The sequence below is a fragment of the Taudactylus pleione genome, unplaced genomic scaffold (assembly GCF_031769625.1).
Source record: "Taudactylus pleione unplaced genomic scaffold, aTauple2 ptg000290l, whole genome shotgun sequence".
Lineage (NCBI taxonomy): Eukaryota > Metazoa > Chordata > Amphibia > Anura > Myobatrachidae > Taudactylus > Taudactylus pleione.
The window spans coordinates 2,205,838-2,449,630 of NW_028284692.1; the positions used below are offsets into that span (position 1 = coordinate 2,205,838).

The 243,793-nt window shown below is 43.7% G+C and overlaps 4 protein-coding genes across 9 annotated transcripts; 2 read left to right on the plus strand and 2 right to left on the minus strand.

The window, feature by feature from the left end:
- The first annotated feature begins 25,764 nt into the window (after positions 1-25,764).
- Positions 25,765-29,134, plus strand: H3-3B (H3.3 histone B). The gene is made up of 4 exons (XM_088482547.1): positions 25,765-25,871; positions 26,586-26,721; positions 27,387-27,540; positions 28,413-29,134. The coding sequence occupies exons 2-4, from the start codon at positions 26,594-26,596 to the stop codon at positions 28,539-28,541; spliced, it is 411 nt and encodes a 136-aa protein (XP_088338673.1). The 5' UTR covers positions 25,765-25,871; positions 26,586-26,593; the 3' UTR covers positions 28,542-29,134.
- Positions 29,135-29,147: 13 nt separating this feature from the next.
- LOC148511802 (uncharacterized) lies at positions 29,148-92,274 on the minus strand. Of its 3 annotated transcripts, XM_088482543.1 has the most exons (16): positions 92,037-92,274; positions 82,531-82,641; positions 80,396-80,471; positions 79,591-79,747; positions 74,310-74,355; positions 74,075-74,133; positions 73,814-73,849; positions 66,095-66,147; positions 59,960-60,092; positions 58,275-58,471; positions 58,156-58,201; positions 51,138-51,203; positions 34,038-34,097; positions 33,590-33,672; positions 31,700-31,794; positions 29,148-29,331 (listed from the first exon to the last, which is right to left on the minus strand). In XM_088482543.1, the coding sequence occupies exons 1-16, from the start codon at positions 92,071-92,073 to the stop codon at positions 29,297-29,299; spliced, it is 1,290 nt and encodes a 429-aa protein (XP_088338669.1). In that variant the 5' UTR covers positions 92,074-92,274; the 3' UTR covers positions 29,148-29,296. The 3 variants fall into 3 exon arrangements, with proteins under 3 accessions (XP_088338669.1, XP_088338670.1, XP_088338671.1); XM_088482544.1 differs by lacking the exon at positions 51,138-51,203; XM_088482545.1 differs by lacking the exons at positions 73,814-73,849; positions 74,075-74,133; positions 74,310-74,355.
- Positions 92,275-105,621: 13,347 nt separating this feature from the next.
- GALK1 (galactokinase 1) lies at positions 105,622-125,522 on the plus strand. The gene is made up of 8 exons (XM_088482546.1): positions 105,622-105,876; positions 108,553-108,742; positions 108,945-109,064; positions 112,003-112,138; positions 123,923-124,104; positions 124,221-124,371; positions 124,526-124,688; positions 125,388-125,522. The coding sequence occupies exons 1-8, from the start codon at positions 105,733-105,735 to the stop codon at positions 125,457-125,459; spliced, it is 1,158 nt and encodes a 385-aa protein (XP_088338672.1). The 5' UTR covers positions 105,622-105,732; the 3' UTR covers positions 125,460-125,522.
- Positions 124,847-238,939, minus strand: ITGB4 (integrin subunit beta 4). Of its 4 annotated transcripts, XM_088482542.1 has the most exons (42): positions 238,707-238,789; positions 196,666-196,743; positions 188,954-189,036; positions 183,360-183,461; positions 182,856-183,060; positions 182,219-182,315; positions 180,944-181,115; positions 177,709-177,972; positions 176,212-176,301; positions 174,126-174,248; positions 173,786-173,953; positions 173,008-173,084; positions 172,377-172,588; positions 171,325-171,428; positions 170,888-170,986; positions 170,369-170,498; positions 170,085-170,207; positions 169,878-169,984; positions 169,506-169,539; positions 168,452-168,637; positions 168,245-168,348; positions 167,655-167,713; positions 167,544-167,567; positions 166,682-166,830; positions 165,817-165,996; positions 165,507-165,655; positions 162,691-162,898; positions 162,266-162,417; positions 160,038-160,218; positions 159,673-159,810; positions 158,813-158,995; positions 158,395-158,526; positions 157,913-158,107; positions 146,850-147,014; positions 145,853-146,002; positions 144,836-144,952; positions 144,605-144,751; positions 144,097-144,285; positions 138,960-139,115; positions 138,252-138,416; positions 135,330-135,446; positions 124,847-127,718 (listed from the first exon to the last, which is right to left on the minus strand). In XM_088482542.1, exons 2-42 carry the CDS (start codon positions 196,733-196,735, stop codon positions 127,579-127,581), a joined length of 5,646 nt encoding a protein of 1,881 aa, XP_088338668.1. In that variant the 5' UTR covers positions 196,736-196,743; positions 238,707-238,789; the 3' UTR covers positions 124,847-127,578. The 4 variants fall into 4 exon arrangements, with proteins under 4 accessions (XP_088338668.1, XP_088338666.1, XP_088338665.1 ...); XM_088482540.1 differs by lacking the exons at positions 145,853-146,002; positions 157,913-158,107 and adding an exon at positions 211,595-211,702; XM_088482539.1 differs by lacking the exons at positions 145,853-146,002; positions 157,913-158,107 and adding an exon at positions 211,561-211,702.
- Between the last annotated feature and the right edge of the window lie 4,854 nt (positions 238,940-243,793).

Consider the following 243,793-nt stretch of genomic DNA (forward strand, 5'->3'; position numbering starts at 1 on the left):
GGGCTGATTCAGACCCGCTCTCATGCGCTCGCAAGCAGGTCATTGTTTTCCCCCTGCGCATGCGCGAGACCCGGCCAGCGACGGGCTCGATTGTGATTGCCAGCTTGCCCCATTTTGGAGGCGGGCAGGGGGGGTGGCTGCACAAACGGAGGCGTTCCCGAAGGAACGCCTGCCGTTTGTTGGAGGAACCACTGACATCACCAGTGATGTCAGTGGTGAGCTTCCGGCTCTATTTAGAGCTGGAAGCTCACTGGGGCTTGCGGGAACGAGACCCTACGACAAAGGGTCTCGATGCAAGCCGCTATGGTCTAGATGATCGCGACCATCACCTGGCCGCTTGCAAAAGCTGTGGGTTGTCACCCACAGCTATGCGAGCGGCCAGGAGGCTGAAACAAAAAAATAAAATAAAACGCCCTGGTTCAGAGCGAGCGAGTCTCAAAAAAACAGCACAAGAAGGACAAAGAAGTCACAACTTTCTGAATGCAGGGGTAAATGAAGTCAAAAAGTCCTCCAATGACATTATGACCCCACTGAAGTTCATTCTGGTGAAGGAAACCAAAGTAAAAGGAATGAACTAATTTTTGCAACAATGTAAAAAAATTTAAAAAAAAATCACAAATTCTAAAAATTAACAATGCCCTGAGAGTGGTCTGTGCACTCTGCCAAACAGAATCCATACCACTCGTGGAGGTACTGGGATAGGGATGTGTTGGCGCTGAGCTACACAACGCTTCATAAGTGTGGGGGACTGACGGAGGAGGAATTTGCATATGGGGATACGACTGTCTGTGTCCAGGATCTGGGAAAGTGGCTGAGGGCGTGGGCTGAGGCCTAGGGCATAATCCTATGTTAGTGACTTTTTCCAAATCACCCCTCAAGACCACTAACCATAGCATTATACACTATCCTCTTGAAATGAAGTTTCTGGCCAGGGGCCATGGCCTTCATTTCATGAGCAATGTTAATGCCAAAAGCCATATCTGCGTCCGGGGGCTTCTGAAGAACCTCCTCCGCCTGTTGCAAAAATTGCTTACTCCTCGACGGTCCAGAGGCAGGAGTCCTGGATGCCCTCTTCCTCTTTGTGGCGGAAACATGGGAAGACGGTGGCTCAATCGGGGACTCTGAAACCTCTGTGGGCTCGCTGGAGGCAGGGTCAGGATCAATGTCCAGCACCATGGACTAAAATTTAAAAAAAAAAACAATTTTAAGGAAAGAAATTTTACACATACTTACCATTAATTAACAATAACACAAAGATAACATTTGATTTAAAAAAATAGGGAAAACTGATTTGCTTTTTTAAAAACAAAATACATTACCGGATCCTGACTCAAAAAGTCTTCAGTGAGGTCCTCAGCCGCCTCTGGCTCCAGCGAGCACCGTGACCGTCTCTTCGGCTCCTTCTCCAGCACAAACTTCAGTAGGTCATAGTACCAAAATTTGGGTTCCGGATCTCGTCCACCCCTGCTCCAGAACGTTGCAACTCCAGATACTTATTGTGCTGTTTGAGGAACACTGTTCGGAGATTCTGGATCCTTTGCTTGACGCAGGTGATGTGGGCATCACTTTCACTCTTCGTTGAATGCCTGATTATTTTTATCACGATTCGAATAGTCCTTGGTACCGACTTTCACAGGCATTCATTGGCCTGGTAAATTTCAATGAATCGTGTCCAGAATGCACGATTAAGTCCAGCCATTTCTGGGGAAGAAAAGAAAATAGAACAAAAATAATGTAAAATAATATACGATAGATTGATTTAATACATATAAGTAACAATGGGTGGAATTCAATTCAGTGCGATGTAGAATGGCCACAGGAGGGAGCTCCTGCAGCTATTCAATACACCGCGCTGTGAGGCCGGCCTAAGGATTTCTTCTCGCACCCCCCTGGGGATGCGAGGAGAAATCCGACCAAAGTGGCAGGCACGCAGCTGATTTACTGCTTAGCGCGGTATTAACAGCCGTGCGCCCGCCACTTTAGTCAGAGAATGATGGTTAACGCGCCTGACACCCTTGTTAAATAGCAAGAAACAACATTCTCCGGCATAACAGCGCACTGAATTGAATAGCTCCGGGAGCTCCCTCCCGGCGCTATTTAATTTGCGTTGAATTGAATTCCTACCAATGTATATGTATATATACATATATAGTATGGTATACACAGGCGCCCCTAACATACACAAAACAGTAAGCCACTGTTTTTTTTTTTTAAGTGCCGCCTATCTACACTATAAAGTTATGACTTTAATCTCCCATATGGAGGTCACCTGGTGACCCTGTATATTTAGAAATAAGAGAGAAAGAGAGAGCAAGCGAGAGAATACATACACAAAAATACTGTATATTTATACACACACACACATGTGTATATATATATATATATATATATACACGTGTATATAGATATATATATTTATATTTATTATTTGATTTCAATAAGGGGGGCAGTTGCAGGCACCTATCAATCATTGGTGGACAGTGTGGGACGTTGGTGTACAGTGGAGGTCATTGGTGGACAGTGGGGCCCTTTTTTTTTTTACTATACTTACCTTTAATTGAAGTTTTCCTGCTCTGTCCCCGCTTCTGCATCTGTACTACTCTGCACCACGCTGAGGAATGATCTAAAATGGAGAACAGGGAGTGGCTATGGCGCATCCGGTCGTTGGTTGTTCCGGCTTTGAAAACGTGGACCTATGCATGAACGATTGCATGATAACGATGTCCAATAACGACTAATTGACGGGCAAAACAGGACAATGCAAACTATCAGCGTGATCGCGCATCGCTGGTCGTTTACATTTTACTGCCCGATTTGTGGGCGATTTCCAAGCGATTGAGCAATAATGACGGTCGTTATCACTCAATCGCTAGGTTTAATCGCCTAGTGGATGGGCAGCATTGGAATAATATGTCTCTGGTAATTGTCGGCATGTATGTGTGCTGATGGTCGTGGTTTATATTGTCACTATGGTTACCCGTTTGATCTCCCCCGCTTTCCGTGTGACGTTATGACGCGCATGTGACTTCCGGTAGCAGGGTTAGGACAGACCGGACCTTAAGTGTGCACTGGGTGATATAAAGAAGGTAAGTTGTATTGTGATTTATATCCTGATGAAAGATGTATTAAAAAGGCATCTAAAATGCTGACTATACACTAGGTGTTTTAGTGAATTTATATTGAGTGCCGCCAACGTTTGGTGGATATTGTATGGATCCGACAGGTTCCCAGGAGGGCACTACTGTAATATATTGTTTTCATTGAGTGGAGTGCTGGTCGTTTTATATATATATATATATATATATATATATATAATATATATATATATATATATGTAGTATAAAAAAGTGTAAAAATTGGATCTGTTTAAAAGCGCCTATGTGCTAAACAAAGTGCTGTGCATAAATAAACCTTGAAGAAGTCTGATTGGCAGATGAAACGCGTTGGATGCTCCTCTTACCTTTCATGAACTTACTACCATTATATCAGATAAGCCGCAGAAGCCTTTTTTAATATACTAATTGTGATGTATTTTATTATAGTGCTTATTTATTTATTTGAAAAGCTCTAATATATGGGTCTGTACAAGACATGAAATTATTGTACCCGTTTAATCTCCCCCGCTTTCCGTGTGACGTTATGATGCGCATGTGACTTCCAGTAGCAAGGTTAGGACAGACTGGACCTTAAGTGTGCACTGGGTGATATAAAGAAGGTAAGTTGTATTGTGATTTATATCCTGACGAAAGATGTATTAAAAAGGCATCTAAAACGCTGACTATACACTCGATGTTTTAGTTGAGTGCCGCCGACGTTTGGTGGATATTGTATGGATCCGACAGGTTCCCAGGAGGGCACTAATGTAATATATTGTTTTCATTGAGTGGATATATATATATATATATACTAGGGGTGAGCGGGTTCGGATTTCTGAAATCCGAGCCCCCCCGATCCGAGGCCGATCTGAGTCAGGCTCGACTTTTCCCGCCTGACTCGCATATGAAATTGAGGCAAAACATCATCATCCGCGGGTCTCGCGGGTTTTGGATTCTATATAAGGTACCTGCATTGGCGCCATTTTCTCACTCGGCTGTGGACAGTGAAGAGGGAGGGTGGGAGTTAGGGCTGGCTGGGCTGTGTAGTGTTGTGCTGTGCTGCACGGTGCTGCTGTTGTCCATAGGGGCTGTGTCCACTCCTCCAAAGTCCATAGGGGCTGGCTGTGTTGTGCTGTGCTGTGCTGCTGTTGTCCATAGGGGCTGTGTCCACTCCTCCAAAGTCCATAGGGGCTGGCTGTGTTGTGCTGTGCTGCTGTTGTCCATAGGGGCTGTGTCCACTCCTCCAAAGTCCATAGGGGCTGGCTGTGTTGTGCTGTGCTGCTGTTGTCCATAGGGGCTGTGTCCACTCCTCCAAAGTCCATAGGGGCTGGCTGTGTTGTGCTGTGCTGCTGTGGTCCATATGGGCTGTGTCCACTCCTCCAAAGTCCATAGGGGCTGGCTGGACTGTGTTGTGTAGTCAGTTGTCCATAGGGGCTGTGTCCACTCCAAAGTCCTGTGCAGTGTCCAAGTCCTAAAGGGGTGCTGTAGTGTTGTCCAGGGGGTGCTCTGTCCATCAGGGGTGCTCCCCCCAAGTGCAAAAAAAATAAATATTTTTTCTGTGTTTGTGAATTGTGTGCGCAGTAGCCACATGTGCATCAACAAAGTAGTGCCAAGCGTGCGCCTGTGTCATAAGTAAAGGGCCGGCTGGCTTGACCGTTAAAGGGTGCTGTAACCCCCAAAGTGCACTCCAAACAAAATAAAAAAATATTTTCTGTGTTTGTGAATTGTGTGCACTGTGGCTGCACGTGCATCAACAAAGGAGCAGCGCCAAGCGTGCGCCTGTGTACCATAAGTAAAGGGCCGGCTGGCTTGTCCATTAAAGGGTGCTGTAACCCCCAAAGGGCACTCCAAACAAAATAAAAAAATATATTTTTTTGTGTTTGTGAATTGTGTGCGCAGTAGCCGCACGTGCATCAACAAAGTAGCGCCAAGCGTGCGCCTGTGTCATAGGTAAAGGGCCAGCTGGCTTGACCGTTAAAGGGTGCTGTAACCCCCAAGTGCACTCCAAAAAAAATAAAAAAATATATTTTTTTGTGTTTGTGAATTGTGTGCGCAGTAGCCGCACGTGCATCAACAAAGTAGTGCCAAGCGTGCGCCTGTGTCATAAGTAAAGGGCCGGCTGGCTTGACCATTAAAGGGTGCTGTAACCCCCAAAGTGCACTCCAAACAAAATAAAAAAATATTTTCTGTGTTTGTGAATTGTGTGCACTGTGGCTGCACGTGCATCAACAAAAGAGCAGCGCCAAGCGTGTGTCTGTCTGTTAAAGGGTGGTGTAACCCCCAAAGTGCACTCCAACAAAAATAAAACATTTTCTTCTGTGTTTGTGAATTGTCTGCACTGTACGTGCATCCTCAAAGCAGCAGCGCCAAGCGTGCGTCTGTCTGTTAAAAGGTGGTGTAACCCCAAAAGTGCGCTCCACAAAGAATAAAAAAATCTTTTTTTTGTGAATTGTGTGGGCTGTAGCTGCACGTGCATCAACAAAGGAGCAGCACCAAGCGTGCGCCTGTGTCCCATAACTAAAGAGCCGGCTGGCTCATTTCTTAAAGGGTGGTGTAACCCACAAAGTGCACTAGTCTCTAAGAAAAATAAAAAATTATTTTGTGTGCGCCTTAGCCGCACGTATATATCAATATAACATAAATGGAGGACCAACCTTTCTCCAATAAAAATAAAATAGGGAAAGATCAAGAACCACTTCCTCCTAGTGCTGAAGCTGCTGCCACTAGTCATGACATAGACGATGCCATCAACGTCGTCTGCCAAGGCCGATGCCCAATGTCATAATAGAGGGCACATACAATCCCAAATGACAAAGTTTAGGAAATTGACCTTGAAAAAAACATTTAAATCATCTGAAGAGAAACGTAAACTTGCCAATATGCCATTTACGACACGGAGTGGCAAGGAACGGCTAAGGTCGATCCCTAGTATGTTCATTACTAGTGGTTCAGCTTCACATGACGATGGAAGCCCTCCTCCCACTAAAAAAATCTAAAGATTTAAGCTGGCAAAAGCACAGCGAAGAACTGTGCTTTCTAAGAAGATATCACAAATCCCCAAGGAGAGTCCAAGTGTGGTGGCGGTTCCGATGCCTGACCTTCCCAGCACTGGACGGGAAGAGGTGGCTCTTTCCACCATTTGCACGCCCCCTGCAAGTGCTGAAAGGAGCACCCACAGTCCACTTGCTGATATGCCAATTGAAGATGTCACTGTTGAAATACAACAGGATGAGGATACTGGTGTAGCTGGCGCTGAGGAGGAAGTTGGCGAGGAGGATTCTGATGATGATGTGGTTTGTTTAAATCAGGCTCCGGGGGAGACAGTTGTTGTCCGTAGGATGAAAAAGCCCATCACGGTCATGCCTGGGCAGAAGACCAAACATTCCACCTCTTTGGTCTGGCAATATTTCTATCCAAATCCGGACAACAACTGTCTTGCCATATGTACCATATGTAAAGGTGAAATAAGTAGGGGTAGGGACGTTAACCACCTAGAAACATCCTCCCTTATACGGCACCTGCAGCGCGTTCATAAAAAGTTACTGTCAAGTTCAGAAACTTTGGCTAAGACCGTAAGCTGTCCAGGGACACCTAAATCCCGTTGTCCTGTTGTATCCAAGCGCCTGCAAACCACACCGTCAACTCCCTCCTCGTCAATTTCTTCCTTAGTCAGGATCGGAAGTAGTCCTGCAGGCCATGTCACTGGCATGACTGACTCTCCTATCCGGGATTCCTCCGGAGGATCCTGCATTGCTACGCCTACTGCTGCCGCTGCTGCTGTTGCTGCTGCTGGGAGTCGTTCATCATCCCAGAGAGGAAGTAGGAACACCACTACTTTTACTAAACAATTGACCCTCCAACAGTCCTTAGCGAGGAGGATGAAGCACGACAGCAGTCATCCTGAAGCAAAACGTATAACTGAGGCCTTGACTGCTATGTTGGTGTTAGATGTGCGTCCGGTATCCGCCATTAGTGCAGTGGGATTTAGACAATTGATGGAGGTAGTGTGTCCCCGGTTCCAAATCCCGTCTAGATTCCACTTCACTAGGCAGACGATACCGAGACTGTACAGAAACGTCAGAAAAAGTGTCCTCAGTGTCCTGAAAAATGCCGTTGTACACAATGTCCACTTAACCACGGACATGTGGACAAGTGGAACAGGGCAGACTAAGGACTATATGACTGTGACAGCCCACTGGGTAGATGTATCACCTTATGCAGCAACAGCAGCAGCGTCACCAGTAGCAGCATCTCAGAAACGCCAGCTCGTTCCAAGGCAGGCTACGCTGTGTATCACCGGTTTCAGTAAGAGGCACACCGCCGACAACCTCTTAGAGAAACTGAGGGAAATCATCGCCCAGTGGCTAACACCACTTAGACTCTCCTGGGGATTTGTGATATCTGACAATGCCACCAATATTGTGCGGGCATTACATCTGGGCAAATTCCAGCACGTCCCATGTTTTGCTCACACAATAAACTTGGTGGTGCAGAATTTTCTGAAAAGCGACAGGGGCGTGCAGGAGACGCTTTGGGTGGCCCGAAAAATTTCTGGCCACTTTCACCATTCAGCGACTGCGTGCCGAAGACTGGAGCGCCAGCAAACACTCTTGAACCTGCCCCGCCATCACCTGAAGCAAGAGGTTGTGACGCGGTGGAACTCAACCCTCTATATGCTTCAGAGGATGGAGGAGCAGCAAAAGGCCATACAAGCCTATACATCCACCTATGACATAGGCAAAGGAGGGGGTATGCACCTGACTCAAGCGCAGTGGAGAATGATTTCCGTGTTGTGCAAGGTTCTCCAGCCCTTCGAACTTGCCACATGTGAAGTCAGTTCAGACACTGCCAGCTTGAGTCAGGTCATTCCCCTCATCAGGCTTTTGCAGAAGCAGCTGGAGAAAGTGAAGGAGGAGCTAAGACGGAGCGATTCCGCTCGGCATGTGGGACTTGTGGATGAAGCCCTTCATTCGCTTTGCCAGGATTCCAGGGTAGTCAATCTGTTGAAATCAGACCACTACATTTTGGCCACCGTGCTCGATCCTAGGTTTAAAGCCTATGTGGTGTCTCTCTTTCCGGCCGACACAAGCCTGCAGAGGTGCAAAGACCTGCTGGTGAACACACTGTCAGCTGAAGTGGAACGTGACACATCAACAGCTCCTTCTTCATTTTCTCCCGCAACTGGGGCTGCCAGGAAAAAACTTAGGTATCCTAAGCAACCCGCTGGCAGTGATGCAGGGCAGGCAGGACCAAGTTTGGACATCTGGTCCGGACTGAAGGACCTGGCAACAATTTCTGACATGTCTACTGTCACTGCATATGATACTGTCACCATTGACAGAATGGTGGAGGATTACATCGGTGACAGCATCCAAGTAGGCATGTCAGACAGTCCGTACCTGTACTAGCAGGAAAAAGAGGCAATTTGGAGGCCCCTGTACAAACTGGCTCTATTTTACCTGAGTTGCCCCCCTCCAGTGTGTACTCCGAAAGAGTGTTTAGTGCAGCCGGGAACCTTGTCAGCGAAAGGCGTAGGAGGTTGCTTCCACAAAATGTGGAGAAGATGATGTTCATAAAAATGAATTATCAACTCTTCCAGGGAAACCAGCGTCCAGAACGTACAGAGGGACCTGTAGTGGTGGATTCCAGCGGGGACGAGTTAATAGTCTGTAAGGATTAGGATGTACACAACACTGAAGAGGGTGAGGAATCGGTGGATGAGGAGGATGAGGACGACATCTTGCCTCTGTAGAGCCAGTTTGTGCAGGGACAGATTAATTGCCAGCTTGTTTTGTGGGGGCCCAAACGAATCAATCATTTCAGCCACAGTCGTGTGGGAGACCCTGGCGCTGAAATGATTGGTTTGTTAAAGTGTACATGTCCTGTTTATACAACATAAGGGTGAGTGGGAGGGCTCAAGGACAATTCCATCTTGCACCTTTTTTTTTCTTTGCATTATGTACTGTTTGGGGCCTAGTTTTTCAAACTGCCATCCTGTCTGCCACTGCAGTGCCACTCCTAGATGGGCCACGTGTTTGTGCCGCCCACTCGTGTCGCTTAGCATAGCTTTTTGGACATAAAAACACTATTGTGAGGTGTGAGGTGTTCAGAATAGACTGGAAATTAGTGGAAATTAAGGTTATTGAGGTTAATAATAGCATAGGAGCAGATAAACCAACACATTCTGTGTTTTTAGCTGATATTAATCTTTTTCTTTTTTTTTTTAAATACAGATCCAAAACACGGAAGGGTGGTTTTGGCAAAACCAATCCAGATCCAAAACACGAAGAAAGATCCAGATCCAAAACCAAAACACAAAACACGAAAAGTGGCCGGTGCACACTCCTAATATATACATATATATATATATATATTAGGGGTGAGCGGGTTCGGATTTCTGAAATCCGAGCCCCCCCGATCCGAGTCCGATCCGAGTCAGGCTCGACTTTTCCCGCCTGACTCGGATTCTGAAATCGAGGCAAAACGTCATCTTCCCGCCTTCCGAGTCTCGCGGGTTTTGGATCCTATATAAGGTACCCGCGTCGGCGCCATTTTCTCACTCGGTTGTGTTGTGCTGTGCTGTGCTGCGCTGTGCTGCTGTTGTCCACTACTTCAAAGTCCATAGGGGCTGGCTGTGTTGTGCTGTGCTGCTGTTGTTAATAGGGGCTGTGTCCACTACTTCAAAGTCCATAGGGGCTGGCTGGACTGTGTTGTGCAGTCAGTTGTCCATAGGGGCTGTGTCCACTCCAAAGTCCTGTGCAGTGTCCCAGTCCTAAAGGTGCTGTAGTGTTGTCCAGGGGGTGCTCTGTCCATCAGGGGTGCTCCCCCCAAGTGCTAAAAAAATAATATTTTTTTTGTGTTTGTGAATTGTGTGCGCAGTAGCGCACGTGCATCAACAAAGTAGTGCCAAGCGTGCGCCTGTGTCATAAGTAAAGGGCCGGCTGGCTTGACCGTTAAAGGGTGCTGTAACCCCCAAAGTACACTCCAGTCCAAACCAAAAAAAAATTATTTTCTGTGTTTGTGAATTGTGTGCGCAGTAGCCGCACGTGCATCAACAAAGTAGTGCCAAGCGTGCGCCTGTGTCATAAGTAAAGGGCCGGCTGGCTTGACCGTTAAAGGGTGCTGTAACCCCCAAAGTACACTCCAGTCCAAACCAAAACACATCCACGTAGGCATGTCAGACAGTCCATACCTGTACTGGCAGGAAAAAGAGGCAATTTGGAGGCCGCTGTACAAACTGGCTCTATTTTACCTGAGTTGCCCCCCCTCCAGTGTGTACTCCGAAAGAGTGTTTAGTGCAGCCGGGAACCTTGTCAGCGAAAGGCGTAGGAGGTTGCTTCCACAGAATGTGGAGAAGATGATGTTCATCAAAATGAATTATCAGCTCTTCCAGGGAGACCAGCCTCCAGAACGTACAGAGGGACCTGTGGTGGTGGATTCAAGTGGGGATGAGTTAATACTTTGTGAGGATGAGGATGTACACACTGAAGAGGGTGAGGAATCGGTGGATGAGGAGGATGAGGATGACATCTTGCCTCTGTAGAGCCAGTTTGTGCAGGGACAGATTAATTGCCAGCTTGTTTTGTGGGGGCCCAAACGAACCAATCATTTCAGCCACAGTTGTGTGGCAGACCCTGGGGCTGAAATGATTGGTTTGTTAAAGTGTGCATGTCCTGTTTATACAATATAAGGGTGGGTGGGAGGGCCCAAGGACAATTCCATCTTGCACCTCTTTTTTTCTTTGCATTATGTACAGTTTGGGGCCTAGTTTTTCAAACTGCCATCCTGTCTGCCACTGCAGTATCATGCCTAGATGGGTCACGTGTTTGTGCCGCCCACTCGTGTCGCTTAGCATAGTCATCCAGCTAACTCGGTGCAACCTTTTGGACATAAAAACACTATTGTGAGGTGTGAGGTGTTCAGAATAGACTGGAAATGAGTGGAAATTAAGGTTATTGAAGTTAATAATAGCATAGGAGCAGAAAAACCTACAAATTCTGTGATTTTAGCTGTTTTTATGCTTTTTTTCAAAAAAATGCAGATCCAAAACACAAAACCCAGAACCCAAAACACGGAAGGGTGGTTTTGGCAAAACCAATCCAGATCCAAAACACGAAGAAAGATCCAGATCCAAAACCAAAACACAAAACACGAAAAGTGGCCGGTGCACACCCCTTATTATATATATATATATATATATATATATATATATATATATATGTGTGTGTGTATGTGTACAAGTCAAGTCTCCCATATCCAAAATGCTCAGGACCAGGAGCATATTGGTCATAAGATTTTATCAGTATTTAGAATACCTGGGGGTCTGGCAGGGGTGTGTGGGGGCCTGACTTGCATTGTGGGGGTCCAGGTGCATCAGCAGTGGGGTGCGAAGGGGTACGGCTGGGGTGTGGGAGGGTCCAATGGCATCCGCAGGGGGCTCCGGCGCTGTGGAAGAGAAATAGCTGGTGAGAGAATGGCTGCAAAGCCATTCCCACTCTGGCAGTCATTGGACAGTGAGGTCATGACAACATTCAAAATATTCTGGTTTAATTAACATTGATGTTATAGGTCATTTTATTTTTATTATGGCGATCCTGTACGATCAAGACTCGATACGTGGCCTGTGATTAGGGATGGTATACTATATAATATACTAGGGATGGGCGCCGAACATCAATGGTTTGCAAACCGATGTTAAGGAAACATTGGTGGCTGTGGCCTCAAACAGTCGATGGTTTCTATTGATGGTTGAATCCATCGCCCATCGATGGCACAGCTGTCAATGGCCATCATTACCGTATACCATAACAATTGCTATTTTTATGGTATGCGGTGTTTAAAAAATATTTTATTTATAAAAGCGAGTTGGGTACGTTTTAAAAATCACTTACATTGAAATGTAAATGAGCCCCAAAGCAGTTAGTAATAGTAGTCAATGTTTACTGTTTGAATAAATGTGTTCAGAGGGGGCAGCTGTATTTTTAGAGCTCCCTTATTTTGATATATTGATATATCCTGTCAGTCACAGGCAGGGCCGGTTCTATGGTTACTCATGGTACGCGGCCGCGTAAGGCGCCACATAGTGAAGGGCGCGGTGCAGATTTCAGTGGCTTACCGCGGTGCAGACTGTGTCTCTGTGACACAGCTGCACCGCGCGTGTAGCGCTGACCGGACAGAGTTCGGTCAGCGCTACACAGTGCCAAACACACAGCCGCCGGTGCCGGCAGCTGTGTGTTTGTTTCAGCAGCTGATGAGAGTCTGTCAGACTCTCATCGGCTGCTGCAGCTCCCACTGCGGGAGCCGCCATCTTCCGGCTCCCGCAGTGGGTAATGGGAGAGACGTCGTCATGACGACGTCTCTCCCATAATGCAAAGCGGCCCTGGAGAATGGTCGGGAGTAGCTGATATCGGCGGCGGGAGCAGGAGCGGGGGGTTCAGGTAAGTGGTTTTTTTTTTTATTACGTATGTCTCTACTGGGGGGGCTACAAGGGGGGATTACTACTGGGGGCACTTGAAGGGGGGATTACTACTGGGGGCACTAGAAGGGGGGATTACTATTGGGGGCACTTGAAGGAGGGCTAATACTGGGGGCACTAGAATTGGGGCTACTACTGGGGGCACTTGAAGGAAGGATTACTACTGGGGAGGACTACTACTGGGGGCACAACAATGGGGGGACTACTACAAGGGGGGACTACTAGGGGCACTACAAGAGGGGGGATTACTACTAGGGGCACTACAAGGGGGGACCACTACTGGGGGCACTGCATGGGGGGAGGACTACTACTGGGGGCACTGCATAGGGGGACTACAACTGGGGGCACTATATAAGCTTACTAATGGGGGCACAAGGGGCACTGCACAGGGGGACCACTACCGCGGGCATTGCATAGGGGGGGCGCCAAAAAACCTACTCGCTTACCAAAAAATTTGGGCTAAGGCCGGCCCTGGTCACAGGCATTAACTGCACTCTGAAAGGGCACTCACTGACAGCCATCCATTTATTGGCTGTCAGTGAGTGCTCTTTCAAAGTGCAGTTAATAATGCCTGTGACACTCATCACCCAGCCACCATCATTTACTGTATATATATGACGCAGTTCTGTTTTCGCGCATGCGCAGTCCCATTGCTTCTAAAAAACGGGCGTTGCGGAGGAGCGGGAGGTATCATTAAAAACCGTGAGCTTCCCGCTAAAATCGGGAGGGTAGGCAACTCCACATTAGTGTCTTTTGCTGTAGTCGCGTCTGTGACTTTATGCTAATACTAGTATCAGCCCTCCCTCTGGTGTACAGCTGTGCCTCTGAATGCACAAGGGCTGGGTCTGCTTCCATTCTGACTCTGCAATATCCATTATTACAAATGTTAAGAGATATGGGGCCTGATTCAGACCCACTCGCGAGCGGCTGTCCGCTCGCAAGTGGGTCGATGTTATGGACTGAGCATGCGCACGACGGAGGGAGCTCCGTCGTGCGCATGCGCCAGACGCGACGAGCGAAGGAAAGTCCTTCGCTCGTTGTGTCCGATCAAAGGGGGCGTGCTGTCAATGTTGATTGACAGCACGCCCCTTTGGTGGGCGTGCCAGGGGCGTGCCTCCCTGACGGGGGCGTTCCCACGGGAACGCCTCCCGTCAAAAGCCGGCCCACTGACATCACTAGTGATGTCAGTGGGAGTGATTTTGGCTCTGATAGAGCCAAAATCACTCCGGAGCTTGCGGTTGAAAACCTCAACCGCAGGCTCCGGCTCGCAAATTCGATGGTCGCGATGGTCTCGACCATCGCGACCATCACAATGCACGCTCGTATAGCCTGTGGGTGGTGACCCACAGCTATACGAGCGTCCAGGAGGACGCTCCATGAAAATGGAGCCCGGCCCTCATTCAGAGCGTGCGCTCTGCTCAGAGCGTACGGCTCTGAATGAGGGCCATGGTTCCTAGCATACACTACCAATAGAAATGCTATGGCTGTTGTGTTTAGCATTGTTTGCAGTATATGTATTTCACACCATGGGGTACATTTACTAAGATGGGAGTTCTATTTAAGAAGTGATGTTGCCCATAGCAACCAATCAGATTCCAGGTATAATCTTCTAGAAGGTGCTAGATAAATGAGAAGTAGAATCTGATTGATTGCTATGGGCAACATCACTTCTTTAAACAGAACTCCCATCTCAGTAAATTTACCCCATGCATAATTTCCAATGGACACAAAGTGACATGTATTAGTGTAAACAGACTCACTTTTGTTTGCATCTATAGATGTGTGGACACACCTTGGCAGACTACACATACAAATTACAGAAAAAAAAACAAAAGATGGGTTGTGATATTCTACAAAACAGTGAAACAATAACACATTTACCTGTATTTCTAAGAGCAATTTAAATAAAAATGAATTGCTTAAAACAGTACACATTGATATAGATTTAAAATGCTATTGCCTGTATGTACAAACAAAAGTGGTTTTATTTTAACAAACAACTCCTTTTGTTTAAACAGTTTCTGGAAATGTGCTAATTTGTATATAGATACTGTGTATTTGTTTGTGCAATAGAGCAAGAGCAGATAGTACAACTTTTCAACTGCTGTGCCATGGCACACATATAGAGGGTGTAGTCGATACAGTGGCTCAATAGTAAAGAGGAAGAATGGGGTGGCACAGCACATATAGGCCCGTATTCAATTAGGGAGCAAAAAGTCCATGCTGGACTTTTCGCTCCACATCGGAGGTTTTCAGGGGATAAAGTATTGGGCCCGCGCCCGCTTTATCCCCGTATTCAATTTGAAAGCTGCGAAAACGGGACCCGGCGGAAAGGTGAGTATTGGCAAAAATTCGGGAATTTTCGGGAAAGCATCGAGGGACCCCCTAATGATGTCCTGACATGGGGGATCATTATGGGTACCCCTATTTTGGCCTGCAGAAGGTAAATATGTTTTTTAAATAGCCGCGGCAGGTGTTTTTTACTGACAGGGAAGAAGGGGTGAAGAAGAGCACTTAGGGTTTTTTTTTTACAATTTTGGGGTACATGAATATGGGTGCAAGCCTATTTTTAAGTACCTAAGGTGCATTTTGAAAATTCTTCTTGTTTTTTAAAGCCTGCACCCCTAAACGACAATTCTGCACATTTTTTTGCCATGTAAACGACAATTCTGCACTTTTTTTCGCCATGTAAAACATGTTGTAAAACATGTTGAAAACTTATCCCCGTTTTTTTTTCAAAGACTTTTTGCACTGACGAAAAGCCTTTGAAATTGAATACGGGGATAATTGAAACATGCAAAAATGACATCATCGGTGAAAATCTACTGCCGATTCCGACTTTTCGCAGCCTAATTTAATACGGCCCATAGGGAGGGGGAGGTGGCACTATAATATATACAAAGATGTGAAATCACCAGAGAAAAATTCATAGAATATTTCACCTTATTTTTTTAACCACTTAACTGGCTAATAATGTCCCAAAAACTGCTCAGAAATAGTTATTGTTTTTTATCACCGAATTAGGGCCCTCATTCAGACCCACTCGCGAGCGGCTGTCCGCTCGCAAGTGGGTCGATGGTCTGCACTGCGCATGCGCACGACAGAGGGAGCTCCGTCGTGCGCATGCGCGAGACGCGACGAGCGAAGGACTTTCCTTCGCTCGTAGTGTCTCATCAAAGGGGGCGTGCTGTCGATGTTGACGGGGGCGTGCCTGCCAGACGGAGGCGTTCCCAAGGGAACGTCTACCGTCAGAAGCCGGCCCCACTGACATCACTAGTGATGTCAGTGGGAGTGATTTTGGCTCTGATAGAGCCAAATCACTCCTGGCCTTGCGGTTGAAAAACTCAACCGCAGACTTCTGCTCGCAGTATCGATGGTCGTGATGGTCAAGACCATCGCGACCATCATCCTGCACGCTCGTATATGCTGTGGGTGGTGACCCACAGCTATACGAGCGTCCAGGAGGACGCTCCATATTAATGGAGGTGGGCCCTGATTCAGAGCGAGCGCTCTGGTCAGAGCGTCCGGCTCTGAATCAGGGCCTAGGTCAAGGACATCTATTTATAACTTATAGAACACATTTATTTAAGCAAAAAAAAAAATATATATATATATACTAGATATAATTTTTTAAGCACAGTATACCATAAAAATAGCATGTTTAATGGGGGATGTAGTTATGAGACCGCCGGTCTCAATACCGACATCTGAATCCCGACAAGGGACTTAAGATAGGCGAGGTAAGTCTGGGGCCCCTTTAGCATTAGCCGCACGGGGTGGAGGAGGGTTAGGTTTAGAGAGCGTAGCGGGGTTAGGTTTTTAGGGGGGGAAGGTTAGGGTCAAGCACCCTTAAGGGGGAGGGTTAGGGCCAAGCACCCCCCCAGGGAGTGTTAGGGTCCACTAAGGGGGGGGGGTTAGGATTAGGCACTGGGGGGGGAGGTTAGGGTACTAAGGGATGGATAGGGGGGGGAGAGGGGTAGGGATATGGTACTTACCTGCCCTGTTGGGATCTTCTCCCTTCAGGCTGCCGGCGTCGGGCTTCATACCCATTCCGTTTTATGGTATACTGTTGTGTACTTGCCCATTGATGGTACAGAAATCGATGGCCAATGGTTTAAACCCATCAATGGTTGCAATCGATAGTAATATCACAGTGGTGTAAGGGCAGCGATGGATGTCCTCAGCAGCTGCTCCTCTTTGCAGTGTAGTGTACAGTGAAGAAGGCAGCACTATATCTCCCGGCAGCTGCTCCTCTCTGCAGCCGCCAAAATAGTGCACAGTGAGGCAAGGCAGAGTTGTATCTCCTGGTGGCTGCTCATCTCTGCAGCCACCGGGTTTAGTGTCAGGTGGGGCAGACCGCTCTGGATCTCCCAGCGACCTTCTCTCTGCAGCCGCCGGGAGTAGTACATAGTGGGGCAGACAGTGCTGGATCTCCCGGTGGCTGCTCCTCTCTGCAGCCACTGGGAGTATTGCATAGTGGGGTCAGGCAATGCAGGAATACCCCACCACCAGGCGGCTGCAGAGGCGCCAGGTGGTGGGTGCTGATCGGCGCACAATAACAGGATGCGGGGTTTGCTATGAGATGGGCGGCTACTGTAAGATAATCTTCTAGGAGCCGTCCAGAGGGTGTTTCTGACTGGTTGCATCAGATGAGACCAAGTCAGGGAAAGCCCAGCCTTGCATGGACGCATCTGATGTGACCACGCCAGGCAAGTGGTTAAATATTTTGAAATCTATGATCAATATTGTTTTGAAAAAACACAAATACTAAAATTGTATCTATTGCACTTTTAAACACGATTATAAAATCTGATACTGTGCCTTGACAATTTAGCATTTTGTTCATTCTACAGTGAGTAAGAAAATGTTGAAAATCTATGTACTAAGGTATATTTCTAAGCTTTTCTGTCCTCTGGATTTAAAATGGCAATAATATTAAATGCAAAACGCATATGCTTAGTACAGAGTTTCCCAAACTCTGCCTTTACAGTACAGGTTTTAAGGATATCCATGCTTCAGTCCAGATGGCTAAATCACATTGATAGAGGTACTAATTAAGTCACCTGTGCTCAAGCATGAATATCCTTAAAACCTGGACAGTAATGGTGGCGTTTAAGAACCTCTGGCTTAGTACATATGCAGGTGAGGCTGGGTACACACTGTGCGATATGTTGTTCAATCAGCAGACAAATTACATGCCAGAGCCTTTGCTCTCTGGTGCGGATGCGCCACCTTCCCTAATATCAATGGGAAGATGGCATAGCAGAGGAGGAGGGAACCACTTCACTTGCTGGAACAAGGTAAAATGTGGGGATGGGGGCTCTGCTGCTCAGAGGAGGGGGCATGCTGAATATAGGCCCCCTTGGGTGTTAATATGCCCCTGTTTTTTGTCACTATTAAAATATGTCCCTTAACATACCTATTGCGAGGGGTGATAGTCCAATGGTATACATGAAACAGTGCCAGAAGAGGATCCAGGGCTACTTTGATCCGAGTAACTCTAGGGATCAATGCAAACACATTGCTCCACAATGGGACTAGAATTGGACAAGCGTGTCCTCAGGGCCTGATTCTGCATGGATCATAATTGCAAAGCTGCACGCAGGCAGCTTTGCAATTGCGATCCTTGCAGATATGGTAATGCAGCAGGAAGCATCACGACTCATGTGCATTACTTATCCGAGCTGCGTTGTCCAACGCAGCATCAGGTAAACTGCATACCATCGGCCGGCTAAGGTGACCCATGGGGTCACGTAGTTGGCCGCAGCAGTTTAGAGGAAGAGGCCAGGAAATCTCCGTCAGCCAACGGAGATCCTGGCCTCTTCCCTTCCCCCAACGGCGGTGACACGGTGACTATAGACAGTAATTAGTTAGACAATGTCTAGATAGGTACCAGATGTTAGACAGTTAATAGTTAGACAAGGATAAAAGTTCGACACAGACAAAAGTCAGACATACTAAAGTTAGACATGTAAAACGTTCGACATGTACAAAAGGTCAACAGGGTCAACAGTTCGACATGAAAATGATCGACACATTTTTTTTTTTTTTTATAGGGTTAGGTTTAGTGTTAGGCACTTACTGGAGAGTTAGGCACTTAACCCACGGTTAGGGTTAGGCACTTACCCAGACGGTTAGGGTTAGGCACCAGGAGGGAGGGTTAGGCACCATGGGGAGGGTTAGGGTAAAGATTAGGGCTAAAAAACAAAAATTGTCGACATTTTTTTCCTTTTTTTTTTAAGATTAGGGTTAGGTTTAGGGTTAGGCACTTACTGGACGGTTAGGGTTAGGCACTTACCCAGATGGTTAGGATTAGGCACCAAGGGGAGGGTTAGGGTGAAGATTAGGGCTAAAATAAAACTTAAAAAATTGTCGACCATTTTTGTGTCGACCATTTTCATGTCAAACTATTGACCCTGTTGACCTTTTGTACCTGTCAAACTTTTTACATGTCTAACTTTAGTGTGTCTGAGTCTAACTTTTATCCTTGTCTAACTATTAACTAACATCTGGTGTCTATCTAGACATTGTCTAACTAATTACTGTCTATCTCTTATATCACATCCGTCGATGCCCCCTCCCTGTCCACAGACGGCAGCAGACTGTCAATCACTGACAGTCTGCTGCCAGTTTATGTGTGGCCTCGCAGACACGTTCTGCACATGTGCAAAATGGGTCATGCGCCTGCGCAGATTGCCGAACATCGGGAATCTGCGTTCAGTAGTGCACTGGTGAATCAGGCCGTCAGTCTGGCCGGCAGTGATTAGAAAGGTGGCCAAATTTTATGGAGCTTAAAAGGGTCAAATACAGTCTATGTAAAAGTTTTAAGAACATTTCAGCATGAAAGATACACCTAGATAAATGAAAGCAGGTTTCAAAAATAACACCATTCAGGGGTCAACTTCCCATTTCAATTGGGCGGAATATTCTGAAGGTTTATTGGCCTCTACCTTTAAACGCAGTCGGCAGTTCAAATCCCGGCAACGTCAGCCCAACAGAGGAGGAAATCCAGATCGTCCTAAAGGTAAGTATAAACTAATCTAATTCTACCCCCTAACCCTCTTTTAGGGTGCCTAACCCTAATCCCCCCTCTAAGTGCCTAAACCTAAGCCCCCCTTCCCCGCCGCCTAAACCCAAGTCACCCGGGGGGGGGGCCTATTCCTAACCTCCCCACAAGTGTGCCTAACCCTCCCTCCCCCTAGCCTAACTCTAAGTCCCCCCGGGAGCCCCTAACCTAAACCCCCCCCGCGTCTATCCGCGTCCGGCATCACTTCGATTGGGGAGGCCGGGCGCCGGTCTCCCGGCGTCGGTAAAATGACAGGCGTCTAGATTTAGATGCCTGTCATTTAACCCTCGCCGGGATTAAGTAGTTGGGAAGCCGGCTATCGGCATTGCGACGGCCGCCTTTCTAAACGTATACCCTTTAAACTATATCGCCAGGATAATACCCCCCTATACCCAAACTAGGTAAATCTCATAAGAATATATTTTGGAGTGACTATTAGCGATTGTGAGCATTAACCAATTACATAATTGGAGATATTTATAAAAATCTGAGGAGGAATAACAGTTATTTTTGTGTGGAATCTAGTAATTATAACCTGTTGACCCAGTGGTTCTCCCAACATCATTTATGCCCGCTATGCTCCTCAGGGCACTGTGTTGCCAAAGGCCAAGGAGCTACCTGCCTGGGTTTTAATGAGGCAGAGCATCTCTAGAGCATTGCAGAGCAAGAATAGCAGTGGCTGATACATGAGAGACATTTATAAGCTTCTCAGACATGCTGAATAGCATGCCACAAGTAAGTTCCCTTCTGTAACAAGGCTATATTTAGGATAGTCCACCGAAACCAGACTATGCAGTTTGGGTGGAATTATCCTTTTAAAAAGAAAAACACGTTAGCTCGTTCGCTGATCATTTGCTAATTATAGATTGCTATAATTGTTCTTGTTCTTGCCTAACAGTTTATTGCTGTATATCTGTCATTTACACAAAAGGAAAAAATGTACTTATGTTTTTTTTTGTCCTATACACACAGCAGATTTTGTAAGGTTGTGTAAGTTTTTAACAAAATTTTTCTAAAATTGTTTTATAGATATGCCTCTTACATTTATGATGACGATGTAAATGGAATTATTATTCTTATTATCTAGACGATTTTTTGATATTGACGTTTGCTGGATATACGTTATTTCTTTAATCCCGGGGGGTGGTTATAGCTGCCTTACCCCAATTGGGTCGTTACGCATTTCGACCTTGGAGCATGGGTCGACTGTTGTCTTCTGCCTGCTCCAACAGCGGTAATCTTTTCTCATGGATATATTTTTCTGTTTATTCTAACAAGATTATTTGTTTGTCTTTGTTTTACTATTTTTTTTTTTTTTCCCTTTCTAGTCGCTATGTCCCTACTGCCCTTGTACATCCTCATAAGAGTCATATAATGCTTTCCTCTCTATATATGATTAACCTTTCACATAGCCACTCCCGTGGCCCCCCTTAAACCAGAAAATATAAAATGATGCTCCTTTAATGTTAAGGGTCTTAATATTCCTGAGAAACGTTCCACCTTACTAAGAGAACTTCATTTAGAGAAGGTAGATGTGGCTTTTGTGCAAGAAACACATTTTAAACAATTAGTTGCCCCTTAGCTTGGGAATTATTATTATCCTCATGTGTTTTGCAGTAATAACTCTCAGAGTAAGTCCCTGGGAGTGGCTATACTCCTTTCTCGTCGGCTTGCCGTCTCAGACATATCTCATCATATTCTAGTGGAGGGCAGATGTCAGATATTGAAATGCAAGATATATAGTCAAACTTATACTATTGTGAACGTCTATTCCCCTAATCAAAAACAGAGGCAATTTTTTAATAAGGTCTTAAAACTTTTGGAGCCATTGAAGGAGGGGTGTGTAATACTAGGTGGGGATTTCAATTGGTCTTTAGACCCTGTGTTAGATTGTTCTTTGGGATCACCCCGAGTCTCATTACGAGACCACCGTAGAGTACGCCAACTTTTTTCTGAATATCAATTGATAGACTTATGGAGGACTCAACACCCAACGGTTAAAGATTATACGTTTTATTCTAACCCACATTCTGTATACTCACGTATTGACTACTTTCTTGTAGATCATAGAAACCTTCAATATTTTCCTCATAGTCAAATAGGTCATATCACATGGTCTGACCATGCCCCAATTTTTGCAAATATATGTTTTCCTAACTTGACTCCTAGACCATGGACATGGCGCTTTAATGAGCTTTTAATTAGTGATCCTCGTACTAAAAATTATCTTTTTAAAGCCATTACTGAATATGTCGACATTAATGACGCTCCAGATGTATCTAAAATAATGGTGTGGGAGGCACATAAATGCGTGATTAGAGGACATGGTATTCAGTTAGGTTCCAGACTAAAAAAGGAAAAGATGGCTCAACGGCAACAACTCTTGGCCCGTATTAAGTCCCTGGAAACATCCCATAAATCTTCTTTAGATGAATCTACATTGCGAGAACTTACTGAAGCGAGACAGGCTCTTAATATGCTTCTCCAAGACAAAATTAAATTAGATTTACAGAAATGCAGACATAAATTTTATCAATGGGGAAACAAGCCTGGCAAAATGCTTGCCAGAGCCCTAAAAACTCAGAGGCTACAATCTCCCCCCGGGACTCTGGGGGGAACACTGTCCATACCTTTCCCCAAATTGCAGCTGCCTTTCAAAATTATTACATGAAACTTTATAATTTACGAAAGGAACAATCACCTACTCATCCCTTAACACATCAGGAGGCGATCAGAAATTATCTTTCCTCGGTCGACTTTCCACAAATTGAGGAGAGTAATCTGACTTCTCTTGATCACCCCTTTACCTATGAGGAACTAGATGTAGCTCTGTCAAATACCCCACTTGGAAAAAGCACTGGCCCAGATGGTTTTCCTGTGAGCTATTATAAGACGTTTCGATCTATACTTTTTCCACTTTTTTGAAAGCTTGTAACGAAGTGTCCAATAGGGTAGGTTTTTTCCCTCAGACACTTGAAGCCCATATTTCAATAATCCCCAAAGAGGGGATGGACCCTGCCCAATGTGCAAGCTATAGGCCTATCTCTTTATTAAATAATGACTTAAAATTATATGCTAAAATTCTGGCAAATAGGTTGAGTCTTCTTCTCCCTGGCTTGATACACGAAGACCAAGTGGGATTTGTTCGAGGTAGGGAGGCTAAAGACAATACCTCTAAGATCATTGATATAATCCATTATGTTAAAGGTACTGGGTCCCCTGTTATCCTTCTCTCAACAGATGCAGAGAAGGCTTTTGACAGGATTGATTGACAGTTCATGGAGGGTCTACTTCGATATATGGGGTTAGGCTCTCACTGTCTTCATCGTATTTTGGCCCTTTATAATTTTCCCATGGCCAGAGTGCGGATCAATGGGGCCCTCTCAGATCCTTTCCCGATCAACGACGGCACACGTCAAGGATGCCCACTGTCTCCCCTTATATTCGTGCTTTGCATGGAGGCGTTGGCGAGGGCTATCCGGTGTAACAAGGATATTAAGGGTGTGCAGATTGGAGACCATGAATACAAATTGGCATTATTTGCCGACCATCTCCTTGCTACCATCTCTTCACCGGTGACCTCTCTCCCTGCCCTCATGCATGAGTTTGATAGATTCAGTGGGATCTCTCATTTTAAAATCAATTATTCCAAATCTGTTGCCATGAATATATCATCCCCTGACAATACTGTGACAGGTCTTAGTAGCGCATTTCCCTTTATTTGGACTTCTTCTAGTCTTAAATATTTGGGTGTTCTTCTATTCCTTTCAAATAGTAATTTGTACCAACTAAATTTTCCCCCTCTTATTAAACAATTTAAGACAGATTTTCAAAGATGGTCTCTATTGAAGCTATCCTGGTTGGGTAAAATTAATACGGTTAAGATGTCTATTTTACCTAAGGTCTTATATTTGATGCAAGTGTTGCCTATTACAATACCAGTCTCTTTTTTTAAGGAATTACAAAGTCTGGTGGGTCATTTTGTTTGGGGTTCAGGTAGACCCAGACTGTCACAAGTTGTATTAACCCAAAGTCGCTCAAAAGGTGGTCTTCAGCTACCTCACTTCCTTACTTATTACTATGCAGTCCACCTGTCTAGGATTGTTGAAATGTCTAGATAAACTGAAATTAAACAATGGACGCTTGTAGTGTGTCACACAGTCGGTAAGCCATCCCATGTACTCCCTTGGATTGTCAAATGTCCGTCTTTATCTCACCAGACACAAGGTCCCACTCTCCGTTGTTGGAACAAATTTAGGAACTCCCCTTTGTTTAGCCCATGCGCCTCATTACCTACTCCGCTGGTAGGCAACCTGGATTTTCCCCCAGGTCTCATGGCGTCTAATTTATCTGGTTGGTCCACAAAGGGTATTACACGTATATCCCACCTAGTTACGCCTAGTGGAATGCGATCCTTTACAGATCTCCAGCAATTGTATAAACTCCCAACCCGTTCCTTTTGGGTGTATCTCCAATTAAGACACTATATTAATTCTCATAATGCTGGTGGTCCTCGCTGGACCCCGACTAAGTTTGAAGTTTTATGTATGACAGAAGATCCACCAAGGCACCTTATTTCTTCAATATATCAATTATGTCTTGAGTGCTCTAATCCATCTATACCCTCTTATGTTTCTGCTTGGCATGATGAACTGGGAAGGGAACTAACAGAGGATCAGTGGTCACAAATATTTGATTTTACCTTTGCTAGTTCCTCTTCACTCCAAGTTTTGGAAACCCAATACAAGATCTTGGCTAGGTGGTACAGGTGCCCTGTTCACATTCACCGGATGTTCCCAAATTTATCTAATCTATGCTGGCGTTGTAATCAAGCAGTGGGCACTCCTCTCCATATTTGGTGGCAATGCCTAATAATAGCTGACTTTTGGGGGAAGGTTCGACAATTATCGGAATTGATCACTGGTCTTCCTTTATCTGATAAACCTGAGTTTTGGTTACTAAATCTATCAGACCTTCCTATATCCATATATAAAAAATCCTTGTTGCGTCATCTGGTGAATGCTGCGAAAGCTACTGTACCATGTTATTGGAGATATTCGATTTGTCCTCCTATCTCACGATGGTTTCAGAGAATAGATCAGTATATGTGTATGGAAGATCTCTCCTCATCGAAATCATCTTCCTCAGATTTTACAAGCACTTGGCATTGCTGGCTGAATTTTAAAGAGTCTGCTAAGTACAAAATAAATACTCTAATGCCTCTTAGGATATAGCGACATTCTTCCTTTCCCCTTTATTTTTCTTTCTTTATATATACTTTTCTTTTTTAATTTTTGTATATCTTATTTTATTAGTTATGTTTGTTTTTGCTCTTTTATTTTATTTTAATTAGCAATGTTCGAAAGCACGATTAAATACTAGGCGACCTGGGACTTTTTCTTTTTCGCTTTTTTACTCCATGTTTTGTGACTATATTTGTCCATTGAATTTGTATTGTTATTTGTACTTATTTGGTGTTTATGTAAGCCGCTGTAGGCCATATATGTACTGTGCTATTTTCGATTTCAATAAAAACAGATTACATTTAAAAAAAAAAAAGAAAAACACAATCCTTGCAGTTTACATTATTAAGACATTTAAAAGACAACACCTAAATTATTGTGGTAATTCAATCTATTGTGGTCATACACCACTGTTTCCCTATACACTGTGATATATATGAATTATCTAATATGTGTCTGTTTAAATGAAGTGCATACATTATCCTGCCAGTCTGATCCTGCAATAGTGGCTGTGCTTGTGCGTCCCCTCCTCACTACCCCCACCAGCTGCTGTTGTAGAGTACTGCTTGCTTCCTAACCCACACAGTCCCCAGTGCTGCTAGCAATAGCACTATGTCGAGCTTTGAAACAAAAACAGGATAGAATTGTGCTCGAATTCGTCCAATCAGGGTATAAGAAAATTTCCTGTTTTGATTGGTCCATTCCTGTTTCCAGGGGACCAATTATAATGTAACGTTTAGAACCAATCACAAGCAGTAAATCCCACCAATCAGCGTACAAGAGTTTTAGGGCGGAGCTGGCGCCAGTGACTCAGTATTACGCCTGGTACTCCAGCCAATCAGAAAGCGCTCACACGTATTAATGGTTGTGACGCAACGAATAGGACCTCTGACGTTGGACGTTGCCTGGCTATATAAGCGCGTACACGGCTGCTTTACATATAGACGAACTTCGGTGACGGAAGCGTGAGCACTATCTAGACAACGCTTGAGGTAAGTGTTTCAGGCCAGCCGCCGGTGCTGAGTGACGGTGTGCCATGCTCTTCGACGGCGGCTAGGGCTATGCACGGACAGAGGAGAGCGCTCGGTAGGTTTATTTGTGTGTTCCTCGGAGCGGCGCTATAGGCCATGTGAATGCTGACTGATCACGCTGTTTCACCGGGATAGCTATGTAGCTGATTGGGCTCTGTGCTGTGACGTGGCTGCGATACCGGCGCTCGGTGAGGGAGGCTGCACCCGGGGAAGGGGCATTCAACGGTTTGTTGGGAGCTGAGGACTCTGCGCCGTGGTTGGTTGCCTGTACCCACGTGACTACAACTGAACGCGCTGGCCGTTGCTGGCTATTGTGACGTAACTCTGCATCGGCGGGGGGAGACTCCTTGTGTAACGGCTGAGCCACCCCCACAGACGACGGCCAATAGGAAGGCTGTTGTGCATCACGTGTTCGTCTTCACTGTTAACTATAATAATAATCTGGCTGCTGCTCTCTCGTATAGCTAGGCGGTGGCCGATCGGACAGTGCAGCCCGCCGCCGGGTTCATGGTGCATAGCCGGACACGACGAGCTCTGGGCACAGGCCATATCGCTCATCACTTTGTGTACTGTTAACCGAGCCTCAGTAGAACCGACCGTTTGCAAGGTCTCCGCCCTTTTGGGTTGTGTGAGGCGGAGTGAGTACTGTTAACTGCAACTCGTTTCTCTGTGTAGGATAAAACATGGCCCGTACAAAGCAGACCGCTCGTAAATCAACTGGAGGGAAGGCCCCCCGTAAGCAGCTGGCAACAAAGGCAGCCCGGAAAAGTGCGCCATCTACTGGCGGTGTTAAGAAGCCCCATCGGTACAGGTGTGTATCTGGCTGCAGTGCTCCCGTGTAATGCTGTGTGCCGTTAACTGATTAAGGGCCGACTCAATTAGAGGTAAAAAGCCGCGATCAGCAGTCTTTGCCGATTTGCACACTTTGCCTGTTTTTTTAAAGTATCTCCATACTCCATTCCCCAGTGTTTGTCTAGGCGAGAACTGCATGGGCAAAAACAGGTTTTTCTCCAGCAAAACCCAGGAGGAAAGTGCAAAATCCATAGTTTGGGGTACAAATGTGGGGGCTTGGTTCAGAACCCTTTGGTCACCCCTTCATTACGATTTAGTCTAAAACAATTATTTAATTCACCCCAAATGTCATGTTTGTGTTGAAAAATGTAGGGGCCAGGCATTTTGGGGGGTTATAAGGGTGAGACAGGTGGTGTTTAGATTGCAGGAATCTGGTGTATTTTATTTAATTTTTTTTTTTCTTAAACCATTTTAGTGACACCAAAATAAATATACTAGTACCCATTTTCAGGTACCCCAAACTATATCTCCATATACAAGCTATTTGGTTTCATATGGTAACTTCTCTACTCTTTAAGAGGTTTAAAACCTTTTCCATTGTTCACCATGAGAATCTGTAGTGGCACTACTTTCTCAAGGTTTTGGTACAAAACGCTATCTGATATACAATTTATTTAATTCTAGGCCTGGAACTGTTGCTCTCCGTGAGATCCGTCGTTACCAGAAATCAACAGAGCTGCTGATCCGTAAGCTCCCTTTTCAGCGCCTGGTGAGAGAAATTGCGCAGGACTTCAAGACTGATCTGCGATTCCAGAGTGCTGCTATTGGAGCACTGCAGGTACATACAGCAAACACTTGTGTGATGTTATACCCATGAATGTTAAGCTTATTCTAGATTGATTGTATACTTTGTATATATTGTGTAGTTCTGTACAAATCTTTTACTTCAGTCACTTTAAAGCTTAGGCTACATTAGTTTCTCAAAATAGGCACTCTGGACAGGCCATGATCTGTCCATAATGTGCTCTGGAAAACATGCAGTGTTAGGTGTTCTGAACTAGAGTAACCCTGCTGTATCCGCTACTACAAATTCTAGGGTCTGTTTTTACCCAGCAGTCAATTAACTTGTTGGTGGGCTGAGCCACTAAAGGGGGTAAACAATTGTTTGTAGTCTTGGTGTGTTAGTGAGCAAGATGGTATTACAATGAAGTGTGGAAAAGAGAAGCAGTACATTTCTAATGCTGGATACACTAGATGATGCAGTGGCCCAATATATTGGGCGGTCTGTTTACACTATCTGGTGCATGATTGCCAGATGTCTCCCCGGCCACATGGAGTTGTTCATCTGCACAGGAGCATGCAGTAGTGCGTAGACACATGACTACTTCTCATTTCACCCCAAAACAAATCGTCCAATATATTGTGTAGTGTGTACCCAGCTTCACACTTGTCGTGGCCCCCCCCCCCCCCATAAAAAAATAGACCTGCTTTTCTACCAGCTAGAACAGGAGGTGTTCCTGTGTAGCCGGTGGCTTCTCAGATACTTGTTACACTGAAGTGGCTAGCTTTCTATTAATATCTGTGCTCAGACAGTTCAATGCTTCTCTAGTACTGTCCAGGGATGGCATAATATGATACAGCAGTGCTATCTGTTTGAAAATCACCTTTGTATGTATTGGTTATAGTGCTAATGCTATGTTTTTCCTGCAGGAGGCCAGTGAAGCATATCTTGTTGGTCTGTTTGAAGACACCAATCTCTGTGCCATCCATGCCAAAAGGGTTACTATTATGCCCAAGGACATCCAACTTGCTCGCAGGATACGAGGAGAACGTGCATAGTCACTTGTGACTAATTTTTATAGTAAATCCTGTAAAATACTTTGTTTTTCATTTGTTTATATTCTGTCTCCTTTTGTACCTTTGCAATCCATTCCATCTGCCACTCAGGGTGACTGCTTATCATGGCTGCCCTCTTGCCATTGGCTCCAATTGGAGACTGACATTGGGCAGTAGGTGCTTTTACTGCTTTTGCATGACTCTGACCCTGTTCTGTGTTGCAACCAATGCAATAACTTGTCAGTTATAATTCCTCCAGCGTTACAACCATGCTATAACTGCATATACCTGACATTCACCTTGTATTCAAGTTATGTGCAAGACTAACAGGGTTATTCTGTTGTGAGTATCCTGCCTAGAATTTGACCATGCTAAAATGTTGGGACTGTTAGTTTGGTATTGCTGAAGTTTTGTTCCATTGTTTCATGTAACTCAGAGCTGGCAAGCTTATTGCTGCTGGCTCATCGTGAGGATTTCTTGGTGCTTCTGAAGTGCAGATTGATGTGTTAAGGCAGCTACAGAACACAATGTGCATTTATGAGAGCTATTTTATATATTGTAGTGTCCATATTTTAAATTAAATGTTTTACATTCAATGTTGTCCTTATGGTGTGTTGAGTAAAAGCACATTATCTATAAAAGTTCTTTATTTACACAAACATTTTAGTAAAGTACTTTGTAGAAGAAGGGTTCTCTGGATATAGCTGGTTCAGTAACTTTCAGTGAGACTATTTTGCAAGTGTAACATGACTTCAGCCTCAAACAAACCATTCTGTATGCTTGAAACCTGTAGCTGAAAAGAGTTACATGATATGAGCTTAATGACAGTTGTAATACTTTCTCATACTGTTTTATGCAAGGCTGAGTTTGACTAGAGCTGGACTTAAAGATGTGTAGTGCTTTAGCTTTGTGCTGGGGCAAGGTGGCTATACATGTAGGGTGCTCCTGTGCATGCCAGAAAAGGGGCATGTCTCAACATGCCCAATCCATCACTGTAGGGGGTGTGCCCTCAGATGCTGGGCTGCACCAAGCTCTCCGTATGGGAAGCCGACTGCCTATATACCGGCTTCCTGACTGTCTTATTCCGGCAAGGGTGAAATGCCAGGCATCTAGATGTAGACGCCCGGCATCACTATCGTAGTGATGCTGCGAGCGGACAGCTGCGGGTGGGAGGTTTAGGGCTCCTGGGGGGGGGGGTCTTAGGGTTAGGCACCCCTAAGGAGGGTTAGGTTAGTGAATACTTACCTATCCATGATCGGGATTTCCAGCACTGTCGGGCTTCTGCTGCGTCACGCTCTGCTCCTGTCGGGCATCGAACTGCTGGCCATGCGGCATATCATACCCATTCCCTCCCTGCAATGTGAATAGAGGCTGTGCAGAATCTATTCACCCCACTGTACAATGCAGGCTGCAAATGGGGATGGCTGTTTCAGTAGGGTGGTGCCATAAGGGCAGGGGGCATTTTGCAACTGCAAGTTGGGCAGGGTGTAATGTGCCACTTAAACAGCTTAGCAGCAATACTATATAATATAGGAGTGGTGGTCAGTGCAAAAGACCTAGGGACCTGTGCTGTGATCAGGCCACAGTTCAACTCTTTTCTTTATTAGTACATACCTGAGCATTTTTTTTTTTCTCTTAAGTAACTCGCAAGGACATGAGTAGGGCTAGCCACAGTCCCTGCAAGTTGCATTCCTGGCATATTAAAGGAGTCTTTCACACTTGCGAGACTCCATTGTAGGTTGTGGGAGAGGGATAATTCCCCCCCCCCCCCTCTCTCCTGTGAGTGCCTACTACTTTCAGGATTAAATTTACCTTCATATACTGGGGTAAACCTAGTGTTGAACGCCTTTGTACATAATGGTCAGACTGTATTAATTGGAATCAAGTTTGTAGTGCCAATTTACCTTCTGCAGTCTTCATTGGAGTCTCACACATTAGACTATTGGCACATGGCACCAATTCCTAAAACTATGTAGCAACTACTGATTAAGGGCCCTATATTTTTATTTAAAAAAAGCTTGTACATTTTAGTATCACAAATTTATTAAAGAGTAATGAAATACTTTTTAATTTGCATATTTTTAATATGAAGACTACATGTCCTGTGACAAGTATGTGACCTGCCTGAGATTTAATAAAAATATATTAAAATATCAGGGAAGCCCTGTGGCAATGACATTATCCAGGGTCTCCCCTGGCGTGTGCTCTGACAGGTGGAGCTGGCCCCCTGTGATCAGCTGTGTGGTCTGAATAGACCACAAGCTGATTACTGTAAACAAAAAACTGATCTGGGGATGCACTCTAGGCCTCCAATCATCTGGATCTCCTGCATGGTGATGCTGGTCAGCTGCTGCATAGAGTAGCTGACCAGGGTACTGGTCAGTTGATGGGAGACCTGCTGACCAGAGCACTGAGGTAAATGTAATGCTAGGTACACAATCTCTAATGACTGGATCTGGCAGGGGTCCAGGCATCAGCAAGTGCATACACCCTTGCCAATGCTGGGAGTGAATGTGGGGGTCATGCTGACTTTTGCCCATCGGACCTGGATGCCGCTAACAATGCATGGGAGTGTGCATCCTTGGCAACATAGCTGGTACACACCGGCTGATGTGGACGATATGTCGTCCGATCTGGTGGGTCAGATGATATATAGTCTAGTGCAATGGTTCTCAAACTGCCCTAACTGACCCCACACAGTTCATGTTTTGCAGGTGTAATCATTACTCACTGACACCTTTTTAAAAGGTCCACAGGTGGAGCTAATTCACTTGATTCAGTGTGGAGACATGGAAAACATGCACTGTTTGGGGTCCTGAGGAACGAGTTTGAGAACCTGTGGTCTAGTGTGTACCTGGCCTAGGTGGGGTGGAGGCACATGAGGATACCTGACTCGGACAGTACTTTATCGCAAGTTCTGTCCCTGTAGGATTTTTGATAAATCCCTGTGATATTTCCAATGGAAATTTAGGTGACAATTACACTACTGCTTTTAAATCTGGAATTTAGTAAATGGGGCCTACCCATAAAATATATTGGGTAGCAGTTTAGGTATGTGGCACTTCACCACTGTAGTGTGGCTCTGATACATAAATGGGATATCATAATTTGGAAGTGTGGTTTGAGTGTAGTATGGGCATCTACAAATCAGGGCTACTCACCAATACGCTTTATAATCTCCTCACACTCTTTGTGGTTAAGGGCCTCAAACACTACACAGTTGAAAGAGGTCATATCAAGGCCTTCTTCTCTCTCACTGCAACATGGAAGAAAGTCATTTTAAACTCGAGTTTCACTTTTGAACCCCACAGTAATTGTGGGTTTTTCCACTAGCCACAAACTTTTATGATATGGTGAACAATTAGTAAGCAATGTACTAAATACTAAGAGGGCTGTGTACACTATCTTCTATTTATAATACCACTCAATAAAAGAGCACTGGTATGTATATTAAGAGCTCTAAGCTAGCAGTACAATATATTCTACATATGTCTTAAAGTGGCAAATGTACAGAGTTTGTTCTTGCAGCTCCCAATGGCCTCCTACTAATCTGGTCTGTTACTATTGTGGGTGAGTTACAGCTCACTCACAGCCAGAGGTTAACCATGGGATGAACCTTTTTTTTTATGTTTAAATATACAACTACTTGGAGACTCTAACACCATTTTGTCTATTGATGGTTGAGTATTGTGTCATCACCCTGATGCTTTTTGAAGATCTACAGTCACCATTGATGATAAAACCACTTGCCACTGGTCATAGACTATCGAAGGTTGCAAACTGTCAATGGCCATCCCAAATGTTATCCTCTGGATATGATGATCTAAATAATTGAGATGAAATTCCTGGCACCACACAGTATGTTTGTCCACAATAAGAGTAATTGTCAGCCCTCTCCAAAAAGACAATAGTATACAAATTAAGGTGGCACTTTCAGAAAATAATAAACGTGTATTAGAATTACTTCTATTTCATCAATATAGACAACTGAATCATAACATATCTTAAATATAAAATCTATAAATTTAAAAAAATAAACATTTTGGAGGGAGACTGTTGTACATGTTGCTGTATACTTGATGATCTAGTAACTGCAGTCAGACTTTTTGTACTCCTCAAAATGCCACCTTAATTTGTATATTATAATTAAATATATTTTTTTATATGGCAAAACCAAGTGGCTGCTAAATGGTTAGATTGAAAATGCAACAACTTAAAAAAAAAAAAATACATCATGCACAAAGGAATGAACTTGTACAAGACAACTACCTAAATGATAATAAAACCATTTCATTTAATACCCTGGAATGAGCAGACCGAAAGGCACCTTGCCCTTGATTGGGGGCATGGATTGTGCAAGGAGAGAAATTTGAAGAGGACCCTACTTGTGAGCTTAGATGTTTGGGAGTAGGGGTATAGTGGGAAGAATGGTTAAGACAAAGATGGGTGAGCAGATAGGCTTAGAGGAACAGGTTTTTGAAGCAATGCAGGCTGAATGACAAGTTCTAGAGGAGAGGAGGTAATCAACGCAGTGGCAAAGGCTCAAGATCCCGACCGGAGGTGGTAAGTAGGGTAACCCTCCCTTTTGTAGTGCCTAACCCTGACACAACCCTCCCTCGTAGCTAACACTACCTATTCCCCAATTACCTTCGTGCAGGCTGTCGGGACTTCGACGTGGGGTTAAAGATAGGTGTTGGGATTTCGACGCCTATCTTTAGTCCCGGGTCGGGATTGCGATGGCCGGCATACCAGCCTCTGGTAATGTCACCACATCCCGCATTTTAACAGTGTCTGCATTACAGCTTCAAAAATGATCGTAAAGCATCATGTTTGAAGTTGTATAGCCAGCACTGTTAAAATTCTTTAAACTGCACCAAGCACAGCTACTGGAAATTCTTGAAGAAATATTGTCCAACGAAGGAAAACTTGGCCTAAACTGTAAGAAATCACATTTTATAATGTATTAGGCCATTCTCTGGTAAATATTGTACATTCCACCTTTACTACTACATATAGTGTCTGTATTGAGACTTCAGACCTGTCATACTCACGCTACACATAACGCAAACACTCTTCTATTATCCACCCTTCGCCCCACACTGGAAATCTCTGGGTACGAATAGTGAAATAGGACCTGTGGGAGCAAAACTGATTTATTAGAATTGGTTAGGAGCTGTTGCTGAACTACATCTTTAGTAACACTTAGCTAAAGTAAGGATGGCCATTGGTAAGTAAACCATTGATGGTACCATGGTTTTACCCATTGTTGGTCATACCTGCTCTCTTACTCAAGGGGCAGCGGACCAATCACATATGGGGGCACGGCTGTGCTCCTTGTCCTGGCGCCAGAGAGGCAAAAAAAAAAAAAAACATCGCTGAGCTCTATCCCATTGATGGCAAGACCATTGGCTATCTGTCCCTAGCCTAAAGTTAAAAGCTCGCCACCTTTGATATGAAAGTTATAAATAACAATCTACCCAGTTATTAATCTTTGTTTACCTCTTGTAACTCCTTGTCCTTCACAGCTACTTCTGTTTCTCTGATGTCAAGCAACACATTCTGCAGATGAAGGATTGAAAGGAAAGCGCTCATTAAGTCTTTGCAGATTAAAGGAGCCCATTAATTTATTACACAAGACACAATTTTCATTTTGGCACCCCTAAATTGCTGAATGTCACCCCCTTAGGGGCAGATGGAGTAACCCGCCACACCACTTACCTGATGATAGAGATCCGTAAACATGAGTCTTTGCTTTTGCTGATTTGGCCTATCTGCTCTTTCCCAGCTCTGGGAACGCATGTAGCCAATAGCACAAGTTATCCAACTAGCGCCATGAGAGGATGAGAATGGTTACCAGTGTGCTTCCGGGAATTGTAGTTTGGCGTAGGCGCTTATCGCTTTGGTGTACTGACCAACACTCTAGGACTACAGAAACCATCATGCAGTGCAAAGCCAGCTGCTTTCCTAACTTTATCAAACCGGACAAATCAATGAAAAGCAGCCCCAAATATACAACTTGTGTGTTCATTTCAGCATTCTGAGTTTGAGACCTCATGGGGCCCTAGGCAAGTTACTGGTTTGGGACCCCCTTCCCTCCAATTTGTCACTGCAAATATAATTTTTCCAGACAAATTAAATAACCACACCCCTAATTTAAACCCCTGCAAAGTGCAGACGTGCTGGGTCATGTTGCAACATTGGCAGGCCTTATTATAGTACAAGTTGCAGTCCATGACCTTCCACCTATATACCCTCCACACTCCCCTCTCTGCAGCAATCGGCGTCACACAATCAGCCATAGACCAAACTGGTTCAATCCTATCAGGTGAGAGTATGAAACTCGCAGACACTGCATGAATGCGCACAGGGCCAGATTAACAATGGGGCGGATGGAGCTACAGCTCCAGGCCTCCACATAAAAATAGGCCCATTGTCATGACATGATTTTGACTGGCCATCTGCTCTCCACACGGTCAGCCATAAATCATAAGTAGTAAAATTGTATTTCTATTTACCTCACAAAATCAAAGCATTTTTTTCTTTTACATATTTAGGGAAACATTGGGCCTGATTCAGAGCCGAACGCTCTGATCAGAGAGTTCGCTCTAAATCAGGGCCCTCCTCCCTCAACTTGGAGCGCCCTCATGGATGCTCGCATAGCTGCTATAGCGAGCGTCCATGATGATGGTCACGATGGTCAAGACCATCGCGACCATCGGGCTTGCAACGGAGACCCTGCGATAGGGTCTCGCTGCCGCAAGCCCTGGAGTGATTTTGGCTCTATCAGAGCCAAAATCACTCCCACTGACATCACTAGTGATGTCAGTGGGCCCGGCTTCAGACGGTAGGCGTTCCCATGGGAACGCCTCCGTCTGGCAGCCACGCCCACCAAAGGGGGCGTGCTGTCAATCAACATCGACAGCACGCCCCCTTTGGTGCGAGACCCGGAGCGACGGAGAGCCCGTCGCTATCCGGGTCTCGCGCATGCGCATGACGGAGCTCCCGCCGTCGTGCGCATGCGCAGTGGGGCAACATTGACCCGCTTGCGAGCGTCCTACGCGGGCAGGTCAGAATGACCCCCATTGGGTATAGAGGTGTGCACGCCCACATGGCACTGGCCACACCTATACAGCACTGGTCACACCTCTGCTTCTCATAATAGGCCCTTGGTCATTTTCAGCTCCAGGCCCATGTGGCCCTCAATCCGGCCCTGAATGCGCACACTCGAGAAATGTGATATTACAAGTACCAAAATGTGGTACTAACGGCGAAGGTGTGCGACTTTTCTACAAAATGCGACCTGGGAGAAGTGCATGAATAAGTGGGGAAACCATCCTGGACCCAAAAAAGTGACAACTGAGATAACAGGACCAAATAGGTGGCTGATAGTGGACATATGTGAAGTACTGGAGGTTTTTAACCACAACTGCTAAAAATTTTTTCTAAAAACCGCTCCAAAATTGTTGATTTTTTTTTATGAGTGAATTAGGTGAGGAACATCCATTTTATCTTATCCAAATTGATATATAAAAAAAATATATATTTTTTTTATATAAGGTTTGTAAATAAAAATTATTATTTTTAAACATCGCGATGTTCAATTTCAGGCACACTAGGGAGGTGAGGGGGGAGGTTAATTTCCTTTTTCCTAGCAGCTGCTAATCTTTCCAGCCGCTGGGTGGGGGTCCCCTGCTTTGCTGACCGATCAGCAGTGATCGGCAGCACAGCAGACACAGGGAGAAGGTGCAGGCAAGCAGAGGGACCGGAAGGTCCCTCTGAGAGCAGCAGCTGCGGGAAGATTCTCTTCCTGCAGCCGCCCCCATGTTTATCTGACTGGTTGAAATTCTGTGACCAGAACAGATAGAGAACTGCCTGGTGTCAGAAAATTACGACCATGCCAGGCAAGTGGTTAAAAGGTGTCATATGGCTGGTTTTTGTACTTTTTAATAGTTGAAAAATTATAGCAAGCAATCGTTTTTCAGCAAATTGAAGTCTTTCCAGCATTTTGGGGTACAGAAAAATGTTGGTATAGTAATTTTATACCAGTTTGTAGAAAGTTGGAATAAACACCTCTCATCTGCAAATTCAAAAACCTCATTCCCATCAATACACCTCCATATACCTGTCCCACATCATTTACACCTGCACACACTTTGCATCATTAAAACACCTTCACATATCTGTCCCACATCATTTTACCCATTATTAAGCTTTTTGACCCTCAAAACCCAACATCAGAGCAAGGATACTTGTGAGGGAAGCCACAGAGAGGCCAACTATCACTTTGAGCTCAAGTGGCTGAGACTGGAGTGAAGGTGCCATATTAAAATCTCTGCATACAACAGGCCTGTATGAGAGGGTGACTAGAAAATAGGATTTTCGTTTGCACCGTTAAATCATAAATCAATTTCTATTACACATCCAAAATTCTTGGGACCAGAAGTATTTTTGATATCAGATTTTTTCGTATTGTGGAATATTTGCATACCATAATGAGGTATCTTGGGGATGGGACCCAAGTCTAAACACAGAATGCATTTATGTTTCATATACACCTTGTATACACAGCCTGAAGATGATGTTATACTATAATTTTAATAATTTTGTAAATTAAACGTTTGTTTACATTGAACCACCAAAAAGCCAAGGTTTCACTATCTCAGTCACGCTCAAAAAATTCTGTATTTTGGAATATTTGGATATGGGAAACTGGGACAATGGGTGTAGAGGGCACTGTTCCAGGACCAGGCACAAGTGAAAACGTAACTTATTTGTGGGCTGTCTACCACCCACCCCTCCCCCCGCTGTGCATCCCATAATGGTAAAAACCTCATTTTGTACTTTAATAAGCTCATAGGAGACAGAAATATCACATCGAACAAGAACAGCACTCAAACAAGAGAGAACAGGATAAGGGCTATTTCACACACTGTTTTCTCCGGGTGGAAAAAAAACCCAGTGACCCTGCTGTGTTCGTGCTGTTTCGTGTAGTGTGGAAGCCCTTATCTATTTTTATCTTCCACTAAAGTTCCACTAAACGGTAAAAAAACATTGAATAGCCCTAACACAGAAAGGGAGGAAATGCAGTGTCTCCCAGATGTATTAATAGAAATACTTTTAATGGTAAGTACCAAACATCCTATTTTCTTCAGGGTCCAAAGGGGCTCCACAGCAGGGGTGTATCTAGGGGTCCGAGCGCCCCTGGCAAGTAAGGGACTGGTCCCCCCCCCTTGTCAGTTAGTAAACAGATATACTGTACCTAGCACTGCACATACATAGCACACATACTGTACATAGCACACCACACACATATAGTGTACACACATACCTGGCACTGCACATACATAGCACACACACACATTGTACACACATACCTGGCACTGCACATACATAGCACACATACTGTACATGGCACACCACACACATATAGTGTACACACATACCTAGCAGTGCGCATATATATACATATAGCACACACAAACACATTGTACACACATACCTAGCACTGCACCTACATGTACATAGCACACTTAAAGTACATGGCACACCACACACACACACACACACACACAATCACATACCTGGGGCTGAGAGGAGGAAATCGGCAGCCGCACTACATACTGTGAGGAGGGAGAGGGAGCAGCTGTGGCTGAGCATGTGCAGCAGCTCCCCAACTCCCCTCTGATATTCTGAGCTCTCCGTAGCTGTGATTGCGGCAGTGTTTGGCGCTTGTATTGAGATGGAGACACAGCTGTCTCCATCTAAAAAAAAAAATAATTGGACTCATCAGGGGGAAGTTTTAGCTGCGAATGGCATTTGCCAGGGGCATTGGCCGGTGGGGGGGCCTCCACCGGCGCCCCCCACCGGCCGGCGCCCCTGGCAAGTGCCATCCTTGCCAATAGGAAGATACGCCCCTGCTCCACAGGGAGACATTGGGGTGTGGGTGGAACCTAGAGGACCGGACACCAACAGCAAAGCTTTTCAATCCCAGAATGCTCCAGTCCTTCCCCCTATACCCCGCCCACAGCCTGAGGGCACTTCAGTTTCGTTGGTGTCCAGCAGGAGCTGGACCACCATTGTAACAGAGGGCTGCATTAAGCAGCCCAAGCTTTCATTTTATGATTTAATTTACTTAATTTTTTTTACCAAACGGACGAGCAGTACCAGACTGTCCTCCGGATGTCTGTGTTGCCGCTCCATCTACACTAGACCACCGGGGCATAACAAAACTAGCGCAGAGACATATTATAAAGGCCTGAGGACCTGGTGGTTAACGTTCTATTATCCTACCTATGGCGCCTGTAGATTTTATGGTATTCCTAGACATTCAGGATGCTTACCTACATGTACCTATAGCACCTTCTCATCAACAATATCTCCGGTTTGCTACACTGCAGCAACATTATCAATTCCAGTCTCTGCCGTTTGGCCTCTCAACGGCCCCTCGGGTGTTTACCAAGATCATTGCAGTTGTGGTGGCCTCTCTTTGTCGTCAAGGGATCAGATTGCTCCCGTACTTAAACTACCTCATGCTGTTGGCAAGCTCCCTAGAGACTGTTCACAGCAATCTGCAGGTAACCATTGCCTTTCTACAAATGTATGCATGATGATCTACTGGAAAAAACTTTCCGTGACACCCTCTCAAAGGATAGTACATTTGGGAGCCCTCTTGGACTCTCGAGTTCAGAGAATCTTGCTAACAGCGGACAAGATGTCAGCACTACAGCACAGACTACGCAGACTGATTCACAATCGCAGAGTATCGATTCACTCTGCAGTGCAGGCCTTGGGATCAATTGTGTCCACCTTCGACATGGTGGAGTTTGCCCAGTTTCACTCCAGGCCCCTCCAACACCTGATCATCTCCAGGTGGAATGGGCTACCATATCTGCTCAAATCCCAGACGATGAGCCTCCCCCCAGATGTTTGCCTGTCCCTAGCCTGGTGGTTACAGACTTTCCAATTGAACTAGAGTCGTCCCTTTCAGATCCCGGACTGGGTTCTCCTCACCATGGATGCAAGCCTCCGAGGGTGGGGCGCAGTAACTGTCCAGTACTCCTTCCAGGGCCGATGATCCCCAGTCGATGCAGTGTTGCCAAACAACATCCTGGAACTTCGAGCCATCTACAGAGCTCTCACTCTGGCTCAGAATATTCTAAAAAACAGGCCAGTATAAGTACAGTCCGACAACGCCACGGCTGTGGCTTACCACAATCACCAAAGGCGCACTCGAAGTCAGTCAGCAATGATGGTAGTATCCCGCATTCTAACCTGGGCTGAACGCAATCTCCCAGCCATCTCCGCAGTGTTCATTGTGGGGATTCTCAATTGGGAGGCGGATTTCCATCACGTTGTGCATGCAGGAGAACGGTCTCTACATCCAGAAGTCTTTCAGCTTCTAGTGGATAAATGGAGTCTTCCAGAGGTGGATCTCATGGCCTCAAGACACAACAACAAACTTCCAATTTATGGAGCCAGAACAAAGGACCCTGATGCGGCCTTCATAGACGCATTGTCGGTGAAATGGAACTTCCATTTAGCATATATCTTCCCTCCAATATCCCTGCTTCCTCGAGTGTTTTGAAAGTTCAGACAGGAGGGAGGCACAGTCATGTTAATAGCTCCGTCCTGGCCCAGACGTCACTGGTACTCGGATCTTCACAGGCTCTCCATAGACGTTTCTCTTCAACTTCTTCTACGAGTAGACCTGTTGTTTCTGAGTCCATGTCTACATCCGGACCTAGCCCGTCTGTCTTTAACGGCTTGGCTCTTGAGACATCCCTCCTAACGGCTAAGGGTTTTTCCAGCTCTGTGGTCCAGACGATGCTAAAAGCACGTAAACCGGCCTCAACCAGGATTTACCACAGAATATGGCATACATATTTCCAATGGTGTGCTCCAAGAAACTATGGCCCTAATTCAGAGCCGGACGCTCTTGACAGAGCGCTCGCTCTGAATCAGGGCGTCTTTTTTTTTTTTTTATGGAGCGGCCTCCTGGCCGCTCCCATTGCTGTGGGTTGCCACACACGCAGCTAATGCAAGCTGCCAGGATATGATGGTCGCGATGGTCAAGACCATAGCGACCATCCGACTTACGACGAGACCCTTGTGGTAGGGTCTCGTGGCCGCAAGCCCCAGAGAGCTTTCGGCTCAAAGAGAGCCGAATGCTCTCCCACTGACATCACTTGTGATGTCAGTGGGGCAGCCCCCAAATGGTAGGCATTCCCATGGGAACGCCTCCGTCTGGGCAGCCACCCCTCCCGACCCGGCCACCAAAGGGGGCGTGCTGTCACTCAACATCGATAGCACGCCCCCTTTGGTGCGAGACCTGGAGTGATGGATTGCCCGTCGCTATCCGGGTCTCGCGCATGCGCACGACGGAGCCGGCTCCGTCGTGCGCATGCGCTCTGGGCCACCATCGACCCGGTTGCAAGCGCTAAGCGCTTGCGACCGGGTCTGAGTCAGGCCCTATGACCCTCTAGAATGCTGCCTTTCTATAAGCTAGATTGGATCTAGGCCTCCGCCTAGCATCTCTGAAAGTGCAGGTCTCTGCTTTGTCTATCTGGTTTCAGCGCAGAATTGCTCCTATACCGGATGTTCACACCTTCATGCAGGGTGAAGGAAACAGTGGATGTCAAATGGCTCACTGCAAAGTCTCTGTTTCTTCTGGCTATAGCATCTGCCTGTAGGGTATAGGATTTAGGGGCGCTTTCATGTCGCTTCCCCTTTTTAATATTTTATCAGGACGGGGCTGTTCTTCGAACATGCCCAGGCTTCCTTCCCAAGGTGATTTCTCGCTTCCACCTGAATGAGGAAATTGTGGTTCCGGCCTTTAATTCACCAGACCTCTCGGCAGGTGAGGCCTCTTTGGATGAGGTTCGTGCTCTAAAGATCTACAAGGACCGTACTGATTCCATCCGGAAATCGGACTCCCTCTTTGTCTTCTATGGATTCCACAAGAAGGGATGTCCAGCTAACAAATAGATTCTGGCCAGATGGATTCGCATGACTATCTCACAGGCTTACATGCAGACGGGCCTTCCTGTGCCAGCTGCAGTCTCTGCTCATTCTATTCGCTCTGTGGGTCCCTCGTGGGCAGCTCAGCGTGGCGCCGCAGCTGAACAGCTATGCAAAGAGGTCACCTGGTCTTCTGTCCACACCTTTCTTAGGTCTCTAGCCTTTGATACATTTGCCTCTCAGGATGCTTCCTTCGGGCGTAGAGTTCTCCTATCAGCTCAGGAGCATTCCTACCCTTGAACAACTGCTTTGGGACATCCCCAATGTCTCCCTGTTGAGCCCTATGGACCCTGAAGAAAAGGAGAGTTATGGTAAAACTTACTTTGGTTAACTCTCTTTAGGGTCCACAGGGCACCCGCCCTGATGCTCCTAGCTGCTATGTATTTTCTTCTCCTGGTTTCCTTCTCTGTGTGAGAGTGTGATTCCTCAGTGTACCAGTCTTCCTTCTCTCCTATCCTGCTCCTGCCTTGGGCTTGTTAACAAAACTGAAGGCTGTGGGCAGGGTATAGGGAAAAGGACCAGAGCATCCTGGGATTGAAAAGCTTTGCTGTTGGTGTCCTGTCCTCCAGGTCCCATCTACACCCCAATGTCTCCCTGTGGACCCTTTGGACTTCGAAGAAAGAGTTAACCAAGGTAAGTTTTACCATAACCTCTTTTCTCTGACATTTAATCTGGGTTACACAGATTAACAATGGGGACATTCCAAAGATGCCCCCTACGGGATGGTACACTAAGCTATGGTTGCACACAAAACTTATGCCCAAAACTGGCATGTCTGGCTGCAAAAAAAATAAAATGTACAATTTAGTGAAAGTATGGATTGAAAACAAGATGGCCGCTTTGTATAACTGCTCCAAGAGCATGGCGCACAAGAGATGCTCACCAATCCGGTAGAATGGGCCACCAAGCAATCTAGAATTGGGGCTTCTTTCAAAATGTATGCTTCTCTGATGGTTGCCATGATCAACCGAGACCCGTCAAAATGGCCATTAAGACGAAAACCTTCCAGGTTAAAAAAATTCAGTTCCGCCAAATCCCAAAAGATGGCTTCTGAAGCACTGAAAAGACCAAATGGAGATCCCAGGGTACAAAGGGTGGTTGGACATGAAGCACAGCCTGAACAAAAGGTATAAACTTCAGGTGTGGTGACTAATTTGTATTGGAAAATATGGAAAGGGATAAAACTTGTACCTTCAAAGAGGAGAGTTTCAATCCACTATCAAAGCCATACTGCAAGGTCAGCAGACAAACCAAGTTGAACAAATTCATATGGACCTCTTCCTTTTATTCCAGAGGATGAAAGTCTTCCAAAGGTGATGGTAATTTGAGGCAAAGAAGGTTTCCTGCCCTATCATGGTCTGAATTACCTGATTAGAGAAGACCTTGGCTCAAAGGATTACGGCTTCAACAGTCATGCCGTCAAAGCCAATCCTGTCCCGGTCCTTGACCTAGCAGATCTGGTTAGATGGGCAGTTACAAAGGATATCTACCGCCATGCTAAGGATATTGGTGTACCTTGATCGCTTTGGTCAGTTCAGGGCCACTAAAATGACTTAATCTCCCTCGGCTTTTGCCTTTTTTAGCTCTAGAGGCAGTAGTATAAACAGTGGGATCAGATATATCAAGTGGAGTGCAGAACCATCATTGCATCCACTAGGCCTGCTTACAGGCCCCTCTGCGTATTCCTTAGAGTAGTACTTTGTGGTTTCATCAAGAGACCCCATCATTCTACGAGTTGGACATAGAACCTCCTGATACAGGGATCATTCTCTGGGATAAATTTTATCAACACTGCGGATATCACCAGGGCATTCCTTTCCACACAGCAAAATATCTTTACTGTTTACACTATTGCCACGGAGCTGCATGTTCCTCCTTGGTGGTTGATGTATGCCAAAGCCGTGACATTATCCAATTTGATTCTGTGTGGTCTTCCATTGAGGTAAGACTGTGCTTGAATGGAAATCAAAAGAACATCCCTTAGCTCTAGTAAGTTTATGGGAAATCTTGCTAATGCCAGAGACCAAACTTTTTTGGACATGAAGGACCAGTGTCATCCCGCCTCAACCCTGCAGACTAACGAGGAAGCACATGAATGGAATTGCTATGAAGTAAGATACCATATTGCTCAGCAAGTTCATACAGAGTAGAATTAACAGCCACTTGACTGAAATCAGGTAAAAAACCTGCTTCTGGATGGCCCAGATATTTTCCTTCAGCAGGAACACCTTGTCATACCTGCTGTCAATGAGGAGACCTAGGAAGATCATGCGGTGGGACGAGGTTGGACTTCTGGAAGTTGATCAACTAATCATGCTGTACCATTGTGTCCACTGCCATCTGCAGATGAAACCGGATCAGAGTTTCTGAGCTCACCTTGCTGAAATCGTCCAGATATGGGATGATCATCACTTTCATAGACTTCAAATGCACTGCCATGATCTTGGTGAAGACTTGTGGGGTTCTGGCCAGAAAAAAATGGGAGAGCCCTGAACTGGTCATGGACAGTGCCCACAGCAATTCTGAGGAAGCAATTTTGTCCCTCCCAGATTGGGATAAGCAAGTACGTGTGTTTTATATCCATGGAAGCAACGAACTCGTTCCACTCCATGGAAATGATGACCATATGGAATGACTCCAACAGATGTATGTTGAGAGTCTTAAGGCCCAAGAAGAGTTGAAATGAGAAGTCTGGTTTTGGAACTAAGAATTACTTGTGAAGTAACCTTTTGGTGTAGATCTCCACATTCTTCCATAGAAACAACAGGACCAAAACTGCTGCCTGTATTTTGTGGGCTTCATTGCTATGCAAAAAAAGATGCGCCGCATGGTGTATTAAGGATTAATGTATGAGGAAATATTTGTATGACAGAAAAACTATCTAATGAAACCAACCAAATTTAAAGAATGAGAGACAACAGACACATGACCTATACAGAGGTCCAAAACAGACATATGGTACAACAATAAAAAAACATGAATTATTCAAAATGGAGAGAAATAAAGCAGGTCTGTCTAGAATTTGTGTGTACACAACAAGATAGTCTCATTCAATTTTATAATATATGGCAGAATATAAGAAAGAAAAAAAGAGTATATGAAATTGTAAAAAAGAAAAAAAGTAGAAGTTAAGAGGTGGCTACCCACAAAAGAGATGGGGTTGGGGAGTGGACTGGACATTTCTGGGTATCTGCTAGCCTGCTAAGAGATTGTAGAACAGCATAACCGGGCAGAAATAAGGAGAGTTATGTTCTTACCTGTTAAATCCTTTTCTTCGACTCCATAGGGGACACAGGGATGACAATGGGTATAGCCTGGGGAGAGGAAAGTCTGGGCACCAAATAGTTAAATTTATTTCCCAGCCACCAGCATCCTGGGCTGTGTTATCTAGTCCCTCATTTCTTTTTTCAGACTGAGTGGGCAGTGAAAGGCATCCTATACTGCCACTCCACCAACCCCATTGCCGATGGCCGCAGCACTGGCAACTGGGGTCAGTGACAATACCACAGTGGATAGGAGCCACAGCTGCAGCCAACTTTAGACGGGGACAGGTAAGCGCGGGAGACCACCTGTGGTGCTGTTAGTGAGAGCTCCGGTCGTCTCCGCTCCACTTTCTAGATCACCAGCACACTTCTGGAATAGGACACTGCTTACATTGGTGATGGCCATTGCCCTGGGGTACACCAGACGGGAGAGACAGGCTTCTCCTGTTAGTCCATCACCCACTCCTGAGCGTGCTTCCTCCCTGCAGACAGCCCTCCTCGGGTATTCTCTCCACCTCCTCAAATGCTGGACAGCCATTTGCAGCATTGCCTGCCTCAGCAAACCACCAGGAGAGATGTTGGGCTCCTGTCTCCCCATATACCTTGCACCTAGCAGCCATGTTATATTAAAAGCTCCTTCCTGTTACTAAGGCTGGATTGTTGAGCAGTACTTGCCCACTATTTCTGTGCATTGAGTGGTACTGTGTGCATGTGAATGAATATAGTACTTTCTAGTTGACAGACATTTCAGGATCTATGGACGTCTCAGGAGGGTCGATTATCAACGTTCTGGAGCTCTGAGCAGTGTTCAGAGCGTTTTGCCAGATGCAGTCTCTCCTCCAAGGTTGTCCAGTCAAGGTACAGTCTGACAAGGTGACCGCCGTCGTCTACATAAATCACCAGGGAGTTGGAGTCTCAATTTTTTTCCAAGACGCTGCTAGTTGACAACTGGCTGCTAGAACCAAATGCCTAAACAGTTTATATTGATGAGTGGCATCAGGGACACACAATGGCAAAATTAAATGTTTAGGTTTAATAGGTATAGAAAAGCTTATGATGGAGCTAGCAAGAGCTCTCATCTCATTCCAAAAGGAAACAAGTTTTGGACAGCTCCACCATGTATACATAAAAGTTCCAACGTCCAATCCGCATCTCCAGCACAAGTTTGAGATTTCTGGGTGCATTTTATTTAACCTGGAGGGAACATAGTACCATCTATTAAAATGTTTATAAGCGTTCTCTTTTATGCATACACAAATAGAACTAGACACCATGTTGGCATATATATTTAAGGGTTCCCCCTGGTCGGTCTCCCATGCCATTTCATGTTGATCCCATGCTTCGAAATGTGTATGTATGAGTTCTGCATACAGTGCAGAGACATATCCCCTAGTGCCCGTGCCCCTTAAAACGAATGACTAGCTGGAAGTGTTGTCGATTAGCGAAATCCCATATATCTAAGGTGTATGATGTAACGCAAATCTGTTTTACTATTAGAATCACTATAGCACTCACAAATTTAAAAAAGCATATAAAATAAATACAAATCTTTCCTCGTTATATTAGGATTGCCTACCAGATATAAAAATAAAGCAGGCATATCAGACAAAGGATTGGAGTTCCGGGTACTCGTTTTCCCCTTTCATAGCAACTCCTTCCTGGCAGATAGAAAGAAAAGATCCGAAAGCAGAAGTAGATGAGACAGGTACTGCTTGCGTTTTAAACTGCATCTTTTTTTGAAAAGCGGATGGCATACTGTATTCATATGGAGTCCTTACATACCCGTCATACTGCTAAAAAGCACGCCCCTTTAGAGACGCACTACGTCATTCACCTCCTTATGTACATTCCAATTGAAATGGCACCTTTTCATTTTCTAGGTTCTGTAACCGAATGTGATGGCAAACTGGGTATAAAACAAATGTGTGTTTGTTTAATATGCCTTATGGAATTTGTTTACATGTGAGTGCTTTGTGATTGTAATATTAAAAAAACGGTGTTGAGTTTTACAATGTTTCATTAAATTGTGTGGAGGAAAATTAAGTAAGGCAATCCAGTGCCTGTATTACCACCTATGACTGCTTATGTGTATTATCAGTAAGAATCTCACCCAGTGTTGGTGGTCTGGTCTGATACCTGGAAGTAATGGGATCCACACACTCACTTTTATTCTTGTGTGGTATGTTTACATATATACAGACTATGTTATATTTGGTTTCATGTAAGTACACATGCAACCTGACAGAGTGCCTAGGGCAGTGGCGTAAGTTCATCCCAGGTGCCGGGAGGCAAGATAAATGTTGGTGCCCCCCCCCCCCAAAAAATATTAAAATTAACCATCCCCCCCAGCACCTATGCCAGCCCCAGCTGCCGTCACCCACCTATGCAGTCCCCTCTGTAGAGGTCCCCCTATGTAGTGACCGCCTATGTAGTGCCCCCAGTAATGGTCCACCTATGCAGTACCTCCAGTAGTTGTGCCCCCATGCAGTGCCCCTGGTAGTAAGGGCCCCTGTAGTGCCCCAGTTGTAATGCCCTTGTAGTGCCCCCAGTAGTAATGCTCCCTGCAGTGCCCCAGTAGCAATGCCCCTTGAAGTGCCCCCAGTTGTAGTGCTCCCAATAGTGCCCCCAGTAGTAAGGCCCCTGTAATGCCCCCAGTAGTAAGCCCCCTGTAGTGCCCCAAGTAGTAAGCCCCTGTAGTGACCCCAGTAGTAAGCCCCTGTAGTGCCCCCAGTAATGCCCCCTGTAGTAAGCCCCAGTAGTGCCCCCCCATAGTAATGCCCCAGTAATACCAGTAATGCCCTCTGTAGTGCCAGTAATGCCCCCCAGTAGTGCCACTTGTAGTAATGCCTCCCTGTAGTAAGCCCCAGTAGTGCCCCCTGTAGTAAGCCCCAGTAGTGCTCCCTGTAGTAAGCCCCAGTAGTGCTCCCTGTAGTAAGCCCCAGTAGTGCCCCCTGTAGTAAGCCCCAGTAGTGCCCCCCTGTAGTGAGCACCCCCCGCGCGTGCACACACATACACAAAAAAAAAAACAATACTTACCTTGAACCCCGCTCCAGTGCCGCTACAGTCTGTCCCCGGCGCCCGCTCCTCGGAACTATAGGAGTGACATCATGACGTCACTCCCATAGTGCATTGCGGGACCCGGCAGCCAGAGCTCAGGAGTGAGCTCCAGCTGGCGCTGGGGGGGGGAGAGAAGGAGCCGGGCGCCCGCTGGTAACACACTCAGCGGGCGCCCGGCATATGGAGGGTGCAGGGGGTGCAACTGCTCCCCCTGCACCGCCCATAGTTACGCCAATGGAGGTGGAGCACCGATCAGCGGCGCTCCTTTTCCATGCAGTGCCCGGAACGGCCGGGGGACAATGGAGCCAGGTGCCCCCTTCAGGGCTGGCGCCCGGCGGCAAAATGACTCCATTGTCTCCGGGAGTTCCGCCACTGGCCTAGGGAGATATAGATATCCCATCGATCTAATGCAGAGTCTTCAAAATTAACGAGACCTGCACTAGTACCAGGACTCACAATAAAGAGCATCCAGGAAATGATGTGCAACAGGGAACTGTCTCCCCTGATTCCCGCTGAGCGCCGGCTGTGACTTGCGTCTACAGGTGGTCTGGGGTCCGCATCCAAAGTCTCTGATCCAGTCGCTAGTGCTGCGGTCACCGGCGCAGAGCTGGTGGAGCGGCAGTGGGGGCATCCTATAGGACGCCTTACACTGCCCACTTAAATTAAAAAAATAAGTAAAATGCGGAGGCCCACCTAAAGCAGCCCCCTAAAATGGTGCCCAGTTCCTGCCGGAGTGCCGGCACCAAACTCAACATGAGGTCCAGTGGCTACGGGCGGGTATACAGGAGAGGAGCCTAGGCTTGTGGGTAATTTTAATTAACTATTTGGTGCCCAGACTCTCCTCTCAAGGCTATACCCCCAGTGTCATCCCTGTGCCTCCTATTGGTGGAAGAAGAAAAAAAGCCAGCCCTCCAGTGAGAAAGACTTCTTCTGTACTGACGGGGTGGGACTAGATATGGCATGCTTAGCAGGCAGGTATACAGAGAGGCAGTTCCTTTAACTTATTCTCAGACAGGATGGCGCCATTCTGAATGCCGATCCCAGACATTATTGCCATTATGACTTCTCCCAAGTGCCTACCTGCCAGCTGGACATCCCACGAACAGTACTGAGCAGTGGGGGAGTGACCGCTGCAAGCCCCATCTCAATCATGGGGCTGCAAAGGTGCTCTTGCCGCTGGCACCCGGAAGTGCGATACCGGCACCCATTACCTGCCAGGGTGCCTAGACTGGATTACCTAGCTACGAGAGAACAATAATGAATGGAAGGCACAATAGACAGAGGACGGAAAAGTACTCCTAACCTGCCCCCACCAGCGGAGGTCATTACCTGCAGTCCAGGATATGAGAAAAAAAAAGTGAAAGTAAACTTACAGCAGCGCTTAAAATGGCATCCACTCCTTGGGCACAAAAAAAGATACTGAGGTGCTTAGCACTATAGGATGTAGAGGGGGAGGAGGCAGCAAACAAACAAGTTAAGTTTGCACTTGTGCCTGCTCCAGGAACAGTTCTGTGTACACCCATGGTTATCCAATGCCCCCTAGATTTAATGGCCAAGAAATAATTAATTAATGAAGAAAAACCACAAAAAAGCACATCTAGGGTATTCCAGATAATATAGTGACCCAGCTAAAATGTGGAATAAGGTTTTAGCTGGCTTGTGAGCCAAACTCAAATAGCCTATGAAAAGCATAGTTGGGTATGGCTGACATCTAGCCCTTGTCTAGATGTTACCCTCTGTACCTGAGAAGTGGGTGCATTTAAATGCAATTTAGTGGTGAGTTGGGCACATATACTACAGTAGGAACTTGCAGATAATTGGGGTATCTTGACACAGGATGTTTTAATCAAAATATGAACAAATTCCCAATGCTACTATTTCCTAGAGACATACAGATTTGCAGTATATTATTGTTTGCGTTGATAGTCTTTCTCTTTTGTATACATACTGTATATGGCATTGATACTGCCATGCAGCTGGTACAATGTACAATATGGGTAGAACTGAGTGCGGGCATATTTTCTTTCTGTTTTGTTTCAAAATTTTGTCTAGTGCTATTATGGCTGCTTCCAATTAAGGCTATAAAAAGCCTAGTTGTGTGTACCTGAGAGGTGAGTGCATTTGACTGCAACTTAAATAATACTGGCACACAGCTGGTACCATGTACAATATGGGTAAATCTGAACGCGGGCATATTTCGTCTATGTTTATACACTGCAAGACAAACTGCTTCAGTCTGCTAGATAATAAAAGCTTGGGAGAAAGTTCACCTTTCAGCAAGATAATGATCCCAAGCACAAAGCCAAAGCAACACTGGTGTGGTCCAACAACAAAAAGGTGAATGTTCCAGATCTCAATCCAATTGATAATCTGTGACACTATTTAAAAATTGCAGGCCACAATCGTCATCCAACCAACCTCAACAACCTGGGGCAAATCTGCAAAGAAGAATGGGCAATAAACAGTGTGCAAACCTGGTAGTAACTTACACCAATAGACTTGAAGCTATTATTGCAGCAAAAGGTGGTTCTACCAAGTACTAGTCTGCAGAGGGTGAATATTTATGCCAGCAGAATTTTTCAGTTTTTATTTGTTATTTTGGAAAAAATCTGCAGACAAACAATGAATAAGGAGTTTGAAAATTTACTTTAAAAGCCTACTGGTTTGCGATAAAAATATTATATCTGTAACAATCTGTATAATACGCATTTTCCACCAACAACCCGTGTCTGACCTGGGTTTTTGGACATGGTTCCAACCCAGGTCAGACCCCGTTTACACTGCACCTTCGATCTGGGTTATTCCTGGGTCAGCCCCGTTCACACTTAACCTGGGTCTGCCCTGCTAAACTTGTGAGGTCATAAAAAGTGGGAGGTGACTGCTCCACAGCCACCAATCAGCTAATTTTAGGCATGTCCCAGGTCAGATAACCCAGGTCACGCCATTTACACTGCACCATTACCCGGGTCCATCCTGGGTCCAAGCCTGGTAGCTACATGGGTTGGATTCCCAGGTCACTTGACCCGGGTTATTTTTCAGAGACTCTTTTCCACAGAGCCGCTACCTGGGAAAACCCAGCAATAACCTGGGTTATTGCAGCAGTAAAAGAGGGGTAAAAGTGTGATCTATAATACAGAGCAATCTATTGACTTTTTAGAGCGTTAAATACTTTTACAAGTCACTCTGTATGTATGTATATATATATATATATATATATATGTATCATATTTTAAGACATGTTTGTGGACATTAATTTGCTTACCCTAGGTGAACAGTTCAGTTTTCGCACCTTAGAGATGCCAACATCCAAGATTTCTTTACCTCCAAACTATAATTAAAAAAATTAAATAAAATTATGGCAGAGATGGGCAGAAAAGTAAGATTACTGGGTGGATGATGCATAGGGGTCTATTTATCAAGCAGTTAAAAGTGTGGAGAAGTGGACCAGTTGAGAAGTTGCCCATAGCAACCAATCAGCTTTCAAGTAGCATTTATCAAGTACAGTCTATAAAATAATAGGTAGGAGCTGATTGGTTGCTATGGTCAACTTCTCCACTGGTTCACTTCTCCACGCTTTTCACTGCTTGATAAATAAACTTCAAAGTGTCAGTAAGTATAGCGTAGCATAGTAAGCAGGGGCGTCAGTACGTTTTTATGTTGGGAGGAAAATAAGATATAAACCCCTTAGCCCCCCCCCCTCCTATTTCGGTACCTATGATAGTAAGTATAATGCATCTAGGTAGGGTATGCACTAATAAAAATTGGTTATCGGTCTCTGGACCTGATTCAGACCCCCTCGCTAGGATGCGTTCGCTCGTAGCTGGCCAATTGTCGGTCTCTGCATATGCGTACGCATAGCAGTGCGTGAGCGCAAAGCAGAGCAAGAGATTTAGAAGAGTTCGATCGTTGCGCATAGACTGCCCAGCAGAGTAAGTGACAGGAGAAGCCGTTTGTGGGTGGTGACAGGGGCTGGCTGCTAGAAAGGGGGAGTGGACATGCGAACGCAGGCGTGCCTGAGCGTCTCAACGCCATTTCAGAGGCATGCATAATTAACAGGCAGCGTCGTAGTACACATCACCTGGTTGTATTTCACACTGAAGTGATCGCAGTGCTTGCGCAGGGTATAGTCAACCTCAAGTGCTGCATTCGCTTCCGATTGTACCCGATGTACCGATGGTTGCATACATTTCCTGGAGATGACGCGCGCAAGTGGGCATCTTAAGACAGACTGGTGAGCATCTGCATACACTGAGCGTTCGCACGCCAGGATATAGTGGGCATGCTTATGCCATGCCGTGCAATCGCATGCCTTGCCGTCACTTAGCCGAATTTGCATACGCTGGGTGTGAGCGTACACATCTAGCGAGCGGGTCTGAATGAGCTCCTCTGTTCAATGGTAACAACAGTGTGTTTCTTAGTTATCAACTGGCAATTAAAGATAATAATAATAAATTAATCACAATCTTAAAACCACATGTGCAATAAAACTTCCTATAGTGTACATAAAAGAATTTGAAGCATTGATAATATACAAGTCAATACAATTCAGTCAAGTAGAATATTAAATTAGATATTCAATTACAAATGAGACAAAGAATCAATTGATTCTAACTATTTAAATATAAGCAGAGCTGTTTCAGATGAATTGTGTCCGTTTGTTTGGATTATGCAGGACAACTTTGCTTAGCATGTTGCAGCAGGACAGCAATTACAGGGTTGTTGTGTTGGGCCGGCATATAATATTATATTGTGGTCTAGGCAAGTAGGAGTGTGTTCACCCGTTGGATGTATACCTAGTATATTGACCCATAGTGTTCTGCCAAGGAGATGGAGCAGACACACTCGTGTGCTGATGTAATGTACCGATTGTACGCTCACTGGTGTGCCCTTGGGCTGTGGGTACGGCTCGTGGATCGCCGCACTGGAGTGTAGCGGGTCTTGTAGCGGGCGCACAGGATCGATGATGTGACCTCGGCTTCAGTCTATGGAAGTACTGTGTGGCTCTGTTGTAGTCCGTGTGCCTCTTGGTATGCTGAGCAGTCCGGGCTGCAGTGGTACAAGCCGCTAGGCTGAGAATTGTGTTTGGGTCTGATAGAAAAGACCTCTTGTTTTGCCACAAGAAATGCAATAGTCAATTCTTATAATGTCATGCACTTTATGTGTGAGTGATGCCTTTGAGTATACATAGTTAGCTTTGTTAATACTTTTTATATATAGTTGTACTTTGTACTGACACGATTACTATAGATCTGTGAATTAAATGTGAATTTTTTGTGAATTGTTTGTTGTTCTTTATTATGATTATTAATTAATATGTTTAATTAGTTTTTGGTTTAGTTAATGTATACTATTATCCTACCCTAGGTAATTTCTGATTATGCACATTATGTCCACATTTGTTGGAATATTTTAATGCTCTTTTTCCTACACTCACACAGTGTTGTGCTGCCTCCCATCTATCCCGGCTAATGCAATAGTCAATTCTTCTAATGTCATGTACTTTATGTGTGAGTGATGCCTTTGAGTATACATAGTTAGCTTTGTTAATACTTTTTATATATAGTTGTACTTTGTACTGACACGATTACTATAGATCTGAGGTTTTGAGGTGAAAAACACCTGACGTCTGGTGCGTGGAACGAACTTCCGGTGCGTGGTACGCATTTTCTGACAACTTCCGGTTGAGGTGGAACGCAAACCGGAAGTGCCGCGATTTTTTGGGCCGTTTGTAGTGTAAAAACATGTTTTTACACTCCTGATGGATTGCTATGAAGCCCCGATAGCGCTGGGATGCCTCTTTAAGGTTAACCAATAGGTAGGCTGGTTTGTTATTATGTATTTTGATGAGGATTGATTTTAACCCACTTGGCTGGGGGTGTGGCTAGCAATTATGTATGGGGGGTATTTAGGGTATTTAGGGAGGTTTAACACACTGTGTAGCATGGGCCTTTCCTGGTGGTTTGGGGAGTCTGTCCTGAAGAAGGTTACCCTCACTAACCGAAATGTTGACTTGTGACGACTTGTACTATGCAGTAAGGAATAAACAAGCCTTTATATCTTTTGCAAAAGTCCCTGGTGAGTGCACCTTATTTACTACTATGGATATATATATATATATATATATATACATACATACACACACACTGGTGGCCAGAATTGCGGACACTTTTTGAATTTTGAATGTTTTTCAACTTCGAATGCTTATAAAAACTGTTACACTTCATGAAGTGCAATGATTCATAAATCAAATGAAAGGAAATTTAATGCTAAATTTAACACAATAAACAAAGGTCAAATATTTGCATTGCACGGGAAGTTATGCAGTGAAAACAACACTTAGGGTGAAAATCTCTGTGTACTTATGATGTTACTGTCCTATCAGTATTTCGTTCGGGTATTCCTTTATTTTTCAATCCTGCTGGAAAAAAATGGGGCATTAACTGGAAAAAGATCCCTGATAGAAGGCAGAAGTTTTGGTTGTAGGATGGTGTCAATGTACTTTCTGCTGTTCAGTGTGCAATCTATGACATAAAGGCGGCCTACAGCATCTGCTGTCATACATGCCCAGATCAGAACACTTGTAGGATTTTTTGTTGTCACTTGAATGCAATCTGGATGTACCTCTTCCCCGATGCAACGTCTGACATATTTTCTCCCATCACTACAAAATATCGATATCTTAGTTTCGTCACTCCATATCACTTGTTTCTACTGACCTTCTGTTCACGCAATGTGTTCTTTTACCCACTGTAATAGTTTCTGCCGCTGCTTTTTATTCAGCAATGGCTTTTTTCGGGGAATCCTACCTTTTAGGCCAACCTCCGTTAGTCTTCTCCATACCGCTCTTGCACTGACAAAACACCTGTTGCACTCAGTTCACTGCTAATGGCCGCAGATGACATCCATCTGTCCCTAACGCAAATTTGTTTTATTCTCCTATCATCAACAGCTGTTGTGCACTTTTTCCGGCCTTTTCCTTCTTTGTTTTGTATAGATTGTGTTTCCTGATAGCGTAGACAAAACTTTCATACTCTTGATGTTGTCCCACCAACTTCTCTCGCAATCGCTGCATACGAAAGACCATTTTCACATAACACCACAATCCTGGATCTCTTCCTGGGAGACCAGTCACCACTTTGCCCGGGCGACATTGTTGTATTTATTTTTTACACCACCAATAGTACTAAACAATACACACAAACATCCATCCGTAATTGCACTTCAGTAACCAACTTTATTCTGCAAAATGAAACAGCCAAACTGACCTTTCCCACCTTTGAACATGACCTTGCACCTGCTCATAAACGACAGCTGATTGGTCCTGAGAACGATGATTCCGATTGGCTGGTAGTAGCTATTACTACAATCCGCTTCTTGAATCTCACGCATCTGTGCTTCTTTGTCTGACTGAAAGTATCATAACTTCCCTTGTAATGCAAATATTTGACCTCTGTTTATTGTGTTGAATTCAGCATTAAAATTTCCTTTCATTTGATATATGAATCATTGCACTGCGAGAAGTGAAACAGTTTTTATAAGCATTCAAAGTTGAAAAACATTCAAATTTCAAAATATGGGCCTGATTCGTTGAGCGCTCGCAAGCGGGTCGATGGTGCCCTAGTGCGCATGCGCACGACGGAGGGAGCTCCATCGCGCGCATGCGCGAGACCCGAATAGCGACGGCCAAGCCGTCGCTATGGGTCTAGCACCAAAGGGGGCGTGCTGTCGATGGTGATTGGTGGGCGTGCCGGGGGCGTGGCTGCCCAGAAGGGAACGCCTACCGTCTTGGTCCGGCCCCACTGACATCACTAGTGATGTCAGTGGGAGTGCTTTGCTTTTGGCTCTGATAGAGCCAAAAGCACTCCTGGGCTTGCGGCAGCGAGACCCTACCGCAGGGTCTCGTCGCAAGCCCGATGGTCGCGATGGTCATGACCATAGCGACCATCTTTTTGGCCGCTTGCATAAGCTGTGGGTGGTCACCCACAGCTGTGCGAGCGGCCAGGAGGCCGCTCCAACAAGAGGTAGGAGGTCCCTGATTCAGAGCGAGCGCTCTTGTCAAGAGCGTCCGGCTCTGAATCAGGCCCTGTGTCCGCAATTTTGGCCACCAGTGTGTGTGTATATATATATATATATATATATATATAATTAAAAGCAAATAAAGGGGGCGCCACATAGTGCATTACAAGTATCAAAGTTTTATTCCAACAATTACACAGAAGAAATAGAATAACTTGTGTACCAATGATGGCGGTATAACCACCGCGAGTATTCTCGTATAAGTCAAGCAATGTCCAGCATTACACCAACTCTCACTACGTGTTATGAGTTCAAGTCTTCGTCCCTCTAAGCCCTCTGATGAAGACTTCATGAGGTGATGGTCCGTGTGTGCCAACATCCAGAGAGAGAGTTTGTGTAATGCTGGACATTGCTGGAATAAAACTTTGTTCCTTTTAATGCACTATGTGGCGCCCCCTTTATTTGTTTTCATTTTAGATATCTTTTTCCGACTGGATTTGGGTAATCTGTGGAAGACATATTAAAGGGTGTGTGCAAGTGGACGGCTAATTGGACTGATTGTATTGGTCCACTACATCCAACAAATGATCCTTGGACTTGTTGTTCCACAAAGACATTTTGTGAGACAATATCTTTTTGCGCCCTTACACACACATATATATATAACTTGTAATAAATAAATAAAACAAATAATAGAAAATAACTAGATAGTCAGGACACTTTAGGATTATAAATTACAGTCTTAAATAGCCAGGTCTCTTAAAGGGCAATTTTTTTTTTACTTTTCCTGAGGTGCCATATAAGAAGAAAATTATATAAACGCTTATATGCAAAAATCAGTCTTCACTGTGAATGTTCTGTATTGGTTCTGAAAACAGATTCTACTAATGTTGGGGTAAATGGCAGATAAAGCATTTTATTGTTTTATACAGACACTACCCAGGTATGCCCATGGTTTTACCTCACCAGTTCTAATGGCAGCGCATCAGTACACAATAGCAGACTCCGTATATCCTCAGGGAACGCATGTGCTGGAGAACTTTGTGCATATGCACAGTAGCAAACCGCTCAACTGCGCAAACATTGGCACTGCGTCCACTTCTGAATTAGGCCAATTATCTGCAGATCACCAGTGACCACCTGACAATATCGCCCAGTGCTACAGAAAAAATAGATTTTCATAGATGGGCGAAGGGCACATTGCATACATGCCTAAACTCCCAGCTTTCGATTTTTCGGGTAACCCCCCAGGACGGACGGGCACTTCTCCCGCATTCTGCCCACTTCCTAGTGAAGTGGGCAAAATGGAGAGAATATTAGCGGGGATCGGCGGTTCTGAACGTTGGGGGCGAGGGCTAATTACGCAATTCTATGAGAGTTGCGTAATTTAGCCCCGCCTCTAGTTTAAATATGCATAATTGATGTGAATTACCACGAGGGGCATGGCTTAACGACGCAACCCGGCCGGCCCCGCCTCCAACTCCACCTACCTACTTAACCTCCCCGGGCTTCTCCCGGGGAGGAATATTAATTAGTCGGTAAGTATGGCACATTGAGACCTATCTCCTCCATACTGGCTTACACACACATGATGAAACCCTGTCTTGAAAATGGAGAGAGTTTTTTCTTTCAAGCAATGTGCCCCTTAGTAGTTGTTGTCTGGTCTGGGATCTAAACCCTATATACACACCATCTTGTGTCAAATAAATTTAATGCAATAGCTTGTCGAGTTTATGAAATGGTAGGCCTTGTTAGGGTACCATATTCTTCCTACACATAGTAAGCTTTTAAAACGAGAGAGCGAAAAAATCAATTTTATATCAAGTACAGATTTTTTTTTTGCCAAAACCTACACATAGACTCCTACTTTTTACTTTTTTGTATTATTGGCGAAACAAAAACCATAAAGTATTTATTTGTGGTATCTATAAGAAAAAAAAAAAATCACATTTGCTTTTGGTTCCTTTTTTTTTGGCCCATTTGGGTTAAAAAATGTTGATGCTTTAGAATGAGTAAAAACACTAATGGTATTCTCTGAAAATAATCAGTCTTCTGAAGAAAATAAGGGATCATATGTGTGGGTACCACCAATAAATTGGTGATATTGCTCTTGGAATGTGTCAAGCACTAACGTAAAAAAATTGCTTCAGCACAAGGGTGAGAAAACCCTCAGCAGTGAAGGGGTTAAGTGATGTGTAATTACAATATATCTGCATCTCTGGCACATATTGTGTTATAAATAATTGAAAATTCTTGCTATTTACCATTCCAACATCTGCTTCTCCCAGATACTGCACAGAGTACATGAGTCTGTGGAACAAATAAATATTAGCGTTAGATGCTGGGATTTACAGGTCCCCCCCCCTCCGCTTTATGATCCCACCTGCCGTCCTGTTGGGGACACTCCTGACTGTTGTCCTGGCTTCTGGGTTTCTGCTGAAGATGAAAGTTAGGGACCCTGTCCTGGATGCCTTTGAAGTATGGTATGAGTGGGCGAAACACTTCCCCATCCTTCCAGCGCCAGCGGATCATTCGGAATATCAGTGGTTCCCCTTTCAGTTTATTTAGTACTATGCCAGCCTGTACAATGGTATTTAATGATATTTTTTCAGTGTCACCAACATGGCACTTTATAATTCTGCCTGTATTAGATATAATTATTCAACCCTTATATGTAATCTTTCCCTTAACTGCTATTTATAATTTCATGGCTCATCAATCCAGGAAACTACAACTGCATCCCAGTATACACATAAAATGTCACTTTTATAGAACACTAATGATGATGGGCCTATTTATGAAGCATTTTGAAATTATTTCGAAACTGCAGTTTTTGCATAATTTTATGAATTGTTGCTATGTACTAATACAAAATAGAAAAATAATTAATGGGGCGCAATAGGCTTAAAAACTAGAATCCAAAGATCTCTTATACATTATATGCTGCTCCTAAATGAACAATTCTGATCTGCTCAAACACAAACAAAAATAAGGCTAACTAGATCCTCCTAAAGACCGCAGTAACTGTCACATATATTTATATATAAATATATTGCTCATTTATTCATTAATATAATAGCATACGATAACAATATCAATTCATAGAAATCACATCAAATATATAAAAGATACAAAGTAGACTCCAGAGCAAATAAACAATGAACCTCACACTTAGGGCCTATGTATCAAAGCTACATGAGATATAAATTTGTGTGAGAAAAAGTATTAACCAATCAGCTCATAACTGTCATTTTTCATACAGTTTGTAAAATGTAAGTTAGAAGCTGATTGGTTAGTGCTTTATCTCTCACAATTTTCTACCTCTCCAGTCTTTGATAAATACCCCCCTTAAAAATAATGAGAGCAAAGGGACTGATTGAAAATGTCCAGATTGCGAGTATATATTGGCTAATACTCCAAGGGGTATATTACTAAAATTCAGATTTTTTAGAGGTGGAGCTGTTGCCCATAGCAAGTTGCAACCAATCAGATTCTACTTATTATTTATCTAGCACCTGCTAGGAGATAATAGATTACTATGGGCAACAACTCTACTTCTAAAATCCTGCACTTTAGTAATTATACCCCCAAGCCACAGAGTGAAACCATTTAATCCTGGTGGAATCTTGGTATTAAAAGACTTATTAAAATTAACTACCGCTGTCCCTGTGGGGTCAGTTTAGTACATATCGTGGATATTTTCATTCAAAAAGAAAATAACTGCCGCAATACAGGCTATTAATAATCGCGACAATGCCGCGATTTTTAATACATAGGCCCCCAAATCTCAAATTGCAGAGGATTACACCTTAAAGTACAACACTGGCAATTCTCATGTTATTAGACCACCGGCTTTTCACCTTTCACATACACATTACACTTCACCCCTGAATAGTGAAAACCATATATCAACCATAATGGTTTAAGTTAAATGAAATGATCTCCCTATTCTCAGGTTAGTTAAGTGAGTGCACAGTGTCCCAGAATGTATGTATTATTACAATTCAAAAAACAGCCATGTAAACCCTGTTTAGATTAACAGATTTGAACCAATCCATTATTTCCCACCTGTCCATTAGGTGCATTTCTCAGTGAAACACCATTTATTTCATCAATGATGTCTCCTGCCAAAACTACTTCATCTACTTCAGTCTGGCTATCCGGCAGTACCTCTATCACAAACACTCGGCCCTCCTGATACCTGGAGAGAGAGGAATATGAGTAACTACAATACCTTACATCTAAGTTAATACCACATTAGGAACTGCTTTCCAAAAAAGGAAGATTTAAATATCAGGAAGGTTCGCATGCAGAATTAATAATTTACATAAAATGCATTCCTTTCAGGCACAGAGCTAAAGCCAATAACAGGACAATATTGTTATGGTTTTTAGGTCTGTCTATTACAATATTAGTGTAATGTAAACATTTATTATAGTGAAGGCAATGTAATTTATTTTGTTATTGCATGGGATAGTCTCCTGTATTCTCAGACCTGAGTGATTTCTGTGAGCATTCAAGTTTTCATCAGGCTCTACAATTCACAAGAACAGCAAGTACTTTGTGCATACAGGTAACAAATCCCCTTTAGAACAGAGCTTTATTTTACTGGAAACTCTAAGGGGTATATTTACTAAAGTGCAGGTTTTTAGAAGTGACGTTGTTGCCCATAGCAACCAATCAGATTCTAGCTCTTACATTCCAGAAGGTGCTAGATAAATGGTAAGTAGAATCCGAGGAGTTGTTGTCCATAGCAACCAAACTTCTGAAAACCCACACTTTAGTAAATATAACCATTACAGTTTAGAGCAGTATTTTCCAACTCCAGTCATCAGGGAACAGTACATGTTTTCCATATCTCCTTAGGGAATCACAAGTGAAATAATTACTACCACCTGCGGATCTTTTAAAATGTGTCAGTCAGTATTGAATACACCTGTGCTTCAGCTAGGAGTATAAAAAGCATGTACTGTTAAGCTGGCCACACACTAGACCAACTTGCATCCAACTTGTTGATTGGTTGGAATGAAAATCTGGTAACGTATGGGAGTAAATGATGATCAGCAATTTGCTCCTAAATGCCAGAAAACAGATGAAAATGGTCGTTCAGACAATTCTGTTAAATGTTTGATCTAAACAATTTGTTCAAACAACAGTTTTGTCCATTTTCCGGAATTTGGGAGCAAATTGCTGATTGTCATTTGCTTTCATTCTTTACCAGATTTTCATTCCAACCAAACAACTAGTTGGATGGTTGGATGTAAGTTGGTCTAGTGTGTGGCCAGCTTTAGGGTTTATTGAGGACTGGAGTTGGGAAACCCAAGTATTATTTTATTTAACGTGGATTTTATATTGTATTTATTTTTTTTTTATTATTTATCTTACAAAGCATAGTCTTATTTATAAAGCAGAGCTTCCACTGTTTGTATAGTCAGACACATATAAATGTGCCATGTACTGTCTACAACATGTAAAAATAATCCACACTTAAAGTCAGACAAAGACGTAAGGGTTTGCCAGAATGGTGGAGAACTAGCAGAACCAGTTACTGAGTTGGCTGTATACGTTTCAGCAGTGGTTGTACTAGGTTGGAGGGTGGGGTCATTATGATGTGTTGCAGAGTACAAGCCTGGTTACACCCTTTAATATGACATAACCAATACAGTTCTGTGCAATGGCCACAGATAAGCTCAGATAACGATAAAAGTTAATTGGGGTGTGTCCTACATAGTGAACTCAGAATTTGCAGCTCTTAAAAATAAACCACAACAACTGCACTTTAGGGCATATACATTATAACCCCTTCATGAGTTAGGGGTCCATTTATCAACGAGTTTTAAAACTCATTGCGTATGATAATGGTGCTCCAGCCAATCAGCTCCTAACTAACATCTGTTTGAAAAATGACAGTTGGGAGTGGATTGGCTTTAGCAACATTTATCATACACGAGTTTTAAAACTCGTTGCGTATGATAAAACTAGTCGATAAAAGAGCCCCTTAGTCTGCCGCTTAATGACGGGAGGGACATTACAATGTATTGGGTTCTCCAGGAATAAATATTTTATTTCAAAGTAAGCAAATTCAATTATTTTTTTCAGAGGAGGTAGGACTTTCGTAGTATGCCAGAGGCTCCCAAATGCGGTCCTTAAGGCACCCCAACAGTTCAGGTTTTAGAGATATCTAAGGTTGAGCACAAGTGTTTAAATCAAATTAACTGAGGTACTAATTAAGTCACCTGTGGTCAAGCATGGATATCCTTAAAACCTGGACTGTTAGGATGCCCTGAAGACTGAGTTTGGGAACGTATTTAGTGTGCATTTAGGATAAAATATATTGGGGTAGATGTACGAAGCCTAGAAGCGGTATCACCGCTTCTCCCCGCTATGCGCCCCTGTCATTATTAGCGCTGAGCGGCAGGGCCATGTACGAACGGTCATAGCGCATGACCGTTCGGCCGGCTGTAGCTGTCGTTATCGACAGCTACAGCCTGGCGCTAGCCTATCCCCACAGCAGGGACAGCGCTGTCCCTGCTGGAGCTGCTGCCGGCTCCAGGGCTGCACGCGGGGATCTCGCGATACTTGCGAGATCCCGCGCCTGCTCAGTGGAGCCGGCCGAGACAGAGACACAGCGCATCAGCACTAGGCTGATGCGCTGCTGTCTCTAGCGGGTAGCACCGGAGGGGGGAGTTAACGCTCCCCCTCTCCGGCTGATGAGATGTTCTTACATCTCATTGGTAGTGCTTCCTGCTTTGCCTCCGTAAAGAGGCGAAGCAGGAAGCGGTATAGCGGCACATTAAGTGCCGCTATCATTCATATACCCCATTGTTATTTAATTGGTACTATTGGCGTGATTCAGGTTGGATCGCCACTGCGATTGCGGCTGGGGTAACGCACACAGTCTCACTGCAATGATATGCTAATCTGTCGCAGCAGAACATAAGGACGCTCACCTTACCTTACACACATCCGTAATGTTTAGCAAGGCTGCAAAACCATCAGTAATATGAAGTACAATCGGAGCCTCAAGCACACTTGCACAAGGTCAGACCTTACTCAGAAATTGCTAACCTCAGCGCTCGCAGTGAAAGCCCAAGCTGTGTATGGCAACACAGTGGATAATTTATGCACTCCCCTGCAACGGCGTTCAAACACACTGGCACACCTGCGTTTTTACTTTCATTCTGAACGCAGTGGGGCTGATTCTGAGTCATACATCATAGAAATAAATCAGATTCGGTGCATGTTGCCAGGGGCGTAGATGGTGATCCAGGCGCCTACTCCTGGCCAGCTGGCCAGGGGCGCCGTATGGGTTGCATTCTTTTTTTTTTTTTTTTAATTCTATGGTATTGGTCACCAGCCTGCCCTGCTCCGTTCCACCTTCCCCCTGGCGCTGTCCCTCCTCCCTTCTGCTCTGTTCCACCCAGGCAGCTAAACTAAATCACTAGTTGACCCCAAGTTTTCCCATTCACCCATGTCTCCTGCAAGGAACGAATATTACGACACTTATTTATTAGAACCAAATCCTTCTTAAATACCACTTTATATCACACACAATTAGGAATAGGGAGACTATGATGTTTTTAAAATATATATTTTTTAGTTATTAGGTGTGGCCAAATTACTGTCTTAAAAAGAAAGAATGCACCGGAGAGCTCAGCAACACCAAAAGACCCAGAAGACCACGGAAAACAACTGTGGTGGTTGACAGAAGAATTATTTCCCTGGTGAAGAAAAACCCCTTCACAACAGTTGGCCAAATCAAGAACACTCTCCAGGAGGTAGGTGTATATATGTCAAAGTCAACAATCAAGAGAAGACTTCACAAGAGTGAATATAGAGGGTTCACCACAAGATGTAAACCATTGGTGAGCCACAAAAACAGGAAGACCAGATTAGAGTTTGCCAAACAACATCTAAAAAAGCCATTACAGTTCTGGAACAACATCCTATGGACAGATGAGACAAAGATCAACTTGTACCAGAGTGATGGGAAGAGAAGAGTATGGAGAAGGAAAGGAACTGCTCATAATCCAAAACATACCACCTCATCAGTGAAGCATGGTGGTGGTAGTGTCATGGCGTGGGCATGTATGGCTGCCAATGGAACTGGTTCCCTTGTATTTATTGATGATGTGGCTGCTGACAAAAGCAGCAGAATGAATTCTGAAGTGTTTTGGGCAATATTATATGCTCATATTCAGTCAAATGCTTCCGAACTCATTGGACGGCGCTTCACAGTGCAGATGGACAATGACCCGAAGCATACTGCAAAAGCAACCAAAGAGTTTTTTAAGGCTAAAAAGTGGAATGTTATGCAATGGCCAAGTCAATCCCCTGACCTGAATCTAATTGAGCATGCATTTCACTTGATGAAGACAAAACTGAAGGGAAAATGCCCCAAGAACAAGCAGGAACTGAAGACATTTAAGTAGAGGCCTGGCAGAGCATCACCAAATTTAGAATTGTTTAGTTTGTCCCATTACTTTTGTCCCCTTAAAAAGTGGGAGGCACATATAGAAACCATTGAAATTCCTAAACCGTTCACCTGATTTGGATGTAATTACCCTCAAATTAAATCTGAAAGTCTGCAGTTAAAGCACATCTCGTTTGTTTCATTTCAAAGCCATTGTGGTGGTGAATAGAGGCCAAAATATGACAATTCTGTCAATGTCCCAATATTTATGCACCTGACTGTATACTCCCCCCCCCACTTTTTTCCCCTTCTTTTCTTCTTTTCTCCTTCCTTTTCTTCTTCCCTTCTATTCTTTTCACTTTGTCATTTCTTTTGTATTTCTTTTCTCTTCCCTCTCTATACTATTGCTTTTCCCCTTTATTCTCACCCCCCTTTTCTTTCTCTCTTCCCCTTTTTTTTCCTCTCCCTATTGGAGGTCCGTTCCGAGCAATCCTTATACATCTTTGACATCATTATTTTCTCTGACCTATTCCCTTCTTTTTTATTTTTGTTCTAATGCAGTATTTTTGGGATTTCTAATGCTCCTGATTTTTGCCTGACCATTTGTATTTATCTTGAATATATAGCTCATTATGTAGCTGTGACACATCTATATTTCAGTACTTTTCATCATGCAATACATTTATCTTTCTCTGTCTTTGTTATTCTGTATCCAGCTCTACACTTTGTTTACAGTAGTTTCCTTTATCATTCACATTAGGTACACTGTGTTTTCTTTTCATATTTCATATGATTTTAACATTTAACTGGTACTTCTTTTCTTTTCTTCACAGCCGCGTACAGTGGCTGTTTCATTACACACTGCACACTCTTCTTTACATTCCACTGCACATTGCGGCTATGCTGGATCACCCGATGACGTGACAGGCCGAGCGTCAGTGTTGCAAGGCAAACCCTCTGGGAGATCCCTGCTTCCGCCGGTTGCCAGGCTGAACCTCGCAGCGGGACGCCCGGCACTGCCGCTCTGTTCTTTCAGCACCTTCTAACGTACACAGCTTCTTTTTTAAGGTAAGCACTTGTCACTGTACCATTGATGCTTGTTGTACAGTCCTGACGAAAAGGTCTGCGGACCTTGAAACGTTGACATGCCTCTGTACTAATTCTCACCATGTCATAATTATATGATACTTTTTCTACTTTAAAAGGGAGTGCCTCCTCTTTTTTGTTCAGATTCTGGGGGGTCTTTGTACCTCACACAGGAGGATCATTGTTGTTTATATATATTAACCATTTAGGAGGGCACCCCGTTTTTTTGCAGTTTCACCCGAGTGCCGAACCTCTGCACCATATATATATATATATATATATAAGTCTCCAGGTCTGGCACTCCAGATAATAAACCAAATCCTGCAGGGGTGCCCTCACATAGGGATAAATAGAAGCATGAAGGTGCAGCACTCCCCTCTCGATAAATCAAGCAGAGACCAAAGGATCATAGAACGTTTCAGTATGGTTGAAGAGAGTACTAAAAGTACTGAAATGTTCTATTGATCCTTTGGTCTCTGCTTGATTTATTGAGAGGGGAGTGCTGCACCTTCATGCTTCTATATATATATATATATATATATATATATATATAATAATTTAGGTTGATGTGATTTGTTGCTATTGGTTATAACACATCACAGTTAAAAGGTAAATAGTCATAATGCAAGAAATTATGCGGTACAGTAAATACGACACACACAATACATCTGCGTTGTTGGGCAAACAGTCGTTTAGTTTCTCACCTCAACACCATTCCTAGTTCTCGGCATGGCACAGTTTCATAAACGGCACACACCTAGGGTGACACATGAATCATTAGTATTTGCCCCAAAGGTCTAATGTTACCCCACTTTTGTTAATCTGCTTGTAGACTAGCAATGAAATATAAACACGATTATACTTAAAGATTAGTTCTAGGCTTCACACAATTTTCTCACTCACATAATATCAATATGCATTCCTATATTTAAACACTGGGGCCCTAAAAAACACATATATTTTAGGTGCTTTATATACACCTACCTGATACACTCAAACAACATTCAATATATAGATTATTCTTTCCCTCTGCACCATTCCTGAATGTTTTCCTGTGTTCTGCACATTAATTCCACTACCAAGTCCACATAACTGCACATCATTAAAACATGCCACTTCCTGACACAAGATTCATTTAAACATGAAGGGCTGACTCAGAGTGGCAGCTAAGTCTGTTTGCAGACAGATCATACAATATATAGCAACTACGTATGCACCTGGACAATTCGGAGATGGTACGCCGCTTAGACGCATCTCCACTTACGGCTGAGTGGATGTAACTAGGCAGCAACAAGGCATTTGCACATAGGATAAGTGTACCATAGCGTGTAGATGGAATTGAAGGCTATTCAAAAGTGAGCATATGGATCTCAAAGATAAGGCTGGTGCAAATGCAGACAAATGGCATGCGACTCTGAATCACCCCCCAAATCACCTGAGAGGAAATACTGGATCCAGAACTAAAGCAGAGCTATGCTGCTTGCCCAGCTGAGCCCAAGGTGGTGGCTCTATAGGAAGCAGAACGGGAAAGCGAACTAATATTTGCTGTTGGTCCAGGTACAAAATCAGGACATTTATAAGGAACAGAGGTAAAATATTAATCAAATAGTACAGAAGGGGGGCTAACTAATTGATCAATTTTGGATATTGCCCTTGTTGAATTAATATTAAAGATGTAACAAGGCCAGCACTACCACCTGAAGGCAAACTTAGCACACAGCTATCAGTGTCACAGGACTGGCAAAGTGTGTCTGCCCTAGACTGTCAATAGGGTAACTCAGATGACATTAACAACATGTAAAAAAATGCCCAAATAGAGGCAGATCTGATAGACCTCTTTTTTGTCAGACATATTGAAAAGGGAACACAAAATAATTCTAATTACAAAGTAACTGGACTTTAACAATGTTATACAATATAATACTGTTGAATACTGTATAGCATCCCTGAGCCTGGGAGATACAGAGAGGGTGATTCTGCCTCCCACCAAGGGCCATAAGGCTCCTCCCCTTTATTCCCATTGGATAAGCATTGGACCAGAGTGTGGGGACTGGCAACTGGGATGCTTGAAGAAAAAAAAAAAAAAAACAGGTTGAAATTCACCAAGCGCTCCTGCAGTGGCGGAACTCCCAGAGACAGCGGAGTCATTTGCCGCCGGGCGCCAGCCCTGAAGTGGGCACCTGGCTCCATTGTCCCCGGGAGCTGCATGGAGGAGCCCCGCGATTGGCGCTCCACCTCCATTGGCGTAACTATGGAGGGTGCAGGGGGTGGGGTCGCACCCCCTGCACCCTCCATTTGCCGGACGCCCGCTGAGTGTGTTACCAGCGGGCGCCCCGGCTCCTATTTAAACCTCAGTTTTCCGGGTCCCGCAGTGTACTATGGGAGTGACGTCATAACGTCACTCCCATAGTGCCGAGGAGCGGACGCCAGGGACGGAGCTCAGGAGTGAGCTCCGTCTTCCGGGTCCCGCAGTGCACTATGGGAGTGACGTAATGACGTCACTCCCATAGTGCCGAGGAGCGGACGCCAGGGATGGACAGCAGCAGCACTGGAGCGGGGATAAAGGTAAGTGTTTTTGTGTGTGTGTGTGTGTGTGCGTGTGCACGCGCGGGGGGGGCCCTCACTACTGGGGGAAACTACAGGGGCCTCACTACTGGGGGAAACTACAGGGGGCTCACTACTTCTGGCAACTACAGGGGGCTCACTACTGGGGGCAACTACAGGGGGCTCACTACAGGGGGCAACTACAGGGGGCTCACTACAGGGGCCTCACTACTGATGGCAACTACAGGGGGCTCACTACAGGGGGCAACTACAGGGGGCTTACTACAGGGGGCAACTACAGGGGGCTTACTACTGGGGGCAACTACCGGGGGCTCACTACTGGAGGTACTGCATAGGGGGACCATTACAGGGGGGCACTACATAGGCGGGCACTGCATAGGGGGACCACTACTGGGGGCATTATATAAAAGGAACTGCACAAGGGGGGCAGCGGCAGCTGGGGCTGGCATAGGTGCTGGGGGGGTGGTACATTTTAGTTTGGGGGGGGGGCACCAACATTTATCTTGCCTCCGGACACCAGGGATGAAGTTACGCCACTGCGCTGCTGTGTCCCCCAATAGCCACAACACCATCTCAGGATAGCATTAGTTGGGTGTGCACACAAAACTAAATGCTTTGTTATAAAAAAAAATTCTTGTATCTTTTAATTTTTCAATAATAAGAAACATTTTGGTTTTTATTCCTATTTAATCTGGAACAATAATAGTGGCACTACTACTGTGGGCATTATGTGTATAAGAGACACTACTACTGTTGGAATTATGTGCATAATGGGCACTACTGTGGGCATTGTGTATAAGGGGCACTACTGTGTGGCATTATGTGTGTAAGGGGCATTACTTTGTGGCATTATGTGTGTATGGGGCACTACCACTGGCATTGTGTATGAGGGGCACCTTACTACTGTGTAGCGTAACATGAACTAGGGGCACTACTGTGTGACGTAACGTGAATAAGGGGAACTACTGTGTGTCGTAACGTGAATAAGGGACACTACTATGTGGTGTCATTTGAATCAGAGGCACTATGTGCTGTGTATTCTGAATATGACTGTGCTAGTGTGTGGCATAATTTGAATTGGGGTAATTTTGTGTGGCCACACCCCTTCCTTGTGAGACCACGCCCCTTTTGCGTCGATGTCCTTTTATAAAAAAATGTGAGGGAGGGCACAAATGATAATTGGCAGTTGGGCACCGAACACCCTAGCACCGGCCCTGATGAGGGATCTTGATCACAACTTAACGTCTCTAAAGGGGCACATCCACTAGGCCAGAGGTGCCCAAAGTCCGCCATTACAGTCCACGTTTTTAGCGATATCCATGCTTGAGCACAGGTGACTTAATTAGTACCTCAATCCATTTGATTTAACCATCTGGACTCAAGCTTGGATATCCCTAAAACGTGGACTGTAATGGCAGACTTCTGCACTAGGTGATGGGGTAACGACAGTACGATTACAACATTGTAAACGTACAGTTGTTCCCCATCCCCTGCAGTGCTTACACTGAACAATTAGTTGTTCAGTGTAGGCACTCTCCATCATCCCTGAACATGGCCAATCTGTCGTTATCGGCAGATTGACCGGTATGTTCAGCCAATGATGTCGGAAACGGCCAGCGGGAGCGTGCATCGCTGGTCGTATCCGACATTATAGTGCATGAATTCTGCACGATTAATGAGTGATTGCACGATTATGATGCCGTAATCGTGCAATCGCTCATTAATATCTGCTAGTAGATGTGCGCCTTTAGACCGACTGTGAGATTTAAAAAACTACCTAGGTAGATTTCTCAGCAAAGCAGTAACAAGAGATATGAGGAAAATCTGTAGAATATGTGAATAAACCAAAAGCAACTCACACAAAAATTTGTTCATGTTACATGATCTATGCCCTCAAACTTACAAAAAGAAAATTACTACCCCCAATTTGTGTCCATCCATTCTCCCATGGCCTTATTACCTATTTAAACAGAAGGCCAAATGGGTATAGAAATATTAAATCACTTCTACCTCAGCCGGCAGGAGGTGCATCCAGAGGAATGGGTGCTACATCCTCAGGTTTTTCAACAGCTTGTCCAATGGTAGGGTCTTCCGCAGGTCAACCTCATGGCATCCAGACAAAATCATCAACTGCCTCTATACTGCACTCGGACGAGAGACCCAAAGGCAGTGGCAGTGGACGTACTGTCAACGCCATATCAGTTCCAATATGTTTATCGGCAGACTCGCTTCTTGTCATGTCTACCGGCCTTGGAAGTTGTGTTCCCGAATCCCTGCCCCCCAACCTTTCAGACTCGCGTCTGTGGTGAGGAGAGTCCAATCCCACACTCTAAATCTCTTTCCCTCCATTAGGTGTGCCGAGTTCAACAACCAGAGAAGGGATATCTGAGTTCTGGGACTTAACCTTACACGTTGGAGAAGGAAAAGATGGGATCCCGTCAATTGTGAGAGGAGGTCTATCTGAAACGTCCTGGAGTGAAAACATATGTAAGGAATGGCCTCAAATGCTGCAACCATCTTCCCCAAAAGTCGAATGCAGACATGCACCGATACCTGACGATGTTGAAGGACTGTCCTCACCATCTCCTGAATGGATGTTGCCTTTTCCAGAGGGAGGAACACCCGCTGACATAATGTGTCCATGATCATTCCCAGAAACTGTAGCCTCTGCATCAGCTGCAGATGAGACTTGAAAAAGTTCAGGGTCCAGCCATGACGAATGAGAAGCCTGTGAGTCGCTGTGATGTTCTGCAGTAATTGGTCCCTGGAATGAGCCTTCAGAAGGAGATCATCCAGGTAAGGGATAATTGTGATCCCTTGTTCCCGAAGGAGACTCCTCATCACAGCCATGACCTTTGTGAATACCCTGGGGCTGATGATAAGCCGAAGGGTAAGGCCTGAAACTGGAAATGTGAGTTCCGAACTGCGAATCTCAAATGCCTGGTGAGGCGGCCAGATAGGGATGTGAAGGTAGGCGTCCTTGATATCTAGACATACCATGAATTCACCTTCCTCCAGGCCCGCAATCACCGACTGAAGGGACTCCATCTTGAACTTGAAAATCCTCAGGTAGGGAATGAGATCCTTCAAGTTCAGAATAGGTTTGACCAAGCCGTCCGGCTTCAGAACCACAAAGAGACTGGAGTAGAAACCCTTTCCGGTCTGATTTCTGGGAACGTGGACCACCACTCTCGTGGATAGAAACTGGTCTATTGCTTCTTGTAATAAGACACTCCTGTCGTTGGAAACTGGTAAACCTGTGGTAAAAAATCAAGGTGGAGGTTGAAACTGAAAATCGAGCTTGTATCCCAGAGTGATAAGTACCCGGACCCAAGCGTCCGTACAAGCTTCCGTCCATACTTCTCTGAAGTCCCGAAGACGCACTCCCACTCTGGGGTCCCCCCGGTGAGAGGGAAGCCCGTCATGCACTAGGCTTGGTAGTGGACTTAACCTCCTGTTGTGTAGATGTTGTTGTGGCTCTGCCACGTACTCTGGAACCACGGGAAGTTGCTGGTCCTCTTCTGAAGTGACCACGGGAACGTCCCGGAGCACAAAAGGACCGAAACAAGGTTCCCGAGTAAGATCTTCTAGGGGGTGGGGCCACAACGGAAGATGTGGATTTACCCACAGTGGCCTGAGAAATCCATTTATCTAGTTCCGCTCCAAATAATACACTTCCCATGAATGGAAGTGCTTCCACAGCTTTCTTTGTTTCTGCATCCACCTTCCATTGTTTGTTTAAGCCAAAGTGCCCTGCGTGCATAAATCGCCAGAGCCGAAGTCCTGGAGGCGATATTGCAAAGGTCTTTGGACGTCTCTCCAAGGTAAGCCGCAGCTTCACCTATATGCTCTGCTAACGGAATAAGCTCCTAAACCGGCAGCTGATATCTCATCCCGTCAGCCAATTGTCTTGACCAAAGCTCAACTGCTGTGTTAGTCCAGCAGCTTACAATCGCAGGACGCAGAGTCACACCTGCAGCTGTATAAATGGACTTGAGAGTATTCTCCAATCTCCTGTCCGATGTCTCCTTCAAAGACGTGGCCCCAGGAACCGGTAGCGTAGTCTACTTAGACAGATGCGACACCGACGGATCTACTGTAGGAGGAGTCTCACAAGATTTTCTGCTATCTGCAGGAAAAGGATAATAACCGAGGTGGACATCTGAAATTTTTTATCCGGAAGTTCCCAAGCTGAAATCAGAAGAGAATCCAGCTCTTCTGAAATTGGAAATACAATAGCTTGTCTTTGTTTCTCACTGTTTACTTACAGTCTAGGGTAGGCTAACTGTTTCATGCAGCAGCTTTGTCTTAATGCAGCAGTCAGTGTCCCTCCGTGTAATGGCCGCCAGCACACTTGCAGAGAAGCGCTGAGGCCGCTGGGAGGAAGAAACAGGACTCCCCCCCCCCCCCCCCCCCTATGGCGCTTAACTTGAGTCTATAAGCGCGCTGTGTGAGGGAGACCTCACACAGAGTATATGCCGCTTGGCTGCCCCATTACTCGGAGCAGCCTGCTGCTGAAAATACCGCCTTTTATGTTAGTCTGGCTACCCCGCTAGTTGGGGAGCCAGGGAATAGCCACTCCGCTGCTGGTGTGACTAATGGGGGACCTCTGTGTGTGCTGCAAGCAGCGGCATGCGGAACCCCCTATAAGAGACAGTGGTCTCTGTAGACGGGGACTCCAGGCGAACTGCGAGCAGCTTCAACGATGCAGACAGGCACTGCAGCTGCTGCCTGTCTGTTCCTCATATGTATTTTTCTTTACTTCTGCGCAGCAGCGCTCTTACTAAGCTAAATCAAAGACCCCGAGGAGAAGTGTAAAAACACTACCAGCTCCCCTCGGGCACAAACTAAGACTGGGCTTGTAGGGGGGGTATAGAGGGCGAGGAGCTAGTCACACTTCTAAAATTGAAAGTGCCAGCTCCCACTTAGCACACATCTATACCCCACTGTCTTGAAGTCTCCAGTGTCCCTAGTGGATGAAGGAGAAATTACATTATGATTAGTGAATGATAGATTTCAGGGATCAGGTGACAAAAACTGAAAAGACTAAGCCTGATTCAGACCCAGACGCTAAGCCGCGAACGCACGCTATGGCCGATAGTTGCCCGTCTGCACCTGCTTATGCGTCAATATGCGCATGTGCGAATCACTCACTGCGCCCGGGAATTGTGCGCTCGTAGTACACAGACTGGACGCTAATATGAGTGACCGTGCCATTTGTGGGTGGCAACAGGGGAAGGTGCTTGTGAACGGGGGAGTGGTGCTGCGAACGCAGGCGTGTCTGGGCGTCAAAACTGAGTTTTATGGGTGTGCATAATTAGCATGGAGGCGTCATTGTACACGTCACTTAGTTGTATTTCAGCCTGCAGTGATCACAGTGCTTGCGGCGGGGTAGGGTCAACCTCAAGGGCTGCGTGCAGCTCCGATGGCTCTCGATGGTTCTGATTAATCATACACTTCCTGGAGATGACGTGTGTTAAGAAAGAAAAGTGGGCATCTTTAGACCGGCGTGCATTCGCTCTGCCGTCGCTCTCTAAGACATAGAGGGCATCCTTACATCAGATAATGCGATTACGGAAATTGCATACCCGGCCTCTTTTGGCTGCGAGAGACTGCAGGTTAGCGTCCGGGTCTGAATCGACCCCACTGTTCTAGCACCAGCAGCCTCTTGTTATTTTCTTTGGATATTTATCAAAGGCTTACAGAATTTGTAAGTGATCTATTAGCCCATAAAGTTATCATTGATATCTAAAACGCTCATATCCTTATTGTAATGGATAAAGTAAGCTATATATTGTAATAGCATCATTTAACACACCATATATTTTCATGCAGACAAAAAGAAAAGCAATTTTTACCGGTAGAAGCCAGCTTTCATCCAGGAAACTGGAATTCTGTTGACAAGCATAAAAGTCACAATTACAACAGCCATATCCCACCTCTGTATGAAGCAGCTATATATATATATATATATATATATATATACACACACATATATATATATATATATGTGTGTGTGTATATATATATATATATATATATATATATATATATATATATATATATATATATATATATATATATATATATATATAAATAAAACTACTAGCATACAGTACCTGTAGATCTAATGCAAAACTGCTTTGCGAGACCACTAGAAGCATAGACAGGAAAGGCTCTGTAGGGGTAAGAGATGGTTAAAAGATTATTGTCGCAGGGAATTTTGTGAGGGCAGGATAGTCATTAAATCGTAAAGAAAACAATTTAATAAGCAAATACAAGTAACAGTGCAAGGAGAGGGAAAGGTAATTATTATTATTACATAGGATTATTGGAAACAGAAATTCTAATTACCAAAGTGTTCCTCATTTCCAAGTACAGAGAACAACGGATCGTACCACTGCAATAAAAGGGATGTAAGTTAGTGAATTTAAAGAATAAATAATATTCCACTTTGCGTATGTTACTGAACTATATATCTATATAATAAGCAAGAAAGCGTGTCTGTATGTCTGTCTGCTTGTCCTTTATGCACACCCGGAGCTTTGGACCTAGCTCCACCAAATTTGGCATGGTGGTGTAGTTTGACCAGGATTAGGTTTTTGCCTAGATTTGAACTTCGTCAGGTCTACACACTGTCACACAATCCCTAAAAATGGGGACACTCTTAAATTACACAGGTTCCAGGGCTGGCTCCAGTGGAAACTGACAGATTGCCAAAAACCTGTGCAAAAGCTACAAAACTATCCTTTTAACCTCAGTCTGAGCAAACTTGATGACTCGTGCAAGTTCATATTAAATCCAGAGGCTGTGTTTACATGCAAGGGTGTAACTAGTACTTTGTGGGCCACAGCAAGATCTTAAAAGGGCCCCCCCTTCCAGGGGTAAAATAAGAACACATACATTTGCCCCCACACAGAGCCCATTCATGTTATGCCACACAAACCCCATCCAGGTTATGCCACACAGAGCCTGTTCAGGTTATGTCACACAGTAGTACCTCTTATACACATCATGCCACACAATTGTAGTGCCCCTTATACTTTATGCCACACAGTAATGACCTTTACAGATTATGCAACATAGTAGTAGTGCCCCATATAACACATTATTCCACACAATAGTAGTGCCTCTTACACATTATTCCCCCCCCAGCAACTCCCCTCCCTGTGTGTGGATTTGGGGCTGGGCTGCCAGCTAATTACAGCTGGTGCACCGGCAGCCAGCAGTAGACATTGACAGACAGTGACGGTGAGATATGAATCTAAGGCTGGTCGCGAGCCAATCAGGAGCCGCCACTGCTGATTGGCTGCTGCTCCACGAGCTCTGATTGCCTCGCAAAGTGGCAGTCTCTCTCCATGACTGCCTGCCAGTGCACCAGCTGTGACCAGCTGGCGGGCCGGAACCAAATCAACATCCCCGGGCCTCACTCGATGACCCTGATTGGATTGGTCCACCTTATGTGCGTGACTGGATGCAAGGGGAGCGGGAGGCCACAGAAGCTGCACAGGCACCATAGCACCCCTTGCACCCACGGGAGTTATGCCACTGTTTGCATGCATGTTAGCAAACAGTGGGGTTCTTTTCAGGATCAATGGAATGTGGTTATAGACAAGGACAATGTAAACAAATAAAGGCTGCAGGCGTACTTCAGAGTCCAGTCTTCAACCCAGGCAATGCCTGGTATCCCGGCTAGTATATATTATATATATATCTCAATACACAATATCTTTATCTTGCGATAAAAGATTGAGCAGCTCCTCAAATCAGAACCCCTGTTAGTGGGCCACAAAAAAAGCACATACAATAAAAAAGATCTGCGGGCACTAAAAAGGTGTGAACAATGTGAATGTAGACACTGTTTTTTTGACACTTGATTAATCCATTAAATTCTTGTTATAGTGAACATGTCTTTCTTTGAATAATTCTAGTCCCTGGGACCAATAGGAATGGTTTGCTTGAATCAGTTTTGAAGACATCCCATAAATGGGTGTTAAAAGTCCAGTCCAGGACTTGTCTCCTGCCAGTATTCCTCCTGCTCCTGACCATGCTTCTAGGTTGCCAGTTGCTAGGAGACCCAGACGTCAGAGGATTTCACATGTTTCCTCCTAGTGTTGCCTGATTGGCATATGATCCTATTTGAACTTCCTGGACTGTCGCCGCCCTGTCGGCTATAGAGTTCATGTGGAACTTTTGGTTATGCAAGCTGCTCTCTGTGCATCCAGACTTCCAGCTATATTTTCTACATGCTGCGTGTATTCTGCTCACCGGCCTTTAAGTGACCCAAGTACCCTGGGTCCAAGCAACGCTGTCTCCAGGGCCCTCCAGGCCATACAGCTATCCTGCTTCTATACCACGTTTCAAGTAACGCTGTCTGCAGGCCCCTAAAGGCCATACAGCTATCCTGCTTCTATACCACTGTTCAAGCATCGCTGTCTACAGAGCCTCCAGGCCATACAGCTATCCTGCTTCTATACCACGGTTCAAGCATCGCTGTCTACAGAGCCCTCCAGGCCATACAGCTATCCTGCTTCTATACCACGGTTCAAGCATCGCTGTCTACAGGGCATCCAGGTCATACAGCTATCCTGCTTCTATACCACGGTTCAAGCATCGCTGTCTACTAAGCCCTCCAGGCCATACAGCTATCCTGCTTCTATACCACGATTCAAGCATTGCTGTCTACAGAGCCTACAGGCCATACAGCTATCCTGCTTCTATACCACGGTTCAAGCATCGCTGTCTACTGAGCCATCTAGGCCATACAGCTATCCTGCTTCTAAACCACTTTTCTAGCTACGCTGTCTACTAGGCCCTTCAGGCCATACAGCAATCCTGCTTCAACACCACGTTTCAAGCACCGCTGTCTACTAGGCCCTCCAGGCCATACAGCAATCCTGCTTCAACACCACGTTTCAAGCACCGCTGTCTACTAGGCCCTCCAGGCCATACAGCTATCCTGCTTCAACACCACGTTTCAAGCACCGCTGTCTACTAGGCCCTCCTGGCCATACAGCAATCCTGCTTCAACACCACGTTTCAAGCACCACTGTCTACTAGGCCCTCCTGGCCATACAGCAATCCTGCCTCTACACCAGGTTTCAAGCATCGCTGTCTGCTAGGCCCTCCAGGCCATACTGCAATCCTGCTTCTATACCAGGTTTCAAGCATCGCTGTCTGCTAGGCCCTCCAGGCCATCCAGCAATCCTGCTTCTTCACCACGTTTCAAGCATTGCTGTCTACTAGGCCTCCTGGCCATTTAACAACTTTAGTTTGGACTGTAAACCTACAGTATATTCTATTGACTGTCCTATGGTTTCAGCTCCTTATTGCACCATTGACATGTTGTGTTTTCACTGGTCCATCATATCATTTATTTACTAAACTGCCATGATTTAACCATACTTCTTGTGTTTGTTCTTCGATGTGCCACGTATCTCCAACACCTCCATCTTGGTCCTAGCAATTGCTAGAGGATCGTAACAATGGATTAGTTGAATTTCCTGGAATTAGACCCTCTCACCAAGAAATCACCCGAAACATTCGTCCCCTTGTTAGTAAAAATACCAGTTTGTTTATTCTTGATAAAAAGAATTCTTCAGTAAATTAAATTTGCTTACATCCAATAAATTGGTGACCAATATTCAGGGCCTATGTGGGGCAGATGTAACTTCACACCATCACCCCTAAAGGTGTGAGCTCTATGGAAGGAAACCTCACTGATGATAAATGGATTTTCGCATCATAACAGACCCTATGCGTTTCGTCCCCAGCATTGGACTTCTTCAGGGGTCAAGCCAAATTGTTAAATGGTAAATTTGACAAATTGCTCCACTGTTTCATATAAACACTGTGTGTCAGAATGAAAGTGTATGTATGTATGTATGTATGTATATTATATATATATATATATATATATATATATATACGTGTGTGTGTGTGTTTTTTTTTGTTCATTTGTTTAAAACCTAGAGGAGGTACTAAAAAAAGAAGGGAAAAATAGGGGAAACATGTTCTAAGGGTACAATATTTGTGCCTAGACAAAATAAACGGGTTGGGTACGCGATGCCAAGGACAGCCCAGCGTCTCCTAAACTATAATTCATTTTGGAGGAGATCAAAGCAGGAGCCAGAGAACCATCTTTTGTTCAAAACTGAGCTATGGCAGCTTTGTATAAATAAAAATATAACCCATAACATATATATTGTGCTTTGGGATAATGGTAATAAACGCTACACTAGGTGACAAAGACACATGGAGAATTAAAAACTTACAAAGATACACTAAGAACCAAAATATTCAAAGATGAGCCAGCACCAACACAAAATTCGAACTTCAGACAGGAAGTAGGTACTGTAGATGACAATGTGTGTTTCTTAAAAGGTGATGAATGTATCAGCTGTATAAACATAATTTCCTTTTTTTTGCATTGAGTTTTCTTTAATATGTAAAGTACTACATAATATTTAGCAAACTAGTTACATGCTTATCAAAAAATATATCTGCAAGAGCATATTTTAGAGAACAGATTTTTTTTATAACAAAAATGAAATATCCTACCAACATGAGGTTGATTTTAATTTTGACACAGTTCTTTATTTTCTAAATGAATTCTTATCATCTAATCACGGACCTTAGCAAAACATTATATGGAAGGAAAGAAAATGATAGGTCGGTAACATAAATCGGAGTTCTAGACTTCTCTAGCAAGATAAACCCATCACAGCCTGACTAGAGTGTTTGTGTGTAAAATCATAGGGCTAATATGTTGTGTATGAGTGAACAGGTCTAGTATAATATGCCCAGGATGTTCATGACTGATATACTATGCCAGTCATTTTATTGAACCTACTAATGTGTATGGTCCACCAACACATTTTTTTTAATGACTATTACATTTTATGTTATACAATTGTTGGCTTTTTATTTTTGGCCTTGTTCCTAACTTTTGTAGTAGCTTGTCAAATGCTGCTGTAGCTGATTAGGAACATGCTATAATGTGTAGGGCTTTGTGATGTTTGTAGGTTTATTAATGAAGAAAGCTGAAGACATAATGCATGCCATCAACAGCAACAAGAAAGGGGCTAAGAGTGGCACATGTGAAGAGAAAGGCTTAATTTGGCATGCATTAGTGCCGTAACAGATGTGTTTCTTGCATAGACAGAGGGACAGCCAAGGTCAAGGAAGGTAGTGAAGAAAGTTCTGGGCTGGTTTTGAGAGTTGCATGCAAGTCGGCCGCAGATGTGGATCTCCGTCTGCATTCAGTTGTCTGCATATATATGGCCGCATCACCCCAATCCATCTCCTTGTGAGAGCACATGGCAGGCCACGCTTCCAGTTTTATAACTGCACCATACAAGAAGAAGATGGCTTCCAAGTGAATGTGTATTAGCCATCCTAATTGAGGAAACATGTCCTCACAGTATTGACCTCTAATGGTGGGAAGCTTGCCTAACAAGGAAGAGAGTTGGCACAGCCTACAGTCATTTTAAACAGAGGTTGTACATCCGATGGCACCAGAGTGAACTCAGAACCCAGCATGTATTTATAATGAGACATGTGAAACCCCAATAAGAGCAAACAATAAAGCTACAATTTGATTGAACAACTTTCCCATTGTTCTGCTATGTCTCACCTCAAGCAATTTCTGTGTATGTTGCAAGTGCTGGAATGCGACCACTAAAGATTTCCTATTGAGAGCCAAGCGTAGAAAATATCGTCCCTTCCCCTGTGGAGTTAACACCTTGGAACAGGCCATGGTCTTCTCTATCAAGACAGATAGTTGTGGTACCCTTTCAAAAATGAAAGAAAAAGAGGAAATTGAAAAGAAGTTCACACACAAAAGAAATACTAAACGAAATTATTAAAACATTAACTAAAGCTTGTTTATTTCTTAAATGAACTGTTCTGTATTCTTAGTGACTCTGCATCATTAAGCAGAAGTCAGAGTCAGGTGCATTTTTTTTATCTGTACATATTGTACCTAGTTTCTGAATTTGCTCCTAAATCTTAATTAGCCCACATATATAAAATGTAATTAAAAACAATACTTTATAAAATAAATACTGTATTTAACAAAGCATGAACAGGATAAGAGCCAATAATATGTGCAGTGTTATGTAAGTGCAATAACACATTGCCACAAAGAGAATAAGGGTTATTATTGGAAGTATACTGCCAGAAAAGGTTTATGTAAACAAATAATTTTCTCCTCCCTACCCCTCCCAGTAGAACACCCGGCCAGCTTCCTGCTGTATATAGGCACTTTATACTAGTGAGGAGCACTGATATGGAGCAGGATGGGCACTGCCCAGTGAATGATCAGATTGAAGTTCCCTATATTTAAGTAAGATGATCTACAAATCCCTGTAGTTGCATTGTACTTGTCTTATATACAAGCCCCTTCATGAACACCAAGCTTCTTGATATTTGGTTCACACCTGCCACAGGAATCATGTTGAGGAAGCTCCTCTATCCAGTGCCAGTAATCTCTTCTCTTCAACCCTAATGCCCCACCTGGAGGACAAACATAAAAAATACATATGTCATATGTCTTTGTTGTTCCTTTGCTGCATGGACACTTCTGTATGCTTACACACTTCAAGTGGACTCTGTAATTTTTAATAGTTATAAATAAACAAAATAGTTTTTAGCAATCATTCTGAGGAGCCATTCAATTTGGAGTAATGTTGGATCGAAATGTGCGGCCGTACTCCTTGCCGATACTTACAGTGCTGTCATTTCAAGCATTCCCACACTGCTGTGATGGTACATCACAAACATAGTTCCCAATCAAATCGCCCTCTTAAAGTCAAACAGTAAGTAAAGACAATATTTGTCTGAACTATATATATTACAAGGTAGACAAAATAAATGCAGACGTTAGCTACAGAGGATTACACTTTAAGTGGAAGAGGATACAGCTGAAACAAAAAGGAGCGAGAACGGCTCAGGGTAGTGATTGGAGCAGTTGTGAGAGTATTATACCCCTTTTACACCAGAGCAAAAACCTGGGTTAGTCCTGGGTCTACCTGGGTCACAGCTCAGTGTAAAAGGGTCCCTAAAAAATAACCTGGGTCAAGTGACCCGGCAATCCAACCCAGGTAGCTACCAGGGTCAGATCCAGGATGGAATTAGGTAATGGTGCAGTGTAAATGGCACAGCCTGGGTTATCCACCCTGGGTCATGCCTAAAAAAAGCTTTTTGGTGGTTGTGGAGCAGTAACCTGCCACTTTTTATGACCTCACAAGTTTAGCATGGCAGACCCCAGTTCAGTGTGAACGGGTCTGACCTGAGAATAACCCAGATCGATGGTGCTGTGTAAATGTTGTCTGACCTGGGTTGGAACCATGTCTGAAAACCCAGGTCGGACCTGGGTTTTTGGTGGAAGAGAGGTATAAGTGTGAGTACTATAGGTGGGAGAGAGTAGAGCTCTATTAAATAAGTGGGTTTTTCAGAGTGTGTTAAATGAATCAAAGGCTGTGGTTGATAAACATCACACGATGTAAAGACCAAATGTATAAAGCAGGATTTTCAACCTTATTCAGCTCGAGGCACACTACACAAGATTTTAAAATTGCCAAGGCACACCATCCGGCGATACAGTGTGCATGACCAATGAAAAAACATACACATTGGCTCCCACATAAATAAAATACACACACATTGGCATCAGACCACACCAAGAGACTGCAATAAAGATGGAAATGATCAGAGAAACAGAATGCCCAGATATTATTTGATTTGGCTAAACTGAATGATAGTCCTATTGCTGGACTTTTAGGTGAAGGATCTGGTTACGCTTTTAAAAGTATTTTTCTACTTGTTCAGTCCTAATGCTGGACTTTTAGATGAAGGAATAGGATACGCTTTTAAAGGTATTTTTCTACTTGCTCAGTTTGTGTTTTCTTATGTATTAAGTGTAGGTGCTGCCATAGTGTAGAATGTTCCCTTAGGCATTATTGCTGTTTATCGTCACCCACCAAGCACAGTGCAGATCGTTAAATAATACTTAAAAAGGGTGGATGGACTATCTACTCTGTCTAGATAGATAGGAAAGAGGTCCACACCAAATGGTCGACAGCCAATAAGTAGACAGGTACAAAACGTTGGCAGGGTCAAATAGTCGATAGTTAAAATGACAACAGGGACAAAAGGTCAATGCACAAATCGTCGGAAATGTCAACACATTTTTATCATATTTCATGATTTTTAGGGTTAGGATGAGGGATAGGAACAGGGGAAGGATTAGTGTTAGGCTGCAGAAGGGGACGGTTAGGGTTAGGCACTAGGGGAGGATTAGGGTTAAGATGGGTACACACCTTTGCGATCACTCAGCTGATTGGGTAAACGTTCCTGATCAGCCGAGTACTGCGTCCCCAGCTTGACCCCTGTGAGCCCCAAACACACTGTGCTACAAATAGCTCAGTGTGTATGTGCTTCTATTGGATTGGGAGACTGGGCAGATAAATATAAAACAGCACATTGGAGCATGTCCCTGGGTCTGACACAGAATCACCACCATAATCTACTGTTTCCTTCTGACCTGTAAATGGAATTGAATACCACCACTTACTCCTAAGTCCTTTGCGCAGAATCATTTCTATTATATCACAAAGTGGAATGACATGGGGAGAGTCATCTGTGATAGTTTCGGAACCTGCTTCTTGCATTCCCAGGACACAAGCTGTGAAAAAAAGCATTGGTTAAATTATATCTACCATCCATTTTTTTATTACTGAGAACAAGCTTCATTCGTATGCTGACACACTGAAGGTGTTGGGCGTAAATCATTTTTTTTTACTAATTTAAAATCTAAAATTGAAAATATATACTAAAATAACCTAAATCCTCAACCCTCATTTCTTTTTTTGAATAATATTTTTATTATTATTACACAAAATTTGACAGAGAGCATATTTCTCCATATAACATACAATTGTAACATTTCCATAACATGGTAATGTAGAAAAAGCAAAAACATGTGTCATACAATGATAGAAAGAAGCAATCTCCACTCCATAGTCAGTATCTTAAAGGATTAGTATATAAAACAAAGCATGGACCATTTAATGACAGTATTGTATAAAATATTCCCGTACAACCTAGTTGATTATGCATAACATGGTTTACCCTCAGAATGGTGGATGACCTTCCTCTAGTATCTCCGTATTATACCATGTGGTCGTAACTGCCACCTTGCGTATATTTTCTTTGATAGATGGAGATAAATTATTGATATAGGGGAGCCATATTTCAAAGAAGTTTTTTGCACTATTTTCAATATCAAGTGAACTTTCTACCTAGTCCATCTGATAGAGATACATTAGTCTTGGTAGCATATGCGTTAAAGGAATGGAATTAGGATCAATCCACTGTGACAAGATAGTTTTTTTTGCTGTTCCCGCCACTCTGGCTAATAATAAACATTTTCCTTTTGTTAGTCCTGGTTGGGTCTCATTAGAATAATGGTTCCATAGCGCCCATGCCATTGATGTCTCAAAGGAAATATGTAATATATTATTTATATAAGATTGTACTTCTTTCCAAAATATCTGAACAATCTCACACGACCACAAGCAATGATCTATGTCAGCATTGGGAGCTGAGCATTTAAAACAATTAGAGTTGTCTGATATTCCTTTTAAACGTCTAAGTTTTGGTGTGTAATATGCTCTATGCAATATTTTATAGTGCATCTCAGCATATGAAGAAGAAACTAATTGCTTATTTAGTGTAATACAGGACGTAATGACACACTGGAGCGTTAATTCCGGAAATGTATTTTTCCATTTGGCTAAGCCTGTATCAACTTTAGCAAGATCCAATCGTCTTCGTACATAATGATAGAGTAATGAAGTAGACCATGGATCTCCCCTCCTACTCGTCACTACAGCGTCTAGAACATTGACTCTATCCAATTGATCAAGATGCGACAATTTTTTTAAAATATAGCTTCTTACTTGAAAATATGCAAATACTGGAAAATTAATATTAGGATAACGCTCTTTAAGTATAGACAAAGACAATATTGTAGAACAGTCTTCATCTAAAAATTGGTAGATCAAGCTAAGTCCCCGAAGATTCCAGTCCCTAAAAGTCTTTACAGATATATCATCTTGTAGAGTGACATCAGAAAAAATTTTTTAAACAAAGACTCCGTGTGTGAAAGATGAAGTTGTTTCCTTAATAGTCGCCATGCAGAACAAGGAGTATTTAGCAGAGGATTACATTTAATATCTGGAGCAACTTGTGAGGGCGGATTATGTAATAAGTTGACAAAATTACACTCAGGGCTGAAAGCCTGATCTAATTCCTTATATGCAAAATAACTGCTATTCCCTATCCAATCTAGGGCATATCTATAATTGGCTGCGATGGCATAATCCTGTGCGAATGGTAAATTTATCCCTCCCAGTGATAATGGTTGTTGTAGCTTTGATAGCGAAATTCTGGGTCGTTTCCTAGCCCAAATAAATTTAGATAAGGCTCCATTAATTAGTTTAACATCATTTTTTGTTAAAAGAAAAGGAAGCATCTGGAGTGGATATTATAATCTGGGGAAGGAGATCATTTTATATAACTGGCATCTGCCTAGAAAAGATAAAGGCAGATGTTTCCATCTTTCAAAATCTTGTAGCATCTGTTGAATAGAAGATGTAATATTAGCTGTATATATATTTTCTATCTTATTTGGAAATGTTAATCCTAAATATGTTAGATGACCCTGGGCCCAGCGAAAGGGAAATTGGTCTCCCCATGCCAATCTGGCCTCAGTATATAGTGCTAAAGCTTCAGTTTTGCTAAAATTCACCAGAAAACCTGAGATATCATGAAAAGCTTTTCATATCCTCAATAATGAGGGAAAAGTTCTTTGGTTCACTAAAATATAAAAGAAGATCATCTGCAAAAGCTGACACCTTAATCATAGAATTCCCTTGCAAGACTCCTTTCCATAGATCATTTCTAATAAATGTGCGTATTAAAGGATCTAAAGCGAGATCAAAAAGCAATGGGGATAAAGGACATCCCTGGCGTGTGCCTCTTGATAAATAAAAAGGAGAAGAATTCCATCCATTAATTGTCAGAAAAGCAGTGGGACGTGTATAAAGTAATCGAAAAATATTAATAAAACCAGTACCAAATTGCTGAAGGTGTAAGATACGTGATATATGCGACCAGGAGACACGATCGGCATCACAACTAACTATTATAGTCTCTCTATTATTTATTTGTTTAGATCGTGTCAAAGCTGCTATCAACATTCGTACATTATGTATAGATGTACGTCCTTTAACAAATCCGTTTTGTGCTGGGTGGAGTATTCTAGGAAGAATATTTTGAAGTCTCTGAACTAGTAACTTAGTGAAGAGTTTTAAATCCTGGTTCAATAGTGAGATGGGTCTTTTCCAGGTTTTGGCAATACTATAATTCTGGCTACATTAAAGCCAGTTGGTGGTGGTTTCCCTCCAATAATAGCATTAAATAAGGATAACAGATGCGGCATTAATTGGGTGGAAAGAATCTGATAATATTCTGCTCCAAAGCCGTCAGGTCCTGGGGTCTTGCCTTTAGTTAATGTTTTAATTAACTGTAGCAATTCTATCTCCGATACCGGTTGTACCAAAGATTCTCTTTCCTCCTCCGTTAACAATGGTAAACCTGCCTCCCTCAAAAACCTTGTAGCTAACTCAGGAGAGTCGGGGGGGGGGGGGGGGGGGCTGTGTATAATTGTTTATAATATTGTTGAAACTGTTCTGAAATATCGGCTAAACCCTTAACACAAGTACCCAAATTATTCTGTAGTTGAAGAATATGCGCAGATGTATTGTGAGTTTGCTAATAATCTACCTGATTTATTGCATCCTCTAAAATATTTGTTACGTTGAATAGTATGTGAATATTGGGCACGTTCTTCACACAAAAGATCATATTCATCTTTAGCTTCCACATATCTCTGCCTATTCTCAGGTGTCTCGTTCAAAATGAGTGAGTCATATGTTTTAGTCAGGTGTTTGTTAGATGTATCCAATTTAGCTTACGTCTCCTGGTCACATACTCCATAATCTGTCCTCGAAGCACTGGTTTTGAGGCAGCCCAAAATAAGTTAATATCATCCAAATGTTCAATACTATAATTTGCATAATTACAAAATGCTCCTTCTAAATGGGTACGAAAATCAGTTGATTTACTTAAATATGCCGGGACTCTCCAATTATATGAAGTATAAATAGGGGATTGTAATGAAAGAGTGAACCATATCGGAGCATGATCTAAGACTGCTATGGGTGTTATCCCTGAAGAGTCTATCTTTTGATATAAAGAGCGAGATATTAACCAAAAATCTATTCTTGAAAAAGTTTGATGTGGATGTGAATAAAAAGTATATTCACGAGATACGCGATTTTGACATCTCCACGGGTCGCATAGTTGTAGTGAATCTACTAGCAACTGTATAGGGGACACCAAAGCCTCTCTATTTCTACCTGGAATGTTGGATCTATCCAAACCTTGAGATATTACACAATTAAAGTCACCTCCTATAATCAGTTCACCTTCCATCCAGCCATTCAATCTAATATATAGATTTGTGAAAAATACCTTATTTGGGTCAGTAGGAACGTATATAGTAACCAAAGTATAGATCGAATCATGTAGTGATATCTTTACAAAGATATATCTACCCTCAGGATCTATTAATGTGTCTTTAATAGTATATGGGATATTTTTGCGAAAAAAAATCAAAACTCCTCTACGTTTGGACGTGAAGGAGGCGGCTCTATAGTCACCTATCCATGTGTCTCTTAGTTTATTGGGATCTCTAGAATTCCAATGCGATTCTTGCAAAAATGCCACATCCAGTTTCATGCTTTTTAAATGTTTAAGGACCTTACGTCTCTCTTGACAGGTGCATTCAATCCTTCCACATTCCACGAAATGAATTTAAGTACTGACTTAACCCTTGTGGAGTTTGAAGATTTTATAACCATATCAACCTATTCCTACTCTAGGTTCTGAACGATAAATAATCTTAATACTCGCGCAACCCCCACCCGTCCCAGCGAGCAGGTATCGGGGTAAGAAAATATACATTTCAAAGAACCACGTCATGAAAAATATAATAAAGAGAAAATATATCTCCGTATATAACCATGTAAGTAACAAATAACATAATTTGTGAATTTTTAAGAACCCAATGTTGCGATTGGAATAATCGACTTTTATAACAAAAAATAAAAAACGTTTAGAAAAAGGAATTATAATACCTATATAGGTGTCATGAGACCATTGTAGACACAATAAGATTATATTGCCTAAACATTTTTCTTGATATAAAAACTATTGATAAACTAGAAGAGAAACTAGCAAGGGATTTTCTAATGGTCCACATTGTGGCCACCTAGAACACCATAACAATAATGGTAATACCACTTGGGTATAATAAATCATAAAAAACTGTACCATAATAATAAAATAATTAAATGCAATTATCGACAGACGAATAGAAAAAACATTTAGCATATAGAACCTGAATGTAATTCACTCATAGGGAAATCTTGGAACATAGTGAAGCATCTGTGTCCCGTCAATCATAACTCTGCGGTGAAGCGATAGATGGAAGTGAGTCCACAAAGTTCTTTGCAGCTTGTGGTGTTTCAAAGAAATACATTTTTCCTTCATATGAAATTCTCAACTTGGCTAAATATAATAAGGCGAAACGTTGTCCCCTTTCAAATAAACTTTTGCAGATGGGAGCGTATTCCTTTCTCTTTGTTGCAACTATATAAGAGAAGTCCTGGAACAGGAGTATCTTAGCTCTCTGATATCTTAGATCTGTTTGTTTTCTGTATGCTTCCATTAGTCGAGCTTTGTCAGCATAATTCAACACTCTCATAATGACAGGTCGTGGTCTGTTTCTGGTATTTTGTCTGTCTGGACCAATACGATGGACCCGTTCCACCATCAGCATTCGCTTGTCAGGGACACTCTTTAATTCACGAGGCAACCATTCAGAAACAAGTGCCATCAACTCAGCATTTTTGATAGTCTCAGGGAGACCAATTATGCGCACGTTGTTCCTCCTATTTCTATTTTCAAGATCTTCCAACTTATCTTGCATGGAGACTGCTGCCTTTTCTTGGGTTGATAAATCAGCTTTAAGTACAACAAGCTCATCCTCCTGGTCTGAAATTCTTTGTTCAGCCTCTGAGATACGTTGAGCATGTTGAGTCTTTCAATGGGGCTAATTTTTGATCCAATAATGAAGCTAAGATGTTGGTAATCTCATGCGTTGTGAGAGGGCCAGCAATACTGTTGGTTCCAGCATCCGACTCCCGGTCCCAAGGACTACTTCCCGGGCTAGCATTCTGAGAAGTCGGAGAGGATGGGGAGGCGGCCGAAGGAACTTCTCGTCCCCTGCCCTTTCCCGTCTGATGTCCCCTAGGACCTCTAGGTGTTTTGACCACATGTCGATCCATAGCGCTATCTGACTGTTAATAGTAAGGACTATGACGAAATTGGGTACAGTCAATCGATGTAAATGTCTGTTGCCCTTGTTATTGGGCTCTGATTCTGGTGTTCTGGGAGTGTGTGGAAAGGATGAAAGCCCACTGCTTCTCACCAGGACCCCCACGGAAAGGCTAGTGATAAACGTCCACTTTCTTACCACTCGTCTCTCGTTAATAAGGCAGTTGTGTTTTAATATAGACTCCATGAGCCAGCAGTCACTCAAATAGGACCGCCCACCAGATTTAAGCAGTAACTTTCTTTATATAATTACGTTTTTAGTATATGATGACTGTACTCACTCTTTTGATTTGAGATAGACAACAGTCTAATGTGGCCGGAGGTGATGTGGTATCCAGTGATAGATTATGTCAGAGCAAACAATATTACAAACGCAGTTTATAACTACAGCATCCTCAGAGAAAAGTAGCCAGGCTGTGTTACTGCAGGTTTCAGTGTCCAGCCGAGAGGGAGACCCCAGCAGGAAAAAACCACACAGGAAAGTTCCTTATGGAGTTTTGTCAAAGATAAATGCTTGCTATAATTGAAAATTTCTCCCGGATTACAGGCAGGATACTTAAAATTATGGGAACTTCTGACCCAAGTTGAGGTTTTTCCTCAGGTTACAAAGGGGAACCTTCTGACCAGTGTGACCAGCACATAATGGAGGGGAACTGCTGTATATAAAGGAGGCTCAGCAGTATAGGTGAGTTGTCCAGGAGTTTGCACTCTTCAGCGCAGGCCCATGGGTCTTATTCAGCTAGAGGAGAACCAGATGATAACATCTAGGGCACTCACCCTGAAGTCCGGCCTGGTCCTCGATGCAGGTAAGTCCCGGGGTCCGCTTTCAAGATGGCGGCTCCCCGCGAGATGCGGCTCCGACCGCGGGCGTTTTCCGGCCTTTGGGGGTCTAAATTAACCCACCGCCTGTCCCCACGTCCCCAGCAGAGCCCAGCGGAGGGTCAGGGAGGCCGTGGAGATGTCCGGCGGCGGCGCGGTGATTCCGATTCGCGAGACTCCAAAATCTAGTCCCCGGCCTCCTGAGGTGTGGAAGGCCGCAACGACGCCGGACCCGGAGGTCGCTCCAGAAACACCCAGCGGGGCTCAGCAGAGTATGCAAAGGCTTAGGGCAACCGATGAAGCCCCCTGAGTCCACCAGAACAGCAGGTGTTTTTGCCCTTTTAGTGGGGTTTCAGAGAAGCTGGTCTAAAACACGTCCTCTTCACTCGGCTGTCAGGCCACGCCCTCAACCCTCATTTCTAACTTGACTATAATAACAGTCTTTGTGATCAGTGAGCATGGTATTTCTAGGGATGTGCAGGCTCGGATTAGTTCGGATTTTCCAGCCAAATTAGGATTTTTCCCGCCAAAAATCGGGTCTCAAAAAGAGGCAAAACGTCATCTTTCATGGACAAACATCATCATCTTTCATGGACAAACATCATCTTTCATGGACTTTTGTCTAGGAATGATGATGTTTGTCCATGAAAGATGACGTTTTGCCTCTTTTTGAGACCCGATTTTTGTCGGGAAAAATCCGAATTTGGCGGGAAAATCTGAACTAATCCGAGCCTGCACATCCCTAGTTGTTTCTTTGTTTTAATTATCAATTTTTACCATTTTCACAAATTAAAATAGCAAACTCATGTGTCATCATTTGCATATAATTTAGCCAAGTAGCTAATCATATTTTTTGAATGCTATTTAAGAGCAACGACGAGGGTAGTTCTGAATTCTAACAGTCACTTTTATGCAAATAGCACAATCCTTGAAAACTACTTAAATATTGTATTTTGCCTAGATATCATGAGTATGGTGAGCCCAGATAAGTATTGTTTTAAATTTCAAACTCCTCATCTAAGTAGTCCGAGGACTACTTAATTTAATCGGTTTTAAATGTAAAACAATACTTAGACCCAGGTTGCTCTGAAAAATACTTGACTGGCTGTTTGGGGCACCCAGCAGCAAAGTCACCACTCTTCATGAGCTCATTATTTTGAGCCAAAAAAAGCATCCCCTTTCAATAACTCACACTGAATGCCAGGGCAGACATGGGATCAGTGTGAACAGGGTCAACCTGTGAATTTCCTGGGTACAAGGTGTAGTGTGGAGGGGGTCCCTAGCTGAGACACGGTTTTAAGCCGTGCTCAAAAACCCGGGTCGGAGCCATGTTGGAGCCCCGATTCATGTCTGAAAGGAGTATCAATCACATTAGAATTGAATAGAAGAGCCTTATTGCTCTTCTTTTTTTTTAACAGGGGAGACCTTGAGTGGTCACTTGGTACTACAATGGTGGATTGGATCAATGCTTTGCACAGAAGGCCTATGCATTTAAGGGTGTCTTCATAATTTACAGCTTCAAATGATGCCAAAGTTTAAAAAACACTTGCATCTTAGAGCTATGGCACAAAAAAAAAATAATTTTATCTATATAAAAGGTAATGATACTCATAAAAAGGTACCTGTACTCACAGGAAGCCAAAAGTTGCTACAAAATTTATAGTAGCTTCCACATTCTGGACAAGTGTTCAAATTATTATTTTATTTAAAAAAAGAAAACTGGTAGTACTGCGTGCCAGTATTCACCATCAGAAAAAAACACTTTTTACAGGAATGACGTCATTCACTTTTCAGGTCACATGATTTCCACTTATACAGTCAACTGAGTCTATGGGCTATATTTAGTGGGTTTTCAAAGCCATTGATTTTTGACTGTATTTACTAAGAGACAGGTTTTGAAAATCTGAAGCTTAGTTAATATAGCTCTATAATTGCCAGGGTGATGAAATGTAGATGTAAATTGGGCACAACTTATACCTTATATATAGCTCATCTGTGGCCCTTTACTGTGCATATTATAAACCTATTAGGAACTAATAGCCACAGTACAGGCACTAAACAGAAATGCACTATACTAAACGGACCTATAAAACAATAAGCACTTAATCATTACTGGTAGAGATTGGGAGTGTACAAAGTAGAGATCGTGCACACACAAGACTGCCCCAGGATACTATAAGAAGTTCACTTTTGATTCCTCACAGCTCATAATCCGTTTCCTATGGTGAAAGCCGATTCCATGTCTGTAAGAAGATGCAGCCAAATGTAAGAGTTCACAATCTATTAATTTTTACTTAGCAAATTGTCACACATTTATTTGTTTACTAATAAAGGTCTAGATTCCTTATCTTCTTGCAGCCAACCTAGGATTATTACAGCAGTAATATAAGTTAGTTACCTTTACCTGTCCCAAACCTGACAGTGTGCCAAGTGCTCTGGCTGCACTCCAGTCACCCTGAGGAGTCCCATGACTAAACACATTACTTTTACCTGGTCCCACCGGCCTGTGTTACCTTGGTGTCCTTCCCAAGCCCACGTCTATTATGGGTCAGGCTTTAGGCAGTGTTGTGTATCTCTAGCTGTTGTTAAACTACAAGTCCCAGTATGCCCAGCCAGCCATATGCTGATAGGGCATACTGGGACCCGTAGTTCCACAACAGGTTGCTAATCTGTTTGCTATATGTTCTGCATCACCCTCTCCTGTAGCCACGACACTTCCCACCAGCCACCACCAACCTTTCAGGGTGCCCAACAGAGGCTCCTTTCCTGCCATGCTCCTTCTGGTACTTGTTCCGCCAGCAGCCGGACTTCTGGGCAGCTAGACACTCCTACACACAGCTGCTGATTACCAGTGGGCATAGGGACCGAGCCGCTCTCCGGAGAGGTGCAGGGCTGTGGCGTAAAGCGGAATGTAAATAGCTGAGGTGTGTTCATTGTGACAGCACCTAGTACGGTGACTGCTGCTGGCCCCTCAGCCCTTCCCTGACTGACTGTGTGACAGAGTGCTGCTGCTGCTGCATTCCTGCATAACTCTGTGATTAACCCTTTGTAGATCTTAATATCGCATTGATCTTTCCTTCATCACATTGTAAGGCTAAAAATGTTTCGTCTGGAAAAATAAAAAGCACAATCGCTCTTTTGTGTTTCCTATATTCACAGACACAACCAAAGAGGCTTAATGCATTTACTTTTACATCTCACACTATTTATGAAAAAAAAAACTTTGGGGGAGATGTATCAAGGCTTGGAGAGAAATAATGTTCAAACCAATCAGCTCATGTCAATTTTCAGACCCAGCTTGTAAAATGTCAGGAGATGATTGGTTGGTACTTTATCTCTCTCCAAGGTTTGATACATCTTTGGGTTAAGTCCCATCAGTGACTGCACAACCATGCACAGATAGAACCAATATCGTTCATATTCTTAGTTGTACCCCTTTCTTGAGTCTAATGGAGCGTACACACGGTCAGATTTGTCAGACTTGTCAGATTTGTCAGATGAACGATTGAACGATTAAACGATTTGAACGATTTGAACGATTTTACCAAAGTTTTGAACGATTAAACGATTTGAACGATTGAACGATTTTTGACTGCATTAAAATGAATGGAATCGTCCAAGTCTGACTGCAAACACATCAGATATCAGAAATCGTTATCTGACCATCGGGAACGCGCATCGTTGATCGTCCATCGTTCAGGCATGTCAGATATGAACGATTTTCCTTCAGATATGAACGACTGAACGATTTTTAAATCGTTATCGTTCATATCTGAAGGAAAAATCTGATCGTGTGTATGCACCAAGGATCGGGACTATTAGTAGGAATTGGCAATAATAATAATAATGATAATATCCATTGTCACGATTCTGCGATGTGCGCCTTTTGTATTAACATGTCTTTTTTTATTGTTACTAATATTTAATCCAAAGTCAGAGACACATTGTGGCTAAATAGGTGGGATGTAGTCTGGAAGCCAACGCTCTAAATGCCGACCGCCGGCTTCCAGACTCTAATCCTGGTGTGGTACTAATGACAGGTGTCGAAAACTCGACGGCTGTCATTAACCATATGCCGGAAGACCGACGCCCGGCATACCGAACGAAGGTAAGCCGGACGAGGGTTAGGTTTAGGGCTCCCGGTGGGACTTAGGCACCCCCCGGGAGGATTTAGGTTTAGGCTAGGGGAAGGGGGGGTTAGGGTTAGGCACCCCCGGGGGGAGGCTAGGGTTAGGCACCCCCCCGGGGGACTTAGGTTTAGGCAGCGGGGAAGGGGGGGGTTAGGTTTAGGCACATAGAGGGGGGATTAGGGTTAGGCACCCCTAAGGGAGGGTTAGGGGGTAGAATTAGGTTAGCGATACTTACCTTAGGGACGATCGGGATCTTCACCCTTGCCGGGCCGCCGCTGTCGGGATTTGAACCCCGGCGGTAATACCTACTACACCCAAATAGGTGACTCTACACACTGGCATTATATAGACAGATCTCGGTGCACTACAACTCCTATCATGACTCCTATTCAAACATAGAATACGTTTTTAATTTTAAACGCCTATCTTTAATCTGTACTTGTAAAGCATAGAGGTTAATACGACTGGTAATCATTATTTACATACAGAACAAGACAAATGGTTTTGTCATTATTTAAATAATGAAAAATAGGGACATTTGTGGTTTTGAAAATATGAGCTAGATCAGGGCTGGGAGAATGTGGTAAGCGAGGCATGGGGGTGTAGTGCTCCGGACAGTCCAGTAATTGCAAAATCTGTTCGGACTAGGGATGGCCATTGACTGCCGATGGGAAACAACCACCGATGGTTAACCACCAATAGTCGATAGTTTTGCATCGATGGCATAGATCTAATGGCTCTCTGACATTGATGGCACAGAGCCCCACAATGTGTTCTTTTTTTCTTTGTCCCTGGCATACAGACATGGAGCCAAGCTCTGCCCCCCCCCCCCCCTCTCCCCCATCCGATCCATGCCCCCACCTCTGATTGGCTTGCTGTTTCATACTATCGAGGTTAACCCACAGATGGCCATCCCTAGTTCGGACTCTGGAGTCCGGCGGTAACTCAATCCTGGGTGTTAAATGTCCGGCATTGGCTGCAGCAACTGCCAATTAAAGTTAAAGTCCCCAGAAGCCCCTGCTGTACAAGATGAGATTTAACACAAGCTCAACTGGCTACTTGCAAGAGGGTTGTCAGACTTCAGAAGGATCACTGGACCAGCTAGTGGGGCATGTGTTTTTTGCGAAGACAAGATCCAGTGAGTGATGAGTGGATTGTGTGCCATGGTCTACAGTACCCCCCTTCACTCTCTCGGACTTCTTTACACATACCCATCGCCAAACTGCAGCTCCATTTTCCATGTGGACTCAGAGTCTATTGACGCCGGTAACATTTCAAATTTATATTTATTCTCCAGAGACCCCAGCACTAGCCCTGAGCTAGATCAATTGGAAAGTAAAACAAAGACTTCCAAAGCACCTGAGCCACAAGAAATGATAGAGGCAGTACCTGCTGCGGTTACAAATAGAGGTATTGCTGACCCCACACAATAAACACTAGTAAGAAATAAACTGCGCTGGTATACTTAATAATCAGCCAATTAATTAAAAAAAAAAGACATCTGTGTTTATTAAAACAATCTATTTAAATTATATGTATTATTATTACATAAAATATCAAACACATGAAACAATGTAATTGTCGGTAAATACAATAGTCCAATTCACTGCATATAAAACAGTCTTAAAGTACATTAGTCAAAATTATCTATTGAAACATTCACATTGCAGTGCCGGCAATGTTTTAAGTACAGATTTTGCAAATATGCAAATATAGCAGGAGGTGTCTGACACCTTTTGCAATCCCAGCACTGTGACATAGGTCGCAGGCTGGGATAACCATTGCGACCATCAGTCGTGATGGTGGACAGCGCTGGCCAGCTGAGTAAGCCTTAGCTTACGCAGGCCGGCTTGCGAGGCCAGAAAACTGCGTCTGTGGACGCAGCCCCTGACCTTGCCACTCCAAGAAAAAGGACCTTGCCACGCCCTAATTTCCGGGAACTCTGTCCGTCACCGCCCCTTAAATGCCTCTGCCTGTCAATCAGGCAGAGGCATAGGAGGGGCTTCGCGTGATCACGCAGGACCCTTTCTGCACTGGGAATCTGCGTTCAGTGTTGCACATACGTGCAAAGCTGAATCAGCGCCTCCATGAACTTGCACACATCATACTTGCCAACTCTCCCTCATTGTCAGAGAGACTCCCTGAAATAGCAGCAATCTCCCTGACGCCCGGCATACCGAACGAAGGTAAGCCGGACGAGGGTTAGGTTTAGGGCTCCCGGTGGGACTTAGGCACCCCCCGGGAGGATTTAGGTTTAGGCTAGGGGAAGGGGGGGTTAGGGTTAGGCACCCCCGGGGGGAGGCTAGGGTTAGGCACCCCCCCGGGGGACTTAGGTTTAGGCAGCGGGGAAGGGGGGGGTTAGGTTTAGGCACATAGAGGGGGGATTAGGGTTAGGCACCCCTAAGGGAGGGTTAGGGGGTAGAATTAGGTTAGCGATACTTACCTTAGGGACGATCGGGATCTTCACCCTTGCCGGGCCGCCGCTGTCGGGATTTGAACCCCGGCGGTAATACCTACTACACCCAAATAGGTGACTCTACACACTGGCATTATATAGACAGATCTCGGTGCACTACAACTCCTATCATGACTCCTATTCAAACATAGAATACGTTTTTAATTTTAAACGCCTATCTTTAATCTGTACTTGTAAAGCATAGAGGTTAATACGACTGGTAATCATTATTTACATACAGAACAAGACAAATGGTTTTGTCATTATTTAAATAATGAAAAATAGGGACATTTGTGGTTTTGAAAATATGAGCTAGATCAGGGCTGGGAGAATGTGGTAAGCGAGGCATGGGGGTGTAGTGCTCCGGACAGTCCAGTAATTGCAAAATCTGTTCGGACTAGGGATGGCCATTGACTGCCGATGGGAAACAACCACCGATGGTTAACCACCAATAGTCGATAGTTTTGCATCGATGGCATAGATCTAATGGCTCTCTGACATTGATGGCACAGAGCCCCACAATGTGTTCTTTTTTTCTTTGTCCCTGGCATACAGACATGGAGCCAAGCTCTGCCCCCCCCCCCCCTCTCCCCCATCCGATCCATGCCCCCACCTCTGATTGGCTTGCTGTTTCATACTATCGAGGTTAACCCACAGATGGCCATCCCTAGTTCGGACTCTGGAGTCCGGCGGTAACTCAATCCTGGGTGTTAAATGTCCGGCATTGGCTGCAGCAACTGCCAATTAAAGTTAAAGTCCCCAGAAGCCCCTGCTGTACAAGATGAGATTTAACACAAGCTCAACTGGCTACTTGCAAGAGGGTTGTCAGACTTCAGAAGGATCACTGGACCAGCTAGTGGGGCATGTGTTTTTTGCGAAGACAAGATCCAGTGAGTGATGAGTGGATTGTGTGCCATGGTCTACAGTACCCCCCTTCACTCTCTCGGACTTCTTTACACATACCCATCGCCAAACTGCAGCTCCATTTTCCATGTGGACTCAGAGTCTATTGACGCCGGTAACATTTCAAATTTATATTTATTCTCCAGAGACCCCAGCACTAGCCCTGAGCTAGATCAATTGGAAAGTAAAACAAAGACTTCCAAAGCACCTGAGCCACAAGAAATGATAGAGGCAGTACCTGCTGCGGTTACAAATAGAGGTATTGCTGACCCCACACAATAAACACTAGTAAGAAATAAACTGCGCTGGTATACTTAATAATCAGCCAATTAATTAAAAAAAAAAGACATCTGTGTTTATTAAAACAATCTATTTAAATTATATGTATTATTATTACATAAAATATCAAACACATGAAACAATGTAATTGTCGGTAAATACAATAGTCCAATTCACTGCATATAAAACAGTCTTAAAGTACATTAGTCAAAATTATCTATTGAAACATTCACATTGCAGTGCCGGCAATGTTTTAAGTACAGATTTTGCAAATATGCAAATATAGCAGGAGGTGTCTGACACCTTTTGCAATCCCAGCACTGTGACATAGGTCGCAGGCTGGGATAACCATTGCGACCATCAGTCGTGATGGTGGACAGCGCTGGCCAGCTGAGTAAGCCTTAGCTTACGCAGGCCGGCTTGCGAGGCCAGAAAACTGCGTCTGTGGACGCAGCCCCTGACCTTGCCACTCCAAGAAAAAGGACCTTGCCACGCCCTAATTTCCGGGAACTCTGTCCGTCACCGCCCCTTAAATGCCTCTGCCTGTCAATCAGGCAGAGGCATAGGAGGGGCTTCGCGTGATCACGCAGGACCCTTTCTGCACTGGGAATCTGCGTTCAGTGTTGCACATACGTGCAAAGCTGAATCAGCGCCTCCATGAACTTGCACACATCATACTTGCCAACTCTCCCTCATTGTCAGAGAGACTCCCTGAAATAGCAGCAATCTCCCTGACACCCTGAAGAGTCTAGCAGTCTATAGAATAAACAGAGGAGTCCGCACTAGTGGTGAGAGAAATGGTAGTGAATAATGGCTAATACAATTAGATTAGGTCAAAAATGAAAAAAACAACGTAATGATCTATCACACGTTTTAACAAAAAATTCTGGATGACTCTAATGTTGGTGGTGCACCCATAGGATTTGTGCAATACACATATAATAAATAGTTATGCAAAGAGCAAAAGCTAGAAAAAAAGACAAATAAGCCTTTGTTGGGGCACTCTTAGAAAGGAAATGTAATGAAAATTAATGAACATAATTATATGAAATTAAAACTTAACTTTAATAGTGAACTTGGTAAGATAAATTCTCTTCAGTTAGGTAACTCACATGTAAAACAAATACATATAGTGAACAAACGTCAACAACATAAATGTTGCAATCAGCATACAATAAGAAAACAATTGTTGGTATATATAATATGAGAGTGATTTACCTTGTATCACAAGTCATTGATTGAATGGCAGCAAGGAACAAGATTAGTTAGACCCTATATGTAGACCCTATATGTACAAAGTACATATAGTATATATACAGTGTAAATCCGCTGCCAGTAAGAATGATGTATAAACATGGATAAAGAGCACAGATGTATCAATCAAGACTAAGGAAAGCACTCAGTTTATATACACTAGGATAGACTTTTTTTCACCTTGCCTATAATTAACAGCAGAATTACTTTTATAGATCTAACATGAGAATATATATGTTGTTAAACACTCCTTTATGCAAGATAAAGGTGAAGTGAAACATTGTTTTATGTATATATAAACTGAGTGTTTTCCTTAGTCCTGATTGCAACATCTGTGCTTTTTGCCCATGTTTATACATCATTCTTATTGTCAGCGGATTTACACTGATTGATGTATTTGCTACATATAGGGTTTAAATACTCTTGTTTCCTGCTGCTATTCAATCAATGACTTGTGATACAAGGTTAATCACTCTCATATACTAATATTTGTTTTGTTATTTATGCTGATTGCAACATTCATGTTGTTTACGTTTGTTCACTATATGTATTTGTTTTACATGTGAGTTATCTTATTGAAGATAATTTATCCTAGTGTATATAAACTGAGTGCTTTCCTTAGTCTTGATTGTAACATCTGTGCTTTTGATCCATGTTTATACATCATTCTCACTGGCAGCAGATTTACACTGATTGATGTATTTGGTACATATAGGGTCTAAATACTTTTGTTCCCTGCTGTCATTCAATCAATGACTTGTGATACAAGGTAAATCACTCTCATATATTATATTATATATACCAACAATTGTTTTCTTATTGTATGCTGATTGCAACATTTATGTTGTTTACATTTGTTCACTACATGTATTTGTTTTACATGTGAGTTACCTAACTGAATTTATCCTAGTGTATATAAACTGAGTGCTTTCCTTAGTCTTGATTGTAACATCTGTGCTGTTTATCCATGTTTATACATCATTCTTACTGGCAGCGGATTTACACTGATTGATGTACTTGGTACATATAGGGTCTAAATAATCTTGTTCCCTGCTGCCATTCAATGACTTGTGATACAAGGTAAATCACTCTCATATATCATATATATATACTAACAATTGTTTTCTTATTGTATGCTGATTGCAACATTTATTAAAAGTTAAGTTTTAATTTCATATAATTCTGTTCATTCATTTTCATTACATTTCCTTTCTAAGAGTGCCCCAACAAAGGCTTATTTGTCTTTTTTCTAGTTTTTGCTCTTTGCATAACTATTTATTATGAGTCTAGCAATCTCCCTGATTGCACCTTACCCCCATTATGAAGCTGTTGTATAAAAAAAAATAAACAGAGATATATACATTCAAATGGGATCATTAGTATAATTTCCCTGTATTGGTTATAAGGCACAATGATCCCTATGGCTACAAACACATTTTCTGAAAAGTATCAGTGTGATTTCCCAAACAAGTCGATCTTACTAACTGCTTTTGGGCTCGTTTACAATTGGATGTAAGTCCATTATATGACACGCCTTTCAGATGCAGCAGTACACGCCCACTTTACCACCACACTCATAGGTGTTGCTTTCACATTCTCCCTGAAATACTTTTTCAAAAGTAGGCAAGTATGGCCCACATTTATGAGCTGTAGCCCTGCCGAAGGCAGCTCAGTAAACAAATCCAGTTTACTGCCTATTCAGATTGTAACAGTAGGGGTAATAATTCAACACAATTACAAAAAATTACACTGCTATGTGGTCCACTTACTCTACATACCCTATGATCCAGAATATAAACGTATATTGGATAATTAAAAAAAATAGTGACACTGAAAGCACTGGAAAAATCAGTAAACCATCCTAACTTGCTGCTACATTCTCCTTCCTCATTGCCTACCACCATCTTTGTCACACCTGTTTGTCTGCCTCTCCCTTTTAGAATGTAAGCTCTTACGAGCAGGGCCCTCTACCCTCTTGTGCTTCTCCCTACTTTACTTTCATCTACTTCTTACTCTACACTAGGGCACCTAACACTTGGTTGCTTATGCTCTGCTGCTTATCTGGGTGTTATGGTCGCTAATGTAGCACTGTATATTGGGCCTGATTCAGCATGGATCGCAATTGCTAAGTTGCACGCTTAGGGAAACGGAGGCCTTCACTGCCCCCTGCCTGCCCACAAACGACAGCAATCAATGACAGTCTGCTGTCAGTCTGCCTGCGGCATCGCAGACCCGTTCTGCACATGTGCAGAGTGGGTCAGGCTCCTGCGCATATTCACGATCATCATTATCCATGTCCTTGTCCTGCATTGTATTGCATTGTATTGTACTGTGAGTCACTGGTCACCTATTTGTTTATGTACTTTGTAAGGCGCTGCAGAACACTTGTGGCACCATATAAATAAATGATGATAATAATAATAAAACAAATACTAAATATCACCATAAAATACACTGTAACATATATAGAAAATAGTGTCAAGCACTTTTGTGTTTTCCAGCAAAGATCTTCACTTTTTTTTTCATTTTCCCTCTCATAAACATGAAAGGGAAAAAGTATATAATAATGTAGTTTGTATGAAAAATTATTGACATGTTTGGACGACCCGCAGACCTATCTGATGACAGGTAAGCGCATATACACTTACCAATCGTCCACCCGATGTGTCGGACCGGATGTCACAACTGGACGGGCATTTTAATTTGCCCAATGAGAACAAAAATAGGGGTTGAGATGGCTGCACTATAACTCCTAAACGCCTCTGGGATGCTGCCTGGGGATGAAATAACAGGGGTTCACCTTCCCTGTATAAATTAGTTGGAAAATAGAATTATCCCTGGCGCTTCAGTATGAGGATCGTAAAAGAAAAAAGAATCAGTAACCGTAAATAAAAATGTATATGAAATTTACTACACAATTAGATAAAAGGGCATTCAAAAATTATAAGTAAATATATAAAACAGCTACTACTAGTAGACAACATATAAAGACAAACCACATAAAACAAAAATTATGAGTTGCAGCCCTCAGTGGGTCGGTAATGAGGAAGTGCACTTATAGCGCTAAGTTCTTGGTCTCTCAGATAGTGTGTAACACCCTCCAGGGTGTATTGCTCCAATGTCTTATTGTAAAAGAAAGTCAATAAAAGCGGTACCTTAATCAGGGGCTAAACAGCCCAATGCCTTGTATGTCAGGGGTGTCTGTAGAGGTTGTTTGCTGGCAAACTTGTAAGGGTGGAGAACATGTGAACCACGTCTCTAGATGTCCCTTACCTCACTTGATCTACGCGTTTCGCCCGCACCTCGGGCTTCGTCAGGATAGTGAGAATGTCCCTCTGTTCCTCCTTAAGTACCCACTGACTGTGGGTCCTCCCCTTTACTTCCGCCGGTTTGCCGTGCAGTAGCTTCCGGTGTCGTCACTTCCGCCCGGGTCCTTCAGTATACATCACGTCCGCCCGGCGGCGGAGTGTCACTTCCGGTTTGCGGATGATGCCAGTTCAAAAGCGTCACTTCCGTTTTCCTATAAGGTTCCACTGCCGGATATCATCTGCTACAAGCGCTGTCTGTGCGTGTAACATAGGGGTCACTTCCGCCCGGTACCCACCAGAGTTCATGTGATCCCCCTGACATACAAGGCATTTAGCCCCTGATTAAGGTACCGGTTTTATTGACTTTCTTTTACAATAAGACATTAGAGCAATACACCCCGGAGGGTGTTACACACTATCTGAGAGACCAAGAACTTAGCGAAGCCTGAGGTGCAGGCGAAACGCGTAGATCAAGTGAGGTAAGGGACATCCAGAGACGTGGTTCACACGTTCTCCACCCTTACAAGTTTGCCGGCAAACGACCTCTACAGACACCCCTGACATGCAAGGCATTGGGCTGTTTAGCCCCTGATTAAGGTACCGCTTTTATTGACTTTCTTTTACAATAAGACATTGGAGCAATACACCCCGGAGGGTGTTACACACTATCTGAGAGACCAAGAACTTAGCGCTATAAGTGCACTTCCTCATTACCGACCCACTGAGGGCTGCAACTCATAATTTTTGTTTTATGTGGTTTGTCTTTATATGTTAGTAGAAAAATAGTGTAGCGCTGTTATTGCAACAGAGATTAACAGTGAATTACCGGCAGCTGACACAAGGGGATAACTGCCTGAAATTCTCCAGATCAACCTGAACAAACAAAATAAATGTGTCTGCGCCGGGGGTCACTGTTCTATTAAAACAAACCAAAATTAATCATGTAATCCATTTATTAAAATAGCAACAATAAACCTAAAGAACTGCAGTTCTAAAACAATATTAATCCATACAATATGAACAATAAAACAGAATTAAACCGCACACTGATAAGGGCATGGAGCAATGTAAAGTCCAAATGACCTGCACAATACAGTCACTAATGGAAATAGTGGGTTCCTCAATCAATGGTGAAGTTCCATAAATAAGATGATAATCATGGATGATTCAATAGATAGCAAATAGCTCTTTCCCCTTACTTGGGATATTAGTATCTCCTCTGTAATAAGCTGCCACTCACCACCATCGTGAATGGATCCAGAGCAAGCCAGGAATCGGCAAGGGGAGATGTAGGTAGGCAATGGGAACCCAGCCAGGAAGATGTTTCGCCGGAGCACAGCCGGCAGCGGGTGACAGCCTTTCCGCTCACAGAGTCTCTGGACACGGGCTGGTTGCACGATGGAATGCAGCGAGGCTGCGTGCAGCAATGCACCCCGTCACCTGGGATCAGCTGAAATCAGTCAGCGGCAGAGTGGTCAGTGAGGCAGCAGGATCCGCTAAAGTCTGAAATACGTGGTACACACTCCGGTGTGTTATTCCTCCTACCAGCGGCAATCAGCTGCTTTTCTCACCATCAACAGCAGTTCAATAGAAAGATCTGTTCCTTGACGCGTTTCTCCTCACTTTGTGAGGTTTTTTCAAAAGGCAGAATAAGTCCCCCCTTCCCAAGGAAGGGATTAAAAATCCACAGCTACCAATAGTAGACTTCCATGTCCAGCTTGACATGATTAGTCAATTATCAAACTTAAATCAAAGACATAACTGTCACATTATCCATACAATATAAGAATCAGTACTTTTTGATTTGTTTTATTAGTGAAAAAATATATATATTATCGTTTGGCTGGAGTACTCAAATTTAAAAATATTTAAACATAAAAATAAGCTCACAAATATAATAATAACAATTATCAAACATAATAACTAAGAAAGCAATAATAGTAAATATCTATATATATATATATATATATAAAACAATCCTAATATTTGAAAAGCACATATAAAAAACACAAAAAAAATAATAAATAATAATTATTTTACCAAAGATAATATAAGTAGATCAGAAAAAGCAATAAATAATATAATAAAAAATAAATAATAAATCCCCATTACTGGGAAAATGTTCACAAATTCAGACTCAACCAACATGTATTACCAAACATGTCTTTATATGTTGTCTACTAGTAGTAGCTGTTTTATATATTTACTTATAATTTTTGAATGCCCTATTATCTAATTGTGTAATAAATTTCATATACATTTTTATTTACGGTTACTGATTCTTTTTTTTTTTTTACGATCCTCATACTGAAGCGCCAGGGATAATTCTATTTTCCATTTTAATTTGCCCGCCTAGTTGAGATGTCACTCACTGCCGGGCCCCTTCAGCATGTGTACGGGCGATCGGCAGGTCGTTTGTACACACCAGCAGATGCACCGATATATCTGCATATATATCGGCCATCTGATGCACTGCACAGAAGATGTGATATGTCTGTGAACGACGTTGTTCACAGACATATGGGGGGTACACACTTGCCATCTCGCTCGCGATATATTGGCCGATATATCACCCAGTGTGTACCCAGCTTAAGGCTGACAAGCACAAATTTACTTAATGTTTGACAAGTTTCTTAATAAGCCTAGGGAGGGGTGCTGTGGAAAAAATGCTGATAATCTAGGGCGCCTTGTTTAAAAAAAGTTTGTAAACCATTGGCCTAAGGCAGGGGAAGGGAATCTTTTTTCTGCCGAGGGCCATTTGATATATACAACATTATTTGCGGGCCTGGTGCAGGCCACGCCTCCTCCATGTGACGTCACACGGGGTTGGGGCCACAATCGCTGGTGATTACAGCAATGCCTGGAGTATCCTGAGGAGGCTCCAGTGAACTGTAAGGGCAGCGGTGTGACCATCTCAAGCATCCTAAGGACGCTTCAGCACTACTGCATAGATTCTGGCTGCAGGGTGCACCCTTCTAGCCAGATGAAGCTAGAAGAAAAAAGCTCAGAGGGCCAGACCAAATGGTTCCGCGGGCCTTATACAGCCCCCGGGTCTGAGGGGTTCATCCTGAAGTATATGGTTGTGTTTTACCCTGCTTCTTGGGAAAGAGGGTCCATAATTATCTTATACCTGATAAGGGATAGTTTTTCACTTTTCCAAGAATCAAGACTGTGTTGTGCCACAAGTGGTGTCAATAATTTATCATAAATACTACACTATTATGTAAATTTTCTTTCTTTTCGGCACCACTGACCTTGCCGGCGTCAGTAGCTGGGTCGTTCCATCGGCTGTGCATGCAGGCCGACGGAATGACCCAGACGAACAACCTGTGGGAGCACGCATAGTGAGTACACGAGTCAATGTGCCCAATATGTCGGTCCGATCCGCAGGATCAAACGACATATCGTCTAGTGTGTACCCAGCTTTAGAGAGAGATAAAGTACTGATCAATCAGTTCCTGTCACTTTACAGGCTGTTTGAATACTGACAGGAGCCGATTGGTTGGTACTTTATCTCTTTCCACTTTCTCTCTCCAAGGCTTAGTACATCTCACCCAAAAGCATATATTTTCTATATATATTTATTAAGAATGCATAATTCTTATCTATGTAGGGAAAAAAACAAACCAAGGGTATTTTTGGAACCGGTTTGATTTTCCCAACTACTTGGAACAATCGTTTTTCAGAGTGTGGGAGCAATCGTTTACTCCCACACACTAGACGATTATCATTCAAACCAGCCAACTATTTGGAAAGATATTGTTGTAGTGTGTGGCCAGCAAATCCCAAGACTGTCCCCCTTGGCAACATTGCCATCCAGTGACATTCCACAGTGTGATATTATAATGCTTGTCTTCCCCACATGCAATAACCTGGGCTGAATTAAATGTATTACGTTTAAGTATTAGTTATGCATTTCTTTAGCAAAAAAAAAAAACTATTGTTCGCACTGCCTTATCATAGACATATGCCTTTTATTTCATTCAACACAGGTTTCAGAAGGGACAGGCCATAGCATCATGTGTGTGTGTGTGGAGATTGGGGTGTGGTTACTGCTGCAGACCCGGAAGTCCCCTGTTACTGTGTAGTGTGCACTGACAGCAATGGCTGTTCCGGAGGATGACGCCAGTTTACTCTTCGCAGAGACCTTCGGAGGAGCTACCCCGGACATCGCAGTGTACGCCCCCGGCAGGGTGAATCTGATCGGGGAGCACACAGACTATAACGGCGGCTTCGTGCTGCCTATGGTGAGATCTCTGGCTGGGGCGCAGTCACGTGTGAAGCGAGCAGTCACATGACGCTGATCTTGTGTGTAATATGTGAGGTGTGTTATGAAATATGAACACACTGAGCATCATGGGGGATAGTAACAGTGAGTGGGTGGGTAGTTGGGTCAGGCACTGCTGAACTGCAGTGAAGTACAAGACAGCAGCTATGGCTGATTGAAGTTGTAACTCCTGTAAGGGGTTACTTACTGCTATGCTTTGTGTTCTTTATGCTTTCAAATCCTGTGTGTACAACTTACAAACCTTATGACACATATGTTATAACAATATATGTACAGGTTTGTGACTTTTATTTGTAATTGCCCACAAATGATGCATCTTGTCCGGTGTATATAGGGGGGATTTATCAAACCTTGGAGAGAGATTAAGGGCCGTATTCAATTAGGTGCGAAAAGTTGCGTTTGTCGAAAAGCGTTTGCATGGCAATGTCAATGACTCATTCGCCAAATTTGATGGGTTCTTTTCGTATACTTTCTCAATGCGCACTACTGCTTTTTGCCCTATCAAATTAAGTGCAGCCCATTTTGGGAAAATCAGTGTGTACCCCATAAAAACTGTAACTGACATTGGAAATCAAAATAAAAGTGTATTACTAACCCTAATAAAAGTATTTTGGGTCCTTAAATTGAGTCAAATGGCTGTTATACATATTTGCATAAGTGAGGAAATATATGATATAAAGAAATTTTTTTGGGGGGGAAAAATAATTGCTGTAGTTAAATTGGGGGTACATTAAACTGGGTGCTAGTATATTTTGTGTCTGTAAAGTGCACCTTAAAACACCTGTCCCATGCATACAGCACCCCAAATACCTGACCCAGTGCTTTACCCCCATTTTCCAACTTTTTTTTACATTTACTCTCCAAAAATGACATGTCATTATTAGGGGGATTAAAGCTAATTCATTTTTTTTTTATTCCTAATTAGTCATTAGGGGGGGGGATGTCCAAAGGGTTCTGAACCAAGCCCCAACATTTTTAGCCATAAATAGAGATTTTGCACATTGTATCACCTGCTCTGAGACGGGGAGAACTTTTTGCCGGTTTCTGCCTATGGAGTTTTCGCACATGCGAACACTCCAGCATTTGGATAGCGCGATACACATGTATGCACGAAAAGTTCACACCGGCGAACGCTTTTCGACAAATGCGACTTTTCGCACCTAATTGAATAGGCCTTTGTGGAGAGAGAGAAAGTACCAACCAAGCAGCTCCTAACTCATTTTACAGGCTGTGTTTGAAAAATAACAGGAGCTGATTGGTTGATACTTTATCTCTCTCCAAGCTTTGATAAATTTCCCCCTAAGTGTCTGTACCTGTCTACAGCTGTTCTTAATTAGGCAAAAACACTGTTAAGGTGCGTATACACTCCACGAGAAAAATGAACGATTACGACATCGTAATTGTTCATTAATCGTGCAGTGAATATGCTGGCAACGACAAGTGATGCGCGCTCCCGCTGGTCGTTGTCAGCTTTTGTCATCGTCTGAACATACCGATAACGACAGGTTGTGCATGTTCGGGGATGAGGGGGGGGTGCCTGCACTGAACGACCTAAAGTATCGTTCAGTGTGGACACATTGGACCTCATTCAGACCCGCTTGCAAGCGGGTCGATGGTGAGGCCCTGCGCAAGCGCAGCGGCCGCAGTGCGCGTGCGCTAGTGACAAATTCACTCACTCCAGGGCTTGCTACAAAAGGGGTGGCTGTCGATGTTGATCGACAGCTCGCCCCGTTTTGTAGGCGGTGAGGGGGGTTGGCCGGACAAACGGAGGCGTTCTTGAAGGAACGCCTGCCATTTGTAGGCGGCCCTACTGACATCAGCAGTGATGTCAGTAGGTAGCTTCCTGCTCTATTAGAGCAGGAAGCTACCTGGGGCTTGTGGGAGACGAGACCCGACCCCAAGGGTCTCGTCGCAAGCCCCGACGGTCGCGATGGTCTCGACCATTGCGACCATCACCTGGTCGCTCGCTAAGCTGTGGGTTTAGCTAAAGCTGTGGGTGCTCACCCACAGCTTAGCGAGCGGCCAGGAGGCCGGACTTTAAAGTAGAAGCGGCCGCCCTCATTGAGAGCGAGCGCTCGCATTTTGCGAGCGGCTCTGAATGAGGTCCATTATTCACTGCACAGGATGATGAACGATTGTACGATTACAATGTTGTAATCGTACAGTCGATCCACTGTCGTGTAGTGGATATGCACCTTTACGGTACTTATACTACCATTACTACTTCCCTTCCATCATCCTTCCTGCCCCTGCTGGCAAAATGGCGTGCAAGTGACTATCTCGCACAAACTATCTCTGCATCAGGCCCATTAGTGCTTTTTGTAGGGTGAAGTAAAAACAGTTGTTTTGCAGCAACAATTTCCCTAATATTAACAATATATAATAGTTTTAGAAAATATATACAACTGACACTCTACTTTGTGACATGGAGAGGACACTTGTTATGTGAATGGGACCTTCCATCATAATCTGTTTAATCTGATTTACCAATTGCAGTTATCTGGTCTTTATTATTTGTTTAAAACTCATTTAACATCAGTTTAAAATAGCAGTAGCAGAGGACTAAGGTAATTGTGTTAGGGGCGGATGATGCTGTTGTATATTACTGGAGATGTAATTCTACGTTTCTGTGCAGGCACTTCCTCTCATCACTGTTGTAGTGGGCTCCCAGCGGGATGATGGAAAAATATGCATTGTGACCACAGCTGAAGGAGCAGATGAGCCTCACAGAGTGGAGTTTGAGGCCCCAACTGTGGATAGACCCTTAACCCCTGGGACTCCTAAGTGGGCTAACTATGTGAAGGGTGTAATTCAGCATTATAGAGGTGAGCAGGATTAAGATTTATAACTTGGCAATGTATCAGGGTCTGTAGAGAGTGTCTTTTGACAGGATTTTTAGGTCCTGCCACATGATCTGACCTTTTTGTCTTAGATTATTATATACATTTTTTTTCTATCAAGTGCTGCTTTAATGTGAGACTAAAACAATTACTTTGTCATCCAGTAATACATTTTGTCATCCTTTAGCTGGGCCTATCCCTGGTTTTAATGCAGTGATTGCCACCAACGTTCCATTGGGAGGAGGTCTATCCAGTTCTGCATCTCTAGAAGTTGCTGTGTACACCTTCCTTCAGCAGCTATGCCAAGGTAACAATGCCCACACTATTCTTCCCATAGACTGCATGGAAATTAGATATGTATGTAAAGAGGAGGAGCTTTCAGCTACATGAGACAGTCCTTACATGTGTGCACAGGCACAAATGGGATTCCTATAACAAGCTATTTGCAGGGTCAAAGTACCATTAGGAGCTGTATTTATTCAAGTACATGCAGTTATGGATATTTCCTGTTATGAGACCCTCTGCAAGTTATAACAATACGTATATGTTAAGACACAGAATTGTTCTACCTGTTTTTATTATCTTAACGTTTAGTGTAAGAATTTGAACAATATTAAGAGGGCAGTATACATAAGAGGAACAAAGAGTTCTGTATGGTACATGCATTATATAAAAATTATTATTATTAAATTTTATTTATAAGGCGCCACAAGTGGTCCGCAGTGCCGTACATGCGCCAATAGTAGGACGGTAAAGGTATACAGAACATTATAATACAGTAACCAAAACATAAACAGAGCACAAGTAACAATTAGCACCACAATTCTCAGTACACAATACAGCTGGGAAGGTGAAGGCTGTCATTGAAGTGCTAGAGAAGAGAGCTGTGAGACAGTAGGGAGGAGGACCCTGCTCCTAGGAGCTTACATTCTAGGGGAAATTGGAGATAGACAGATGGCATGAGTGTGTAGATGGAGACCTGAGGGCAGGACGTAGGCAAGGTGGAGATGGCTGAGGCAGGATGGTGTTGAGAGCGACTTGGTGACGCGGTAATAATGGCATCCATGACTAGAGGCTAGAGATGGTCATTGGTGGGCTGTCCATCGATGGTACCATCAGTGATTACCATCAATGGTACTAAACCATCTACGATAAATCATTGATGGTTTACACCACTTGATGGCTACCACTGCTGAAGGGCACGGAGGGCCACGGGCCAATCAAAATAGGGGCTGATAGGAAGGGGGGGTTGAAAGCATCTAGTCCTACTTTGCCATCGAAGGCAGAGATCCATTGTATCTCTGCCATCGCATTGACCATCGGAAGTTAACCATTGATGTTTGATAACTATCGATGGTCAATGGCTATCCCTACTAGAGACAAATGTGCACACATTCTTTACATGTATATTCATTCCTATATAAATGTTTATCTGTATCTTCTGCATAAAACACAGGAATGTACTGATTTTATAGTAGACACTGATTTGTAGAAAATGGTAGTATAAAAGATTGGTTTGTAGATAATGACAGACTTTTTTATATTGATTACAAAACATCCCCTCAGTTTTGACCAGTGACGTGCGGTGAGGTCAGTGGCTGGGGAGGCACACACGGAGATGGGTCTGTGTGCAGGGAGCCTGTCTCACCCCCTACTCACTGTAACTCTCCTCTCACACACTAAGCTTCAGTGTCCATTGATTTTCCTATGTGCATCACTGTGTCATCTCTTGCTACTGCTGCTGACTGAGCTCCATTCTCTAAACACTGCAGTGCAATTTCTGGTCACATGACACATCCAAGGTGTCCATCAGTGCTCAAGGCACGCCCCCCATACTCAGAGGCATGCCTCTATTAGCTCTCTTTCCATGCAGCTTACTGCCCCTGGTGTGGTCCCACACCCAGCTCAGCAAGCAGTATCTGACTATAAAGAAGCCAGACTCAGCTGTTGCTGCCTTATCTCTTGTCTACCTGCAGTCCCAGGGAGCTCGACAAACCTGGTAAGTGTTAACTATAAAAATGATTACAATAAACAAAGAAGATGTTTATAAGTTATAGATATCTTCTTTGTATTATTCTAATCATTTTTATATTAAATCTCAGGAGTATCATAGGGGAGGCTCTGTCTACCCTGACAGCACGTCCCTGGTCTTGACCTAGGTTGAGCAAATAGAGAAGGCACAACATTTCTGGAATGTACAGATTGCATAGTTGTTATTGGTGTACCATTGGATCAAAATGCTAAAGAGGTTGGAGAGCAAATGTGTCTTTGGATGGAACAGCAGTTACGGCCAGCTCATCAGCAGCTGCATTCATTACACACACACACACATAGTGCTGACAGCTATTTCCTCTCCTGGCTGTCAGTTTGTGTCTGAATTCTGGCACCAGTAGATGTCTGGATGGGGGGTTTGGGGTGGGGGTACTGTATAGGTACATGGGGTGTTGTCCTAAGTAGCTGCTTTTAAAAATATATACTTATGTACTGCGAAAGAAGCACATAAACAATATAGGGTGAACATAGTGTAATGTGTACTAAATGGCAATGGGTCTATGGCCAGTCTAATAAGTGAGTACTCGCATGACAGTTCTAATTTTTCTGACTTGCATTGATCTCCATGCAGTTACACCCAGGGGCAAGCTGCTCTTCAGGATGACAGAGACAGCAGTCTTGATCTTCAGTATAAAATGGAATATGCAGAATAAATGAGCCTTGTCATACAAAATACTTTAAACTAGAAGGATGGAAAGTGTGGTACATGTAAAATTGTTAACCCAAAAAGTAAATTCTCCCAGGGTATGCTGTGGATACAGCAGTATTTGCTTTGTTTGGCAGATGGTACCATGGAGTGTTAAGACATCAACTTTGCGCTCTCTTTCCTTCTTACATTTCCAAGTTAATCTTATCCTCTGTATGTAATTGGCTTACTGCTTCCTAAATAATCTTGGCAATCACAGGAAACTTCCAATTGCAGTAATAAGTACAGTACACTTGGAACACTATAACACATCTAGAGAGAATCTTGCAGACCACGGCTCAGAAATGCAACTGGAACACTACCATTCAAGGTATATACTCTGTTTCTATAACGCAATCTGGGAGCAGCCAGCTTTTAAAGTAGCAATGTTACATTAATCACAACTTTGTTTAAAGTACTGTTGTGGCACATGTTTGTACCACATTTAAAAAGTTGTTTCTTCAGCGTAAAAAAGTTTATGTGGTATTTTGTGCCTCTGTGTCCTCAGATGATGGTGATGTTGTTCAGAAAGCGCTTGCATGTCAAAAGGCTGAACATACATTTCCTGGAGTGCCCTGTGGGATCATGGACCAGTTTATCTCAGTGATGGGAAAAGAGGGATATGCTCTTCTCATTGACTGCAGGTCAGTGTGAGGGGCAGGTCATACCTTAAATAGGCCAAACACACAGAAATCAGGTAAAAAATATATATATTTTTTTTATTCTAACTCCATTTTGAAAAAAAAAAAAAAAAAAAATAAAAAAATCACTTTTTTGTAGTGGAACTTGCAAATTAATATTTGGCAATTTCCCATTGACTGATGCAATTGGCACAAAATGATGGAATATAAATTTTTTTCTACCTACACACGTTCAGTACTTTTGTAGTAACCAGGGCCGGATTTAGGGCCACATGGGGGTGAAAATGATCCAGGCTCTATTGTGAGAAGCAGAGGAGGTGTGGGTGTGGCTAGTGCCATGTGGGCGTATACACACTAGACACCAGGTTTGGGGAACCTCAGGCCCGGGGGCCGTATAAGCCCCCCAGAAGCATCTGGTCTGCCCCTCTGAGCTTTTTTTCTGCTATCCTCATCTGGCTAGCAGGGTACCTAGAATGGCACCCTGCAGCCAGAATCTATGCAGCAGTGCCACCTGGCGCGTCCTTGGATGCTTCAGATGGTCACACCGCTGCCCTTACAGCTCCCCGGAGGATCCTCAGGATGCTCCAGGCATTGTGCCCCCGAGTGACATCAAACGGAGAGGCGTGGCCTGCACCGGGCCCCGCGAATAATGTTATATATATCAAAATGGCCCTTGGCAGCAAAAAGGTTCTGTCGAAGCTGATTAATTGGCTGAGACAAGTTCAGCTTAAAATGTAATCGCGACGACGCCATCTTGCGATTGGCCGCAAGACGCCATCTTGAAAATGAGATTGCAAGACGCCATTTTGCGAATGGCCGCCTAAGCGCCATTTTAGATAAACTCACATTTTAGTACATGTGGCGATAATACTATTAGCACCATGCGATTGCATCTTTCACCATTTCTCATACACACATTAATACGCACAATTGCGCTGTTAACTAGTCGCATATTAGCGAATGCATAGGACTTTGTATGAAACCGCTGTTTTATTAGCTTTATGCGCACGCATCTGCCCCAAGTTAACTAGCGTCCTTATATCAAAGCCCGAATACTCACACATTACATATTCACACATAAGGTTTAATAAGCTTTAAAGTATATGATTTAAGTTGGTTCAGTTAGTTTAAATGCTGAGAAATAAAGATATTTGACAACTAAGGTTTTATACATGCTAAACAAGTCGTGTTTGGTTTCGTACTGATGCGTACTCTTTTTACAGTATTCCAGTGTTATCGGTGGGGAGATCGCATCATGCATTCTCGAGTTATGGATCGCAGAGACTACAAACAACAAAATGTATATTTCATGAACAACTGTTAGGATGTTGCAGGGGGCGGGAAGGGAAAGATCCCTAGCTGTTAGAGGCAGGGAGAGTCTATTTGAACCAGCCTGTTAAATGCTCTGTAACAGATGCTTCTCCCCTGGGAACCAATGACATCAGCAACAAACTTCTCTATTGTCCTGTCTATTCTGGGGTGGTATAAATATGTGTGCTCAAACGCTGGGGTCTTAGTCTTCGTGCTGAATGACTAGGGGTCTCTTGCTGATGCCTATCTTCGGGTCCGGAAGCGCTGCGTATGTATACTGTACTTGGGTCTGTATAATTCCTTTTGCGCCTAAATTGTGTCTGGGTCAATTGCGTGTAACTGTCTGAACTTTTACTTGAATAACACTTGTGCTTTGGAACCACAGATTCCAGGTCTAAGTATTTATTTACTGTATGACTGCGTATGCAAATTAGCGTCATCCTTAGAGGTTTATAGGAAGGATTTTAGAAGGTACAGGCAGGGGTATATAGAGGTTCATTTTAATATCGATAGTTGGGGGCTCGTAGTGAAGTCACTTACCTGCTCACACGGTACATACGTCTATCGATATTTCAGCAAAGGGTGGAGTGGCCACATGCAGGGTTTGCCTGCAACCGCTTTGTGCTGAAAGATCGCTATCCGTCTCCATGTGAATCAAGGAAGCTGACTAGAATCCAGGGACAAGAGAGGAAAAAGTTTGTTTTCCTCTGTTGATAGAACCTTACGTTTAAAGGGGTGCCGTAGTACTGAGTACGCGGCTAAGTCGCAGGTTTGCGCATAGCAAAGACGCACTTTTGTGTACGCAGCTAAAAAGTCATTATACGGTTGTGTGGTAGTCGCATTATTGTGTATGCGGCTGATCGCACAATAGCGTATACGCACTTCCGGTTCTGCTGCCACGTGTTTTAACAAAGCCGTTGAGGTTTACCTTTTTCAATTGTTACCAATATCTGGGTTAACGTGTATTTTTCTGCGCAGGAAAAAAGTGTGTAACAGTGAATATTTGTTGAACAAAGTTAAGGGTATCGTATGATCCTTAAGGGCTAGGTGCAAGGGTTAGTCTACCCGCTTGGTAAGTAGCTTTACCGTTCTATACACAGTAGCAGGTGTACATGTTGTCTTTGTTGTAGAGAGGTGCGTGGGAGTAGCCAACATATAAACTCTCATAGGTGTGGAAGTTGCCTTACTAAATCTTATCCGGGTGTGGAAGTTGCCTTTTTGAAATCTTATCCAGGTGTCTGGGCGCCGCGGACTTAAATCGTCCACAAGTAAGTGAAAGTATCTTGATTGTCTTTCACCAGTTTAAATCTTTATTGAAAAGCGTAGGAGTTGTCTCAGAATGGGAGCCGCGCAAACAGTAGAGATGTTAGACAATGATGTGCTGCTAATGGAGGCGGCGATCGGATCGGCCCGTCGTATCATGCATACGAAGTACGGTACTTATGCAATAAGGTATTGTGATTTATGGTTTAATATGACGAGGAAGACTGTTAGACCGTTTCCCAGAATTGGTAGTTTTGATAAAAATGTGTTAAATAATGTCCGGGATCACATCAGTTTGATGCGCTCCCGAGAGAAAAATGTTAAATATTTTGAATGTCTAAAACTGTGGCAGCATAAGGGGGATGCGTGGCTTAAAAATGTGCAAACGACGCAAACTAGCGGCGCTGAACTGCAATACGGGCGAGCTGCAAATGGCGCGCCCGTGCGGCAAGGTAGCGTCGTGGAGAGTATTGCCAACAGTTCACGCTCACCTCCCCCACCTTATGTGGATGGAGGTGCAAGTACAGTTACCAAAAATACCCATAAAAATGTAACCCGCAACTTGTACCCTCTCTTAAGCAACTATAAAGAACATGTTCATGATGTGGATGATGAGCTTATTGTAATGTCTGCCATTTCCCATGCTGTACAAATGATAGATGCGGTGCCGCCATCTCCATCGGTAACAGCAAGGGAAGTGTTAATGCTCTCTGCACCCGTAGAGGAAGTTGTTCATACCATACGTAGCAGCAGCAGACTAAACCCCCAGCCAGGTAATCAGGTCAAAGGTAGCAGCGCTACCGGTCTGCATCCCATTCGGACAATAACTGTTCCAAATGGAAATGCAGATGCAAACGGTATAGTGCCCACGAGGGAAGTAGTAATGCATTGTCCTTGGACAAGAGCAGAACTAAATTCCATCATAAATGATTTCCCCGATACCAAAAAGGAATTAGCCAAATGTCAAAGATTTTTGAGAAATTTGGGTAGTTCACATGAACCCACTAATAAAGATTGGCGTGTGGTGTTAAGGGCCTGTCTGCCACGCAATACTGACGTGACAAAATTTATCACGGATTGTGTATTGGATGGTGACGTTCCCTTAACAGACCAAGTAAACCAAGGTAACATTTCCCGCATTGTAACTCAATTGGGTATATATTTTCCAGTAGTAGTTAACTGGAACAAAATTTTCACCATTAAGCAGAAGGAGAGTGAAACTGCAGAAGATTATTGCGATCGGGCTCTGCAGGCTATCACCCAGTACACTGGGATAGAGGATATTAAAGATAGCACTCACCAACGGGGAATGATAGTCACGGTACTTGTGGACGGTCTGAAAGAGAGTTTAAAAACTCGGGTCCAAACCTCACAGCCTGGCTGGCGGGGACTCACAATAGATACCCTCATAGAAACCGCCATTGAACATGATAAAAACATCTCCAAGAAGAGAGAAGCCCAGAGCGAAAAACTAATGGCTGTCAGTATACAAGCTCTGGAGAAAATGACGGTACCATCACAGACACACTTGCACACACTCACTTCTGAACAAGTATGTGCTCTCACTAACCCCACTCAACAACAAACACAACTCTATCCCACTATCCCGATGCAACCACAAGTCCCAGGCTACCCACCAACTTCTTATCCCCCACAATACCCTTACCCTCCCTATCCTTACCCATATCCACCACCTTTACCCTCTGCGCAAACCTCACAACACCATATGTCTTCACCCGATACACGAACATGTTTTAACTGTAAACAAACAGGACACTTAAGTAGAAACTGTACAGTAAAAAGAGTAGGGACCCCACATCAGGGAAGACCTGTATAACCCCATAAGGGATATGCACAGAGGCCAGCAAATGTTCAGCAGGCACCATCTCCAATTGTAGCTGTAAATGCTTTATTGGAGAATGGTAGTCAACGCTAGGGGTCAGGTCATACCTGTAGTCTACAGATAGTCAGGTTAACGGGAAGTACTAAGGAAGAACCGGTCATGATGTAGCTGGTACTGAATATTCTTTTCTTGTAGACACAGGGGCGACCAGGTCAGTGATAAAATCTCCCGTTAATTTGCTGGTGACCAACGAGACAGTACCAACAATGGGTGTAACAGGTAAAGTGGAACATTATCCTTTAACAAACTCCACAGAGGTTACTATTGGGCCGTTGCATACTAGGCATTCTTTTCTCCTGGCTGCTGCGGCTTGTTATGTAAGATGGGATGTATTATATAATGCACCCCTGATGGTGTATTTTTAGATATCCCAGAGAGAATGGTATACGAGGTGCGGGATATGTTAGACACTCCTCAAAGGATAATGTATCACTCTACAGTTTTAAATGAAACTCCATCACAGGTAGATGAAATGTTGTCCCTAATTCCAGATTCCCTTTGGACTAAAGATGGACAGGACACTGGATTAATGGCAAACGCAAGCCCCGTAATGGTAAATTTAAAAAGCGGTAGGCAAGCTCCAAAAATTCCCCAGTACCCACTAAAACAGGAGGTAGAATTAGGGGTTTTTCCAATAATTGAGCGATTATTGCAACAGGGAATTTTAGTTCGTACAGTTAGTGTAGCCAACAGTCCCATTTTCCCGGTGAAGAAGAGTGGTGGGAGGGGTTATAGGTTGGTACAAGACCTTAGAGGTGTTAATAAGGTAGTAGAGAGCCAATTCCCTGTAGTGCCAAATCCAGCTGTCATTTTGATGCAGATCCCACCAAATGCAACCCATTTCACTATCATTGACCTCTGTTCTGCTTTTCTTCTCTGTGCCTCTCCATCCTGACTGTCAGTATCTATTCGCATTTACATACAGAGGTTTACAATACACATGGACACGGTTACCCCAAGGTTTCATAGACAGCGCCAGTATCTTCTCCCAGGCATTGCACGACTGTTTACAATCTTTTCAACCTGCCAATGGATCTGTTCTAATTCAATATGTGGACGATTTATTGCTATTTTCTGACTCGTTTATGTCATGTTTGAATGATACTAAACTTTTGTTACTTCATCTCTCACAAACAGGACACAAGGTGGCTAAGGACAAACTACAGCCGTGCCAATCCAGAGTAAAATATCTGGGACACTGCCTAACCCAGGGGTTACGACACCTTACAACAGATAGAATCCAGGCCATACAAAACATGACACTGCCGCAGAATCAACAGCAAATTCGTACCTTCTTGGGAATGTGTGGATACTGTAGAATGTGGATACCAGGTTTTTCTATTTTGGCCTTACCTTTACAGGAATTAGTCTCTTTCTCAAAGCCCGATCATGTCATACACACAGAGGAATCAGAGCAGGCTTTCCTTAATCTTAAGGATAGTCTGACGAAAGCTCCTGCATTGGGAATACCCGATTATGAAAAACCTTTTGATTTGTATTGTACGGAAGCCGATGGTTGTGCTGCAGGTGTCCTTACACAAAAACATGGAGATGCCAGTAGGCCCGTAGCATACTACAGTGCCCAATTGGACACTGGCAAGATCACTCCCCACCTGTTTGAGAAGTGTAGCAGCTACCGCTCTATTGGTGAGTAAAAGTGAGGACATAGTATTGGGCCATGATATCTGCTCTGTTGAACTCAGCTCAAACCAGACACGTCTCCTCGGCTAGGTTCACCAAATGGGAACTAGCTCTAATCGCTCCTGCAAATATTACTGTTAAACGTTGCAGTACGCTGAATCCAGCAACATACCTACCATATGTACAACATGATGTACAAAGGGTGGAAGGAGAGGAGTTGCTGGCGGGAGGTGAGTTCTGCAGACATAATGATACGTACGATTGTATGACATATCTGAATCAGACCTTTACTGCTAGACCTGACATACATGACACACCTTTAGAGAATGTGGATGTAACGTTTTATACGGATGGGAGTTGCCATAGACAAACAGACACAGGTGAATTATGTACAGGTTATGCTGTTGTAAATGACACAGACATCATAGAAGCTAAACCTCTCGGTCCTCCTCACTCAGCCCAGGTGGCAGAGTTAGTAGCACTGACTAGAGCATGTGAACTGGCAGCAGGCAAATCTGCTAACATTTACACTGACTCGAGGTACGCGTTCGGGGTGGTGCACGATTTTGGGGCTCTACGGCGTCTGAGAAATTTTATGACAGCAGCAGGCACACCAGTTGCACATTCCCGACACATAAAACATCTTTTAGAAGCAATCCAACTGCCCAAAGCGGTGGCAGTAATTAAATGCAAAGCCCATACATGTGAGGATGACCCGGTGTCACTGGGCAACAACAGAGCTGATGAAGCTGCAAAATGGGCAGCAGGGTTAAAACATTTTTCTCCAACTGAAACAATTATGTCATTTCAAACAATTGATATGCTGAAATTAATTGAGATGCAAAATTTGTGTTCAATTCAGGAAAAATCCATTTGGAAGTCCAAGGGATGTGGGCAAGAGTCCTCTGGGCTCTGGAGGGACGGACATGGTAAGCCAGTAGCCCCCAAGGCATATTACCCCAGCCTGGCTGAGGCAGCACACGGCCTGACTCATCTGTATGTATGAGTGTGCACAGACGTATTTTCTAACTGTGTTGAGGCCTACCCAGCGGCTACTAATACTGCTGCGTTTACTGCAAAAAAAATTGTTCAGGAATTTGTATGCAGGTACGGTATCCCTAAAATCATCGAGAGTGATAGGGGTACCCATTTCACAAGTGATGTTTTTCAAAATATGTGTAAGCTGATGGGTATTAATAGCCGACTTCATACCCCCTACCGACCGCAAGCAAGTGCCAAGGTAGAGAGGATGAACGGGACTATTAAAAATAAAATCATGGCAGAGACTGGACTAGGATGGCCAGAAGCGTTACCTTTGGTCCTACATAGCATAAGGACCACTCCTAGACCTCCTCTGAATCTGTCCCCATTTGAAATATTGTTCGGTAGACAACCTCATTTGATTATAAGTCCACAGGAAGACCTGAAGGGTAACAATGAGGTAACTGTAAAGTATCTTATATCAATGAGTAAGCAGTTAAAGCAACAGCAGCAGAAACTGAAATTGTTGTCTAATGATATGCCTGAAACTAACTGTCATGATGTTGAACCAGGAGAATATGTAATGATCAGAAATTTCTTGCGTTCAGGTTGTTTGACTGATCGGTGGGAAGGTCCGTACCAGGTGCTGCTGAACGAGTACTACATCTTTGAAGGTGGCCGAGAGAGATACCTGTGTCCATTCCACTCACTGGAAAAAGGTCAATCAACCGGTGGAGAAACAAGTCGGAGACAAAGCTGATAGCGTGGACCTGTCGATCGCGAGCTTGTTTCGAGAGGATTGAACAGGTTGTAGTGAGATACCTGAACTAATTTGCAGATCTTGTTGTGAAAATGGATAGGCCTGCTGTGTTCATTTTCATATTCTCTTTTAGAGTGTTCACCATCCTGGTCAGTTCGGGGATATCCAGTGTCTGTGATGGGGGACCGATTGAGGAAACGGGAGCTGATGGTAGTGCTGATGGAGTGGAGTCAGGAGGAGTGCAATGCCAATCAGGTGAGTTTCTGACCAATCTTAGTACTGTTATTGTTAAGAGAGCTGTCATTCCGGATACTCGGGGAAGGTGTGGAGGTTTATCGTCTGAAGATTCCTGTATTTGTGAGCTTTGTGGGTCCCTAGTTGATGAGAACTGTATCCAACGGTGCCAACCTAAATATAATCCGTACTGGGGTGGGTATCCTCTAGAGGATTATCATAGCATGGTAGACAAAGTGTTCAATCAAACTGATTGCTGGGTGTGTTCACATGTGGCACAGGGACAGCATAATGTAGGGTTGGTGCCATTTCCGCTAAATACCACGGAAAAATTTTAGAATTGCAAAAAGGGAAAACCTTGGATGGAAAATTTCTCTCATCCAAACCACCTCATTTCAAACTCCATCAATTCCAAGTAGATAGATCACTTTTGTGCTTAAACATAGCCAACCCCAATAGACCCGGGAGTTGGGAAGTGACAGGGAATAATCAGACGATGACCTTCTCACAAAGAGCTGATAATGAGTCCATAAACCATGATCTGTTACGCTCCATTAAGTCTGGTGGGAAACATTTTAGGTATCGGTATACATTGAGTTCCACCAAAGAAATTATTGGTAAGGTGCCAAATGGTTATTGTGCTAAAATAATACAGCCAGAAACTTGCATGCACCAGATGGAAGAACCAGAAATAGGATTGTTTGCAAGGGAAATGTGCTTGATGATAATGATGCATACCATTCCTTATGTTCTCCCTAATAATGTATATTTCATCTGTGGAAGAAAAGCGTATAAATGGCTCTCCCCGAGTTCCGAAGGTTTGTGTTACCTGGGAAGAGTAGTCCCAGAAGTTGCTGGGTATACATAAAAACACACATTCACCATATCTTCACACACAATATGAACACAGAGGCAAAAGAAATATGATATCTGGTGACGTACATAAAGCCACTCAGTTAATCAGTGAGACAACTGGCTTTCAAGTTCTAGTCGCATTGGATCCCACCAGGATCGCTCAGGGTACATTCAATTTTAGATATATCCAGGAACTTGCTAAATTGATAGATAATATCACCGAGATGTACGATGACACATTCAGGTATACAGGGAGAGCATTGCAAGCGTACAAGAAAGAACTGGTGCAACACAGGCTAGTGTTGAATTATTTAACTGCTGTTACTGGAGGGTATTGCGTAACATTGGCCACCCAATTTGGAGTAAAATGTTGCACCTATGTCACCAATGATACCAGCGACCCCAAGGAGGTGATGGACCGGAAGATGGATGAAATTCTGCAGCTAAAGTGGGAATTTCGTAAGAACCATAACGCTTCAGTGGCTGAAGTTGGGGAGAAGATAGAAGGATGGGTTTCATGGCTGAACCCAGTGAAATGGTTCTCAGGCCTAGGGGAATGGGTCCAGGAAGTGATCGCCAGCATAGGCAAATTCTTAATCCTTATACTGATTGTCATCATAATAATTGGCATATGCGTCCGGTGTGTTCCTATTGTATTGAAGTGTGGAAAATGTAAAACGTAAGAATGAAACTATGATGGTGGTCAGTAATGACAATATGTATACCGAGGTAAATATAGAACTGCATTACAACCCTGAACTAGGAAATACTATTATTTGATGTAGTAAATTTAGACATGCATAGAATGTATTATTGAAATGTTATCTATAGAACACCTCAGATAATGTAAAGTCTCAATTCCCCTTCAAGACTGCTTTTATAAGACTGGTGCATTCCCACACCTTTCACATGATCTTCCAAGATCCGCGGGGTGCGTATAATAGTAGTTTTATGTCCCCACCCAGAGACACATTATTGATGGATTAAGAACCACCTTGTGCCATCCCATAATAACACTAAATAATATGTAAATGTAAGCCTAACTTAAATTCTAATAGCAGATTGTGATAGCATGTTGTTTGCTATCAAAGGGTGGACTGTCGAAGCTGAATAATTGGCTGAGACAAGTTCAGTTTAAGATTTAATCGCGACGACGGCATCTTGCGATTGGCCGCAAGACGCCATCTTGAAAATGAGATCGCAAGACGCTATTTTGCGAATGGCCGCCTAAGCACCATTTTAGATAAACTCACATTTTAGTACATGTGGCGATAATACTATTAGCACCATGCGATTGCATCTTTCACCATTTCTCATACACACATTAATACGCACAATTGCGCTGTTAACTAGTCGCATATTAGCGAATGCATAGGACTTTGTATGAAACCGCTGTTTTATTAGCTTTATGCGCACGCATCTGCCCCAAGTTAACTAGCATCCTTATATCAAAGCCCGAATACTCACACATTACATATTCACACATAAGGTTTAATAAGCTTTAAAGTATATGATTTAAGTTGGTTCAGTTAGTTTAAATGCTGAGAAATAAAGATATTTGATAACTAAGGTTTTATACATGCTAAACAAGTCGTGTTTGGTTTCGTACTGATGCGTACTCTTTTTACAGTATTCCAGTGTTATCGGTGGGGAGATCGCATCATGCATTCTCGAGTTATGGATCGCAGAGACTACAAACAACAAAATGTATATTTCATGAACAACTGTTAGGATGTTGCAGGGGGCGGGAAGGGAAAGATCCCCAGCTGTTAGAGGCAGGGAGAGTCTATTTGAACCAGCCTGTTAAATGCTCTGTAACATGTTTCTCCCCTGGGAACCAATGACATCAGCAACAAACTTCTCTATTGTCCTGTCTATTCTGGGGTGGTATAAATATGTGTGCTCAAACGCTGGGGTCTTAGTCTTCGTGCTGAATGACGAGGTGTCTCTTGCTGGTGCCTATCTTCGGGTCCGGAAGCGCTGCGTATGTATACTGTACTTGGGTCTGTATAATTCCTTTTGCGCCTAAATTGTGTCTGGGTCAATTGCGTGTAACTGTCTGAACTTTTACTTGAATAACACTTGTGCTTTGGAACCACAGATTCCAGGTCTAAGTATTTATTTACTGTATGACTGCGTTCGCAAATTAGCGTCATCCTTAGAGGTTTATAGGAAGGATTTTAGAAGGTTTAGGCAGGGGTATATAGAGGTTCCCCATCCCGCTTTACACCATCAGCCCCAAAATCTCCCTAAATGTATAAAAGTTGAAAAATGTAATCATTTTATGACGAAAATGGAAATTACAATTTTAACACTTATGGTTTATGGCCGACCATGTGGCCAATGAGCACTGGTCATCATGATGATGGACCTATTTTCATGTGGAGGCCTGGAACTGTTGTCTCATCCGCCCCATTGTTTCTAATGTTCCATGTGTTTTGTCCTATAGTTGTCCCTATAAATGCACTCCATAAATGATACACCACTGTATGCATAGTCTTCACACTTTGATAATAAACTATTGTATTCTTTCAAGAAAGTGTAGCAATAATTGTTTTGCTTTTATCGTTTTCTTATGGGCCATGTTCTCATCATGTATAATGTAGTATTGAACAGTTCACTGTTTTCTTTATATTGGAAAATGCAAACTGTGGTTTTCCTTTAAAATAGTGATTCTATTGTGTTTTATAAGCTAAATTGTTTTTCTATGTTCTACTCTGTGTAGGAAAAGATTTGTTAGCTTGCTCTAAGTTACATCTATGGAGTGGTCAAGCTCTTGTTTTTTTTTTTTTTGTTGTTTTGTACGTTGAATCTTAATTGTCTTTCTGTCATTTTCCAGGTCCCTGGAGGTCACCCCTCTCCCCCTGACCGATCCCAAACTGTCTGTGCTAATCACTAACTCCAATGTACGTCATGAGCTTACAGGCAGCGAGTACCCAACTCGCAGGAGACAGTGCGAAGAGGCTGCAAGGGCCCTTGGAAAGGAGACTTTGAGAGATGCCAGCATGGAAGATCTAGAGGGTAAATGGGTTTTGTTAAAACCTAGCAGAGAAACATCTGTCAATCAATTTAATGAGTCACCTGATTCTACCTGTTCCACCCTATGTATATGACCTGCCACTTATTTCTCATTACAGCCAAAAGGGAAAATTTGAGTGAGGTGTGTTACAGGCGAGCACACCATGTCATCACAGAAATCGAGCGTACGTCTAAAGCAGCACAAGCTTTGGAGAGGGGCGATTACCGATTGTTTGGTACATTAATGGTGGAGAGTCACAACTCATTAAGGTAAGATACAATAAGTTAAATAAAGCAATAAAATGATCTGCAGGAACTAGGCTACTTAATATTGTAGGGGACTACCAAAACATCCCTCACCAACCTTTGTGGGTGTGATGTCTGATGTGTTCATCCCAGTTACATCTGTGATTTTTCTCTTTAGGGATGATTATGAGGTTAGCTGTCCAGAACTGGATGAACTGGTTTCAATAACAATAGCAGTTCCGGGCGTTTATGGCAGCAGAATGACTGGTGGAGGTTTTGGAGGCTGCACAGTGACTTTGCTGGAGACTTCAGTTGCAGAGAGAACAAAACAACAAATTCAGGTAACTGATGACCATCTCAGTGGATAAAGATTTCTGTGTCCTTTTAAATGGAATATGATTTAGGACTAGATGAAGAATAGGCACATGTCCAGCCTCTTTAGTTTATCGCCACTGCTTGTTTAAGATCTTAGTAAGTATAAAGCACTTTATAAGGCAGCTGTATGAAAATGTATTTATTATCACAAAAGTTAAACCAGCTTTAAAGATGGAAATAGTTTGTAAACAAAGCAGAAAGTACAAACATTTTGGACAGAAAACCATGCTCCTGAACATGGGAGATTTACGCTCTCCCAGCAATGTTATGCAATAATTCAGTGGAAAGTGCATAGCCTAATTTATAACAATTGTCCTTTAATTTAAGCAGTATAGCTTATTTAAGGCACTCAAACATTTGACATACTTCATCAGATTACTTCTTTGTCTATTAGAAGGCACTTACTCAGTTTTATTTTACATGATCTGCTTCCATCCACATTATGATACGTTTAGAAAGAAGCTTGCACTGTAGTGTTGCTAGCAATTCATGTATAAGGAACGTTGTGGACACCTATTGCTGCAAACTGATGTGTGTATGAGGACAAAGAAATCCCATAGCCATAAAATGAAGCCTTTACTGCAGAACTGGGGAGACACTATTGCAACCGAGCGGAAGATCCGTGTAATGTGACTTACATGTATATATTTTATTTTGTTCTGCAGGAAAAATTCAGAGGATCGCCAACATTTTATATCACAAAACCATCCGCCGGATCTGGGACTTTACCACATTAACTCAGGATAGTACATATGACTTTCCAGTTATGAAATAAAGCAGGATTCGGTTTATACCTTCAACATTCAGTTGTTGCTTGTAAATAAATGACTTGAGCATTTAACTTTAAAATCTCCTAGATAAAGTCATCCCAAGTAAGGAAATCTGTCCTCTTCTGTAAAGCTTATGGAAAAGGGGCCCTAGACTGCACACCCTGAAAATTATATTATATATAATGGGAGGTGCTACCTGTTGAGACTATTGTTGCAGACACAAAAAGAAAACTGACAAGTGCGCAACTCCAACACTACTAACTATATATAAATAATACATTTTGCAATAAAATGTTGAAATAAATAAATAGAGGTTTTAAGCATAATCATGGCCAAGGTTATGGGCCTACCCACCGCATCCAGGTAACCTCTTTAGGGTAGGTCCCTAACATACTAGAGTTAAAATCCAGAGCGCAGGACACCCCTAAACCAGCCTAGCTGAGCCACCCCAGGGCATCACTCTAATGAGGAAAGGTGAAGTGTAAAAGAGTGTTAGATAGGAGCTGCTACTGCATAGATTACAAGTAAAGTGAAAAATAGAAGTGTGAAAATATAACATATATAATAAAACAATAAAAGGTGCAAAAAAAGGAAAAGTGTGTTTATAATGCGACGCCCTGAAGCTGCCCAACCAAAGCAATCCAGGGGACCCACGCCCCAAAAATCAACCCATAACTGCACTATATAAACTGGTAGGCAGTCAAAATGCCAGAATCCCTGCTTAAAACCAATGGGGGACGGGTGGGGAGGTGTGCTAGCCTAGGCTGAAGGAGTCTTATGCCTTCAGGTGTGCATATGAGCACACTAAATAGATTATGTGGAAAAGGGGCCTAAAAGTTCGTACACACGGAACAATATATCGTTACGATATGAACGATATCGTTCAACGATATATCGTTCTGTGTTTATTCAAGGAATGACCAACGATGCGCGCTCCTGCTGGACGATGACGTCCATCGGGCATGTATGCAGGCCAATCTGGACGATATCGTACATTTTCCATAGGGGTTTGCGATCGTTGATCGTTGGCGATATCTTTGTTGTGTGGATGAGCAATATCGTTCATCCAGCACACCAGGTATTTCAATGGAGATCGTTCAGTGATATCGTTCGCTTAACACATCATCCCGTGTGTACCCAGCATTAGACTGCACACCCTGAATATATATATATATATATATATATATATATATATATATATATATAATGGAAGGTGCTACCTGTTGAGACTATTGTTGCAGACAGGTGTCCTGCGCTCCGTATTTTAACCCTAGTATGTTAGGGACCTACCCTAAAGAGGTTACCTGGATGCGGTGGGTAGGCCCATAACCTTGCCCATGATTATGCTAAAAACCTCTATTTATTGCCAAATGTTATTGCAAAATGTATTCTTTATATATAATTAGTAGTGTTGGAGTTGTGCTCTTGTAACTTTTCTTTTTACTTCTGTAAAGCTGCCCAGTCTGATTTCCACTTTAATGGCCATCTCTTGGAATAGGACTCATTTCTTCTACTATCTTGTTTTCTTAATCATCTATTGCAACACCATATACCTGTCACCAATACAAATTCCATATAATCTAACACATTTTACTATCTTCAGCAAGTTCCCTCTTTAACATATACTTTAAATGTACATAAATTCTCCCTTTTATCACATATATCTTTTTTTTTTTTCTTTTTTTTTTTTTTTTAAAGTTATTTACAGAGCATGAAAAAATACTTAAATACAGTTTCTCTCCCTCAAAATAAGGTGGTTATTTAGCACACATTAAAAAGCTTGGCAATTGCCTTTAGATGCATGGAGCAAGGAAATTCAGAAATTTTTATTCCTCTGGTACCATGTATAGCACCTGCGTCAAAATGTTCAGGTCACATCCCTATCCTCTGCATTGCTCAGTCCTCTGTAGGTTTTGTTTACAAGGTGAGCTTCGCATCCAACATGTAGGATAACACGAGCAGAAGCACAATAGCGTCTCCAACAGCATAAAGCGGTAAGTAGGAAGTAGTGGCAAAGTGTCACACACAGGTGACACCCAAGCACGGCTGATAAGCCACTGTCCAGTGTAGCCATAAGCCACATCACTTAGGCATCGTAGAATTGACGCTCTACCTGCCGGCTGAGAGATCCACCTGACATCATTGTTCGTGTGACATATTCTTTGGTGACCTGCTGAGTGACTGTGCCAGAGCTTTCCATGCGGTGAGTGCTGACGGTCATGCCATCTGCAAGTGGAAATAAAAAAAGTCAGCAAATATTCACGTGACATTTAATGAACAGATCAGTGTGAGTTCAACAACACAGTGCAACATTTATATACCAGGGGTGTGTGTGTGTGTATGTGTGTATATATATATATGTATGTATATATGTATATGTATATATATATATATATATTTACAGAAGTATTCAACCCCCTAAAAAGCCAACAGGTTTACACTTAAAAAGATTGCTCTAAACAATTTTTATTGCAAGTAAGGAGGCTGTTAAATTAAATTTCTAAACTCCTAATTCATTATTAGCAGATATTTGCCAAATAAAAACTGGGAAAAAATTACTTGCGTAAGAATTCAACCCCTGTGCTGTAGAAGCTCCAAGTTTACACAGATGAAAGACAACTGCCCTAACAATTGACTTTCAATTAGCTTCTACTTTTTAATCATTAAAAAAGGTCAGCTTTTGTGGATAAGTGAGCCCTAATTTAAATAGCATTGGTCATACTGTGAATTTGAAGCAAAGCTGTGAAAATTAAAATCAGAGAGCATACGAAAATTAAAGATAAAAGCGTCTATGTACTAATAATCGCGACACTGCCGCAATTATTATGTATCTATCTCACAGGGAATATTTAAATTTTTTAATTAAATTATCCCTGCTATGTGCCAATGGGAACTCGCAGGGACAGTGGCTGCGGCAACCGCTGTCCCTGCAAGCTATATCCCCCGGCATTTAGGAGAAGTGAAAGACATCTCCCAGCCCCCAGCCGGCTGGGGGCTGCGGGGGGAGAGATCTCCCTCTCTCCTGCCCCTGGAGCCTCCATAAGCTTATACTAGTTTACACCATCTGAAGTGGGTGTAAACTAGCTGGGCTAAACCCTGAAAAGCTTTGCTCTTTGGAGTTTAGTACATTGGGGTCAGATCGTAGTCCCCATTGATAATAATGGGGACTGTGATCTGAAGTGCTAATTAGCACTTTACCTGAGATTTCTGTGAAGTCTCCTGCATTGTGCTATTAGTACATAGCAACAATACATACAATTATGCAGTTTCTGACACTTACAAGATAGAAACGTTCTACAAAATAACATCCAGATGCTTGGACAGTCCAGTGAGCACTGTAGGAACAATTGTGAGGAAATAGAAGCCGCACCATACAACCCAAGGCTGTCCCTAAAAACTCAGCGTCAGAGCAAGAAGGAAACTTGTGGGGTAAGCCACAAACAGGCTAAATATAAACTTTGGAGGAGCAATAGAGTTCAGTGGCTGAGACTGGAGTGAATGTACACCAAACAACCATTTCTTGCTTAAGCATACAACTAGCCTGTATGGGAGAGTAGCTAGAAAGAAGCCATGACTGAAGAAAAAACACATCAAAGTGCATCCAGAGTTTACCAAAAAACATCAGTGACCCAGCTATAATGTAGGATAAGGTTTTGTGGTCAGATGACACAGACATTTTAGATTTTTGGCCATAATTCACAAACCTAACAATGCCCATTCCTAAGGGAAACCTAACTGAAGTATGTGGATGGCAGCATCATGTTGTGGGCTTGTTAGAAGTAAAGCGAGACACTACACGACAATCTGCTTAGGTCTGTTAGAAAACTAATGCTTATGAGAAAGTTCAACTCTCAAGAGGACAATGGGATCCCGAGCACAATTCCAAAGCAACACCGACGTGGTTGAACAAGAAAAAGGTGAATACAATGGCCAAGTCGATGTCCAGATCTCAATAAAGTTGAGAATCTGTTGCATTATTTGCTGATCTACTTTTGCAAGTGTGTATAAATAAAATGGTAACTTTTCTAATACTGTAACACTTTTAGGTGATTTTCAGCTTAAGGAGCGTACACGGGACGATCTGTTCAGCGATCGATATCGCTGAACGATCTCCCTTGAATTTCCTGGTATGTTGGGTCACCAACGATGAACGACCAATGATCGCAAACCCCTATGGAAAATTAACAATATCGTCCTGGTTGGCCTGCATGCATGGCTCACCAACGTTATCGTCCATGTGGAAACGCGCAGACGTTGGTCATTCATTGGTCGTTAGCTGCATAAAAATGAACGATTTAACGATGAACATTATCGTTCATATCGTACATTGATATCGTACCGTGTGTACGCAGCTTTAGACATACAGTATAGGGCCTGATTTGGGCGGATCTCTGGGTATGCAAATTTGTGATTTTTTGCTTATAGCCGCTATTCTGAATCGGAACTTGGACGGATCGGTCTTTCCGTGAAATAAGGCGTTTCGGTGCGGTGACAATGCGATCACACGTAACCGCCCAGACTTGTGGGAGTGTCGTAGGCATATAGCTAATGCTCCGTACGTACGGGGAAGGGAAGCCTGTTTCTGAAAGATCTCTTGCACCTAGTATGGGGCTGGTGCAAGTGCAGATACTAATGATGACATTTGCGGCGGCCGACATACAATAAATGGGCAGAACAGCTTTATGCTTGCAAACGCACAAACCCACAAATTAACTGAACAGATGCTCGTATTAGTATAAGGTAGTCAATCAAGCATCTGCATCCACTTTGTGTGCGACTCAGAATTAGGCCCACAGTATATATGGTACCTAGACCATATTAGCTTTCTGTTTGTTCCGGGTTAGCGCAAAAACTAATGAACCGATTTTGATATATATATATATATATATCGCTACACCCGTACTCAAGAGGGTTAAGTACAAACCCTAGTTGTGCACATGGCCTAGGACTGAGTGGTTGGGGAAGGCAAAACCGATGTAAATCTGTGCACAGGGCCGCGAGTGAAGCATGGCCGCTGCCAATTTGTTTAACGCTGCTGTCATGGGCAACAGCTAGTGTGTGTATATGTGTGATATTTATAATTATTTTTCATACACAGTTATAGCGGACTGCACAATTATTGGCCCTTTTTACAAAGATGGACAATAAAGCAGGGTAACATAAACAACACAGATAAACTGCTCCATGGCAAGGCCAAACCACCAGGAAGATCCAGAGGCGTATACAAAGTAACCATATCTGCGGCCACATTGCATGATTAGAAATAAATATGGATATCTGCCTGTTTTTCATATGGGATGCATCTATGCAGCCACACTGCACTTATCCATCCATTTGTGAAAGTAGCCGTAAACCCTATGATATGTACACATATTAGCACCAGGCCATTCCTTAATGCAAAATATCTGTTTAAAATAAAGTCAATCTCTGCATACACATTTTAGATTAGCTAGAACTTCCATCTCCATCCTCAGCACACATACTATATGCAAATGCCCAGTTTCTGTCTATCTACTTCTACTCCCACTCAAGACGAGGATGAGATGTGTAGGACTGTGCATTGCCCCTAGTTGTTCAAAGTTGCGTATTCAGGCTCTGGCTGGATCAAGGGATGTGTTATACCTGGTCTTTCATGAAAATATCAAAATATATATATATATATGGGATTCTGAACATGTCTTGCTCCTCTAACATCTGTAAGTGCTGGACAGACACAAAGAACAGAAACCTGCATCTTGAGAGAAATACAAAAAAACTGGCCCTGTTTAGGCCGAAGATACCATACATTGATATACCAATCACAGAGGGAAGGCTCAAATCGGGAGATGGAGAGACTGACATGATAACATTTCGGTCAATCCATGCGATATACAGGAGTCTGTGGTATTTTTGGGGGAGAGGGATATCACCTGGAAGTCTGAAACTGCAATGAGACCACCAGTGTATCAATGAAACACACGCTCTACTTCTGATGCTGTAAAGGGATGAGCTTGTGATTTAGCAATGATGCTAGATCTATTTCTGGGAGGCCCCATATTTCCACAGATTCCTGAAAAACTTTGTATTAACAGTTTGAGAAGCCTGCGTTCCAGCTCATACCCAGAATTTAGGTAGTTTAGATGGGTGGGTACAGGATGCCGGCACTTTGGATGCCAGTGGTCAGAACCCTGATGCCCGACAGGGTTAGGATACAGACACCTGTTGGTGTGTGTCCTAACCCTACCCCTAAACCCCCTTCCCCGCAGCCTAAACCTAACCCTCCCCCCCAGGTGCCTAACCCACTGCCCTAAGCCCATTACTTACCATCGGGATGCCAGTGTCGGGATTCTGACAGGTGTCAGGATCATGGCGCCAGCATTCTAGGCACCGGCATCTTGACAGCCGGGATTATGACTACATCCCAATTGTAACAAATATCTATGCCTAATACAGAATGCAAGATGATTCTCTTTATAGCCCTGTTGTCCATATTGACTTACACCAAAACCTAACGGGGCCTGATTCAGACCCGGTCGCAAGCGCTGTGTGCTCGCAACTGGGTCGATGGTGGGCCAGTGCGCATGCGCACGACGGAGCTGGATAGCTACGCGCACTCAGTCACTCCGGGTCTCGCAACAAAGGGGGTGTGCTGTCGATGTTGAGTGACAGCATGCCCCCTTTGGTGGGCGGGCCGGGGGAGTGGCTGCCCAAACGGAGGCATTCCCATGGGAACGCCTCCGTTTGGGGGCAGCCCCACTGACATCACTAGTGATGTCAGTGGGAGAGATTTCGGCTGTGTTAGAGCCGAAATCTCTCTGGGGCTTGCAGCAACGAGACCCTACTACAAGGGTCTCGTCGCAAGCCCGATGGTCGCGATGGTGTTGACCATCGCGACCATCTTCCTGGTCGCTCGCTATAGCTGTGGGTGGTCACCCACAGCTATGCGAGCGGCCAGGAGGCCGTTCTAAAAAAAAGACCGGCCCTGATTCAGAGCGAGCGCTCTGTCACAGCAACCGGCTCTGAATCAGGCCCAGGGTCTCCATGCAGTCTGATGAGAGAGATTATTTGCTCATCTCAGGGAGGCACCCACTCTGTGAGTTAAATGAATGGTTAATTGCTGTGTTTACATGGACGAGAGAAAAGTCATTACCTCCCTCATGCAGTACTAGGTGATGCTATTAGGCCCTGATTCAGACCTGCTTGCAGGGTCTGTGGTTATTTTATTTTTTTTTGTCCCCAGGCCGCTCGCAAAGCTGTGGGTGTCCACCCACAGCTTGTGCAAGTGGGCTGAAGACCGTCGCGATTATCGCGACCATCGGGCTTGTGACGAGACCCTGGCGTAGAGTCTCGGCTGCCGCAAGCCCGAGTTGACTCCCTGCTCTAATAGAGCAGGAAGTCCACTACTGCCATCACTAGTGATTTCGGTAGGTCCTCCCACAAACGCCAGATGTTCCTAAGGGAACGCCTGCGTTTGTGCAGCCACCCCCCCTACCTGCCTACAACACGGGGCGAGCTGTCGCTCACCATCGACAGCTGCCCCGTCTTGTAGCGAGCCCCGCACCGACTTAAGTACAGATGCTCGGCGGGGCTCGCGCATGCGCATGCTGGACGTGTCACATTTGTCAGTGGCCAAACATCGAGCCGCTTGCGAGCGCTGACGGCTCGCTTGTGGCTCTGAATCAGGCCCTTAATGTGGTCAGAAGTGAAAATACTAACTCCTGGAGCCAAGGATCTTTATCTTGGGGAAGGAACACTCGCTGCAACACAATATATAGATATGGATGCCCAGGGAGTCAACAAGATCAGTGATTATATGGAACTCCAGACAAGTGACTGCAGAAGCTGAATAAAAAGCTGGTGATGATAAATTGCAAGCTCCTGGGCCTTTACAAAGATTTTAACCAGATATGTGACATCATGATGATGTAGAAGTGCTGCCGTAGAGGACATAATCTTGGTGAAGGCCCAAAGAGCTGAAGACATGCTGAGAGGGAGCACTAAACTGAACATGAACTCCAAAGCAAAGGAAGCATTGTTGGTCCTCTAATTTGGCAATATGTAAGGTCAAGATGTCTTTGACAGCCAGGGAAACCCCTTCCCTCATAGCTTGAATCACTAATACCCCTTTTCCACCTAAATTCCGGGTCTGACCCGGAGTTGGAACAAAGTTCCTATCCGGATCAGACCCGGAATTTTGCCGGCGCCGACTCGGGATATTCCTGAGTCAGCGCCGCTCACACCGCAGTTAGGTCTGCATAGACCCGGCTTTTGCGGAGTGAAAGTGGTCGCTTGGAGATGACGTCATCTCCAAGCGCCACTGAAGCCGGACCAATCAGCCGGCTAGCAGCGCACTCCAGGTCATCGTGACCCGGAGTGCGCTTTTCTCACAGCAGGGTTTCACGGGCTACGCCCGTGTTAAACCCTGCTAGTTACCTGGGTTGGATTGCCGGGTCACTCGACCCAGCGATCCAACTCTCTCCCCTTTTACACCAGGGAGCTGCCCGGGTTAACCCTTCAAAAACCCGGGTTTTAGCTCCGGTGTAAAAGGGGTATAACTGAAGCAACTCCAATCTTTAAGTGTTCCCATGGATGGAATTAGTTTATGGGCCTTCAAATCCAGTATAGGCAGGAAGGAAACTTCCCGATTGTACACGAAAGAGAGACTGCAGTGAAATCCCTATACCAGGGGTTCCCAACCACGGTCCTCAAGGCACACTAACAGTCCAGGTTTTAAGGATAGCCAAACTTGAGCACAGGCAACTTAATTAGTACCTCAGTTATCTTGATTAAACCATCTGTGCTTTAGCATGGATATCACCAAAAACAAGACTGTTATACCCCTTTTACACCAAAATCCTGGGTCCGACCCTGGAATTTGAACACTGGTCAATCCCGGGTTGAACTCGGCTTCAGACCCCGTTTACACTGCAACTCGACCTGGGTTATTCCCGGGTTTGCCCCGTTTACACTGAACCCTGGTAATCCCTGCTTTTCTCTATAGAAGTCATTAAAAATGGTCTGCTTTAAGGTCTGACAAAGATGGTCACAAAAGGCAGCAAAAGAGAGGGGTGGGGACTGCTTACAGCATTGCTACAGGTTGCTGATCTGGCTGTGGCAGGCTGTGTATCAGCCTGCATTTGTGGTTGCTGGTCAGGCTGTGGTGCAGACTGCTGTTCTGGATGTGACAGGCTGTGTGCCTGCCTGCTTTTGTGGCTGCTGGTCAGGCTGCTGTGGTGCAGGAGGTTAGGCAGGCAAGCGATGGCTTCATGTGAGTCTCTCTATGCAGGGCACTGACAAATTACATCATCTGCCAGTGCCCCAGAAGCTCCAATCAGCATCATTCAGAGCTAGCCGGGTCAAATAAGCAGGGTAGCTCCTGTTTACACTGCCTCATGACCCGGGAACAACCCGTTTTCAACCCTGCTCTCAACCCGAGTAAGTAAGCCTGGTAAATGGACCCGGGTTATTTTTTTGGGAACTGTTCACACAGAGCCTCAACCCGGATTGACCTGGCAATAACCTGGGTTATTTGTTTGGTGTAAAAGGGGTATTAGTGTGCCTGCCTTGAGGACCGAGGTTGGGAATCACTGCCCTATACCCTCATGAACTGGTGCAGTCTGCTAGTGTATGGCAGCAGCCAACAACTCTTCAATTATCAATTGTTTTGCTGTGTCTTTATTCTCCTGGCACCATTGAGAAAAAGAAACAGAAGGTAGCTCTGAATGGGATATATATATAATATTAATGATTGATAACTGTGCCCAGTACCTACCACTTAGTCCTAGCCAGTAATCAGGAGGAACACATACACACACAATAATAATAATAATAAAAAAACCAAGCATTGCCATGATTTACCTGTGAAGAAAGGATCTGATACAGTGGAGTGAGTAGTACTGGTCTGACTATATTCTGTTGGGAGATTAAAGATCTCTCTGCGTGTGACTTGCTGTGTCCCAAACTGAGAGAAGTTTCCTATAAGAAAACAGAAGATGAATGAATCGGAGCTTCTTGTAGTACATTGAAAGCCACACATTAGTGGGTATAGTTGATAACACGGTGCTTTGTTCTTCACCAAGTAGCAGCCTGTTATTTTGTAGTGTCGCCGCTGGACTGACATAACTAGAAACATAATTACAAGTCACAGTGGAATTAGAAAACAAATTACAATTGTGCAACACTTAAACCCTCACAACAGTTTACTATACTGAAATATAGTCCAAAAGCCGATGCATCCTGCAATTATTGACAACAAACTGCATAAGCAAAGCTATGCTTACGCACATTGACGGGCTATGAGTGCGGACGATATGCTTTGTGCATGGCCGCTTCTCTCTAACTGAAAAGAGCGATTCTGGGCGGTTACTGTGCGGATGCGTGGAATAGGTCCATTTCATGGCAGTGTTGTGGGCGCGTAGTCTGACTTCCATGCTTGTTTGAGGTGTGCGGCTGGAGATGGAATGTCTTTTTCAGACGACAGCCGTCCTCATTGGTATCAGCACTTACACCACGGGACGGGATACTTACATTAACAAAGTAAAGGTCCCCATACACCTACGCGATTTCTAGACAATCACAAGATTTTCGACTCGACGTACGTTCAGTCTTGTTGAAATCGTGCATGTTTTCATCCGATGCGCGCTCCCGTGGGTCCTTCAATCGTATCTTATGATCATTTGTGCAGCACATATGTTCCATCGTATCGTGTTCAGAACGTGCCATTTTTTTTTCATGCGATCCATCGTTTGGCAATACAGTCATTTCAATGACTGTTTGTCCCTATTCCCTAATGAGCGCGTGAGGCACAGGATCGATCATACGACTGATCCTGTGCAAAGAAAAATAAAAACGTGCCGACGGTACTGCAGGGTAATCGGATGTAAAACGGATCGGAAGCTGATCGTGTAGGTGTATGGGCCCTATAAGGCAATTTATCTGCTGGAGGCCCCCACACTTTTAGCGGTTTCATGTGCTGCCTGTAAATGCATTTTTCAGTTGTGGATTCAAAATACCCTTCCACCCCATCCCTCAACCTACTTAAAAAAACAAAAAACCTTTTCTTTATATTTCAAATGGATTGTTAGGAAGCATCTCTTCAGAGGGAGATTCATATGAAGAAAAGTTTTTTCGGCACATGGGAATGATTCAGAGACATCCCACTGTGTTCCACTAAGGAGCTTATATGACAACATTGCTTCTGTAGTACCATGTTACCATGTGCTATGAGACCCATGTAAACCTGCAGGACCCGCCAATTTCTTTCTGATCCCATACCTGACTTGGGCTTTAAGCCTTTATGCTTGGAGGGGCAAAGGGGGCTGTCGGCTCTGTCTTGTTATCTCTCAAACATTTTCTTAAATTCAGTATATTATATTCCCTGCTTTTTATATGTATAGTTCCTTATATTTTTACAGTTGTGCTTCACTACAATCTGTATTTGTATTTCCTCTACCGATGTCTCCACGGCTTTGCATTCTATTCCCTTGTTCTCTCTTTCATTTAATGATTTCTCTGTCTGTGTGACATATGTTTATTATTGTTTTGCCCCCCCCCCTTCATCCCCCCACCCCAAAATAATCCTTTATTGAGATGGTACTGGGCTTATATATGAGAGGGGAACCAGTGTGGAAGCTCCTGTGACCAGACTAATTATGTTTGCTTATCCTGGGCACTCTGGCTGGGTTTGAAAAAAAAAAAAGTTATAGCCTGCTAGACTATTGGCATTATAAGTAGTCAAGTAGCTCTAACTTGATGTGACTGAGTGACTTGCGCAACACACAACATCACACACTGAGTGGTGACTGCAGCCTGAGAGAAGCGTCCTTGTGGAGGCAGAATCCTAGCTATTCCACTAAATCAGTTGTTTGGTGGAGAAGGTGAATTCAGGAACCCACTCATGACTCATACCATACCTGTCAGGGACGTGCGGTCAGGGAAGGCAGGAAAGGCAGAGCCTCCCCTGCAGTGGCGTCTCTCCCCGTGGTGACACCCGGTGCGGGGAGAGACGCCATGCGCGCGGCACCTGACGAAAGGGGCGTGGCCTTTGGGAGGGCGTGACAATAGGCGAGGGGCGTGACATCGCGGCCCTGGTCTTCAAGGAAGGGGCGTGACACTGAGCGAGGGGCGTGGTCCCACGGCCCGAACCCGGCCCGTGGTAACCAAACTCTATCAATGGGGTGGTGCCGGTGGGGGATGCAGGAGGCGCGGGCATGTGCGGTGACGGCACCCTCACTGACAGGAACCGAGTGCTGCACTTAATACTAAAGTGCAGCACCCGGCTCCTGTCACTGAGGGGGAGCCTGCACCTTGGTGTCACCCCTCGGCGGGTGACACCCGGGTGCGGGCCGCACCCCCCGCACCCCCCTTGTGACGCCACTGCTCCCCTGTCATACTCCCTCCCCCATCATACTACCTGTCATGCTCCAGAGTTTTGAAACAAAAACTGTGTTTTTATAAGTGTGTCTCCCCAGCCATTGACCCCACTTCATGTCACTGATACCTGTGTACAGTATTTGGGCCCTGTCACAGAGAGTCACTTGAATCATCTGCTTAATTCACTCTCACCCTGGTACCTCTTGGCCTAAATGAGTTACAATACTAACATGATTTATTGGCAAGCTTCTATTCTACCAGTAAAATCATGATAATTGCACAAAGTAATGAGTGTTAGGGGAGGTTAGGGATGGGGTTCATGTAGTTTTCATTGTTATGTAGGTGTTGTTCTGTTTTAAATACAAGTTCATTAAAAAGAAAATACATGCTGAAATCCCCATTGCTCACCTCCATCCTGAGATTCAATTGTAATTATTCCCTCTCTCTCCGGTCCAAATCCCTGTGTGGTTTTGGCCTGCACCTTGAACTTGTAGGGAAGGTTCTCGCTGAGGAAGGGTACTGTCAAGGTGGTCTCAGGGATATCACCTTCTACATATATGTTCCTTGGCTCTCCTAAGATAAAAATGAACAGTAAATTTACAATCTAGTACGAGTGTGTGTGGTTGGAGGGGGGGGGGGGGGGGGGCTACATTTATAATAACTGAACATGAGCTGAGGGGCAGAAAATTGTTAGGGGTTAATTTTTGTATTCTCTATTTTCACTAATGATTACAGTATTTAATATTCTACTCATATTTCAATATTTATATATAACTACTAAAGGGATAACAAGGGCACAATTTTAGTTTCCACATTAAAAGTATGGGAGCAAATGAGGATCAAACACTGGAAAACAGGAAAAAATGGACGTTCAGCCAAATTGGTTAAATAAAACAAATTGAACCAATTTGAACAATCATTTTTGTCTGTTTTCCAGTGTTTAAAACCATATAATCGATTATCATTTGCTCCCATACATTACCAGATTTTCATTCCAACCAGCCAGATTGGACAGATATCTGACAGATAATTGTATAGTATATGCCCAGCATAATAATGGTGTTAAGCATATTGACTGTACAAATTGGTGTGTCTGTGGTACGTCACCACACTTACCTCCGCCATGGAGCATTTCACAGGTAACCATGTACCCCAAGATAGTCCCATTGGGTTTTCTTGGCCTCACCCAGCTCAGCTGCAGGGAGTCTGGTGTCAGAGCTGTGAAAACAAGGGGTCCGGGTGCACTTGGGGTGCTCAGAGTAAAAGGTGAACCTAAGAAAAAATGTGATTAAGACAAATAATAAAGCATGTGTTCTAATTGTAATGCAGGATATTGTGTCTGTGGTGCATTAGCTTCTGCTGTAGCAAACGGGGAGACAGGCACTGGTTTTATAAGGATCTATTTACTAAGCCTTGGATGGAGATAAAGTCCCAGCCAATCAGGTCCTAACTGCCATGTCACAGGCTGTATTTGAAAAATGACAGTTAGGAGCTGATTGGTTGGGACTATCTCCGTTCACTTTATCTCCATCCAAGGCTTAGTAAATAGACCCCATAGTTTCTCATGGGTAGTCGAATACTGTAAAGGTGGGTACACACCTGACAGATATATCTGCAGATGATGGTCGTTCATACACACTGAACGACCATCCTCTGCATGCTGCAGCGGGTCGGGCTGGAGTGGGAGCAGGTACGGGGTGTGGCCTAATTGCAGAGGGCGTGGCCATGCCCCCTTTGGAAAAAACATTTGCGGCGCTTCGCGCTGGGGAGGGAGGCGCTGTGTGCCCCTAGCCTGGCACGCAGCAAATGGGGTGCGCAATCAGCATGATCGCTCCCCACCTTTGGCATGAGACTACTCGGGCTGCTGCTTTAGCAGCCTAGGACAGTCTCTCAATGCCGCCCAGCACACAGCAGCGTGTGCTGGGCTGCTGTGGATTGGGGGTTGTGCCGGAGTCGGGTAAGTAGTACCCGCTCGCGGCTTCCCCCCTCTCTCTGCACCCCTGTGTACAGGCGATTGGCTGATCGCCCGTACACACTTGCCGATGGACAGATATGTCTGCAGATATATCTGTTCATTGGCTGTGCAGCACAGCCAATGCGATATGTCTGTGAACGACGTTGTTCACAGACATATTGGCCCTCATTCAGAGCCGCTCGTTAGCGGCAGTACGCTCGTTCCGAGCGATGTTTGCACATCTGCGCATGCGTACGCTTTTTAGTACGCATGCGCGAACCAGTCAGTGCGGCCGAAAATCGTTTGTACGCTATATAGCGAGTGCCTGCTATTTTGAGTGACAGAATGAGGCGTATGTGGGTGGTAACAGGGGAAGGTGCTTGAAAATGGGGAGTGGAGATCCGAACGCAGGCGTGCTTAAAGGTCAAAACGGGCGTTTTATGGGTGTGTATATTTAAAACAGCAGCGTCATTGACCACGTCACTGGGTTATTTTAGAGCCAGAACTGCTCGCAAATTTGTGGTAGCAAACACCAACCACAAGAATAGCGAGCAGTTCATACGCTGGTCGATGTACTCGATTAATCTAATAAATAGCGGACATGACGTAGGATGCGTGCGGCCAGGGGGCGTTTTTAACAAATAAACGAGCGTATGTTTTGCTCGTTCGTTCAGACTTAGAGGTGTGAACAGACTGCAATGTGCGTACGGATCATTTGAATAGCCACCCCTTGTTTTTAAACGAACGACCGCAAATAGCGAACGGCTCTGAATGAGGGCCATTGTCTGTACACACTGGCCGTCGGGGTCACGATATATTGGCCGATCAATTGATCGGTCAATATATCGGCCAGTGTGTACCCAGCAGAAAAAGCTCCCAATGCTCCCCTATAAAGACTTTACCATTGCTTTATGATGTTTCATGAACTGCATTTAATTTTGTAACGTTTAACCAATTTAAACTCTAAGGGGTATATTTACTAAAGTGCGTTTTTTAGAAGTGGACATGTTGCCCATAGCAACCGATCAGATTCTACTTAACACATACCTCCCAACATGACCCTCTCCAGGAGGGACACAATGCTCTGACACAATGCTCTGGTCCACCACCAATCATAAATTACCAGGGAAGTCCAGGACCAGAGCACTGTGTCCCTCCTGGAGAGGGTCATGTTGGGATGTATGTTAACATTTATTTAGCACCTTATAGAAGATAATAGCTAGAATCTGATTGGTTGCTATGGGCAACAACTCCAATTCTAAAAACCCATACTTTAGTATATCTACACCTAATTCTTTATGTTGTCCTTTAATACAGAAATTACAGGTTTAGGCACCCTTACATTACTATGGATTGTCCAAGTCTTATATCCTTCTTACAGGCCTTTTCTTATGATGCGTTGACTTTCAGAAAAATTAAGTAATACACCAAAGAGAAAGCCATGCATTTTCTTAATGTTATTTGGGACTTCAGCACTTATATTGCTCATAATTAAGATGTCTGCAGCAGTGAGACCTGCTGACCCTACTTGCCAGCTCTGTGGGACACTAGGAAACTTTGCAGAGGCACTTACACCAGATTAGTTTGGGTTACTTTGAACTAAATAAGCAGATTCACAATCAATTTCACAGTGATAGCATGTTCCCACTGAGATCTGAGGAGCAGAGTTTTGTGTAACAAATGTATATGCAGGCTATGTGGTTGTCAAATTCTATTCAATCAATGTCACCAGTTAATGGATTCTGGTTTTGGTAGGAATATCCTTCAAGATCCTTCAAGTGGTTTGTGCTCAGTAAGCATTCATCACCCCTGTTCTGGGAGGCTTTGAAAGATCCTCATGTGCCCTAACTGCTACAAGCAAACAAAAGTGGACTGCTTGGGGTATATTTACTAAAGTGCGGGTTTTTAGAAGTGAAGATGTTGCCCATAGCAACCAACAAGATTCTAGCTGTTATATTATATAAGGTACTGTAAATGTTAAGTAGAATTTGATTGGTTGCTATGGGCAACATCTCAACTTGTAAAAACAAGCACCTTAGTTACTTGCTTGCTGTGAAATCCATTCCTCCGGGCTAATTGGCAGATACGGACCATCCTTCCCAGGATTCCCCTCTATTTTGTATCAGAGCTGTCGGTTATCAAGACTTGGGTATTGCTATACTGACAGGATGGGAAAGCTGCAGAGGGTGGAAGGTTTTGCTAAGGGGAATTCCCAGTGTGTCTGTGTTACCCAATTTTAACAAATAATAGAGTAATACAAAATAAATTGAAACTGCAAACAGAAAAGTGAATGAAATAGATACTAGACACAGGCCTAGAGAAAAGCTTATACATATGTCTGACCACTGACTGACACTTGGAAATGACTTTTTAAAGCGTTAAAATAGAAGAACAATAAGGTTCATAGTTTGTATTTTCATTACTGTCTAAATTGTAAACTGTCATTAGGCTGCTTGGTGCTGCCAGTGGCGGTTCTAGGAGCGGGCTAACAGGGCCGTCGCCCGGAGCGCCGGCCCCAGAGGGCGCCACAGAAGGTGAAAAAAAAAAAAAAAGCGCTGGCCCCCCCCGCAGGGATGCTCCATATGTCGGGCGCCTGCTGATATTTGTAATCAGCGGGCACCCGGCTCCCTCCCTGCAGCAGCTACCGAAAGCTATGGGAGGGACGTCATGATGTCTCTCCCATAGATCCGTGCAGCCGGAGCTCACTCCTGAGCTCCGGCTCCAGCAGAGAGCACTATGGGAGGGACGTCATGACGTTTCTCCCATAGATCCGTGGAGCCGGAGCCTCCAGCAGAAAGCACTATGGGAGGGAAGTCATGACGTCTTTCCCATAGATCCGTGGTGGAGCCGCGGTCGGACCGGACGGCAGCGGATGCAGGAGCGGGGCCTAAGGTAAGTATTGTGTTTCGTATTTTAATTGTATTTTTTTTTTCAGAAGGGAGGCATGGGGGCATGGCTATAGGGGGCATTACTACGGGGGCATTACTACTGGGGGTATGGCTATGGGGGGATTACTATAGGAGGCATTACTACTGGGGGCATGGCTATAGGGGGCATTACTCCTGGGGCATGCTATAGGGTGGCATTACTACTGGGGACATGGCTATAGGGGGGCATTACTATTGGGGGCATGGCTATAGGGGGCATTACTATTGGGGGCATGGCTATAGGGGGGCATTACTATTGGGGGCATGGCTATAGGGGGGCATTACTACTTGGGGGCATGGCTATAGGAGGGCATAGCTATAGGGGGGCCTTACTATTGGGGCATGGCTATGGGGGGATTACTATAGGGGGCATTACTACTGGGGGCATGGCTATAGGGGGGCATTAATATAGGGGGCATTACTACTGGAGGCACTACTATAGGGGGCATTACTAATGGGGGCATTACAACTGTGGGCACTACTATAGTGGGCATTACTACTTTGGGCACTACTATAAGGGCATTACTACTGTGGGCACTACTATTGGGGGCATTAACACTGGGGGCATTACCACTGCAGGCACTACTAATCAGGGCACTGCATGGGGGACACCACTACTGGGGCCATTGTGTAAGGGGCACCACTGCTGTGAGCATTGTATTAGGGGCACCACTACTGTGGGCATTGTATTATGGGCACTACTACTGTGGGCCTTGTGTATAAGGGGCACCAATGTGTGTCATAACATGAATAAAGGACTAATGTATGGCGTAATTTGAATTGGGGATACTGTATTATACAGGGTATTACTGCGTGTGGCACAATGTATTATACAGGGTATTACTGCGTGTGGCATAATGTATTATACAGGGCATTACTGCATTTGGCATAATGTGTTATACAGGTTCTTAGTGCATATGGCATAATGCGTTATACAGGGCCTTACTGCGTGTGGCGTAATGTGTTATACAGGGCATTACTGCGTGTGGCGTAATGTGTTATACAGGGCATTACTGCGTGTGGCATAATGTGTTTATAAAGGGCATTACTGCATGTGGCATAATGTGTTATAGAGGGCATTACTGCGTGTGGCGTAATGTGTTGTACAGGGCATTACTGCGTGTGGCATAATGTGTTTATAAAGGGCACTACTGCATGTGGCATAATGTGTTATAAAGGGCAGTAGTGCCACATGGCAATTATTCGCCACGAGGGGAGAGCTTGGGGGAAGCCCAGCACCTTCGTAGGTGCTGGGCACGCCCCACAGTGTGATGAATTGGGGGTGTTCCACAAGGAGACGCCCCTTTCCGGAACTGCGTGTAGAGGAACGCCATCTAAAAAAAAGTTTGGGTTATTTTTTTTTGTACTGTACCTGGCACAGGACTGAGAGGACTCTGGGGATCCACTTGTGACTCAATGGTGATGACACCTTCTCGTTCAGGTCCCCATCCCTCTTCGCTGTGTGCCTTCACACGGAACATGTATGAATGGTTAGGGAGCAGATCTTCTACTACCACAGAGTTCTCTCTGGGGTTTGGGATGTCAATGGATCGAGATTCTCCTGAAAAAAAAAAAGTCATATATATATATATATATATATATATATATATATAAAAGTGCTCTTATATTACAGTATAAACAATGCAATCTTGGCCCAAGTTAACAGTATTATCGCACAGTTCATAATAACGCAAACAGCAACATATTGCTTTGAGCCCTCTCTATAACCTGTAATAACACAGATATATACATGAAAAGCTGTCATACTATAAATTTCTTGCATAATGTAGGTTATGAGTGAGTTCATAAGGAACTAGAAAATGGACATACTTGGGTCAAACAACAATGCTAATATCATTATTAGAACTTTTATTACATACCTCCATTGATCAGCTGATAGAGCACTTTGTATCCCAGCACCTCTCGTTCACACTGTGGCTCTTGCCAGCTGACCTTTAAGGATGTAGGTCCCAATGCAGAGAACACTAATCGGGTGGGAGTATCTGGGATTCCGGGTGAGAGACGCTCTATTTGGATATAAGGACAGCCGTTAGTATGCAAAAGGCGTACAGTTATAAAATCTGCACATCAGTAAAGGTTCCTACACATACCTTGTATAGCCACATCCAAGCTGCTAAGAGCATCCCGAACATCCTCTGAGTGAGTGCGTCCTTTCCCAGTCCCAAGCATAAGTGGGGGTAGTCCCAGTCTTTTCTGCCCTGACGCACCTGTGCACATATCAGGCAGAGTGTTATATTGGACCCGGCTGAATGTGAGTTTCAGAATAGACAATATGATGAGATTTTTAGCTTGTGCCAGGAAGTCCATAGAGACATTGCTGGAAGCTCACTGGTCCACATGCTGAGAACAAGTGCAAGACATGCGCACAGCAGCACTCACCTGCTCAGATCTCTTGGAAAAACAATACTGTTAATCTTCTCCTTAACAGATCTGCTTCCAAAGATGATTTTTGATCTGAGATCGAACCTGAATATGAGCAAGCCTTAAGAGCACACATCCTCTGATGTAGGGAGCAGACACTGGACCCATTGCGTGGCAGAATGCAAAGTTTGAGGATGGGTGGTTACAGCAGTGCAGAGTTAACCCCTTCCAGCCCAGAGACACCAGCAGTGAATTGTCTCTCTGGCTATGGAGTGAGGGGCTTTAGCTGAGCTGATGGTTAAGGTGGTTATTTGGCCAGCAGGCAGGTTAACAAATTCACAATCAGAAAAGTCTAGTGTAGTGACATTAAGAATATGTCTTACAAATCCACTGCAGACCAGTCTGACAATGAATGAATAGTTAAAAGCAATCCATGCATTGCATCCAGTAAACCCTGAAAAGGATTGTGTTGCATTTTAGTAATACTCCATATAACCTATTTTATTTTTACTACTGCACATTTCTATACACTGTTGCGGTTGTACCATACAGTACTCCACACTACTGTAGCCCATTCCCGATTAAGTCAATTGTTGTACTTATACTCATGATTACTACCGAATGCAGCACAGTCTTTTTCAGTTAGTTGGGTATTACTGGTCAGGTTGTTCGGTACGGAGGATGGGATGAAGCATCCATGGAAAGCAATGACAAATCAGCATGAGGGTGACACGTTTCCATGGTACCTATCACCGCGTGTGTTGCTCTGGGACTGTCGGCCATTATTATAATGTCTCGGCTTGTGCAGCTGCCGTGGTAACCCTTCACCTTTGCCCCAGCAAGCCGTCTCCCAGAGTTCTCCTGCACGCGAAGCAGGGACCCTCCACCTACCCGCTCTGCGAGAGGGCAGGGAAAAGAAACAGCAGGAGAAGGTGAGAAAGTGACGGAGGTTTAACAGTTTATAAGAGTAAAGAAGTGACAAAGTAAAAAGGCACAAATACCGGTAGATTGGGGAAAAAATAAAATCAGTACAGAAATTAGATGTGGGGTATAGAAGAAAATATTATAAGCCATTTTTTATAAACCTGTTATTGGTCCTCTGCAGTTCAACAAACTCAGTAAATATTTTATGTGATCCAGCATATATATATATATATATATATATATATATATATATATATATATTTTATTATTTCTTTTAGAGATACTTAAACAAAAGGTACAATACGAAGGGTAAGCCCAGTACCCACATTCAGCTCATATATTTAATTAGTTTGAACTTTATTTAAATGTTTCAATTATAAAATACTTGAGGGGTGATGTATCAAGAGAGATAATATAGAGTAGTTGCCGAAATCAGCATCTAACTGTTATTTCAAAGACTTTGCTAAATAAATGACAGTTAGATGCTGGTTGGTGGCTTTGTGCAACTTCTCTACATTATCTCTCTCTTGATACATCTCCCCCTTTGAGATAAACTAATATACACTATTATTATTTATATTCATTATTTTGAATGAGAATTTATGAACTTACTTTCACTCACTTATTCACAACTTTGATAATTAGATCCACACTCAGCATGGATGGGTAAAAGTACGAGTACAAAGAATGCAGGAAAAATGAACAAGGAATTACATTAGTGTATTTGAATAGACAGGTGAGAGATAGAGTGTGAGAGGAAGGGAAAAGAAAATGGCTCATAGAAACTGCAGTGGACACAAGATACTTCCTATCGCTTACCATGTCCTGAAAGGACGGTTGTGTGCTGAGAGCTGGTGCTGCCAAACCTGTATGTGTCTTGGTGCACACTGGGACTGAGCTGTTGGTACCCGGTGGTCACTGTGCGAGTCAGACTGTTTGCGGAACCAGGAAAAGAAAAATCCATACGTCCATTGAGTAATTGTTCTACAAACAGAAAAATAAACGATAACAGGTGAGTGGTTTTGTTAATGTCATAATGAAAGAAACGCTGCAGATTGTTTGATAAAATGTCAAAGTATAACAATCGCTTGTTTTGTCCGCTAGAGAGTTTAATACTACCAAGCGAATGGCTGAAGTGAGAGATGGGAAAATATTGGAAAATCATTAACTATCTATTAGTGTGTTTTCACCCTCTTTTTCTCCCTAACTATAGATTTTGCAGTCTACACTGTAGAAATGACATGCAACATTATTTGTGTCATTTCATGTTTGCGTCTAGTTTGTCAGTGCTAGATTAATGTGTATGTGCAGGATTAGTTAGTATCAACCAGGGGTCTAAGTACAGTGGCTTGTTAGTATATTTCATTGCATAATGAGCTCCTACATTTGTGCTGGGATACGCAATATGTATGTGATTGGTCAGTAGGCTGTTAGACTGGTGGGTGTGTGCTGGGATATGTATGTGATTGGTCAATAGGCTGTTAGACTGGTGGGTGTGTGCTGGGATACGCAATATGTATGTGATTGGTCTGTAAGCTGTGAGACTGGTTGGTGTGTGCTGGGATACGCAAAATGTATGTAATTGGTCAGTAGGTTGTGAGACTGGTGGGTGTGTGCTGGGATATGCAGTATGCATGTCACTGGTCAGTAGGCTGTTAGACTGGTGGGTGTGTGCTGGGATACGCAATATGTATGTGATTGGTCTGTAAGCTGTGAGACTGGTGGATGTGTGCTGGGATACGCAAATTGTATGTAATTGGTCAGTAGGTTGTGAGACTGGTGGGTGTGTGCTGGGATATACAGTATGCATGTGATTGGTCGGTAGGCTGTGCGACTGGTGAATGTGTGCTGGGATACGCAATATGTATGTGATTGGTCAGCAGGCTGTTAGACTGGTGGATGTGTGCTGGGATATGCAATATGTATGTGTTTGCTTAGTTGACTGTGAGATTGGAGGGTGTGTGCTGGGATACGCAATATGTAAGTGATTGGTCAGTAGGCTGAGAGGCTGGTGGATGTGTGCTGGGATACGCATTATGTATGTGATTGGTCAGTAGGTTGTGAGACTGGTGGATGTGTGCTGAGATACGCAATATGTATGTGATTGGTAAATAGACTGTGAGACTTGTGGATGTGTGCTGGGATACGCATTATGTATGTGATTGGTCAGTAGGTTGTGAGACTGGTGTATGTGTGCTGGGATACGCAATATGTATGTGATTGGTCTGTAGCCTGTTAGCCTGGTGGGTGTGTGCTGGGATATGCAATATGTAGGTGATTTATCTGTAAGCTGTGAGACTGGTGGGTGTGTGCTGGGATATGCAAATTGTATGAATTGGTCAGTAGGTTGTGATACTGGTGGGTGTGTGCTGGGATACGCAATATGTATGTGATTGGTCAGTAGGCTGTGAGACTGGAGAACGTGCGCTGGGATACGCAATATGTATGTGATTGGTCTGTAGGCTGTTAGACTGGTGTGTGTGTGTGCTGGGATATGCAATATGTATGTGATTATTCTGTAGGCAGTTATACTGGTGGGTGTGTGCTGGAATATGCAATATGTATGTGTTTGGTTAGTAGGCTGTGAGACTGGTGAATGTGCGCTGGGATATGTATGTGATTGGTCTGTAAGCTGTTAGACTGGTGGGTGTGTGCTGGGATACATAATATGTATGTGATTGGTCAGTAGGCTGTTAGACTGGTGGGTGTGTGCTGGGATATGCAATATGTATGTGTTTGGTCAGTAGGCTGTGCGACTGATGGATGTGCGTTGGGATACGCAATATGTATGATTGGTCAGTAGACTGTTAGACTGGTGTGTGTGTTTTGGGATACGCAATATGTATGTGATTGGTCAGTAGGTAGTGCGACTGATGGATGTTTGCTGGGATATGCAATATGTATGTGATTGGTCGGAAGGCTGTGCGACTGGTGAATGTGTGCTGGGATACGCAATATGTATGTGATTGGTCAGTAGGCTGTGAGACTGGTGGATGTGTGCTGGGATATGCAATATGTATGTGATTGGTCAGTAGGCTGTGAGACTGGTGGGTGTGTGCTGGGATATGCAATATGTATGTGATTGGTCAGTAGGCTGTGCGACTGACGGATGTTTGCTGGGATACGCAATATGTATGTGATTGGTCGGAAGGCTGTGCGACTGGTGAATGTGTGCTGGGATACACAATATGTATGTGATTGGTCAGTAGGCTGTTAGACTGGTGGATGTGTGATGGGATACGCAATATGTATGTGATTGGTCAGTAGGCTGTGAGACTGGTGAATGTACGCTGGGATACACAATAAGTATTTAATTGGTCTGTAGGCTGTTATGACTGGTGGGTGTGAGCTGGGATACGCAATATGTATGTGATTGGTCAGTAGGCTGTGCGACTGACGGATGTTTGTTGGGATACGCAATATGTATGTGATTGGTCGGAAGGCTGTGCGACTGGTGGATGTGCGCTGGGATACGCAATATGTATGTGATTGGACAGTAGGCTGTGAGACTGGCGAATGTGCGCTGGGATACGCAATATGTATGTGATTGGTCTGTAGGCTGTTAGACTGGTGTGTTTGTGCTGGGATATGCAATATGTATGTGATTATTCTGTAGGCAGTTCTACTGGTGAGTTTGTGCTGGAATATGCAATATGTATGTGTTTGGTCAGTAGGCTGTGAGACTGGTGAATGTGCGCTGGGATATGTATGTGATTGGTCTGTAAGCTGTTAGACTGGTGGGTGTGTGCTGGGATACACAATATGTATGTGATTGGTCAGTAGGCTGTTAGACTGGTGGGTGTGTGCTGGGATATGCAATATGTATGTGTTTGGTCAGTAGGCTGTGCGACTGATGGATGTGCGTTGGGATACGCAATATGTATGTGATTGGTCAGTAGGCTGTTAGACTGGTTTGTGTGTTTTGGGATACGCAATATGTATGTGATTGGTCAGTAGGCTGTGCGACTGATGGATGTTTGCTGGGATACGCAATATGTATGTGATTGGTCGGAAGGCTGTGCGACTGGTGGGTGTGTGCTGGAATATGCAATATGTATGTGTTTGGTCAGTAGGCTGTGAGACTGGTGAATGTGCGCTGGGATATGTATGTGATTGGTCTGTAAGCTGTTAGACTGGTGGGTGTGTGCTGGGATATGCAATATGTATGTGATTGGTCAGTAGGCTGTGAGACTGGTGGATGTGTGCTGGGATATGCAATATGTATGTGATTGGTCAGTAGGCTGTTAGACTGGTGGGTGTGTGCTGGGATATGCAAAATGTATGTGTTTGGTCAGTAGGCTGTGCGACTGATGGATGTGTGCTGGGAATCGCAATATGTATGTGATTGGTCAGTAGGCTGTGAGACTGGTGAATGTGTGCTGGGATATGCAATATGTATGTGATTGGTCAGTAGGCTGTGAGACTGGAGAACGTGCGCTGGGATACGCAATATGTATGTGATTGGTCAGTAGGCTGTTAGACTGGTTTGTGTGTTTTGGGATACGCAATATGTATGTGATTGGTCAGTAGGCTGTGCGACTGATGGATGTTTGCTGGGATACGCAATATGTATGTGATTGGTCGGAAGGCTGTGCGACTGGTGGGTGTGTGCTGGAATATGCAATATGTATGTGTTTGGTCAGTAGGCTGTGAGACTGGTGAATGTGCGCTGGGATATGTATGTGATTGGTCTGTAAGCTGTTAGACTGGTGGGTGTGTGCTGGGATACACAATATGTATGTGATTCGTCAGTAGGCTGTTAGACTGGTGGGTGTGTGCTGGGATATGCAATATGTATGTGATTATTCTGTAGGCAGTTATACTGGTGGGTGTGTGCTGGAATATGCAATATGTATGTGTTTGGTTAGTAGGCTGTGAGACTGGTGAATGTGCGCTGGGATATGTATGTGATTGGTCTGTAAGCTGTTAGACTGGTGTGTGTGTGCTGGGATACACAATATGTATGTGATTGGTCAGTAGGCTGTTAGACTGGTGGGTGTGTGCTGGGATATGCAATATGTATGTGTTTGGTCAGTAGGCTGTGCGACTGATGGATGTGCGTTGGGATACGCAATATGTATGTGATTGGTCAGTAGGCTGTTAGACTGGTGTGTGTGTTTTGGGATACGCAATATGTATGTGATTGGTCAGTAGGCTGTGAGACTGGTGGATGTGGGCTGGGTTATGCAATATGTATGTGATTGGTCAGTAGGCTGTGAGACTGGAGAACGTGCGCTGGGATACGCAATATGTATGTGATTGGTCTGTAGGCTGTTAGACTGGTGTGTGTGTGCTGGGATATGCAATATGTATGTGATTATTCTGTAGGCAGTTATACTGGTGGGTGTGTGCTGGAATATGCAATATGTATGTGTTTGGTTAGTAGGCTGTGAGACTGGTGAATGTGCGCTGGGATATGTATGCGATTGGTCTGTAAGCTGTTAGACTGGTGGGTGTGTGCTGGGATACACAATATGTATGTGATTGGTCAGTAGGCTGTTAGACTGGTGGGTGTGTGCTGGGATATGCAATATGTATGTGTTTGGTCAGTAGGCTGTGCGACTGATGGATGTGCGTTGGGATACGCAATATGTATGTGATTGGTCAGTAGGCTGTTAGACTGGTGTGTGTGTTTTGGGATATGCAATATGTATGTGATTGGTCAGTAGGCTGTGCGACTGGTGGGTGTGTGCTGGGATATGCAATATGTATGTGATTGGTTAGTAGGCTGTGAGACTGGTGGATGTGTGCTGGAATATGCAATATGTATGTGATTGGTCAGTAGGCTGTGAGACTGGTGGATGTGTGCTGGAATATGCAATATGTATGTGATTGGTCAGTAGGCTGTGAGACTGGTGGATGTGTGCTGGGTTATGCAATATGTATTTAATTGGTCTGTAGGCTGTTAGACTGGTGTGTGTGTGCTGGGATACGCAATATGTATGTGATTATTCAGTAGGCAGTTATACTGGTGGGTGTGTGCTGGGATATGCAATATGTATGTGATTAGTCAGTAGGCTGTGAGACTGGTGGATGTGTGCTGGGATATGCAATATGTATGTGATTGGTCAGTAGGCTGTGAGACTGGTGAATGTGCGCTGGGATATGTATGTGATTGTTCTGTAAGCTGTTAGACTGGTGGGTGTGTGCTGGGATATGCAAAATGTATGTGATTGGTCAGTAGGCTGCTAGACTGATGGATATGTGCTGGGAATCGCAATATGTATGTGATTGGTCAGTAGGCTGTGAGACTGGTGTGTGTGTGCTGGGATACGCAATATGTATGTGATTGGTCAGTAGGCTGTGCGACTGATGGATGTTTGCTGGGATACGCAATATGTATGTGATTGGTCAGTAGGCTGTGAGACTGGTGGATGTGCGCTGGGATATGCAATATGTATGTGATTGGTCAGTAGGCTGTGAGACTGGTGAATGTGCGCTGGGATACGCAATATGTATGTGATTGGTCAGTAGGCTGTGCGACTGATGGATGTGTGCTGAGAATCGCAATATGTATGTGATTGGTCAGTAGGCTGTGAGATAGGTGAATGTGCGCTGGGATATGTATGTGATTGGTCTGTAAGCTGTTAGACTGGTGGGTGTGTGCTGGGATACACAATATGTATGTGATTGGTCAGTAGGCTGTTAGACTGGTGGGTGTGTCCTGGGATATGGAATATCTATGTGATTGGTCAGTAGGCTGTGAGACTGGTGAATGTGTGCTGGGATATGCAATATGTATGTGATTGGTCAGTAGGCTGTGAGACTGGTGGATGTGTGCTGGGATACGCAATATGTATGTGATTGGTCAGTAGGCTGGGAGACTGGTGAAGGTGCGCTGGGATTCGCAATATGTATGTGATTGGTCAATAGGTTGTTAGACTGGTGGATGTGTGCTGGGATACGTAATTTGTATGTGATCGGTCTGTAGGCTGTGAGACTGATGGATGTGTGCTGGGATACGCAATGTGTACTGTACGTGATTGGTCAGTAGGCTGTGAGACTGGTGGGTGTGTGCTGGAAATCCAAGCCTGTGGACTTGATTCAGTGGTGGGCTCATACATGGCAGCAGCTGTGTCTTTTGGTGATCGCCCCTCTGCAACCTTATACAAATATTGCTGCAAAGCCCTTTCCTGGTGTACATCTGTGTGTATGAATGTGCAAGGACTGAGACACTCACTTTGAGCATCTCTAGATGCTGTAATACCGCCTGATGCATCTTTAGATGCAACCATCGGTAGCAACATTGAAACTTGCACCAGCGCTAGGGCAGGTGTTGATTTTCTGAGTATGTCCTACACTGTGAACGAGTAAGCGTCTGTGTACACAAACACGTCAGAGACATGTCCATAACGCGCCCTTAAGATGGACCATCTCCGTGTGCCTCTTTAGCCACCTTGCAACAGCACCTCTGGTCCTAATTCAGAGATGTGCGCAAACCTGATGGATTATATACATCTCAGATGTTTATTGAACTGCGCATGTGCAGATCGGGTCCGTCGTAGTCGACGCAGTGCAGCTGCAGATGTCAGGTGAGTGACAGTCTGCAGCTGTTTGAGGGTGATTAGAGGGCAGTGACGGGTGAGCATTTTACAAAATGAGGGCATCACAGCCCCGATTTGTAGATGTGCCAAGGCCAGGTTTGTGTCTTCCGACGCAGCTTCACTAACCCCGGCAGCGTGAAAACACCACCCATCCTATGTAACCTTAGGGTTACTCAGATGTTTGATGTTCGTGCACGTCTTCAGACACAGCAGCAGATTTCAAAAGCCTGCAGTGGGCGTCTTTCTGCTACAGACACCTCCTGCTGCTGCCGTCTCTGAATCAGGCCCTTTGTGCATACACACTATGCAACACATGTACCATACCAGTTTTTAAGGGTTTTCACGCAGTAGCAACAAATCATTCAACTCTGTGAACATCAGCATTGCATGCGATTCTGCATCAAGCCCTGTATGTATTATGTGGTTACCAGGCTGAGAGACTGGTGGATGTTTGCTGGAATAAACAGTTTATATGTGATCTATAGTCAGTAAGGTGTGAGCAACTTGCATATATTCACAAAACATTACCTGTCGCATATGGTGCATTTGTGTCTATATGTGATATTGCCTGATCACCCACCTTACTTCACTCCATGACTCAGAGTACACACTGTGCTGGTGGGGTCCTCAGGATTAGGAGGAACAACAGCAGCAGCAGTAGTTTTGTTGCTCTTCACCTCTCTGCTGTGTCTGTCACCAGGGCCGGTTCTCCCGTTACGCATGGTACGCAGCTGCGTAATGCGCCACATAGTGAAGGGCGCCTCAGCTGCGTACCATGGGGGCCGCGGTGCAGACTGTGTCTCTGTGACACAGCTGCACCGCCTGTGTAGCGCTGACCGGACGGAGTTCGGTCAGCGCTACACAGCACAAACACACAGCCGCCGGCGCCGGCAGCTGTGTGCTTGCTTTAGCAGCTGATGAGAGTCAGACAGACTCTCATCGGCTGCTGCTCCCACTGCCGGAGCCGGACATCTTCCCTTCCGCAGTGGGTAATGGGAGTGACGTCATGACGTGACGTCACTCCCATAATGCAAAGCGGCGGACGGAGGAGCTGGTATCGGCGGCGGGACCAGGACCAGGAGCGGGTTTCAGGTAAGTGGTTTTTATTAAATTTTCATTACGTCTCTACTGCGGGGGCACTACAAGGGGGGATTACTAGGGGGGTAATACTACTTATGACACTACAGGGGGTAATACTACTGGGGGGCGCTACAAAGGGGGATTACTAGGGGGGTAATACTACTGGGGGGCACTACAAGGGGAAATTACTAGGGGGGAATACTACTGGGGACACTACAGGGGGTAATACTACTGGGGGCACTTCAAGGGGGGATTACTATGGGGGTAATACTACTGGGGATACTACAGGGGGTAATACTACTGGGGACACTACAGGGGGTAATACTACTGGGGGCACTACTACTGGGGGCACTACAGGGGGTAATACAACTGGGGACACTACAGGGGGTAATACTACTGGGGGCACTACAGGGGGTAATACTACTGGGGACACTACAGGGGGTAATACTACAGGGGGGGAATACTACTGGGGGCACTACAAGGGGAGGATTACTACTGGGGGCACTACAAGGGGGGAATTACTACTGGGGGCACTACAAGGGGGGGATTACTACTAGGGGGGGGACCACTACTGGGGGCACTATATAAAGGGCACTGCATAGTGGGTACCACTACTGGGGGCACTGCATAGCGTGGGAGTACTACTGGGGCACTATATAAGGGGAATACTACTGGGGGCACAAGGGGCACTGCACAGGGGGGGACCAATACCGGGGGCACTGTAAAAGGGGCATTGCATAGGGGGGGCGCCAAAAAATATACTTGCTTACCAAAAAATTTGGGCTAGGGCCGGCCCTGTCTGTCACCCAGACCCAATGCTACATGGTTTTACCAAGGTGCAAATGTTCCTTTTTTTGCTCCTTTTTTAATTTGCTCCTAACTCTGCATAAGTCCCGCAGGGCCTGGTTCTGAGAAGGGCACTGCCGCGTCCACTCTTGTGTCTGTTTACGGAGTCGCAGTTGCGATAATATGCTAATGCTAGTTTCAGCTGTCCCCTGGTGTAGATGCCTGCGTCTGATTGTGCAAACACTGAGATGTCAACTGTCAGCTTCTCTGCATGCTGTAACATCGCTGGTGATTCTTGACATGCCACCATCGGCACACCATCAGCACATTCATACTTGCTCCAACCCTAAGGCAGGTGCAGTTTCTCTGTCTGACCACGCCCTCTGTGGCTGCGGCTGTCTGTTAGGGAACACAACAGCTTTCACTGACACATCCACGGCATTCCCATAACACACCCATAAGACTGACTTTTTTACGTTCACTTCTAGCCATTTCTTATTCATTGCCCAAGAATGTCCATCACTTTGCCCATTTATGATACCGTCTGTCCCAATCACTACAGCATCTTTGTGCATACAGTCCGTGTAACGTATATGCCGTAGGGGGTTTCTAAATTTTTCACGCATGCGCACTTGCAAATAATCGCTTAACTATATGTGAATTACTTTCACATGTGGATCAAGCCCTTAGTGTCTTTGTGCACTGTTCAGACAAGTTTGGGCTAGTGTATATAAACTAGTCATGTTTAAGTTTGGCTGTTCAGTATTTGCTGAAGTGATTGAGAATGTAAGGAAGTGACAAAGGGCTCTCAGGGAGGCACATACTGGGACGTGTACCAAGTACACTCCAATATGTACATTGTAGTAGATTGAGAACATTGGATTCTAATTCTTCATTAAAGTTGTGTCCACATTTACATGATGTTACTTTAATAACCAAGTATAAGACGGTAAATTGTACATACTGTAAGTAAGTTTCATTGTATATTTCCATAACTATCGTGTTCTCTGTCTGAGCGTTATTACTTGCATGTGTCAGTTGGTAAAGCTACATAATATATTAGGGTGATAAAGTTGGACTTGGACCTAAGGACTAAAAATGACCAACCTCTCTATACACCCACACAGGACAGAAACACCTACCTCTACCAGAGTTAAGCAAAATAAGGCAGAAGCAGTGACAGGATGGAGGCTAACACCAGTACCATACATGCAGGGAAAGAAAACAAGACTAATTCTAGTTCAAACTAATCTTCATTTAAAAAAATATATTTTCATATCAAAGGGATCACTATAATATATAATGTCCTGTATTGCCTGTAATAACAATTGTTTTTCTTTTCATCTATAAATCATATCTGTGATAATCAAGTCCTGTTTTGTAATACTATTGGAGAAAGCCAACTAGAGCATTTACCTCCATTATTTTAGTAAGAATTTAATACATGTATATACAGGTTGAGTCTACCATATCCAAATATTCCGAAATACGGAATATTCCCGAAACACGGAAAATTTTTAGCATGACTGAGAAAATTAAACCTTTGCTTTCTGATGGTTCAATGTACACAAACTTTGTTTAAAGCACAAATAATTAATTTCATTATTTTATGCAAATATTCCAAAATACGGAATATCCCGATATCCAAAATACCCCTGCTCCCAAGGATTTTGGATATGGGAGACTCAACCTGTATATTGTACACGTGGGACAAACAAAGGGAATTGATATCCTTCGGAGAATGTGTAAATTACACACATTGCCAATTATGACATAACCCAGCTTCAGTACATCACATATTAAAATGGTTTTCAAACCTTGTCACTTCATCAGAAATAAAAAGTAACTTGCAGCCAGTTTAAACAATGTTTGTTTCTCATTCTGCATGACTAGTTCTCCCACAAATTGGGAAATTAGGACTTGTGAGTTAAAGATTCCTAATGGAAAAAAGGAAACTATATTGGGAGAACCAGAACACATGGGAACTCTATGCATGACAAAAAACAAAGACTAACATTTTGTTATATTTATACGGTTATTGTGGTTTCTGCCTCCCTCTTGTGGCTCCTAGGCAGATGAGGTGCAATGAGGTTCAATCCCAAATGCATTACTAACGTAAACTGCATATTATTTTATTCTATTGTGTCTCCCAATTGAGTATACTAGCCATATTGCCTTTTTTGGGGCAAAAAACCCTGTGATACATTCTTTTCTTATGCAAGACAATCCAGACCCATGTGCAATTGGTAAATGTGCGCTCGAAGAGCATGGCCAGGTAAGTCTTATCATTACAGGGGTTGAATCAATAGACCTTGTACCCACTGACCGATGCACCACACCAATGAAACATACAAAAGAGTGCTGACAAGACAATCATGCAACTGCAGGCTGTTAGCACTTTACACTGATGGCGGGGTTGACGGGAGGGAGGAAAACATACATTACTGGACCCCCCCACTGCCTTGTTGTCACCTTCTGGAGTTGCACGTATGGTCCCCCTCCTCATGAGAGAGCTGGAATTGTCTGTATTGTCCTGGAGGCTCTCAGTGTCTGTTGACATCGCGCTGCTGACGGACAGGCGTGGGATGACTTCTACAGGGAGTTTCCATGACACATGGCGCAGATCCAGTTCTGACCCCAGGAGTGGAACGAATTTCCAGCGCTTGCCTTCAAGGGACAGGGGCGTCTTAGATGGGGGGGTACATATTAGGGAAGAAGGGTGGGGTGGGAAAAGGAAGTTTGCAGCATAAGGGGCAGTGTGGTGCTAACAGCCGGCAGACCGGGCCTGCAGTATGTGAGTAGCTAGTCTTGGAAATGGGCTCACTGACACAATATGAGCAGTAGACACGACTGGGGCTCACTGACACAATATGAGCAGTAGATACGACTGGACTGTGTAGACCTTTCCACTATGCTTGGTGTAATAAGGGAGGGTGTTGTAGGCAGCTTCTTACCAGATTCATCAGACACACTAGGCCTCTTGCTTCCCACTGGAGACCTCAGGACATCTGTACTGTACATGAGATAACTGTCATATTCTTCTCCTCCCTCGGCATCAATAATAGGTACATCCGGAATAATGGGAACTACAAGCAACCAATAGCAGCAATTAAAAAAAGTGATAATAACCAATAAGTTATATATTTCTTCAATGTAAGAGGCAGGATACAACACAATGGAATGCAGTCATAAGGTCAATAATCACAATGTCAACAATTATAATATTGTCACCACACTGTCGACATTGTTGAAATGTTGATAGGCAACATGTCGACAAATTCACAACGCCGATATCTGAATTGCTGACGTGAAATCCCATCTTTCTCAGAATGTCAATTCTTAATTATAGCATAAGTTTTGGAGGTTACTCACTGGACATTGGACGGGCTGGCTGGGTGGCAAGGTTCATAGTTGCTTCTCTCTCTGGACCCCAGCCTGCTCCATTACTGGCTTTCACAGTATATCTGTATGGCTGGGATTCCCGTAAGTTCTCAATAAGGACCATTCGTTTCTTTGGACCATTCAGTAAAACTTTCTTCATAGGTCCAATAGGTTCTGCCAGAAACACCAAGACATAATCATAAAAGATGAGTCCACATGCTACAAGGTGAAGTTGTCCAGGTGTTGTGCTTTAGTGATGGATAACCTAACTACTCTGCAATATCTGCACCTTTTAAAGAGCTTTATACATTAGGACTAATACTGTATCAGTAGGTGCAGCATTCGTTCTTTTAAGGTGTTTGACTAATTTAGACCTGACAATCTATAAATATGCTTAAATAATATTTAAAATCAAGAAACTTTGACACCTTAGATTGAACCAACTATTGACACTAGCTGCTAAAAGTAAATCCTAACTTCAAATATTTTATTTCTTCTCTATGTTCTAAATAAGGACATTTAATATCCTGCACCCACTTATCTACTTCCAGAAGACAAGCCTAAAAGAGATAAACATATTCAGCAGAAGCTACGTCTATGTGATCTTCAGGTAAAAGTTGATTAGGACTCAAATTGTGGTTCTAGTGTACTTGTCTCTATGGATTAACTGAAGGGATAATGGAGAAATGCCTAACTAGATTGGATCAACCACCTTTAAGAACAACATAAGTTATTTTGAATGAACGTTTGAATGCTGGTGTCAACTGAAGTGCAAAGTTCTCTAGCCAGCTGAATTACAGGAGGCGGAAAAGATATCAGAAGGTAGATAAAATACTAGAGCATATACTTACGGTTGTCCTCGTTGACCATGCCATAGTTAACTTCGTATGCTATAATATTGCCATTGGTCTCCGCGGGTTCTGCCCAGCTCAGCTGTGTAACGGTGCTTGAAATTACATTGAAAGCCAGCCGGCCTGGTTCACTTGGGACTATAGAGGAGAAAAATGGTGGGACTATTACCACTATGCCAACTGAACCCATCACAGATAATCTTATAGTGAACTATATTATGAGAGTTGACCTCTGGTCACCAAATCCCATGCAAATGCTGAGGTTTCAGCATATTCAACAGATAATAAATTACACAGTTCAGCAGGGCTTCCACAGTTTCATAAGCTACTGTAGTTTTGAAACAGCTAATTTTCAACATACTCACCATCCTCAAGGGTCTGGCATGTCACTATGTCTGTATAAGGGCCCTCCTCCTGGCTGTTGTATGCACACACTCGCATCTCATAGTCACAGTATGGATATAGGTTGACCAGCTCTGCTGAAGGCACCTTAGTGTCTACTACAGTGGCATCTGACTCAGAATCTCCTTGAATCCAGTACCGCACCTATGACAGGATTAATTTCATTTACGGATAGTTAAAAAAAAGTAACAAAACAAGGATATTTCAAGCAGTCTGTAATCAAAGTCCATATTCTTAAAAATTTATCATTTTTACAACAATCACGACATAGACTTTTTTTTTTAAATAAGAAATTTGCAATTTTTAAATAAAATGCCTTCATGTTACTAACCGCCAAAACTTGCTGACCAAGATATCTGCCTTAGGTGGCTTCATTATAGAAACACCCAAAGGAGATCCAAAAATGAAATGAACATTTGAATGAATATATTTGTTAAGATTCTAGAATGCCTAGTCTACGCTCCCTTCTTTAGTTACAATGCCATATGTATTAGGGGGGATTCCAACAAAGTTTATAGAAAATGTAGGTAATAAAGTAAAGATGGCCACATCTGTGTATATCTGGTGCCACAATTTAACCATTGTATTGCCAAATATGGGACTATAGAATGCATAGTCCATTCTCACCTGTTCCAAATTCAATCCAGTCTGGGTGGGATTTGGTATATTTTGTCAACAGTTATTGTTGAAATTCATAATGTCAAAATGTACCTAATGTCGACATGTAACATGTCAACATGTACAGCATGTTGACATTGAGCATGTCGTCACTGATGAATTGTTGCTAACAATGTCGACAATCAGTGATGCAGCTGTTCTGGTAGTAAGTACCCTAACACTAATCCTAACCCTAACCCAAGCCTAAAGCTAACCCTAAACCTAATGTCGTCATTTTGTAACATGTCAGCATTTCGCTTGTGGACATGTTTGATTTTGACATTGTGAACATGTTGACATTTTGTCAACATTTTGCAGATCTCGACATGTTAGCTGTAGACATTTCAATGTCGTAACTGTCGACATTATGAAGGTTAGGGCTGCAGATGAAGTTTAGAGCTGCAGATGACCTCCAATGACACATGTGCAAGGTCTTTGGCTGACCCATAAGTTATCAGTAGCAGTTACTGGTAGATTTGCATTGTGATATTGTCATTCTGGCCAATATCGGAGCGATCAGATCCGGGCACTTTGTACTTCCATGTGGTGCCAAACTGCTCACAAATCTGATTATTTGCAGTTTGGCCTAAAACACAGGATTGTACAAATAGTAAAAAGGAAAAAGGAAATTGGGAAAAAACTACTGCACTAGTTATTTACCAACCATATATCTGTACCATATATTATTTATTACCCCATATTCTTATCACATCAAATCAAATCATGTTTTGGGGGTGCTGCCACAAGCAAATTGGTTGCCAATGTGTACTAGAACATACTAAGAAAAGAGAAAGAATTGGTCTTACAGTGGCGCACAAAAGAAATTCAAATAATGATAAGACTATATAAAATATAACTTTTAGTATACTGTATATCTTGTTAAAAAGCCTATTACTGTGAAATTTTTAAAAGCAGTAAGTGTGTAAAGGTGAAAAATAAACAAAAATAGTGAGATTAAAACACATGTAAGCAATGTTCTTGTTTAAATAGTATTATTGTTGGTAACTATGACCTTCATAAAAGATTATGATGTGTGTCGTCAGAATAATGCGTTAATAAATTTATTCCACAAGAGTACTTATCTCCAGTGTGTTTATTGTTGTGTTGTGACCTAAAGGATAAACCCCTTTAAAAAATAAAATAATGTCACAATAATAGGCTTTTTAACAAGATATATAATAAAAGTAATATTTTATATAGTCATCATTATTTTCATTTATTTTTGTGCACCACTGCAAGACCAATTATTTCTCTTTTCCTAACACTGGATTGTATCATGATCAGTCAGTGGTAACAGCTTATTTTCTAATTTAATGTTTTGTCTTGTATTACTTCTTTTTGCATGGATTATTGACACATTTTATTAAATTTTTTTTTTTTAAAAGGGAGGTGTTTCGGAAAAACTGGCTAGCATAACAAATTATTATTGTAATATTGAATTTTAAAAAAGTTAATTCAAGGTGATTAATGCAGCTCTACCAACATGGGCTTGTCATACAAATACTGATCTACCAAGAATAACTGATTTGCTTACTTTGTACCCAGTAATTTTTCCCGGTGGAGGCATCCAGTTGGCGCGGATCTTCCTAGCGCTAACAGCCTGAGCATTTAGGTTGGCAGGAGCGCCTATCTTTCCACGTGGTGACTGGAGAGACTGTGTTGGCACAGTCTTCTGCACAACTTCCGCTTGGATTAATCAGAAAGGAGACAACGTATTAAAAATGTAACTACTGTCACTGAAGGCGAATTACTTACATAAGAGCAGGAGTTCAATGACCCAGAGCAAATCAGACATCTACTTTTATTGTATAACATGTAATAATTTAATTAAATCTAATTTGTGATCGATTGGTTACTATGAGTCATTGCATATTCGTACTCAATTAATAACCCTTGATGATAAAACCTTTTAAGTTTTTGCTAGCCCCTATAAACAGTTTGGTATTCAGAATAACTCACCTGCACTATCATCAATGGTGATGGTACACTGTGGGTACTTGCCAATCTTGGCACCATACTTTGGGTTGCTCAGCTCCAACAGGAATTGTTTGACCTGTCGGTTTCCCAGCAAAGTGTCCACCTCTGATCGGCCGAGTAGAGGAACCAAGATTTCTGACTGAGATTCATCTGCTTGGAATGTGACCTCACCCTCCGAGAATGCATAATCCTAAAACAGAAAAAAATTATTTGGAAAAAAGGATTATACAGGACCTAAACAACAATCACAGACATTTGGGGACAATCACAAGAACAAAACCTAATCTATTATAATGTATAATGGAAATTAAAATTCACAAAATATTTAGATTTGTTAAAGAAGTGCATTATCCCGCAATTACTCAAATAATGCAGCTGCTCTTTTTACTGAAAAGGATCAGGGTGCCTCTATATGCTGCCATTTTTATGTGAAAATCCATCCCACCACTGACTTATTAGAATATAAGAATGTAGAATGTAAGCTCTCACGAGCAGGGACCTCTTCCCTCACATGCTTCTCTTTACATTTTCTTCTACTCTTTACTCCCCATAAGGGCACCTAACACATGACTGCCAACTCCCGGCTGCTTATTGTGCGTGCTTTAATTGCTATTGCAGCAATGTATATAAATCGGGTCCTTTTCCTACACTGTAATGTACTGTAAGTTACTTGTTTCTTGTTCACTCATTAGTTCTATGTACTATGTAAGGAGCTGCGGAACACTTGTGGCGCCATATAAATAAAGGATAATAATATATGTTGTCACCTGTTAGCAGCAATGAATGCTTCAGAATGCGCAATGTGGCGTCAGGGGTAGCAACCACATCAGACCTAAGGCTCTAGCTTGGCCAACGAGACATGATAATGCAATTGGTGGGTCCATGGTGTAAAAAAATATATGCAGATATGCGCTATGCATAATATATATATATATATATAAATATTCTAATACAGTCGGGATAGGGGTCCCTCTCCTGGATAGATGGACTCCCTCTTTACACACACAGCAGCCAGAGAAACAGGACACAATTCTGGGGTTCTCGTGCAAGCTGGTTGGGCCAGTCTTTATTGTACTAGACCAGTGTTGGCTAACCTTGACACTCCAGCTGTTGTGGAACTATATACCCCAGCATGCCCTGCCACAGTTTTAGCATGCCCTAATAGCAAAACTGTAGCAGTGCATGCTGGGTTATGTAGTTCCATAACAGCTGGAGTGTCAAGGTTAGCCAACACTGTACTAGACACATAAATAAAACAAAACAGAAATAAAATCCTAGCCCGTCTGGGCTCTAACTAGACAGCACATTCCCTAACAAAAGACTAAATAAGTTCATGTCCACAGTACTTACAGGTGGCATCACACAGTGTTTCAGAGCAAACTAGCCTGCAGGCCTGCCCTCCCAGTTATGAGACACTCAGCTATCACAAAACCCAGCTTATCTGAGCCACTTTCAGGTGTAAGCCCTAACGAGCCTGCTACCAGGCTGAACGGCCCAACACCTGGAGTGGCCTGTGGATGGAGCCCTCTCTCTCCTCACATCCACACCCCCAGGACTCATTCCCATTTTTCACTAAAGCCGACATTTCTAGTCTGTTTTTCCAAACAGTCTTCTGGGGGTTTGAAAACGCATAGGACAGGAACCTGGGACAGACACAGAAGCCATTCAACACTGCTCCAGTGCTTCTGTCACTATATATATATATATATATATATATATATATATTGTACATGTCAGTACCATTACATGACCACCACTGGGCTGCCTCCAACATTTAGCAGGCCACTGATTTCTGGCCTTTCTAGTCAGAATCCTTACTCCAGGCTGAGGCTGAACCAGCTGGGCTCAGGCTAGAGATGACATAACACCTCTATCAGGTGTTACCACTAATCTCCAGCACCGATGACTCATGCAGGGAATTAGCCATCAGCCAGCCACTACTGCTCAGTATATTTCTCTAGTGCCTGAGAATCAATTGTGTTCTACATACAGTAGGTGTTCCCAGTCCAGAACTATACTCTCCAGTATAGTCTTCTTCCAGTGTTGTTTAAACTCTGGTGTTCAGTTTCCTTGACAGCAGCACGTCCTTACCTGCATTTCCATCTGCAATGTTTCCTCATACCAGCTATTTACTCTGTTACTTTCACGGTGGGAACTAACTAAACTGGGCAATGACCTGGGCCCTCACTGAGGAAAGGCCATATCTTTTTGGGGGGATTCCTAGTCTTAGACTTCACACCAGGGTACTTGGTTGCACCAATGGCACCTGATTACATTTATTATCTGTGTGTGTACTCTGTTACACTTGCTGTCTGTTTTGAGCTCCTGGGTTATTGTAATATACTTGTGTATCTCACTGCACATTATGCGCTGTTCCCACAGGAGATAACACATCTGTGCCTCTCATTACACACTACGCGCTGTTCCCACAGTGCAAGCACATACGTATAACTCGTTACATTTTACACGCCTGTCAAAACAGTGCCAGTACCTCCGTATACCCTGTTGGTCACTACGCGCTGTACAAACAGTGCTAACGCATCATGTACCTTGTGGCATGCTAGCAAAAACCCACACTTTTTGTACTCAGCTGTACCTTTACCATTTCTGCCTACTGTGTAGTATACCTCAGAGTATTCCGTGGCTACCACCACTCTGAGTATCGCAGTTATACCTCTTTTGGTGTGTTTCCCAGTAGAAACAAAATACAGAGGCTTCACTACACATGCAGCAAGGTTATTAAATCACAAATTCACACACAATTTAGAGATACAGTTCTCCATTAGTGTTGTGCCCACCTTGCCCTCACGAGCAGTCAGGTCCTGTGATCGGTAGGTAACTTGTGACTTGCCACTCTGCAGAATCTCACGTGACAGTGGAACACGGGCCAATTGGTCCAGGCGGCTGTAGGTATACGCTGGCTTTACAAAGGTCACAATACTTTTAGCTGCAATAGAGCGTTTGTTATGAAGATTATTATTAATAAAAGATCATTCCAGGGAGCATGTTAAATGATTTCTGGCGTATTATAGGCTATTGCATTAATGTACTGACATATTTAGACATATATACCTAGGCCTGCACAGCACATAATGTCACTACTCCCACCTTGCTCTTTGATGATGGTAATATTAACATTTTTTCGTCCCAGACGGGCAATTCCTGTGGGCACATCTAGAGCTTCCACTAGCAACTGCTTCTCATCATCATCCTCTGGCCTGATGAAGAGGGGAACTCGAACATCCACTAGTTCCACACCTTCCTGGAACTCCACCAGCCCATGGGCATCTGCAATAGACACAGAGTGGTAACAAAGATGAGGAAATGTAATGACAAAGTTCAGTCTGCGGTTAGAGAGCCTTAGGCCCTCATTCAGAGCCACTCGCTAGCGGCAGTACGCTCGTTCCGAGCGATGTTCGCACATCTGCGCATGCGTACGGTTTTTAGTACGCATGCGCGAACCAGTCAGTGCGGCTGAAAATCGTTGGTACGCAATATAGCGAGGGCCTGCTATTTTGAGTGACAGAATGAGGCGTATGTGGGTGGTAACAGGGGAAGGTGCTTGAAAACGGGGAGTGGAGATCCGAACGCAGGCGTGCTTAAAGGTCAAAATGGGCGTTTTAAGGGAGTGCATTATTAATACAGCAGCGTCATTGACCACGTCACTTGTTTTTTTTTAACTCAGAACTGCTCGCAAAATAGCGGTTGAAAACACCAACCACAAGAATAGCGAGCAGTTCATACGCTGTACGATGTACTTGATTAATCTAATAAATAGCGGGCATGACGTATGGTGCGTGCGGCCAGGGGGCGTTTTTATCAAATAAACGAGCGTATGTTTTGCTCGCTCGTTCAGACTTAGAGGTGTGAACAGACTGCAATTTGCGAACGGATCATTTGAATAGCCACCCCTTGTTTTTGAACGAACGACCGCAAATAGCGAACGGCTCTGAATCAGGCCCTTAGTCCTCACCTCGGTCTGATGTCACTGTATAGTACCCAGGGGTGACCTTCATGTCTTGGAATGTCTCTTGGGTGACATGTTTCTCTGTGACTTTTACAATCTCAGGTTCAGCCTCCCGTGGAGCCATTAATACTGTGTCTGTGATCGTGTGATCCTGTCTGAAGACAATTTTGTTATAGGTCAGAGTCAATTACAAGAGAGGGACATATAAGACCCACAGGTACCATGCTGTCCCCGCAGATCAGCAGCTACAGCCTTGTACCTGATTGTACGGGACCGCAGAGCCATATGCAGATCAAGATTGCAGGCTTTTAAGGATGAGCTTATACAAGATGGTATGTGGAACGGGGTGATTAGGGCAAATTTTCAGTAAGAGGTCAGATTATGCACAAACTCACACAAAAACAATCATGTTCAATATAGTAAAATCAGATTGCAGGGATGGTAACTACACATATTTGAGACCAACATATACTGAATCTACTCGCAAAAATGTGTATTTATGGCTTTTGCATTAAAGGCAGTTTTGATTGTCCTTCCAAACTGGGTCAAATTAGGGATATTTTCAGAGAAAAAAAATAATGAGTGATGTTAAAAAAATATATAGTATTATAAACACCAAGGTTATAGTTTTCTTTTGTTGACAAATCACAGCACAAAATATGTAATTACTTTACAAAGCATCTGCACAGATAAACCATGGATAGCACAATGAGAGTGTATGCCCATGTACTGTATGTGCAGCTCCATCAAACTATATCTACATACAGAGATGCAGTTAACCATGCAAGTTTTTTGTGTGTGTTTAACACTTCTGTATTAAAGGCAGAACAAGAAAAAGAATAGCAAAATAACATGCATTTCTTTATACCTTTTTCCGGCATTGGACTGCAGCCTAAATGGAAATAAAAAGAGAGTCTTTAATCCCATGTATGCTTTGAGGTCAAAATATTATTGATACATGCATAGAAGACAGTCTTACCGGAAGGTTGTCTGCTTCACCTTGTGAGTTCCAGGTATCACTTTATACACCTCGTTCAGCTAAGGAGAGAGAAGCGTGTAGTGAGAATCACCATTCCCTGACCAGGGTTCCTGGCAGCCCCAATAGATGTGCAGAGCATAGAAAGGGAATAATGTAATGAGAAGGCTTAGTACTGGCCATGGGCAGTTTAAAACATGAACCCAACAAGATAGATTCCTAGTAGTATATTTACTAAAGTGAGAGTTTTTAGAAGTGGACATGTTGTCCATAGCAACAAATCAGATTTTATTTAATAATCATCTAGCACCTTCTAGAAGATAATAGCTACAATCTGATTGGTTGCTATTGGCAACATCTCCACTTCCAAAAACTCTCACTTTAGTAAATTTACCCCCTAGTCCCTCAGTTTCCAATATACAGCTGCAATCCACGGGCAAAAAAATTTATTGATAAACTGAGAAAATCTAGTCAATCATTTTTAACTTGGGATATCAAGAGAATTGTAAATTTAGAAAATAGCAATAATACTGTAAGGATCTGGCTGTCAAATATTAGTGTGTATATTAAACTTAATTTCTATTCTTTCTCACCGTATCCTCAACTTCTCGGCGTAGTTGGTCACATTCCCTTGTCTGAGGCTTGGACAGGTTTTCAGTAAAAAGTCGAGCCAATCGCAGTGAGACACCATATGGGACTGAGGAAGAGGAGGGAAAAAAAGAAGGATACAGTTTGCTTTCCTTTCCAATCCTATACCCCAAGCTTATTTTGTTCCTATCCCAACTATTTGTATCTCATACCCAGCTCCTTAGGGTTCAAATCTCCATGTGAAGGAGGGGGGCGGTGAACATTGTTCGTGATCTTCCATCTAACGGTGTCCCCGCCTTTCAAGTTGCCAGTTCTTGCAAGAGGCGTGTTCAGGTAATCGGATGACATCAGACTTTGCCGTAGCATGTAGTGGTCTTCCTTAAATCCCACTGTGCGTCCTAGAGAAAAGACCAGAGTGCCTATATTGATCTGTAAAGCAACAAACTACCTGTTTGAGATTCAAGTACATATACAGGTGATCCGCTGGTATCTGGTTTTGAACAAATTAATGGATGTCTCTATCACTGTGGACCTATGTGGTGCAGAAAGTTGTAGTGTTTGACAACAGGAGCATAGTAAGTCTTACACAGCTTAGTATTAGTGATTGATTCAAAGAAGAAGAAAGAATAGTATTCTGCTATTGGGGCACCCATGAGTCAATAATGGATGCCATATATTCTGGGATGCACCACCCAAGTTATGCAAATTTATAAGAGAAAATGTATATTAATATGGGAATGGACATTAAAAATTTCTCTAATGTTCTCTACTTATAGTTTAGAATTAGACAGGACACTAGTTATTTATGTTTTGGATAACAAAATCTTCTGCTAATTAGCATGTGAGAGACATGATGTAAGTGCTTGTATATTGTTATTTTTATTTATAAAGCCCATTATATCACAGAATGCTACAGAGTACACTGAGAGGATCATACTGCAAATAAATAACATGCAATGTCATGAGACACAAGATAAAGGTCACCCTGGCCAAACAGGCTAACAAGCTGAGCGCTATGGGGAGCAGCTGATGCATAAGATAGTGGAATACCAATTGTAGCTAGAAGTGGGGAAAGTGTATTTGTCTACTGGAAGACAGAAGCATCAACAGACACCAATAATAAAGCAGCCATTGGCATTTGGCATTTCTCTGCAGCCACCACTAATGTGCAGCGAGGAGAAAGAATGGAAAGTGTAGATATGAAAAATGAACTATCTATTGTAAAATGAACATAATTGTGGTCATGTTGGTCGGGTTACCCCTTACCTCGTCCACAGCAGGGCAGTAGAGCTATACATGCCTGTAAAAAAATATAATAAAAAAAAAACATTGTTCAATTCTGCGGTTTAGAGACAATTATCCTCTTCTCTTCCATTTAAAATCTCACAGTCTTAAGCACGTATAAAATGTATTGAATATCAGGTCCATGTAAAATACTGTCATTATTTGTTTTGATATTATCCCGCAACAATTTAAGTGGCATAAAGATTCTGCAAACAGGCCACATGCATAATGCTTATTAATTATTTTCTTCTATGTAATTTCCATCCCCTAATGTTTCATATGTTATTCTGTCCATTGTAGGTGGACTAATTATACCCCTCCAACAGTGTCTGAAGTCCAGGTTCTCATTGTTACCTTGCAGCAGGCACAGTATTTCCAGCACAGGAGAAGTAACAGGCCAAGGAGCAGCATCAGGAATATGAGTAGAGGAATGAGCCAAAGAAAGGCACCCGGAGGGCACTCTGCAGATGAAAAGAAGAATTTCTGCTATGAGCATGTATCTGCCAGAGAGTAATACATGCACTGATGGGCAATGCATGCAGAATGGGAAGCGTTGCTTACCTTTTTTTTTATGCACCATCACAGTGTAGTTTGATAATATGGAACCAATTCCCTCCACCGTGTAATGATAGGTACAGTCATCCTCTTCATCACGGAAAGAGCATTTCTCTGTCCTGTCATCAACTACCAGGAACAGGAAGAGACAATACTGAGAACATGGCAGCAACTGGAACTATGATTGCAAATATAACAGAATATTCCCATAAAGTTTGTTGTATCACTACTAGAAAAGCAGATTCCATGTTCACAGGACTATAAAGAGGCAGGTATTTGTATGTCTATACCTTTTGTCAGCTCATCCACCATCTTTATCTTGATTTCGCAGCCTTCACATTTTTTGCCCTTCTTCTCTCCAGTGCCCCACGCCTGGCACTGCACACATGTTCTTACATCCTCACATGCCCCCAGGAGGCGCTACTCGTACACAGCAATAACAGAACAGTACTTTAGTCACACAGCCATAAAAAGGTTCTAATATTCTTATTGCTAGGTGTCTGAATATCTGCTTATATTTTGTTCCCATAAGCTGGCATTATAGATATATGCTGTGAGTAAAGAACACCTCACAGTTCTTGTATGTAGGGATATAAACTCCTTACCATTCTGTACATTGACAATAGCTAGCTTGGTTATAATGTTTTCTTATTTTATTCTTTTATATTTTCCTTTACAGTAAGCTATCATCAATGAATCACATATTTTATATATGCTGCCGCTGTGCAGTGTACTGTATGTCTAAGAATTCCTGCTTGTTTCATGAGGAAAACACAATGAATCTTATGTTTGGACCTGCATAGACATACCAATGAGCTGCTAAATTCACACATGGCATCCGTGAACTGGAACTCTGAGTCACACTGGCATCGTCCGCATACACACCTCCCCCGGTTGTTACACAAGCCCTGCAGATAGATAGATAGATAGATAGATAGATAGATAGATATATAGTGTTAGAATAGTTCTACATTTACATGCCACTTAATTCAGTCATTTTACTACCCCACAACTACGCAAATAAAAACAATCATGCCAATATTTTCCTACACTTGGTTTTTAGCATGTTTCAATGCAACTAGATATTGACACGACATCATTGGAGCCACTGGACAGTGTTGCAGGACATGGCTTTGGTTCAATTTAATGAAGTGGCCTACCCTAGTACGCATTTTCGTTCCATGCTAATTCCACACTCTATACAAACCCTTGGCTCCCCCCCCATCTTAATTTTATCCATACTCACCCCGTTCCTATCCAGGCAGGTCTGATTGCTGATTGGGCACTCGCATCCAGGCCCTTCCCATCCAGGCTTACACACACAGTCTCCCATGTAACAATGACCTCTATCTACAAGATACAAGAGTTACAGATATGGGCTTGAAGTTATTCTTTGCAGCTCATATTGTAATGGTTAGTACATCATATCTGTTGCAGCACTCTGTAATATTTCTGCAATGCTTAGGCATTAACAATCCCAAATGAAGACGGTCTCATATTTCCCTTGGGATATAAAATGCAAGTTACCTACTTGTTGATTAGAACAATGGCATGAGTCTTCAATATATTGTTATTCATCCCATTGCTTAGTCTTGGACAGAGTTAACTTCTTACATTTGCAGGCTACAGTGGGAATTCATTTGTTTACTACAGATGTGTCCTCATACACTGTTGCTCAAGTCGCGACAAATATCCCCATTTGGCACGTTAGGTACTAAAATGTGCATCTCATTCACATAAATAAAACAGCTGGCAGCTGCAAAACTACGTTGCTGGATGGCACTGACCAATTTGATGTGTGTCACTTGTATACCTGTTTGCGAGTGTATTTGAATCTGTGTACAAAGTGCTACAATGCAGTGACCACAGCTATTTCTCAAGGCAAGTTTTGCTTCATCTGCGACTCTGTACATGTTTAAAACGAATTCATGTGTGGTTAAAATCGGAGCCCAGCGTCTCTTGTACACTTTAAGTGATGTTTCGCTGCGTCTGCAATGCGAATATGATGCAAAAAGACTGTACGTTACACCTCTTGGAGAGTCTCATTCGCACCGGGCATATAGACGTTAGGTGTACGAGGACACATCTGTATGTGCTCCAGCTCCTTTATGACACTCAAACACTTGAGTTGTATATACAATGCAACAAGTTCTAATCTACACAATCTACTTTAAAACTAGATCCCAAGAGACACCACACTGTGGGAGAACAAAGTGCACCTTGTGTGATGGCCTATAAAAGCAGAGACACTTATCAACTACAAGGCAGCTGCTGAAGAGCAACCAACAGCTCTCTTACCATTGCACATAAAGCCGCCTATACGCGGGCACTGGAAATTATTGAACTGGCAGAATTCCCCTTGATACTGGTGGTCTGGGGATTCCGAATAACACTGGCAAGCCCCACAGAGGCACTCTCCTTGTCCTGAGCAGATCTCTTGGCCTCCAGGAGCCACACATGACTGGGTGTCTACAGTTTGCCCAGATGAACAATCACAGAATTCTCCTCTCCTGGAAAACACAAGAATATATCACCTGAACAATATCACAATATATAACATATTATATACAGTATTATCATTTATCCTTCCAAAAAGATGACTATACGATCAGAGCTCAGACACAGGGCAAGTGAGAATAAATCCAACTGTTACCACATTCTTTCACCAGTATAAACAGACAAAAAAACATACTACAACTACATATACAATTCTATACCAAGGGCTCAAATAAAACTATATTTTTACATATACAATAACTATAACCTAGGGGTTATTTGGCACATTCTGTGATACACCCCGCATAAAGAGATGCCGCATTCTACAAATCACATCCGTATACAGTAGGATTTCAAGCAGAAATTAAACATTAAAATGCACAAATTTCAGTGTTCCATATGTCCATAAAGGAAAGCACAACAATTATCTTACCAGGGGTCCTTGCACTCGCAACGTCCACATACAAAGTTCCCATGCCCATTGCACTTTGGAGAATTTACTTCTTTTTTCTACAGATGGAAAATAATAAAAGGTGAAACACAGGAATAAGAAAAAAACAGCAGGAGGACAGCTACCAAACCCCTGCTTCAGCCTTCTTAACTAGAAGTTTGGAATAGTATATATGAAGGAGTAGTAAGAACCTTGAAGATTATGGTGTATGATTGTGACATCTAATTAAATATTGGGAGCTGGGAACTTTTTGTGTTTGGGGAAAGAATTATGTGACAGTACTTGAAGCATACTAAACATAACACTATTGGCCTGATACATGTGCCCGTTTGCATGTTTTCGCAATTTGAATGCTCCGGAACCAAGCGTAATATGCTTTTCAAACGCATCTACACTTATGAGTGGAGAGGCGTAACTGGGTTGTAATGGGGTGTTCTCATGTGGGCAAAGTTCACTAATGATGCGTCAACGCAATTGCGGGCGGTGCAGAGTTGTATGAAATCTTAAGTACACCAGTTTTCAGATGTATCTTTTACACCAAGTACAGACTGGTGCAAGTGTGCACTGGTGATGATAACTAGTAGCAGATGAAGCATATGGATAGGGGGCAAGATTCATTCAACTCAGCAAGTGGGTGAATGTACGCATTTTGTTCTGCGTATGTAATGTTGGTGCACATATGCTAGATTTCTGTTTAGCACTGCAAACAGTTCCTATATATCTTTAAAATATCTGAAGTCTACAGAACATACATACTCACCAGCTCACAAGGACACACATCACACATGACGGAGGCATCAATCTGCAGTCCATTTGTAAAGGTGGATGGTTTGAGGATGACGTTGCCAAATTGGTCCTTCATGGGAAGGTCACAAACATTCTGCCCACCCACTTGCTCTAGAGCCTTTACATTCACCTTGAATGTTCCCTGAAGGAAGCAACAAATAAAGTATTTCTGTCTTTATCCACTTTCCTTACAAAGTTATCAAGATCCACAATAACCAACTAAACAGTTTATTTAAGAAGTGCCATAAACCTTTTTGAATATTACATTTATCAAAATATGCTTCCAGTTATCCCTTCTTTCTTGTGACACTCACCACTTCCCCACGGGTCACCTGGAAAGACCCAGACTCAGTCAGTTTGGCTGTCTCTGATGAGACTGTAATATTCATGGAACGTGGAGTGTAATCATCTCTGATGTCCATCCTGGAGCGGATTTGCTACAAATAAATTTTTTGTGTGTTAGCACAGATTATTTCAAAATGCAATCAAACCATGATACATAAAGTACATATGTCACTTACTCACAATGGAAGCAGCCACTTAATGTTCTCGAGAATGCTCACTTACTCACAATGGAAGCAGCCACTTAATGTTCTGGAGAATGTAAGCTCATTTATGCATCACTTACGTAACTGGTTTTCTAACGGGAACCAGTGATACAACTAAAGCTGGGTACACACTGAGACGATGTTGTTACTATTTGGCCAAATCATAACAACATATTGTGCAGTGCTGCACATCAAACCTGATGATAACGCTTGCGGTTCCATGCATGTTAATGAAATATGGAACAAGGGATTGTTCCGTCATTCATTACATCATTCTAATGTGTACCCAGGATCCGGTATGTCGGGCCATTGGGGCAACATATCGGCTTCGTACACATCGCTTAGTGTGTACCCAGCTTAAGACATACAGTACTTTATAGCTTATGCCTCAGTGATACAACCCAAAACTGTCAATAGCAGTCTGAAGCATGCCCAGGTATCCTGGTCACAAAAATGTTCAGCACAAGTGCAAAGTGGCAGCAAACTAAAGTCACACACTTTGTTTAATGCAATACATATCTGCAACACTTCACTCCCTGCATAGATCGTTTCCTTTTAATTTATTGATAAATGTCCACATCAAACTGAAATTGCATAGTATACTGTATACTGGGTTACTTTGCTACAAAAGCTGGTGCTACTACTCTTCGATTTGTGGTGTTAGTATGTTCATTCCATGTTTGTGTGGATTTCCAGAGTATGCTCTTGTTTCCTTCCACACTCAAAAGAAACATTTGCAGATTAAATCTGCTGACAAAAGGTAACATTAGTGTCTGTGTGACCATGTGGCAGGGAATATACTGTAGATTGTTAGCTCCATTAGGGCAGGGACTGGTGTGAATGATTAAGGGAGAGATGTCTCAAGCCTTGGAGAGATATATAGTGGAGAAGTTTCCCATAGCAACATATCAGCTTCTAGCGCTCACTTATCTAGCACAGTCTTTCAAATGACAGAAGCTGATTGGTTGCTTTGGACAACTACTCCACATTATTTCTCTTCAAGGCTGACACATCAATGCCTATAAAGCATCTACAAAACACTGTGTAATATGTAGGCCATACTTGCTTACACTCCCAGGACTGCCGGGAGCCTCTCAAAAATTGTGTGCCGCCCCCGCCACCCCCCCCTCGCAAGAGTAGGCAAATCCCCAGGAATGGCCGCCATCCACTGTACCCCCCCTTCCCCCGGGCCCCCATGCGAAAGTGGGCAGTCTGTGGGGGATGACACAATATGCGCTGAATCGCGTTATCATGGCCCCGCCCTCTGTTTTTCAATGGTGGAAATATCAGCATTATAAAGCGGGGCCACGATGATGCAATCACGTTGGCACACCCCTACACCACCCACATAAGCCTCCCCCACATCCCCTGCTGCAAAGACCTGCAGGGGGAGGGGGCTGCCTGAATGTCGGGAAGTATGATGTAGGCACTATATAAATAACTAATATTACATTTGATATATGCTTCAGTGATGTCATCGGTTGCCAGTATACTGATATAGTTATAGAATATTGGTGCAGCCCATAAAATGGCTGCTTCCACTGTGTATAGCCAAAAGACCAACTTTAACTGAAAATATCTAGACCAGAGTTGTCTACTTTGCATCGCAGAAACTAATTATCTATTATTTTCTATAATGGAAATCCCTAAAAATACTGTATAACAGCCATTTTCACAAATAGATTGGATAATCATAATGGACATGGTTTGTATAAACATTCAAATCTCCATAGCTATAAAAGATGTTATGCAACATAAGTGTAATAGGTATTTATGTTTAGAAAAAAAATATTCATCATTAAATCTGCCACCCGTAATAAAGTGACACCTGGTAGCAGAAGTACTCTCATACCTTGAAAGCCTCTTCCAGAAGCTGCACTATGTTAGAAGAATCCTCCTTCAGCTCCCCAATTTCAGACACCTTAAAGTACTTGCTTAATTTCTGTGTGAAATAAAGAAGATTAAACATTTGCTTTGGAATATGATATTTGAAAGGACGGCAGGAACATTTTTCATTATCACTATATGGAATAAAACAATACACAATGGAACATTTGTTGCACTGACAGTTTTTTTCCCCACTGACTGGAAATCAATATCAATATGTATCAGATGTTACTTTTTTTTGTTGCTAATAGTCATTATATGTACCTCAGCAAGTAAATATAAATCAAAAGTGACTTTAATATTGAAAGTAAGAAATTCATAGAAAACAATAAGGTTACTGAAGCATAGAGATTCCAGAAATGTATATACATTAAAAGTCCTCCTGTATTGTTTAGGGGTTAAAAGTACAAAATAGATCAAAAAGTGTATTATTAGCAAATATACTGTAACAACTATTCTATGTCTAATCCTTTGCTGGATGCGCTCTTTAGCAGTGTAGGCTTATAGATGGGTATCCCGTAACTCCCTAACATGTCGACGTCTGGAAAATGACGATAAGGGAAGAATGTTGACATATGATAAGTCAACATAATGAAAATGTCGACATTAGCATTATAGTAGGACTTAGGGTAAGGAGCTAGCGTTAGAGGTCAGGGTTAGCATTTGGACACAGCAGTGATGTGAAAATATGCTAATGCAGCAGGAGGTGTCTGAGGAGAAAAGATGCCTCATGCCAGCATTGCAGAGTCCTAAGACCCAGCACTGGATTATCTGCAAGACCATCGGCTATCTGAGTAACCCTGGAGTTACTAAGATTGTCACTTGCAGCTCCGTAACTGAGGCAAGGAAGGCTGTGTAAGAAGACAGAGACCCTGGCCTCAGCACCCCAAGAAAGTTTGTGTGAGACACATCCCCGTTTTACGACATGGAGGCTGGCACCACCCCCTCCCCGGGTCCTGTGCAATCGCAGACGCCATATCATCGGAAATGTGCGCAAATCATCATGTAAGCATACCTCTCTGCATGAAGCCCAAATACATTATCGACATTCTTACCATGTCAATATTTAATCAGTGTCGACATGAACATCTTCTCTGTCGACATTATGACCAGGTCTACCCTCTCATATAGGCATCATGAATGACGACATGGTCAATGTCGACATAATATACCGAACCCTATAGATGGTGCATATCATAAACACTCCCTGGGAGACAGATTTAGGCTGAATGTATATACTGTATTTTTACTTGATGTTTTCTTCTGTAACCCCCTGACAATTATTTTGTTTGCATTGCCATAAATAATATCAGACATTAAAAAACATGGTATTAGCCTTACGTACTGCAGAACTACCCTTTATATTTTGGATACATCGAAGACCTGATTTATTTATTTTCTTCTAATTTATGGGAATCCTGACTAAAATGAAGAGCATCCACTCGCTTCCATTTACACTTACATCATAGTAGCTATAGGAATAGTCGGTGACAGCAAAGATTGGTATGATGTTATTTTTTGCAAGAAGTCGAACAAGAGTGGGAACTGATGGATAATCCTGATAGGTGTCATATGTATAAAGGCCGGTTTGATCCAGGTGGCACTGCTCATCATTTCTCCTCAGGATCCCATCTAGGACATTCATTCCATCGGCCTCGTAGTGAAACGCTGATTCCGTAGAGAAGACCAGGATGTGAGTGCTTCCCTGTCTCCATCCGATTTGGTTCTGTGGGGAGATTACTTGTTACTACAGTATAGGCATAAAGCTGTATCACAGAACTCTTATAATGCATCCTGTCCTGAATTTTCTTATCCCGCCCTTTTTTGATAAGCTGAGAGCTTAATCTCTCCATGATGCAGGGCATAGGGATATATAAAAAGTAAATTCATGGTCAGTGCTTAGTGAAACACATGGCTTGTTATGATAAAACAGAAGTTGTGGAAATATTTTACAGTATAATTTCCATTTAATATACATAGAAAGTTAAAAGCTACATTCTGCCTAAAAATAAATAAATGATTCAGGCACTGGTAAAAACACAATGTATAGCTAATGCTATAGGTATTGTCTCATATTCATTTACAATATGAACCTGACTTTGTGCCTGGATGAAATTGTTCTGATTGATTTGATTTTTATTGTGTTTTTTGTTTGACAAAGTTTACTATGTGTGTCTCTAGCATTACACAACTTTGTGTATCTTTTATTGTCTGTTAGAGATTATTTATGCAACTTTAATATTAATAAGTTATCAATTTTGTAGATTATCATTGTTACTTATTTTTACCTGAGTATGCAGAGTGTGGCATAAGGTTCATTAATGGTTTATTGATCACTATAAACAACATTTTATCTACACTCACCGAAATGTGTGAATGGCCAACAATACAAATCTTCTAACAGTCCCCAATTTCTAGGGGCAGCCCCTGGTTTTAAATATTTGCCTATGGAAATTATAGAGTTTGAAAATGTCCAAGTTTTTCAAAATTCAGCCATTTTACAATAATATTTCTAATTATTGTTATAGGCAATTCTTACAATCCATTCTTATTATCTGGGCGTTAATATCCATTGAAAATGAGTATTTGAAATGCAAAAAAGTAAACTATTAACGCACTCTGTAAACATGTTCACTATGCGCATTTTAAGGTGGATCCATAAACTCTCAAAGCTAAGCGGAGTTCCAAGGATTGGGAAGTGGGCATACGCCTTGGAGTGTGCTTGGCAGACATGCAGGTGGACTTTAGCAAATAAAGAATCAGTGTGGGTCTGCTTTTTTAAAGTATTCACCACAAAAAAAAATAAAAAATACCCACAAAATGTCCTTGTGCGCACGCCTGTTGTTATACCGGATTTAGATGTTGTATGGATTTGGAAAGGCATTACTAACCCATTGTATTTGATAACCATCTGCTCACAATGGAAATACTGATGGTTAGGGGACTATACAATGATATACAATGATAAATTAGGAAGATGCTCTATGTTTAACATCATAATTATGAAACTGTGGCATCCCCAGGCACAACCTTCCCCAAAGGCAGAGCAGCTAAAGAGGCTAGTGCCGCTCAGTGATATTGAGCAGTAGACTGGTAGACTCATCACTGAGAGCGATAAGTTTCTCTCCTCCCCGATGCTCATCCTGTGTGTCTGACCAGTTAGCTCACTAAAGTGATGTACATGGAGGCTGTTCGCATCCTCCTTGTTTGCGAACAATAAGGTCCCTGATGTGACCCACTGAAAATAGGTGCTCTTGACCAAGTCTCCAAATTCCTGAGAGGTCCAGAGCACAGTTGCAGTTCTATTATCATTATCATTAATTCACATGATGCCACTAATACCCATTTTCAACCAAAATGCCAGGTTCAATCCAGGTTTTAGAACACGGTTGCAACCTGTGTCAGATCCATTTCACACTGCACCTTGGACCTGGGCTATTCCTGGGTCAGCCACGTTTACACTGAACCCGTGTCTGCCCTGCAAAACTTGTGTGTGTCATTAAAAAACTGACATTTTTAGGCTGACAAAGATTAGGTCATAAAGAGTGGGTGGTGACCGCTCACTGCATTGCATCAATCATGGCCGACGAGTTACCACTGTGTAGCCCGGAGTTCCTGTCATTTGTTTTTTTTATTTCCACCTCTCTTTTCTAGCAGCTGCTTCATTCCTGCATCTGATCATGTAGCCATGCTGTGAGCTCTGAGGGGAGCTTGGAAATGACACAATCTCTGAGCGCACCTTCGAGCTCCAATCAGCGGCTTTTAGCGTGACCCAGGTCGAATAACCTGGGTCGCACCATTACGCAGGGCCATGCCGGGTTCAACCCTGGTAGCTACCAGGGTCAAATTCCTGGGTAACTCGACCCAGGTAATTTTTCTCAGATCCCTTCACACCAAACTTTGACCCCGGTTACCCCGGCAGTACACAGGTTAAAAGTTTGGTGGAAAAGGGGTATAAGTGTCCATAGCACAATACAGGGAAAACATCACATTGGATCACAACCAATTCAATCCAAAAAGTACAAACAGACCATACAATGGGATTACTTAAACAGTGAAATAATAAGACGACAACGTGAGTGACGTTGATACAGTATCGCTCAATGACCAAATGACATTGTGTGGACAGACATACAGATTGTAGACATAGAATGAATGTGGGAGCACTGGAGACAGGGTTAGTGCAGGGACAGAAGAAGAGCATGGAGGGTCCTGCTCATGGCAAATTACAGACCACACAGTAATGTTCATTGGGGATGTAGTCAGCAACCCAGCGTGCGGGATGCTGACGGGCAAAATGCCGGTGCCGAAATCCCGACCGCCGGCATCCCAAAGGTAAGTATTCGGGTGTTAGGGGGACTTTTTGGGTGCAGGGCTAGGGTTAGGCACTAGGGGAAGGGTTAAGTTTAGGGTGCGGGGAGGGGGAGGATAGGTTTCGGCACCGGGGAGGGAGTGTTAGGTTTTGGGTGCAGGGAGGGAGAGGTTAGGTTTAGGCACTAGGGGGTGGGGGGGTTAGGGTTAGGCACCGGGGTGGGAGGGGTAGGGCTAGGGGTAAGGGTTAGTCTTACCTTCTTTCCTTATGGGTGTTGAGATTCTGACTTTCGGGATGCCGCTGTCGGTATTCTGAACAGCCGGGATCTCATACCCAACCCTGTTTATTGATTTATTGCTTTCTATAACGGTAATAGCCTCCTTACCGTGCACACAGCTGTCTGAAGGATGGCATCAAACCCACCCTCAGGAGCATCCAGATTTCCAGAGATTCTTTCTTTCTTTAACTCCTCTCGGAAGTAATTAATATTGTCTGTAAGGCGGATTACGTTCTTGAAAGAGAAAGGGGGAGTGCTGTCGGGCCAAGGCTGCTTCAGTCTGAAATTGAAATCACACCATAGAAATGCAGCTGTCACTCCTCCACAATTCCCAGCAAAAAAAGGAAATAATTTCCAATGCCAAGACTTATACTTTGTGTCATAAACAACACAACCAATCATATATTTAACTAAAGATCATAATATAGTCAAATTAATGTGTACCCAACATCTACGTACAGCCGTTTTGTGGGCTGAACCAAAATTCATAAAAATGCAGCCTATAACATTAGTGAATTGACTGGCTGTATTCTCATGAAAAAAAAATATCTTCCAGAAAGGCATCACTTCCACCAGTACTTGGGCAAGTGTGGTAGGAATGGCGATCATGCAATAAACATTATACATCCATTTACCCTGGGGTAAATAGTTAAATACAAAGCAATGGGCACCTGACATACATGCACATCTTAAATAGTTTATTTTGTTATACATTCTATTCTATTTTGTTTTGCTTTTGCTACATTTTATTTTTTATTTTACAAATGTAAATGTATTTTCTACATTGTTAACACTCTCGGCTGTATCTCTGTAACATGTTCTTCGGGCTATATGCTCTTGCTTAGAGAAGGTCAGAAAGTATCACTGACAACTGCTGATTGTATTCAAGTTTATTGAATTGAGGCAAGCTATATTTTTTTGCTAGTACTATATTTTACAGCAATTTAATCAATAAAATTAGTGTAAATACAGAGTAATGTTCTACAGATCTCCAACTAGTTTAGTGAACTAATAATATAGACAACCTACACACCTGACCATTACACCAAGCAGTGCAAGGAGGACACTTGTTGTGACCCATAGGTTTCAGTAGTCTGTTGCACTTGTCTGCAGTAACTGGATGTCTGTCTCTATGGTTGCTATAGGTTACTGCATGTAACTGTTCTATGCACCATGTTATTGTTATATTTTTTCATACACCACTGTCTTACTTTAGCACAAGCTCTATACTATACAGATTCAAAACATGGACAACAAACTCCTAACATCACAATTCTCTCCACTCTTACAATGAACCATATTGTGCCACTGACATCCCTCCTAAAAACTATCACATGCTTTATTTAATTTCACTATGGGAACGAACCAATCTATCCCACTTACTTTTCCAGTCTCATGTCTGTCTGAGGAACGGACACTTTATCCACAAATTTCCCAAAGCCGATAGTGTAATTAGTGGAGAGTGTGCTGACCACATTGGCTGTCAAACAGGAAAAAAGTCATTAGTGATTTTTTTTTCAATAAAAAACAATGTTGGTTGCTCATCTCCTTTTCCATATGTAGGGACCCATTTATCAATGAGTTTTATCATATGCAACCAGTTTTAAAACTCATTGTGTATGATAAATGGTGCTCAAGTCAATGACCCCCCCCAACTGTCATATTTCAAACAGATGACAGTTAGTAGCTGATTGGCTCGAGCACCATTATCATACGCAACAAGTTTTAAAACTTGTTGCGTATGATAAAACTCATTGACAACTGGGCCCCTAATACTACTAAAAGATTTTTCACTCTCTTATCACTGAGCACGTAATGATCCCTTTAACCTTCTACATGTCTGCTCAGCCTTCCCTCCATTCTCTACTCTCTTCCCCTATTCTTCCAAATCTTTATTCAGTTTCTATTCTGTTCCATCATAGTTAAACAATCTGTCTCACGTTATGTTGTTGTTCCCCTCAGCTCTCCCCACCAATTGTACTGTTTTATATCCCGATTAACTGAAAGGTACAGTCCTTACCCAAATTATCCCCCATTTTCTTAAGATTTTCCAAATCGTCAGACATTGAGTAGGAGAAGTCCATCAATATGTATAGATCCACAGGAGTATCCAGGGGCTCAAACACACGAAAGTCAAAGGTGTGTTCCTCCCCAGCACGCAGTCGCATGGACATTCGCTGGGGATAGACTTGTGTTTTACTTAATCTTGTATTAATTTCTTCTCTCTGCAAATAAATGAACACGTTTGAATGGGGTATGATCTTTGAGCAGTAGTGTGCAGGTTATAGCTAGGCTGTGAGTAGGTGGTAAGGTAAAGGAGACTGCCCTAGGCAGCATCTACCTCACTATTTGGTGTAGAACTACATGTAGCATCATACTCTTCATGCTGGGACTTGTAGTTCCAGAACTGTTGTAGAGTTACAGTTGAACTACCTGAAATAACTTCTATACCAAGTTCCATGACAGAGACCAGAATTACGGTATAGGACATATTCAAGGGTGGACTATAATTACAATATCTCACCATGAGAGTTTGGACTTCGCTTTTCATGTAAACAATTCCTGCTTCACTGCATCCATACTCAATAAGATTGTCCCGCAGGTCACAGCGAAAACCATGAAAACCCTGAAAGAAATAAGAAAGTATTGAACGATGACCATTCCCTTTATGAACCATCATATCTTTTCTGAAATATGACATTATATTCTTGAAAGAATTCAACATAATATCACAAAACTACACCTTTTTTTAATCAACCAATCGCAATAATAGTCTCCGCACAGAACACTATAAACCCTAATTATACCTTCAATATATATGTATATAAATGATTAGTAGATTAGTCCAAAAATCCCAAATTCACAAATTGAGTCATACATTCCATAGAATCATCAGGGATGTGCCACCGCCCGACTTATATAATAGCTAACACAAAAAAGAAGGAAATAAGGCTATCTGGCAGTGCACTAGGACTGATTAAATATAAAATATAACTGTTATTAGTATTCATTAAAAGGACACATACTGTATAACTCACTAAGACAAAAAACTCAACACAAAATAATAAAATTTCATATTTATGTGATGAAAGTGCAAAGTGAATATTACGTATGTGAAAAGAAAATATATAAATGTGTATCAATAGAATTAATATTAATTAACTATGTTCCACTGTTGATTGTGTGCTAATTCTCTAGTGGTGAATATATATTAGCATAAGGGTATATAAATATCCTAATAGTGTCTCTGGATATGATAAATCAGTTGAAGTGGTATTAGATTCAATAGTTTACAAAAACTGTGACAATCTCAATCTTAAATACTTGTATCTATTTATTAATAAATTTCTTGCAAATTGAAAGTATCACAGTATAAATTGTAACAAATGTTGCAAAAGGATATCAGTCATTCATATCACTAACTGAGGTTTTTAGTATAATATATATTCCGGATAATAATAAATCTTATTATTTATTATTCTGATGTTCTGTATTGATTTAAAGATCAAGCCTGATATATTACCTTATTCCCATAATTGTTTATAATCATAGGTATGTGACTTAAACTGTACAAATCAAAGAATCAATATTCACTTCTATATCAGATTGCTATAATGATCAGACTGCAACTAGTTCAAAATTGTCATCCTCATTAAATTAATATTGAGAGTCATGTATTGTTATAAATACTAATGCTGGGCATACACGGCAAGATAAAATGTCTGTCAGAACGACAGACATTTTATCTGGCCGGCTGCGAGCCGCAGATGTCCGCGGCATACACTGTGAGAGAAATCTCACAGTGTATAGCCCGACATCTGCGCTCCGCCCCCGGGGGAGGAGACACTTCCCTGTTCCTTCCGTAGGAAGGAACACAGGAAACGTCTGCCTGTCGGCCGCGCTGGGCATACACTGCCCGATGCGGCCGACAGTTACCGGGTAAACATCGCATCGGACGGGCATGCTGGACAATCCAGCATGCCCGACCGAGCAATATTTAACCCGCGGTCGCCCCCCCACGCTACAATTATCGCGGCGATCCGTCAATATCGGGCGGATCGTCCCGATAATTGCAGCGTGTATGGCCAGCATTAGCAGCATAAAGCTGTTTAATATTGTGAGTGTAATCTGATAAATGCAGACTGACACTTGATGTTTATTTTAACATAGCAGTATAAGTTCATCCAAACATTCCTCTTCTCCGCTATCTCACTCAGATGTATGTAAAGATCCCACCATAAATCATGGTTCAATCACGGTCTATGCGTCTTATATTGTAGAATGAAAGACAGTGATTCAGGTTACTATTAACCCTGGTCACTGTTGTAGATGAAACACAAGTAAACTAGTAGGTGCAGTTAATTAATGTATAATAACCAAATGAGGTAAATTATGCTTTTTCCGCCATCTACTTTCTCCGCTTTCTTATTTTAATATATGCAGAAATCCCATCATAAATCACGGTCTAAGCTGTCTTGCAGTCTTATACAGTAAAATATATGACTGTCAGCTCTGTGGTTTTCAATGCCAGATTGCAATTTATACCGATTTACACCGAAATTCCGGGTCTGAGTTCCAACCCAGGTCAGACCCGGAATTTCCCCGGCGTCGACCCTGGATATTCCTGAGTTGGCGCGGTTCACATCGGAGCCGGGTCTGTATTAACACGGATTTTCCGGTGTTGAAGTGGACACTTGGAGATGACGTCATCTCCAAGCGCCACTGAAGCTGGACCAATCGGCCGGCATGCAGCGCACTCCAGGTCATCGTGACCCGTGACGCGCCATTCACACTGCAGGGTTTCACAGGTTATTCTCGTGATAAACCCTGCAATTTACCTGGGTTGGATTGCCGGGTCACTCGACCCGGCAATCCAACCCTTTCCCCTTTTACACCAAGGAGATACCCGGGTTAACCCTGCAATAACCCTGGTTTTAGCTCTGATGTAAAAGGGGTATAAGTTACAATTTAGTCACGGTCTAAGCCGTCTTGTAAAATATAAAATATATATCTGTAGACTCAGTGATTTTCAGTGCCAAACTGCTGTTAACCCTGATCACTATTAGTTAATGGATCTAGGCTGTTAATTTTATATTCACTCGTACCCTTCCGGCTTCTATAGGTATTGTTTAGCACGGAGCTGTATAGCCAGGGCCGTTTCTAGGGGCAGGCGACCCGTGCAATCGCACGGGGCGCGCTGCCTCCTACCCCTGCTGTAGAAACAGCATGTTAACTGCCGGGCGCCCGCTGAGATTCAGTTACCAGCGGGCGCCCGGCAGAGCAGAGCAGCCGGAGACGGAGACGGAGGCTCCTGCTTCCGGCTCCCACAATGTGCACTATGGGAGGACGTCATGACGTCTTTCCCATAGTGCAGAGAGAGGAGCAGCCGGGCGGAGCGGACGCCAGAGCGGGGCTGAAGGTAAGTGTTACTGTTTTGTTTTGTTTTTTGTGCAGGCAGCCTGGACAATACTTGGGGGGAGGCACTACTACTGGGGGCACTTCTGCTGGGGGAGCCACCACTACTGGGGGCACCTGGGCACAGCTACTAGGGACATTACTCTGGGGGCACTTCTACTGGGGGAGACACCACTACTGGGGGCACCCGGGCACTACTACTGGGGACATTACTCGGGGGGCACTTCTACTGGGGTTATTGCTTAGGAGGCACCACTACTGGGTGCATTACTCAGGGGCCAGGGGCACTTCTACTGGGGGCACTACTACTTGGGGCTTTTCTACTTGGGGCACTACTACAAAGGGAGCATTACTATTGGGGGCACTAATACAGGGGCATTAATACTGGGGAATTTATAAAGGGGACACTACTACAGGGGGCATTACTATTGGGGGCAATACAACTGGGGACACTACTACTGGGGCACTACAACAGGGACCATTACTATTGGGGGCATTACTGATGGGGGCATGACTACAGGGGGAACTACTAATGGAGGCTCTGCATAAGTTACACTACCACTGTGGGCACTGCATAAGGGGCATAAATACAGGGGACACTGCATATGGGGACAACTACAGGGGGCACTGCATAATGGGCACTTTTGCCTGAGAGCCAGTGGGGGGGAAGCCTAAGACCTGTCGGGATGGAATGGCAAGGGAGGAGGCTGGAATGAAGTGTGTATTATGTGAATCATGTTTTTTCAATGTGTTTTATGTGGTTCTGGATTTAATAATGTATTTGAGGTGGATGTGGTTTTAAAACGTAGTTTATGTGCCTCTGGCTTTTCCAATATATTTTATGTGGAAGTGGTTTGTTGCAGTGTATTTTATGTGGATCTGGCTGGGCTCGCTCCCAACGCGACTAAAACCGGGTGTGATGCAAGGTCATACTTCTGCAAATGTCACACCACAGGCATGCACACAGAAATGCGGCGTGGGCTTGTGACAGCTAGGCCACGCATGCTGTCTGTCTTTTGTTTAGCTACATATATTTTTCAGCGCTTTGCCTCTGACAGGTTAGACACCCCTGTACTCAGTAGTCACGGTGGCTGTCATTCTGTGGTCTTTCTAGATCACGCTCCCTTACTGTGATACCACACCCCCTCACGATGACGCCACGCCCACTCCACAATATTACTGCTTCGAGGGGGGGTGGGGGGGCGCATTTTGACTGCTCCCACTGGGAGTCTCAGACCCTAGAAACTGCCCTGTGTATAGCGTAGGGTTATTAAATAAGGTGTATCATAGATATCAAGATAATTATTTTAATAGTCACATTATAATCAGGCTCGGTCAGCACAGTTTGGGAAAATAAGGTGTATCGTGGATACCAAGACAATTATTTTAAAAGTCACATTATAATCAGGCTCGGTCAGCACAGTTTGGGAAAATAAGGTGTATCGTGGATACCAAGACAATTATTTTAATAGTCACATTATAATCAGACTCGATCAGCACAGTTTGGGAAAATAAGGTGTATCGTGGATACCAAGACAATTATTTTAAAGTCACATTATAATCAGACTCGGTCAGCACAGTTTGAAATAATGAAGCTATCAGCTTCCCATTATATATAAACCACAAAATCTCCGGTATAACCACTCAGATTATCATGTTAACGATCTCATACTCTTATCCTATCATGGCAATTGCCGAATTTGCATAAGGATCGTAACATACATCTCCAGAGTAAACCCTTTAATATAGAGCTTATTACAGCACTTTTCTTAAAACATTTGGAGCATAGTGAAACGCCAACGTGCGTTTTGCTTGAGCTGTATCAAGGCTGTTTTAATCATTGCTTCACAATAAAATAGGCATAATACTGTAAGCAACTTGTTATCACACCCTACTGAGTAATGGATGGAGAAGAAAGGATTTTCTGTTTGTTTAATTCATATTCTAAAATAAAAAGCTGATTTTTAAACAACGCTATTGATTCTTATGTTATTTTATGGCTGAAAACAACATTTTAAATAATAACTGGAATTAGAACCTTTTTTTAACATTTTCTTACATTTATAGAGCAGCAATTGTAGCATATTGGTAGATTAATTGACTCCTGACTAAAAAATTAACCCTAGTGTGTATGTGCGTGTACTGTACATGTGATGGTGAATATAGATTGCAAGCTCCACTGGGGCAGGGACTGATGTGGTCAAAATATTCTCTGTATAGCATTGCAGAATATATATGCGCTATATAACTCTTAATAAATAACTGGTAATAAATAATAATGTACTACTTGGTGTAATCTAAAAATCCTTTATAAGATCTAAGGTATTTTGCTATATTTCTGGGGGAAAGCCAATGCAGTGTGAGAGTCCCTGACTTGGATGGTTTAGTAACGTGATTAATTCATGCTACCACTAATTGTTATGTTATTTGCCTATGTATATCTCATTTTCTTTTTTAAGTATTCCAGAAAAGCATTACCATTATCATAGACTTGTCTCTGCTGTCAGTAAACGTGGTACAAAATACAAGGGAGTACCACCTTTCTCATAAATATCACAGTAGCATCATTAACTATGCTAACCCGAAGATTCACAAAATGATGTATCTCAATACACAGTGCTAATGTTTTGGAATGGTGTGATGTTTTAATATAAGTACTTTAAACTGAACTTCTATTTCAGTATTAATTCAAGAGCATCTTACCTCATCTATGCAATAGGAACAATCTTTGTCCACACGAACACATTCTGTGCAGGTCTTGGCTCTGGAGGCCATACAACGATTAACTGTGAAGACCAAGATAAGTAGATAAGTATATGAAAGGACAAAGTCATAAATATACACATGTAGGTATAATAACATGCACATTTACATGCATGGGGCTTATGCCAAATAAATAAATAAAAAAATCATATCAGCTTTTACCACATGTTCTCAATGAGAATGTTTGGAGATTGGGAGGATCTCCCAGTAGTTGCTTGAGCACAGAAGTCTACGATTATATGTTTAGACACCAGCTCAGATCTGTACAATTTCATATTAACTCAATGTTTGTTTCTCACCACATAGGGCCAGATGCATAATGATCGCATTTGTAATCCATTTGATCCCTCTCCGGGGAATGTTGCATAATGTACCTCATAGGCTACAATGGCTAACACCAGGGGCGGATTGGCCATTATATTTTGCGGGATAAATCCCGGTGGGCCGATTGGTTGTGGGGCCGCTTCTCAACTGTGGCCCCGCCCACTGATTTGCGTCACCTGTATTCCCTTGCAGCCCGACTGTCGGTGCCTGCCCGCGGCCCGCGAGAAGAGAGGCCAGCTAGCCTATTAAAGCCCCACCCGGCACGCCATCTACGTCACATGCGCCGTCGAGGACTTAGGATGTGTGCGGAGAGCACACCAGCAGGCGCGGGTCCCTGTGTGTCGGCGGCTGGCTTGCAGTAAGTTGCGGGGACGGGGGCCACCCAGGCAGTCAGCCTGATTGTCTCCTCTACACTCTGTTTCCTCCCCAGGCTGTGACTTCTGAAGTTAAAGTTTAATCTCACAGCCTGGGGAGGGAGCAGAGTGGAGAGGAGACATTTGGGCTGGCTGCAGTCAGTAGCTGGTAGCGCGGTAGCAGTTGACAGGTAGTAGGCTAGCTAAAGATTCAGGTCAGGTAGACCTGGGCTGGGCTGGGGGTTTATTGAAATTACAATTCATGAAGAGATTATACCCAGCCGGGGAAGGACAATGGCAATGGGGCTGGGCTGGCTGCTGGGAGACTGGGACTGAGAAACACAGCAGCGCTGCATGCAGGACTCTCTGTCCTGTGACATGACAAGTCGGGGCCCGTCTGATCATAGGGAGATGGAGTCTGGAGAGATATATCTCTCATCTATATCAGGGGGAATGTCTGGGGTGGTGGCCCTGGGGGGATTAATAATGATCTGAGGGGGGCGTTATTGAGCACTATTAGAGATGATCTGTCTGTGGGGGAGGGTTGGAGGGAGCAAATTTTTGCTAAGAGGCGATGATCTGTCTGTGGGGGAGGGGGGGGTCTGTTGTACTATGGGGAGATGATGATCTGTCTCGGGGAGGGGGGTCTGTTGTACTATGGGGAGATGATGATCTGTCTTGGGGAGGGGGGCCTGTTGTACTATGGGGACATGATGATCTGTCTGTGCTAAGGGGAGATGATCTGTCTGAGGGGGGTTATTCTGTGCTAGGGGGAGATGATCTGTCTGTGGGGAGGGGGCTATTCTCTGCTCAGGGAAGATTATTTGTGTGGGGGAGGGGGGCTACTCTGTGCTAAGGGGAGATTATGATCTGTGGGGGAGAGGGACTATTTCGTGCTAAGGGGAGCTGTTGATCTGTCTGTGAGGGAGGGGGGCTATTATGTGCTAGGGCAGGAGGATGATGCTGAGAAGATGTAGCATAATGGCGCTGGGGAGATGCAGGATGATGGTGCTATAGAGATGCAGGAAGATAGCGCTGGGAAAATGCAGGATGATGGAGCTGGGGATATACAGCATGATGGCAATGTGGAGACACAGAAGGTTGGTGCTAGAGAGAAGCAGGGGGACAGCTCTGAAGAGACACATAGGGGGTGGATGGGCTGAAGACACACCAAGGCGAGGGTGCTGGAGACACACATAGAGGATGGTCGGACCACTGGTACTATTAGAAGAAAAGGCTGGGGCACAGTAATCATCAGTAAGACAACAATTCTAATTAATTCATATTACTGATGCAAATGGTACCAAATTAGCAAATATATTTTATTAATATAAAATAGTTTGATATGGGGAACTCATATTTTGTTCTGCCCAAAAACTTCTGTTACTATCTGGATGAACCTATGGTGCATAACGATGACATTGGCTTTATTACAACACAAACAGGCGGCTTCCAAACCATGTGATGTCCCGCATGAATAGTGAATACCGACTCAAGACACTGCCTGTCCAGGGAGGAGAAATTTCTCCAGAGGTTCCCCGCTGCAGAGAAATCATATAGGTAAGAAAACTCATTCACATGCTTGCTGTGCTTATTCACTAGAGAGAAGGACTGTGGTAATGGCTATCAGCTCCTGGAGTGGCGGGCATGCCCCCAGTATGATGAAAATGGGGGAGTGGCTTGCGAGCATGGCATTTCACATTAGGCCACACCCCTGCCACAAGGCCACACCCACATTTCTGCACGCGCCTTCGGCACGCACACTTTGGGCTGCTTTGACATTTTTTTCCAGGGCCACTTTAAATTTCCAATCCGCCCCTGGCTAACACCATCTAATGATGATGTTAGCTATTGGGCACAAGCTCAAGAAAGTTATACTATATCTGCTGCGGCCCCTATTATTACATATGGGGATCTATATGTGATGCGGAACTCCCAATAGCAGCCAGGTTAATGAGGAGGGAGCCACTGACCAAGCAAACGAAATGAGCAGAGGCATACAGGTTACACCTTTGTCTTCACTCGTAACACTAGTATTACAGAGGGCAGTGAGTGGGAGAGAGGTAGGACTAAAAGCACACATTGGTAGCAGATGGAGAATGAAGCACCTTCAGTCTCTCCCTTCCATGTTCCATGTATTTGGATAAACAAAATGACCAAAGATTAGTTTACAAGAAAAAAACAATCAAACAACAAAAATAACTATATTATATTGACTACTGTATATATAGTCTATACAGGACTCCTTGTAAAACGTCACTATGATTGGAGCTGACGGATAAGTGGAAGGGCTTCTTTTTAGTAGTCAACTGTCCTGTCTTTTGTAAGTGCTGCTTAACTTTATTGTCAGTCTGTGTCCTCCCTGGCTGTAGAAGAAAGTATATTATTCTGTATTAACTTGATATTCCACTACAGTTCTATTAAAAAGTAAATTAATATATCACCACTATATGTCACACACATTTGTAGGACAGTATCCTAATGTGATCTCATACAGGTCAAAGGGCTAAGAATGCAGTTCAACCTCTTATCACTTCCCTGGACTTGTCTCTGTTTTATGAATCCACCAGTAAACAAAATGCATTTGGGAAAAGCAAATCCACTAAGCTATCAGTCACTCTCTGTCTGTATTAGAGAAATACCTCCCTCTAAAGCAACCTGCTGCAGTTATATTGCCCAGTTTACACAGGGGTGTCGTGGGGGGCAGGCTTGCTGGCATGGTGTAACCACTCCCTCTCTGCACAAAGCTGCGCATATGCTTAATTTATTCATAGACCACTCGACGAGGCATAGCAATGCACAATTAATTGGCCACACCCCCAAACACCCAGAACTCCCCACATACACACACATACATACTTATCGGGGCCCGCCAACTCTCAGTGGCTTTGGTATTACATAATAAGCAGTATGGGAACATTTTGTATAAAAAAACCACTTACATTACAACCTTTCATCATGCAGCTAGCTTATTACAATAATTAAGCCATGGGAAATGTATATTTTACATAACTACTTTCCAGGATTCCTAGATTTCCTTGATATACAATGCTCTGTAGGTAGATTCTCACTTATGTTCTTCAGCCCAGTTTACTTCAGTAGTAGGAAGCGCTCACAACCAAGTAATACTCTTTATGCCACCTAATGACCACTAACCTAGTTCTCCTAGTGAAACCATGTCAAAGCCAGTGGTTGGTATAATACACCACTTATGTGGACAACTCCTTTAATTCAATGGGGAAATTATTCTGAAAACAGGAGTAGTACAATGTGTCCTGGGTGAAATGAATCATGTTGGCAAATCATTTATATGTGTTTGGTTTAAATAGCCTATCTGGCAACTTAAATACACAATTATAAACATAGAAACAGAAACTTGCAGCTTCAGAAGATACACAGTCTCAATTGCTAATAGAGGTGGGATGTTTTTTTCCCCTAATAATTTGTTTCTAAAGCCAGCCGCCTATTAGACCTCTCTGCCAACAGAGTAATAGACATAGCTTTCCGATGTGCCACAGTCTCCCTGGGCAACGAAACAAAAGCCATACATGCAGCTGCATTTTGGCAGACTCCCAGCCATTCCTATCAACTCTGAAGCTATTTAATTGGCTCAGCTCTCAGTCAGCTAGAATACATTATGTTAGAGAAACCTAAATTTAAATAATCTATCCTATTTGCTTCATGAAGCACAGAAGTTCCCAAACTCTGCCACTACAGTCCAGGTTTTAAGGATAGCCATGCTTAAGCAGAGGTGAATTAATTAGCACCTCAGTAAATTTGATTCAGCCATCTAGACTCAAACATGGATAAACTTAAAACTTGGACTGTAATGGCACAGGTTTGGAACCTCTGATTGCAGTCTATGCTGGATACTGCGGCTGTGCCATGTACGGAAAAGCTGTACTGAGATGTAACTACAAGGGATGATTGATCTAGAACAGGGATTTTCAACCGCTGTGCCGCGGCAGAGCGGTTCCCAAGTGTGCCACAGGGAGATGCCCCCCACAGCTGTATCTATTTATTTCCCTAACTTTGTGCCGGGACAGCGCTGAGCTCTTCCACGGTGCTCAGCCGCTGCCCGGCCATACCAATGGAGACGCGGCCGCGTCGCTGTCCCGCCTGCACAGTACTTCACACTACTGATGAGCAGTGAATGTGACTGCTGCAAGCCTGCACCAACCGGCGCTGAGGGATTGAAGGATCTGCCCAGTAACGCTACCGAGGGACAGGGAGCTCCAGGTATGGGGTCTATATGTATTATGTTGCTGTCTGTGGGGGGCAGTGTAAATGGGTTTTTTTTATGTGGGGGCAATGCGTATTATGTTGCTATCTGTGGGGGCCAGTGTAAATATGTTTTTTTTTATGTGGGGGCAATGTGTATTATGTTGCTGTCTGTGGGGGCCAGTGTAAATATGTTTTTTTTATGTGGGGGCAATGTGTATTATGTTTCTGTCTGTGGGGGCTAGTGTAAATGTGTTTTTTTATGTGGGGGCAATTTATATTATTTTGCTTTCTGGATAGTGTGATTTTTTTTTTTTTTTTTCATTTGTGGGCCAGTTTGTTTTATTTTGCTTTCTGGAGGTACCAGTGTTATTATGTGGGGACCATGTATATTATTTTCCCTTCTGTGGAGGCCAGTATGATTGTTTTTTTTAAATGGGGGCCAATGTGTTTTATTTTTGTTTTATGTGGAATCCAATATGCTTTGTTGGTTTCCGTGGAGGCCAATAAATGTGCTTTATTTTCCCCCGTGGGGACCAATGTGCATGTTTTTCTTCATGGGGGACAGATGGTGTGCCTTGGTACTTTTAAAAATTTGTTCGGTGTGCCGCGAGTTCAAAAAGGTTGAAAATCTCTGATCTAGAAGATGAAAAACATTTTGAGTTTTAAGAAGAATCCAGTTGATTCAAACATAGGACCTGATTCAGAGCCGGACACTCTGACCAGAGCGCTCGCTCTGAATCAGGGGCCTCCTACCTATTATTGGAGCGGCATCCTGGCCACTCGCATAGCTGTGGGTGACCACCCACAGCTTATGCGAGCAGCCAAAAAGATGGTCCCGATAGTCAAGACCATCGCGACCATCGGCCTTGCGACGAGACCCTTGTGGTAGGGTCTCGCTGCCACAAGGCCAGGGTGCTTTTGGCTCTATTAGAGCCAAAAGCACTCCCACTGACATCACTGACACCATTAACACCACTGACACCACTGACACCATTAATGCGTACCCTAACTAGTTAGAGTTAGGATACGCATTAATGGTGTCCATTGAATTTCAATACATCGACTATATAATTCTGACAAAAAGAACCAACCAAGTATCCCTCCTTCTTCCTTTCTCTCCTTTTTGTCCGCATGTGCTCCTGAGACATCAAGAAGAAAAATTATAAGGAAAAGGAAGGGGACTGGGTCTGAATCCGGTCCATAGTTTCCACATTTCCACCAATACAGTCAACATTTTGAATTTGGGAGGGCAGACTTTTTTTTTCTTGCTTCATATAAGCTTAGTTGATGGATTTTATTTATGATTAAGGCTCCCTACAACATTTGTCTTGCTCGAACTAAAGGGGATGGGTACGGGATGCCGGTGTTCGGGTCCCGGCATTCAAAATCCTGATGGCGGCATCTCAACAGGGTTAGGATACCGACACCTGTTGTTTGGTATCCTAACCCTCCTCCTCTCCCTGCTCTAACCCTCCCTTCCCCGATGCCTAAACCTAACCTCCCCCCTAGTGCCTAAACCTAACCTCCCCCTGCCCGCACCCTAAACTTAACCTCCCCTTCCCCGCACCCTAAACCTAACCCTCCCCCTAGTGCCTAACCCTAACTCTTAACCCTAACCCTCCCCCTAACCCTGCTACTTACCTTTGGAATTCCGACTGGTGGGATGCCGGCGAAGGGATTCTGACAGGTGCCAGAATCCCATGTGCCGTGATATTGAACATATCGCGGACTAATGTTATGTCTGGGGTCATGCAAAGGTTAAGGAATTGTAGGGATTAGATGCAGTGTTTCTCAAACTTGGTCTTCTAGGCAGAGCCGTAACTAGACTTTTTGGTGCCCTGTGCTAGAAAGAGCATTGGCGCTCCCTATTTTTAAAATAGGGATATAATGCACCCAAAAAAGGGGCATGGCTTCATGGGGAAAAGCCAGGGAAGAGATGGGGGAGGCCAGGAGATGCTGGGGATAAAATAAGAGGTAACTACAAGTGAGAATGATAATAAACAGAAAATTGACAGGCCCGAACAGCGCCCCTTGTCCTGTGGTGCCCGTACTACCCAAGTTACGACCCTGCTTCTAGGCACCCTAAAGTTGGATGTGCTGCTCATCCAATGGGATGATTCAATGAACAATGTGATGTAGTTATATGCAACGTTACATTGCGCCATTGCACGGTGGATTGTTCAGTGTGTACATCGCTGGATCGCGACATCGTACAGTGTGTACCCAGCTTAACAGTCCAGGTTTTAAGGATATCCATGCTTAAGCACAGGTCATTTAATTATTACTTTAGACAGTTTGGTTTGCCTTGAAGATTGTGTTTGGGAAACCCTGGATTAGAGGATTGGTAAGGTTACCAATAATATTCTTATTTCACTCCAGATATCTTAGGACCACTTGGTTGAGGTGGTAGCTTGTTTGAAACAGACGACTAACCTTTGTCTTTAAATGGGTTTCTTATTGTCTTTAGCTTATTACAATTTTGTGATTTAAGAGATAATACAAAATGAAACAGCCAAATAAATTAGCCGTCCACCATCCATAATAAAATGAATAATATTTATTTGTTTCAGGTTTACATGATGAAACAGTGCAAGTTAATATACACTACATTGCTCTCTAAATGTGCCTGAAAGCTGACCCATGAGAGAAAGACAAAGGTTTGATTGAAATGGAAGTGAGAGACCATTCGTTATTTTCAAGTGCAAATATAATAAATAAACACATGCAAAACAATGAAGGTGAAGCACTTACTCTTAACACTGCTGGTGATGGAGATACTGAGAAGCAGCAGCAGAGCTCCCAGGGTGTGAGGGACGGACATCTCCCCGCCTGTAAAATAAACAAACTCTTTAGAATGAATGCTGCCCTAAAGAACGCAAAGTAGAACTCCATACACCAGGTGTGCACAGCCAGAATTTAGAAACAGTACAAGTTGATGGATTTATACATCTTGAAGCCCAACCTAAATAACCAAAATGGGAGCAACATATTGTGTTCTGTAATATGCAAACATGGCCACTATACAGACAAAGGACTGACATCAAAGAGAACCCCTGGCACCAAAATCTCCCACAGTTGCACCCCAATGCTACCGTTCATCTGCCTGCCGGTTACAGCATATGTACACCAGTGCACTGATTGATTCTTCCATTTATCTAACTTTGGATGGATTAAATAAGTAAAACAAAGAGATGCCAGGAAGCCCTGCGCGGGCATTGGTTGTCACAGCAGATCAGGTGCATATCATTAATACCATTCCTTTGGGCTCGGTCATCATTTTCACAAACAGATGAAAGTACAGTAGCTTGTGCTGCAAATATTTGTATATATCTTCTCGGACACAGGTAAAATACAGCTCCGATATTGTACATTTTATTAACGATTTTTAGGCACAACAAGATGCTTATAATTCCATGGTCCAATTTGGGGTGTGGCATTAGCAAATATGAGCAGTGTTTGAAAGGAAATTTGGGCTATGACTTAAGTGTATGGAGTGTGGTCACATTAGACTCATTTTCTTGCTCTATGCTTTAAAAAAGAGTCTCCATTCTAACTGTAACGTCACCCCCCTTGTAGTAGAACCATGAATAACTGGTTTGACAGATGCTTACCAGTGGCAGAGTAAAATAAGTATGTGCCCCGGTCAGTGCTCACAAACAGGCCCCCAGATCACACTCTTTATTGTGCCTGATTACTTCATTTGGACCCACTATGAGCCTATGTTTTAGTCCTTTCTGTTCTGACATTACTAATAAACATGTGAATATATAAAACATTTGAGGTATTTTTTTAATTCATTGCACTATACACTATACTAAGCATTTTAAACCACCGTTTAATGGGTAATGGTACCTCCCTTGAAATGTCATGAGGACAGTGTGCACCCTTCGCAGCTCTTGGCTAAGGGTACTGTCCAAAACACACCTGTTATAAACCTTTTGTGGGAAGAGAAACCCTGTTTACCTGGAAAGCTCCTTTCATAGAGGCTAGAACTCATTGATAAGAACTGTGTTGCCTCATAAAGCACAGGAATGTATTCACTACTGGAACCATTCCATTCAATGGCTAATATTTAATTTTACTCATTTTCACTGTCCATGATCACTGCATCCTATCTGTATAAAATATATGTAAGTAACTAAGCACATTTTTAATGTCTTTAATATGTTATTAATTATTACTATATAAAATAAAAAGATAAAACTCAAAGAGGCAGATTTCCCTTTTATATGTGGATCTTTTAGCCATCAGACTCTCTCCCCTATTTCCCTCCTTGCTTCACCCTGATCAAATGGGTTTTATCCCCGGCCGATAAGCCTTGGATAACACAATACAGACCACTGATCTGATCCACTCTATACACCAACAAAAATTACCATTTCTAATTATGGCGTTAGATGCTGAAAAAAAAAACATTTAAGAAGGGCATCTCTTGTCCATTCATGGTTATGTTGTTCAGGTCAAGGGGCTTCAACAGGAAATTTCTTACGGGAATTTTGGCCTTCTATCACTCCCCATCAGCAGTTGTGACAGTGAAGATGAACATCTTTCCGTGTCTGATTTACATGTTCCAGACCCTTCCGTTCTTCCCATTTATGAGTATGAATTCCTGCACCGTTATGGCAAAATAAATGTCCCAATGTTGGTTGACAGCTTCTTCTATGCTCAACTCTAGAGAGAGGGCTGGGTATTCTCAATTTTAAGCACAATTACCTGGCTGTGCAGCTTGTCCATGGTGTGCTTTGAAACAGCGCTCGTCCTAGTGTATGGTCACAGATTGAAGCAGCAGGTATTGGAGTGCAATAGGTCTCCTCCCTGCTCTGGCTCCCCAGACTTACGTCCTGCTTCTGCTAAAACTCATCCCACTAACTCACTCACATTTAGAATTTGGGACAGAGTAAATGCCAAATGTAAGCTTTCCCCATCTCCTTGAACCCCTTTTTTCCTGTTTAATAGTAAAGATTTTCCTCTGGGCTGCACCCCAGCAGTCTTTAAGCCATGGTTGAGTCAGGGATTTAGATAGCTTAATGATCTTTCCAAGGTCTTGATCTTCCTGCCATTCCCTGACAGTAAATATAAATTTTCAATACCAAACACATCCTTTTTCACTTCTTACAAATCCAAAACCTCCACTCTTTCATGAAACAAAGACTTAGGTCCAGACTCCTCACTAATTTTGACACAGACTTAGTTCCAGACCTCTCACTACTTTTGAAATGTTATGTCTCAGGTAATCTTCCACCTTGCTTCGGGAACTCCGCCTGCCTTGACCCACATGAGAGGACCTGGAAGAGAGCCCTTTGGACAAGGGGGACTGGGCAGAAATCAGACAAATCACGACCTTCAGTTCCCTAAGTGTTTGAATAAAGCAGTGACTGGGGTATGAAGGGCCCACCGGGGGAATGCAGTAACAGGGGCCAATACTTAGGGGTGTGCCCAGCCTCCCCAGAGACTTGGCTAACCATTAGAGAGTGCATAGACTGGGACCTTTAAAAATGCATATATAATAAATACTGCTAGTGCATGTATGATAATGTACCAGATTAATAACAGCAATGTATTATAGAAAATACACCACAGACATGTGCAGTATAATGTAACATATGTATGATGTATAGTTTAAGTGAACAGTCTTGAACCTGATCCCTAGAGGAAGGGATGGGCCATCAATCAGTGGGGCCCACCGGGGGTTTCCCCTGTACCCCTGTGGGCCAGTCCGACCCTGGAGTTAAGGAAACGCTTATAAGCTTTTCTACAGGTGGTAATTGGTTGCCTTGAGATTACATAAATTCTCAGTACATGTTCTAGATACATATTGCAGAGGTTGTTCAGCATCTGTCATTTTCATTCATATTTGGTGGGACTGATAAAGTTAAAAATATCTTAGTTATAAAGAAAGTATATTCTCCATTAAAAAGTAGGGGATCCTACATTATATCATTTACCTTTTTCTACAAATATTACCATCATGATATTCTCTATGAACAGGAATAGTAATTTGCTAATTAAAAAAAGACATGGGTTAGCAATTTTGGCCTTTGCTTGAAGTGAGTTAATTTGTACTCCCCAATATTTGTTAAAATAATGTTACCTAATATTAGGGGTTTATCCAATGTGTACATTATATTTATCTATTTAATATCCACATGGAGCATTTTAAGAGCGCATCTAAAGGTCATTATTCGCCATTTTGAGATGTAATCAAAGCATTTTCATCACAGAACACAGACAGAAAGTGGCCGTACTGTAAATACCCCGAAGTAGAAAGTATTTTTTGGTCGATGTCCTAGCAAAGTGCTTAAATGTTTAGGGTTTAGGAGATTTAAAACAGACAATACAGTGGTCTTCCACAAAATAAATGTCCTATGTGTTGGTTTACATGGTTGAATTATGCTAGAGTGCTAGTTTCCGTTCAAATGTACTTATACTACTATTGTATTTTTGTTTTTGTCAAAAATGTACTTTTTGATTATGATTCACCACATTTTGAGCTTTGTATTCTATTCTGCTACTTGTACTCCTTTTAGTCTTGCCCAATAAAACTACCTTGTTTTTGTGCAGATTATGTTAACAATAACATACATTGTTTTCTGGATTTCTGTATGTTGCGTGGTCTGGAAACAAGAGTTAAAAGCTTAATCTAACGCCACTTAAAACTAAGTGCTTTGTGTAACACTGCAAAAAAGATATTTACTACACTTTAATAAACACTATTAATTTGTGTAATGTTTAGCTTAGAGGGAATAAGGGGCATATTTATCACATCCCGCATTTTCACTGCGATTGACATGAAAATATTGTCCATAATCGCAATGCGATCATGTAAATTACCGCCTGCAATTATGATCCGGGCACCGGTACAGAACTTGCGAGCAAGCCCTGTCCTGGAGAAGGTTTAGGGGCACAGTGACAGCTACCGCTATTACTTTGCTTCCGAGTTTGGACCCAGCAGGTCTAATGTGCTAGGGGGGGCTGATGGGGAGGATCCCCTCCTGCAGATGGTGTTAGCTACCAGGGTGAAGGTCTGGAATGCTATTCTGAAGCTTGGTAAATCTCGCAATATAGCAGCCCTCATATGGGGGATGTTTTTGTGAACAGAAATGGAAGGCCTCAGCAGATATCTCTGATAACTGCTGTGGAATCCCCCAGACACACTCTTGCAATGCTTGAAATTTGCGGTTATCCCATAAAACAGCTGTTTACAGGAGAAATCCTGCAAATGTTTTTTTATAAATATGCCCCTAAAGCTGGGTACACCCTGAGCAGATATATCTGCAGATGATGGTTGTTCATACACACTGAACAACCATCATCTGTGTTCTGTGTGTTGGAGGGGGGCGGGTCCCACTGGCCGGGGGCTTGTTGCGCCCTCCTCCCCACGGCTGCTGCTGCAAGTGTACGGGTGTTCGGCTGACCACCCATACATACAGAACGATGCCCCACTATATCTGCTGAAATATTGGGCATCTGCTGTGCAGCACAGCCGAAGGGATATGCCTGTGAATGACGCCTTTCACAAACATGTAGCTGGTACACGATGGCCGACGGGCACCCGATATATTGGCCAATCAATTGATCAGCCAATATGTCTGCCAGTGTGTACCCAGCTGTACTCATGACTGACCTATGTTATCAGACTATGCAGCATTTCATCCTCCACTAGGATAAGAGCTGCAGACAATATTTGTTTATCCTGATAACACCTGATCTCATTCCTCATCTCCTCTAAGTCTGTGATATTTCCCTGTCCTGGGGCTTCTCTCAAATCCAGATACCATCAGAATGTTTACTATAGAGACTCCTTTACAACATTGATTGTATACAAATATTGGTTTATGATTGTTTTTCTTTACAGAAGCAATAAATAGTTGTAATGACTTGTCTCTTACATATATAAGTGAATAACATAATTGGGTGCATTTATATTACTTATTATGGTTTATTTCAGTAAAAAAAATGTTTCTACAATTTAAGGAGGTGTTTTTGTCCCCAGACACCCATTATTTTGAGACTAGAATGAGTAGATGATTTTAGGATATTAACTGCCTGGTTGTTGTACCCTGTTTTCTTACAGCTTTCAGTATTTGTGTTCACCTATTTTTGGGGTCTATTTAGCAATATTGGATTGAAAATGTTCCGCTAATATCTTGGCGATTATTACCAATTTTCCCTTAATTTTTCCCACTGTGCAGGAAAAATCCCGAACCCACCGCAGACAGTCTTTTTGTTTGTATAAAAAGACTGTCCTGCCCTGTCTAGTATTACGCATGCTCCATTTCTACACAGCATATATATATATATATATATATATATATATATTACAGACACTCCATTTAAGAGAATAAGAGAACACAATCACCGGGGTGCTAGAATCATATACAGCAGGCAGAGGCAGGCTGTTTTTGTAACAATCCAGTAAACAGGCAGCACACCACAGATTTTTAAAATCACTTACGAAACTTAAAGTATCGTGCAACGTTTCAGATTTCTTTAACTCTTTCGTCAAGCCTTGACAAAAGATTTAAATAAATCTGAAACGTTGCACGATACTTTAAGTTTTTTAAGTGATTTAAAAAATCTGTGGTGTGCTGCCTGTTTACTGGATTTTATATATATATATATATATATATATATATATATATATACTGTACAGTGCTTAAAGTGGTTCTAGAGAAGTGGTGGATCTCCCCCCTCCCCCTGGCGCTCTTTCAATAAAGGTACAGCACGCCCGTAGGTGCTTGCGCTGAAAAAAGGGGACGTGGTCTCAAAAGAAATCGACGTGATCACACAGTAGTATTCCCAATTCAAATTACACCACACAGTAGCACAATCTTATCCACATTACACCACACATAGTGCCCTTGTTCACATTACACCACATAGTGGTGTCCCTTATTCACATTATGACACACAGCAGTGCCCCTTTTACACAATGCCCACAGTAGTGCCCCTTATATGCAATGCCCACAGTAGTAGTGCCCCTAATACATATAATGCCCATAGTACTAGTGCCCCCTATGCAATGCCCACTGTAGTGGTGCCCCTTATGCAATTCCCAGTAGTGGTGCCCCTTATGCAGTGCCCCCAGTAATGGTGCCCCTTATGCAGTGCCCCCAGTAGTGACAGTGACCCTTATGCAGTGCCCACAGTGCTAGTGCCCCTTATGCAGACCCCACAGTAGTGGTGCCCCTTATGCAGTGCCCTGAGTAGTGTTGAACCTTATGCAGTGCCCATAGTGGTAGTGCCCCTTATGCAGTGCCCACAGTAGTAGTGCCCCTTAGGCAGTGCCCCCAGGAGTGGTGCCCCTTATACAGTGCCCCCATTAGTAATGCCCATTATGCAGTGCCTACAGTGGCAGTGCCCCTTATGCAGAGCCAACAGTAGTGGTGCCCCTTATGCAGTGCCCCCAGGAGTGGTGCCCCTTTGCAGTGCCCACTATACAATGCCCTCAGTAGTAATGCCCTCAGGATTAGTGCCCTCAGTAGTAGTGCCCCCTGTAATAGTGCCCCCAGTAGTAATGCCCATGTAGTAATACCCCCTGTAGCAATGCCCCAGTAGTAATGGCCCCCATAGTAATGTCCCCTGTAGTAATGTCCAAAATAGTAATGCTCCAGTAGTAATGCCCTCCTGTAGTAATGCCCCCTGTAGTAATGCCTCCTGTAGTAATGCCTCCTGTAGTAGTGCCCCCAGTAGTAATGCCCCCAATAGGAATGCCCACAGTAGTAATGCTCTCTGTAGTAGTGCCCCCTGTAGTAGTGCCACTTACCAAAAACCCCAAAACACAATACTTACCTTAAGCCCCGCTCCTGCGTCTGTGGCTGTCCGACAGACTGTTCCTCGGAATTATGGGAGAGACTTCATGACGTCTCTCCCATAGTGCACACTGCGGGAGCCGTGAACTCCAGCCTCCGACTGCTGCTGGCGCTGGTAATAAAATCTCAGCGGGCGCCCGGAAAATGGAGCCTCCCTGAGGCGCCGGGCTGAGGTGGGCCGGAGGAGGCGGAACTGGTTCTGTCTCCAAATAAAAGTGACGGAACGCAGTACCGCCCCACTTTAACCCCTGAATAAATATATAGTAGCTGAAGTACCTGACGTTGCCTGGGTTTAAATCTTCAAGTTAGGTTTTATGATGTGATGTCATCCAAATCCATTCAGTGGAAGGCCCAGAACAGGCTCCCTGGGTCAAAGTTCACCGGCGCACTTCGCCGTAAGGACCGAGACCCCAATCACTCCATTAGGCATCCCAGACCAATTGCCACCCCTCTGTGAAGTTTTCATCCAAATCCATTCAGTGGAAGCCTCAGCACAGGCTCCCCGGTCAAAGTTCTACCCAGCGTACACCAACGGGAGGTCCAACTGGGACCCTTGCCCCTCTAAAACTTGGCCAGGATCCAACTGGACCACCTTGCGTTGGTTTCATCTCAATTGGAGCAGGGGTGTTCGAAAGCATAACCGGACAGACAAAGAAACAAAGAGACCAATACATCTTATATATAAGATTTGTCAATCTTTAGCTTTGTTGTGTTGTTGCTATGTGGTCTAATAACTTTCTGTTTTGATACTAAATAATCATGAAAGATTTGGCAGCTTTACCTTGAGAGCTGTGGAAGATATTCATCAACACACAAACAAACAAATGTATTCTTTTATATATATAATATAATAGATGGGATGTAGTAATAATCCCGACATTCTGGATGCAAGCGCTTAGAATGCCGGCGCCGGAAACCTGACACCTGTCAGAATCTCGGCGCCAGCATCCTGACGGTAAACACGGGGGAGAGTTAGGGTTAGGCACTAGAGGGAGGGCCGGATTAGGCATTAAGGGGGAGGGTTAGGTTTAGGGTGCAGGGGGGGTTAGGTTTAGGCATCGGGGAGGGAGTGTTAGGGGGAGGGGGAGGATACTTACCAACAGTAACCCTGTCGGGATGCCGGGGTTGGGATTCTGACCGCCGGGATCCCGAGCACCGGAATCCCGTACCCAACCTAGATACAGTGAGGTGCATAAATATTGGGACATTGACAGAATTTTCATATTTTGTCCTCTATTCACCACCACAATGGCTTTAAAATGAAACAAGATGTGCTTTAACTGCAGACTTTCAGATTTAATTTGAGGGTAATTACATCCAAATCAGGTGAACGGTGTAGGAATTACGGTTTCTATATGTGCCTCCCACTTTTTAAGGGGCCACCACTAAGAAAGGATTCTAAAGATACCCATATAAGTAGTATCTAGCATGACTTATCCGTAAGTCAGGTGTGTTTTCAAATTAATCACGTAGTAGAGTGTATACCACCTAGCATTTCCACATAGATCCATGTTCAGCCTTGACGGGGATGATTGGGATTAATTTTTCATGATATAATTTTCATCATAAAGGATACTACACATTGCTTGTTATAATTTTATTTACATATTTGGAGTACCGTTGGGGTTTGCTGGACAATCAAAAATCACAACAGGACCCGAAAAAACAGGACATATTTTTTGAGATAAGTATTTATTTTGACATACCAAGAGCACTCCTTGTGTATTATAAGAGATATCGCCCATTTTTCCATACGTTATTCCACTGAAGTTCCATTTATTTTCTGGACTTCCAGGGATAAGTCTAATTAGTGTGAAAAGGCAGAAATCTCTTAGAATACAGCGTCATCGTGCCCACCCGGACCCCTTTTTCTATTATGAAACTGTTATATACAAAAAAATACAGATATATATACATTCAAATGGGATCATTACAGTATTAATAATTCAGACATCAGGGGGGACTAATGCTAATTTTCACTGCTGCGGGAAGTAGCAATGAAGGACATTGCGGATGGACAGCTGATTTTCAGATCAGCTGTCACCACATCATAGCAATGTTGAATTGCGCCGGTGGGTTTGTATCCACTGCTGCTGCTCGCAGCGATTTGGATATCTAATTATCGGGGGGCCCTGATAATTAGCATAATTAATGGACCCCTTAGGTACATTACAGGGCCAAAAGTTGCAGTAGCTTTAACACATGCCCCGAATACACAAAAATACATCTCTTTTTTCCCCAGGTGCTGAATAAACAACACCAGGAAGAGAGAACTATAGGGGGGAGGTAGAAAAACTGACAAAATCTGTTGTTCAGACAAGTAGTTCAAATCAAACAGAATTAACTAACTTGCCTGGACGACCTTTTTCATGTTTTCTGGTGTTTGGAAGCAAATGGCTGATTGTGATTTGCTCCCATATATTACCGGATTTTCATTCCAACCAACCTACTAGTTGAATGGTTGGAGGAAAGTTGGTCTGGTGTATGGCCAGATTTAGGTCTCTGTGTCGCTTTCTATACCTTAAACCTTTTTCAACTTGCTTTTGCCTTTTAAGCAGGCTTGCCTACCCTCCCAATTTGGTCGGGAGCCTCCCGAATATCAGGTGCCGCTCCCGACCCCCCGGAAAGGCAGGCAAGCCTCCTGGCTCTTGCCTGCCCCCCTGACTAAATACTAGAAACCCCCTCAGCGGGGGGCACGATCACACGATTCTCGTTGAATCGTGTCATCGTGGCTCCGCCCCCTGCTTCACAATGCCTTTGTTTTCGGCATTCTGAGGAGGTGGCGGGGCCACGATGATGCGATCGTGCGGCCACGCCCCCAAAACGGGCCCATTGCCCGGTCACGTCCCCCGCTGTATGCAGGCATTCAGTTCCCTCCCGGAAGGAGGGAGCTGAATGTCGTCAAGTATGCTTTTAAGAGACCATTGCTGACACATGGTGTAAATACACACTCCTCACTCTGATTATAGATTTTTAAAAAGTGGGAGGCACATATAGAAACCGTTGTAATTCCTACACCGTTCACCTGATTTGGATGTAATTACCCTCAAATTAAATCTGAAAGTCTGCAGTTAAAGCACATCTTGTTTGTTTCATTTCAAAGCCATTGTGGTGGTGAATAAAGGCCAAAATATGAAAATTCTGTCAATGTCCCAATATTTACGCACCTGACTGTATGTGCCGTCGGGGGTGCTGGGAGGTAACAGATTAGATCCCTCTCACAGTACAATGCAAAAAGAACTCAATATTCTCATTCCGCAGCTTGGTACATATGTGGTCAAGACTCTGAAAACGGGGGGATTCCGGGGCCTATTCATCAACCAATAAATGGCCTGGTAACCATGTGGAAACTAGCTTAAGCATATTTAGGTTACCGGGCTATTCATCAAATAGACCCCTGATATTCATCAGACTCCAAGAACTGAAAGTTTTCGGAGTTTGCCTCCGAGAACAAGCTCCATCTTCAGACAGCGCTTGCTCTCTTAACACCGCTCCTTTCTATGGGAAGGAGTTCTGGGAATGCGAAGAGGGATCCGAGCGGACCCCTCCGCCACCTCCTGACTTCTTCCCCGGCGGCTGTGCTCATGCGTGACCTGAGGTGATGCATGCGTAGACGGGACGATGGGTAGAAGGTAAGTAACGCAGCTACATCTGTAGTTGCGATACTTTCCGAGGGGACAGCTGCTTTTCAGAGCAGCTGTCCCCGCACCGGAGTAATGATGAATTGCTCCGGTGATTCTCCCGCACTTAAGTATCCCTCGCAGCGAGATCATTCCATAATCATCGGGGGCCATACAGCCTCCGATGATGAATAGGCCCCTCAGAGTCATGAACACATTTAAGGCTTAGTACAACCCGTCCTCAACCTTTACATGATCTAGAAAAGGCAGACGGACAGCATGGTGCCACAGTGGTCAGTTTAGTTGCCTCACAACGCTGGGGAATTGGGATAAGATTGTAAGAATTGTATCAAAGGAGGCAGAAAAATTTTTTGGTACAAATTTCAACAGCCAGGAACTTTCCCTAAAAATTTGAGTTACACAGCTGTTTAGTGACTGCAACCTGAAATAGCGGCATGAATGAAGAGAGCTCCCTGTCCCTAGGATTACTATTTCTGTGCCCTTGGTGGTGTAAGAATCCATTTAGAGTTCCAGCCAGGATAATTGATGCTGTTTTTTTAAAAGACATAAGAATGTGACTATTGTTAATAAAATCACATGTATCCAGTCTGTCTAATCCAATTGTGAGGGTAATTGGCACTGAAAAAGTATCACTTGCTATATGAGTGTGTGTGTGTATATATATATATATATATATATATATACATATACATACACTACCATTCAAAAGTTTGGGGTCACCCACCAGACAATTTCGTGTTTTACATGGAAACTGACTTTCATTTATTAAATGAGTTGCAAAATGAATAGAACATGTAGTCAAGACAATGGCAAGGTTGGAAATAATGATTTTTATTTGAAATAATAATTTTGTCCTTCAAACTTTGCTTTCGTCAAAGAATGCTCCTTTTGCAGCAATTACAGCATTGCAGACATTTGGCATTCTAGCTATTAATTTGTTGAGGTAATCTGAAGAAATTTCACCCCACGCTTTCTGAAGCACCTCCCACAAGTTGGATTGGCTTGATGGGCACTTCTTGCATACCATACGGTCAAGCTGCTCCCACAACAGCTCAATGGGGTTACGATCTGGTGACGCGCTGGCCACTCCATTAGAGACAGAATACCAGCTGCCTGCTTCTTCCCTAAATAATTCTTGCATAATTTGAAGGTGTGCTTTGGGTCATTGTCCTGTTGGATGTGGAAATTGGCTCAAATCAAGCGCTGTCCACAGGGTATGGCATGGCATTGGAAAATGGAGTGATAGCCTTCCTTATTCAATATCCCTTTTACTTTGTACAAATCTCCAAAGCAGCCCCAGACCATCACATCACCTCCACCATGCTTGGCAGATGGCGTCAGGCACTCTTCCAGCATCTTTTCATTTGTTCTGCATCTCACAAATGTTCTTCTGTGTGATCCAAACACCTCAAACTTCGATTCGTCTGTCCATAACACTTTTTTCCAATCTTCCCCTGTCCAATGTCTGTGTTCTTTTGCCCATATTAATATTTTCCTTTTATTGGCCAGTCTCAGATATGGCTTTTTCTTTGCCACTCTGCCTAGAAGGCCAGCATCCCGGAGTCGCCTCTTCACTGTAGACGTTGACACTGGCATTTTGCGGGTACCATTTAATGAAGCTGCCAGTTGAGGACTTGTGAGGCGTCTATTTCTCAAACTAGAGACTCTAATGTACTTGTCTTCTTGCACAGTTGATAGAGGATGTCCTGAGGAAGCCTATTTATTAGGTGAAACGCATAGATGACAGTGGAGGGGAACCTGTTGGACGTCTGCAGAACATGAGGTACCCCAAGTTTGCCGGCAAACTATTTTTACTGACTGGATTTTACACACCATCCTCTATCAGGATTTATTCTGGATCAAGTGAGACTGTTTATATGACCAGCTATGGTATTGATTGATTGATTTTTTCTGGACTTTATGTCGGGATATATATCCTATCAATATAAATTTTTTTGGATTTACCCAGATACATATCTAGCCATAAGGAGACAGAGTAAAACGCTCATTAGCGTGTCTGCCCCTTTTTATTCATTAGCAGATCTCATTGAGGTACTGCATTGTATGTTTTATGTTATATGTTTTATGTTGTGAGTCTGTATGTGTTTTACTTATACCGGTATTACCTGTTTTATTCATATATCTACTATGATATAAATAAATTAATGTGTATTTAGCATATATTGCTTGGTGCTATTTATAACATACGGACCACACAGGAAGCGCTAGAGGTTATTTGTTTTTATTTTTTGTTTAACTAGGGGCATACTTGCCTACTTTCCCAATTTGGTCGGGAGCCTCCCGAAAATCAGGTACTGCTTCTGACCCACCCGGAAAATAAGGTAAGCCTCCCAGCAGCCGCCAACCCCCCAGATCCCTTGCGAATCCCCCCACAGCGATGACACAATGACGCGATGATGCGATTCGCGATAAATCACATCATCCTGACCCTGCCCCCGGCTTTACAGTGCCGAAAACCTCGGCATTGTGAAGTGGGGGCGGGGCCAAATTTATGTGATGTTGTGGCCATGCCCATGCCCCGCCTCCATTGCAGGGTAGTATCCCGGGACATGCCCCCTCTATCCAAATCACTCCTTCCTGCTTGCCCGAGCTGGCTGCCCCCTCCCGGAGAGGGCTGCCAGAATGTCGGCAAGCCTGACTAGGGGAGAGGGATAGGTTTAGGCACTAGGGGGGAGGTTAGGTTTAGGCACTAGGGGGAGGGATAGGTTTAGGCACTAGGGGGGAGGTTAGGTTTAGGTTGCGGGAAGGGAGGGTTTAGTGGTAGGATACCAACAGTAACTATGTCGGGATGCCGGCGTTGGGATTCTGAACGCTGAGATCCCAAGCACCGGCATGAAGTACCCCATTTGATGTATATTTGGTGAGTGCTACTTTTTGCTAACACACTTCTGCACACTGCAATGGCCCTGAGAACCATGTACTTAATTATAAAATGAAAAATCTGGTGGAATGTTATTATCTAAAATGATCTCTATGAACATGTACAGCATTCACCAGTTTAGCACTTGCAACATTAGAGAAGCATTCAAACATCCTTGTGCTTTGTTTTCCCCTCCACAGTCCACAAATACAGCTTCTGATAAAACATAACCCTGTTAATTATTATTATTAACAGTTTCTTATATAGCGCAGTATATTCCGTTGAGCTTTACAATTTGAAACAACATTAATAGAACAAGACTGGGTTGTAAGAGATAAACATAAAGTTAAAATGTTAGTATGTTTTTGTGTGGCAAAGAGTTTTTGTGTGGTCATGCCCCCTCTGGACAAAATATAATGGAAAACCCTATGTGCAGCATCAAGTGTTGCAAATTAGAGATCTGCGGGGAACCCTCTGATTTGGTTTTGGTTCTAAATCTTTGTCCTGTGCTGGTTTTGTCAAAAACACATTCAAATGTTTTGTTTTTGGAAAATGGATAAAAACAGCTAAAATCATGTTAGCAGTGCTACATTTCCCACAAGGCATGTGAGGCACAAGCCTAGGGGTGCCACTAGCTGGAGTAGGACAGCAGTCCTCCTGCATCAAATTTTTCCAGTGCCCCAAATCAGCCATGGCTATCTGGACACAGAACAATTACAGCATCCCCCATGATACATCAGGGGGAGTCTTAGGAGAGGGTTCATGTAGTGATGGCCAACAAAGGCTGTACCATTCTTGGTTTGTTTTAAACCATAAGCAGAAACCCATCGAGTGCTGCACAGACCTCACCCATCGGATCAGCGGCGTCGATTTTTGCACAATATAGGGCATCACAATCGATGTTCGATGGCCATTCCTAGATGCATGTGCAGTCCAGGAACTCAGAACATTAGGCTCATATCTGGGAGAGTCTTGGAGCATTCATGCAATCCAGGAGCCCGGAAGAGTTATTCACCCACAAAAGGCCACAAAAAAGCTAGCTGGAGGGGGTGGAGTCTTGTTAAAATGGGGACAGGTCGGAGCAGGTGCCCAATAATATTAAGGGACCCCTAAATCCGCCCGTCTGCTAGAATAGCAGAGTAGATTACAGTGTACAGGACCATTTTTCAAACTGAAAACCCAAGTAGCAAAATATATATGCAAGTATAAAATGTCTAGAAAACACAGTTCACCCAAACATTTCAATATAGACCATAAATATGACCCCTCCATCCTCAAATACATAAAAATACAGGAAATAAATTAGACATACTATCTAAGAAACTTCAACCATCAGCTTTGCAGACCTCAGATGCTCCAGATGAGCTCCCTGTTAGAAACTTTGTGTCGCCATAGTTGGAATTCAAAAGGTTTGATTTGCACAGTCTTCCAGCAGCTGTTGTCCCACTGCCAACCTTTAAAGAAAGAAAGCCCGTGAATTGGCATGGGAAAGAGATGCAGGAGATACTCTGCACCCTGAAAATGCTGTTTATACAGATGGTATCTGGTACCCATCTGCCTCCATGCAATTTTACCTGCCTACTTAGACTTATGTTGGCGATCTTGCGGTCAGTAAGGCACCATGCTGCATATAGTAAATGGTGGACATGTCCAAAGGTCCAATGATATTGGGGACAGATCTGTGGTTTAATTAGAGCCGTTACCAGAACCCCAATGGCAGATTTCCTCTTAAATTCCTTTTTTTTCTAGCCCTGTTTCTCACGTCCTGAGACCAACATAAAAACTTATTAAACACATTCTGAATGCTGCTATAAGTCAGGTAGCTTTACAATAGAAGTGCGGCTTTTTTCACTATTACAATTCATTATTTCAAAAATAATTTATTCTATGTACTTCTGTTTTTGGTTATCTAAAGATGTGTTCTTTAACCAAGTATATATAAATCTATAGACAATTGCACTCAAGTTCGCAAATTAACAAACAGAAATGCCCTTGGCCATATACAGCGGGACTCCATCAGATCCTTCAGCACAAAGGCATCCTTCCCCAACCATCTCACTTTAAGGGGCCTATTTATCATTAAATATTTACGGCATATTCGTCACAAGTATTAAGTATCCCCCAGATGTATTATAGAGGGATCGCAGCAGATATCTCATATATCTGCTGCAGTCTCTCCATTCCCAACAGCAGGAGCAACCACCATATGTGGGTTGCGATGGTGTCAGATTAACCAAGTTTGGTCCCCGCAGCACAAATGGTGTTGTCCTGCTGTAGCCTATGGGCTATACTTTGCTTCAATTACCGAACGCTCCCAGGCAATGATTGCCACACATGCGTGATCTGTAGACCGCACATGAGCAGTAGTCCCGAGATGGGAGTGAAAAGTCCGCTGATGCAGTCACTTCACTCCGAGCACATCGCAGTGACGGGGTGCTTTCACAGCCCCTGTCCCTGTGGGTGCTATTTAATACATCCTGGTGCTATCATTACTGCACTGCACTACAATGGGAGCTAATATCACACCCACATCGAATTGAATATGCAATTATTGATAAATGGGCCCCTTAGTGCAACAGTCACAATTCTGAAGTACTTTCATGCCATCCCGAGATTAGGACGTTTGCCCTGAGTTGCAGGAGCTGCTGCATGCTGTGGAAGCAGTCTCTGCAGCGTGCAACTAACAATTACATTTTTCTTAAGGAATTCAAATATACTCCAACCAACCCAGGGTGTGCCTACACCCTGTCTTGCTTTGCAGAAATCCGATGTTTAGGGGTATGACTAATGCAATGAATTGTAAAAAATTCAATCAAACTGCTTTTGAACAATATGTTCTGTTAAGTGTATTAATCATACCCCCAAACATCGGATTTTGTTGCTAACTAATCAGTTTTTTAAATTACACCTTCTCTTGCTTGATTGCACACTTTTTTCCATGCATTAAATTCTTTATTTTCTGGTCATTTTTTATTTAGCTAACATATTGATAGAACATATTGATATTTTACTATATATATTGATTTTTTTATTTTTTCATTTATATCTATATATCTATCTATCTCTATTAGGTGCCTTCTGTATATATTGATGCAGAAAATCCCAGTAATGAGCGACTCTAAAGCTTGGTATACACTGATATATTGCCTGTTCCATTGAACGGGCGATAATATATCTATAGTTTATCGCAGGGTGTGTTCAGCATATATGTCTGTAAATAACGTTGTTCACAGACATGTCCGATCAGCAGATGGGCGATATATCTGAACATGCTGCGGCACCCAGCGGTGATTGACAGCTCAATTGGGCGACGATTTAAATACCTGCCCATTTCAGCTGTCGAACCCGTCACATTGGGCAGACGAATTGGTAAGTTTGTATAAACTTACCAATTGTCATATAGGTTGGCGGGTCGGCATAGTGTGTAACCAGCTTAAGGGTCTTGATTTCAAAAGTGTAATGTATTAAAGCAGAGCTCACGGTTCAGAATCCACTAACGTTCTTTCCCCAAAGTAATCACTAACTGTCATAAGTTTACTACATTCTGTCTTAAGATTTCTGCACTGTCTATCTGCTGATGATTATTCTAGCCATATAACACCATTGGTAGTACACAAAATGCCAGCCATCAACGGCTACTTTAATATTGGTGACTGATAGTACTTCTGCCCTATAGTAGTCACATGAACTGTTATTCTGCTTCATTATGCATCATGTCTTTCATGCACATCTTAGATAGTAAGCTTATTTGGCATGTCTGTTTCATGTCATTATATGTCATTTTTCTGTATTATGATCTCCTTAATGTACGACACTTTATTAAATATAATATTTGTATGTGTATTTAAACAACAAGATCCGAGAACTGTGCAGATTTATTATATGAAAATGGATTACCAAGCAGTGGAGGCAGGAATAGTAAGCTAAATTATCCTTCCTCATATATAGACAGTCTAGTGCTTGTGTGGCACTAATCAAAACTCTATAGCCTGCAGTGATTTTGTCCAACAGCGAGAAGTTCTGGTATTTCCATTAAGTTGTGGGGTACAGTTTCTTGCCTTACAGGGGTATTCAATATGGGTGCGATAACATCGTTTTTGCGTTAATATTGGAGGTATGACGTCATTATCGCAGGTTTTACTTTTACACCGTATTCAATTTCAAAAACTTATCGCAGTTTTAAAAAGTCTTTGATAAAAAACGGGGATAACTTTTCACCATTGAATAGGTGTCGAAAAAAAGTGCAGAATTGGAGTTTAGGGGTGCAGGCTTAAAAAAAATAGCCTGCACCCCTGGGAATGACATTTAAAAAAGAACTGTGTCAAAAAAAGTAAAAAAAAAAAATAGGGACACCCAAAAAAATGAATTTAAAAATTGGGGTGAAAAAAAAAAATGGGAAAAAATTGTTTAACAATAGGGAAATAGGTTCAGGGCTATTCTGCATGTATGCGGCAGATGTTTTCTAAAATAGAATTATAGCGGCAGGTGCACAAATGCAGATTTTTTAAAAACTTACTTTAGGGACTTAAAAATATGCTAGTACCCATTTTCATGTACCCCAAATTTGATGGGACCACTTAAAAAAACGAAACAAATAACCTAAGTGCTCTTCTGCAACACTTCTTCAATGTCGGGAAAAAAACACCTGCTGCGGCTATTTAAATCCCCGACTTTCAATTAAAGGCTAAAACGGGGGTACCCATAGTGTTCCCCCAACTTTAGGGGGGTCTTACAATTATTTTAAGGAAAAATTCGTAACTCTACGCAAATCCAACTTCGTAGTTTCCCGTTTTCGTTCATTTTATTTTGAATACGGGGATAAGCGGGAGTGCGCCCGATACTTTAACGCAGAAAAAAACTCCGATATGAAACGTTAACTTCGACAGTGAAGTTAACGTTTCATATTGAATACCCCTCGTAGTGTGGGTAAAGGGATTACCCTTACAAGGCAAGGACATGGACATTACAATGACTAGATCTGGACCCATTAGAGCATATATGGCATGCTCTGGAACTAATCCTGAGAGAAGAATGCAGTGCACCTCTTCTGCACAATTCCAGATGCGGCTGACTAAATGCCGCCATGGTATATAAAATTAAAACACTATAACATGGCTTATATTGGTGTTTGAATTTATCTGGTCTACTACATACTATAGGTACAGTACATACTGTATATATGAAAGTGTTACCCACTATGTGTAGGGATATTTATCGGAATACACATATTTGGTATAAAACTCATGTGGGTAAACAAGGCAAAACAAGAGATATGGTAAGAACTTACCTTTGTTATGTCTGTTTCTACGAAGTCCATAGGGTCCACAGGGTTGACCTTGGGGTATAGCTGGATCTGGATCCACGAGCACCACGCAGTTAAAGCTTTGCTGCTCCCAGGATGCACTTGGGTCCGTCCTCCTCTATACCCCGCCCCCGAGGCACAGGCACCTCAGTTGGTAAGCAGCCAAGGCTGGAGGAGGAGACTAAACAGAGAGAAGGAAGACTGGAACACACAAGAAACCATACTCACAGAAATGGGAGACGGAAAACCGGTGACCAGCCACACAGCCCATTTGAAGCCAGGTGCGTCAGGGCGGGCGCCTTGTGGACCCTATGGACTTCGTAGAAACAGAGATAACAAAGATAAGTTCTTACCATATCTCTTGTTTTCTACTTCAGGGTCCATAGGGGGTCCACAGGGTTGACCTTGGGGATGTCCCAAAGCAGTTCAACTAAGGGCGGGGACGCCCCTGTGCTGAAAGGAGTACCCGGCGCCCAAAGGATGCATCCTGAGAGGCGAAGGTGTCAAACGCATAGAACCTCAAAAACGTTTGAATTGAAGACCAAGTGGCCGCCTTACACAGCTGAACAGCGGAGGCGCCACGTCTAGCAGCCCAAGAGGGACCCACAGAACGAGTGGAATGAGCCTTAACAGAGACTGGCACAGGTAAACCCTCCTGTGCATAAGCCTCACAAATAACAGAACGAAGCCAAGGGGCTAACGTTTGCTTGTTGGCAGGCCAACCCCTCTTGTGAAAACCGAAGAGGACAAACAATGAATCCGACTTCCTAACCGAAGCAGTCCGGTCCACATAGATTCTAAGTGCCCGGACTACATCTAAGGAAGCCTCACCAGCTGAAAGATCAGGTGACTGAAAAGCTGGCACAACAAGTTCGAGATTAATGTGGAACTTTGAGACCACGTTGGGCAAAAACTCAGGACGAGTGCGGAGCACCGCTCTGTCCTGGTGAAAAATCAGAAAAGGAGGTCGACAGGAAAGCGCCCCCAATTCTGACACCCTCCTGGCAGAAGCAATTGCCAGGAGAAAAACGGTCTTAAACGTCAGCCACTTGAGCTCCACCGACTCAAGTGGCTCAAAAGGAGGACCCTGCAAGACCCGTAGTACCACCGCCAAGTCCCAAGGAGCCACCGGAGGCACGAAGGGAGGCTGGATCCTGAGAACACCTTGGAAAAGGTGTGAACATCTGGCAGTGTAGCAATCCGTCGCTGAAACCACACGGACAAAGCAGACACATGAACCTTCAGAGAGGCCAGGCGTAAGCCGAGGTCCAAGCCCGATTGAAGAAACTCCAAGATTCTGGAAACCCGGAACACCTGCGGATCATAGTTTCTGGATTCACACCACTGAAAATAAGTGCGCCACACCCTGTGGTAAATCCGTGCGGAAGCAGGCTTGCGTGCCCTAAGCATGGTACCAATGACCGAACTGGAGAAACCCCTAGACCTCAAGACAGCTGTCTCAAGAGCCACGCCGTCAAAGACACCCAACCCAGATCCGGGTAAAGGCAGGGCCCTTGAGACAACAGGTCCCGACGCTGAGGGAGAAGGTACGGAGCGTCGATGGAGAGGCACCTCAGATCGGAGTACCAAGGACGTCTGGGCCACGCCGGAGCTACCAGCACGAGCGTGCCACCGTCCTGCTTGAATTTCCGCAGAACCCGAGGAAGCAGGGATATCGGAGGAAACAGATACGCCAGGTGAAACGTCCATTTCACCGACAGTGCGTCTACCAGACAGGTGCCTGCGTCTCTTGTCCTTGACCCGTAAACGGGCAACTTGTGATTGTGACGGGAGGCCATCCAGTCCAGCTCCGGCAGCCCCCACCTGTCCACGAGTAGCTGAAACACCTCTGGGTGAAGCGACCATTCCCCGGGATGCACGTCGTGACGGCTGAGGAAGTCCGCCTCCCAATTGAGACCTCCGGGAATGAAGACTGCCGAGATCGCTGGAATGTGACACTCCGCCCAAGCAAGAATGCGAGACACCTCCGACATCGCTGCCCGACTGCGAGTTCCTCCTTGGTGCTTGATGTACGCCACCGTGGTGGCGTTGTCGGACTGCACCTGAATCGCCCTTCCGTGAAGAGCGGGGCCGGACGACTGCAGGGCCCTGTATACTGGCCGCAGTTCAAGGATGTTGATGGGGAGAAGTGCTTCTTCCGCGGACCAATGACCCTGAAGCGATAATGAGCCAGTCACTGCCCCCCAACCCCGGAGACTGGCATCCGTCGTGAGCAGGACCCAGTCCGGGATCCAAAAGGGGCGCCCCTCGACCCGATGCGCTGTCTGAAGCCACCAAGCCAAAGACTGCCGAACCTCCGGGGACAACACCAGCATCTGAGACCGGATCCGGTGAGGTAACCCGTTCCATTCCGATAGAATCAGCCACTGCAGGGGCCGGGAATGGAACTGGGCAAATTCCTCCATGTCGAATGTCGACACCATGGACCCCAGAACTCTCATAGCCGAATGGACCAACAGGCGGCAACTGCTCAGGTAACTGTGTATCCGCAGCTGCAGGGAGGAGACCTCCTCCGGAGTCAGGAAAATCCGTTGCTGACGAGAATCCAGCAGGGCTCCCAAATGAACCATCCGCTGTGATGGAATCAGGGAGGACTTTTTCCAATTTATCAGCCACCCGTGCGCTTGCAGGCAAGCGATCGTCAGGTGGAGATGTTGAAGCAGTACCTCCGGGGACCTCGCCAGCAACAGGAGGTCGTCCAGATACGGCAGCAGCCGTACATTCTGGTTCCGAAGATGTGCGGCCATGACCACCATAATCTTCGTGAACACCCTCGGTGCTGTGGAGAGGCCAAAGGGTAGCGACCGGAACTGAAAATGATGTTGAAGGATAGCGAACCTCAGATACCGCTGGTGCGAAGGTGCTATCGGAACATGGAGGTAGGCGTCCTGGATATCCAGGGACACCATGTAATCCCCCGGTTCCATCGCCAGAATGATGGAATGTAACATTTCCATCCTGAACTTGGGAACTCTGAGGAATTTGTTCAGAGACTTCAAGTTGAGGATAGGGCGATGAGAACCATTGGGTTTCTGCACCAGAAACAGAGAAGAATAGTACCCCGTCCCTCATTGTAATTGAGGAACAGGAACAATGACCCCTGCTTTCAGCAAGGACTCTATAGCTTCCTGAATCTGTAAAGTCTTGGTCGTATCCTGAGAAGGACTCGTGCAAAAAAACTGGTGGGGCGGTCTGTGCCGAAAAGACAGAGCGTACCCCTGGGAGACCACTTCTCGAACCCAGGCATCCGTGGTGGTATTGTGCCAGCACTGGGCAAATAGAAGAAGTCGGCCTCCCACTCTGGGGTCCCCCAGAGGGAGGCCCGTCCCATCAGGCAGAAGGTTTATCCTCCTGCTTGGAAGAAGGGCACCTGGCACTCCAGGCCTGCTTCTTGGGCTTAGAAGCGGCCTTGGTCGCCGATTGCCTCGGGAAGGACTGACCTTTGGCCTTTCCCTGAACCCGAAAGGACCGAAAGGCAGAGCTCCGTACTTTGGTAGGTGCAGAAGCCGAAGGGAGGAAGGCTGATTTAGACTTAGCCAGAGTATCCACAATTTTGTCCAAGTCTGGACCAAAAAGCAGCTCCCCATTAAAAGGTAAGGCCTCCAGTCCCTTTTTGGAGTCTGCGTCAGCTCTCCAAGACCTCAGCCACAAGGACCGACGCGCCGATACAGCTGCAGCCGACACCCGAGAGGTCAGCAGGCTTGCATCTAACGATGCTTCCCCAATGTAGGAAGCCGCATCCCTCATTTGTCCTATCAACGGTCTCTGGATCTCCGGAGCATCTTCCGGAAAGGTATCCTCCAAAGCATTGGCCCAGCTCTCGATGGCCTTAGCCACCCAAGATATCGCCATGGACGGACGGGCAACCGCCCCCGAGAGAGAGTAGATAGACTTTAAACAAGTCTCCATTTTCCTGTCCGTGGGATCTTTCAGGGACGAGATCGACGGCAAAGGCAGCGTAGCGCTTTTAATTAAGCGGGTAACGTGGGAATCCACGGCAGGCGGAGTTTCCCACTTCCTGCAATGAGCCTCAGGAAAAGGATAGTTTGAAGCCAACCGTTTCTGCGGTTGGAACCTCTTGCTGGGCAACTGCCAGGCCCCTGCCATATGATCCGTTAACTGGTCAGACAGGGGAAAAACCGTCAAAGCTACCTTGGCCTTCTTAACATTAGGGTACTTCGACCTGGGAGCCGGCGCATCCTCCTCTATATGAAGGATGGCCCGCACTGCCCTAACCAATGCCGGTACATTAATGGAGGACTTAGCCTCCACCTCCTGGGCCCCAGCATCCGAGTCAGAGTCTTCATGGATCTCTCCGTCATCCGAAGACACGTCCGTGTCCGTAAACTGTGCCGCCAATGAAGCCGAAACGGTTCGCTTGGACGTCCTTGGTGGCAAATCACTGTGCAACATAGTTTGAAAGGCCAATGACGAAGCCGCCAGGCTCTGAACAGAGCTGGAGAGGACATCCACCCAGGGAGGGGATACCGTTTGAGGATACCCCTGAAACGGTACCATCGACTGCTGTGGTACCGTGGGAGATTGCACGTACACAGGCAAACCCGCATAAGGACCCACAGTCTGATACCCGGGAGGAGACTGCACCAGACGCGTCACGCCCGGGGAACGGGGGATGGTAGGCTGGGGCAATGCCCTAGAAGGGACCGCAGTCGGGACCGCCAGCCGGTCCGCGATCGACGCCAGCACTTGTGTAAACATCGCCCACGGAGGATCCTGCGCCACTGGGGGTTTAGAGGGACCAGGTACCAGCTGGCACCGTCCGCACAGACCGTCCTGAGACAAATCCGCCCCGTCAACCCCTGCCGAACAGCGTCGGCAGGAAAACAACACAGGAGCCACGGAGCGCTCATTCTCCTCATCAGACATGACACAAAACTTTTGCAACAAAAAATGTATCACCGAAAAGAGGTAAGGCGTATAACACCTGCGCACTCCCAAGTATGCAACACAAACAGCCCACAATCTGGTACTGAGTAGCACACCGCAGTATGTGACGGACCTCACAAATACGTAGATCTATATAAGTGAGGTATACAGAAAGAACACCCCTCCCCCACGCACCTGCAGGCCGTAGGAGAAGGAATGGGATAGGTAAAAAGCTGACAGTAAGTAGAAAAAGCACAGACAGCAGCACTAGCAATAGTCACATACCATGCAGGAAGTTATACTCACTGCACCTTCCGCTACAATCAACCTCCCAGATTCAGTGTCTGGGAGGGCTATAGTGCTGCGAACACTGTCCTTTGCAGGGGGAGAGGTACGCAGGGGGACTGGTCCACTGTATCCGCCTGGGAGCTCTGCGATGCTGCCTGGAAGATGGCCGCCGGAGAGCACTGAAGAGGAGTGGCCAGGAGATAACAGCCCAGCGACGCCAGCACACATGAGAGAAGGCGCGCTGGGCTGAGGGGAGGAGCCGCACAAGCAGGGAAGGCTGCCTCCCCTGCTAGTACTAAACCCCCGGGGAAGCCGGTTCCCCGCCGGTACTTACACCCCGGGAGCCAGCGGTCACGCGGGGTATTCCTGAAGAGGGGGAGCCCGCTGCCGCTACTAGCGCCGCCGGTCTGTCCCCAGAGACCTGCGGCTGAAAGGCTGCATTTTCCCCCGCGTGCAGCGCGAAGCGCTACACGCGGCTTACCTGGCCCCGTAGAATCCGGCAGCAGTCAGTGGGAGCTCCCGGAGCCACGCTAGTACTGACTCCGGGGTCCCGCTGCGATCCCCAGATCAGTACTGGCGTCGCAGCGCCAGCGGGGCTGTTGGAGTGGCAGCATGGACGTCCAGATGGACAGTCTTATGCTGCCGCTCTGAAGATAGTAAAAAATAAAATAATAAAATCTTCTTTGCAAAAAAAAAATTTAATTAAAGCTTAGGGGCTGCTTATGCAGCCCCACTGCCCAGGGTGACCCGACTCCGGCCGGGCACCAACTAAAACTGAGGTGCCTGTGGCTCGGGGGCGGGGTATAGAGGAGGACGGACCCAAGTGCATCCTGGGAGCAGCAAAGCTTTAACTGCGTGGTGCCCGTGGATCCAGATCCAGCTATACCCCAAGGTCAACCCTGTGGACCCCCTATGGACCCTGAAGTAGAAATATAATTATTATCAGTGTAACCAATGTAGAGGAAAATGTAGGTAATGGTCTTTTGGTAATGACTGAACATCTTTGGTCAGAAAATGGTTTACTAAGCCATCTTGGATCTTTATCAAATATGGGAAGTACCTGATAGGTAGACTAATATTACTAATATTAATGCAGCAGTAGTACAGCAAGCATTACACTGTATGACTGTATGTAATAGATGCTATAAGTAAGATTACAATAAATAGTTGGTTTGAAGCTGTTACAATATCTATTTGCTGGCTACACACAGGCCAATACCACTTCCTGTTAACATTGTGGCACACAAACATGTTGATAACGGTCATAGGGCCTGATTTGGGAATAGAGTAAGAAAGAGCAAGTAACTGTGGGCCTAATTCAGCAGTGCACGCTATATGCTAGTGCACTGCTGATCGCAGATTCCCGATGTTCGGGAATCTGCAAAGGCGCCAGACCCATTCTGCACATGTGCAGAACAGGTCTGCGAGGCCGCACGTAAACTGTCAGCAGACTGTCAGTGATTGACAGTCTGCTGCCGTTTGGGGGCGGTGAGGGGGCGGCAATGCCCTCCGTTTCCCAAAACAGAGCCATGACGTGTACTGCTACATCTGAGAGGCGTGTCATAATACTGACTTACATCACAAAGCAGTTAGTAAGAAATACTTATTGATGAAAACACACTGATACTATTCAGGAAATGCATGTAGCCATAGGGATCTTCATGCCTAATAACCAATACAGGGAAATTATACTAATGATCCCATTTTAATATAGCTCAGTTTTTTAATATACATAATAATTCATAATGGGGGTAGGGTGCAATCAGGGAGATTACTACACTCATCAGGGAGACAGGGAGATTGCTACTATTTCAGGGAAATGTAGGATTAATCGGGACCATGGTGAGCATTCGGAGCTAGTTGCAGCCCTTGGGGTTGCCTTAACCCGGCACAAGAACAGTGCTCAGTGGTAGCTGAAATACATGCAGGTGACGTGTACAATGACGCTACTTTGCTAATTATGCAAACCATTTAAACTGAATTTTGGTGGCCTGCCATGCCTGCGTTCGCACATCCACTTCCCTGTTCACAAGCACCTTCCCCTGTTACTACCCACAAACGGCACTATCTGTCACTCAAAGCAGCGATCTGATAGTGGCTTACAATCAACCAAAATCAGATCGCAACGAATGGCTTGAGCACACGCACTGCGAATTATACGCATGCGCAGATGGGCGAAAATCGCTCGGTGCGAGCGATCGCGCCTTAGCGAGTGGGTCTGAATCAGATCCTTAGTTCCACATATGCAGTGCAGGAAAAATTATGGACAACTTGAGTTCAACACTGCATCTCCCTCAAAATAACTGCAGAAGCTTTACATATACTGTACATTATACAAAGAGGGCCTGATTCAGAGATTTACACATATGCAAACGCAACTGCGATCTCTTATGGTTCACATTAACGAAAATATGCTAATGTCTTCCTGAGCTTACCCGAGCATAGGGACGCCCACTGCTGCCTTCTAAGATCTGTCTGACAACATGCAACAGCATAAACATCAGGAACATCGACGCAGATCAGGCAGCCACGCAGCTTCTAAGTCAAGTCTGACCTGTCTCAAACACTGAATCTCTCCTGACATGCTGAGAGCTATACTGCTGCATAGGAGATTGCAATAGCTGATTTATGCATGCCCGTGAAACGGTGTATAATCGGTCAGACACGCTTGCTTTTCCTTAACCACCCTGTTACCTCCTCTACTTTGCGAGTGATTCATCTGTGCTGGCTCAATACTTTGCGAGTGAATCATCTGTGCTGGCACAATCCCAACCAATCACTGTACATGCGCGTACTGCTTACACGCATGCACAATGGCTAAACATCGCTCAATCTGCGTAAATGTCGGCAATGTGTAAATCTCTGAATCAGGCTCAGACGCAACAGGTTTGCTTGAGAAATGTAACATAATACACTAATAATGGAATCTGACTGATTTAGAAGATATTGTGCACTTGCAGCAATGTCAGTTTGCCTAGTTTGCCATGAGTATGTGAAATCACACACCACTACATTAGGTTCAGCACAGTGTTATGAACTCGACAGACCATGTCCGCATTCACACATACATTTATGCTGTTGAATAGCTTAAATATCATCATTTTCCCCCTATTTGATGGTATGATGGTGAGTACATGTGAATCAAACTCCTTGTACACAATAAGGCTGATTCTGAGTTTGGAGCAAAAAATACAGAAAGTAACTTTGCACCTTGACAAAACCATGTGGCAATGCAGGTGGGGGAGATGTAACATGCAGGGAGAGTTATGCTGGGTACACACTGGACGATACATCGGTCTACTGCACATGCAGGTGTATCAGACAGCACATGCGTGAGAGGCTATTACTGGGGAGGGATCTGGAGGATTCCTCTCTTGGTAAATTATGTGATATGTAACCTATCGGCTACAGTGGCGTTAACGTATGGTGCCAAGCACCGGAAGCTTGGTAAATCTCACAATTTAACAGCCCCCATAGAAACCTATGGAGGCTGCTATTGCAATCGGAAATAGAGATATCTCCAATATCTGCTATGGCATCCCCTAACCGCTCTGGGGACAGTGGCAGTGAATACTTACACTTGGCAGGCAGGGCCAGATTAAGGTTTGCGGGGCCACTATCAATATAATTGTATTAAAACTATATATATATATTTGTGAAGGAGAGCTGCATGGAAATACAGGCAGGCAGGACAGGGAGTCAATGTGCTTGGGCAGGTGTGTAGGTTCCGTATATTGTATATACATATATATATATATATACACACCACACATGTATATATTTACATACTTACACATTAATACATACATATATTCACACAGAAAAAACACACACACACACACATATATATATATATATATATATATATATACCACACATGCATGTGTCACACATACATTACACACACACATTCATACATACACACACAAGTCACACACACTTACCTTGAAGCATCTGCACTGGTTGTTGTGGAAGGGATGGGGATGGGACCTGGGAGGAAGGCACCATGTTATTAAGCTCCGCCCCCATGCGATGATTCCTGGGTCAGTTGGAAAAAGGTGGGGCCAAATTACACAATTTTAATGGAATTGCATCATATTGGCTCCGCCTCCAACATATTGACCCGTTAATTGCAACATTTTGCATGGTGCCTGCACTGGTGCAGCTGCTGCAGTGTGGGGGCCTCCTAGGTGTGGGGGCCCTGGGACGACCGCCCCTATCACCCCCCTATAATCCAGCCCTTTTGGCAGGTATTCTTCCAAAAAATGTTTTGGAGGTATTTCCCGCACATTTTTTTTACTAAAAATGTATTTGCACCCATTGCATTGCAACATTGTTTGTCCAGGTGCAAAGTTACTATTTTTTATTTTTAGTTTGCTCCCATTTCAGAATCAGCCTCTTTGCCTGTAATCAGTAAAGGAAGTAATTGTATTGGCTGAACCAACATTTATGTAAATGCAGTTTATATCTTTGTGTGTCAGTGATGTCACTAGTTCTTCTTATAGGCTGCTTTCTCACACATATTGGTTGTCTGTCTCCATTGTCTGTATGAGTTGGGAATACCTCAAGACTGAAGGACTTATTAAATCTTTCACATTGTTTCAAATATGATAATTAAGTCCTCTGCAATTTGGTCTCCATGGTTGGACAATTAGGAGGTTTTGACCCTATCTTCACATATTGCGGCTAATTCTGGAGCAATTCAACTACCCCGCACGTGTTCCCTTAGTCGGACTAAACCTCGCAGCTCATGGAGGTCCGAGGTAAAGGCCGTGGGAAAACAACAAAATCGGATTCACGCGCGGGGGAAAAACCCATTGATTCCACAGTTTATGCGAAATCAGTGGATTTCCCCTCACGAATCCTGATTTTTCGGTGTGGGAAAAAGGCTATTTCATTGAATAGCCTTTCCCCGCGCTGTGGGAATTTTTATGGTAATAAGTCGCACGGGTCAACCCGTGGCTAATTGAGTACCCCCGATAGTCTCTCTCAACACATATCTGATATCCAGGGTGCCTGGGCGGCCCCTGTATTTAGAAATGTAACTTGTGATAATCCATTCTATTATTTATTTATATTTTGATACATTTGTAAAAGCTCTTGAGCATATTGTATGGTACCTTGCATTGCCACTCTCCCCCTCCTTTTCCTTCCTTTTTCCTGTCTGCACCTCATCCCATAACCAACTGTCTGATGCTTTTTTTAATAAAAAAGTTAATTGTTTCTGTGTACATAAATTCATTTCTGCAGCCATAGTATTCCTACACGTACTTTACACTGGCTGTTTGGTTTCATAACAACCATTATCATTTCTTTATAGTAAGTGTAGATATTGTCTCTCTTCATTGACCTTTCCAGAGTGTTTTCCACATGTTGGCTGCTGAAGCTGGGATTGTATATTCACGCACTGGAACAATGCACCCAGTATAGTAGACAATACTCCCATGCAGTCATAAAAACTGCTAACAGCCAGGGCTGCAATCATAAAACTGTCATACATTTTACCCATACTTGCCGACTCTCTCTGATTGTCAGGGAGACTCCCTGAAATAGTAGCAAGCTCCCTGACTCCCTGAAGAATCTAGCAATCTCCCTGATTGATACTAGTCCCCATTATGATGCTGTTATATATATATATATATATATATATATATACATATATGAAAACAGATATATAAATTCAAATGGGATTAGTATCATTCCCTTCATTGGTTTTAAGGCACAGTGGCCCCCATTTAACAATGAACCATAACCCCTAACCCGTTAAAGGAGTTATGCTACCCTTTGTGGATTTAACAAACAGTGGTAATCTAAGATTACCGCTGTTTGTCACAGCATCACTCTAGTCATCTTTTAAATGGCGAGAGCGATGCGCTCCTCATTGCCGGCAATGGAGACCCAGTGGTGCCTTTCCGGTTTCGGCGAAGCCTTCCAGGCACTGCCAGGTCCCTGTGTCATGCAAATGCGCAGACGGACCGTCACGCATGCACATAACACTGGAGCCCCGTCACTGGCGGCGTTAGGCTGCCAGCAGCCCAGCAGAGGACCTCACTGAGGACGAGGTAAGTATTGGTAAATAAAAGTTCATTTTTTGTTAGTATCACAGCGATACTAAACAAAACAACCTACTGATATTTGCCTTCATTGTTAAATGGGGGCCAATGATCCCTATGGCTACAAGTGCATTTTATGAAAAGTATCAGTGTGTTTTCATCAACAAGTAGAACTTACTCACTGCTTTGGGACTCATTTACATTTGGATATAAATACATTTTATGACACGCAGTACACGTCCACTTTACTGCTCATAGGTGTTACTTTCACAATCTCCCTGAAATGCTTTTTCAAAAGTAGGCAAGTATGATTTTACCCCCAGTGACGTGCGGTGAGGTCAATGGCTTGGGAGGCACACATGGACATGGGGTCTGAGTACTGGGAGCCTGTCTCATCCCCTACTCACTGTAACTCTCCCCTCACTACACTAAGCTTCGGTGTCCACTGATTCTCCTACCTAAATCACTGTCTTCTCTTGCTGCTGCTGAGGTCCGATCTCTAAACACTGCAGTCCACTTCCTGATCACATCAGTGCACAAGGCATGCCCCTCATACTCAGAGATATGCCTTTATTAGCTCTCTTTCTGTGCAGCTTACTGCCCCTGGTGTGGCCCTGCCCCCAGCTCTGCAAGCAGTGTCTGACTATACAGAAGCCAGGCTAAGCTGTTACTGCCTCATCTCTCATCTCCCTGCAGTCCTACGGGGCTCCACAAGCTGGTGAGTGTTAACTATAAAAATTATTACAATAAACAAAGAAGATGTTTATAAGTTATACATATCTTTTTTGTATTATTCTAATCAATTTTATATCAAAACACAGGAGTATGACATGGGAGGCAGCTCTGCCTCCCCTGTCTGCACGTCCCTGTTTACCCCTTATTCTTGGATAAGGTGTTTTAACACGAAAATACTAGAGCCCCATTCCTACAGAGCAACTCTGAACAAGACATTATTATTTCTAAGGCACGTCTCTTTTGCTTACCCGTAATATGCATGGCACCCAGAATAACAAGGCAGACATACCTGGGATGGACCCGTGTACAAAATCCTGGGAGCAACTCGGGATTGCAATGTGAAAGGGATATAAAATAGTGATATCTGAGTGCACGCGCTCAGAGGCCATTGTATCAGCATGCTTGCCGACTTATAAATTATCCTCCCTGGGAAAAGCATGGGGAGGAGAAGCAGATATTTAAAAAGGGGCGGGGCTAAATAACATGATTCTCATAGAATTGCATCATGAGGCCCTGCCCCCAATGCACGGACCCGTCGATCCCCGGTCATTCTGCCCACTTCACTAGGAAATGGGCTAAATGTGAGAGAAGTGCCTACCCTTCCGGGGGTGCAGGGGATTACCCATAAAAGCCTCCCGCAACTTCTTGGAGGGTAGGCATGTATGTGTATCAGGTACACATGAATACCTGCTCATTAATACAGATATCTTATCACCCAATCATGCAAATGCAACTCAATCCATAAAATCATGCTCAGACATGTTCAAGAGATTACTGTCATTTTGCAGTGACAACTTTCATCTTGTTATACTGTGTTAACACTGCAATTTATCAATGTGACACCTGCTGGAGAAGCCCTGTCAGTATAATGCGGTTGTGAAAATCCAGTGCCCTACCAATCTTTACAGCACATGTGCAAGATGATAAGGCAGCTGATCTTCTGGGATTTTCACGCACAACAGTCTTTACAGATTATATTATATAATAAGAATGGTTCATAAAACGAAAAAAATATTCAAAGTGCGGCAATTCTGTGGGTGAAAATACCTTGATGTCTGTTGAGAAAGGCTAGACGGTTTCATGCTGACAAGAAAGGGACAGTAACTTCAATAATCATGCATCAGAGTGGACGAGCTACAGCAGTTGTAGACCACACCGGGTTAGACTCCTACCAGGTAAGAAAAGGAATATGAGGCTTCAGTGTGCTCCGACTGACCAAGACTGGACAGTGGAAGCTTGGATAAATGTTGCTTGGTGTGCCGAATCATGACTTTATACTGTGACATGCTGATGGTAAGGTCAGAATTTGGTGTAAACAACATGGTACCATCTTGACGTCCATCAATTGTCCAAGCTGATGGTGACGGTAAATGTTTTCTTGGCACTCTCTTAATACCATTACAGCATTGTTTAAATGTCACAGCCTACCTGGGTATTGCTGCTGACCACCGCTGACCCATCCTCTAATAGCTACTGCCTGCACAATAACGTGATATGTAACAAAGCACTCTGCCGGGCACGCTGACAATACGGCTCTCCCCTCCGGGTTCACAGAGAGCCGTCCCGCTGCCGGAGACTCCAGGAACACAGGTAGATATTTCATCACTGTTCTAACCGGGACGCCGGCACACAGTGGCTATACACAGAGCAAGTTCAGTTCCAATCACGGGGACATGACTGTGTGATTCTTACCAATCCAGCTCTTCTACCTGTAGGATTTTATATCTATACCACTGGAGTTTTGCTATTTATGAAGGACCTATTGCCTTTATACCTATGCAGGTTTACCTATATGCTTGTGGCTGACACAGATGCTCCAAGTGCATGACGCTTTCTCATTAAGCCTTTCTTTTACTAACATCTGCTATTTTCATTCTATGCAAACCGATCTGCACTAATAAACTCACTATTTCTATATCTTTGAAGTTCTCGGTATCAAATTGAACTTTTCAGTATGCATCTATTTGGCTGATCCTGGTTTTAACAATATTATATCTTTATATTGTCTTATATTTTGTAAATTGTATTCTATGTATGTGTCTTAAGCGATATTAAATACAATATACCTTTGTTCAGCGCTCTAACATGTCATCTCAAGCTGGTTCCACAAAGATGGTAATCAAAGGACGTGTGTGTGGTGTGTGTCACTCATCTATGTTATGGAGTTGGGAAGGACTTGTACCAATGCAGGAATAATAATAATAATATATATATATATATATATTAGGGGTGTGCACCGGACACTTTTCGTGTTTTGTGTTTTGGTTTTGGATCTGGATCTTTCTTCGTGTTTTGGATCTGGATTGGTTTTGCCAAAACCACCCTTCCGTGTTTTGGGTTCTGGGTTTTGTGTTTTGGATCTGGATTTTTTCTTAAAAAATAAAAAAAACCCGCTAAAATCACATAAATGGGCCTTTTTTTGTTCCTACGCTATTGTCGTTTGTCCCCTGTATTTAAGCACACCCAGCACTGGGTCACTAATGCCCGGGGCTGGTTGCTCTTTTTTTGGGGGGGAGGACGCCATTTTTTTCTCTTTTTACACAGGTTTTTTTTTTTTTATTTACCACAGCAGCACAGACGGGTCTCACGGACCCGTTAGTGCTCTGTGTCAATGACACAGATGCAAGTAGCACGGATCTCCTGGTCCGTGCGTGCATCTGTGTCATTGAAATACACAGCAGCACAGACGGGTCTCACTGACCCATCTGTGCTCTGTGTCACTGTCAATCACACAGATGCATGTAGCACGGATCTCACGAGTCCGTGCTACATGCAAATGAGCACCATAATGCTGATTGGCTGAGAGCCGTGACAGACGGCTCTGTCAGCCAATCAGCACTTTGCCCATTAAAGGCAAAGGCATTTTTTTTTAAATGGCCGCTCGAGGCAAAACCTCGAGATCCGACAGCAGATCTCGAGGTTTTGCCTCGGGAGAGGGATCCGGGGCAGACAGGGAGATCCGAGCTTGGGCTCGGATCGCCCCGGATCCCCGAAGTTCGGGTGGGTTCGGTTCTCAGGGAACCGAACCCGCTCATCCCTAATATATATATATATATATATATATACACGTTAGAGTAAAATGACATTACATTTATTAGAGTAGAAATACACAGCAATAAATATACACTCACATTTCATATGAATATATTACATAAGCCTTTTCCCCATTATTAACTTTCTCTTCACAGCGTGCACTGTTTTTTCTTCCCAATTGTTTATTCTTGGTCAACAATAAGCATAATGTCAGTAAGAGGAAGGGGATATAATGAGGGAACTACCTCTAAATAACAGACCTCCCCACCTGTTCGCAGAAGAAAGCTTGTAATAATTCTTATATAACATCTCACCAGCGAACACTGTTGTAATTCCAAAGCACGTTGTTTCTTGTTATAGATGAGTGCAATACCTTATCCTCATCCACAATAATTAGACTTTTAAAACAGTCTACACTATATTTGATTTTTTTATGTTTTATTGGGTCAGCGAGCTCCAGAACACCCAATACATCCTATACTCATATATATACATACATACAATACTGTGCAAAGGTTTTAGGCAGGTGTGGAAGAAATGCTGCAAAGTAAGCATGCTTTAAAAAATAAAAGTGTTAAAAGTTTATTTTTACAAACAAACAAAATGCCAAGTGAATGAAAAGATCGAACTGAAATGAAATCTAAATCAAATTAATATTTGGTGTTACCACCAATTGCCTTAAAAAAAAAACATCAATACTTCTAGGTACACTTGCACAAAGTCAGGGATTTTGTAGGATTATAGTCAGGTGTACGATTAACCATTCATACCAAACAGGTGATAATGATCATCATTTTCATATGTAGGTTGAAACGGAATCAGTATGTAATACCGCCGGCCGCTAACCCTACTCCCTACCCTAACCCTCCTTTGGGGGTGCCTAACCACCCCCTAAGTGCCAACCCTAATCCCCTTCTAAGTGCCTAAACCTAACCCCCCCTTCTCCACAGCCTAAACCTAGTCTCTCTGGGGGGGTGCCTAACCCTAACCTCCCCCCAGAGGTGCCTAACCCTAAATCCCCCTTCACCTAGCCTAAACCTAACCCTCCTGGGGTGGGGTGTCTAACCCAAAGTTTCCCCGGAGCCCTAAAGCCTCACCCACATCCCCCCCCCCGCAGCTGTCCGCTTCTGGCTTACCTTCGTTCTGTATGCCGGGCGCTGGGCTCCCGGCATAGGTCTAATGATAGGCGTCGGGATTTCGATGCCTGTCATTAGTACCGTGCCAGGATTAGACAGTCGGGAAGCCAGCGGTCGGCAGTTCGACCGTCGGCTTCCTCACTGCATCACGTTGAAGCACAGTCATTAACTCAAACAGAAACAGCTGTGTATGAGGCTTAAAACTGGGCAGGGAACAGCCAAACTCTGCTAAAAGGTGAGGTTGTGGAAGACCTTCTCATGTCACAGGTCATACGCCATGGAAAAACTGAGCACAGCAACAAGACACAAGGTAGTTATACTGCATTAGCAAGGTCTCTCCCAGGCAGTGGCATCCCTCGCGGTGGCTTGGGGGCGCTGGCAGGTGGGGGGGCGCGGGGGCAGCAGTATAACTAATCCAGGCCGCTGGCAAATCCATTGATGCTGGCAGAAGAATCCTTCAGGGGCGGATTGTGCCACTGGGAACTCAGCAGAGTTCCCGCTGGGCCGGCTCCGTCCTCCCTTAAGTTGCTTGCAGCCGGACTGATTTGGCTGCATGGCTGGCTGCCGTGTGATCGGAGCTCAGCTCCGATTAGCAGCATTTCCCCTTTAGTCTCCAGGGACCGCTTCTGCGCGTGTGCAGAAGCTCTCTATGAAGCCAAAGGATAATGGCCGAGGGGGAGCTGATGCGCATACCTGGCTACAGCAGTTACTCCCATGGGCCATTGCGGAGCCTCCTCACTTCACCGCACCGAGTCCAGCTGGGATCCCGGGCCCGGACCCATCTCGTTCCTATCAGTGTCACTCAGCAACAAGAGGAGGAGGAGGTAAGTAAGGCTATATCATCTCTTCACTGTACATGCAACTTGTAATGTACATGTGTTTTTCACTTTTACACTGTATATATATATATATATATATATATATATACACATACATACATATAATCTCACAATGTACATCTAACTTTTACTGACTGTGACACTGTATAGTGTACATAATATAATATTATACAGATATATTGGTTAATATATACATATACTGTATACAGTGTGACAGTCAGTAAAACTTAGAAGTACACTCCAAAAATATACTGGTAGGTTAATTGGCTCCCAACAAAATTAACCCTAGTGTGTGTGCACGCTTGTGGTAGGGAATATAGATTGTAAACTCCACTGAGGCAGGGACTGATGTGAATGGCCAAATATTCTCTGTAAAGCGCTGCGGAATATGTGTGCGCTATATAAATAACTGGTAATGGTAATAATACATTGTGAGATGATTATATATATATATATATATATACTGTATATCTATATATATGTATATATATATATATATATAAATATATAATCGACCTCTCACACTCCTCTCCCCCTCACCACCAACAATTGCGGGGGGTAGGGGGCGCCAGAAATTTTTTGGCAGGGGGGAGCAAAATTTATAGTTACGCCACTGCTCTCAGGCAAAGATTTCAAAGCAGACTGGGGTTTCAAGATGTACTGTTCAAGCTCTTTAGAAGAAGCACAAAGAAACGGGCAACATTGAAGACCGTAGATGCAGTGGTCAGCCAAGAAAACTTAGCGCATCAGATGAAAGACCAATCATGCTTACTTCCCTTCAAAATCGGAGATGTTCAGCAGCGCCATCAGCTCAGAACTGGCAGAAACCAGTAGGATCCAGGTACACCCATCTACTGATCAAGAAGTCTGGCCAGAAGTGGTCTTCATGGAAAAATTGCGGTCAAAAAACCATAGCTTCGGCGTGGAAACAAGGCCAAGCGACTCAACTATGCACGAAAACATAGGAACTGGGGTGCAGAAATATGGCAGTAGGTGCTTTGGACTGAAATTGAATTTGAAATATTTGGCTGTAACAGAAGGCAGTTTGTTCAAGAAGGGCTGGAGAGCAGTACAGTAATGGGGATGCAGTCACAATCCCGACGGCAGAATGCCGGCTACGGATGTATAATCCCGACGCCGGAATCCAGAACAACACAGGACTGAATGAGGTAAGTACGGTCCGCGCGTCCTCATAGCCACGGGTAGGGGGGGGGTAGGTTTAGGGCACCCCGGGGAAATTTAGGGTTAGCTCACCCCCAAGAGGGTTACTGTTAGGCTAGGGGAAGGGGGGCTTAGGGTTAGGTACCCCCCGGGAGGGTTAGGTTTAGGGTGCGGGGAGGTTAGGTTTAGGTAGCCCATGGGGGAGGTTAGGTTTAGGCACTAAGGGGGGAGATTATGGTTAGGCACCCCTAAAGGAGGGTTAGGGTGGGGGAAGAGGGGAGGGTTATGTAGTTTACTCACCTCCGTCGGGATCTCCGCTGTTCGGCCTGCCGGTGTCGGCATTTTGACCACCAGGCTCTCGTCCGGCGGTCATTCATACCGATCCCCAATAATGAGTGTCTGCAAGCAACAGTGAAGCATGGTGGAGGTTCCTTGCAAGTTTGGGGCTGCATTTCAGAAAATGGAATTGGGGATTTGGTCAGGATTAATGGTGTCCTCAATGCTGAGAAATACAGACAGGTACTTATCCATCATGCAGTACCATCAGGGAGGTGTCTGATTGGCTCCAAATTTATTCTGAAGCAGGACAATGACCCCAAACATACAGGCAATGTCATTAAGAACTATATACAGTGTAAAGAACAACAAGGAGTCCTGGATGTGACGATATGACCACCACTGAGCCCTGATCTCAACATCATCGAGTCTGTCTGGGATTACATGAAGAGACAGAAGGATTTCAGCAAGCCTACATCCACAGAAGATCTGTGGTTAGTTCTCCAAGATGTTTTGAACAACCTTCCTGCAAGTTCCTTCAAAAAATGTGTGCAAGTGTACCTAGAAGACTTGTTGCTGTCTTGAAGGCAAAGGGTGGTCACACCAAATATTGATTTGATTTCGATTTCTCTTCTGTTCATTCACTTTGCATTTTAATTGATAAAAATAAACTATTAACACTTCTATTTTTGAAAGCATTCGTACCATAACTGCCTAAAACTTTTGCACAGCACTGTATATACACACGCACACATATAACACACCCAGTACCTGCCTGCAGCAAAGTCAATGTCACAAACTATCCATAGCTCTCGGTTCAACACTCAAAGAAGAACCCTAAAGGCATCATTTCTGCTGACATATGCTGTACCTGCTCACACCCTTTACAATCTAAAACTAAAGTATGTAGTAACAATGGGAAAGGAGTTGTAAGAAACGACCATTGTATAATTTATGTACCCTATCACACAACTATTTACCATGCAGCAACATGTAGAGATACATTACACTGTAATGAAGCTATTTAGCCAAGCAATGCAGTGAGATAAATTTTCTGTGGTCACAATTGCCAATACTAAGGGAAGTCAGAAAAGCAAATTAACTCCTTTAGCAGCTAACTGCATGGGCCATGAAAGTGTATAAGTTAAATTGTTATGTCACCATACAGAATGGACAAGCATGTTTGACCCTATGCAGATCTTCAAATCTTTTTTTGATCCCGTATAATTATAGATATGCACCTTTCCATGCCCACCTCATGTTGGCACATGTAGCACTTGGATTGTAAGCTCTTCTCACAAGTAAACTCCACCGTCATAATTTCCAGCAGTCAAATTATTAAACACTGCAAACAATGCTCTGCTTAATTTGTGTGCTCTAAAAATTATTTGTAAATGATTAAAAAAGAATCTATTCTGCAGGTGCAAAGGCGGTATTAGTAATTAGTTATATAAATAATTATCTACTGTCCCAGGTATGCACTTGTATAATAATACACTATATTGTCAGTGGTTCCAGTTCTGCAGAGCACGTTATAATGCCCATTGACTAACAGGCACATACAAGACAAGTTAGCAACGCAATATTATATGTAGTATAAAATAAAATAAGGATGCAAATACAAATGAGAGCAAGAAATGTAATAAAAATCCGAACACAAACTTATTGGACCGTCTGTCTGTTTCACTAACCTGGAAATCCTGACTGTAGCCAAATATTTAACCCTTACAGTCTGCCTTGTTACAGTACACTTTGAACTTGACACGCTTTGGGAAGGGTATGGGACCCTATTTCTCTTGTACAACACTAAGGAGCACATTGGTACTTTGTAAAAAAAGTAATTAAAGTAGCCTGTAATGCTAACCTCCTGTTTATTGGTGCAGCTCAGGTACTGCTGCTATTCCATCCTCTACTTCCTTTTTCCATGTTATTGTATGTTTGAATTTCCATGTACAGTAAAAGTTAAATTTTTTTTCCTAATAGAGATCTACGAAAAAAATGTTCATAGAGCTTACCAGTCAGGGGTAAAATGTGCATAGAGCTTACCAGTCAGGGGTAAAATGTGCATAGAGCTTACCTGTCAGGGGTAAAATGTGCATAGAGCTTACCAGTCAGGGGTAAAATGTGCATAGAGCTTACCTGTCAGGGGTAAAATGTGCATAGAGCTTACCAGTCGGGGTAAAATGTGCATAGAGCTTACCAGTCAGGGGTAACATGTGCATATAGCTTACCAGTCAGGAGTAAAATGTGCATAGAGCTTACCAGTCAGGAGTAAAATGTGCATAGAGCTTACCAGTCAGGGGTAAAATGTGCATAGACTAGAGCTTACCTGTCAGGGGTAAAATGTGCATAGAGCTTACCAGTCAGGGGTAAAATGTGCATAGAGCTTACCAGTCAGGGGTAAAATGTGCATAGAGCTTACCAGTCAGGGGTAACATGTGCATATAGCTTACCAGTCAGGAGTAAAATGTGCATAGACTAGAGCTTACCTGTCAGGGGTAAAATGTGCATAGAGCTTACCAGTCAGGGGTAAAATGTGCATAGAGCTTACCAGTCAGGGTAAAATGTGCATAGAGCTTACCTGTCAGGGGTAAAATGTGCATAGAGCTTACCAGTCAGGGGTAAAATGTTCATAGAGCTTACCTGTCAGGGGTAAAATGTGCATAGAGCTTACCAGTCAGGGGTAAAATGTGCATAGAGCTTACCTGTCAGGGGTAAAATGTGCATAGACTAGAGCTTACCAGTCGGGGTAAAATGTGCATAGAGCTTACCAGTCGGGGGTAAAATGTGCATAGAGCTTACCAGTCGGGGTAAAATGTGCATAGAGCTTACCAGTCGGGGGTAAAATGTGCATAGAGCTTACCAGTCGGGGTAAAATGTGCATAGAGCTTACCTGTCAGGAGTAAAATGTGCATAGAGCTTACCAGTCGGGGGTAAAATGTGCATAGAGCTTACCAGTCGGGGTAAAATGTGCATAGAGCTTACCAGTCGGGGGTAAAATGTGCATAGAGCTTACCAGTCAGGGGTAAAATGTGCATAGAGCTTACCTGTCAGGGGTAAAATGTGCATAGAGCTTACCAGTCAGGGGTAAAATGTGCATAGAGCTTACCAGTCAGGGGTAAAATGTGCATAGAGCTTACCTGTCAGGGGTAAAATGTGCATAGAGCTTACCAGTCAGGGGTAAAATGTGCATAGAGCTTACCTGTCAGGGGTAAAATGTGCATAGAGCTTACCAGTCAGGGGTAAAATGTGCATAGAGCTTACCAGTCAGGGGTAAAATGTGCATAGAGCTTACCAGTCGGGGTAAAATGTGCATATAGCTTACCAGTCAGGGGTAACATGTGCATATAGCTTACCAGTCAGGAGTAAAATGTGCATAGAGCTTACCAGTCAGGGGTAAAATGTGCATATAGCTTACCTGTCAGGAGTAAAATGTGCATAGAGCTTACCAGTCAGGGGTAAAATGTGCATAGACTAGAGCTTACCTGTCAGGGGTAAAATGTGCATAGAGCTTACCAGTCAGGGGTAAAATGTGCATAGAGCTTACCAGTCAGGGGTAAAATGTGCATAGAGCTTACCAGTCAGGGGTAACATGTGCATATAGCTTACCAGTCAGGAGTAAAATGTGCATAGACTAGAGCTTACCTGTCAGGGGTAAAATGTGCATAGAGCTTACCAGTCAGGGGTAAAATGTGCATAGAGCTTACCAGTCAGGGTAAAATGTGCATAGAGCTTACCTGTCAGGGGTAAAATGTGCATAGAGCTTACCAGTCAGGGGTAAAATGTGCATAGAGCTTACCTGTCAGGGGTAAAATGTGCATAGAGCTTACCAGTCAGGGGTAAAATGTGCATAGAGCTTACCTGTCAGGGGTAAAATGTGCATAGACTAGAGCTTACCAGTCGGGGTAAAATGTGCATAGAGCTTACCAGTCGGGGGTAAAATGTGCATAGAGCTTACCAGTCGGGGTAAAATGTGCATAGAGCTTACCAGTCGGGGGTAAAATGTGCATAGAGCTTACCAGTCGGGGTAAAATGTGCATAGAGCTTACCTGTCAGGAGTAAAATGTGCATAGAGCTTACCAGTCGGGGGTAAAATGTGCATAGAGCTTACCAGTCGGGGTAAAATGTGCATAGAGCTTACCAGTCGGGGGTAAAATGTGCATAGAGCTTACCAGTCAGGGGTAAAATGTGCATAGAGCTTACCTGTCAGGGGTAAAATGTGCATAGAGCTTACCAGTCGGGGTAAAATGTGCATAGAGCTTACCAGTCAGGGGTAAAATGTGCATAGAGCTTACCAGTCAGGGGTAAAATGTGCATAGAGCTTACCAGTCAGGGGTAAAATGTGCATAGAGCTTACCAGTCAGGGGTAAAATGTGCATAGAGCTTACCTGTCAGGGGTAAAATGTGCATAGAGCTTACCAGTCGGGGTAAAATGTGCATAGAGCTTACCAGTCAGGGGTAAAATGTGCATAGAGCTTACCAGTCAGGGGTAAAATGTGCATAGAGCTTACCAGTCAGGGGTAAAATGTGCATAGAGCTTACCAGTCAGGGGTAAAATGTGCATAGAGCTTACCTGTCAGGGGTAAAATGTGCATAGAGCTTACCAGTCGGGGTAAAATGTGCATAGAGCTTACCAGTCAGGGGTAAAATGTGCATAGAGCTTACCAGTCAGGGGTAAAATGTGCATAGAGCTTACCAGTCAGGGGTAAAATGTGCATAGAGCTTACCTGTCAGGGGTTTCCTCCAAATCAGAACCAAAGCCCAACTATCTCTATAAGTTCTAACTCCTGCGCAGCCAGGTAGGAATGTATTGCCAAATCTCGGCTCTGCCCTTTTGTAATCCTTCACGGCTGATGGTATCCTATTCAAAACAAGGTCCAGAGGGAGAATTTGGAGCTCAGTCTCCTGCAGGAGAGACAGGTCCTTCCCTCTCCTTTTGTGTAAAGTGCAGAAGTGAGAGAGTTATATGGAGAGGCTGTGCGTGACTCAGACCTTGCTCTGCTGCTGTCTCTGACATTCCTCAGGGCTGTGAGCACACCTGGAGGGCAGGTACACAGGAGGAGGAACAGCCCTTCCTCACCATCTACCCCCCTCCTCCGAGCCCTCTCACTGTCTCGGCCAGACTGGGTAATGCTGGGAGTTAGCCACAAGGACTGAGCTGAATCCAGAGTTACAGAAAAAAATAATGATTGTTTGGGGGGGGGGGAGAGGAGGAGGCATGGAGGGGGCAGGGGGAGAACAAAAGGCAAAACAGTGCATGAAGCTGTCCTCCCCCTATGTTGGCAATACAGAATTTTGATCCACCGAACAGCTACTACTACGCTTCATTGGTTTTTAGACTGAAGAGTTTTGCTGCAAGTGTCAGAAACATGTATTGTATATAGGTCTTATTTCATGTGCAACCGAACTGTCCTTGAAGTGAAAAAAGTGCTTTGATTGATTCTCCGACTCCTAATTATTCTGCAGAAAAACTATACACCAGATTTCCTGCAGAAAAACTATACACCAGATTTCCCGGCTTCTTATCTAGCTCATGTTTGCAGCCATGCAATGACAGTCTCACTCACTACAAAGCATCGATCAGTGTGTGGCCGGACTATGCGCTTCTACATTGGATCTTGGTGCAGCAATTCTGGGCTTCAGTAGTTATCTGATATCTGCGTCTGAATCAGGGATGAGTCATCAGATACACGATATAAAATAACTGCATGCAATAGGAGGTGGCTAATAATGTCCTTTGTTTATACAGCAGGATTTATTCTACCTTACTGTATAATGGATTGAGAGCAGGTGGAAATAGTTGTAAGCAGTTTATAGTTATACAACAGAGCTGTAAATGTATGATGACACAACACAGGCTGTATAGTCATATGTACATAGCAAATATCGGTAGGTATAAAGTATAATTACTATTTCTGTGGAATTTGTAATTTTGATTAGAAGACTCACAAAGGGTCTACTCTCTACTCTCTCTATGCTTAGAGAAAAGCCACTGTCATGTATCAACTAAAATAATCCCAGTATCACGTGTTATAGATAAGTCAAAGGAGCCTATGCATCAAAGCTTGATGATAGATAAAATTGTGAGATATAAATCACCAACCAGTTTCTTAAGCTGGGTACACACTGACAGATACATTGGCCGATCAATTGATCGGCCAATATATCTGGGGCCCGTCGGCCAGTGTGTACAAACGATATGTCTGTGAACTGCGTTGTTCACAGACATATCACATTGGCTGTGCTGCACAGCCGATGGACAGATATGTCTGCAGACCACCCGTACACACACAGCGGCAGCCGCCAGGAGGGGGGTGGGACACGCCATCGGCCACCGGGTCCCGCCCCCTGGCCGCTGGGGGCACAAGCAGATGATGGCCGTTCAGTGTGTATGAACGACCATCATCTGCAGATATAGCTGTCAGGTGTGTACCCACCATAACTTACATTTCATAGGGTGTGTTTGAAAAATGACAGGAGCTGATTGGTTAATACTTTTTCTCTCAAAATGTTATCTATCATCAAGCTTTGATACATAGGCCCAAAAATGTGAATAATGACAAGATTGTAGAAATGCATAATCAGTTGTATAATAATAATATGAATATGGCCATATGGAATCCTTTCTATTCTTGCAACAGGTGACCAGAGTGTAACTAGCTCATGTAGTTATTATTATGTTTAATAATGGGATGTAGTTAAATGACCGGCGGTCGCAATGCCGCCGGTCAAAATCCCGATGGCTAATGCCCGATGGGGGATTTAAGATAGGCATCGAAATGGACGAAGCTGGAACACAGAAGGACGCCGGACCGAACGAGATAAGTTCGAGGCACCCTTAGTGTAATCACAGGGGGGGGGGGACGGTTAGCTTAAGGCACCACTGTGTTAGGCATCCCCCGGGGAGGGTTAGGGTTAGGCTAGGGGAAGGGGGTGTTAGGGTTAGGCGCCACTGGGGGGAGGTTAGGTTTAGAGTGCGGGAAGGGGGGGTTAGGATTAGGCACCCCCGGGGGGATTTAGGGTTAGGCAACACCTTAGGACTTTTAGGTTTAGGCGCCCCTTAGGGAGAGTTAAGGTTAGGGGGGGACAGGGGAGGGTAATAGTACTTACCTGCCCCAGTCGGGATCTTCATCCTGTCGGGCACCCGCAGTCTGTATTTGAACCGGCTAAACAGCCACTGGCATTTCAATACCATTCCTTTAATAACATTTGTTTATTATTATTATTATTATTATTATTATTATTATTATTATTATTATTATGTGATTCTCCCTTTCTAGTCTGAAGGATCACCATAACTTTTCATTCCTTAATTGCTATACTTGGGGACTTTATTCCTGCCCAGTGCTGTGGGATATCTGGCTATTGGGTTTTTGGGGCAGGATATTTTGCCTGATAAGACAGGGTGGAGGTGATGATATAGACCAGGGACTTACAGGATTTGTATGCTGAGGGTGCATTTCACAGACCTCTGTCGCTCTCCTACCCTGCAGCTATAAATTTTAACCCATTTCCCCTTCACTTCTTAAATTCTTTTGAACCTTTCTGGTTAGCCCTCATGGTCAGTTTTTTCCTGCTTACCAGTAAAGCCAGAGATAATATAAACTTCAATACATATCTTCACTTTCCTAGATAAACATTTAGGACATTGATTGTGTTTAACCCTTACACTTTTATTGTGAATAGACTCACATTTATATCAATTACATTTCTCATTAAAAAAAAGATCTGTTCTATCCTGAAGTATATGTTCTTATTTTGCAGTGATTTGTTACATCATGTACAGTAAAACTGGGTATAGTGCCTTCTACTAAATCAAATACCTAATTATTATGAAGATAAACAACCATGATTACTAACTGACAGTAAATGGTCAGCATGAACAATTAGATATATGTTTGGCTATTAGTAATTATAAAATACACATAATTAAATAAACTAAACATGACAAAAGCACAATATTGAATGTAGCATTCACCACACTAGTTGCTTAGGGTCTAGTCCCCTATTTTCAGTCACATTTTCTGCTAGATGATGCTACTTTCACTTTTGCTGCACTCTACAAGAACACGTGTCAGTAAAATAAATGATGGACTCAAAAAGTTTTTGAAATTTTTTTAAGGAATGGATATCAGAACTTTCTTTTTTATCAAGTGCAACACATTCTGTAGCTCCTTTTTATAGTGTGCAGTCTGGCAATGGGCGGGAGCTTAGGGGCCTGTTTCCGTGTTTAACCCTGCACAGATTCCCGAGAGTTATTTGAATAATAATTGAGCGCCTTGAAGTTATTGTGCTGAGCAGGCGGTGACCTTTGAGCAGTGATGGGACAGAATGTGTGGGAATAGGAGAGCCAAAGCAGCTATTCTTCCTTTCCTACCAGAAGCAGCAAAATATTCCTAATAATATCCTTAGAGGAAAAGAGTGGGCATTTGGAGTGTGCTTTGCCTTTGTCACTGGTGACAAAACACACAGACTCAGGAGTGGCAGTCTGTCAATCACTTGAATATTGCCTCAGCCAGCCAGCTTCTTACTTTCATGTACAGTGATTAGGACTATTCCAGATAGTGTTTAGCACCACTCTTAGGGCTCTATTTACTACAATCCGCATTAAAGTGCAGATAGTAGTGTGATATTTACGACTGAATTCGCATTGCGAATTCAGGCAATATCACAGGGATTTATTACAAATCCCTTGCAGGGACAGAGCTTGTGATAAAGCTCTGTTCCTGCGAATCCCCTCCACAGCCTTATCACTGTATTTTTCAGAAAAAATACAGTGACAAGGTTCCGCGCATGCGCCGCCCATCCGCCGCTACACCCCCCCGCGCGTGGCCGCAGCTCCCATGACCCCTCCCCCCACCTGCTACCCCTCTCACGGCCAACCCCCTCCACCCGCGAACACCCCTTACTTTTACTTCCGGTCAGCTGGTCTCCCACCCTGCACTGTGACTTGGTCAGCTGTTTAATGCAGCAGCTGACCAGGGTCACAGTGCAGGAGCCGGGAGACCAGCTGACCGAAGGGAGGACATCACCGGAACACCGATCACTGGCCCTGGACTCAGGTTAGTGGTTTTTTTTGCAGTGATCAGCTTGTGGTCTGTTTAGAACACACAGCTGATCACTGGGTCCGGTTCCCGGCTCTGCTCTGTCTATCATAGGCAAAACTAGAGATCTGGTAATGCGTGGCCCCAGTTTTAGCTCCATGTCAGATATTGGTAAAAAACACCAGTGACATACTTCCCCATGGTATCACCCAGTGTAGGGAGCTATGTTGCGTGCTGCCAAAAGGGGGCATGGCCTCGTGATCAGGGGGCGTGGTCACTTGAAAAAGGGGAATGGCCTCGCAGCCCGAACACCAGTGGTCTGATGTGTGAAAGAAGTATGGGTGAGCACTGTGCAGTGCTGGGTCCCTCACACTGTCAGGAGCCGAATGCTGCATTTAATGCTACAGGGCAGCACCCAGCTCCTGTCACCCCTAGGCGGGTTTTTGGGACCCCAGTTTGAAAGTCTTTTCTTACCTATATGGCGGTTTCTCTGCAATGGGGAACCTCTGAGGAATTTGAGCCTAACTGGGCAGCGTCTTCAGCCGGTATTCACTATTCATGTAGGAGATCACATTGTCTGGAAGATGCCTGTTTACGTAGAAATATAACCCATGTCATCATCATAACCAGATAATATATACTGTAGTAACAGAAGCTTTTGTGCAGGAAAAATTTGAATTGCCCTGATCAAACTTCTGTGTCTCTCCAAGCTCCCCTGTTACTCCAGGACCCCCAATGTCTCCATCCCCAGGCCCCTGTGGTTCTCCAGT

Bases quoted from the DNA above. Each gene is read 5' to 3' on its own strand.
- H3-3B (XM_088482547.1), top strand. From the start codon at position 26,594: ATGGCCCGTACAAAGCAGACCGCTCGTAAATCAACTGGAGGGAAGGCC. The intron at 26,722-27,386 runs GTGTGTATCTGG...ATTTAATTCTAG, and splicing joins AAGAAGCCCCATCGGTACAG to GCCTGGAACTGTTGCTCTCC. The intron at 27,541-28,412 runs GTACATACAGCA...TTTTTCCTGCAG, and splicing joins CTGCTATTGGAGCACTGCAG to GAGGCCAGTGAAGCATATCT.
- LOC148511802 (XM_088482543.1), bottom strand. From the start codon at position 92,073: ATGGCAGGAAAGGAGCCTCTGTTGGGCACCCTGAAAG. The intron at 60,093-66,094 runs GTGAGAAACTAA...CTCTCTCTCCAG, and splicing joins GAACTAGGAATGGTGTTGAG to GTATCAGGAGGGCCGAGTGT. The intron at 51,204-58,155 runs GTAAATAGCAAG...TTTTAATTATAG, and splicing joins GAGAAGCAGATGTTGGAATG to TTTGGAGGTAAAGAAATCTT.
- GALK1 (XM_088482546.1), top strand. From the start codon at position 105,733: ATGGCTGTTCCGGAGGATGACGCCAGTTTACTCTTCGCAGAGACCTTC. The intron at 105,877-108,552 runs GTGAGATCTCTG...GTTTCTGTGCAG, and splicing joins GCGGCTTCGTGCTGCCTATG to GCACTTCCTCTCATCACTGT. The intron at 112,139-123,922 runs GTCAGTGTGAGG...GTCATTTTCCAG, and splicing joins GCTCTTCTCATTGACTGCAG to GTCCCTGGAGGTCACCCCTC.
- ITGB4 (XM_088482542.1), bottom strand. From the start codon at position 196,735: ATGTCCGTCCCTCACACCCTGGGAGCTCTGCTGCTGCTTCTCAGTATC. The intron at 169,985-170,084 runs GTAAGCAACGCT...TTTCATCTGCAG, and splicing joins GATGGTGCATAAAAAAAAAG to AGTGCCCTCCGGGTGCCTTT. The intron at 168,638-169,505 runs GTAAGGGGTAAC...TCTTTTCTCTAG, and splicing joins ACTGCCCTGCTGTGGACGAG to GACGCACAGTGGGATTTAAG.